Source organism: Sorex fumeus, unplaced genomic scaffold, assembly GCF_029834395.1.
Source record: "Sorex fumeus unplaced genomic scaffold, SorFum_2.1 ptg000045l, whole genome shotgun sequence".
NCBI classification, from domain to species: domain Eukaryota; kingdom Metazoa; phylum Chordata; class Mammalia; order Eulipotyphla; family Soricidae; genus Sorex; species Sorex fumeus.
In genome coordinates this window covers 2812139-3100496 of record NW_026606102.1, presented here as the reverse complement: position 1 = coordinate 3100496, position 288358 = coordinate 2812139, and the positions used below count along the sequence as shown (strand labels likewise).

Below are 288358 nucleotides of genomic sequence, written 5' to 3'. Positions count from 1 at the left end.
CCATAGAGATAGTACAGGGGTTAAGGCAATAGCCTTGCACATGATAGACCTGGGTTCAATCCCTGACTCATCTCATCCTGGTGCATGCCATCCCCGAGTGCAGAGCCAGGAATAAGCCCTAAGCAAAGCTGGGTGTAACTCACACCCTTTCCCCTAAAAGTGTTTATGGCAAGTATTTAGAATATAAGTGCTTTAAACACATTTTATTTGGTTTTGTTTTTAGTGTGTTTTTTTAAATAACAGGGTGTTTTTGTTTGTTTATTTTTTATTGAATCACAGTCAGATATTTCATTTCATTTCATTTCATCATCCTGTTATTCGTCGATTGCCTCGAGCAGGCCCCAGTAACGTCTCTTTCATCCTAGCCCTGAGATTATATTCAAGGCTATTTAGGAGAATGAGACCCATCATTGTTACTGGTATCTGGCATATTTGGTACGCCACGGGGAGTTTGCCAGACTCTGCCCTGTGGGCAGGCTACATTCGATAGCCTGCAAGTTTGTCCAAAGTAGTAAGATATACACAATTACAATATACAGTCAGATATACACAATTACTAAGTTTTTCATGATTGGATTTCAGTCATACAATGTTCCAACACCTGTCCTTTCACCAGTTTACATTTCCCACCACCAATGTCCCACCCTTCCCCCTATCAGGCCTGCCTCTATGGAAGGCACTTTCTTCTCTCTCTCTCCCCCTCTCTCTCTTTTCTCTCTTTTCTCTCTCTCTCCCTCTCTCCCTCCCCGTTTTGGGCATTATGGTTTACAATACAGATATATATAAAACGTATATATATATATATATATATATATATATATATATACATACATATCCTTTTACCCACTTTCTACACCCAGTTCTTATCCAGAACGATCATTTCTAACTATTTTTGTCATACTGATCACTTCTCTATCCTACCTGCCCTTCACCCCACACATACTGGTGGCAGGCTTCCAACCATTCACCAGTCCTCCTGACCCGTTTTTCCTGACCTTGGATATTTAGTCTTAGACTATTTTTTTTATTCCACAAATGAGTGCAGTCATTTTATATCTGTCATTCTCCTTCTGATTCATTTCACTCAGCATGATACTTTCCATGTCATCCATTTATAAGCAAATTTTATGACCTCATTTTTCCTGACATCTGTGTAGTATTCCATTGTCTAGATGTACCATAATTTCCTTATCCAATCGTCTGTTCTCAGACACTCAGGTTTTTTCCAGATTATGGTTACTGTGAATAGTACTACAATGAACATGGAAGTGCAGATGGCATTTCTGCTGTGTGTTCTTAGGCCCTCAGGGTATATTCACAGAAATGGGTCAAATAGAAGCTGAATTCCTAGTTTTTTGAGGATTGTCCATATATTGTTTTTTCCAAAAGGATAGACTAGTCAGCATTCCCACCAACAATGAATGAGGGTCCCTTTCTCCCTACATCCACATCAGCGCTGACTGTTATTGTTCTTTTGGATGTGTGCCAGTCTGTGGTGTGAAATGATATTTCATTGTTTTGATTTGTGTCCTTCTGCAATTTTTCATATGCCTTTTGTCCATTTGAATTTCTTTTTTGAGGAAATTTCTTTTTATTTCTTTTCCCTATTTTTTCGATGGGGTTGGATGTTCTCTTCCTGTGAAGTTCTACCAATACCCTCTATAGCTTTGCTATTAACCTCTTATCAGATGGGTATTGGGTGAATAATTTTTCTCATTCCATTGATTGTTTTAATATCTTGGTCACCATTTCTTTTGAGGTGAAAAGCTTCTTAGTTTAATGTAGTCCCACTTGATTATCTTTGCTTCCACTTGCTTGGTCAGCTGTGTTTCATCTTAGAGGATGCCTTTAGCTTCAATGTCATGGAGGGTTTTGCCTATGTTTTCTTCCATGTACCTTATGGATTCAGGTCTGATGTTTAGATCTTTAATCCATTCTGATATGACTTTTGTACATAGCATTAGGTAGAGGTCTGAGTTTATTTTTTTTACATATAGCTGCCCAGTTTTCCCAGTATCACTTGTTGAGGTTTTCCTTGCTCCACTTGGTATTTCTTACTCCTTTATCAAATGACCTTATATTTGTGTCAAGATATTCAACTCTATTCCTTTCATTTATGGGTTTGTCATCATTCCAATATCATGCTGTTTTCATTACCACTGCTTTGTAGTACAGTTTAAAGTTGAGAAAACTGATGCCTTCCATCTTCTTTTTCCCAGGATTGCTTTAGGTATTCATGTAGGCTTATTGTTCCTTATGAATTTCAGGAATGTTTGATCTATTTCTTTGAAAAATGTCATGGATATCCTAAAAGGAACTGCATTGAATCTGTATTATGCTTTGGGGTGTATTGCCATGTTGACAGTGTTAATCCTCCCATCCATGAGCAGAGGGTGTGTTTCCATTTCCTTGTGTCCTCTTTTATTTGTTGTAGTATTTTGTAGTTTTCTTTGTATACATAGGGCCTTAACACCTTTAATTAAGCTGATTCCAAGGTTCTTGATTTTCTGAGACACTATTGTGAATGGGATTTATTTTTTTTTGCTTTTTGGGTCACACCCAGAGATGCACAGGAGTTACTCCTGGCTCATGCATTCAGGAATCACTACTGGCGGTGCTCGGAGTACCATATGAGATGCTGGGAATCGAACCCAGGTTGGCTGCATGCAAGGCAAATGCACTACCTGCTGTGCTATCACTCCAGTCCCGTGAATGGGATTTTTTTTAAAAAACTGTCTCTTTCTTCTTTTTCATTATTTGTATATAGGAAAGCCATGGACTTTGGGGTATTGATTTTGTAAACTTCCACTTTACTATAAATTGTATTGGTTCTAGAAGCTTTATTGTAGAGTCTTTAGGATTTTTTAAGTATAATCTCTTGTCATCTGCAAATTGAGACACATTACATTTGAATAAAGCACATAGAACAATACTCATTTTATACAATTGTTCAAGCCAGACTCATGTGCCCATCACTTAGCTGGGACAGAGCTTTCTTGCCAAGGTGTATGGATAGTATGGACATAGCCAAGAGATGGTATCTACAAGGAGTGCCCCTCTACTTCCTTCCATTTTATGGGTGTCCACACAGTTAATAACCTGAGTAAGATGTGGAGAGAGATTACAATGTGTAGGGTACTTGTCTAGCACAAGATCAACCTGGGTTTGATCTGTGGTATCCCATATGGTCCCCTTGGCCCCACCAGGAGTGATTCCTGGGTGCAGAGTCAGGAGTAAGCCCTGAGCACAGCCTGATGTGACCCCAAAATCAAAAGAAAAAAATAATTATGCTGAGTCAGAGCAGAGTCTTAGCTCTCACCTGCTAAAAGAGCAGGCAAAGGCTGTGTAACCAGTAAATACAATGGTCTCATTCCCCTGACTCTGAAAGAGCCACCAATATGGCAGCATTAAGAAGGATGAGGAAGGAAAGGCTGATAAAATCTCAAGGCTGAACTAGGCTGCCAAAACGAAGAAGGACAAAAATGACTGTCTGTACTTTCAATGCACATACGCTGGCATCGGATGCATCCATCGAGGACCTAATGGTACAAGCACAAAAGATCAAGTACGACATCATTGGTCTGACGGAGATGAGAAGGCATCAATCACATCAACCTTCACTCCTCAAAAAAAAGAAATCAAGTCCACGCTCTTGACACCGCCGTGGAAGCAACAAGTGACAAAAGGAAACATCTAGTGGGGGAGAGCAATAGCACAGCAGGTAGGGCACCAGCCTTGTATGAGGCTGACCTGGGTTCAATCCCTGACCTCCTGTATGGCCCAGCACCACCAGTAGTAATTTCTGAGCACAGAACCTGGAGTAATCCCTGAGTATCACTAAAAAAACAAACAAACAAGATAAAGAAACATCCAAATCTGCCAGGAGGATGGAGTCTGCTACCAGATGCTTCAAACAAGAAGCGGTATGAAAGTGAAGATTTAAGGCCAGAGAGGTAGAACAGTGGACACTACTCCTTGCACACAGTCATCCCCCAGTTTGATCTCTGGTACCTATATGGTCCCCTGAGCACCATCAGGAGTGATCCCTGAGCACAGAACCAGCAGCCAACCCGAGTATTGCCAGATGTGGCCCCCAAACAAAATAAAATGAAAAGAAAGTGAAGGTTCTGTATATGGGGACAGAAAGTCAGGGAAGAAGTACCAGTACCCCCAGCGGTGAAAGATATATGGTTATGAAAGATCTTGGTTTGTAGTTTCTTTTCATGGAACATGCTGGGTTTGAAGTCCTTAAGATATTGCAGACTTCATCGAGAGAGTTAGGAAGTATAAGCTTTGCTTCTATATTCTAAAAAACATGTAGCATTAATATTTTTTTCTTTTGATGTTTATTAGAGGCTGGAGCGATAGCACAGCGGTAGGGCGTTTGCCTTGCACGCAGCCAACATGGCCGAGCCGGGTTCGATTCCTCCGCCCCTCTCAGAGAGCCTGGCAAGCTACCGAGAGTATCTCGCCCGCCCGGCAGAGCCTAGCAAGCTACCCGTGACGCATTCGGTATGCCAAACACAGTAACAACAAAGTCTCCAATGGAGACATTACTGGGCCCGCTCGAGCAAATCGATGAACAACGGGAGGACAGTGACAGACAGATGTTTATTAGAGTTGATCTGTGAACTTAAGTATTTTTTAGATGCCCACTCAATAAATTCAGTGCCTCCACTGAACCTTGTTAATACTATTTTTGGCAGTGGGAGGGGGGGTGTTGGCCCACACCCTGATGTGCTCAGGGCTCATTCCTGGCCAGGTTTGAGGGACAATAGTGGGTTCTGGGGTTTAAACGAGAGATTGAATCAGTGGATGTGTGGCCCAACTACTCCTGCAAAGGCTTACTCTCAGCTTCTTCATCCTAATGTCAGTCACTCTAGCTCAGGCCCACATTTGCTTCCCACGATCTGAGCTCCTCTGCTGGCATGGCCTGGCCTCGTCTTGTCTTTGCCAATCTATTACTTTCCAGGGAAACATTGATAATTCATGACCATTTTTTCATTTCCCTACTCAAAATCCATCAGCAGAGGCGAGCCAGATAGCCCAAAGGCTTGTGGAATGTGCTCTGCATGTGGGAATCCTGGGTTCAATCCTTGGCACAGTTGGATCCCACCCACCTAGCCCAAAGCACCACAGGGAATAGTTCCATGTACCACTGGATGTCACCCCAAAACAAACAAAACCACCAGTGGCAGTCTTGTTTGTTTTTTTTTTCATTTGTAGAGGTCACACCTGGTGATGCTCAGGGCTTAGTCAAGCTCTATATCCAAGGTTCATTCATGCTCAGAGATCATTCATGATGGTGCTCAGGGGACCATAAGTGGTGCTGAGGATTGACTGCATGCAAGGCAAGTGCCTTCTCCACTGTATTATCTCACCAGCCATGGATGTGGGTGAGTGGCACACCTGGTGATGCTCAGGGCTTAGTCAAGCTCTATATCCAAGGTTCATTCATGCTCAGAGATCATTCATGATGGTGCTCAGGGGACCATAAGTGGTGCTGAGGACTGACTGCATGCAAGGCAAGTGCCTTCTCCACTGTATTATCTCACCAGCCATGGATGTGGGTGAGTGGCACACCTGGTGATGCTCAGGGCTTAGTCAAGCTCTATATCCAAGGTTCATTCATGCTCAGAGATCATTCATGATGGTGCTCAGGGGACCATAAGTGGTGCTGAGGATTGACTGCATGCAAGGCAAGTGCCTTCTCCATTGTATTATCTCACCAGCCATGGATGTGCGTGAGTGGCACACCTGGTGATGCTCAGGGCTTAGTCAAGCTCTATATCCAAGGTTCATTCATGCTCAGAGATCATTCATGATGGTGCTCAGGGGACCATAAGTGGTGCTGAGGATTGACTGCATGCAAGGCAAGTGCCTTCTCCACTGTATTATCTCACCAGCCATGGATGTGCGTGAGTGGCACACCTGGTGATGCTCAGGGCTTAGTCAAGCTCTATATCCAAGGTTCATTCATGCTCAGAGATCATTCATGATGGTGCTCAGGGGACCATAAGTGGTGCTGAGGACTGACTGCATGCAAGGCAAGTGCCTTCTCCACTGTATTATCTCACCAGCCATGGATGTAAAACATCAGCATCAGTATTTTCTTTCCAACGTACATGAAAAAGCATGTCCTTGTTAGCATACGAAACTCAGCAACACACACTGATTCTATGACTTTTGTACTATGACAAGCTGAGGGTCAAATTCTCATGTTGACAGTCCCTAAATATGCAATCTTAAGGAAATTACTTTCTCTCATCAAACCTCTCCTTTTACCCCAACCCATGAAAATGGGGATAGTAAAAGTGGTCAGCCATAATAGAGTAGAAATAACTGTACTTGTTTTAGAGTACCTTACTCTCAAATGTTCAGCATTGTTTGTTTGGTTTGTTGAGTTTTTTTAAAGAACTATGATTTACAAAGCTATTGATAGTTGAATTTTGGGTATATAATATTTTAACACCAATCCCGCCATCAGTGTCAACTTTCCCCCACCAGTGTTCCCATATTCCCTCCTCACCCCCAATGCTTTCCCATGCCCCACCTGTCAACTTTACAGGCACATGACTAAGTTCCACTGGTTGCCACTTAGATCTCACATGTTTTAGTGTTGTTGAGTCTGTGTTTTGGACATATGGCTCTGCCACTCACCCACATCACCAGTATGACTGAAGCCCAGATGTTTGTTCAACCTCTACTTCCTGTTCTCTTCTTCCCTCCCTTGATTTCTTCCCTTCTCTATCCTTCTATATAAACTCTGGGGTCAAGGGTGACCTAGGCATCACCTCTTAGCTACAATACGTTTCCTCACCCAGTACTTTATATACCACAGATAAGTGAGGTCATCCTGTGTTTGTCTTTCTTCTTGCTTACTTCATTCAGTTCCAGTGACAGCCAGAGTACAGCAAATTTCATGATTTCATTATTCCTTGCAGCTATAAAGTGTTCCTGTGTGTAAATACCACATCTTCATAATCCATTCATCTTTCATTGAACACCTAAGTTTATTTCATATCTTAGTTATTGTGCTGTGTTGCAATGAATAACCACGTGCATATGTCTTTTTGAGAGAGTTTTTTCTGTCCTGGGGATAAAAGTCCCAATGTGGAATTGCTCGATCATATGGCAATTCAATTTTAAGTTTACCAAGAACTCTCCATACTGTTTTCCACAGAGGTTGTACCAGACAGCATTCCCACCAACATTGAATGAGTGTTCCTTTTTTACCACATCACTGCCAACACAGATTGTTCTTACTGTTTTTGATATATGCTATTTTCACTAGAGTGAGATGGTATCTCATTGTCATCTTGATTTGTATTTCTTTGATGATAAGTGATGCTGAGCATTTTTTCCATGTGCCTACTGGCCATCCAGCTGTATTCCTCTAAGAAGTACTTATTCATTTCCTCTTCCCATTTGTTGATAGGATTTTTGAAATTTCTGGTTAATCTTTTTGTTAGTACTTCATATATCTAGGGTATCAAACCTTTATCTGATATATTGAATGCAAATGTTTTTTTCCCATTCAGTTAACTGTCTTTTCATTTTAGCTTGGGTTTCTTTTGCCATGCTTTTGAATTTTATGTAGTCCCATTGGTTTATTTTTTATTTTGTTGCCTTTGCCGCTGGTATCAGATCATTGAAGATGTCTTTGAGGTCCAAATCTTGAAGTATTCTACCTATATTATCCTCAGTGAACTTTATAGTTTCTGATCTGATCTCAAGGTCTTTGATGAGTTTGAATTGACTTTTATGTGAGTTGTAAGATATGGATCCAGCTTTAATTTCATACATGTAGTTATCCAGTTTTCCCAGCACTTCAAATGTTCAACATTGTATCCCTGTTCTTTGAATTTGACCTGGCTTTGTGACATGTTTGATTAAAAGGACAAGAAAGTGGGAGAGAGCTTGTGCCCTGGGTGAGCTTTGGTCTCGAGAGACCACAAAGATTACACTCTCCGTGTTTGAAACCCTGACACTACCATGTAATGGAACTCTAGCTGGTCTGCTGGTCTTGCCACGTGGAGGCAAAGCCAGCTTCCCTGCTCTCCCTCCCACTGACTGTTAATGATTCGAATATGAGTGAAGCCCAATTATATCGAGAACCAGTGTCTAGAGTAGTCAACTCCTGCTGTAGGAGTACATTCTGGCAAGCCCAGCCTAAGAGCCTTCCTGCTGAACCCAGGCTAAACTGCCAGCCCACAGAGATGTGTGCTAGGGAGAGTCACTATGGCTAGGGCAACTGGTTAAGCAATAAAGTTAAGCAATAAAGTTAACTGATAAAGCATTTTGCCACATTGCTACAAATATTAAATGGGACTACACTTGAAAATGTTTAACAAAATCAATCTGTTTGTTTGGTGTTCGATAACATTGGCTTGTCCTTGCTCCTCCCACAGGGAGCTTAGATTTATTGAGTTACTCCCACACAATGCCTCTGAGGGACACCCAATTCCATCAAGCACTAATAATCCTATATTGCTTTTCTCTTTCCTTTATGTCACTTGCATGGTTTAGCAATGGCCTTTTTGTATAGACACAGGATGACAGTTGATGCTCTGCTTTTGGGAGTTAATTGAGTCTGAAATATTTACTCCTGAGAATCTGTCATATTTACCTGACTTAAGCCCCAGTTGCCCTTACTTTCTAACACCCCCCAAAAGGAGGGTCTCAGCAAGGGACAAGGATGAACCCAGGGCAAGCCGTAAGCTACCCTGACATTGAAAGGGGACAAGCTAAGTACCATAGGAAGTATAATAAGTTAAGAACATGGTTATGGAACAAACCCTATGATGACCCTAAAAGAAGTAACTGAATAAGGACTCTGTTGGGGTTAGGAAAGACTAACCAGGTCTAAGGACAATAGTCTGGAATATATAGCAATATAGCAAGATGTCCCCAGGAAGAGTCATCCTTTAAGCATATATATATATATATATATATATATCTTAATATATCTCTTACTGTGTTCATACAAAATGACTAGAAATATTATAAGTAAATTTACTATGACTGGTTATATGGATTGCTAGCTGAGGAAAGTAGACAGCAATACACTCTAGATGGAATCCCACCCTTGAGCGGATCTCCTAGTGATCTAGAGTACGGAACCCTCAGATGAGATTTTGTCCTTGAGTTAATCTCCTAGAACTTCCCCAGAAAGAGTGGTTTTCCCTCTATTTGTTGTTATGACAATGTTCAGCCCCACCTATGTGTACCCCCACCCTTCGTGATTTCTATATAACTATGCTGTGAGGGGAGAGAGGGGAATATAAGGACTATGAGGTCCATGACGACTGTGATGACTATGACTATGACTATGACAATGATAGAGACTACTATGGGGAAAGGGAGAGAAATTACTGTGCTGAAAGGGAAGAGGTTGAACTACACTGGGGATAAAGGAAGAGAAATTACTAAGCTGTGAGGGTAGAGATTTTGAACCACGTTGGGGAGGAAAGAGAAATAACTGACTACCAACCAACCTGGGGCCCTGTTTCTCTGTTCCCCTGGTTCTTTGTCCATCTGTTGCCATGGGCCAGCTAAGGGAATGGTTCTTGACAACCCAACGCTGGGTCTCTGGTACCCATGCTTCATTGAGATTCACAGTTTGGTTAGTTTTTTTTGGTGGGGGGAGCACTGCTCAGGGATTACTCTTGGCTCTGCCCTCAGAAATACTTCTGGTGGTGTTCAGAGGACCATATGGGATGCCAGGGGTCAAACCCAGGTTGACCACATGGAAGGCAAAATCCTTACCCAATGTACTATCGCTCAGCCCCCCCAAAGTCAATCCATTTTAAGTATATTATTTACCTACTTTATACATTCTCTGAACCAATCTAACTTGAATATTTACTGTTAACTAAGCCCATTCTCTTCTTTCCTGATTATGTGCTTTGCTTATGAATTTCAAGCACTGGAGAATATACTTTCCTCTCTAGTCTATTTCATGTTATGTATGATCAAAACTTGATCTCAAATGCCTGTTTCTTTTCCCCTATTTCCTTCCTTCCTTCCTTCCTTCCTTCCTTCCTTCCTTCCTTCCTTCCTTCCATCCTCTCTTCTTTTCTGTCTTTCTCCTTTCTGTCTTTCTTTTTGTTTTTGTGCCAAGAATTGAATCAAGGACCTCACACATGCAAGATTCTACTTTTACCCTGGCCGTTCTTTCTTCATAAAGAGTTTGTTAAATTTCCTAATAGGTGAGAGAATTTTTTTTAAAAGAAGAAAAGAAAAAAGGACATTTATTTATTTATTGGCAATGCCAAGGATTGAAACCAGGGTCTCACATATGCAAGCAAGGGAACAGGCTCTACCACTAAGCCACATTCTTAGCCCTGAAAAATAATAAAAAGAACTACTATACAAATTCTGCCTCTAACTCACCACTTAACAAGACACATGGTCTTATTTAATTTTTTTTTCTTAGCTTTTCTAAACTGTATCTTCCTAACCCTGTAAAATGAATCCTCGTGTGTGCTAAATAACAAGATAAAGTCTTGCACATTGTTTGTCTGCTCCACAAGAACCACTCACCCACTGTCTCTTCCTCCTCTTCCTTTCTCCATCCGCCCCCTGCATGAACTACCTTACCACACAAGACAGAGATACATTCTGCATTTGGTTAGAATTTTATTTAGTTTATGCTCTGCTCAGGGAATGAGTGGTGTTTCTTTGTTTTAACTTGGAGATCCATCCAGTCCCTTCTCTGGTAATTTTCACATGATAAACACTCAATAAATATTTATTGCACTGAATTTTTTAATTGTCAAATTCTACAAGCCATGTTAGGAGAGAATGAGCTTATTTTTGTTGGGTGGGCAGGGTCGGATTTGTAGAAGACTTGGATTCAAGCAGGGATTTTTGTTTTTTGTTTTCTTGGTGAGAAGGATTTGGAGAAATGAATCCCAAGAAAATGAAAGTAAAAATGCAGAACTGGATAGAACACACATGCCTTTTCAGGAGGAGAATTTAACGTTTGGCGCTAGCTGAGGACAGAGGAAGAACGAGAAGATAAGGCTGGAACGCACATGATGCTTATTTGCCAGGTTTTTTCCGGAGGCCAGAGAATGATTAGGGGATTTTTCTAATGATCTCGCTTTTGTTTTCCCTTTGTAAAACTGACACAGTCATCATAAGAAACATGAAAAATATAAATAAGCAAAAATAACAAAGGGTATCTATCTGTAGGGACTGGGGAGAGAGTATAGAAGTTAAAGCATTTGCCTTGCATAGGGTGGACCCTGGTTTGATCCCTGGCACTGCATATGATCCCCTGAGTACCATAAAGAGTGATTCTCTTTACTCCTGAACACCACTGGGTGTGCGCCATCCCCCTACTTCTCTCCCCCCACCCCCAACAACAAAAAAAAAGCATCTGTAAGGCTTGGGGGATAGCTCAGAGGGTTAAATGCATGCTTAGTACATAGGATGACCCAGATTTGATATCCAACACCACATGGTCTCCTGAGCACTGCCTGGAGTGGCCCCCAAGTTCTACCAGATGTGGTCCCAAACCAACCACGCTTCTATTAAAGTACCTATCATATCCTGATTCAGAGACCACTGCTGTCAATACTGTGAGGTTTTCCACTCTTTGAATACTGGGTTCTGGGGGCTGGAGAGATAGCACAGCGGGTAGGGCGTTTGCCTTGCACATGGCCAGCTCGGGTTCGATTTCCAGCATCCCATATGGTTCCCTGAGCACCGCCAGGAGTGACTCCTGAGTGCAGAGCCAGGAGTAACCCCTGTGCATCGCTGGGTGTGACCCAAAAAGCAAAATAAATAAATAAATAAAAATAATAAAAAAATAAATACTGAGTTCTTCCTCTTTAAATACTGGATTCTTCCATCCCCCCCCCCTTTTTAATAGGGGCCACTTCCAGCAAAGCTCGATCGAGAGTCACACCCAGAAGTGTTTTGGGAGGTGGGATGGAGGAAAGACCGTATATGCTGTTTCAGGGCTCATACTCAGGGCTTGGTACATGCTAGGCTTGTGCTCTAGCATTTTATGTTTTTGTTTTGTTTGTTTGGGTTGTTTTTTGTTTCTGGGCCACCCCCTGCAGTGCTCAGGGATTACTCCTGCCTCTGCACTCAGGAATTACTCCTAACAGTGCATGAGGGACCAAAGGAGATGCTGGGATTGAATCCAGGGTCAAACCCAGGTCAGTCACTTGCAAAGCAAATGCCCTCCTCACTACACTATCTCTCCAGGTAAAGGTAAGGTAAAGGCCCTCCCGTTGATCGTCGATTTGCTCGAGCGGGCCCAGTAACGTCTCCATTGGAGACTTTGTTGTTACTATGTCTGGCATATCAAATACTCTCGGTAGCTTGCCGGGCTCTCCGAGAGGGGCGGAGGAATCGAACTCGGGTCGGCCATGTTGGCCGCTTGTAAGGCGAACGCCCTACCGCTGTGCTATCGCTCCAGCCCCCCATAAAAAATTTATAGGGCTTGGAGCCAGAGTGATAGGACAGTGGTTACGGCATTTTCCTTGCAATGTGGCTGATCCAGGCTTGACCCAGGCTTGGTCCCTCGCACCCCAAATGGCCCCAGAGCCCAGGCAAGAGTGATCTCTGATACTGGCATGATGGGGTTGAGATCTGAGGTCGGGAAAACTGTACACATGAAATTTTGTTTTTTTGCTTTTTGGGTCACACCTTGCGATGCACAGGGGTTACTCCTGGCTCTGCACTCAGGAGTCACTCCTGGCAGTGCTCAGGGGACCATATGGGATGCTGGGAATTGAACCCGGGTCAGCCACATGCAAGGCAAATGCCCTACCTGCTGTGCTATCTCTCCAGCCCTACACATGGAATTTTCATCATGGCTGATTGTAAAGTTGGGTGCTATGAATAACTCTGCAAATTACAGTACATCAATAAAAAATATTTTTTTAAAAAATGTATAGGGCAAAAAGTGGTCGTGAGTGGAAACACTTATGAAGGCCTGCTCTATACCCAGCTACATCCTTGACCATTTCCCTATCTAGCTCCCTCCTGAGATTCCCCCTTAGTTTTTGACTATGCCACCCTTCCTCAATCCTGGTCACAATGGTCCTCATCTTGGCCAATGCCAGTGAATTTCATTTGGAAAAAAAAGTAAAGAGCATTACTGGCTTCTTTGTTGTTTTCCTTTGATACAGATGTCCCTACCACGCTTCGAGGACAATTTCCCTCACTGAGGGCCTACTCGAACTTTCTCAATGTACCCACAGTTGCTATCAGAAATCACTATCCATATCCTTTCACGTCTCACCACCCTTCAACTCAGATTCCCCCCAGAAAAATCCCAACTTAAGCCAAGCTCCCTGATACTATCAGACAGACAGAGTCCAGCTAAGAATCTGGCTTAAGGTTAGTGAAGCAAGAACTGGAACAGACATAGAAGGAAGGAAGTATTAACACAACAGGTTCGAGGAGAAAGCGTTTAAGATCCAAGTTATTCTGCCTGGGAAGAGGTGAACTGACAACATGGGGAAGGCAGAACAGGAGAGAGCTCAAAAAAGAAGAAGAGTAAACAACAGACCACAGCACGTTGTCTGTCTACAGGAGCACTTGCCTGAGTCACAGATAACATGTCACAGAATGACCAGACCCCAGACACACAGAAAGTGATGAGAACAGACACTGCACCCCAGACGGAATCCCATTACCTTCTAACCTACTTACTCTGTTCCCAAAGGTTTCTTTCTTGGGGCTGGAGCAATAGCACAGAGGGTAGGGTGTTTACCTTGCATACAGCCAACTCGGGCTCAATTCCCAGCATCCCATATGGTCCCCCGAGCACTGCCAGGAGTAAATTCCTGAGTGCATGAGCCAGGAGTAACCCCTGTGCAATGCCGGGTGTGACCCAAAAAGAAAAAAAAAAGTTCCTTTCTCCTGAAAATTAGAATTTGCCTCCTCCATCAAGCTCTCTGTTAGAGCATTCTGATTACCTTAGGATACATCGAGAGATATTTGACAAAGCCATTAATGGAAATGTTAGAGTATTCTCAGACAAGTTTTTCACACTCTCTGAGACGACACGGCAGGGTCACGGGTAGAAAGATTCTCTCCAGTTTCAGAAAAGCACAGGGCACCTCTCAATGCCCCAAGCCATAGACTACATCGATAGCTTCGATAGCTTCTCTTCTGTCCCAAGCCACACCAAGTGAATACAGACAGCTATTTTTAAATATAACATCTGTTGGCAACTGTGCTTGTCCGTCAGAAGTAAATGAATTGGGGAGGAAATGCCACAAAGGCAGGGGGCTGAGTCCAAGGGACATAATACAGGCAGAGATTATGCTGATGAGGACATTTGCTGCTGTCTTAGTGGGATGTGACCAGAATAGTTCTTGAACAGTTTCTTAGAAAACATTGTGTTCTGGAATATAAGGACACAGAGAAGAGACAACCAAGACAAGAGCAAAAAAAAAAAGTGACCTACATCTTATAAATAAAAATGAAGAGAGGGAAAAATACTCTGTATTCTGAAAACCAGAAATTAGTAAAGGAACTGGAGCAGAATCTCATGGAAGTCTAAGGAGATCAGGCTGAGGTGTCTCAGGAACCACAGCTTTGGCAGTGCATACTCAGGCTTGTTGGCTGATTTCTGGGCCTGGCTGAACTCTATCTGTGTCCTGTCGTGGCCATCTGGCCATTCAGGTTCAAATGCCGGGTCCTGCCCTCACCCACCTGCCAAGTTCTTCCAGGCGTTCACAGCTAAACTCCAGCACAGGCTGTGTGGGTGTGCCAGCCTGGAATGACCTCCACCAGTGAGGGACACCTGTGCTCAGGAGGTAGATGGCGCCATTGGGCATCATGGGAGAGTGTCCCAAGTGACCTAACGGGAAACAATGGGAACCAGACACATGGACCACAGCCTCTGTGGGTCCACTAATGTCAAGTTCAGAAATCTGCCAACCTGACTGACGGCAAGAGGAGTCAGACTCGCTCTGAGTAGAGAGAAGCAATCACTGGGAAAGAGCCTAAGGAAGCCCTCAAGGGAGCAGGGAATGTTCTAGATCTTCTCTTGGATGGTAGCTACGTGCTAGTGTTTTGGAACTTCTGTTGTATGCTGAAGCTTTGGGTACTGTGTACATGCTGCATATCAAATTCTTAAAAACATCTATCAGATTAATAGCCTATTGAACTTTCTAAGAACAAGGCAGATAAACTTGAAGTCAGACAAATAATAAATAATATTATAACATTATAATAATATTATTTATTATTTGTCCGAAATAATGCAGAAATAATCCGAGAAATTAGTGGAGAGAATTTGTACCCATTACTTTATATCCCTTTGTTTCAGTTTCATGGTATGTAAAAGGAGACACAGTAATGCTTGAAGGGTAAAAAGGCCCTAAATGGTAAGTAAAAGGAGACACAGTAATGCTTGAAGGGTAATTATAAATATTAAATGAGTTAGTTGAGCAAAATTCCTGGTATATTGTTGACTCAAAGGTAAAGTATTCTGGAAATAGTGTTAATAGTACCATGACTGCTATTATATTAATGAATTATTGAGGATCATTTTAATAATAGCAGTCATGTGAATAATTAGTAATGACATCTTAATTATATTAATGAATATTTCCATTGGCTTAAAAAAAGAAAAAGCATTGGGAAGAAAATAATATTGGATCATACGTGGGCTGGAGCGATAGCACAGTGGGTAGGGCGTTTGCCTTGCACGCAGCCAACATGGCCAACCCGAGTTCGATTCCTTCGCTCTTCTCAGAGAGCACAGCAAGCTACCGAGAGAATCTCACCCGCCCGGCAAAGCCTGGCAAGCTCCCCATGACGTATTCGATATGCCAAACACAGTAACAAGTCTCACAATGTTACTGGGCCTGCTCGAGCAAACGGATGAACAATGGGAGGACAGTGACAGTGACATGAATACCAAATACAGAGAATAAGTTTTTCTCGTGCAACATAATGGCAAGTATCTCCACTTGATGAGCTGTTCTATTCTGCCAAATTAGTGCCTTCAAATTCCCTCCAAAATGTATGCTGGGTAACTAATACTGATCAATAAGGGCTAGTAATAAGACAGATGAACCTTCCAACCTGTGCTGATTATAATCACCTAAAAGACAAACAAAGCAATATGCTCTTGAGTGTTTAACCAAATATATATATATATAGATATAGATATAGATATAAAAAGGTAAAGGCCCTCCCGTTGATCGTCGATTTGCTCGAGCGGGCCCAGTAACGTCTCCATTGGAGACTTTGTTGTTACTGTGTCTGGCATATCGAATACTCTCGGTAGCTTGCCGGGCTCTCCGAGAGGGGCGGAGGAATCGAACTCGGGTCGGCCATGTTGGCCGCTTGTAAGGCGAACGCCCTACCCGCTGTGCTATCGCTCCAGCCCAAAGGTAAAGGCCCTCCCGTTGATTGTCGATTTGCTCGAGCGGGCCCAGTAACGTCTCCATTGGAGACTTTGTTGTTACTGTGTCTGGCATATCGAATACTCTCGGTAGCTTGCCGGGCTCTCCGAGAGGGGCGGAGGAATCGAACTCGGGGCGGCCATGTTGGCCGCTTGTAAGGCGAACGCCCTACCCGCTGTGCTATTGCTCCAGCCCAGATATATAGATATATAGATAGATATTTCACTGTCACTGTCCTCCCGTTGTTCATCGATTTGCTTGAGCGGGCCCAGTAACGTCTCCATTGGAGACTTTGTTGTTACTGTGTTTGGCATATCGAATACGTCACGGGGAGCTTGCCAGGCCCTGCCGTGCGGGCGAGATACTCTCGGTAGCTTGCCGGGCTCTCCGAGAGGGGCGGAGGAATCGAACTCAGGTCGACCATGTTGGCTGCGTGCAAGGCAAACGCTCTACCGCTGTGCTATCGCTCTAGCCCATATATATATATATATATATATATATATATATATATATAATTTCCTTTTTCTATAGTTCTTATAATAACAGCCCATATCAGAGGAGAAAGTATAAAGGAAGTAGGACTTCCTGGTTGCTTAAAGGCACAGGATTTTCATTGAAAGTATGCTGCAGGTAGACAGCAACTATTGACCAAATCATCAAGCACCTGGCACAATGGGTCTTGGGCAAAGAGCAAGTGTGGCTGGGAAAAGTGGAGCTAGGTACGACTTCCCTTGGGAAAGGAGCAGAATCAGAACAGAACGTGGGAGCCAATGAGATGATCAAGACCCCAGGCCCAGAGATGCTTGGAGCCAGGACAAGCTTGTAAATGGAGGTGCACAGGTGGTGGATCCTGAATCGGGACACAGCTGCAAGGACCTGCTGGTGCCCCACTATGGAAGATGGCATATGCTTGGCCTGGCCTCAGGCTGACACACACTGCCTGGGCACTGTAGCTGACTCTGGGCTCTGAAGGGTGGCCACTCGTGAGCCAGGTCTCAGGTGCTGGTGACATGTAGCTAGTGGCAGTTAGTTCAATCAGGTGACCCTCTTTTGGTTGACTTATTTTATTTATTTATTTATTTATTTAGTTTTTGCTCTTTGGATTACACACGATGATGCACAGGGTTTACTCCTGGCTCATGCACTCAGGAATTACTACTGGTGGTGCTCAGGGGACCATATGGGATGCTGGAAATCGAACCTGGGTCAGCCGCATGCAAGGCAAACGCCTACCCGCTGTGCTATCACTCCAACACCTCAGTTGATTTTTGGGGACACTCCTCTGCAATCTCTAGGATTGGGGATTCTACTGAGGCAGAAGCCTGGGGCCCCTGAATCCTAAGACAAGCCCACCCCACTGACCTTGAGAAGCTGGGGTGGATGGCACCCCCTGGGTCCCCAACAACTGAGTAAGTCTTCTTTCTGCCTGGCTCTGTAACTTCCCTGGGAGTCCATCTACTTCCACCTGGTCTCCACACCCCTCCTGCCATCTCTGAATCACAGCTGGGTTCTCTGGCCCATGAAGGGTACTGGAGTCTAACACATCACTCTCTCCACTGACTCTGCCAAATTCCCTGAGTGGGCTCTAGGCAGAGAAGAGTGGACACAAATCTCTCATCAGCTCCCCTGTCCCTCTCCTGTCGCCCAAGGCCTTATTTTTCAGTTTCAGTAGGACTGTCTTTTCTGTTCTTCCTGTCTGGGCAAAGCTTTTCCCTTGCATCTTTTTCCCTTTCTCCCCAAAGCTGCCTGTTTGTTCCCTTTCCGGAGGCCAGAATGACAGAAGCAAGTGGAAAAAATCAAGACAAGAAGCCCACTGGGATTTGGAAAAAAATGTAGAATGTAACCATTCCCGAAGTTCTGAGGCCATAGGGAGATGGCTTATCCACGGGGACCTTCCAGGCTATTTTGGAGAAGTGAAAAGTTTTATACAAAAGAAAGGTAAGTCCCTGCCTCTTCAGCATTGTGGATGTGAGTGGGGCTAAGCTGGAGCCCAGTGGGCTAGGGAGCTGAGTTGAGCATGGAAAAAGTCCCTGCCCCCATGAATCCCGGGAAATCTGTACCGGAGCAAAAGGCCCAGAGAGAATTCCAAGTGCCTTATTCATTTCTTTTTTTCTCCCCAAGTTATGCAGCTCTGAGCAAAAGGAATCTTGGACAGACTTTCATTGTGTAAAATGAAAGATGGGAATGAACCAAGTCCAGGAGCAAATGTTCTGTAGGACTTACATCTTCTTTCAGCTGAAATATATGTAGAAGGGAACACTTATGATCTTCCTTTGTTGAATTTGGGGGTCATATCCTACAATGCTTCAGGGGTTATTTCTGGCTTGGTACTCAGAGGTCACTCCTGGTGGTGCTCAAGTGATTACCCATGGAGCCAAGGACCAAACTGTTGGTTGCATGCAAGACCAGAGCTTTCTTTACTGCACTGTCTCTCTAGCCCAGAACCTGACCTTTAGCCATGTTCCAGGAGGAAGCTAGAGCCTGTGTAGTCCATATTGGCAATCCCCATGACAGACTAGTCTTGTGTAGAGTGAGGTCCCTGAGCTTTTTATTTCAATCAGTTTTCCTTGACTGTTAGTGTGGTGAATACAGTTATAGATACGATGCAGGCAATTAAGTGTCCTTCCTTTAATTGTACATCAATTCAGGTCCAAAGAGATAATTCTGGAGCAAAGTGTTTGCCTTGCATGTGGCTAACCCTCGGTTGATTCCCAAGCACTACATACAGTCCCCGAGAACCACCAGGATTGATCCTTGAGCACAGGGCCAGAAATAAGCCCAAAGCACCAACAGACATGGCTCCCAAACTAAATTATAATAATTATACATTTATTCTGTCCAATTTTGTTCTTTTATTCATACATTAGGTTAAAATAATAACAGCAGAAAGGGAAAAAATACTTATATTTACATAGGTAGGGCATTTGCATTGCATGCAGCCGACCTGGTCGGCCCAGGTTTGATTCCTCCGCCCCTCTCGGAGAGTCCAGCAATCTACCAAGAGTATCTCGCCCACACTGCAAGGCCTGGCAAGCTATCCATGACACATTCGATATGCCAAACACAGTAACAACAAGTCTCACAATGAAGGCGTTACTGGGCCTGCTCGAGCAAATCAATGAACAATGAGAGGATAGTGCTACAATAAATTATAGGTATAGATTTATATGCAAAGAAATTTATACATACTTCTGTATTTAGGGGCCAGAGAGATAGAACAGTAGGTAGGGTGCTTGCCTTGCGTGTGGTGAACCAGTTTTGATCTCTGGTACCACGATGGTCCCAGGAGTTGGCCAGGAGTGACAGCTAAGTGCAGAGCCAGGAGTAAATCAGCCCTGAGCACAGGGTGCATGTCATCTCCAAAGTTTTTTTCTTAATTGTATTTATATAAGATTTATTTTAAAATATATTTATATATAAAGTACATGCCAAAACATAACATGGAAAATGTTTGTATAAAATAAAAGCACTAGGGGTTGGAGTGATAGTACAGTGGATAGGATGCTTGCCTTGCATGTGACTGACCCAGGTTTGATCCTTGTCATCCCATATGGTCCCCTGAGTACTGCCAGGAGTGATTCCTAGGCATTGCCAGGTGGGGCCCCAAAACTAAAATATAGATATAGATATTATAGATATCTATAGATTCAATAGATATAGATAGTACATAATAATAATAGATAATAATAGATAATTATAATAATAATAGATTATTATCACTGTCAAGGGGCTGGAGCGATAGCACAGCAGGTAAGGCATTTGCCTTGCACGCGGCTGACCAGGTCAGTCCAGGTTCGATTCAGAGAGCCCGGCAAGCTACCTAGAGTATCTCGCCCGCATGACAAAGCCTGGCAAGCTACCCGTGACGTATTCGATATACCAAACACAGTAACAAGTCTCACAATGGAGACATTACTGGGCTCGCTCAAGGAAATCAATGAACAACAGGAGGACAGTGCTGCAGTGCTATTATCACTGTCACTGTCACTGTCCTCCCGCCATTCATCGATTTGCTCGAGCGGGCCCAGTAACATTGTGAAACTTGTTGTTACTGTGTTTGTCATATCGAACACGTCACGGGTGGCTTGCCAGGTTTTGCCGTGGGGCGAGATACTCTTGGTAGCTTGCTAGGCTCTCCGAGAGGGATGGAGGAGGCCCCTTTCACAAAACACCACAATTAAAATATATAATTTATATTTCATAAATTATATAATAATAAATATTTTATAACTTCTCAGTATCTGTATTGCAAATCATATTGCCCCAAAGTAGAGAGAGAGTATGGAGAATATTGTCTACCATGGAGGCAGGAGGAGGGTGGGAAAGTGGGGGTATACTGGGGATATTGGTGGTGGGGAATGTGCACTGGTGGAGGGATGAGTGTTTGATCATTGTGTGATTGTAAACCAAATATGAAAGCTTGTAACTGTCTCATGGTGATTCAATAAAATTTTAAAAATATATTTTTAGTATATTAAAAATATATTTAAATAAATATATAAATATTAAAATGATAAATATATAAAAAGATTTAAAATAGATTCAATATATTAAAATATTAAAATATAAATTATAATAATGATAGATACTAAAATATATGGGCTGGATAGCACAGCGGTAGGACATTTGCCTTGCACGCAGCCAACATGGCCAACCCGAATTTGATTCCTCTGCCCCTCTTGGAGAGCCCGACAAGCTGCCAAGAGTATCTCTCCTGCACGGCAAAGCCTAGCAAGCTACCCGTGATGTATTTGATATGCCAAACACAGTAACAAGTGTCACAGTGGAGATGTTACTGGGCCCGCTCGAGCAAATCAATGAACAACAGGAGGACAGTGACAGTGACAGTGACTAAAATATATAGATATCATAGATATCCATAGATATAATAGATATAGAAACTATTGCATTGGGCCAGAGCAATAGTATAGCATGTAGAGCATTTGCGTTGCACGTGGCTAACTCAGGTTTTCTCCCCCTGAAAGTCACCCCTGAGTACCACCAGGATCCCACATGATCCCCAGAGAACTGCCAGGAGTGAATCCTGAATGCAGAGGCAGGAGTAAGCCTTGAGCACAGAGTGGGTGTGGCCCCCAAGTTTTTTTTAAATTGTATTTGTATATACTTTAGATAAAAAGATATTTATATATAGAATATGTAGATGCAAAAACAAGCATGGATAATGTCTGTGTGAAACATAAGCATGCAGGGGATCGAAGAGTTAGGAGACTAAAGTGCCAAAATTGGGGGCTGGAGAGATAGCACAGCGGGTAGGGCGTTTGCCTTGCACGCGGTCAATCCGGATTCGATTCCCAGCATCCCATCTGGTCCCCTGAGCACCGCCAGGAGTAACTCTTGAGTGCATAGCCAGGACTAACCCCTGTGCATTGCCAGGTGTGACCCAAAAAGCAAAATAAATAAATAAATAAAGTGCCAAAATTGCAAACGTGAAGCTGCTAGTTCATCCATGGCATTACCCGTATCTTCTGAGTGCGATTGTGGTGGCTCTGTGATCACTGACACTGCGAGCAGCTTCTGGCTAGATTGTAGCCATGTATGAATGTGCATGTAAGGGTGTATGTGTGTGTGTGCAAGTGTGCACGTGTGCGCACACGCACTGCTTCTAATGGGCTAAAACCCCTGGCCAGCCTTATTACTAAGATGCATGAGCACTGTGATCAGGAGTGTGATACCCTAACACTGTGAGCACATGCGTAAGCACCACAGTGAAAGGAGTCCAACCCCAGGGAGCACTATGACCAAGTGTGTGAGCACCACACCTGATGGACAGCACCCCACAAGCACCATAGCTGCATGTATATGAAACACAGCCCAGGTGTATGCAGCCCCATGCTTGTAACATTCACGGAGGGAAGGGCAGGGCGTGAGACAAAAGTAATTTTTTAAAAAATATATAGGTAAATGCTTTCAGGCTATAATCTATAAAGTATATACAGGGCCCGAAATAGTTAAGGGACATTGTCTACAGCTGTGATGTGACTTGGCTGCAGATATCTGCCAAGAGCACAAAGGACTGGAAAGATGTTGGTTCTGTCCCCAACACTGCATGTGGGTCCTTGAGAACACAGGCAAGAGTAATCCCTGAGCACGGAGCTGAAAGTAATCCTTGAGAACCACCAGGCAGGCCACTCCCTAAAAAAGCAAATATATAGAGAGATACATACATACATACATACATATATAACACACATATATGAAGAATATACATATATACATGGATAAATATATAGATATATATTTAGGTAAATACAAAAACATCCACGTTCATCATAGGTATAAACCGTGTACCCACCTTTCATGCGAGTGAAATGCTTCCTGCCTTTGACCCTTTGTATAAGTTGGTTCCCTCGGCCACAATCCTCTCTGTCTCCACACCCCTGTTGCTCTTCAAGGCCTTCCTCATCCCTCTCCATGCTGCTCTCCCGCTAGTTTCTCTAAAGCCCTGCTCACGTGTGTCCCTGGCATGCTTTTTCTAAGGCTGAACGAAGTCAAAGGACGCTGTTTGCTCTCCTGCATCACATGGCATGATTCATACAAACAGTTTGTGAGATTTGGGAGAACTCAACAGGCTGAGTTCCAGCATGTGGGAGGCCTGTGTTTAAGCCCCAACAACCCATGGTCACGTGACCACCACCGGGAGTGACCCACAAGCACCAAGCTGGGCATTGAGAACCACTAGGTATAGTATTAAAAACAATAAACAAAACCTCTCAAAGCCAGAAATGGCTTGTGAGCCCAGAAATTCGAAAATCAAGCTGATGAGATTGTACATCAGGGAGAGTGCATGGCTTGCATGCAGCTGACCAGGATTTGATCCCCAGCATCCCATGTGGTCCCCCAACACCTTCCAGGAGTGATCCTTGAGTACAGAGCTAGGAATAAGCCCTGAGCACTGCTGGATGTGGGCCCAAAGCCAAAATAAATTAATTAAATAGGATAACTTCTAAAAGTCAGAAACTTCCAAAGGTCAAACTCTCTGAGAGTCAAAGAAGTGGGGAGTAGCTTTCAAAATGACACCCCTTGACTCACCCCATGACCTTAGAAGGTCAGAAAATTTTCCTAGGCCCCAGTTTCATCAATTGTGAGGGACTGGAGGGGGGGGCAGAGTGGGTAGGGAATAGTGCCTAGTGTTTTGTTTTTTGCTTTTTTTTTCTTTTTGGGTCACACCTGGCGATGCACAGGGGTTACTCGTGGCTTTGCACTCAGGAATCACTCCTGGCAGTGCTCAGGGGACCATATGGGATGCTGGGAATCGAATCCGGGTTGGCCGCGTGCAAGGCAAATGCCCTACCTGCTGTGCTATTCGCTCCAGCCCCAATAGTATCTTTCTTACAGGATGAGGAGATAATGAGAAATTTCCGTTAAAACACTTTATAAGATAGAGTGGCATGAATCAGCAAAACAGTCGCTCATTCCAGTACTTGGAGCAGAGATTTGATCTGGTTATAGCTGCTGGTACAGTTATGAGACCTGGGAACAAAGAGACTATTACACGGTCCAGGGCTGATGGCTCAAAGAGACTCACGTGATGGATTAGCTGGGGGATACCATCCAGTGGGTCTCAGACTGATGGCCATAAGACAAAGTTTATTCGGGAGAACATTGATCATATAGGGGTAGAAAGGAATGCATTACATGAGGAAGAGGAAGGTGAAATCTACGGTTCCATGGGCTACACCGACTGCCACAAGGTGTCACAGGCTGATACCATAAGCTTGACAGATACCACAGGTGTCAGACTCTTCTGTCTCCAGCCCTGGCTGCTGATAGTTGCAAGGCCACCAAGCCAAGCTAATCATCGGGGAATTCTGGTTGCCCTGGTAACAGCTCCCCCACCACCCCTCTATGAAGGCCGGGTCCAAGGCTTTCCCCGCACAAGCCCAGCATCCTAGATGGTCAGGGAGTTGTGCAGGAACGACTCCAACACCAAGTGAAATGGGAGCTGGAAGAATTGAAAGCCCCAAGGAGGGAGCAGAAATGCAGAGAAGCCACTACCCTCCTTCCAGGGAGCAACAGAGGGAACCCGGGAAGCAGATGCCTGGAGCTCAGACAGTCAGCAGCTACCACCGAAGCACAGGGCTGGAACCACAGCTGAGACACGGCTGTTGGCAGAGCCCATCAACAGCCAGTGCCCAAGGAGAAACTTCTGTTTGGGGCCATACCCGGTAATGCTCAGAGCTTATTCCTGGCTCTATGCTCAGGAATCATTCCTGGAGGGGTTTGGGGGGCCATATGGGATGCCAGGGATTGAACCCAGCTCATCTGTGTACAAGGCAAACCCCTTCCCCGCTGTCCTATTACTTTAAGCCCCACTCCCTCCCCCTACCCAGACTCTTATTTTAGGCAGCTTTTGTCTGGCTCAAGGTAAGATCTCGTTATTGTCAAAGACAAGGGGTTCGGTTCTGGTTATGGCCCAGAGAACCATCCTGTTCTTCCACAGCTCTTGGTAGCTGAACACGATGATCACAAGTGAGGCGCCCAGGATCGGCCTGTGAATTCTGCTTTGTGATTCAGTTTTCTCATGGGGAAATGAAGGTAGCCAGGGTGTCCCTGGCATCAAGATTTTGGAGGGAACCAGTGAGGAGAGGAGTCCCCCTGGGGTCTGGGATACCTACAAAGGTCTCAGAGCCATGGGGTGCCCTGGTCAGGAATGGGACTGGTGGCTGGGTAGTAGGGACCCTGCTGGCAGATGTCCATTTACATATTGAGGTTGTCCCTAAACTTCTGAGCCCTGAGTTAGCAGTAAGGATGGGGCAGAAGGACAGAGCTGCCTGGCACTTCATGGTGGGCATTTAACTGGCCGCCTCCAGGTTATGAATCCCCCAAAGAGTGGCGGGTTTGGGTACGGGGGAACCCTGAGATGGATGTCGGGACTGGTAGGGGAGACCCTGAGATCAAGGTTGGCATGGCTGGAAGCAGCCTGGCACCCTGCCCAGAGCCACGACCCAGCAAACCCCCGCCATCCTGGTGAACTGAAGGCACATCCAGGCTGAAGGAGGAGTGGATGGTGTGCCTGGTGCCTGCCGCTGGGTGGGCACTGGAGGAGGAAGCAAATGAAGCCCCTGGAGAGAGGAGGAGTGAGCTCCCTGCCTTTTGGGGACTCTCACCACATCTCATTTTTTTATTCTCCTGTTCCTCCTGGCGCTTGTACATGACCAGCGTTACAGAAATGAGAAATCAGATCTGGGCCGAATGTTTTCTCCCAAGGACTGTAATTGTCACACTCTTCCGTTCAAAATCCATAACTTTGTCTTTCACCTCCAGCCTACCATGATTACTCTTTTAACACTAATTAAACACCCACCATGTGCTAAGTGGGGCTAGGGAAGATGTGAACAGCGGGGCTCAGGATGGTGGAAATTTGCAGGGAAATTTGGTAGAAAACACAATGAATTTTATGTTTTAATATTAAAAGGTGAGTTTCATGTTTTAATATTATTGGAACATACATCCAGGGGAAGGTGGAAAACCTCCTAATTTGGAAATGCATACATGTATATGTGTATGTGTGTGTGTGTGTGTGTGTGTGTGTGTGTGTGTGTGTATTTTTAAGGTGGAAGTTAAGAAATGACTTGGCTGGTTCCTCTTCATCTCCAAAGAGTTTCATGTGGCGAATCCAGAGGTCACCTTACCATGCCCACATACGTTTGCCCAATCTATCTGCCCCAGCAAGCATTTGATGTTTCTCCTCTTTTTCCTCCTCTGCTTTCTCCTCTTTTTCTTTCCCCTCTTCTTGGCCTCCTCTTCGTCTTCTTCCTCTTTCCTCTCTTACTTCTTCTCTGTCTTCTTGCCTTCTTTTTCTTCTACTTTTTTTTTGAGGGGTTGTCATTGGGCTGGGTTGTCTCTCACAACTGTGCGACTGGATCAAATCTGGGCTGCTGAGTGCAAAGCCTGCACGCCAGCCGGTCAGGCAATCTCTGTGGCAGGAAGGGACATAGTCATATGGTCATCTCTTTAGTAACTGTCCCTATCATTCTTTGTACTGCTTGCTACTAAGATACTGGAAGGCGGAAAACAAGAGGCATTTGGGGCCGGAGAGATAGAACAACAGGTAAGGTACTTGCCTTGCATGTGGCCGACTCCAGTTTAATTCCCAGTGTCCCATATGGTGTCCTGAGCACCCCCCAGGAGGGATTCCTGAGTGCAGAGCTAGGAGTAACCCCTGAACATCACTGGGTATAGCCCCAAAATAACAACAAAAAAGTTAAAAAAAAAAAAAGAAAAGAAGAGGCTTTTCCCCCAAGAGAAGTGACCGAGGGCTGGCCAGAGAGATAACACAGAGGGCCTTGCTTATACACTGCTGACCCCAGTTTGATCCCTGGCGTTACATCATATGGTGTCTTGAACCCTGTCTAGAGTATTCCCTAAGCACAGAGCCAGGAGCAATCCCTGAGCACCACCAAATATGATACCAAAACCAAACAAAAAATATTAAATAAAAGAAGTAAATGTCCTCTGAGCAGGATGGTCTAGAGCTGGCAGTGAGGCCTGACACCTATAGAAGAGTGGGCACATGCTGGCTGGTGGGAGAGGGCAGAGGGCAGGGGGGAGGGAGATGGGGGAAGGGCAGAAGACAGAGAGCTGAGGGCAGAGGGCAGTTTCCCAGCAGGAACTCCTCCTGAGTCTCCAAAAACAAAATGTCTGAGCTGGGTGGGAAGATGAGGAGAGACATTCTAAGCAAAAGAAACTGAAAGATATTCAACCCTATTCCATTGGTAGGTAAAGGGATATTCCTGATAACCTTTCAGTATCTATATTGCAAATCACAGTGTACAAAAGGAGAGACAGACAGAAGAGAGGAGAGGAGGGGAGGGGAGGGAAGGGGAGGACAGGGGAGGGAAGGACAGGGGAGGGAATGGGAGGAGAGGGGAGGGGAGGAGAAGGGAGGGGAGGGGAGGAGAGGGGAGGGGAGAAGCGAAGCATCTGTCATAAAGGTAGGCTTGTGGGGGGGGGGGCGTTGGGAGTTGATGGAAGGGAAACTGGAAACACTGGGAAATGTACACTGGTGGAGGAATGGTTGTTGAAACAATGTATGACTAAAACCCAATCATAAATAGCTTTGTAAGGGTCTATCTCACAGTGATTCAATTAAAGAATATTTTAAGGGGGCTGGAGTGATAGCAGGTAGGGCGTTTGCCTTGCACGCAGCCGACCCGGTTTCCATTCCCAGAATCCCATATGGTCCACCAAGCACCGCCAGGAGTAATTCCTGAGTGCAGAGCCAGGAGTAACCTCTGTGCATCTCTGGGTGTGATCCAAAAAGAAAAAAAAAAGATATATATATATATATATATATATCTTAAAACAAAAACAAAACTGTAGAGCAAAGCCGCAGGAGAATAACATGGCCCTCAAAGAGCCGGGGAGCTTGTTCTGCCTGAGGTTGGGGTGTGGTTGGAGCCAGGGCAGAAAGGCATCTTGGAAAGGTTCACAGAAGAGGGAGAAGGCAGGATGACTCACTTCAATCTTTCCTTTGACTGAGGGGGCCACACCCAGCTAAGGCTCGGGGCTTACCCCTAACCCTGAGCTTGGGGATCACTCCTGGCAGTACTCAGGGGACCCTATGGGGTGCTGGGGATTGAACTGAAGTGGGCCTTGTGCAAAGCAAGAGCCTGCCTCACTGTACTCACATTCTGTCCTGCCTAACTTCAGTCTTGACGTGCTCGAGTCACAGTGCACCAGTGTCTCTTGACTGAGGGGCCAGGTGGGAAGCCAGGGTACCCTGTCGGGAGTGTGAGTTGAGGGGAAGGAGTCCCAAGGCGAAGGTGTCTAGTGCCAGGAGGCAGTCAGCATTTCAGCCATCGGCCAACACAGCCCCTCAAGTCACACAAGAATCCAGGATTGGGGAGCAGACTTATGTCAACCAGATTTTATACCCAGGTCAAGTCAGTGAATGGCCTGGGTATAAAATCAATGTCATTCTTGTCTGGTTGACGTAAGTGGGAGCCAAATGGCAGGGGAAAGTGGGGGAGGTTCTGAGTGATGGGGACCCTTCCGTTTGAGAGGGTCTCACTGAAGATTGCAGCAGCACTAAAATGGGTCAGCTGGGGCTTCTGGAGGAGGGATAGAAGGGTGCTCCTTGGGGGCAGAGTGATAGTGAAGTGGGTAGGGTATTTGCCTTGCATGTGACTGACCTGGGTTCAATCCCCAGCATCCCATATGGTCCTCCAAGCACTGCCAGGAGTAATTCCTGAGTTAGAGCCAGGAGTGACCCCTGAGCATCTCTGGGTGTGACCCAAAATGCTCCTTTCTTTCCTCTTATTATTGGGAGGGCCTCCCCAAGGAAGTGAGAGGAGGAGGTGCCTGAACCCAGACCCCAAGTCACTGGGCTCGAGCCTTAGAGTGGTAAAAGAACGTACCAGGAGCAAGATGGTTTAGGCAGAGAACAGAGAGTTTATTGAAAGTAAACTCCCTTTGAGAGACCTATCCATGTTCTTGGGGGACGTTTCTTTATATTTATTTATTCTTGGTCGTGGTGGTGGTGGTAGGAAACACCCAGTAATGCTCAAGGGTTACTCCTGGCTCTACACTCCTGCAGTTATAATCCTGACAGTGCTCGGGGACTATACGGGGTGCCAGGGATTGAACCCAGATTGGTCTCATGCAAAGGGACATTTATAGCCTATTTCCAGGTCACTTCAGATGAAAACCTTCTGCTTTCTACAAACTAGTCAGTCCTGGGAGGGGGTAAACAGGAGACCTCAACTCAATTTGGGAACGGAAGAAAATTGTATCTAAAATATTCTAAGCCAATCACATAAAAAAAGACAAGCAACCCATTTTATCATTTGGATCAACTCTGAAATGTCCTGAGCCACTCAAGGTAGATAATAAGATGTACCTGAAATCATTCAAGCCTATCCCAGGGAGGGAGTTATGTAGCTAGTCCTAGGGACCTAGGTGTCAGAGGCATCGCAGGTATGTCTTGCTGGGCTAGATCTAGCAACTGTGGGGCCAGATGGAGCAATGATGGAGCTGCTGGAATCTCCTGGGGCTCAGCTGGTTTGCTTAGTCAGGAGCATCTCAGCCTGGAAGCCCTTGACATGGGGACTTAAGCTGGGGTTTGCTATACCACTTTGCCCAGTGATACTTAAGGGCCCTGGGTGCAGTTCCCAAGGATGCTTGGCCAACAGGGACAGATAGTACTGCTGAGGTTGGTGATGTAGTGCTGTGGAGTGGGGGGAGGTGGAGGGGGAGGCTACACCTGACAGTTTGGGGGGCACTTGGGATCAAGCTACTCTGGACCCCTGAGCTCTCTCCCCAGCCCCTCTCTTCTCTGCGTTTGGCCCTGGGGCAAGGGCGTGAAGTGACAAGACTCAGCTGACACCTCCATTGTGTTTGAAATTCTAGAATTTTCCAACATTGTGGGCCGCCAGTCTAAAAGGATCTGCAAATGATCTGCCCTCGATAAGATGCTCGCCAGCAGTGACAGGTCCTGACAATGAACTGGCAAGTATCTGTCTTCGCCACCAAAGTGTGGGCTCTGACATGTATGAAACATGCCTGGCGGCTTCCTGGGCTCCAGCATCTAGCAAAAATCCCAAAATCCCGTGTGTGATGAAATGATACAGATATTTCAATTCTGAATCTGCTGCGGGTGTTTTTGTGGCTGGTGGGGGAGCCATAGCCAGCTGTGCTCAGAGATTACTCCTGCCTCTATGCTCAGGGATCTTTCCTGATGGTACTCAAGAGACCATGGACAGTGTCAAGGGTCAAATATGGGTCAGCTGCATGCAAGACAAACACCTGACCCGCGTGCTATCTTTCCGGCCCCCAACTTTAATCTGGCCTGCCATGTTTACCTCTAAATTACTCATGACCTAATCAAGGTCAAGTCAGTGAATGGTCTTGGGTATAAAATCGATGTCATTCTTGTCTGGTCCTTCAAGATGTTTTGTATTCAGTTTCTGCATTTGTTCATTCATCCAAATATGTGAGCATCAGTTTTTCCATTGCAAATGAATTTGAGGATAACCCCTTCCTGCTGCGGGTAGGGCGTTCGCCTTACAAGCGGCCAACGTGGCCGACCCGAGTTCTATTCCTCTGCCCCTCTCGGAGAGCCCGGCAAGCTACTGAGAGTATTCGATATGCCAGACACAGTAACAAAGTCTCCAATGGAGACGTTACTGGGCCCGCTCGAGCAAATCGACGATCAACGGGAGGGCTGTTACAAAACAGGGGAGCACTGTCATTAAGAGCGATGTCCTGGATTGAAATAATGACACCATTGCCTATGGCTTGGTGAAACCTTGGGCAAAGAACTCAATCTCACTAAGCCTCAGTTTCCTAATCTTTATTATGGGGCTGATTATACCTACTAAATAGGGTCTTTACAAGGATAAAAGCAATTAATCCGTTTAAAACACTTAGCACAGTGCCTAGAACCTAGCAGAGCTTAATAAATAGTAGCTATGATTATAATGACTCACAGAGTTTTAGGGATTAAGTAAGATAATTCCGTTCAAAATGCAGAGCATCGTGCCTAGAATTTCGTGAATACTTAGAAAATGTCAGTCGTTGATATCATTTCCATATATAGTCATCACTGCACCCTGCAAACTACTGTTTGTTCAGTTCATTTCATTTGTTCCAACCCTCTTACTGCAGCTGGGACCTTTGGTCTTGGACCTCCCATTTCTCTTTCGTTTGTATATTTTAGTCTTGCTGCTCAGCCAGAGTAAGCATCGAAGTCCCTTGCATGTACTAGATCTTCACCCTTGAGTTATTTTGATTGTTGCTAATTCTATTACCTGTAAATAGGCATTTAAAAACTTGTAACTTTTGGTAAACTGGAAAGAACTAAATTCAATCAAGGGGGCCCTAAGTCCACCGAAAGGATAATTTGATTTAGCTTAGAGAAATAATTAGAAATTAGAAAAAGTGTGGGAGTTCAGGCTTTGCACATGGTCAACCGGGGTGTGAATCTAGGTGTATTATATGGTCCCCCCAAGCACCACCACGTGGCCCGGAGCATGGAGCCAGGAGTGGCCTTTGAGCACCACTCAGCATGCCCCCTAATTATTTTGTTTTCTTTGGGGTCCCACCTAAGTACTCAGGACTTTCTCTTGGCTCTACTGCTGGCAGGGCTCAGGAACCATTTAGGGCGTCAGAAATCAAAACCAGGTTCTGTACCTGCTGAACTATCACTCCAGCTCTCACCCTGGTTTTTTTTTTTAAAGGGAGAGCCAGGGAGAGGGCTTGAAGGGTTGGTGTGAGCCCCAGAATTCTATTCCCTGCTCTGCAAAGCACAAAGCCTTATCTCTGTCCCTTGGGAGTGGTTCCTGGGCTTCCAAAGAGAGTGCCCCCCCAAAAGCAAATGAAGCTGCTACTAAGCAAGTATACTATCCCTGTGAGCTATCTCTGGTCCTTTTTTCTTGTTGTGTTGGAGCCACGCTGGCAGTTCTCAGGAGCTGCATCCAACTCTAGCTTGAGGGCCACTCCCCGCAGTATTCAGGGGATCATGTCATGTGGATCAAACATGGGTCTCCCACACGCTAAGTACTCTCAGCACTCTCTTTGGCTTCCTTTGTTCGTTTTGAATATATGGTTTATGAAGGGAGTGGGTGTTGGGTCACACCCAGCAGTACTGAGGGGCTACTCCGGCCTCCGCACTTGAGGGTCACTTAGGGTAGTGCTCAGGGGACCATATGCAGTGCTGGAGAGCAAACTAGGGTCAGCTACATGCTAGGCAAGCATCTTAATTACTATGTGATCACGTAGGTCCCTTTTTGGTTTTTATTTCTATTTGGGGGGCATATAAGCTGTGTACAGGACTTTCTGCTATTTCTGCACTCAGGAATCACTCCTGGGGGAATATATGGGAAGCTAAGGATGGAACCCAGATCAGCTGTGTGCAAGACAAGTGTCTTCCCTCTGTCCTGTGTCTTTGACCCCTTGTTTGTTTGCTTTTAACTAAAAACATAGATCGGGGCCGAGAGAAAGGATAGTGGGTAAGGCATTTACCTTGATTGTGACTAACCTGGGTTTGATCCATGGTACCACAGTTATGTAGTATTCCACTGTGTATACTGACCATATCTTCACAATCCATTCATCTGTTGTTGGACACCTCGATTAATTCCATACCTTAGCTATGGCACTGAATAGTGTGCGTATGTCCTTATGAATAAATGTTTTTCTGTCCTGGGGTAGATGCTCAACAATAAACTTTCTTTTTTTTTTTAATGTAGGAGTACTGCTATTTATTCAGCCACTGATTAGCTGATTGAATTGGGCATGAACTCCACCTTACTTTTTTTTCCCCATAATTTAATTTATTTATTTACTTTTCTTCTTATATTTATTTATCGAATCACTGTGGGAAAAGTTACTAAGCTTTCAGGTTTAAGTCTTGGTTATACAATGATCAAACACCTCTCCCCTCACTAGTACTAATTTTTCACTACCAAGAACCCCAATATACCCCCCTCCCACCCCTCCCAATGCCTGTGAGGCAGATGATTTCCACTTAACTCTTCTCTACATTGATCACATTCATTATTTCGACAAAAGATGCACCATTATTATTTAGAATTCCCCTCCCCCCCAACAATCAGAATTGCTGAAAAGACATTGTGAAATACTTTGTTTTCTATAGCTGGTTATGAGAATCATATAATGTTGCGCAGGATTTTGGATTTCTGCAAAGAGTCAAATAATTACGAGATTGATTTCTGTGCATCTGGTGTTATGACCATGCTGGAGAGCCGCTCGCGGGGGGTAACTCAGGACCTCGGTAGGGCGTGAAGGATGAACCGGTACCGCCCCCCTTCCCATAAGACTGCAGTTGCCCTGTCACCACTGGCTCACCTGGCTTTCCTATAAGCTCTGAGGCAGTGGGCAACTTGCTGCTGTGGGGGGAACAATAGAATTTCTGGGTCATATGGCAGCTCAGTTGTAAGTTCACTGAGCACACTCCCTACTGTTTTTCCAAGGGGTTGAACCAGACAACATTCCTACCGGCAGTAGATGAGAGTTCCAATTCCACTATATCCCCACTAACACAGGTTATTTCCACTATTTTAGTACATGCCATTCTCCCTGGTGTGAGATGATAGTTCATTATTGTCTTGGTTCAGATTTCACTAATGATAAGTGATGTTCAGCACTTTTTCATGTGCCTGTCTTCCTCTGAGAAGTGTCTGTTTATTTCCTCTCCTCATTTTTTCATAGGAGTTTTTAGATTTTCTTTTTGTTTTGTTTGGGAACCACACCTGATAGTGCTCAGGGCTTACTCCTGGCTCTGTGCTCAGAGATCTCTCCTGGCAGGTCTTGGGGGACCATGTGGAGTGCTAGGGATGCAAACTGGGTAGGCCCCACATAAGGAAAATGCTCTATCCTCTACTATTGTTCCAGTCCCTGGATTTTTTCTTAAACATTTCTTGAGAACTTACTATGAGCATGCTTTATATTTTACACAAGACATGGAGATTGTTTATTTGGGAGTCACACTGGTGGTACTCAGGGCTTGGGATCATTCTTGGCAAGACTAGGGTTTGCCAGAGATCAAACTTGGGTCTGCCGCATTCAAGGCAAGACCCTTACCCATCGTACTATCACTCTGGCCCCTATACACAAAGCATATTAACCAAGTACATAACAAAGGTTATATGTGAAATATTTATAATAAATATTGGATCAAAAAGCATATATACCCATATGATACAGTAGCCTGTCAAGCTCCCCGTGACGTATTCAATATGCCAAAACACAGTAACAACAAATCTCATGATGAAGACGTTACTGGGCCCGCTCGAGCAAATCGATGAACAACGGGAGGACCATGACCGTGTGATACAGTAACTCCACTTCTTGGTTTCTATCCCCAAGGGTCCCCAAACTCTATTCAGATAGATATTTGCAGGCCTATGTTCATTGCAACACCAGTCACAACAACCAAAACTCTGGAAACATCCCAAGGGTCTAAAAGTAGATGACTGGAGAAAGACTATGGTACACATACACAATAAAATGCTACTCAGCTTTAAGAAAAGATGAATTTATGCAATTGTTGCTATAAGAATGGATCTGGAGAATATCATGCTGAGTAAAGGTAGTCAAAAGGAGAGGAAAAGACAAAAGTTATCTTATATATGAGATATAAGGAAACAGGAAAAGAGTAACAAATACTCAAAGGCAAGAAGAACCTGCAAGCTGTCTTTAGTAAGAAGCATGTAGTTATAGCGGGGATGGGGCAGAGAGGATGGTTTGGGGAAGAGGGACACTGGGCAATGAGGGTGGAAAGCTGACAGTCTGGTGACAGACATGGAGCTGAACATTTTATGCATTAAATCCTGTCATTATCAATATTGTAAATCATAGTGCCTAAAATAGAATTTTTAAAAATAAATATAAGCAGCTATGTGTTAGAAGGTTGAGTCTCAGGCTGGAGCAATAGCACAGCAGGTAGGACGTTTACCTTGCACGTGACTGACCCGGGTTCGATTCCCAACATCCCATATGGTCCCCTGAGCACCGCCAGGGGTAATTCCTGAGTACAGAGCCAAGAGTAACCCCTGTGCATTACCAGGTGGTGTGACCCAAAAAGCAAAAAAAAAAAAAATCTTTTTGAGATATTATTCTATCTTTGCAAACTCCCAAAAAAATCTTCTTTTTTTTTCCTTTTTGGGTCACATCCGGCGATGCACAGGGGTTACTCCTGGCTCTGTAGTCAGGAATTACCCCTGGCAGCGCTCATGGGACTATATATGGGATGCTGGGAATAGAACCCGGGTTGACTGCGTGCAAGACAAACACCCTACCCGCTGTGCTATTGCTCCAGCCCAAAGAAGAAGAAGATTAAATGCCACAGAATGGGAGGCCTAGGGAACTCTGACAGGAGGGTTAGAAGAACCATCATTGAAATGGAATCGTTAGGGAAGGCTGCTCACATATTTCAGCCCAGCTTAAAAAGAGATGGTATGGAAACAGTTCTACATGGGCGTCTGCATTTTTGCATGCCTTGTGAGTGAAGGGCAAGCTTCCCTTTTTGTTCTGCGCTGTGTTTTCAAGGATATTTGTTTTGTGAACTGCCTTGGTGAGTAGTAATGTGTCTTTTCTTGGAGCAAAGAGGACGTTTGCTTTCTTCCTAGAACATTAGAGATAGTGCCCTCCTCCCAGGGCAAAGGGCAGTTCTATTTGTATTTCCTTAGAAGCAAGATTGGCAAGATTGGGGTTATCGGGGCTGGAGTGCTAGCACAGAGGGTAGGGCATTTGCCTTGCACGTGGCCAACCTGGGTTCGATTCCCAGCATCCCATATGGTCCCCCGAGCACCACCAGGAGTAATTCCTGAGTGCATGAGCCAGGAGTAACCCCTGAGCATTGCCAGTGTGACCCAAAAAGAAAAGAAAAAATTGGAGTTATCCAAGTGTGGGGTTCCTCTGCTTCAGTACTACTGACTGCACATGCCCCCTTCAGGTTCCCAGTGGGAAATGGGGCTCCAAGAATTGGTATAAATGCTGTTACTCAGGCTACTGTGGCTGCTGGGGTAACACAGCCTTTGGTCCAATGCAGAAGGCTCAGGGTACTAACACCCCGACTCCAAGGGCAGCTGATCTGTTGGTTTGCCTGTTGTTGAGAAAGTCTCAAACTCTTCACAGTTTGGTTTTTGTTTTTTGTGATTTTGGTTGTTTCATTTGTTTGGGGGCCATATTTGAGGTACTTAGGGGTTACTACTGGGAAGATGCTCATAGTCACTCTTGGTGGTGGTGGGGACTGAACCCATGCCTCCTAGGTGCAAAGCACATGCTCCAATCCTTTGAACTCTTTGAGCGGTTCTTAATGATGAAATGTTGAGGAAGAAAAGCAATCAAGACACAACAAAGGCACTTGTTCTAGCTGAAGTTTCTGTTTTAATATTCCATGACTTTCCTATTGGGAGGAAGGGAAGGGGATGGGTGGGGAGGATCAATCTACTGGTGCACAGTAAATGCTCAATAAATGTATGTAGTTGTTAACAGAAATAAGCTCTAAAAATAGATGTCCTCTTAGAAATAAACATATTTCTTAGGTAGTCATTTATAGGTGTCAAAATGGACTATTTCCTTTATTATGTATCATTGGTGCTTTTCCCCTTTTGGTTTTGGGACCACACATGGCAGTACTTACTTAGGGCTTACTCCTGGCTCTTCACTCAGGAATCACTCTTGGCAGTGTTCAGGTGACCCTATGGGGTGTGGCAGACCCTATGGGGTGTGGCAGATCAAATCTAGGTCAGTCGTGTGCAAGGCAAATGCCTTATCTGCTGTGCTATCACGCTGACCCTCTATTTAACACTGAGAGAGGCAAAGGAACTACGTTTGGAGTCAAACAAATCTTGGTTTCCATGGCAGCTCTGTGGTTTACTAGCCTGTCACCTTGGGCAGATTTTTTTTTAACTTTCTGAGTCACTGTGTAAGAAACTGCAACAATAATATTGTCCCACCCATTTAAATGTTTCTATAGAATACTGTAAATATATTGAGGGGTGGGGAATGGCATGTTGTGTGCCTTGAATATTGGGCAAGCACCCAGGTTGAGGAATTGAGATATTATTCCATCTTTGCTAACTCCCAAATGTGAAGAGGGAGATGGAAATGCAATGCATTTTACTTATTTATGTTTTATTAGTTATTTTTTGTTTGAGGGCCACACGTGTTTAGGACTTCCTCCTGGTGAACTTGCCCACAAGCTCATATAGGGTGCAAGGGATCAAACCGGGATCAGCCCTGCACAAGGTGAACACACAATGTACTATCACTCCGGCCCAATTTTGTTTGTTTGGGTGGGGCAACACCCTGTGACATTCAGGGCTTACTCCTGGCTCTGCACTTATGGGTCACTCCTGTCAGAGCTCAGGAGGTTGTATGTGGTATAGGGGATCAAACCTGGGTTGGCCACATGGAAGGCATGTGCCTTCCCCTCTGTGCTACTCTCTGGCCCTGTTATGCTTTTTAAAGCAGCCAGAGTATGGAAAAGAGGATCTGGGGTCTAGATTGCTTATTTTGGCCATTAACCATTTCCTCCTGACAACAATGGTTATTAGCGCTTGCCTTTGCAAGAGAGCTGAGTTGTTGCAGAAGCCTGTGAGCACATGCTCATTTCTGTCCCTGGCCATTCTGATTCTATCCTAACGTGCTCTCTGAGTTTCAGGCTCAGTATATAACTCTGCAACCAGTTATTGTCCTGAGCAGGAGACTTCTTGCAACAACCATTGCTAACTTAGCCCTGCTTCCATCTCAAAACATGCTAAAGTGATGTATAGCGGCTTGGAAACTCCACACCCCATTTCTGGTGATCTAACCAAGAGTTCCTCTAAACAGCTGAATGTGGACCTTTTTTTGTTTTGGGGTCACATTTGGTGGTGCTCCAGGGAACCATATGCAGTGCTGGGGATTGAACTAGGGCTGGTAGTATGAAAGGCAAGCAACTTAACCCCATCTTATCTCTCTAGCCCTAGTATGGAGGAGTTTTGTGTGTGTGCATGTGTGTGTGTGTGTGTGTGTGTGTGTGTTGAGAATCTTGGCCAGTAAGTATTACAAGACGGTCTGTCACGGAAGTGGGTTTGTACTTACAAAATATGAAAGAATAGGTGTCAGAGAGACAGTGCAGGGGTTAAGGTACTTGCCTTGCACACAGCTGACCCTGGTTCAGTCCCTTGTACCTCTGATGGTTCGCCTGAGCATCAAGATTGATTCCTGATCAGAGTCAGGAGTAAGCCCCAAGCACTGCCAGATGTGACCCCCCCTCCTCCACCCAAAGAACAAAAATATGGACGAATAACCAGTTTGATGAGAATCTTGGTTCATTCATCTCTAACAGCCAAGGAACAAGACTCTCAGTACTGTTCTTTGCACAGAGTTAATGACTCATGGATTAGTTTTTAAAAGAATTTTTTCCCCAGCGGTTTAACCCGACATTTTTTTCAGTTTGTTCTTTGATTCTGGGCCGGAGAGGAAGCCTGTGGCAGTGGATGGTGACTTGGCTGGAGGTGGCTGTTGACCAGAACTTGAAAAACATTTAGATGGAGGCTGGAGCAATAGTACGGTGGGTAGGGCATTTGTCTTGCACGTGGCCAACCTGGGTTTGATTCCCAGCATCCCATATGGTCCCCCAAGCACTGCCAGGAGTAATTCCTAAGTGCAAAGCCAGGAGTAATCCCTGTGCATCGCCAGGTGTGACCCAAAAAGAAAAAAAAATTTAGATGGAGAAAACAGACAGAAGCCTTGGGAAGTGACAAGGCTGTCTTACGTGTGGGAGTGTGGTCACAGAAGTCTCTGAGAAGCCAGCAGACAAGTTCTTGGTGGCCTGGGAACAAGAAGGGACAGTGTGGCCCAAAAACCAGTCCCCTCATCATTTTGTCTCCCCTTGGAGTCGTTATTGTCAACACTGTCCTCTCAAAGAAAGGGTGATGGATGGAACTTGATCATTAGAATTACATAAAGACAAATGGAGGAAAGGGAGCTGGTTATTAGCCAAAAGGGTCAATCTGGAATGGAAGTGCTGGCATCAGGCTAGTTTGGGTTATGCTGCTGGTCTTCACAGTCACATGGTGTATATGCTCCCCTCTCTCACTCACTGATTGGCATACTTAGCATCTTTGAGCTGTTTCTCCCTCTTCACTGCCACATGTAAAAGTTAAACACATGCCAGTCACGGTGTTCTGTGTTCTACCTGCCTTTTCCACACTAATTCTGCACATCATTCTTCATAGTGTTCAAATGAAGAAACTCACACTAGTCTAATTTTCCAAGGAGTTGTCATACTGGCTTCTATAAAACATCCATGGGACCCAGAAATCCCCCTCCTGGGCTTCTACCAACAATACCAAAATATTCATTTGCAAGGATGTATCAGATCTATGTTCATTGCAACTCCAATCACAGTAGCCAAGAGCCGGAAAACAAGCCAAGTGCCCAACAATAGATGAGTGGTTTGTATATCTATGAGGAAAACACTGAGTTTGCCAAACATCTGAATGGAATTGGAGAGTATCATGCTAAGTGAAGTGAGTCAGGAGGAAATAGACAAATACCAGATAATCTCAGTTCATAGGTGGAATATCATGAAACAAAGTAAAGGATTAGATGGTCCTCAATGGAAACAAACACCAAGATATTGCCACTAGAGCAGGAATGTGTGTGTGTGTGTGTGTGTGTGTGTGTGTGTGTGTGTGTGTAGGGTGTTGTGGAAAGAAAGAACTTTGGTAGAGAGGTTATTATTACTCTTGTGGTGGGGGATGTGTGGTGGCATTGCAAGAATAAAACAATAATATGGAAACTGATGTAAATCATAATATCTCAATTAATAAGAAAGAATCCCAAACTAAGAGATAGGGGTTTCTTGCACCCTCTAAATGCAGAGCATTTATATTTGGTATGATTTAGTTCTTGATTTTTTGGAGGGGAGACCTCAAGGAATGCTTAAATTCTCTGTAAACTGATAGTAATTCCCAACCCCATCCCCCAATAACTACTGAATCAATCCAAATAGGAATGTTCCAGTTTTGAATATGAAGAAAACCTGTCCAAGATGCCATAACTAGTGATTATTGTGCCTCAAATCCAAATCCAGATTTTCTGATTCCAAGATCCTAGTTCTTGGTTACTAGGTTTATGTGGCTGTATACCTGTGTGTGCACACAGGTGCACACACACACACACACACACACACACACACACACACGACAACTGAGTAGATAACCATGTGAAGCAAGGAATTGTTGCCATATGAGAGGTTGGAGATATAGGAAGGGTCAGGGCATTTGTCTTGCATGCAGCTGATCTGAGTTCAAACTCCAGCTTTGCATATGGTCCCCTGAGCCTCTCCAGGAGTGATCCCTGAGTGATCCCTAAGCGCCACTGGACATGGCCCCCAAATAATAAAAACTTAAATAAAATTAATAATAGCCACTTGTGCAACTTTGCATGTATGGATATATTTTGCATATAATATATTCAATTTTGTATACATGAATATACAAATTTGCATACACAACTATATATGAATATGTCGCACTGTATATATTACGAGACATATGGCAACTCGGATTCCTTTTTATATCCTTTCAGTTTCAACTGTCACTGCTAATTGTGCTTTCATCTTAGTGTTTCCTGCATTGAAAATTGGCTTGATCCAGCTAAACTTTACTGCCATGGTTTAGTTCTATGGATTGGCTACCTAGAGTCACAAGATACCCACCCAGAACCACTCAGTTGCTTGCTGAACCGAGACTGAAGAAAAGGTGCGCGTGCATGCGTGTGTGTGTGTGTGTGTGTGTGTGTGTGTGTGTGTGTATTTGGCCACACCCGGTGGTGCTCAGGGCTTACTCGTGGCTCTGTGCTCAGGATCACTCCTCGTGGGTTCAGGGAACCATATATGGTGCCAGGGACTGAACCCCAGATTGGCTGGGTACCAGGCAAATGCCCTACTCACTGTACTCACCCTCCCCGGCAGCAGGGTACTTTCACTGACATGAAGGAAACATTAAAGGTTAGAAGATCTTAGGCAATAAGCAGATACTGGTGTGCAGGTATGTAAGCATCTTCTCTGACATTAGTCTAGCAGCACAGAGCTTGACTTTTGGTATTTGATGACCTAGGTTAGCACGCTGGTAGGGCCATTACAAGGTTGTGTTATCAGGCCTAGCCCCAGGATTAAGTCACTTGCCTTGCATTCCTCCGATCCTGGCACAATCCCCAACATTGCATCCGGTCCCCTGAGCCCTGCAGGGCTCACTCCTGAAGACAGAGCCAGGAATAACTCCTGAGAGCCTCTGGGTGTGGCTCTAAGGCAAAAAACACCCCAAAGAAGTTGAGTTAACCCCAAAGAGGTTGTGTTAAAAATAAATGACTGGGAGGGGTGGTGCTGCCAGCAAATCAACCTGTACCCGCGGGGCGAGTGCATAAGCAGCCTGGCGGTGCCTTAGGCTTCCTGATACCTCAAAATTGTATCTGGCTGAACCCCAACAACTCAGGACCAAGTTTCCCGAGAAACTAAATGACCAAAAGTTAGGTATGTGGGATCCATGCCCACACACCACCTCCAGCTCAGCTATTCAAGTTCATTTATCGGCCTTGCTTCAGAGGCCAGTAAATAAATCTCAAAAGAGATCAAAAGCTGCAGTTAATCTCAGATCTATGCAAGGCTGAACAGACGGGTGTAAATTGTAGGGGGGTGGGTCAGTCCAGCAAGTCTGCCAAGCAGCGTCCCTGGCAGCCGCTTGCTCCCACAATCCAAAATCACCACCATACCCCCGGCCAGACTCCACCATCTCAGGACGGATATCACTAAGTTATTAACCTGTTGAAAATTTGGGTATGTGGGTTTTGTGACTGAAATTTTCAGGCTTTCTCAGAGTTAGAATAGGCTACATGCCCCAACCTCCCTGTACTTCTGGAAGTTCCGCAGTCACGTCCACACCCCAAAGCTGCCACCTGGTTAAGAAAGCTACTCCAGCCTTACCTTTCTGATAAAAATACTGAATGCCCTGAAGACACAGGATGATCCCTTAGTATCTGTATTGCAAACCAAAATGGAGAGAGAGAGGAGAAAAGAGAGAGAGAGAGAGAGAGAGAGAGAGAGGGAGAGAGAGAGAATGAAAGAAAGAAAGAAAGAAAGAAAGAAAGGAAGAAAGAAAGGAAGGAAGGAAGAAAGAAAGAAAGAAAGAAAGGAAGAAAGAAAGAAAGAAAAGTGCCATAGAGGCAGGCTGCTGGGGCGGGGAGGGTTGTTAGGTGTTGAGTGAGGGCTGGTGAGAGGGAAATGGGAGACACTGGTGGTGGAAAATGTGCACTGGTGGAGGAATGGATGTTGGATCATTGTTATGATTGAAATCCAATCATGAATAGCTTTGTAATGATCCGTCTGATGAATATTCAAAAATTTTTTTTCTTTTTTTTCTTTTTGGGTCACACCCGGCAATGCTCAGGGGTTCCTCCTGGCTCTGCACTCAGGAATTACTCCTGGCAGTGCTCGGAGGACCATATGGGATGCTGGGAATGGAATCCAAGGTCGGCTGCATGCAAGGCAAACACTCTACCCGCTGTGCTATTGTTCCAGGCCCTCAAAACATTTTTTGAAAAAAAAAAAAAAGAAAAGTAATGTGGAATTCATGCCCACTTTAGTCAGTGGCTGAACAAATAGCAGTACTCCTACATTAAAAATAAATAAGTAAAAATAAAAATAAATGACAATTTTTCTGAGGCATTTCCTCATTGTTGATGTAGTAAGAGCCATTAGGCCTTTCCTGGGTCCAAGAATCTATTGTGAAGCTCCTTGATAAGTACTATTTGCAGTTTCATAATGATTTTGTAAGGCTCATGGTGGGGGTTATAGTGTAAACTGCATTAGCCAGTACCCATCCACTTTCAGAGTTCTGTTTCCACAGACCTAGAGAGGAGCACAGACTTTCTCCTAAGGCTACAACAGTCTGCAGGAGAAGGCTTGGTTTTATTTTGTTTTTAAGTTTGGGAGCCATAGCTGGCAACCCTCAGGGGTTACTCCTGGCTCTGAACTCAGGACTCTGAACTACTGGTAGGCTCGGGACACCATGTGGAATGCCAGGGAATTGTACCTAGGTTGGCTCCATGCAAGGTAACTGCCCACCTGCTGTTCAACGTTTCTGGCCCCAAACCAGAAGGTTTAGGGTAGAGGAAGCAGGTTTTGCTTTTGCAAGCACACAAAACTAATGAATGCTCAGGAGGGCAAGTGCTGGCAACATAGAACTTGGTAGTGAGGGAGTGGGCACTAAGACCCAGATTCATACATGGGCACAGATTTTTGTGGAGTCGAATAAACAAGAAGTTTTAGATTGGGGCCAACTAGTATAGTAGGTTAGGTTCTTGCTGCATGCAGCCAACCAGGCTCCATCCCCAGCATCCCATATGGTTCCCCCAAGCCCCGCCAGGAGTAATCCCTGAGCACAGAGCCAGGAGTAAGCCCTGAGCACCACTGGGCGTGGCCCCCAAACAAAATACTAACAATAACAACAACAAAATCCCAAAAAGAGAAAGCCATTCTTGAGGCATTTGAAAGCAGTTGTTGAGAAATGTCTCCCAGCTTCAGTAATCTTGAAGAGGCCAAAGTAAATCATAAAATGAACTCTTGTTTTCTGTAGTTTTCCACTTATTACACGGGCAGTATTTTTTTGTCTCACCGAGTAACAAATAGATGCTGAAGAATAGCCAAGGACGAATGGTGGCTGGTCCCTGCCCCTCAGTCAGCTGTCCTGGATGCCTGTCTACCAAGTGAATTCACCCAATGCAAATAGCCCTTCAGAGGTCACCCAGAGAGGGAAAGTGGGAATACAGGCACGTGGGGGACCCGTTCAGAGGCTCAGGGCAGGACTCCGGGAGGAGTTGTTGGTAGTATGGAGTCCAAGAAGGAAAAGGAGGGAGCCCACTAATCCCACCAAACCCTTTCTCCCTCCCCTGGCCGGGTCTCTTTTCCAAGAGCCCCACAAGCTGTGGCCCTATAAAGCTTCCAAGAAAGGTGACTTGTCTTTGCTTTCTGCTGCCCACTTGTTCCAGGGACGTCTTTCCAGCAGGTGACTTAGCCAGCTAGGAGCCAGGAGTGTGTGTGTGTGTATGTGTGTGTGTGTGTGTGTGTGTGTGTGTTGCTTTCCAGAGACAGACAGAGACAGAGATAGAGAGTGAGCGAGCTGAAAGGCTCCTATTTTAAAGAACCAGAGAGCTGGGCTTTCATTTGGGAATCGCCTCTCATCATCCTCCCCCGGGGGATGACCGTCGGCGAGTCATTTCACCTCTCTAAGCCTCGGCCTTTGTTACCTAAAAATTTGGGGATCAAGATCCCTACCTCCTAGGGATGTCGTGAGGATTAAAGGCTCATGTCCACAAACCCCACCCAGAGCCCTGCGCCGGGCACCCAGGAGCCGGTGCAAAAAAAAAAAAAAGAAAGAAAGAAAAGGAAAAAGAGAGAAAAATCTGTTGAGCCCGTCGCGTGCGAGCCCCATTGTTATCCGTCGCGGCGGAGGTTGAGAGAGAACCTGGTGTGGGGTCGCGCGATCGGCCGTCCCGGCTTCCCAGACCGGGCCCGGGCTGCTCGCCAGCGACGTCCAACTTCAAGGGACTTGGATGGGTGCAACCTCCAGCGGGTGGGACCCGGGGGCGCGCGCTCCCCGGGAATCCCAAGGTCCCCGGGACTCCAGTCGGGGCAGCAGGGAGGGTGCGGGCGGCGAGCCCCGCTCCCCGGGAATCGGAGGCGGGCTGGGGTTTGGGGAGCGGGGGTTGGAGCGTTGGGGGGCGGGGGGCGCTGCAGTAGAGGCGGGAGCCGGGGCCGGAGAGGAGGGGCGACGGCAGGGGGGTGGGGGCGGAGGTGGGGGGACGATTTTCCCCGCCCCCCGCGCTCCTGCCATAAATCCCCGCCGAGCGGCGGCGGCGGCGGCCGAGCCGGGAAGTGCACGGAGCCGGAGCGCAGCGTGGTGGCACCAGACACCTCCCTTTCCCCGACCCGCCGCCGCCGCCGCCGCCGCCGCCTTTCTTTCTTCCTTCCCGGGTTGCGCGGAGCCCCCCCACCCCGCTCCCGCCCCTCCTGCCCTGCCTGGCTCCGTCGGGCCTCGCAGCGCGCCCGGCGCGGTTGCTGCCGCCGCTCGGCCCGGGCCGCCGCGCTGCACCGGGACCCGGCGCGGGGAAGCCAAAAGGCGGCGGCGGCCGGCGCCCACTGTCAGTCCCGGAGCCCCGCGATGCCGGCGGCCCGCGCGCCCGCGCCCTGAGCCGGGCGCCCCCGAAGTTTGGGAGCTGCGGGCGCCGCTTTAGAGAAAGTTTTGCTGCGCCCAGCGGGCCCCGGGCGCGACCCCGCGCGGCTCCCGCCCGCCCGGCCGGCGCCGGCTGCTCGGCGGCGGGGAGGCGGCGATGGCCCGCGAGCCCGGCGGGGACCAGGCGGCGGCGGCGGCCGTGCTGGCTCGCCCGGGCTGCCCGGGCCGGGCCGGGGCCCCGCGGCCACCCCGCTGGTTGCTGTGCCTGCTGGCGTGCTGGCTGCTGGGCGCCCGAGCCCGCGCCGACTTCTCCATCCTGGACGAGGCGCGGGTGCTGGCGAGCCAGATGCAGAGACTGTCGGCCGAGGAGCTGGGGGTCGTCACCATGCAGGTAAGCGCGCGCCCCCCTCTTCTCCTCCTGGCCAGGCCCGAGTCCCAGAATGCAGGGTCTTCGTGCCTGGCGAGGCTGCGATCTCTCCTGCTGGCACAGAACTCCCTCCCGGCGTTGCCACCGGACCTTCCCGTGCCCTGCACGGTCCAGCCCCTCTCCCTCTGCAACGCAGGAATGCACTCCCTTCTCCTGCACTGGCCCCTGCCCTCGTGCAGTTCCTTTTTCTCGGCCAGGGCTCTCCGCTTGCCTCGCACCTCGGCCCCGATCGGGCAGGTTTTTTCTCCCACAGTCTTGTTTGCCCCCTGCCACTCCGGCGGACTCTCCGGCCCTCTTTGTGTCCCCATCCGGAGGCGGCAGACGGCTTGGACGTTCTTCGGAGACTCCCCGCCAACCTCCCAGCCCTTGACCGCCTCCTCGCGTGCCCCCGACCCACGCCAGGCGCACGGATGGGCGCGCCCGGAGACCCGGCTAGGGGTGGGCAGGACCCCCAGGGCGCGCAGCTGCTTCAGGACCACCTGGACCCCCGCGGAGAACTGCTCCGGGGAGCGGGCTCTGCGCCCCCGTCTCTACGGCCGGGTGCACAGCGGGAGGAGCTGCGGGTCCCCGACGGGGTGTGCGCTGGAGACTGGTTTTCTGCTGCCTGTGTTTGTCTGTTGCCTGTTTGTCGTTTGCGCGCCGTCGGCTGTGAGATTTAGGTCTTGTTTTATCTGTGCCCTTTGGGAGGGACGGATTAAGTGAATACACTGAATCAGGTTCCCATTTTCTCTACATTGTTTACTGACTATCAACCCCCCCCCCCACACACACCCCAAAGTGGAGGGGGCTTAAGAAAGATTTCCCGCGGCGAAGAAGGATTCCTGAAGATGTTATTAATAACCAGCGGTAGTAAAAATTGCTCAACACACACACACCACCTGCAGATTCTAGTCCTGGTTGATTTTATTTTTCTGATTTGGGAACCACACCCGGCAGTGCTTAGGGATTACTCCTGGCAGGGTTCCAGGGACCACCATCTGGGGCGCCGGGGATCAATCCCTTCCTCCCCCCCACCCCTCGCTGGCCGCCAAGCGCCCGACCCCAGGCGGTATCACTACCTGCTCCAGCCCTCCATTATTGTAACGTACTTGGCGAAAAGGCCCACCTGATAGGAGAGGCTAAGTGATAAGGGAGAGTCTGAACCCTCTCGATGACAATTCCTCCCTAAAGTGACCTCTGGGCATTCTAGCAACAGTAGCGGGAGGGATGTGGTTTTCCAGGGCGCTGAAGCTTCGAGGAATGTGTCCCTGGAAGTGGTTTCTGATTTCAGTTGCACTGTGACCACCTCCCCATGAGAGAGCTTTTTGAGTCACTTGGGGATTCAAGTTCCCGATGTCTTTTTGTAAACCTCCTTCCCTACTCCCTCCCGCCCCGCCCCCCATCTTTCCCTCTCTATGGAAGTGTTGCCACTTCCCTGACCCATTCCATGGATCTTGGAGAGAGGGTTGGGTTTTGTTTTTATGGAAGTGAGATGAATTTGAAGGAGGCTTGACTCAGAAGGTAATTTTATATTTGTCTGCCAACTCCGAGGCCCTGAAGTGCTGCAGAATGAGGATATTTCTTCTTTTGGATAATAACGGGCAGGCTTTGAAATGTGATGTCGAATGTCTCATATGATGTTTCCTGGGGTGTCTAATTAGTGATGCCTGCTATTAGACACCCACGATTAGACATCAATGAGCTGTCTTTTTCTCTTCCATCCTTCAGGTTCAGAGTGCCTTGCCATTTTTTTCCATATGCATCTGCCGATTTCCAGGGAGGGCCGGCAAAGTTCTTAGGAGTGAAGCAAGCGCCTCTTAGAGGAAAGAGAATTAAAATGTTAGAAGGAAAAAAAAAAACCAACCTAAGATTCCGCCCTCCTCCCTCCCCCCAACAATTGGAGTTTTGCAGCTTCACCTCTTGCTCTGAAGGAAATTTAATGTGTCGCCATTTGGGGCTGTGCCCATAAGATTACTAGGCATTTTGTCACCTTCTTCCTCTCTCTGCATCTGCTCTAGGGATCTTAGGGCCCACCGCCTTCCCTTTATTAGCTAAGGAGTTGCTATTTCTAAGATGCTGACTGCGGTTTTACTGTTTCTCACTTGATCCTGGACAAAAGGTGAAATCGGATCCACACACATTGTCATTCAGGTAGGCCTCCAAAGCAAATGTAGTTTTAAAAGGCTTCCCTGTTGAAAAGGAGACACTTTAGAAAAAAGCCCCGGTCGGCAGGGGGTTTGTGCCCAAATGGCCTTTTATCTCCTCCCCACTGGCCTCTTTCTAACACCTTTGCAACCGCCGGGTGGAAGCTGACCTCCTGCGGATGGGGTTTTTGTCTGGCAAAATGTGAAGTGGTTTCTTTCCTGTGCCAAAGGCTAGCGCTCACTGTATTTAAATTCCTCTCTGCGAGCTGTACATTGATCTGCCACTTGCCTCCATCTGGGAAGATTGGGAGAAAGAGTCTCTTTTGAATTTGGTTCTCGGACCCTGCGCTGGGTGATGGGGGTGGGGAGTCCTCTTTGGAAAAACAAACAATCCTCCCCCGTCCCCAAATTAAGGCCAGCTAGGATTCTGGTCCCTAAGAACTGAGCCTGGGAGCCCTCACATTTCCCCCCGGCAAACCTTTGGGATTTGTTCAGTGGGTCTGAAGTGATGTGGATTTGTGGTGGAGCCTGGTGGAATGCTGGGTTTTACAGCCCCGGTGATAATCTGTCGGAGGAGGTGGGACATCACGTGGGCGTTAAATTGAGCTGGGGTCAAACTTCATTGGCAGATAGGAGGGGGCTGAGGAGAGGTTCTGCCTCTTCTCCAGGAAAGAATGTTCCGTTCCCCCCCCCCCCCCCCCCCCCCCCCCCCCCCCCCGCTTTAAAGGGACAGACTCCTTCCTTCTGACCTTGGCATTCGAACCGTGTGGTCCCGTTTGCTGGGTCGCCTCAAATGAGAGGCGCCGTCTTTCTCTAGGTCAGTTTATAGGGAGATAACCCATATCCCGACTTTTCAACTGCTTCAGTAGCTTCACACGTTCTCCCAAGACAGTTGTTAATGCCTCACAATTGCAAAGTGGCTCTCCCAGGAGGCCTGTTGCCTTGATTTCAGTGATTTCAAAGGGCACTTTGCAGGCTGCTTTTGTATCAAAGCAAAAAAAAAAAAAAAAAGAACCAAAAAAGTCCCTCCAGCTTTCGTGGCCACTGTACTCCCCCCTACCCCCCACCCCCCACCCCCTTGGCTGATCGTTCCTTCTTGATAAGAGTGGTCTCGTAGATCTTCTCATACAGGCTTGCTCTCAGAGCTGTGAAAGTCGTAGTTTCTTTTCAGTAACAGACACAATATATTTTTTTAAATTTTTGGCTTGTTTTGGGGCCACACCTGGCCTCACTCAGGGAAGAATCCTGACTCTGCTTAGGAACTGCTCCTGAAGGGCTCAGGGGACTATATGGGGTCTTGGGGATCAGACCCGGGTCAGCTTTGTGAAAGACAGGCGCACTACCCGCTGTACTGTAGCTCTCTGGTCCCTGTAGCACTGTTCTCCCCTTGTTTATCGATTTGCTCAAGCAGGCACCAGTAACGTCTCCATTGTGAGACTTGTTACTGTTTTTGGCATATCACATACATCACAGGTAGCTTGCCAGGCTTTGCCGTGCGGGCGGGATACTCTCAGTAGCTTGCTGGGCTCTCCGAGAGGGGCAGAGGAACCGAACCCAGGTTGGCCGCATGCAAGGCAAACACCCTACCCGCTATGCTGTCGCTCCGGCCCCTCTGGTCCCTACATTAAAAAAAAAAAATAAAAATAAAGTCTTTGATTTGACCCAACTCATTTTGCTCCAGTCACTGAATACTGACTTTCTCCCACTACCCCCATCCCAACCCCCATACATCTTGGGTGAGAGACAAAATTCTCAGCAGCGTTCTCTTAGGGGTGTGAGGTGTGCTGTGCCGCCGAGAGGGGCTGTGTCTCGGGAGATTTGCTGATGATTCATTCATTCATTCATCAAAAGTGTCTTGGAAGGGCAAGAACCCCTACACAGTTGTTTGGAGGCCTCCAACTTCCTGTTGTCCACGGTTGGCAGATCTTGACTGAAGTGAGGGGTGGTGGATCTGCTGGACTGTTCTGTGGCCATTGCGGCTGTGGCGAGTGTGAAGCTGGGGCCGGCCTGTTGTTGGAAGAACGTTCACAGACAACTTTCTTTGACGCTCCTGGGATGTTGTTCGTTTGGGGTCACATCCAGTGGTACTCAGCACTTATTACTGGCTCTGTGCTCAGGGCAGACTTGGGACTGTATGGGGTGCCCAGAATCGAACCCGGGTCAGTTGCATGCAGGGCCAGAGCCCTCCCGCTGTGCCATGGCTCCACTCTGAATTTTTTTTTTTTGGAGGGGTCACACCTGGCAATGCACTGGGGTTACTCCTGGCTCTGCACTCAGGAATTACTCCTGGCTCTGCACTCAGGAATTACTCCTGGCGGTGCTCAGGGGACCATATGGGATGCTGGGAATCGAACCCCAGTCGGCCGCAAATGCCCCCTATCCGCTGTGCTACCCTCCAGCACTTCAGCCTGGATTTTTAAGGAAGCATTCAGGCACAGCCTCTTAGAGAAGCCCCAGGCAGGAGGCAGAAAGACCCTCAATGGGGGTGAGCAGCTAGGTAACAATGCCTGTTGTGAGGAGACAGAGCCAGTTGGGAGAGTTGTTTCACCGAGAGACGCACCTGACGCCCATTTAATGTTATAGGACAATGTCGGCTTCTGAACAGCAAGGGCCTGGCCCCTGACCAGCCAGGGTGCCCGCGTCCATGCCCGCTCCCACACAGCTCCACTGGCCTAGCCAGAGGCACTGTGCCCTGGGCTTGTCACAGGGCTGGGTGGGGGTCATCAACCTCCCGGGAAAGGGAGGTGGGCAGGTGGTGGGTTTCCCTCCAGTGGAGTCAGGAGAAATGCTGAACTCAGACTTGAGCTTCAGTTGAGCAGCTCAGATAGAAACAGCTTCAGAGAGTGAAGGGCCCTGTCAGGGCCAAGGTGTTGGTGAAATGCTCGGACCATGTTGTCAATAGTGACGGAGTGAGAGGAGGTGAGTGAGAAGAGATGAGTGAGAGGAGGTAAGAGGAAGCGAGTGAGAGGAGGTGAGTGAGAGGAGGTGAGTTGGGGAAGTGTCTCTCTGTGCGGTAGTCTGTTCTTCCCCTCCTCCCTGCCAAGAGCAGAGTTGGGGGCACCACACCTGGCAGAGCTGTGGCTATGTCATATTCAGTGCCTGGGGGTCACTCTCAGGGGTCCATATGGTGCTGGGATCAAACCCGGGTTTCCCACATGCAAAGCGGATGCTCCAGCCCTTTGCGTCATCTCCGCAGCCCTCCCTGTTCAGTTTTGCATCCGCCCGACAGAGTGGCAGGGCAGGGACTTCTGCTTTGTTATGGGACCTGGCAATAGGCTTATCTGGGACTTACCAAGGAGGAAGGCCTGGTCTGTGCCCCCATCTTCTCATCTGTCCATGGGTACAGCAGGCAGCCTGGGGAGAGATGGGGGGTGCTCAGGAGAGAGGGGGAAGCAAAGGAGGGGCAGGGCCAGGAGTGGAGCAGGGTTGCCCGGCCAGGTGATGGGTACATACCTGGGCTGAAACCTTGCACCTTGGCTGAGACAGTCCATGCTGCAGCTGCCCTGAGCAGGGACCATCACAGGGTCAGTGACCACCAGCCACGCTACTTCCCTTTGGGGTGCGGGGAAATCCCGACCCCCTGGACGGGGGACCCTCCCTTCCTTTGACCCCCATGTTTTCTGCCTTGGTGCCTTCGGACAGTGAATTTTTGTTTTGTTTGGGGGCCACACCCAGACATGCTCAGGGCTTACTCCTGGCTCTGCACTCAGGAATCACTCCTGGTGGGGTTTGAGGGACCATATGAGATGCCAAGGATTGAACCCTGATCAGCTGTGTCCAAGGCAGATGCCCTACCCTCTGTCCTGTGGCTTCAACCCCATGGACAGTTAGTCTTGGTGGCCCTTCTGTCACTTGCATGCCGGTTGGCAGCCCTTTTTACGTCCTGCTTATGGTTTCCCCGCCAACAGAAATGACACGTTGTTTGGATGCTTTGAATGCACACATAGGCAAGTCTCACCTGTCTTGGGGTGTGGGGTGAGGGTGGTTGAGGCCTGTGTTTGCAGACAGCATGATGGGTACCTAGACCCCCGAGCACTGTACCAGTGGGAAAATGACTGCCTCGCCCTCTTCCAGAATGGAGTGTCTGGGTAGGATTTTTTTTTTGCTTTTTGGGTCACACCCGGCAATGCACAGGGGTTACTCCTGGCTCTGCACTCAGAAACCACTCCTGGTGGTGCTAGGGCACCATATGGGATGCTGGGAATCGAACCCGGGTCAGCCCTGTGTAAGGCAAATGCCCTACCCGCTGTGCTACCGCTGTGGTATCACTCCAGCCCCGGGAGTGTCTGGGTAGGAGATCTGTCACTGTCACTGTCCTCCCGTTGTTCATCGATTTGCTCGAGCGGGCCCAGTAACGTCTCCGGTGTGAGACTTTGTTGTTACTGTGTCTGGCATATCGAATACATCACGGGTAGCTTGCCAGGCTCTGCCGTGCAGGCGAGATACTGTCGGTAGCTTGCCAGGCTACACCCTGTGTAGGGTGCTGGACTGAACTTGGTAAGAATGAGCCTTCAGAGAGAGCTGGGCTGGGGGTGGCCCGGGTGGCTGAATCCGGGGCTGGATTGTTTCCTCTATCTTACTTGGCGTCTGCCCGAGTCCTGATGTTTCCTGCCAGTCATACTTGAGCCTAGGGGCTGGGGGAGGGGAAGAGAGCGCTTCTCGCTTGTAACTTGGTGCTATTTCTGGTTGCTGCTTGAGGAGTTCCTTCCTTGAGCTTAAGTGGATGAGTAGACAGGAACCTCGCAACCCCCTGGGATTTGGTTGTTAGGTGCATGGGGGATTTATTTGGGATCTGCTTCCACGTGGTGTGAAAAGGGATTGAAATTCAAACCACGAAAAGTGCCTATTGTGACTCAGCTAGTTATTAACCTCCTCTCTTCTGGATTACTCAGAAGTCACTCTGATGTATGCATCCTCTGACTGGTGGGGAGAAAAAAAAAAGATTTTAAAAGACGTGTCTGAGGCTGGAGAAAGTCTAGGGGGGTTAAGCGCCCGCCTGGCCCGCCCCCAGCTCACGCTGTCTCTCACCAGGGCTGAATATGGTTCCCCAAGCACCATCGGGGTGATCCCTGAGCGCTCCCGGGTGAGGCTCAAAAACAAACCAAAAGAGAGTCCGTCCAGACATGGCATGCAGCCTGTCGTCAACAGACGCACACAGGACAGTGCGTGGCACTGGGTGGCACAGAACCTGGAAAACTCTGAGCACCGAACTCCTGATGGTGACAAAATGAATCCCCAGAGCAGCATCCCTGTGGCCGGTGCCCATTTCCAGCGGGGTATAACGTGGGCAAGATCTCAGGGATGTGGGGCAGAACCTTTCGTTGGGCTTTATGAAGAAACTACACAATCTCTTACTTATTGTTTACCTTTAAACTTTGGGGGCTAGGGTGACTCCCAGGCAGTGCTCAGGGGCCCTTGAGCAGTGGCCAGGCCAGTGGTTCATTGTAAGGGTCCGAGGATGTGGTGCTGCTGTGGCTTGGTACCTTGTGTCACTTGGGCTTAAACCAGCATTGGGTACATGCAGGTGTGTACTCCTCTCCCCCCCCCCCCCACTGTACTATCTCTTCACCCACTTTCAAACTTTTATTTTTGCTTTTTTGGTCACACCTGGCGATGCACAGGGGTTACTCCTGGTTCATGCACTCAGGAATTACTCCTGGCAGCGCTCAGGAGAGCACATGCGATGCTGGGAATCGAACTCGGGTTGGCCGCGTGCAAGGTAAAAGCTCTATCTGCTGTGCTATTGCTCCAGTCCCCCAAACTTTTGCTCGAGTGGGCCCAGTAACGTCTCCATTTTGAGATTTGTTGTTACTGTGTTTGGCATATTAAATACATCACGGGTAGCTTGCCAGGCTTTGCTGTGCGGGCGAGATACTCTTGGTAGCTTGCTGGGCTCTCCAAGAGGGGCCGAGGAACTGAACCCAGCTCGACTCCGCCGGGCTGGCTGTGCGCAAGGCAAATGCCCTACCACTGTGCTGTTGCTCCAGCCCTGGACGCAAAATAAAATTCAAAAAATAAAATAAATCCAACAGTAATTTAAGGCTTTCCTTGTACCTCAGGAGCTGGAGTGATATATCGTACAGCGGGTACAGCGGGTAGGACATTTGCCTTGCATGTGTCCGACCCAGGTTCAGTCCCCGGCATCCCATATGGTCCTCCAGCACTGCCAGGAGAGATTTCCTGAGTGCAGAGCCAGGAGTAAGCCCCGAGCATCATTGGGTGTGACCCAAAAAGCCAAAAAGAAAAAGAAAAAGACTGAGATCTCTGAGCCCAATGCCAGCTGTGGTCCGGTTAGCTTCATCCGTGCCCCGGTTCTACCCACTCAGCCCGCAGCCAGCCCTGCGTTCAGATGAGTTCTTCTACTCACAACCATTTTTAAGACAGTCCCTTACCATTTTTTTTAATTTAAATTTCTATTACCCGTGATGTATTCGATATGCCAAACACAGTAACAACAAAATCTCCAATGGAGACGTTACTGGGCCCGCTCGAGCAAATCGATGAACAACGGGAGGGCAAAAAAAAAAAATTCTATTAGTCACTGTGAAATTATGAAGTTGTTTGTGATCGAGTTCCAGGCTAGCAGTGTTTCAACTTTGATCCCTTCCCCAGTGACCAATCCCTTCCCCCTTTGCTCCCCACCCACCTGTCTGCCTCTCCGAGGGGCACTTTTTAAAGATACAGAAGTTTTTGCACTGTGGCTTAAAGCACTGTTGCCAATAGTTTCATATCTAACATTTAGCCTTCTCCTGGTTCAGAGTTTCCCTCCACGTTGACGCCCGCCAGCCACCCCCTATCCTGTCCCCCAGGCCCCTCAGGTGGCCTGTTTCCTGCTGAAAACCAGTTCTCCTGTTCTTTGTTTCCATTGTCTGTGGGCTTTCATTATACCCCCATTAGGTTTCCTTCTACCCCCTTAAGAGAGATCACTCTGTCATCTCTCTCCCTCTGACTAACCTCACCCAGCATGATGCTCTCCAAGTCCCTCAGTGGAGCAGCAAACTGCACGACTTTATCTTTCCTTCTGGCTGAGTAACACTCTATTGTGATTTGGACCCTAGCCTCTGTATCCAGTCATCTATTCTTGGACATTTGGGTTGTTTCCAGGTTTTGGCTATTGTGGGCCATGCTGCAAGGGTCATAGGGGTGCAAATGCCTCTTCTCCATTTTGTTTGTGGACCCTTGGGGTTGCATTCTTATTTAATGTCTTGTTCAGTGAGTTAAGATGTTTGCAATGTGTTGGTGCACTGCCATAGTGAATTATAAAAACAAATAAACAAACATTGTCCTCCCGTTGTTAATCAATTTGCTCAAGCAGGCCCAGTAACGTCTCCATTTTGAGACTTCTTGTTACTGTGTTTGGCATATTGAATACTCTCGGTAGCTTGCCAGGCTCTCCGAGAGGGGCGGAGGAATTGAACCTGGCTCAGCTGGGCTGGCTGTGCGCAAGGCAAATGCCCTACCGCTGTGCTGTCGGTCCAATGAGTTATAATTGACAAATAAATGTCCATGTTTGGTTGGGTGTTTGTCTATGGAATTGTGGGACTCGTCAGGAAGTGCTCATAGGGTCATGTTGATGCTGAGGGGTGACTCTGGGGCTCCCATATGCAAAGCTTGTGCTCCAAACATCTGTGTCTCCAGCCTTATGAAGTTTTTTAACTATTTTTTTTACTTTTTTAATTAATTTTTTATAATGATATGCTCAGTCCCCAAACTGTTGCTCTGTTCCCTAGTCCTTGTCCTGCACCCTGACACACTCCCACTCGTCCTCCTCTAGATGGGGCAGAGAACAGGGCTAAGCAGATGTGGTTCAAGCTGCATCCCATCAAATACAGGGGAGGAAAAAAATGATCTTTGTCCTTTTGCCCTGCTGCCTTTTTTTTTTGTTTTTTGTTTTTGGGTCACACTCAGTGATGCTCAGGGGTTACTCCTGGTTCTGCACTCAGGAGTTACTCCTGGCGGTGCTCAGGGGACCCTATGGGATGCCGGGGATTTGAACCTGGGTCGGCTTGTGCAAGGCAAACACCCTACCCGCTATGCTATTGCTCCAGCTCCTTCCTAGCCTTCTAAAGGTAACTCACATGCTTTTTTTACTTTGTTTTTGGGTCACACCCTGTGGTACTCAGAGCTTACTCCTGACTCTGAGCTGGGGAATTCACTACAGCTGGTGCTTGGGATGCCAGGGATCGAACCTGCATGCAAGACAAACTTCCTACCCCTGTACTACCTCTCAGGCCCTCACACTTCTTTTAGGAACCTCTGGGGGCCCTTTTGCATCTGTTCTTATGCTGTGCAACCCTTGTTTCAGGCCTGCCTTTACCCACAGGGGTTTTTTCTCTTTTCTTTGTAGTCATTGTCTACAAAGTCTTCCCCCTCCCCCCCCCCCCCTGTATTTGATGGGATGCAGTTTGAACCACATCTGCTCAACCCTGTTCTCTGCCCCATCTAGAGGAGGAAGAGTGGGAGTGTGTCAGGGAGCAGGGGGTTGAAGAGAAAGAGCAGGATTCTGTGCACTTTTTTTCTTTTTTGGGTCACACCCAGTGATGCTCAGGGGTTACTCCTGGCTCTGCGCTCAGGAATTACTCTTGGCGGTGCTTGGGGGGACCATATGAAATGCTGGGAATCAAACCCGGGTCGGCCGCATGCAAGGCAAATGCCCTACCCGCTGTACTATCACTCCGGCCTCCAGGATTCTGTACATTCATGTATTTTATGGAAGGTGAGGGGCAGATCCGGGATCCAACCCAGGGCCTTGCGTGCCCTGGGCCACTGAGCCATGTTCCTGGGCATCTTTGTCTTCTAGTCATTGTGCCAGCAGCTAGTTCTTGGGGGCCTCGTGGCAGCAGTGGGGAGCACAGCCAGCTAGCACTTTCTGTGGGAGACTTCATCCCCTACCAGGGAGGCTAGAGCAGCCTGTAAAGGCCAAGGCACTTTGAGATGGAAAACCTGAAAGATGGCTCTCGGTTACACCTGGGGCTTGTTTGATCTCTCATGTTTTGGAGTCCCATGGGACCTACTGTGGAAAGTGGACCAGGTTTGAGTCTGTGGGGAGCAGTGTGCTCTGTTATAAACAAGAGGGCCTGGGCCAGGACCACAGGGCGAAGCTTGATCGGCACAGCACCGCTACATGACTAATCTAGGAAAGGCTGAAGAGTTGGATTGGAGATAAGAATCTCTTGGTTCTTAAAAATGTTGGCATTTATTTCAGATTTAAAAAAAAAGCACAACAACAAAAATCTCTGTGTGGGCCAAATCAAACATATCTGCAAACCGGATCAGGCCAGAGGCCACCAATTTGCATCGTCTGGATTCAGATTACTCAGTGGGCTTGGGCACTGAGGCTTGTGCGTTTCGGAGGCCAATTCCAGCCAAGCCCATAGGAGAACTTTGCCATGGAGGCTGCAGGAAGCACAGCATCACCATTTAGATTCTTATCTTAGTAGCTGCTGAATGTTTGGTGCTGGGAGTGTCATCCGTTAACTCCCAAGGCAATAGATGCCAGGACAGGTGAGGGACCAGGTGCTTTAAAAAATAAATATGTCTGGGATTGGGACCGACTTGAGGGTAGGGAAGGATGCTGGCAAACTGCCCAGAAAAAAAAGGGGGAGTATTCGGAGTTGGCTGATCCAAAATTCGAGAGTTTCCGGAAGACTCCTGAGTGTTGGCATTTTTGAGCAACTGGAAGATGATGTGAAGGTTTGGAGACGGAGGGAGATGGAGAAGTTTGAGAGGTGGATGAGGTCAGCTTGTGGGGTTCTTTGCTTGAGGGAGCAGAGGTGAGCGGCTGCAGGTGGGGGACTCTGGATTTTTCACTTTTCTTTTTTTTTTCTTTTGCTTTTTGGGTAAGGGGACTAAGCACCTTAGTCCCTGTTCTAGGTCTATGGCTCAAGAGGATTCTCAGATTCTTGGTGTCCATTGAAACTTTTTTGGGTGCTTTTTCTTTTTGATTGCCTTTTGGGCCACACGCAAGGGTGGTCAGAGTTTACTCTGAGGTCACTTCTGGCAGTCAGTGCTCCAGGAACCATAGAAGGTGCTGGTATTTGAACCAGGGTCTGCCATGTACAAACAGTTCTACCCATTGTACTATCTCTCTGGCCCCTCGATTGAGACTTTTGATTTAGTGCAGGTGACTGGTCACTCTCTCATTATTACCGGCTTGGAGACTCCTGCAGTGAATAGCAGTGAACAGCCCTGGGAGCTTTGAGTTGGCTGGACTTGGCGTGGGCTCTATTTTTCTTGGCATGCCTGCTCTCTTCCGTAGCATCTCTGCTCGGTTGCAACACCCTGGCAGCAGCCTCCTGGGCTGCAGTTGAGAACCCCTTGTTCTCCATCGCGCTGGCAATGTTCTTAGCCTGGATCAGTACCTACTCCCCGGGATTCTTGGTCTTTTTTTTTTTAATTTTGGGGGGAGTTGGGCCATACCCAGGGTTGCTCAGGGTTTATTCCTGTGCTCTGTGCCCAGCAGTCACTCCTAGTAGTCGTAAGGGACCATAAATGGTGCTGGGACTCAAACTCCTGTCAACCAGGTGCAAGGCAAGCGCCATAACTGCTGTAGAAAGTATCCAGCCTGGTTTGAATTTTTTTTCTAAATAGGGCTGACATCCAACAGTGCTGGGGGGTGGGGTGGGCTTGTGTTGTGATGGGTGCCAGGGACTGAAGTCAGGGCCTTGTGCATTTGGGGCTCATGCCCTACCCCTGAAGCCACCTCGCCACATTGAATTTTTCACTTTTTTTTTTTTTTGCTTTTTGGGTAACATCCAGCGATGCACAGAGGTTACTCCTGGATCATGCACTCAGGAATTACTCTTGGCGGTGCTCAGAGGACCACATGGGATGCTGGGAATTGAACCTGGGTCAGCCATGTGCAAGGCAAATGCCCTACCCACTGTGCTATTGCTCCAGCCTCTTTCACACTTTTCTTGATATTCTCCTGTGTCAGCTGCATTTTTCTGAGAGAAGTTCGCCTTATGATTAAAAAAAATACCTTCACTTAATTAAAAAAATATATCATTCATCTTGGAGAAGCATGTTGAACTGAATTTTATGACTAAGAGCTTAAAGTGGATGGTCTAATCTGGCAACTTGGTTTTTCATGTTCATTCGTTATTCAAAGACCTCTAACTTCGCAGGGCACTAAGGAAATACAAAAAAAAAGTCAAGACTTAACTATAATGTTAACGAGATTTTTAAAGAGCAAATGCTTACTTTTTGGGGTCAATAACTGCTTATAAGAGTGAACCTGTACCACTAAAGTAAAATTCTTTTTTTTAAGAGAAATTTTTTTTTCCAGAGAAGGAAGAACTTTGGTTCTTGGTGTTTATGTAAGCCACAGAAGGAAATGAATTCCACCTGTCATTTTTAGGCAGTTCTATTTGGAATTGAGTTTCAGGGCCTGACTTCTTCTCCCTAGATATCAGGAATAGGGTTTTTTATTCTTGTGTTTGGGGGTGAATATTGAAGAAATTTTGAAATTACTTTGGCAGGGGTGTTTGGCTGGAAGATGAAGCAAACTGAATGTCATCTGTACATCTTTTTTTAAAATTGATCCTTTATTTATTTAGTTTGGCCAGCCTGCAGTGCTCAGGGCTTACTCTTAGCTCTGCACTCAGGGATCACTCCTGGCAGGGCTCAGGGGACCATATGGGATGCCGGGGATCAAACTTAGGTCAGCTCTGTGCAAAGCAAGTCCCCTCCTATCTGTTTGTTTCCTTCTTGCTCTCCCTCTCTCCCCCTGCTTACTTCAAATGTTGTCCCCAGATCCCCTACCCCCATCAGTTTTCGGATTTATACAGTGGATTTCTGAATTAATTACAGATAGAAAGGAACCAACCCCTAAGACCCCTCACACCGGATGGACTTGAAGTAGCTTTGGCTTCCTAGCTCTTGGAAGTTGTGCGTTTCCTTCAAACTGCAGAGTTGAAACCTGGGGAGTGAATTTTTATCTGTGCTCTGTGATATCGTCTTGGTTCCATTCCAACCATAACAGCTATTTGAAGGGCTTTACAAACCCCCCTCCCCATCCTTATCCCCCAAACTCCAGTCCCGTCCCCCCCCAAGTCCTCCCACACTTCATTTCTCCCCTGATTCCCTTCGGATATTTTCTGAAATGTTGTTTTTGCAGGGAGTATTTTCAAAGATGGTCCCAGAGCCCTGGTGGAAGGGCAGGGAAGCTGGGCCAGCCAGCGAGAATGAATCTGAATTTTTAATTAGTCTTTGAGTTGTTTCTTCAAAGTGTGGAGACATCATTAGTGATGTAAGTCTTGTTGCATTAGCGGAGACTGACATTTCACTTCAAACGGGCAGAGCGCAGCTGTCCTGCGCAGATAAAAGTGGCCAAGTGCAGGCGAGCAAGGTGGATTGGTAGATAATTAGCTGTCCCACATTACCGCGCGGGAGAGCCGCCTGCCACTCACGGGCAGGAAGTGGGAATTATTAGCAGGAGAAAATCCGAGGGTGGTGTGAAGCACTTTGGAATCACTTCAGCTGTGGCAGAGCTGATAAGGTGTCTGTGAAGGAAGCGAGGAGAACTGAAACAGGATGGCCAGTTTTCTTTTCTTTTTTAAAAAAATCTTTAATTCTAAAGAGAAATGGTGAGAAATTAATAATCTGTAAATACACTGAAATACGGAAGCATCGGCTCTGATTCCGTGTATAAAATAATTAACCAGCTTAAAACAGTCTTCGGAGTTTTGTGTTACTTGGAAATGAAAGGGGGAATTCTCTAGGACAGAGGGGAAAAATCGCAGGCAGCTGTAAAGCTTCATATTGGGTTGTGAAAGTGTCTGCCTCCTCCGATAGTAGTGTTAGAATATTTCTTTTTATTTATTTATTTATTTATTTTTGCTTTTTGGGTCACACCCGGCGATGCACAGGGGTTATTCCTGGTTCATACACTCAGGAATTACTCCTGGCGGTGCTCGGGGGACCATATGGGATGCTGGGAATCGAACCTGCGTCGGCTGCGTGCAAGGCAAACGCCCTACCCGCTGTGCTATCACTCCAGCCCCAGTGTTAGAATATTTCTAAAGGGATGGAAGATGTCTGGGTACAGCCTTCCTGGTAGAATAGATGTGCTGTTTTAAAGATTTGAGGGGTTCTTTGGTCTTTATATTCATCTCTGAGAAATTCAAGGTGTGGAAGGACCTGTTGGGTTTCTTGTCTGGCCCGAATGATTTTTTTTTTCCCTGCTTTTTGGGTCACAGCTGGCGATGCACAGGGATTACTCCTAGTTCTGCACTCAGGAATTACTCCTAGCGGTGTTCAGGGGACCATATAAAATGTTGGGAATCCAACCCAGGTCGGCTGCATGCAAGGCAAAACACCCTACCTGCTGTGCTATGGCTCCAGCCCCCTGAATGATTTCTTAGCTAACATTTGATGGGATGGTTCTGGCCCCTGTGGGTCATGCCCCATGCTCTTGGCAATGTTCTAGACTCCCCAGTTCCACCCATTCTTTGTTGGGGTGGGTGAGGGGGAAAGTTGAGCCATACTTGGTGGTGTTCAGGGTTGTTCGGCTCTGGTGGTGCTGGGGCTTTATAGGGGGTGCCAGGGCTCGAACTGTCCAACTGGAGGTTGCCACATGCAGGGCAGATGCCTTCCCCAGTGTACTCTCTCCTTCATGTCAGTACCTTTTTTTTTTTTTGCTTTTTGGGTCACACTCAGGGTTTACTCCTGGTGGTGATTGGGGTCCATATGGGATGCCGGGGATCCAACCTGGGTCTTCCGCGTGCAAGGCAAACGCCCTACCCGCTGTACTATCACTCTGGCTCCTTGTCGATACACTCTTAATTAGAGATGGGCTTTCTCCCCATCGGCACTTTCCCTGGCTTCTCAGCGACCCGCAATGAAGTGGGCTGGACCAACCCCCTCTTTTAAAAACATTTTTTTGTTGTTGTTACTAGTTTCCCTTTTGGGCCACACCTGGCTGTGCTCAAGGTTTACTTGTGACTCTGCACTCAGGGATCACTCCTGATGGTGCTCGGGACAGTATCTGGGTATGTGGTGCCGGGGACTGAAACTGTGTCAGCTACATGCAGGGCAAGCACCCTAGTTGCTCTGATCCCGAGCGCCTTCTAACTTGGCCGCTTTCTTCTTTCTTTTTTCTTTTTTGGTCACACACGGTGATGCATAGGGTTTACTCCTGGCTCTGCACTCAGGAATTACTCCTGGTGGTGCTCAGGGGATCATATGGGATGCTGGGGATTAAACCCGGGTCAGCCGCATGCAAGGCAAATACCCTACCTGCTGTGCTATTGCTCCAGCCCCTGACTTGGCCACTTTCTTCTGCTCCCTCTCAAGGCTGTTCATAAGATGTTGCTGTTTGGGGGCAAACCTGGAGAACTGATGGCTTGGGGGGAGTCTTTCATTTCTGTGTTTTGGTCACTCCAGCAGTACGGGGGGTGCTACTCCCAGCCGAGTGCTCAGCGGTCCCTGTGGTGCTGGAGATCAAGCCCACGTGTCTGGCTTTCCTCCCCTCGGCTCATTGCGCTGTCCTCAGCCCATAGAGATGGGCACTTCGGAGCTCGTAGTCGGTTTCATGGGCCCTCTTGCAAAACAGAGACATTTGCCACCTTGGGAGGGAGACTTAACGCTGTGAATGGTGAACCTTTCACATGAATTACGACTGAGCTTCCTCGAGAGATTGTTCGTTCAGATGCCCATAAAGGCTGCCTGGACACTTTTTATTTGTGTATATTATTCAGAGAGTAAATGTGGGCAGGAGGTGCAAATGGTGACGCTTCCGTGCAGGTGGGAGGTAATGGACCGGGAACACTTGCAGGAAGGAGCCAGATTTATGTATCTGGAGAGCCCAGCTTAGACAGCACTGCCCTGGCACCGCGAGGGCCTGGTAGGATCTGCCTGGCAGGAGACTGGTACCCTTCTTCACTTGGAACCCTTCGTTCCCCCTTGGCCGCTCTGTGCTGGGAGCCATGCATACATGGTTGATTGCAGTGCCCATCAGGGGCTGCACCTCTGCTTCCTGCTGCAGTGCCCTGGAGACCACACACCGTTCTGGCATGGCAATTGGGGGGCAGACAGCTGGAACTGCACTGGGTACAGGTAGAACTTGGCAGGTGCCTTTGTGGTCATGCCCTCCTGGTTGGCAGCCTTCTTAAACGGTAGATTGTGGCATTTGAAGAGTTGCTATTTCATTATTTAAAAAACATGTATTGGGGAGGGTGGTTGGGGGCTACAGCCACGGTATACTCAGGGCTTCCTCTTGTCTCTGAGCTCAGGGATCACTCCTGGAGGGGCCTGCAGGACCTTTTGGGGTGCTCAGGATGGAACCCAGGTGGGCCTGTGTGCAAGGCAAGCCCTGGACTGTCTCTTTGACCTGTCGTTGCTTTTTGACATTGAGTTTTGATTATCAGGTTTTGTTTTTGTTTTGTTTTGGGGTCCTATCCAAGGTCGCTCATTGCTTACTCCTGGCTCTGTGCTCAGGGCTCACTCCTGACTAGGCTCAGGGGACTTTGTGGGATTCTGGGGATTGAATCCAGGTAGGCCACGTGCAAGGCGAACATCCTACCTGCTGTACCATTGCTATGATTCAGATGAACAAAAGCAACCTAGAAAGCAATCTAGCGCAGCATCAATCATATGGGGGTGAACTTTTCATGTTAGAGTGTAAGCTGGATAATGTCTGTTGAGAATATTCAGGAATAAGTATATAAAAAAGAACAGAGTGTGTGTGTGTGTGTGTGTGTGTGTGTGTGTGTGTGTGTGTGCACATGCGCGCGCGCAGGTGGGCGTGTGCGTGCAAGTTATAGACTTACTTTATTGTAGACTTTGGATCTTACTTGTTAATTCAATCGATATTTATAGAGCACATATTATATGCCAGGTCCTGTGCTTGGACTTGTGTTTAAATAATTGGAAAAGAGACTTGTTCCTACACTAACAGAGCCTAATGCCCATCAGGGGAAATCAAGATAAAAGAAATAATCATGTAAATCAAAGTTGTAAGTTCTGAGTCTGTGTGAAAGGAAGAAACAATTAGAGAGTAGCAGGGGGAATCATTTCTTTCATCTCCTTCCCTTCACTCTAGCAGATGTCTGGGTACAGAGCAGCGGGGACCCCCACTTGGCACCAGTAGGCAGCACTGGGGTTGAACTTGGAGGTTCCAGGCAGACTTGCAAGGAGATGCTTTCTGTGGCCACTGAACACCAAGGGGATCCTTTTCAAATATGCTGCTGTATCGCTTCTTAGCACTCTGTGCATTCTTCTCCGATGCAGAATCAAACTCCACCTGCCAGTGGCCTCCACAGCCTACTGAGAATTCTAATCCTTACCATCTCCACGACCTTTGTCTTTCTTAATGGCTCTCACCATGTCCAGCACACCATGTGTTTGTCAGTTGGACTGGTAGAGAATTTTTTTAAAGTTCACTTAACAAATGCACTCCAGCTTTCTTGGCAGAAAAAAGAAACAAAATCTGATGACCATGCAGTGAAATACAGTAAGAGCTCCTCCCCCTCAGCAGACTCCCTTTCTTGCCCCCTGCTTTCACCCACCAGCTCTACTCTTCCTTCCTCACTCTGAATACACACCTGCCTCAGTGTCTTTGAACTTGCTTCCTTTCCCGGAAGTGCTCTCCTCCTCCCTGCCCAGTCCTCCTTGATCTCTTGGCCCTGCTGCCCTCCTTCCCCTCCCACAGCCAAGCTCTGTGTGGGTCATGCTGTTTTCTTGTGCAGCCGTGCGTGGCACTTAGAATCACTTAGTCAACATAGGGTGAGGAGGAGTGGGAGGGAGGAGTGGGAGGGAGCACGCTGGGCCAGGTGGGAGAGGCGGGGGTTTGGGGGACTCCTGGGAGGAGCCTGTCCCAGGAGCAGTCAGGGGCCAGCAGTTGCATCTGAGCAAAGGTCTTGAGCAGCACCTGGAGGGGGGGAGGGGGGCGGAGAATAAAGGGTGGCTCCTGTATGTGGCCCCAGGACTTTGGATTTTTATTTATTTCCTGTGAGTCAGGGCGAATGCAGCTTGCCCCAAAGGACTCCTGCTCCTTATTTCGTGGCCCGAAGGGAAAAATGAAAGCATTAATAAAACAAAACTGCTCCGAGTTGACTCTTGAGTGCAGGAATGCAAAACTGCAGGAAAGGTTCCGGTGGATTTTCTTCACCGTGCTACCGTGTCTGATTTGGTTTTCATTTACAGGCCGGAGCGTATATTCTAACCCCCCCCACCCTCACCCCGCCCTGCAGATTGCAATGATCAACTTTTTAATGTGGCCTTGAAATGATTGAACTGGATCAATGGGAAGGACATCTAATATTTAGAGAGTAGAACTCAGTGGTAGAGTGTATGCCTTATCTGTGTGAAGCCCTGGGTTCAATCTCCTGCAACACACACACACACACACACACACACACACACACACACACACACAGAGTCACGTGTGTGTGTGTGTGTGTGTGTGTGTGTGTGTGTGTGTGTGCATTAGAATCAGGGATGGAGAGATTGCTCAAAGGACACATGCTTTACATGGGAGACCCAGACTTAATTCCTGGCCCTACTAAGGGTAACACACACTCCCTGCTGAGTACTGAACCAGGAGTACCCCCTGAGCACTGTTGGGTGAAACCTCAAGGGCCCACAAAAACCAAATTTGTGGTATTCCATATCATTACTGGTTTTAACGATTCTGAGGTGTACAGATTTATGGCATTTTGCTCGGTTTTATGCAGCCCCCCACCATCCATTCTCAGAAGTTTACCCTCCCTAACCACAAGCCCTGCACCCTTTAATCAGCTTGCCTCCCCTCTGCCCCCAAGGCTCTGGGACCACCGTTCACTTCCCCTGTGAACATGGCTGCTCTCTGGAACTCTTGTAGGTGAAGTCGGGTGCGAGCCGGCCTTTTGGGGCTGATGCAATGAGCTCAGGGTTTATCCCTGTTGAGCTGTGGGCCTAAACTTCTTCCTTTGTGAAGTGAGTGAAAACCCATTGTTTACAATGCAAGTTGACTGTGTTTGTCCTTGGATGGCCTGCAGCCAGTGATGGGCATTTGAGTCTGCGTTGCTTCTACCTTTTGGCTGCCGTGACTGCCACTACTGTAAATGTCGGGATGCCCATATCTGCACCCCTGCTCTCAGTTTGTTGGGGAATGCCTTCGGAAGGGGCATTGCTGGATCATGTCGACATCATGCAGTTCATTTATTTTGTGCAATGGCCTTCCTGTTTTCTTCTCATGGCCGAACTGTTTTATAGTCTCACAAGCCACGCATAGGAGTTCTGATTTCTCCATGCTCTTGCCACACCGTGTTACTTTATTATTATTTTTCTTCTTAATAATAGCTATCCAGTGAACGTGAAAAGACTCATATGGGTGTCAAGCTCAGTGCATTTTGATAAATGCAGTTAGGTAAGTATCAACCCCAGACGAGATGCAAAGCAGTTTCGGCAGCATTCCCTCTCGAAATTCTCTGCTGCCGCCCCTTTGTAGTCTATCCTCCCCACACCGTCCCCTGGGTACCCCCAAAACCACTGGTATAGTCTCGTCTCTGTTGCTTTGCCTTTCCCGGGATGCTGTGCGACATCCTAGCTTGCGTTCTGAATCAGCCAGCCTGTTTGATGCAGCGTGATGCATTCCAGATTTATCTGTGCTGTGTATCACCCGTGGTTACTCCTTCCTATTGACAAGTAATATTCCATGGTGTGAATGTGACAGCATTTGCTTAGCCATTCACCAACTGAAAGTCTTTTGCATCTTGGGGGATGATCAAGCTACTATAAATGTTCATATACAAATTTAAAACTTTTTTTTGGTCACACCCGGCGATGCACAGGGATTACTCCTGGTTCTGCACTCAGGAGTTACTCCTGGCTGTGCTTAGGGGACCATATGGGATGCTGGGGATCAAACCCAGGTCGACTGTGTGCAAGGCAAACACCCTACCCGTTGTGCTATCGCTCCAGCCCCCCAATTTTTTTAAAACTTTTTTTAATTAGTGAAACACCATGAGATACAGTTATAGACTTATAAATTTTTGTGCTTGGGTATCAGTTATACAATGATCAAGCACCCATCCCTCCACCAGTGCCCATCCTCCACCACCGCGGGTCCCAGCATCCCTCCCACCCCCCATCCCCCCCATCCCACCCTGCCTCTGTGGCAGGGCATTCCCCCTTGTTCTCTCTCTCTTCTTTTGGGTACTGTGTTTTGCAAGAGAGGCGTTGAGTGGCAATCATGTTTGGTCTATAGACTACTTTCAGCATGCTTCTCCCACCCTGGGAGGATCCTCACAACAACCTTTATTTGGTGCTCTCTTCTCTATCTGAGCTTCCTTTTCACCTAGCACGTGTGGCTGGCCTTCAAGTCATGGAGCAAAATTCCTGGTACTAATCTCGGCCATTCCTGCCAGCCCCCAATTTAAAACTGTTTTGTTTTTGTTTTTGGGCCACACCTGGTTTTGTGCTCAGGGATCACTCCTGGTGGGCTTGGGGGACCATCTGGAGTGCCAGGGATGAGTCAAACCTTGGTTGACATGTGCAAGGCATGTGCCCTCACTGCGGTACTACCTGGCCCGCATATACACAGTTTTGTTTGATCATCCATTTCTCCGTCTCTCGGGACGGGCTGTTGTATCCTAGGTAAGCTGCCTGCTAAATTTCAAGGAACTGGGCAGGGAACATGACTCAGAGGTAGAATGCACACTTTGCATATGTGAGTTGAAGTTGGCTCCCCAGCACCACAAAGCAGAACAAAAGAAACTTTGTGCAACAACTGATCTCTATTCCAAAGGGTGGTGCTGCTTTGTACTTCTTTTAGCAGTGTCGTGGTGGACCCACATCCTGGGTAGAATTTGGTTGTTTTTTAATGTAACATTTAATGTTAGCCAGATGTGCAAAGTCAGAGTCATACCTCGTTTGGGTAGTTTACAGCATTTCCCTAGTAATGATGCTGAACATTTTTTTTTATGTACCTATTTGCCATTAGTATATCGTGTGTGTGTCAGTGTGTGTGTGTGTGTGTGTGTGTGTGTGTGTGTGTAAAACCCAATCTTTTGCCTATTTTTAAAAATTGCTTCCTTATTGTTGATGTTAGAAAACAATTTTTGGAAGGGGTTTGGGCCACACCTGGCAATACTTACGGAGTAGTTCTGTCTCTGCTCAGTGATCACTCCTGAAGGTGCTCAGGGGACCATATGTAGCACCCGGTGCCCTGGCCCCTCCCGCCTGCTGTCTGCTTTGTGCTTTGTGCTTCAGAGCCCAGCCATTGTCCCTTGGCCAGCGACATTCGCCTGCATAAGTAATTGTGATTATTTTAGGTAGGCCTCACTCTTCTGCTCTTACCATTACAAAAAAAAAAAATTTTTTTTTAAAGTTTTACTTTTTCTGGGGTTGGAGCAATAGCACAGTGGGTAGGGCGTTTGCCTTGCACGCAGCTGACCCAGGTTCGAATCCCAGCATCCCATATGGTCCCCTGAGCACCGCCAGGAGTAATTCCTGAGTGCATGAACCAGGAGTAACTCCTGTGCATCGCTGGGTGTGACCCAAAAAGCAAAAAAAAAAAAAAAAAGTTTTACTTTTTACCCTGTGTGCTGGGACCTAAGCCCCCAGCAGCCTGAAAAAATGCCAAGCACCAACCCTAGTAGAGAATTCAGCTGGACTAGTAGAAGGTGATTAGTACGTACCTGATTATGACTGTTTGTGAAGTGATTTCCTGAGCTCACTTGTTTGACTGTATGTAGCACTTGGTGATGTTCAGAAAAGTTAGAAAGAGGGGCAGGAGCGATAAGACAGTGGGTAGGGCTTTTTTCTTGCACGCAGCCAATCCAGGTTCCATCGCCAGCATCCCATATGGTCCCCCGAGCACTGCCAGACGGCAGGAGTACTTACTGAATACAGAGCCAGGAGTACCCCTGTACATTGCCTGGTGTGACCCAAAAAGCCACCCCCCCCAAAAAAAAGAAAAATCAGGAAGAGGGTCTCTATTTTCAGATGTTCAACAGCCTGCATTGAGCTCACTACAGTGAAGCATTTTGTTTTCTACTGTTTATCTGTTCAAAATGGCATCATTTTCTTGTGGGGGCTAAAGGGACGGTTACTGTATTCCCAAATGAACATAACAGAAACCTTAAGAGTAATTTTTAATTAGCTTGGTATGTGGTGCTGAGAGTTGAACCCAACACTTACCACTTGCAAGGCAAGTGCTCTGTCTGCCACGGAGCGACATCCCCAGTCCTAACCTATTTTAGTAAGTGATTTTTGAGAGCATTATAATTAGAAGAGTTAGTGCCATCTAGTTTGTGCGGCGTTAATCAGAAATTCATTCATAGCTCCGTGGGGGAGAGAGCTCAGTGGGATAGAGTGCAGATTTTACAGGCAGATGCTGAGCTTTGATCTCTCACACTGGACATCAGGAGTGATCCCCGGGCACTGAACCAGGAATAGCCCCTGATGTGGGCCCTCTATTTAGTTTTATTGGAAATCTCATTATAATATGATATAAGTGTCCTATTTCCCTTTTCAGTGTACCCTTTAAAAACTTATATCCTTGGGCTAGAGCAGGTAGGGTAGTAGTTGCCTTGCACAAGGCCGACCCACGTTCAATCCCTGGCACTCCTTATGGTTGCCCGAGCCCATCAGGAGCGATCCTTGAGTCAGACTCAGGAGAAAGCTCTGAGCACCCCTGGATATTGGGCCCCTGAACCCTCAAACAAATGAAACCTGAGAGTTCCAGAACTTGAGTACAGCGCAGTGGGCTTCTGGATTTTCAGTTCACATCAGTGTTGGTAAATTCTGGAAGTCAAAGATTGGTAAGATGTTTCCCACACAGTCTTACAGAATATGCAGGTGTGAAACGTGTTAATGTAGCTCTCGTTATTCCTTCCGTTCTTTCAACACACTTCACATGGACATGCCATCTGCGAAGACTTACTCCGTAGATATAGATCATTTCTTTAAAATAAAAAAAAATATTTCCTGGGCCTCCTTAGCAGCGCTGGGAGCCACCAGTGGGGTGACCCTTAGCAGAGCCCAGGAGATCTCTTGGTGCCTGGGAATGAAACCTGGGGTCATGCGTGTGCCAGCCACAACCCTGAGCTGTCCCAAGCCCCATGAATTTAGGTCCCTGACAAATCACGAAAACTGGCCTTTCATACACCGTCCACTTAGGTGACTGAGACCAAAATTGGATTGACAGACATATAGATAGCTGATATCAGCTTTATTTGTGACATTAGAATTCTGTAGATGAGGTCAGAGCAATAGTACAGTGGGGAGGGCATTTGCTTTGCATGCAACTGACCCAAGTTTGATCCTCAGCATCCCACATAGTCTCCCAGGCAATGTCAGGAGTGATTCCTGAGTGCAGAGCCAGGAATAACCCCTGAGCATCACTGGGTGTGACCTCTCCCCTCCCCCCCAATAGAATTCTATGGACACTTTTTGCCTTAAAAGATGCATATCAAGGACATGAAGTTAGTTCAAAGGATTGGGTGCTGCCTGGCATGCCTAGGGCCCTGGCATCATATGGCCTCCTTAGTATCACTAGGTGTAGCTGTGGTGACTCCCAATACCCCTAAGGAGACCCTCCTCTACCCCCTAAAACAACAAGTACATCATTGTACTATTTTTTTCTTTTGCATCACATCTGGCAGTGCACAGGGATTATTGGCTCTTGGCTGCACCCAGGAATTACTCCTGGCAGTGCTCAGGGGACCATATGGGATGCTGGGGATCAAACCTGGGTCGGCTGTGTGCAAGACAAATGCCCTACCCGCTGTGCTATCATTCCAGCCCCCTATATTACAACTTTTTTTTTCTTTTTGGGTCACACCCGGTGATGCACAGCGGTTACTCCTGGCTCATGCACTCAGGAATTACTCCTGGTGGTACTCGGGGGACCATATGGGATGCTGGGAATTGAACCCGGGTTGGTCGCGTGCAAGGCAAACACCCAACCCGCTGTGCTAACGCTCCAGCCCCTATATTACAACTTATAGCTAAACAGTTTAACCAGGAAAACTAAGTAAATAATATGTACAGTCCTTAATTTCACAGAGATTTACTAGTCTGGCTTTTTTGAGAGGTGCTGAAGAGAGTGGTTAGCACAATCAAGTGTAGCATTCTTGGAGCGATTATTCTAGAACATTCTACTGGGGAGCTGAGTAAACAGGCCCAGGAGGAAAGTCAGAACAGGGATGGAAGATCAGTCCAGGAACTTTGGGGAACTCAGTGGTCACGGTGGATAGATGCAGGGTGGCTTGTGGGTGAGATTAATCCTGTCCTGGCCCCTCCCTCCCAGCATCTGCAGATAAAGCAGAAGTGGTCTGTAAACAATTATGATGATTTACTCTTCGACTGCCTGTCTCCTTCTCCTGGATTTTTTCCTTCTGTCTTTTCTGAACTGCCTGTTGCCCTGAGGCACTTAGCTGTTCCCCAGACCTTTAGTCCAGGCTGGCAGGACCGGCCCTTTTGAAGGTGGGGTGGGTCCTTCAAACAGAAAACAGCCATTTTCCTGGGGTATTGGGGCCCTCCTGAAGGTAGGAAGGGGGAAGTAGCTGATGATCTTCAATTTTTGGTTTCCAGAAAGGCCTTCAGCGCTCTCTGGCTCTGCTGTTCTGAACAAGATTCCCAGAGGAGCGCGCGCGCGCGCGCGCGTGTGTGTGTGTGTGTGTGTGTGTGTGTGTGTGTGTGTGTGTAGGGGGAGGCTGGAGCGACAGTATGGGGTAAGGTGCTTGCCTTGCGCATGGCTGATCTGGGTCAAGCCCTGACACTGGTCCCCTAACACTGCCAGGGGTGATCCTTGAGCACAGAGCCCAGAGTAAACCCTCAGCACTGCTGGTGTGGCCCAGAAAAAAGGGGGCAAGGTGGGAAATGAAAAAGGAGGAAAAAGAAAAAAAAGCAAAGGATTTATTTTCTTTTAATTCCTTTATTGGATTAGCTTGATTGGCTCATGATTGGGTTTCAGTCACACAATGTGCCAATACCAGTCCCTTCACCAGTGTATTGCCCACCACCAATGCCCCAGTTTCCCTTCCTCCACTCCCTTCCCCCAGCCTGCCTCAATGGCAGACACCTCTCTGTCTCTGTCTCTGTCTCTGTCTCTGTCTCTGTCTCTGTCTCTCTCTTTTGGACATTATGGTTTGCAATACAGATACCGAAAGGTTGTAATGTATATCCTTTTTTTTTTCTTTTGGGGTCACATCCGACGATGCACAGGGGTTACTCCTCGCTCATGCACTCAGTAATTACTCCTGGCAGTGCTCGGGGGACCCTATGCAATTCTGGTAAACGAACCCAGCTTGACCACGTACAAGGCAAACGCCCTTCTCGCTGTGCTATTGCTCCAGCCACGTATGTCCCTTTTCCTCCTAGTACTCAGTTCCTGTGCAGATGATCATTTCCAACTATCATTATCATAGTGGTCAAAGAATTTATTTTTTAAATTTTTCCCTATGTTTGTTTATGAGTTTGTCATCGTTCAGAGCCTCCGTTATTCTCTGTTTGAGTGGGGGTGAGCTCCCCATGACTGTGGGGTTCCATGGGAGAAAGCCAGGCAGGCAGCGTGCACAGAGCTGAACTCAGCTCGAGGCTGCCGGATGTGGGCGAGCCTCTTCTGGACCTGAAGGCAGATGTATTATTGGCTCTGCAGGTCAGGGTTTGCTGCTTGCTCTGAGGGGCACAGAGGGCCCCTATTGGGGCCTGGTACTGAGGGGGAAGAGAGATGAATAGTGGAATTGCCTCTGCTGCTAAGGGCAGGGGAAGAAAGGAAGTGTTCTGTTTATCTACTTTTTAATTGAGTACTTATTGTGCATACATGCAGTGCTAAACGCAGGCTAAGTATTGGCTTTTTTTTTTTTTGGTGACGGTGTGGTTGGACCCTCACACTCAGCCATAGATAGATGCTTTGGGGCTATCTCCGCTCTGTGCTCAGTTGTCACACTCCTGGCGGTGCTCCGGGAATCCTTTGCAGTGTTGGGAACGAACCTGGCTCAGCTTTGTGCATGGCAAGCACCCTCAGTGCTATCACTTCAGAGATGTAATGTTATTTGGGGGAAGGGGGAGACCAGATGGGGTGGTTGGGTCCATATTCTTCTATTCTCGGGGTTTACTCCTGGCTCTGCGCTCAGGGATCACTCCTGGCAATGCTCAGGGATTGGGGGTTGGGGTGCCGGGGATTGAACCCAGGTCAGCCACAAGCAAGACAATTTCCCTGTCTGCTGTACTATTACTCTGGCCCTCAATGTTATTTATTTATTTATTTTTTTGCTTTTTGGGTCACACCCGGCGATGCTCAGGGGTTACTCCTGGTTCATGCACTCAGGAATTACTCCTGACGGTGCTCGGGGGACCATATGGGATGCTGGGAATTGAACTTGTGTCGGCCATGTTGGCTGCGTGCAAAGCAAACGCCTTACTCGCTGTGCTATTGCTCCAGCCCCTCAATGTTATTTTTAACAAATGCTAAATCCGTCCCATTTACTTCAGTTCCATTTATTTCTTCTTACTCAGCCAGTCTCTTTTGTTTTGTTTTGTTTTCTGTCATCTTATTTTTCCTTATTTTTTTAAATTTTTATTTTTTAAATTGAGTCACTGAGAGATACACTTGGCCAGTCTTGATCATCGCTACCACTCTGGCTGTTGTCTCTCTGGCCTCGGCATCGGATGTTCTAATTTGACTCGCCCCAGTTGTTCAGAAAAGCCTCTGAAACATCTGTTTCTCATTGTTTGGCCGAAGGGCGGCGGTGGGGATGGGGGTCCTTCAGGTACCAGTGGCTCCATCTCAGTCTTGATTTTGTTCAATTTCCTTTTGGTCCCTAGAGCAAGAATAACTGCATGAAGGACACGCCTGTCAGTGGCTGGGCCGCTTAGCAGAGACGAGGCTGCATCTCAGCATCCCCGCCGGTCCTGCGGGTCTGCCGGGGCCTGCTTTTCCTCTTAAAATGTCTCCTTGTGATGTTCTCACTTAAAAGATGGAGGGCCGTTTGATCCGAGCCCAGGATTTGTTGGCTACAGGGTTTTTGCTAATAGAAAACACTCCTGCACCTCTAGGGGGGTAGAAATTAAAGCACATACTTCTTTCTTTTTGACCTTCGAACCCTTGCCATTTACATCAAACGACTCTCCAAGAGAGACGGCTAAATTAATAATCATCTGTGATCGCTTCTTTTCTCACCAGCCTCCTGCAAACTTGGCATTTGCTCTTCAAGCCATTGAGTTTCCATCTTGGGAGGGGATATGGGCTTAGGACTCTGAGTGCCAGAACTCTTTGGCCTTTTGAGAACAGTGACTGGGACCCGGGGAGGTCCTTGCCTTGCATGCAGCTCACCCCAGCTCAATTCCCGGCACCGTATCTGGTCCCCCAGCACCACCGGAAGGGATCCCTGAACACAGAATCAGGAGGAAACCTTGAGTACCACCGAGTGTGGCCCCAACATCACGGACCCCCACCCCGACCCCCCAAAGATAATAGTAAGGGAGATGCACAAAGGTTGGGTCAGGGGCCTCAGCACCTCTGTAAAATGGGGATGACTGCAACTATGGGGGGCAGGGGGCCAAAGGAAAGTTTGGGGGTGTTGGGGATGGTAGTGGCAATTGAACCGCAGGTTAGCCTTTAACCTCACGGGGTTTTTATGTGAAAAGTAATAGAAGATGAAACCTAACCAAGCTTTGCAGAATTAACTTCAAGAACGTCAGCTGTCAAAACTGTTCTCCTCGGGCTGGAGCGATAGCACAGTGGGTAGGGCGTTTGCTTTGCATGTGGCTGACCCGGGTTTGATTCCCAGCATCCCATAGTGTCCCCTGAGCACCGCCAGGAGTGATTCCTGAGTGCATGAGTTAGGAGTAACCCCTGTTCATTGCCTGGTGTAACCCCCCCACCCTCCAATAAAAGGCAAAAAAAAAAAGCCTTGTTCTCCTAGGGATCCGGATGATGACTGCTGAAAAATCAGAAATGGTATCGGTTTATTATTTTGTTTTAGGGCTTGGCTAGGAGTGACTTTCAAATAAATGGTTCAAAGAAATATTCCATCAGAGAATGCCAACCAAGGTCAGTAACCCAGAGCAGAGGGAAAAGAGGTCCATCGCATCCCTTTTTCACACGTGTGTTTTGGGACAACCCCTGGTGGTGTTTGGGAGCTGCTCTTAGCTTGGTGCTCAGTGCATCATGAAATGTTAAAAGGTTGAAGGTCCCATAGGCACAGGACGAGCTCTGGGCCTTGAGCCATCTCCCAGGCCTTTGTTGTTGCTGTTGTTAAGTAAAAGCAAACACTGAGATGGAATTTTTGCTGTGTTGAAATCCTAAACTCTACTAGATTTCAGGAACAGAGCTTCGCTTCATTTTTTTCCCCAAAGATGGTTCGAAATGAAACTCTGGAACTCTTACAAATATTTCTCCATGGATTAAAAAGAAATTAGGACTCTGGGGGCTAATCCGCAGCTCGGAGCTTGGGGGCGGGTAGGGGGTTACTTCTGTGGTGTGTGGGGGAGGGGCGTGAGGTACCAGGGACTGAACCCAGGGCTCCCACCTCCCACAGTAGAACTTCACAGTGCTCCAGTCCTTTGACCCCTTTCTCTGACTCCAGAGATTGGGACTTTGAGGGTAGAAGTTTGGGATCAAGAGTGAAGAGAGGGGCTGAAGCGATAGCACAGCGGGTAGGGCATTTGCCTTGCACGTGGCCAACCTGGGTTCAATCCCCAGCATCCCACATGGTCCCCCAAGCACTGCCAGGAGTAATTCCTGAGTGTAGAGCCAGGAGTAGCCCTGAGCATTGCTGAGTGTGACCCAAAAAAAAGCAAAACACGAAAGAAAAAAAAAAGAAGAGTGAAGAGAAAAACTCCTTCCTCTGAGAGCATGAGGAGTGGGGAATCTATTCGGCTGCTGACGATAAAGTCCTTATTCTCAGTGAAAGAGGAACGGAGGTTTCAGCGGGGTTGAAGAAGAGGGGGTTTCCTCTGCTGAATTCTTCAGGACACCTCCATTGGGCTTTGGCCTCTACAGACTCCTCATTGCGGGGCATTTTCCTGCTTCCCACTTCTCTTCTTGGAGGTTCCATCTCCTATTCAGACATCAGGACCAGAAGCCCCTTTAATTGGTACCCCCCTGTCCCGTTGGCCCTGAGCTATGGGTTCACTATGGTGGAGGGCCACCATGGGTGGGGAATCCTGGGCGAGAGTCGGGCCTCTGGCTCACCCTTTGCTTCGCCTCAGTCATGCTGGTGGTCCCCGGAAGGCTCAGTGGAGGGCCGGGAGCACTGTCCTCTCCATGCGGAGTCCACCTCCAGAACGTGGACCCTATTTTCTGCCTAAGAGGGTAAGTGCTGCTTTGAACCCTTTAAGACTTAAGTCTTACCCCTTAAGACTCAGCTTTTCCTGGTGGGCTTTTTATGGGTAGAAACTAAGGCCAGTTTCCTTGCATCCCTAAGACCTTGCATCGTGCCCAGGACAGGTGTAGATGTTTGGGAATGAATAAAAGGCCCATTGGAAACTTTGTTGTTACTGTGTCTGGCATATTGAATACTCTCGGTAGCTTGCCGGGCTCTCCGAGAGGGGCGGAGGGATCGAACTCGGGTCGGCCATGTTGGCCGCTTGTAAGGCGAACGCCCTACCCGCTGTGCTATCGCTCCAGCCCTGGGAATGAATGAATGAATGAATTTGGAAGCAAAGATTTTTTTTAATCATTCTGGGTCTTCCTTCCTTGCTTCCTTCCTTTTTGGTTCACTTCTGGCAATGCTCAGGTCTTACTCCTGGCTCTGCACTCAGGAATCAGTCTTGGTAGTGCTCGGGGACCATATGGGATGCCTGGACTCGAACCTGTGCCATTCACGTGCAAGGCAAGCACCCTAAACACTGTTCTTTCTCTCCAGCCCCTTCATTTATCTCTATTCCTTTTGTTTTGGATCCCCCTGAAGGTGTTCAGGGCTTGTTTCTGGGCTTATTCTGGCTCTGCACTCCGGGATCACTCTTGGCAGTAGAGAACTATAGACGTTGCCAAGGGACCAAACCCAGGTCGACCCAGTACAAGGCCTCACCCACTGGACCCAGAAATATCTTTGTGGTGAAAGATTTATCTTTTCAATAAAACGTCTGTTTTACGATGGCTGGCTTTGCTCTTTGTATAATAACACTTTGATTCTCCTCCAGGAGGGAAAAATAAAGAATGAGAACAACTTTATTATCCATAAACCAGTGCCATGATCAAATAACACATTGACACTAACGCATCCTACTGGTGGCTCACAGTTGGATGTGACTTAATTAAACGCAAATCACAGCCCCTGGTGTCTCACTTGGCTTTATATCCTGAGAGAAGGCTGTGTGTGTGTGTGTGTGTGTGTGTGTGTGTGTGTGTGTGTGTATAGAGAGAGAGAGACAGAGAGAGAGAGAGAGAGAGAGATTTTGGATGGGGGGATACCCGGTAGCAGTGCTCAGGGTTTACTCCTGGCTCTGTGCTGAGGGATTACTCTGGTGTTGCTCAGGGGATCATATGGGGTGCCAGGAATTGAACCTGGGTTGACCACGTGCCAGGAGGATGTGCTACCCACTGGACTCTCCTTCTGGCCCCAGGCAGATCTTAATGGCTCGGTACTTGATGCATTTGGCTGCTTCCTGAGCTTGGTTCTGCCTGGCGAGGGTGTTGGCTGCTCTCCTCTGAGAGGCAGACAGGGCACAGGAACTGGGGTGGGGCCTTCAGGCACCCTGAGCGTGCCAGTGTGGGCCAGGGGCTGGGCAGGCACCAGCTTGCTCAACCAAAGCCTTGTAGTGGCCTGGCCCCGGCAGCGTGGTGGCTGCACTTCTCTGCTGGGAATGAATTACCAAAGAGTCAGGGGAACCTCCCTCCCCCACTGTGCCCCCAATTATCAGTCTCCCTTCTTTCTATTTTTTTTAACTTTCATTTTAGTTTTAAATTTCTATTAGCGAATCATCATGGGGTACAGTTACAGACTAACAAACTTTTGTGCTTGCATTTTAGCCATAAAATGATCGAGTACCCATCCCTCTACCAGTGCCCATTCTCCGTCACCAATGATCCCAATATCCCTCCCACCCCCCATCCTCCCCTTTCTTTCTTGCAGTGAGTTTAGATACATTTTGTGGTGCTCATGCAGTGAACTTGTGGCCCTCCCAAGCGGCCCTTCCTTTTGTGCCTTTGTTGTGGGTCCTGGGCACTTCCCAAGTCACCCTGAGTGGCCGGGCAGGTCCAGCTCCTGAATAGTGGATGCCTGTGGAGATCCCAGCTCTGGTCCTAGGGGCTCCCCCAACCCCCACCCTCACCCCCTGCAGCTTGACCTTTTGTCTTCTCCTCACCCCCAGCCTGGGAATATTCTGCATTTTCAATGAGGGCTGTGCTTCAGGGAGGTGTAGGGAAAGAGAATCTTTTTAAGCTGGCTACAAAGTGGCCTTCCCTTTAAGCTGGCTACAAAGTGGCCTTCCTGCTCCCTGCACTCACTGCAGTGCTGGAAGAGTAACTTTTGTTTGAGACCAGGTAGGGACTTGGGCAGTGGCATCTGGGGCTGGCTTTGCCTGGCCAACCAGATGTTCAACGGGTCTGTCTTTCCCGGCATTCTCTGAACTTGAAGGAAATTTTTTAAATTTTTCTATTATTTTTTTAATTAGTGAATCACCGTGAGGGACAGTTACAGACTTACAAACTTCCGTGCTTGTATTTCAGTCATACAGTGATTGAGTACCCATCCCTCCACCAGTGCCCATTTTCCATCACCAATGCCCCCCCCTTTCCTCCCACCCCATCCCACCCCGCCTCTGTGGCAGGGCATTCCCTTTTGTGCTCTCCTTTTGGGTGTTGTGGTTTGCAATAAAATAGAGGTATTACGTGACCATCATGTTTGGTCCATAGTCTACTTTCAGCGTGCGTCTGTCATCTCATCCAGATCCTCCTAGCACCCATTACTTGGTGGTCCCTTGAAGGGAACTTCTGCTCCCATTCTGTGGACAGGTCAAGCCTTATTGGTGACAGATAATAAGAGCAGTTGTCACCAAGAGGATTTCCTTAGGCAGGAGAGCTGGCTTCCAGCTCCCTGACAACACCCCAGGGCTTTTTTTAGACAGAGGATTATGTTTCCCTTTATTATTTTTTCTTTTTGAGGGGGCCACACCTAGCAGAACTGGGTGAGACATGGGGGGATTGAATTTAGTTTCTGTACTAATTTTTCAGTTCCCCCTCACCCTTCCTTTTTCTTTAAATTTATTTTGCAAGTGTAAATTTAACTAAGAAGAAGGTGCTTGACCTGCCAGTAAAACCACAAGGATCTCTTGTTGCTGAACACAGTGAGGAGGGACTGGAGTGATAACATAGTGAGTAGGGAGTCTGCCTTGCATGCAGCTGGCGACCCGGGTTCGATCCCCGGCATTCCATATTGGTCCCCTGAGCACCGCCAGGAGTAATTCCTGAGAGCAGAGCCAGGAGTAACTCCTGAGCGTCGCCAGGTGTGACCCAAAAAGTTAAAGAAGACAATGAGGATCGTTGCTTAAATGGGTAGAAGGAGAGGACATCTTCTAAGGACTTATGAAGCACGCATTTTGGGGCCTCTCATGTATGCTTGGGTAGACTCTCAGTGGTAGAATTCTATTTCCAATGCAGTCAGTTACCGATGTCAGAGAACAGTCGTCTCCACTTCTGCCAGAGACTTAGGTTAATCACGTTGATTCCACAGTTAATGAGCACTTTCTGCCTAACCTTTCATGCTACCAGGTTTAAGCTGACCCTACCAGAGCTTCATCAGCAGGAACTATGGCATGGACCCAGTGGTTAATTCCGCTCTTCCAAGAAGGAACCGTTTGGAAGCAAATGTAAAAGGGCTGTCCTTGAGCGGCAGGATAAGGACAAGAAAACCTGAAAACAAATGAGGTCAAACTTTCAGGCCTGCGGAGATAGTTCATGTAGGAGCCCTGGGTCCCCTCCCTGGTACCGCATGGCCCCCTGAGCATCATTAGAGAGCGTCCCCATTCCTACCACCCCTTGCGGATGTCTCACACACACACACACACACACTTACAGTACTATATTGTATATTTAAAAGTTGCTAAGAGATCTTACTAATTCACATTATAAGAAGAATGATTGTAGCTTTGTTGGTGGTAAAAGGCCCTCCCGTTGATCGTCGATTTGCTCGAGCGGGCCCAGTAACGTCTCCATTGGAGACTTTGTTGTTACTGTGTCTGGCATATCGAATACTCTCGGTAGCTTGCCGGGCTCTCCGAGAGGGGTGAATTAATCGTGTTGATCATTTTACAATATATGCATTTACCGAATCATTATTGTAGACCTTGAGCTAATACGATGTTGTGTATCAATACAATTGGGAGGCCAGAGAAGAAAACCTGAAACCATCATGCCGCATTTTAGGTAAGCCTCTCAGTCTACAGTGTTTATTCTTAAACGTTCTGGAATTTATTTCTTCCCGGTGGCTTAGGGAAAGCTCTCTTATGTAATTGAAATTTATTTCTTCTGACCTTCTCTGTGGAAACAGATAAAGTGACTCACAGTTTTCTCATACACTTCAAAGACCATGAAATTCTCCATTGTCTTCCAAGTGGTTTCCCATGCCGAAGGGTGTGTCCTCAAGGTACTTGATCCTCAAGGTACTTGATCCGGTCCTAGGATTGAGGTTGGGGGAGTGGTGAGGTGACAGGTGACCTTACCCCTCAGATGATTGGAAAGTGTTGCCACAAGGAGAGTCTTTTTTATTTGACTCAGACCTAAAAGAATCAGGTGGGTGATTTTCTCTTTTGAGAGAGAGAGAGAGAGAGAGAGAGAGTGTGTGTGTGTGTGTGTGTGTGTGTGTGTGTGTGTGTGTGTTGACCCATTTTGAACCCGAGTTGCTATCCTAAGTTTTCAAAAAAACCTTGATCCAGTTGTTTCCTCATTTTCTTATCTCAGCCTACTTTCCCCCATCTTCATTTTTTTCTTTCACAAGAAAATTGAACAGAGTTGGAAGAGAGAAACAAAAAAATTTTTTTTTCTCTCTCTAAACAAACATGTACGGACGCCTTTCGTCTTGGCTGACTTGAGATCTCAGTAGCTATATTTTTATTTTACTATAATAGATTTGAATAGCTTTGAGCAGACTGCCAAAGGCAAGAGGGCACTTAATACCTTTGAATTTTAGAATGCTTTGTCTGCCAGCCTGGCTCCTGGCCCAGACAGAGCACCCTAGAACCTGGATGGTTGTCAAAGTGACTTGATAGTGGCTGCTTGTTCGAACTCCTTTGGACCCATCCTCTGAAATAAATATGCCAGCTCTTTCCTTCCCGCTAAGAGGACACTTAAGGTTGATCAATGCTGTCAGGAGTCTTGCAGAATTACCTCCCCTTTATTGAGAGTGATTTCATTGCAGTACTGTTCTTAGTGTTCTTGTTTTAAGTGGAGCCAGCCAGGATGAGGTACTGTACGGGGGTAAAGGAATGTAGCCGTCTCTGAGGTAGGAAACCAGAGTCTCCATTTGCAGGCCTTGAGCTGACCAAGTGACCTGCTATCGTTTCGTATCACCTCACAGATACCTTTCCAGGTCTCATCACCTCACAGATACCTTTCCAGGTCTAATTTTATTTTTTTTATTTTTTGCCTTTCGGGTCACACCCAGCGATGCACAGGGGTTATTCCTGGCTCATGCACTCCGGGAATTACTCCTGGTGGTGCTGGAGGGGGTGGGGAACCCTATGGGATGCTGGTTGGCCTTGGGTTGGCCTCATGCAAGGCAAACCCCAACCCCCTGTGCTATTGTTCCAGGTCTAATTTGTAGGAGAATGTGCTGATTCCGATTTCCCCAGACCTTTGTAGCCAAAACATCCCATTTGGGGTCTAGGGGAAGGGGGATTGGGTATTGAGGGCAAAGAGCTAGTCCAGGGAGTAAGGTGCTTGCCTTGTATGCAGCAGACCCCATTTCGATCCCCGACACTGTCAGGAGTGAGTTAACGCCCACACTCAGAGACAGAACCCTGAGCACTGCCAGGTGGGAACCCTAAAACCCTCTCAGAAAAGAGGGGAAAAAAACCGAAGTTAACTTCCTGAACACACTGGAAAATGATAAAGTTCCCTGACAGCCCTGTGGATCATAGTGTCAGACAGTGGAGGTGATGATGCCCGGAGATTTGCTAACTAGAGTGTTGGGGAGTGAGGTGAGCCCCAGGCCCTTCCAGCTGAGCTCAGCTGGGAATCTCTCCTTCCGGGACTGGTGGGATCAAAGGGCACAGACTTAACTTCCCAAGTAGTGACAGTCCACAGAGAAGCCTCATTTCCTCAAAACCTAGAAGTGGCTTACCAAAAAAAAAAAAAAAAGCGTGGCCTAAGTGGTTTCCATGGCAAGAGCCTTTGTGAGATTAAAGGGCTCTAGCTGTCATTTAACTGGAGGGGTCTGAAGATTCATGTTTCAAAGCCCCTTAGAAATCTAGGCCTTCCTCCATCCCCCCTCCCCCGCCCCATTTTTTCAGTAATATGTTTGGGTAAGTTTTCTTTTCCTTCTCAGCTTCTGAGAATCAAGGAGTCACAGTCCACGGGGCTATTGCTGAGTCTTGGACGTTGCAGTAAAGAGAGAAAGAAATCATGGGATTTAAAGCAATTCTTTAAAAGTGGCCCGCAGTGGGTCTGCAGAACTCCTTTCTTTCTGCCAGCGAGCAGTGTAGCAGGGTTCAGACTTAAAGGGGGTTCTTGGATACCCCAATGACCCGGCACTCCTTCCCCTCATGTGATGCCAGGTTCCTGCCTCGGGAGACCCCCCAGAGTAGGCTGAATATGACCCAGGTGTCTCGTACTCATGGGTATGAGGCCTTCCTAAGTTGTGGCCTTTCACTTGTAGAATTAATGTCCAGTGGTTGGCAAGGAAAATAAGCAGGAAGGGAGGGAGGGAGGGAGATAATGCCAGGGGGAATAATGAGGTTTCTGAGGTGCAGGAAATGAGTGTGATGGTACCCAGAACCAAGACTGTTTGGAGGCAGATAGTTCTGATAGAATATACCTGAGAAAGAGCTTGGAATTTGCAAACATTAAATCCTGGATCCTTTTTTTTTTCCTGGTTCACACTCAGCCAGTGATGCTCAGGGGTTACTCCTGGCTCTGCATTCAGGAATTACTCCTGGCAGGGCTCGGGGGACCATATAGGATGCCAGGGATAGATAGAACCCGCGTCAGCCGCATGCAAGGCAAATGCCCTACCTGCTGTACTATTGCTTCGCTTCTCCTGGCTCCTTATTTTGCCTTGTCTGGAGAGTTTTTTTCCTCCTAGTCAATGGAGGCAGCCCCTGGGGAGAAAATCATGGAAATATTTTCCGGATACAAGCAGGGGACCACAAGAGATGGAATTGGTCTGGGGCCAGGAGTGAGTTGCTGACACTTGTGGAAGCCCTTCGTTGGCCTTCTGACAGTTTTCATTCCTCTGGAGTAACTTCCCTGATTCCCTAGGGCTGGAGGAATAGCCCTAAACAAGACCCGGGGATCCCCTCGGCCCCCAGGAGCTCATCACAGTTTGACAGGGGTTTGGCTCAGTGCAGAGAGAACTCCCAGGAAGCAAGGCCCACACCATGGCGTGTGGCCGCCCGCGTGTGCACTTTGAAAAGTGAAATAATTGTATGATGTTCTGTTATATGACTTCTTCCTTGCAGTGCCAGAATTTGAACCCAGCACCTCACACAACAGGCAAGGCACATGCTCTGCCACTGAGCCCCTTTTAAATTTCTTTTATTCTTCTCGTTTGTTGCTGTTCCGATGACTGGTGGTCCCACATACTTGGTTGCATTTGTCAGGGAATTGCACACCATGATTGAGGTGCTTGGACACCGTTCGCTGTGGTTTGCCAGAGAGGACACACAAGGGCTGTGGAGAAGAATGAAGGTCACCAATAGTGCAAGGCCAATGCTTTTGCCACCCAGGCACTGGCAACGTCCCCAGCCCACATGCCCAGGAGCCAGCACAGTGCCTCCACCTCCCCCCATAGCCCAACATACCCAACTCTTAATTTCTCCTCCACTTCTCAGCATTTGAAGTCCTTTTTTGTTTTATGCACCCTGTAGTAGAAACTTGTACTGAACATGATTTTACATCAATGCTCACAGTTTCTTTTATTCTTGTCTTGAAGATAGTTTGGGTTACCAATTTTTTGGGGGGTGGGACCATTTGTTTTGGGAACTCATCCAGTGATGCTCAAGACTTACTCCTAGGGAGGGAGGGAGGGAGAGAAAGAGAGAGAGAGAGAGAGAGAGAGAGAGAGAGAGAGAGAGAGAGAGCGAGAGCGAGCGCTGCCATAGAGGCAGGCAGGGGATGGGGGGTGGGGGTGATGGAGGGAACCTGGGAATACTGGTGCTGGGAAATGTACACTGGTGTAGGGATGAGTGTTGTAACACTGCATGACTGAAATCCAATCATGAACAGCTTTGTAAGGGTCTATCTCACAGTGAGTGATTCAATTAAAAATGTTAAAAAAATACTTTACTCCTTACTTTGTGCTCAGGGATCACTCCTTGTGGCGGGGCTTAGGGGACTGTATGTGGTGTCAGGGATCGAAGCCAGGTCTGCTACTTGATTTTTTTTCCTTTTTGGGTCACACTCAGTGATGCTCAGAGATTATTTCTGGCTCTGTACTCAGGAATTACTCCTGGCAGTTGTTGGGGGACCATATGGGATGCTGGGGATCGAACTCAGGTCAACCGCCTGCAAGGCAAATGCCCTCCCGACTGTACTATCGCTCTGGCCCTAGGTCTGCTACTTGAAAGGCAAGCGTTTTACCATGGTACTATCTCTTTGGCCCCCAAATCTTACTTTTTTGCATGTGGTAGGTACCAGCGAGGTGCCTTTTCTCATTTTAAAGGAGAGTTGGAAATTCAGAGAAGCATGACTTTCTGTCTACCTTGGCCTCCCTAAGGTGATAGATGGGACCTGTCTACCCGTCTCTCCACATCAGAGATGTAACTCAAGACACATGCAGGGCCTCAACATCCTGGCTCTCTGCTAACTTCATCACCTGATTTCAAGTGCTTTCTTAATTCTCCAACCTAGACTTGCTATCAGGACAACAAAATGCAATTCATTGCTTGTTGGGGTCCAGAGACGTGAATATTGGAGTTGGGGTGTGTGTGTGTGGTGGGGCGGGGGGGAGCAGAACCAGCTTCCTGTGTGTGGCTGGTGTCAGAATGTGCACTCATGGTCCTGGTTATGTTTGTTCCCACCAAGCATTTCTCCATCATCGTGATTTTCAGGATGGACAAAGGCCTAAGAAGGTGTGAGTTATCTTATGTTACTTGACTTATCACAAAGGTCCAACTTCTCTGTGAGTTTGGGGTATTCATGTCTTGAAGCACATGCTCACCAGCTCAGGACACATCCTGTTCCCATGACCCCTGACATCCTGTACCATGTCATCCTGCAGGTGTCTTCCTGTTTCTTCGGGGCCAGACAAGCCTTAGCACAGGGTATTCTACCAGCTGCTTTTTGTTTGGGTACTCAGCCATTCCTTTATCATGGGCTGACGTTTTGTCAGTTTTCTGGGCCATTGCTTTGAAGAGACTCAAGCCTCCCTACAGTTGCATTTTTAACTGTTTGACAGATATTCTTCCTCATTCAGTTATTGTCATGTTCTGAACAGTTGGTGGAAACACAAAATCAATGATAGAAACTCAGTGGGAGTGGAAAGACCACAAAAGAGAAATACCCAAGTACACGGCAATTCACTGGATGTCGACCCCGGTAGAACTCTCTGCCCAGGAGTCTGTGATGATCTGGGACGGGAGAGGGACGCATTTAAGAGTTCTGGGCTCCCCTGAATTCAGGGACCCCATAAATCTGCTATGCACAGGCATTAAATTTGCAGTCCTTAAATGGAAATGAGCTCTCATGACTGTGGTGTAGACAGACAGATTCTCATCATCCTATCAGTACCTGGGATTTTGTTTCTGTTTGTTTACTTGGACCACACCCAGTGATGCTCAGGGCCTTTCTCCTGACTCTGTTCAGGGAGCACCACCTGACGGTTTCCAGGGACCATGTGATGTCCTGGGAATTGAAACCCCACTGTTAGCTTCATGAAAGGTAAACTCTTACCTCCTGTACTATCTCTCCAGTCGGTACCTGGGAATTTGACCACCAAAACATATCAACTGGTAGGGATCACGGACAACTTCAATATAAATGATCCCCATTTATTTGAAATTAAGATAGCTGTTAGACATGCTGCTAGGATTTGTTTATCAGCATCTTAATAAAGAAACACATTATTCTCTACCAGTTTTCAAAAAAAGCATTGTATAATGGTTTCTTCTACCTTGTCATACATTTGCATCTCAGCTTGTGTCTGGAAACACCCCTATCCCCAATTCTTGTAGGCTTGGACTGGACGACAGTTGTTTGTACACGCACCACTCCTTGATTGCGCATTCATTCTCATTCAGAATATAAAATGGCCGGCCATGGTCTTGACCTTCTAGTAGAAGTGAAGGGCACAGCAGATCCAGGTCAGGGATAGAGCATCTTCCTCACCTCTCACTTCCTCCTCCGTGCTGCTTGCCTGTTCATTATGTGAGTCTTTGTAAAAAATGCCACAGTGAAATTCTATAAACTGCCAGCGCCAGAGACAACCTGGGGATGTGCCCTCCTTCTCTCTCTTTTCTTGGTCCATCTCTGGTTGTGCTCAGGGCTCTGCTTCTAGGGATCACTCCTAGTAGGGCTTGGGGGACCACTTAGGATGCTGCGGATTGAATCCGGGTCAGCTGTCTTGCTGAATATCTCTGGCCCCTGGAGATGTGTCTCCTCTTCACATTCTGATGTACAGTTTTGAAATGCAGCAACAGTGCCTTAAGGGGTAAAATCTTGCATTAGTAATCTGCTTGTCAGCTCCTCTCTTTTGATATCCTTGAGTTTTTTCACTCTTTCGTTGGCATGACGGATGCCATCTTGAAGAGGCAAGGACTGGCCAACTGGGAAAGAGCCTGGGCACATGGGAACTAATTTTTCCATGCCTGGTGTGCTCATTCTTGGCCAAAAGCCTTCAGCGTTGTAGCTTCAAATTGATGGTCCCTAACACACAAGTGCCCTTGGGGGTATGCATAGAAACCAAAGCTCATAACTGAAATTTCATCAATGTTTAGACAACGTGATGGAAAGGAACCTCTTCCTCTACTGATAGGAGCAGTTTATTAGAATTCTTTTATCACTGAGCCACTACTACAAATTAAGATTCTCTTATGCACCCCCAGCTTCTTTCTAATAAGAATTCAGTGAACCACTACTGTTTCCTTTCCTGGGAAAATAATTAAAAGAAGTGGCTGGAGCGACAGTACAGTGGGTAGGGTGTTTGCCTTACCTGGGTGATGCTTAGAGGACCGTATGGGATGCTGGGGATTGAACGCCAGTCAAGTGCTTGGGAAATGCCCCCCTACCAGCTAAACTATCACTCTAGCACCTTCAAGGATATTCTTACCTGTTTTACAAATCATAATTCCTCCCCCAGCCCCATCTTTATTTTATGTTTTGTTTCTCTTGGGATGAAACCTTCACTTGCCGTGACCAGAGGTCCTTGTCATTAATTATATTCTTGCATTTATTTGAGTCGAGATTCACCACTGTTTTTTTTTTTGCTTTTTCGGTCATACCCAGTGATTCTTAGGAGTTACTCCTGCCTTTACACTCAAGAATCACTCCTGGTGGTGCTCAGGGATGCTGGGAATCGAACCTGGGTCGGCTGCATGCAAGGCAGACACCTTACCTGCTGTACTGTTGCTCCAGCCCCACTCACCACTCTTTTATGAACTAATTCATGCCTTTTGTGTTTGTGTTGAATGAAGCCTGTAGCAATTAAGTCTACAACTTAACAACTTTTTTTTTCCCTGTAAGAAAATTTTACAGGGAACCTTGTAGAATTTTTTTCTGCTTCTGGAAAAAAAGATTATCCCTGATGAAATGATCTTTTTAACTCTCTTGTGCTCATACAGTTCACATTCTTTCAGGCTTAAGAGAAACTCACTCTGGAAGGTTGCTGGACAGAATTGTTGAAGTTTGAAATTTGGGACTTTCTCCCTGAGGTGTAGACGAATGGAGAGTGGATCTTTCCAGAAGTTGTGAAAAATATAGATAGGATACCCAAATAGAAGTCATCCGCTCTGTCTTTTTTTTTTTGCTTTTTGGGTCACACCTGGCGATGCACAGGGGTTACTCCTGGCTCTGCACTCAGAAATCACTCCTGGCGGTGCTCAGGGGACCCTATGGGATGCTGGGAATCGAACCTGGGTCAGCTGCGCGCAAGGCATATGCCCTACCCGCTCTGCTATCTCTCCAGCCCCTCTGTCTTATTGTTGGTAAGACAGTTTGTCCCTAAGGGACAGAAGAATACTTTTTTTTGAGTCACACCCAGCAATGCACAGGGGTTACTCCTGGCTCATGCACTCAGGAGTTACTCCTGGCGGTGCTCGGAGGACCCTGTGGGATGCTGGGAATCGAACCTGGGTCAGCTGCGTGCAAGGCAAATGCCTTACCCGCTGTGCTATCACTCTAGCCCCAGAATAAAGATTTTTTTTGAGAGAGGAACTGGGTACCTGTGTGAAGAGATGGGAGTGAAAACTTGGACGAGGCTGGTGCAGCCTTTACTAGGGCTGGGGCTAGACCAGCCTGGTGTGGAGTAGATACAGAGATGAAGCAACACATGGATGCCAAGAACGCTGCTGTCTTGATTGCTGAAAAGTGTTCATTTTCCCACCCTCTGTCTTTATGCTCTTCCCTATGGAAATTGTTAGTTATTGGTTGGATATCGATCCTCTGAGACTGGGTCTTGCCCCTGCTTGTTGTTGGATGCTTCCCCAGTTATTCATTCCCATGAGTCTTAAGCAGCATCCTTCCTCATTGGGAATGCAGAGGCTTGAGCTGAACGCCGCACTCACACTGCTGCAGTGAACTTCGCTGTAGTGTACACTTCATCGCTGTCTTATTTGAGCAAATCCTCCTGAGCCCGAAAATTGATTTGTTGTATTGCTTCCACGTTTTTTGCCAGCAGTTATTTAGACAGAGCTGGAAGATATTGAACACGGGTTGCGTTCCCCGTCGTCCCGTCTGGCACGCTGTTCCCTTCCACAGCCTACACGGGCGCACCTTCGAGCGCTAAGGGGCTCATTAGGACTGAATTCCTGCCAGGCCTTCATTTCCTAAACACATGATCTTGCCTGGTATTGCTGGTAGACCGAAAGCTCGACTTTCCCTGTGTGTGTGTGTGTGTGTGTGTGTGTGTGTGTGTGTGTGTATTTCTTTGTTTGCAGTCAAGGTTTGCAGCAAGAAATCTTTTTGGAATACATTATGATTTTGTGCTTGTTATGGATCCTCTTAGACTGAAGGAAATTCAGGTTAAAGAGGAGAGAACTGGGTCTCATTAATGTCAATATTGGGGTGAAGAACAGGAGAGGAGAGGTGTAGTTCTTATTTTGTTTGTTTGTTTTTGAGGAGCAAAGCAAAGAGGATTATGGTTCAGAGGACCAAATCCATAAGCACTTTCCCCAAATTCTAGTAACCACCTTCAAACTGATCACTGAATTAAGACAATGGGAGTTGAAAATGGCATCCAAGTGCCCTCTCTCCTCTGGGGTGCATTGAACTCACCATGGTGTTTGGTGTTGGTGGGAAAACTTGGTCCAAAAGGATAATTACTTTTTTTTTTTAATTTTCATTGCTGGCTCTTCAAGAGGCAATAGCAAGTATTCATTAATTTCCATCTGATAGAGCTGAACTTTTTTTTTGGTGGCCAAACAATTGAAACAGGAAATGACCCCAGATACAGTTTCCATGACACCCTGTCACTCCGATCCAGTTTTTCCGAAGATGAAAGACCGAAGTGGCTTTTGATAGTGAGTAACTAATTGGCCTGGCTGATAGTGGGAGTTTTTTAATGTGAAAAATAAAGGAGAAAAAAAGTGGAACAGCTGTGTTTTGGTACACTTGTCTAATCCCCAGATAAAACACTCCAAGGACATTAAAATTGAATAGGGGGAAAATTGTAAAAGGGGAAAAAAAGAAGTCTAAAATCTGTGAAAGCAGTGGTTTACTTTGGAGAAAATACAGAATTTATTTATGTGGAAAAGCAGAAAAGCGAACAACAACAAAGGGAAATTTTACAGAGCCAAGACACTGAGTGATGCCTTTTAGGAATAATATGGGTTCATGCAAAGCCTGATACCATTTTAGCTAGTCTTTATTCTTTGCTTCTTTGAATTGGGGAAAAAACGATTATGGGGGATTAGCGCAGGGGGTAGGGTGGTTGCTTTGCACATGACCAGCCTGGGTTTGATCCTGGCATCTCATCCGGTCCCCTGAACACTGCCAAGAGTGATTCCTGAGTGCAGAGCCAGGAGTGACCCCTGAGCATCACCGGGTATGACTCCCCCCAAAAAAAATAAAAAAAAAAAAGAGATTACCTACTGGATTTCTTTTTCTTTTCTATCTCTCTCTCCTCCCTTTCCCTCCCTGTCCCTCTCCTCTCTTCCTCTACCTCTCTCTCTCCCTCCATCCCCCCTGCCCCTCCCTCCCCCTTCCCCCCTCTCCCTCTCTTTCCTCCCCCACCTCCCCCTCCCCTCCCCTCCCCCTCCCTCTCCCCCTCCTCCTCCCTTTCCCTCTCACTCTTCTAGTGCTGGGGTCACACAGTCTTTTGCATGCAAAGCATATGCTGCAGCCCATTATGCTAACTCTTGCCTTCAAGTTGATGTTTTCTAAACATGCTTTTGTACAAAAGGGGGATAGCTAATATATTCTGTTGGGAGGTTTAAAAATACCTAGAATCGTGGAGGGAGGGCTGGGATGTGGCTCTGGGGTAAAGTGCTTGCCTTGCCTGCAGGAGAATTGCGTTGGATTTCCCCACCCCATCCCTAGGCCCCAACAAAGCCTTCTGCTTGGGTCTGGTAGCTTAGGTTGTAGTAATAGAGACCCTGGATCCCCCCCCATACCTTCAAACCTCCTATCACACCTCTGGGAGGGGCTCACTGTCTGTCTGTCTGTCTGTCTGTCTCTCTCTCTCTCTCTCTCTCAAACACACACACACACACCACATTTTTATAAGCTGATGTATGTCAAACAAATCGAGATATTCAGTCAGATAAGTTTTATAATAACCAGTCCCCTTACATTAGATTTAGGTTTCTGTTGTATTTTTGCAGCTGAAGAATGAAATGTCAGGCCACTGTCAGACAATTAGGAGGAATTTTACTCTACCTTGGCAAGAGTTAGGAAGCTTGGCCTTAATTCCTACCTTCCTCAGCCTTAGTCCCCATCTCCCTCCTTTGGGGTCCGGACCTGGGCCCCTCCCCGGACTCTTTCTTTCTCTTGTAAATGAGGGGGCTGGTGGAATCCTTGGAGCTCTTTCTCTGGAAATGTAGGCCGAGATCTGACCCCAGACAATGTAGAGGGAACAGTAATGAGACCAGAAATTCCGATAAAATGTCCAAGTTTTCAAATAGAGACAACATCTGTTTATCTCTCTCACCAGCCAAACTAGTGATAAACATGAAAGGTCTGTTTCCTTATGTTTGGCATCTTGAGGAGTGTGGGCTTTGGCTTCCTGAGTTTTTTAGTAATTCTCCATCCCTGTTTGCATAGACCAGCAAGCATGCACATTCACTCTTGGAGCTTGCTCACATGTATTTCCTACTAATTCTCGACCTTTCTTTTCTGAGCATTTCACAAAGCAGGCGCATTAGCTCTTCAAGCCTGTTTCATTTCCCTGTGGGATTTCTTTCATTTTGCATTTACGTCCCTCCCTCCGGGTCCATTTTGCTCTCCCTAGCAGCAGGGAAAAAGACACAGGTGAACACCAAGTTGTTCCTGATTTCTTAGTCGAGGCAAGGAGTGGAAAGAGACCCATTTGGACATAACTAAGGGTAAATGACCTGGTTCTGTTTCCTTTGTGTGGATCGCCAGTTTCAAGAGGCCTGGATCATTAGTTCCCCTAAAGACACAGAAAGGACAAAGGTGACAAATACAAAACAGTAGCTGCTCCACAAAGACAACTCGAGTCGATTTTCATGCCTTGGCATCTTATAAAGCTTTCACTCTCAAACAGTGGTTCTTAAGACCAAGTATTTTTTTTCAAACGGGAGGGGGGTAAGGGGAAGGTCACACCCAGCGATATTCAGGGGTTAGTCCTGGCTCTTTATTCAGTAATTACTCCTGGCAGTGCTTGGGTGGATCATAAGGGATGCCAGGGATTGACCTCAAGTCTGGCATTTGCAAGGCAGCGCCCTGCCTGCTGTATTACTGCTCCAGGCCCAAGACGGAGACTATTTTAGTTCAATCGGAAGAGCGTTTGTTTTTAGAGGGTAGGTCATCTGCTGACCACGGCTGCATTTTACGTTGCTGAGAAAGTAGACCCAATTTTTATTACAACCCACTACATTTTAAGCTCAGTATGCCAGTGCAGAAATTTCCCACTCTCCTCCCAGGATCTTCTCAGTGTGGGGGGAATGACCTAGACCTAATAGGAGGACCAGGGATCCTTGGGAGCCCTCAGTGAGTGGTGGGCACATGCCCGCTGCGCCCCTGCGGGTTTTAGAGCATCCTGCCATCCTGCAAGGTTCTGGGCAGGGAGACCCAGCAGCCACCAGATGCCCTTCTGATGCCCTCACGTGCTCCGAAGGGCCTCTGTCCTCTCAGCCAGCAGGCAGGGACAGCTTCCCTGCTCTGTGGGCGGGTGGGAGAAATAAAAGCTGTGCTTGTGTTGCTCATCTCGCAGCCCTGGAGAGCTGGCGAAATTGGCTGGGGAAAGGAAGGTTGTATCTGCGTCCTTGGGCGCCCCAGAAACCTGCCCCAGCTAGCTCAGAAGCCTTGCTGGTGCAGAGAGACCCGCCCCTGCCCCGCCCTTCCCTAATCTTGCCCCGCCCCTCCCTGGTCTTGCCCCGCCCCTCCCTAGTCTTGCCCCGCCCCTCCCTGGTCTTGCCCCGCCCCTCTGGTCTTGCCTCGCCTCTCCCTGGTCTTGCCCCGCCCCTCCCTGGTCTTGTCCCGCCCCTTCCTGGTCTTGCCCCGCCCCTCCCTGGTCTTGCCCCGCCCCTCCCTGGCCTTGCCCCGCCTCTCACCATCTTGCCCCGCCCTTTCCCTGATCTTGCCCCACCCCTCCCTAATCTTTCCCTGGTCACCCCACCCCACCCTCTTGCCTTTGCAGTCCGAGCCCCCCATTCCTTTGGCAGCAGTCTTCTGATCTAGGCATCCCAGGGAGCTGCTTCAGGTCGGGTTTGACCTTTTTTTTTAATACCCCACCCTTCCTTCCCTGCTTTCTAGCTGCTTTCTCCCCTTCCAGCCTTACCTTTGTCTGCCTATCAAAAAGTGGGTGTTTTAAAAACCTTTTTTTTCACCCCCCAATAGTGTATGACTCCCTGCAGGCTCCTGATGCCCCTCTCTATCTCCCCTGCTCCCCTGGAGTATCAGGTGGAGGTGAGGGTCGCAAGCTGACAAGGCCACTGGTGTGCTCCACCCAGCTGATTGAAGCTGTTCCCGCTGCCCTCTCATGGGGGAATGAGCTTTGGGCGCTTTCTTTGGCCTAGTGTCCGGCTCCTGTTTAAAAAAACAAAATAATGGCCAGAGCTCCGCTCGTGGATGTGGGCAGGAAATGCAACTATCATTTATTGAGCCCTTACTAAGTGCCCTATCCTCTAGCCAGCCTTGTCTTACTTATTCCTGGTAAATGATAGGTCTGACCCTCTAATTATAATGAATGAATGGAAGGGCTGCGTTTAAAACCAGCGGCTCTCAACCACTGTCCAAACAACACTAGCAAAGTGTTAGAAGGTGCTGGGGTGCAGTGGCACGGTTCTCAACAGTCTGAGAAACACTCGCTTCAGCATCCCTGTGAGTCTTAAGCAGGGCTAATGTCACAAGTGTGAGTGCTGTTTTTTTTTTATTTTATATATATATGTATATATTTTTGAGGGGACACACTCAACAGTGCTTAGGGCTTACACTGTCTCTGGGTTCGAGGATTATTCCCGGTGGGACTCACGGAACCATATGTGGTGCCAGGGATATAACCTGGGTCATCTGCTTGGTAGGCAAGTGCCCTGCCCACAGTGCTCTCTCTCTCCAGCCCTGCTGTTAATTTTTTTTTTTTGCTTTTTGGGTCACATCCTGCGTTGCACAGGGGTTACTCCTGGCTCATGAGCTCAGGAATTACTCCTGGTGGTACTCAGGGGACCATATGGGATGCTGGGCATTGAACCTGGGTTGGCCTTATGCAAGGCAAATGCCCTACCTGCCGTGCTATCGCTCCAGCCCCCGCTGTTAGGATTTTTAATACAGAGGATATGAAAGGACGAAGCTGTTATGATGTGTTCAGGGTCACAGGCTGAGAACTGTCAAAGTCGGTTGACAGTCGCTGTGGGTGTGGGGTGGTGAGGGGTGGGGGTTAAGGAGAGAGGGTCTCTTTCTGTGCGGGGTGGAGGTGGGATGCCGTGTGATGGTGATGGTGTTAGGGTAGGGTTTAGGGGTGTGCCTTGAGAGTATGGTGCTTATTTATAGCAGCACTCAAACGGTGCCCAGAAACTTTTAAAATTGAGATGAAGTGGGTTGGTCATTTGGTTTGCATTTTCCTGAATAAATACTTCAGACCACTTGCTTTCTTTTTGCAGGAGGGTTTCCCCTATTAAAGCATATTTGGGGCACAATTAGAAAATTAAGGTTGCAAAGTAGTTGAAGCCAGGGACAGACAGAAACTGAATTTGTTTGGTGTTTGGGGCCACTTCCTGCTTTTTACTGGGGGTGTGTCATTCTTGGGGTGCTCAGAAGTCCATACGCTGCCAGGGACTGAACCCCAGCTTCCTGAAATCAAAGTATGTGCTTATTCTGTTGATCGCCAGCCCTGCTTTTTTTTTTTGGACCATTGATGGAAAAAAGATTTCCGGGACCAGAGAGATGATAATATAGGGCTTATGATGCTTTCCTTGCACGTAGCCAACCCCAGATTGATTCTTGGCACCACATGTGGTCTCCTGAGCATATTGGGGTGTGGACAGACCTTCCCCCGACCCCCCAAATAAGGGATTTCAGTGAGCTTGTCAGTGAGATGGGATTAATAAGAATCTGATTGTGAAGAGAGTGACTTTGGGGTTTGGGGTTTGGGAAGATGTCAGAAGGTGTGGAAGGTCTGGATGCTTTTTTTTTTTTTTTACTTTTTGGGTCACACCCAGCTATGCACAGGGGTTACTCCTGGCTTTGCACTCAGGAATTACACCTGGCCATGCTCGGGGACCATATGGGGTGCTGGGAATCAAACCCAGGTCCCCCGTGTGCAAGGCAAACGCCCTACCTGCTGTGTTCTCACTCCACCCCAGTCTGTCTGCTCTTATCAGCTAGTAGGACTGCATGCATTCTGCTTGGAAGCTGGTTTTTGATGTTCAGGAGGGCACGGTAATGGTGTTTAGGGTCTGTTCCCTCCACCTCCCCAGTCAGAAACAGTTCCCTTCCCCCTGCTCCATTAAAGGAGCCTCCCTTATTCCTTCTGCACTGCGCTGCCGGCCCTGCCCCCAGCTCTGCGTGTGAGTGGGTGGCTGTGTACAGGCTGGCTGCCCGGTTAGTACTGAGATAAAAAGGGAGGCTTTTCTTTGGGGGTGGCTCTTCTTTATTCTCTGGGCTGGAAAGGGAGCTTCGTGCACAGCTATGGAGAGCCGAGGCTGCTAGGCCTCCAGGGGGAAGAGGCGGGGCTAGGGAAGGGGGGACAGAACAGGAATCCGTTGACAGCCAGGAGATGGGGAATGTGGAAACTCAGGTTGAATTAGGAAGATGAGCCAGAAATAAGACAAGAATGAGCTCTCCAGAGCAGGGCGTGAGAATGGTACTTGAGCTGCATGGGAAATAGCAGAGAGAAAAGAACTTTTTTTTGATGCGTCAAAAAAAAAAGTACAGTGTAGAGGTTTTTTTTTTTTAAACTTTTTGGGACACATAGCTTTAAGGGCCAGGGGACTGGTGCTCTTATTTTAGTGTTTCTCTGGGCTAGTCATTCCAAGCTGGGGGCCTCCATTATTTCATCCTTGCAGTCCCCTTCAGAGTAGTTGTAAATGACTGGGCTCTCACAGTTGGTACTCTTGGCTGCAGTGCATGATGGGAGTCATACACTTCAGTAGTTGGTCCGCACGCAGTGCATGATGGGAGTCTGTGTACTTTAATTCTTTCTGCTGCAGTGCATGATGGTAGTAGTTCACTTCTGTGGTGGTGCTTTCCTCGGCTGCCATGCTTTGATGGGAGCAGTACACTTGAGTGCTGGGGCTCTTGGCTGCAGTGCATGATGGGAGTCATACACTTCAGTGGTGGTCCAGATGTAGTGCATGATGGGAGGAGGTGGACGTTTAATGATGACCCTTTTGGCTGCCGTGCATGATGGGAGTAGTTCACTTCAGTGGTGATGTTCTCCTAGGCTGCAGTGCATGATGAAAGCAGCACTTTAGTGGCAGTGCTGTTACACTTGGCTTCTGTGCTTGATGGGGGTAGCACACTTCAGTGGTAGTGCTTTTGTCTATAGTAAACGATGGGAGTAGAGGTAGTTCTGTCACACTTGGCTGCAGTGCATGATGGGAGTAGTGCACGTTAGTGATAGTGCTCTCGGCTGCAGTGCACGATGAGAGTTGTTCAGTGGCAGTGCTGTTACACTTGGCTGCAGTGCATGATGGAAGGAGTACACTTTAGTAGCAGTACTCTTGGCTGCAGTGCATGATGGGAAAAGTACACTTTAGTGATGGTGCTCTCGACGGCAGTGGGTGGTGGGAGTAGTACACTTTAGAGGCAGTGCTTGCACACATTCTCATTAGGGCCTAACTCATTTAGTTGTGGATATCCTGGTTTTAGTGCTTGCCAAGGGTCTGTGACCTCACATCTAAATACATATGTGGGTAGGAAATACGCCTGCTCTCATTACACAGAGTTGGACTCATCATATCACCTCTTTAGACTAGCAGTAGCAACGGCCTTAGAACTTCCTTCAGTATGGCACCATTCATTCCTGCCTGAAGGAATTACCCTTTATCGCAGAGGTGGCATTTTTCAACCTCAGGCGTAGAGAGAGAGAGAGAGAGAGAGAGAGAGAGAGAGAGAGAGTAAACAGAAGTTCACTTTGCCTTCGCTCTGTCCAAGAAGAACTAATTGCAAAACAAATTCCACACTATACCAAGAAATTATTGGAAGAATACCATCTTTCATTCTTTGACACTGTCCACTTGCTTTTACAAATGGAGACTGAAGTCAACTGAAGATGAATAGCTTCAGTTCTTTTGACTTTCTTGGCTTCAGTGGATTTGAAGTGAATAACATCCTGGGGGTTTATTCCAGAAGTATTGGGGTGACTGTGCAATGTCGAGGATCAAACCCAGGCCTTTAGCAATTAGAAAGGGAAAAAGTCTTTTGGGTAAAACCTTGAATATACTGTTATTTTATCAGGCTTGATGTTTGTGTGATCATGAAATTGGGTGCACAGGTCTTTTAAAGTTAGAGAACTTTGAGTAAATCTTCCGGGTGGGGGCAGGATATAGTAGAGCAATTAGGGTGTATTCTAGGCACCCTGGATTTCATTCCTGGCACCACACAGTCCCTGATCAAGGCCAAGTGCAGCCCAGGAGCCTCTGGCATGCCATTGGATGTGACTCTAGAGGCCCCCAGGGGCTCTAGACTTCCTGAGCACTGCCTGGGATGACACCCCCCCAACCCCCGCTCAGATCTTTAAAATAGAAGAGAGTACATTATATATACAAATGTGAAATTAAAACTACTCGAAGTGGGGTGGGAGTAAAATAATAGTGGGTAGGGTGCTTACTTTGCATGCCACCGACCCAGATTCAGTCCCTGATGCTGTATATGGTTCCCCTGAGATTCACCAGGAGTGAGCACTGTAGGGTGTGGCTCCCCCAAACAAAAGACTCTCAGAAGTGTTTTATGAAAATACCTTCCCCCGCCCCCCCCCGAAACCTAGCATGCATCCTGTTCATTTTAGTGTTGGTGATGCACGCACCTTATTTATTAACAATAGGGCAGATTAAGTATAGGGAGGTAATGGTCTGCAGAGATTATTTATTTGCCTTCCACAAGATCTTATTGGTTTGGAAGCCACATGACCTCCATTCTGGGGTGACTTCCAGAACTCCTGGGGGTGACCATGCAGTGTCAGAGTCAAACCCAAGCCTTTAGCAGTCAAACATGTACTCCAACCCTTTGAGCTGGATGAAGAAATGCTAGGCTTCAGAGGACAGGATTTTTCAGAGAATTTACAGAAACATTAACAGTCCACATTATACATATAGATACATGTATGTTTCTGATGGTACTGAGGCGGGATTCGAATATTTAGGTCAAGAGGGAGTTACTTGTTGAAGCTGTTTTTCAGCACATCTGTGAGGTGATAGCATAAACTTGCTCCTACCTGGAGGTGTCCATTTCTCTCACCAACACTTGGCTTGTAGATGTCCTTGTGCCCGAGCTCAGGACAGCCAGACCGTCTGGGACTTTGAACATTCAGACAGCAACGAGATCCAGTAAGTGACCTTAAGACGTTGGTAAAGTGACTCTAGTGACAGGACAGCCAGGTGTCCCCTGTGGCCTCACGAGGCCGCTGGGTGATTTGATCTTCTGGCCGGGAGGTGGGTCATGCTCCGTGGACACACACTGCTGTGGTTCTGTTGCTTGTATTTCTGTTGTCTTCCAAACACATTCTGTTTCCAATGAAGTTCATTTCTATCTTTTTGCTTTGCTTTTGGATCACACCCGATGATGCTCAGGGGTCGCTCTTGGCTCTGTTCTAAGGAATTACTCCTGGCAGTGCTCAGGGGACCTTAGGGGATGCCAGAGATCATACCTGGGTCAGCTGCACATAAGGCAAATGCCTGACCCCCTTTCATTTCTGTCTTAACAGTGTTTTTTTTTAAATTTTTATTAGTGAAACACCATGGGGTACAGTTGTGGATTTACAATTTTTTGTGCTTGGGTTTCGATTATACAATGATCAAATACCCAACAGTGTTTCTCTGATGGTGGTTTTTAGGACTCTAAAACCCAAAAAAGGGGTTCTTTGGGTCTCAGGAGCCCTGCTGCTTTAGACTCCAAAACCCAGAAAGGGATTTTTTGAACCAGGAGCCCTGCTCAGCCCTCCTCCAACGTGGTTGCCTGCCTTACACAAGATCCTACGTGAAGGAGCGTTATGGAGTACGGATGACTCCATGCTTTTACAACTTGTTATTCTAATTTTTAATTTGTATTTTTCAGGGCCAAACCCAGTGATGGTCAGGACTTACTCCTGACTCTGCACTCAGGGATCACTCCTGGTAGGGCTCAGGACCAAACTGGAATTGGTTGTATGCAAAGCAAACACCTTTCCTTGCTGTGCTGACTCTCTCATGTCCACACAACTTATTATTTCTGGATAATGTGATAGGTGACAGGTGATAGGTGACAGATGATGGTCGCTTGGGATCAGGGCGGTTGTTGGCACAGGTGGGATAGAGAGGGTCAGAGAACATCCCCATGAATTGGTGTTGGCTTTGGTTCTTGGCAGTGAGGTATCCAGAATGGGCCAAAAAATATAGTGCGTTTTCTTTTGCTCCTAACTATGAGGTAGTAAAATGTGTCAGTGTTTAGTTAAGCTCGTTTTCATGTACTTTAGAGCTCTACAAGACAGGAGAGCCAAGAGTGACAGTGTGGCTGGATCTGACAAATGCAGGATGACTGCTGTTGGCGGAACGTGACTTTAGAGCAGATGATGGACTTGAACCTCCTCTTTGGACTTCCTTTGTTTAATAGGCGAGGAACTCCTCACTGAAAGGGAGTCTCCGTCATGCCCCAGGATCTATCGGCGTGTACTGGCATTCCCACCCGGGACTCCTCTATTGCAAAGCCCCGGCCCTTTCCTCTCCACTGGGTACATGGGGCAGCGAAGAAGGAAAATAAAAACCAGAGGAAGGAGGAGAGGTTATATAAAAAGATAAATAACCATTCAATTCCAGAGAGAGAGATGATGACGATGATGGGGGATGATGATGATGGTGTTGATGATGGTGATGTTGATGATGATGATGATGATGATGATGTTGGTGGTGGTGGTGATGATGTTGTTGATGATGATGGTGATGATTATGATGATGATGGTAATGATAATGATGATGATGGTGATGATGATGATGATGGTGGTGGTGATGATGATGATGGTGGTGATGATGATGGTGGTGATGATGATGGTGGTGGTGATGATGTTGATGATGATGATGATGGTGATGATTATGATGATGATGATGATGGTGATGATGATGATGGTGATGATGATGGTGGTGATGATGATGATGGTGATGATGATGGTGGTGATGATGATGGTGGTGATGATGATGGTGGTGATGATGATGATGGTGATGATGATGTTGATGATGATGATGATGATGATGATGTTGTTGGTGGTGATGATGTTGATGATGATGATGATGGTGATGATTATGATGATGATGATGATGGTGATGATGATGATGGTGATGATGATGGTGATGATGATGATGGTGGTGATGATGATGATGGTGATGATGATGGTGGTGATGATGATGATGGTGATGATGATGGTGGTGATGATGATGGTGGTGATGATGATGATGGTGATGATGATGTTGATGATGATGATGATGATGATGATGTTGTTGGTGGTGATGATGTTGATGATGATGATGATGGTGATGATTATGATGATGATGATGATGGTGATGATGATGATGGTGATGATGATGGTGATGATGATGATGGTGGTGATGATGATGGTGGTGATGATGATGATGGTGATGATGATGATGGTGATGATGATGATGGTGGTGATGATGATGATGATGGTGATGATTATGATGATGATGATGGTGATGATGATGATGGTGATGATGATGATGGTGATGATGATGGTGATGATGATGATGGTGGTGATGATGATGGTGGTGATGATGATGATGATGGTGATGATTATGATGATGATGATGGTGATGATGATGGTGATGATGATGATGGTGGTGATGATGATGATGATGATGATGATGATGATGATGATGGTGATGATTCTGGGGGTCTCCCAAGTGGCAGTCAAGGATCTCCAGAAGCTTTCATTTCTTTCCACTTTGGCTGGGGGTTTAGCACAGGAGCCCGAGGATGCAGGGCCTCCCCTGTGCTCAGGGCCTGCAGGGCTGCTCGGAGACTGTCTGGGGCTGGGAATCAAACGAAGGTCAGGCCGTTTGCTGGGCATGTGCCCAAACCACTGTGCTTTCTCCCAACTCTCAGAGATAGATTACAGAGGTGTAACATGCACTCATGCCATTGCAGGGATGGAGCGTAGGGACGCTTGTCCCCACTCCAGCGGCTCATTCTCCAGCACGTGGTCCTCGTGCCTCTGAGCAGCAGACAGCAGTGGAGGCATGGTCAGCAGATAGCCACGGAGCCACTGTCGTTGGGGAACCCCAGGGTTCCCTCGGGCTCCTTTATCTGTTAGAGAAATAACTGCGTGGTCATTAAAAGCAAAACAGCACCTTGAGTTCATCATGTTGCTTGGCCAAACACCAGTCCCAAGTCCAGGCACTCAGCTTACTATTATTTCCCTCCTACATTTTATTTAAACACTGTGGTTTACAAAGTTGCTCCTGATGATTTGTTACAGGTATTCGATATTCCCACTCCACTATCAACTTCCCTCCACAATTGCCTTCAGTTTTCCCAACCACCCCTTGAGCCTGCCCCCACAGCAGTACACAGTACTTTATTTTATATTGCTTGTTTTAAATGGCTAATGGAATGATCACAAAATATGTCCTTAGTAGAAAATTAGTAGAAATCGTTTTATCTCACCATGGAGGCATTGAGGAGGGATTGCTCAGCTGTTGTTACAAGTGAAGCCTTCTGTGTTAATGTTGTTGTCAGCCTAGATTGATTTGGCTTCTATGTTGCATCCCAATCGATCTGGTGTGCTGCTACAGTGTTGTAGAGTTTGGAAGTCTAGAAGTTTTAACTTGGTGGTACAGCTGAAGTTAAATATTAACTGGGGAATGGCTTTGGGGTCGAGCACTCAAATTAGATTGCCTTGGGGCTGGAGAGATAGCACAGCGGGTAGGACATTCACCTTGCACGCAGCCGACCCAGGTTTGATTCCCAGCATCCCATATGGCCCCCTGAGCACCGCCAGGAGTAATTCCTGAGTGCAGAGCCAGGAGTAACCCCTGTGCATCGCCAGGTGTGACCCAAAAAGCAAAAAATAAAATAAAAACAATCAAATTAGAATGCCTTCGTTGAATCCTGTGCAGTTCCTCTGCAAGCAGAGCCATGCCTCGGCTCTCAGCCTCAGTTTCCTCATCTGTGCATGGTGGCTGTTGTGGAGTTGGTGTTGTGAGACTGGAGAGAGAGAAAGCATTAGCACATTTATCGCACTGAGCCTTGCTTCTAAGACTGGCGAAGGTAGTGATCCTTTCCTGCACACCTGCCCGTGGACCAACAATTTTAAATACTGGTTGCCTTTTAGTTTCAGTCTCTCTGTGCCTCCAGACTGCTCCAGTCTGTGGATCAGCAGTTGAAGGCTGGGCAACGAAAACAGATGACTGGATAAAGAAATATGGTACATGAAATGGAGTACTACACAGCTATTAGGAAAAATGAGGTCATGAAATTTGCCTATAACTGGATGGACTTAGTGTTATGCTGAGTGAAATGAGGAGAGAGAGAATAAATTCATTTATGGAATATAAAAACAAAAGAGTATGAAATTAATATTGACCAGGAGAACTGGTCAGTGGTTGGACATTACCACAGGGGGTTGGGGGTGAAGAGTAGTTAAGACAGAGGAGGGTCCATTATGACAACATTAGTTAGAAATGATCACTCTGGACAAGAATTGGGTGTTGGAAATATATAAAGGAATACACATGATAACCTTTCAGCATCTGGATTGCAAACCATAATACCTAAAATGAGAGAGGGAGAGAGAGAGAGAGAGAGAGAGAGAGAGAGAGAGAGAGAGACGAGCCTGTCATAGAGGCAGGTGGGCTGGGGGTGGTTTGGAGGGTTGGGAGGGAAACTGAGGACACTGGTACTGGGAAATTACACTGGTGGAGGCATGGGTGTTGGAACACTGTCTGACTGAAATCCAATCATGAACAACTTTGTAATGCTCTATCTCACGGTGATTCAATAAAATAAAAACATTTTTAGAAAAAGGAAGAAGGCTGGGTTAAATTTACATGCCATAGTTCTTATAATGATTATCCTCATTTTCCAGATTTTTGGAAGCTGATGGAATGTCTAAGAATCATAGAAAAAGGGCTGGAGCGATAGCACAGCAGTAGGGCGACCTGACTGACCCAGGTTCAATTCCTCCGTCCCTCTCTGGAGAGCCCAGCAAGCTACCGAGAGTATCTCGCCCGCACGGCAGAGCCTGGCAAGCTCCCCGTGACGTATTCGATATGCCAGACACAGTAACAACAAAGTCTCCAATGGAGATGTTACTGGGCCCGCTCAAGCAAATCGATGAACAACGGGAGGACAGTGGACATAGAAAAAGCGAATGGAATTCCTGAGGGTCAAGGGTAGGTGCTTTTGCCTTTTGTTCTTTGTGTCCCAGCAGCGCCCATACACAGCCCCATCCTCCTGGCTGGAGACAGGCTCTCGCAGGCCAGGGCCACTCAGAACCAAACCCACAGAATCAAACCGCCAATGGATGTGACTGACAGTGCTGGGTGAAATTTAGCCCGTCCTCACCTCTAGTGGCAGGATGGTCTTCTTTCCTTTCCTTGAAAAGAAATTCGCGCATCTCACCTTGATTGGTGTCACTTCCTTCATTTACTTGGAATGACTAATACAAGAAGTCTCTTTGGGGGGAGTAGAACTTTCTTTTTTTTTTTTCATGGGCTGGGCTGGGCTGGAACATACTGTGCCCGGAATCAAAATTGGGATTTCCCCATGCCAACCTTGTGTTTGCCCAAGTGAGCCCTCTCTTTGCTTTTTGGGTCATACTCAGTGTTGCACAGGGGTTAGTTACTCCTGGCTCGTGCACTCAGGAATTACTCCTGAGAGTACTCGGGAGACTATATGGAATGCTGGGAATTGAACCTGGGTTGGCCGCGTGCAAAGCAAAACGCCCTACCCACTGTGCTGTCACTCCAGCCCCAAAGTGAGCCCCCTCTCTAACCCCAGAATGATTATTCTCTCTCTCTCTCTCTCTCTCTCTCTCTCTCTCTCTCTGTAACCACACCTGACATACTCAAGTTATTCCAGACTCTGTACTTAGGAATTACTCTCTATATAGGATGGTATGGGGATAGCACAGCAAGTAGGGCATTTGCCTTGCATGCGGCCAACCCAGGTTCGATTCCTCTGTCCCTCTTGGAGAGCCCAGCAAGCTACTGAGAATATCCCACCCTCACAGCAGAGCCTGGCAAGCTAGCTCCCCATGGCATAGTCCATATGCCCAATACAGTAACAACAAATCTCACAATGGAGACGTTACTGGTGCCTGCTCGAGCAAATCGATGAATAACGGGACAACAGTGCTACAGTGCTACTTAGGAATTACTCTTGCCAGTGCTGGGGGATTGGGGATTGAACCTGGGTTGCCTGCATGCAAGGCAAGCGCCCTACTCACTGTACTATCGCTCTTTATTTTCACTGAACTTTATTTATCACTGAACTTTATTTTCTAGAGTACATAGATGGTAAACCTGACCATTGGGGATGTGGCGGGGTTTCTCCTCCCCTCCAGCCCCCCATATCTCCTGGAGTCTCTCCTCATCCAGCCATGCTCTATATTTCACAGAAGATGAGATGGACATTCTGGGAGCGGACTCCCGTGAACATTCTCCCGTGCGTTTGTGCCTTATGTTCTGGGATCCATGATCACTTGCCCAGGGCCTGACCCCAAAATTCTGTTCCTGCCTCTCCCCTGGGCGGGGGTGCCTGGAGTGAGCCTGAGCTGTTTCAGATCTGTTGAATCTTTGCCCTAAGAGCTGTTCCCAGCCTTGACTGATGGCCTCTGGCTGGGTAGGATTCGGGGGCAATACAGCTCCATCTCCCTGCCTCCAGTCTCAAATATTCCTGAGAGGGTCCAAGTTAGCACCACCACCCAACTTGGTTGAGAAACTGCTCTGAACGGGCGCTCTCTGCCAATCCACCCTTTGCGAAGGGCCAGAACCAAGTTTTAGTCACAGCCCCGCCACCAGGCTTTGGGGCATTCAGGAAACCTGGCAGGTGCCAGTGTGGCACCAGCAACTGGCATTTGAGTCCCACTGGAAAGGGACAGTGGAGCGGGGAAGGGCTCCAGGCAAGAGCTGGGGCTTCTGTCTGGCCCTTTGGAGGGTGCCAGCGAGGCAGATGGGGATTGGCTGCCGCATCCCAAGGAGGCACCACTTCTCAGTGCCAGCCACTTGTTAGAGCCAGGGGTCGCCAGAGCTTCCAGGTTGGCTGGGTTTTATTTTTATTTTTGGTGGGGAGGGTGTTGGGCACATTTGGCAGTGCTCAGGGCTCATTCCTGGCCCTCTGCTCAGGGTTCTTGCGGTGTCAGGGATTGAACCCAGGCTGGGTGCATGGAAGGCTGGTACCCTACCTACTATCCTGTCTCTCTAGCCCTGATCTTCTATTTTTTTTGTTGTTGTTTATGTTTTTATTGTGTGTTTTTGTTGTTGTTTGTGTTTTTATTGTGTGTGTGTTTGTTGTTGGTGTTTTTATTGAGTGTGTGTGTGTGTGTGTGTGTATGTGTGTGTGTAAGGGTGTCCACATCCAGGTGTGCTCAGGGAGTCCTCCTGATTCTGTGCCAGGGACCAGGCAGTGGTGGTGCTGGGGAGAGAACCAGGCCCAGAGCTGCAATTGCATCCAAGGCAGATGTAACCTCTGTCCTCTCTCTCCAGCCCCGAGCACTCACTGTCCTCACTTGCGTGAGACTCTGGGTTTGATCCCGAGCACTGCAAAATTTTGAAAGAAATGAAAAGTTCAGTAGATAGGGGCTTCTTTCTTCATTTCCCCCTCACAGCGCACTCTCCATTTGAACTGAGCCCTCGGGAGAAAATGTAGATGTAAAGCTTTGGCCTAGCTTCCATAAAATCACATTTTTGGAAAATGTGAACATCATTCACTTAAGAATCCCCCAAGGTCCTCGACTCAGAAGCGAGACCGGGAATGGTTGCCAGTAAATGTCTTTGGGGGCCTTGGGAATTCAAAGTGATTTATCACTCCATTGGTAATGATAAATGGAGGTCTCTCTCGGCAAGAAAGAAGCTCTAGGTAAAGGGGCCAAAAATAACAAGTGGAACCATATGGCTTTTTTCAAGACGTGTCTACATGGCTATCTAGTGGAGAGGGCCTTTTGCCAGCCAGCTGGACTCTGAGTTCTTCTCTCTCTCTCTCTCTCTCTCTCTCTCTCTCTCTCTCTCTCTCTCTCCTCCCCCTCCCATCCCTCCCTCCCTTCCTCTCTCCCTTCTTTCCTTCCTCCCAGTCACCCTTCCTTCCTTCCTTCCTTCCTTCCTTCCTTCCTTCCTTCCTTCCTTCCTTCCTCCCTCCCTCCCCCTTCCTCCCTCCCTCCCTCCATTCCTCCCTCTCTTTCATAGCTCTGCACAGAAGTCTTTTAGTTCACCTTCTATAGAAGGATGTTCCTCCTCCCTTTACTTCTATCTTTTTTGGGGGGGAATTTTTGGGTCACACCCAGCGATGCACAGGGATTAGTCCTGGCTCTGCATTCAGGAATAGCTCTTGGCAGTGCTGCGGCGGGGGGTGGGGGGTGGGGGGGGACGGGACCGGGACCATATGGGATGCTGGGAATCCAAACCCGGGTCGGCCACGTGCAAGGCAAATGCCCTACCCGCTGTGCTATCACTCCTAGGTTTTGACAAGTCATCAAGTGTGGGGTGAATGTGTTTGTAGGCAGCGGAGTCCTGGGCACTCAGCTCAACCCTAATCCCTGCTTAGGCGTCTCTGTCTCCAGACATGCTCTGGCCTTTCACAGAGGTGTTCAAGAGCCACGCCTCACCCTGGCTGCTGATGCCTTCTTGCCCTCCAGAATAAAGTGTGAGATGCCCCGTGAGTTCCCGAGGAACCCCAGGGACATTTCATCCGCACAGTTTGTATTGGCGTCATAAAGTAGATGGCATTGTGTGGCTCGAATTTGTCTTAGAGAATCCTGTTGGGCTTTAGGAATAAGAATGAATCTTCCCTGTAATCATGTTGAGATACAGTGATTTTCCTTCCTCATTTGGTAGAATGGAGGCGTTCCCCCACCTTTCCAGAGATCTTCTGTGGGTGTTGGTGTCCCTCTGAATTTTTTGGGGGGGTCATACTTGGTGATGCACATGGGTTACTCCTGGCTCTGCACTCAGGAATCACTCCTGGCGGTGCTCAGGGGGCCATATGGGATGCTGGGAATTGAACCCAGGTTGGCCGTATGACTCCAGCCCCAGGTGTCCCTCTGATTTTTGCCAGTTTGTCATCTGAGATGGTTGGGGGGGAGGAAAACTCCAGAGAAAAGTATAAAATATGAATGCGGCCATACATAGTATGTAGGTAAGGCACTTGCCTGGCACACAGCCGACTCCAGTCCAGTTTCTGGCAGGTAAATGTTCTTGAGCACCACCTGGCATCTCTTCTGAGCCCAGAGCCAGGAGTAACCCCTGATCATCACCAGACGTGGCCCTTAAACTAAACTATCCTTTAAAAAAAAAACACTAAATGAATGCAGTTGATATGAACACCCAGATTTTTTCTTCCCTAATCTTGAACTGCCATTGAATGCGTTTTGCTTAGCAATTTAAACTCGAACTATTTCTCTTTGTGTTTTTGGTTTTGCCTTTGGTCCACATCCAGCTGTGCTCAGGGATCATTCCAGGTTTACTCTTGACTCTGTGCTCAGGAATCATTCCTGGCAGGACTTGGGGGTGTTGGGGATTGAATGTGGGGTGCTGGGGATTGAGTCTGGCTGGGACAGGTGGAAATGCCTGACTCACTGTGCTACGTCTCTGGCCCTCTCTGAGCATTTCTGTGCCCTAAGGTAAACAGACCATTCATTTTAAAAAAAAACAACTGCCTTGAGGGCGTACATTGGAGAACAGAATCAGGGAACCTGGAAGTTGCATTGCAGGCTTGCGGATTTAAAATGAAAACCGCTAGGAAATCATGCAGACCCTACCTCTTTGTGCGAGCGTCTGAATTTCAATGAGCCCAAGTCTCAAACCAGATGCATTTCCAGTCTGATTGGTTTGACATTTGCCCAGGACCTTTGGAATAGAAGCTTATGCAATTAAAACCGAAAATGAGTTTCTAGCTTTGTAAGTTCAAAATATCTCCCAGGATCTTTCCCCTTCTTAAATCATTTAGACGATTAGTGTTTGTGGCGAGAATGCGGCCTCGGATGAAAAATGCTATTATGCAACAGCTGTCCGTTCCACAGAGCCAGCCGCGGGGACAGCTCGTTAGCTGCCTGGGAGAGAGGTCAATGTAAAATTAATGTCTGGAGGAAGGCCTGACATCGGACACGGTGTGGGGGGTACAACGCCCGAAGTGACATGCAGAAATTAAACGCACAGGCTAACATTTTCTGTGTTGATCGCAAAAGCAGTGGTGATTCCCGGTTTCCACTCTATAGGTTTTAATTACAAAATATTTAATTTTGGGGGGCTGAAGTGGTAATACAGCAGGTAGGGCGTTTGCTTTGCGCCTTCTGGCTGTGTGACTGCACAGCGCCCCCCAGGGGTCACACGTCTGGCTGGTATATGTATGTTTGGGGGCCACACCCAGGGGTGCTCAGAGCTTTGGGCTTTCCTAGCGGGGCTTTGGCGGGACCATATGGGATGCCAGGGATTGAACCCCTGGTCGGCTGCACAGAAGGCAAGCGCCTTATATGCTATACTTACTATTTTATCTCTCTGGCCCTTATTTCATTTTATATTTTTAATGACTTGTGCTCAGGGTAGCCTGGACCCTGGTAGTTTCTGTGCCTGGCAGGACTGGGGTGGGGATGGGGGACCATATACCATAATGCAGGGGCAGGAGGGAGGGGGTGCTGGGGATGAAATTAGGGGCTTATACATGCTTGGGTTTTCCTGCTATCCTCACACTTATTTCCATTGTGGTCAGACCCATTAGCCATGGCACGCAGCCCTGGCTGTGGAGAAGCCTGGACCACACACAGCTGCCAGGACCTGGCTCACAGCTGCCAGCACCTGGCTCGGAGTAGGTGGCAGCCCCAAGCATCAAACTCACAGCCAAACACCTGCGGGTCAGGTGCTTTGAGCCCAAGTGTCTCCTGACCCTCCTAGTTTGTGTCTTTTGGTCTATGTTTAGGCCACACCCAGCGATGCTCAGGGCTTCCCTCCTGGCTCTGCGCTCAGGAATCACACCTGACAGTTCTTGGGAGACCATATGGGGTGGCGGGAATGTAACCCGGGTCGGCTACATGAAAGGCAAGCTCCAGCCCCTCCTAGTTTGTGTCTTAAAGCAGCAGGTAAACTAGGCTGAGGCCAAATCACTTTCAGATAAGTCGCCAGCTCTAGACAGTGCAACCCGGATCCTCCCTTGGGGGGCATCCCCGTCCCCCGAGAGTGATCCGTGAGGGCAGAGTAGACCCTGAAAACAGCCAGGTGTGTCCCCAAACCCAAAGAAAACACACTTTGGGGTTCTTTTATGGGGATTTAGAGTGGGATTTGCTTAGGACTGGGCAGGACATGGTGATGAGTATCATTCTCCTGCACGGAGCCTGGCTCTCTAGGAAACGCTTTCCTGGTTTCCATCTTATCTGTTGTGGTTTAGCCCCCCAGTTGTCAGGCTATTCACCGCTGTTTAGCCGAAGCAGAGAACCTGGGATGATTCTAGAGGGACCAGTGGCTCTGCAGAGTGACCTTCTCTGTAGCCGCAGTGTCTACCGTGGGACCTGGCACTCACCAAGTGTTTCCTGAGCGTTCATGTCTGAGCAACATTGGTGCTGGCAGAATGTCATCCACACTCAGAGGAGGAAGGATCAGGAATGTCCGGTGTTGGGACTCAAACTCAGGATCTCACACATGGAAGGCAGACGCTGTACAGCCATGCTTACATCGCCAGACTTTAAAACAATGAATTTTGACACCAGAGTGATAGCACAGCGAGTATAGGGTATTTGCCTTGCAAGCGGCCAACCCAGGTTCGATCCCCAGCATCCCATATGGTCCCTCAAGTACTACCTGGAGTAATTCCTGAGTGCAGAGACAGGAGTAACCCTTGAACATAACTGGGTGTGGTCCCAAAAAAACTCCCAAAAAGTTAATCTTGAGGTTGGAGCAATATCCCGTAGATAAGGTGCTGGCCCTGCTCGTGACTGACCCAGGCTCAATCCCTGGCACTCCATGTGGGCTCATGCCCGGAAGTGATCCTTGAGTACAGACTCAGGAGTAATCCCAGAGCACAGCTGGTTGTGGCCCCCAAACCCCCAAAAAATCAAAACACAAAATCTTTTCACTCTACTCCCTTCCGGTTGTTGTGGTGGCAGCGGCTGGGGTCTACATATGTGCCTGGTGGTGGTGCTGGCCTGGGTGACACCTCAGGGTTCGGTGCTCGAACCTTGGCATGTGAATAACATCTGTGTTATTCCTCCCGGCCATGAGTCAGGACCCATGGAGTCCCTGTGAGGTGTTTGAATGAGTCAACAGACAGCAGAAGGCAGAGCTGGGAATCCTGGCTTCCACTTGGGAAACACCCTTGACCGCTGAGCCACGCCCTCTGGCCCCACCACACAGATATCAGCTCCAAGACCCCCCATCCTCCACTTACTGTTCACAGGATCTATATGCTTGGAAATATTAATGGCAATAGATACTTAGATATTAAAATTTTTTTTTATTTTAATGAGTCACCGTGAGATACAGTTACAAACTTACAAACTTTCATGATTGCGTTTCAAACAATGTTCGAGTACCCATCCCTCCACCAGTGCCTATTCTCCACTACCAATGATCCCAGTATCCCTCCCCCAACCCCCTCATTTCTCGCCCCCACCCCCACCCTCAACCCCCGCCTCTGTGGCAGGCACATTCCCTTTTACTTTCTCTCCCTTTGGGTGTTATGGTTTGCAATACAGGTACTAAATGGCCATCATGTTTGGTCCATAGCCTACTTTCAGCATGCATCTTGCATCCCACGCAATCCCTCAACCATCATTTACTTAGTGGTCCCTTTTCTTCCCAACTGCCTTTTCCCCCCACCATATGAGATCGGCTTCCAAACCATGGAGCAATCCTCCTGACCCTTATCTCTACTGTCCTTAGTCTTATATTATGTTACTTTATATTCCAAAAATGCATGCAGTCAATGTCTCTCTCTTTCTGACTCATTTCACTTAACATGATATTCTCCATTACACTTGGATATTTCTTTGCTCAAGTTTGAAGCTCAAGGCGAGCCAGATCATTGGTGTCTCAACCTGGCTTCTTACTTCCCTTTGAAATATTCCTGTATCGATCCACCAGAAAAGCTGCTTTGTTGCTTTTTTTTTTTGCCTTGTTCCAAATCAGGTGTCAGTTTATTTCCACAGCTTCGATTGAGGGCTGCTTAGGAGTTTCAGGTGCTTTAGGGTGTTGAGGTTTCTGGTGCTTTGTTATTCTAAGGAATGCTTGGAACACACAGCGAGTGACCCTTGTCATTGTGGTATAGGTGGATCTGTAGGATACAGTTCTAGAAAATGCCAGGGTTGGGGGAAGCTCTGTGCTTTTCACCTGATACGCTGCTCTCTCTAGAGACTGGGCCAGTCAGTGCATACTCTCGTATCAGGGACTGAAGTGACCTCTTTTGCTGTAGCCAAGGAAGACTGTATTAAACTTTGAATTTTTGGCATACTGATAGATGAAAAGTGAGACCTCATTGGCATTTTTTTTTTTTGGTGTTGGTGACACCACATGGGATCTAGTTCATGCAAATCACATGCTCTTATGCTGTATTGGCATTTGGCCGTTGGCATCTTTTTCCCCTCCATTTTGAGGCATCTGTCTTTCCTTTCTGTGAACTGTCATCTTTCTCATTCGTCCTTCTCTCCCCTCTCCACCTCTCTTTCTTTTCGTTTTGTCTTTGGGCCATACCCACTGCTGCTCAGGGGACTGTGTGTTTCATGGATGGATTCCAGACATCTTGCTCATGAAATTTGTATGTTCCTAGTTCTCTGTCTCTCCCTCGTCTTCCTTCCTTCCTTCCTTCCTTCCTTCCTTCCTTCCTTTCTTTCTTTCTTTCATTCTTTCTTTCTTTCTTTGCTTTTTGGGTCACACCAGGCGATGCACAGGGATTACTCCTGGCAGTGCTCGGGACCATATGAGATGCTGGGAATCGAACCTGCGTGCAAGGCAAACATATCGGCCATGTGCAGGGCAAACGCCCTACCCACTGTACTATCATTCCAGCCCCTTCTCTCGTTTTTCTTGATATTTTTTCCCTTAATGATTTGCAGGAATCACATACCTATTTAGTGTGCTATGTCTCAAGATGTTTTTTCTTTTCCTTTTTAGCCAAGCTTGTTTTTGACAGTTTTGGGTTTGGATTTGTTTGCAGTGCCAGAAATCAAGCCCAGGACCTTACAAGTGTAAAGACAATTTTCTTTACTTTTATGTGATTGCATTTAAATTTCCTTAATTTTATTACATACTGGATTTGGGAGTCATTTCATTTCCAAGGTCATATATTTTTTTTTAATGCTGGTGTTTGTCTTTAATAATTTATAGTTTCATGTGTGTTTCTTTCATGGATTTATCATCAGTGTATGATGTTGTAGAGTTTCTGGACTTCACACTTCTGTATATGTGTAATTCTCATCCATGCCCACTGTGGCAGTTCCAACGCCATCCCACCCCGCAAAAGAATGCTTTCACTTTTCTAAGCATTAACTCATGTAATCCTGGAGACAGCCTTGCATGGGGGCTGGAGAGAGGCCCCAGGGGGCTGCAGGTTCATCCCAGCACCCTATGGTCCCCCTCCCCCAGCATAGGCATGAGTGAGCACTGAGTCAGGAGTCGCCCTTGGACACTGCTGGGTGTGGCCTCAAAACAAGAGGGAAAAGAAATCCAAGAGAGGGACTGAGCCATAGCACAGCAGGTAGGGCGTTTGCCATGCACGTGGCTGATCCGGGTTCAAATCCCCGACATCCCATATGGCCCCTCCGAGCACCGCCAGGGGTAATTCCTGAGTACAGAGCCAGGAAGCATCGCTGGGTATGACCCAACCCCTGCCCCCTTCCCCCCCCAAAAAAATTTAAGAGACTAATTGTGTAAAATTGGCCTTTATTTGAGCCAAATAAAGTGCCCTTTATTTGAGCCAAGATATTTAAGAGGGTCTGTGGGTCTATGGGAAGAGTCTGGGGGAGGGGGTATCCTGCTTCAACCTCCCCCTACCAGGCTGCTTCCTGTGGTGGGGGCACTTCTCCTCTCAGGCCTGACCTTTCCCTCTGGCCACGGGTGGGAGGTGTAGCCTCCCCTGTGGTCTTGATTGAACCTGGCAGGCCCGCAGCTGTGCTGGTTGTCTTCCTTGGGGAAACAAAGGTGGTGATTAGATCTTTAGAGGAAAGGGAGAGGGATCCCCTGGTGGCCCAGCTTGCTGTCCCCTTTGATGGGGACCTGCTGGAAAGCTCTGCAGAGGAAGCTGGGACGGTTGGTGGGTTTCATGTTTTCAGTGTTTGTGTCTCTGCACAGCATAGATGGTCCTTCTGGCACCCCAGGACAGCCCCCAGGACACCCCCAGTGCAGGACCGGGTCAGCTCCCGACCTGAGCATCAGGCCTTCCAAGAGGAGGAAGAAAAACCTGGGGGAGGGGAAGGGACTCCTGGCAGGCACGGGGGACCATTTGGAGTGCCGGGGATAGAACCCGGGTCAGCCATCTGCAAGGCAAGCAAGTGCCCTACCCGCTGCACCATCGTCCAGGCTTTGGGCTTATTTTTGGGTCTGTGATGCTTTAGAGCCCCCCGTGGACATGGAAGGTACAGAATCGGTGGTTTCCAGCCTTTTTCCAGCAGTGCTGGACACAGACGGCTTAACCCTGCACAAGACCAGCTCCGGGGGGCCAGCCTCATCCCCCCCAACCACCTCCCCTCCGGCTTCTCACCCTGTCCTGTGCATATGGGCTCTGCCTGTCTCCCCCACTGCCTGCTCCATTCTTTGGGGTTTATTTTGGAGACTTTACAGTTGAAGGGCATACTCACCGTTAGGAAAGGTGGTGTGTGTGTGTGTGTGTGTGTGTGTGTGTGTGTGTGTGTGATCGTGCACGTGTGTGCGTGCAGGCATGTGCTTGTGTGTGCATATGTGTGTGCGTGCTTATGTGTATGTAGTGTGTGAATGTGTGCATGTGTGTATGTGTGTGCATGTGTGTTTGCGTGTGTGCATGTGTGTGTGTGCACGCGTGGATGCAAGTGCTCTTCACCTCTTATTCCTCATTTGGTCACAGCCTAGTGGAAGAATTTGCTCAGCAACACATTGCTAATAGCTTCCTGGACCTGCTTGTAACTTGTTGCCTTCAGCGATGGAAATGTGGGAACTTTCCAGATGCTACAGTAGCTTCATGCTCTCAGCCAGGGAACTGGGGAGACACATCAGCTCCCCGCAGGAGGTCTCGTTTCGGAACCAGAGCTGTGGATGCTCAGGGAAAATGACTCATCTGCTCCTTCCTCAGTGTCTTCCCTTTACAAGGAGAGACGCCCTAAAAACGCATCCTTCCTCACGCCTCCTAGTTTCCAATACTTGGCGATGTTTTTGGGTTGGGCAACCTCCCATGCAGTGTGCAGGGCGCATTGGGACATCCCCCAGCAATTCTTTTTTTTTTCCTTTTTCTTTTTTTTAGCTTTTTGGGCCACAACCAGCAATGCACAAGGGTTACTCCTGGCTCTCTGCTCAGCAATTACTCCTAGCGGTGCCTGGGGGACCGTATATGGGATGCCAGGGATTGAAACCTGGTCTGCCTCCTGCAAATGCCCTCCCCACTCTGCTATTGCTCTGGCCCCTCCCCCAGAAATTCTTGACCCTCTGGTCTGGGGAGTCCCATGCTGTGGCTCCGTGCTACTGCTCAGACCCAGCCCTACCCTACGGGATCCATCAGGGTTCTGGGGGTCATGAACCGCCAAGGATTGAATTCAGGGCCTCGCGCTCCCCAGGCAGCTGTACTTTCCCAGACCCCTCTTTCTAGTCCTTTCAAGACACTCGCCAAATGCTAGGATTTAGCTCAGTGACCCAGCTAAGTGCTCACCTGGGTGAGGCCCTGGGTTCTGCCCTTGGCAGGCCCCATAAGCAAATACAATAAAGACACCAAAGTATGTGCTTTGTCTTTTCTTTGACTTCCTGTTCCTTTATTGCTTTCCTTCCTTTTTCTCACTGATGTGTGAATTCCAGGGGTCTCACAATACCAGCAGTCTGTTTCTATTTCCCTAAAACCTTTGTGTGTTGCAGACTGCTCTGTCACCCATTGTAAACTTCCTTAGCCAGTTGAGTCCTACACAAGTCCTAGGGTTTGTAGGGGATGGGGTGGGGGTGGCTATTGGTCCTGCCAGTTAAACACAAGTGTCTGAGGTCTGGGTGTGGAGTGGGTGTTAATTACAGCCATATCAATTGCAGGGAATGAGCCTTTAGTTACCTTGCCACAAGGTCAACTCAGCACCTGGGGTAACTGAGGAGAGTCTGAGGTGGATTTTGCTACACCAAAGGGTCTGGATGAAGAGCCAGACATCAACCCCAGAGGCAGAGGATAACAGCTCAGGAACCAGCTCCTGGTACCCCTGAGCAGGCCTGCTAAGGCTGCATTCTTCCTTCACCAGGCCAGAGCGCTCTCAGATAGGTTGGCAGGTTGGCGGCTTTCTGGGACTTAAGTGTGTCTCTGACTACAGCCAGGAGGACCCATTTCTAACATTTGCAATATCTCTTCCTAAACCACTTATTTCATCCCCACCCCCCACCCCTCATCACCTCTGACATTCACTTTGCTAATTGGCCTAGAGTCTGGTGTTGATTAGCAGGGAAAAGGGGAAGCATTTGCAATGCCTCTTTTTTGGAGTATGGGCTTGAGGATTAGAACTCAGCCTATCCCCAGAGAGGGCTTTCTTGAATAGAATGCCAACTGCCTTTGAGTTGTGGTTTAACCTAATTAACTCACCCATGGTATCACATTACCTTGCCTGCTTTCCGGCTAAGTTAATTAGGCATCTTAACACTGCCTCGGGAGCTCTGTGTGTGTGTGGGGGGGGGGGGGGGGGTGCTGCTAAGAGTTTTCCCATTGCCTAGTGCAGAACAAAGCCTCCCTGAACTCAGGGGCTCAGAACCTGTGCAAGGCACTGGGCGGCAGATCGCTGGGTTGCGGTTTCTTGAGCACATACTATGCAGAATTGCAGTTCCTTGAGCACACACCATGCAGAGTTGTAGTTTCTTGAGCACATACTATGTGCTTGGCGCGTTCTTCTCACTTTTCCTGCATGAAGAGCTCTCCCTGACTTGTATTCAGCTCGGCTTTTGCACATGGGAAGTGTTCAGCGTTTGCTAGAGGTGTGGGCTGGGCATCTTAGGTCTTTTTATTTTGTAGGTGGAATTGATTTCCTTGTGGCTTGTTGAGACCATGGTCTCCATTTTCCTTCCAGCTATCTCCTGGGGATCCTTCTTGGTATAACTGTCAGGGTGCTTGGTACCTGGCCAGGAAGCTTCCATCTGCTGCTTGCCTTCAAGACTCTTGTAGGCTAGAGTCATGTGTCTTTCTGACTTCCCTTTTGATGATCAGACCTTCTGCTTTTCAGGAATTCTTGTGATGAGCTCTGGTTCAACTCCCTAATTATTATTATTATTATCTTACATCTTTGTTTGGGGGCCATACCTAGTGGGTTCAGAGGACCTTATGAGTTGCCAGGATTGAACCTGGGTCAGCTGCATGCAAGGCAAGCACCCTACCCATTGTACTACCTCCCTGGCCCCTCAGCTTTCCTTTAAAAGCACAGCTGTACCTTATAACAACCCAGTGATGCCAGCTCCAAGACATGGTGTGTGCCCACCCGCGATGCTGGAAGGCAGGTACGTTTTGTGCATCCACTTGAGCTGTAGGGAATTTGGGAGGGTTCCTACCTTTTGTCTACTGGTAATAATGCAGCTCGTGTGTGTGTGTGTGTGTGTTGCTCTGGCCCCAAGAGTTTGATCCTTTCTCTTTTTAATCAGTCTGTGCATACGGTATGAGATCAGGGGTTCAGATCATCGCTGTACCCATGGCTGTCCAATTGCCAGACCAGTATTTTCCCATCTCATCACCCTTTCCTAAAATCACTAGGCTTATGGACCGCTGCAGGTTTATTTATTTATTTATTTATTTTATTTTTAACCCCGGCATTGTACGGGGGTTACTCCTGGCTCATGCATTCAGGAATTACTCCTGGTGGTGCTTGGGGGATTATATGGGATGCTGGGAATTGAACCCGGGTAGGCCGTGTGCAAGGCACACACCCTACCTGTTGTGCTATTGTTCCAGCTCCCCTGGTGCAGGTTCTTAACCTTGCAATTCATAAATGCGATTATTGAGGGAGCAAGTGGGCAAAAAAACAGTACTGGGAAACTTAGACTACTTGGAGGTTGGAAAGTCTCAGTCACCTTGGCAGGGGAAGGACACACACAGAGCAGGCCCGTAGGTGCCTGCAGTGCTACTGTCCTGACCCCTCTCCTGGGTGCAGTTCCCAGGAAAGTGGCCGCCAGCGCGACCCTGCCTTGGAGACGGAGCTCCGTGTCACGCGTCTTATTTCTGTCGTAACGATGATTTGTTTTTTCCACACAAAGAGTCTCTGTCTCTTAGTTGTACAAACTACGTGCGTGTGGTGACAGTTTTCAGGGCGGCCGCGCATTCTGTCTGGGGAGCTTGGGCGCCAGGATGAAGGAGCTTGACTCTGGGCCTGCTCATGCTTAGGGGACAGCTGTGGGTGTGGGGAGCCTGGTAGCTACTGGCTTCCTCTTTGGCGTTTTCTGTAGTAACAGCAATTTGTGGGGTGTGGTGGTTTTTCCTATTAAATTGGAGGCCTTTGCGTGGTCTCTGGAGGGAGACCTTTGGGTTTGCTTTCCACAGAAATGGGTTCTCTTAGCAGACAATGGTGACCCCTTCTAAGCACTGCGTAGGACCCAAGATCACAGCCAGGGGGACTCCTGAGCGGATTATTGAGTCCTTGTGCTCCCTCAGTATACACGCACACACAAACACGTGTGCGCACAGACCTGCACACATGTGCTCACACATGTGAATACACACGCGCGTACACATGCACACACACACCACCCCCACACAGGCACACACGTGCACACGCACTGAAGAAGGCTTGGATGTTTTGCCTGTCCTTGCCAAGGCCAGTAAGAAGGTACAGTTTCGAGTGGTCTCTGGAGTCCTTTCTGGTACTTTGTGGTCCTCCTGGTGGTCTGCTCGCCCTCCTGGAATCCATCTGTTTGCCCTGAATGCAGATTCTAACTTGGCTTTGTTCTCTTTTGTTTTGGGGTCACACCTGATGATGATCAGGGGTTCCTTCTGACTCTGCACTCAGGGATTACTCCTGGTGGTGCTTGGGGGACCATATGGGATGCTGGGAATCGAACCCGTGTTGGCCACAAACAAATGCCGTTCCCACTCTACTATCACTCTGGGCCCTCAATTTGGACTTCTAATTCCGTTTGTTTCATAGTTACAGAAGTTTACTTTTCTGGAGTTTTCTTTTATTTGGGGTTTTTTGTTAGTTTATATTTGGGCCACACCTGGTTATGCCCACAGCTTACTCCTGGCCCTGCCGGGGCTCAGGGGACCATATGGGGTGCTCGAGATTTAAATGTGGATGTCAGCAAGGTTAAATTACCCACTTACTATCGCTCTAACTCCTCTGGAGCTTTTAAAACCTATGATTCTGTAAGTCCCTGCATCTTAAGATTATTTTTTATTTACTTATTTTGGTTTTGGGATCACACCCAGCAGTGCTCAGGTCTTATTCCTGGCCCAGCTCTAAAGAATTACTCCTGGCAGGATTTGAGGGACTATATGGGGTCCCAGGGATCGAACCCAGGTTGGCTGCATGCAGGCACCCTACGCCTGCTGTAACTATGGCTCTGGTCCCTTTTGTGTTTAGCTAAACGTTTATATATGTTTATATTTATATAATATACACGTGTATACGTTATGTGCATGTATGTGTTAGGTGTATATGTTAATTTAGTAACTAAGAAAAGTCAGACGGGCTATAGAGAATTGGCCCACGTTGGAGACAAATGATTCTATTCTGGTCACGGAATAAGCAGTTTGTGGGGACTTTAACCTGCTGCCTTCCCGGCTCTCTTTCTAGTGCCTCGGAACCCCAGTAAATAAGGGTGTGTGTGAGAGTCTTTATTTATTCAAAAGCAAGATTCTTGCGTAAAATTATTGCAGCTCCATATTCAGATGACTCAAAACTTTCAGAACAATGTGGGATTGAGGGCTCTGTGCCCAAAAGGACACCATCTGGAAATTATTCTCTGCTTTCTTCTCGATTTTGCTCGTAAAATGAAACCTGAGGGCATTCCAGTGTCTCCTAATGGTTAAACTTTGTGATGTAAATGGTGGCCAGCTCTGAAAAGGCTTGGAGAGGTTTTGCTGACTCTTTGTTTCTGTTTGCACAGGCTTTCCTTGAACTGCTCTGTGCTGTGTGGAAGCTGAAAGGAGGAACGGCCTGGAGCGGCCAAAATGATTTTGCTATTTGAATAATAGAATAAGAATGAATGCTGTGTGAGTCCTTTGTCCACAGAAAGAGTCTCACCTCTCTCTTGGAAAGGGATCCCTTTCTCCTGCAGTCCTGGGCACGTGCAGGCCCAGTGTTGACTTCTGGGTGACTTGATGCAGTACCCTAGGACACTGCACAGGCTTAGGAGTTGCCCACAGACATCCCTCATATATCAGGCTGTTCCACGCCTCTGTTTTCCTAATGCAGAGGAGGGGGCTATAGGAATAATACTATTTATATTCAGAAATGCCCATCAGATGAGAGAGAGAGAGAGAGAGAGCAGGGGCTAAGGACTGGCTCAGACTCAATCCCCAGTGCCAGATCCGGTCCCCTGAGCACTGCCAGGAGTCACCCCCAAACAGGAAGGAAGGAAACCTTTAAATATACTGTACTTGCTTATTTAACAAAATGAATTTGCAGAGTTCAGTACCAGAACCCAAAGAAAAGAACTATCTAGAAAAGAGTTCTAGAGATTGAAGAAACACTTAAGGAGCTGGAGCAATTGCACAGTGGGTAGGGCGTTTGCCTTGCATGCGGCCGACTCTAGGTTGATTCCCATCATCCCAAATGGTCCCCTGAGCACTGCCAGGAGTAATTCCTGAGTTTATGAGCCAGGAGTAACCCCTGTGCATCGCCGGGTATGACCCAAAAAGCAAAAAAGAAAGAAACACTTGAATGACTAAATTGGGGAGGGGGGAGCATTCTTGTATTTTGTTTATTTATATAGTTTGGGGAGAATGAGACCCTTCATTGTTACTGGTATTTGGCATATTGGGTACACCATGGGGAGTTTGCCAGACTCTGCTGTGTGGGCAGGTTACATTCGGTAGCTTGCCAGTTTGACCAAAGTAGGAATGAGATGATAAGATGTCACTTCTGGGAGCTGGGTTTTATAGTCTGTGAGTCTTGGCCGTTGATGGGATTATGCGGCACCAGGGGGCCAGTTGGTGGGTGGGACCCTCGCCTACTGGAATTTGGAGGATCTGGGTGGAGGATGCTCAGCTCCGATCCGAGTAGGCTTGGAGATCTCAGCCCCGGGATCCGCGTGCCTTTGTTCCCCTGCCGGTACCTTCATGTGTGCGGAGAGTGGTCTCAGCATGGTGGTGGCTGGTTCTGGAGGTCTTCGGCTGCCGGAGCCCTGGTCAGTGGGGGGAGGAAATTTTTTTAAAAATCTCAGGGCTAGGACGAAGGAGACATTACTGGGGCCTGCTCGAGGCAATCGAGGAATAACAGGATGGTCGTGATCGTGATATTGTTTGGGGACTCTATGCTCTAGTGCTCAGGGCTTACTCCTGACTCTGCACCCTGGGGCTGGGGGAGAACTATTTGAGGTACTGGGGATCAAACCCACGTCACTGTGTGCAGGGTGAACCTCTACTTGCTGTACTCTCTCCCAGCTTGAACTATTTTAACGATGTTTTTAAATGACAAAAATAAGGCACTTCAATGCAGGGAAGACTCTGGAAAAAAAAACAAAGACACGGATGGTAGCACCAGGTGGCGGTGATGTGGATTATCGTTTCATTTATTGTGCTTAGAATAGTCCTGGGGACGTGCTGTTTTCCATGCATTGTTTTTGATTTTATTTTTTGTAGTTGTTTTAAACACAGCAATGCCACAGATGAAAGACTTATTTCCAATGAGGAAATGAAGCAAGAATGGCCAAGTAGCTGTCCCAAGGTCATATGCCAGGGGTGGGGAGCCAGGGTTTGAACTTCATGTGACTTCTCCTCATGTCTACCCAGGGCACGTCCATTAATAACCACCCCAGCAGGAAAATAGCTACTCCCCCCTTGCCCACCCCCCGTCCAATTCACATCTTGTCACTGACAAATATTTATCATACCCTACTCCACTTTCTATTCTGCTTTATCATTCTTCTGAAACTGCTGTGAATTCCCGAAAACTTGGGTGTTCCATCTTGTGTCAAAGTAGCATGGGATCATATTCAGGATCAAGGACCTAAATTAAGTATGAACTTTCAGAGAGAGAGAGAGAGAGAGAAGAAAAGTGCTTGCTTGCCATAGAGGCAGGTTGGGGGCGAGTGTGGAGGCAGGTGGGGAGGTGGGCAGGAGAGAAACTGGGCACATTGGTGGTGGGAAGTGCACACTTGCAAAGGGAAGGGTATTGGGGCTGGAGTGATAGCATAGTGGGTAGGGCTTTTGCCTTGCGCACAGCTGACCCGAATTCGATTCCCAGCATCCCATATGGTCCCCCGAGCACCACCAGGAGTAATTCCTGAGTACAGAGCCAAGGAGCAACCCCTGTGCATCACCGATTGTGACCCAAAAATAAATAAAAGAATACATACATACATACGTACATACATAAATAAATAAAGGGAATGGTATTGGAACATTGTATGACTAAAACCCAATCATGAAAAACCTTATTACTGTGTATCTCATGTTCATTAAATATTAAATGATAATATACATATTTTAAAGTATGAACCTTTGGAGATTCAGAATGGCAGAGCAATAGTACGGGGGGGGGGGCGGCATTTGCCTTGTATACACCAACCTGGATTTGATCCCTGGCATCCCATCCAGTCCCCCAAGTCCCCCCTGCGCCGCACCCGCCAAAAAAAAAATAGATAACTGAGCACAAAGCACCTCTCACAGTTAAGATCACCAACTTGGTATTTCCTCAAGATTCGATAGCTTTGCTTTGCAACCATTCTGCACCTTCTTCCTGGCCTGAGAGTGGCAAAGCAGATGCTCCAAACACTCACGCTCTGTCCGATGTGCAGTTTCCTCCCTCCCTCCAGCTTCTTTCCTAGTACTCTGCACCGCTGCAGGTCCATACAGGAGCCAGAAGCACTGAATTCCTTCAAATGATTCTTTCTTTAGACTCTGGGATAGGTCAGACACGAAGGGGGCTGGCTGGCATGCCAAGTGGGAAGGTCCGCTTTCTTCTAATCCATCGCAGCGTGCTGTGCCCTTGGCCACTCTGGGTTTTCATGCAGTGACAGTAACACAGCTTCCATGCTGGGGAGAGAAGGTGCCCAGAGCTGTGCTCTGGAGAGCAGGGAGGGAGAAGGGGAGGCTGAGGACATAGCTGCCTCGATTTTCCCACTGTCCTTAAAAAATGCCAGCTGGGGCCTATGGTACCACCAGCAGGTCAACCTGTGAGCATGGGACAAGTGCATCAGCATCCTGATGGTGCCTTCAGGCTTCCTGATACCCCCAAATTGCCTCTGTGCCAATTGGCTGGATCCCAACAACTCAGGTCCAAGTTTATCAAGAAATTAAACAGCCGAAAGTTAGGTATGTGGAAGACACGCCCACAAACCACCTCCGGCTCAGCTATATAAGCTCATTTATTGACCTTCTTGCAGAGACCCATAAATAAATCTTGAAAGAGATAAAAAGCCACAGTTAATCTCGGACCTGCACATGGCTGAACACATTGGGATAAATCAGAGGGGGGCAGGTTAGTCTTGTGCCTGCCCAAGTAGAGCCTCTGGCAGCCGCCTGCTTCCACAGTCCCAAATTGCCACCACACCCCCTCCCCCATCTCAGGATGGACCTCACCAAGATATAATTGCTGGAAATTTGGGTATGCTGGTTTTTTGACTGAAATCTTCATGCCAGCTGGGGCCTATAGTACCACCAGCAGGTCAACCTGTAAGCACTGGACAAGTGCATCAGCATCCTGATGGTGCCTTCTGGCTTCCTGATACCCCCAAATTGCCTCTGTGCCAATTGGCGCTGAGCTGGGATGAGCTTCCTCCCCCCACTTCCCAATACTCCTGGAAGCACCAGCAGTCAGCCCCCACAAACCAACTCCGGTGCCACCATGTAAGCTCTTCTAGAGGCCTTGCTTCAGAAAACCATCAATAAATCTCAAAAGAGATCAAAAGCCTCAGTTAATCTCAGACCTGCGCATGGCTGAACAGACCGGGGTAAATTGAAGGGAGGCAGGTACTTGAGTGGGTAGAGCACTTGCTGTGGCATGCAGCCAACCTGGGTTCAATCCCTGGTACCCCAAGAGGGTCTCCCAAGTCCCTCCCCCCAGACTTATTCCTGAGCACAGAGCAGGAGCACTGCTGGATGAGGTCTCAAAACAAAACATCCGAATTGCTTCGCAAAGAATGGGTGATGGAGGAACTGGGCAGAATGGAGTCTGCCTGAAGTGCTCTTTGGACTGAATCTGAACCTTCCCCAGCTGGGTTCGATACCCTGGAGAATGGCGCGAGATGGGAGCGGGAGTTGGAGGTCGGGTTCCAGCTGACCTTGTGCACGGGGGTCAGATCAGAAACACCCAAGTGGAACATGTCCTGCTCACACACGCCATGTGACCTGCCCTTTCCCTGCTGCTGGGCACTCCCTAGGGGTCGGGCTTACAGATGATTTCCGAGGCGCCTGCAGGATTCTCCCCTTGGGGTCATTTCCTCCAGCCCACCCTGCGTTTCCATTCTGCTGACAGCAGCAAGCCGTGACCCTTGGTCCAGAACTGCCACAACCTTTCTGTTAGGTTTGGTTTTGCTAGAACATTTGAGGTAGAGACCGATGGAAGTAGTTAATAACAGTGACACGGCTGTTCCCGGAAGACAAGAAAGTTCCAGCCAGCTGGGACTTATTTTGTTCTTTGAAAAGGCCTGGGAATGCCAACTGCTACAGAATGAGGGTTTTTGGATGGTTAAGGAATTAGGGATAGAGGCTAGGGACATAGTACAGCCTTACAGGAAGTGAATATGCCTTGCATGCAGTTGAACTAGGCACCATGTATAGCTCCCCAGCACAGCTGGAAGTGGTCCCCAGCCCCCAAATAACCAAAATAACAGGCGGAAGGATGACATCAGGGAATGAAGTCAGAAAATTGGGCTAGAGCAATAGTACAGTGAGTAGGGCGCTTGCCTTGCACATGGCCAACCCAGGTTCTATCCTTGGCACCACCTATTTGGTCCCCTGAGCACCGCCAGGAGTAATTGCTGAATGCAGAGTCAGGATTATCCCCTGAACATCATTGGATGTTGCCCCCCCCCCCCCCCACACACGTACACAAAATCAAATTGGGGGCGGAGAGATAGTACAGCGGGTAGGGTGTTTGTCTTCATGAGACTGACCTGGGTTCAATCCTTGACATCCCATATGGTTCCCTGAGCACTGCCAGAAGTAATTCCTGAGTGCAGAGCTAGGAATAACCCATGGGCATTGCTGGGTGTGACCCTCCAAAAAAGTAAAAAATAAGTAAATCATAAAATGAAGTAAAATTAAAACCAAATCTCTGACATGGTATGATTATGTAACTAGTAGAACAGTGTCCTAATGTGAGTTAAAAGTTTGAAGATCCTTTTTTTCACCTTCTCCTATTTTTAAAGGGGGGCTAGGTAGCAAATTTACTGCGAATGAAATGAGAAGTATTTTGGAGAAATAGGTTGACATTTAGCATTCTGGTTTGAAATCTCTCCGACTTGTTAAATATTTAATGTGCTGCAAAGCATCCTTAAAAATTAAATATGAATGAGTTTTAAAAAACCTTGCAGTGGGATTTAAAAAAAATCGAGATCCCCCTCCTCCATCTCAAGTATGAGTGTCTGTCTAGGGAATCTTAATTATTTCTAATGAAGATGACATTATATATTAAATCAGCATGGGGACATCCTAAATAATGAAGTTAATATAAATAGGATCCTTCTGAATAATATCACAGCTGAGATTTACTTTGAATAAGTTATTAGTCCCATCTCTCGAGGTTAATTACTGTACCCCTCTCTATTTTTTGTTTAAAGAATAGAGTCAGATGACCGGAAAAAATTTTTTTGTTGGAAAGAAAATTTCCAGAGTTCATTTACATTGGTAGACCCATGAGATTTAGGGACTATAAACAGTGTTGTGGGTTGTCTGAGAAGGAGCTTCGTCTTTTTCTTTGGGGATCACTCCTGGGGGATTTGGGGGAGCTGGAGATCGAACCTGGGTCAGCTGTGCTAGCCAAGCACCTTACCCACTGAGCTGCACTGTCTCTCTGGCCATGGCATGAGCTTTTTTTTTTTTTTGCTTTTTGGATCACATCTGGCGATGCTCAGGGGGTTTACTCCTGGCTCCCACACTCAGGAATTACTCCTGGCAGTGCTCAGGGGACCATATGGGATGCTGGGAATCTATCCTGGGTTGGCCACGTGCAAGGCAAATGTCCTGCCCTCTGTGCTAGCATTCCAGCCCTGCCGTAGCATGATCTTCATTGCTGTTATTATTGTTCAAGAACAACATTGTCATGAAGAGACGTGTAGGACCAGAGCACATATGTTGCATGTAGAATCTGTGGGTTTTTTCCTCACAGCACATGCCCTAGAAGCTACCAGGAGAGAACCTCAAGCACCAGACTGGGAGTAGTGCCTGAGCACTGTAGGGTGGGATCCCAAGACAGAAAATAGAATAAAAAGAAAAATAATATGGTTAATAATGTTTATTTTGTCATTATCTAACTTTTACTTTAAAAAAATACTCTAATATCTGTGGTATTCCCCTAATTTAATAGCATGGGAATTAAGGGAGTGAGTGACTCAGATTTATTTTATGAGCTGGCAACCGACAACATTGGGCTGATAGCCTATTCCGGATTCATGTGAGCCTGAGAATCTGTTCAGAATGAACCAGAAATGGGATTTGAATTCAGTTATTTCAGTTTTTGTAATAGGGTGTAAGTCGCCTCTATTTCTAAGAAGTGTTTTTCATTTAATTCCATGGAATTTTTTGGTGAAAACCCTTTTCTGAAAGAAATGCCTACATAGCACTCCTGTGTGTTTGAAAAAGCCCAGGAACTAGTTTTATTTTTTTTTTATCTGATTTGCTGACATCATAGCCAGTGGTACTTCTCTCTTCTTTGTTTGTCAATTACTTTGCCAGGGTAAAATAAACACAATTAAAATGTAATCTGTCCATGCTGGTCCTATGATTATCTAGCGTTTAAATTTCTTTGATGAGGAGTATTGAGAAAGTGTCAAAAACGCCAATCAGCGGGTAGGGCGTTTGCCTTGCACGTGGCTGATCCGGGTTCGATTCCCAGCAATCCCATATGGTCCCCTGAGCACCACCAGGGGTAATTCCTGAGTGCAGAGCCAGGCGTGACCCCTGAGCATCGCCAGGTGTTTCCCAAAAAGGGGGAAAAAATTACGAATCAGCGGTGGCAAGCTCAAAATATCAGTTGTCTGATATTTTGGGAATTAAGGGAGTGACTTAATTTTGCTTTATTAAGAGACTTAAGTAATTCCTGCACTCAGGAATTAGTCTTGGCAGTGCTCAGGACCACATGGGAAACTGGGGATCGAACCTGTGTTGGCTGCATGCAAGGCAAAATTAAGTCTCTTTGCTTCTTGCAGTTGTAGAATGACTTCTGTCTGGCTCTCTCCTTGCTTACCCCAGCCCTCTTTCTGGTTTCTTACAGCAACAACAACAAAAGTATGTTTCTATTTACCAGGTACGGGCTGCTGTCATTAAGGTAAATGGAGTCAGATCAACGGTTCCTTTCTAGCAAGAAATTGAGGGGCAAGGGGTGGGGGTAGACAGAGAGATTGGGGTCTCTGCTCTATTGGCTGGTAAGCTGGGGTTTGAATCAGCCAGACCCTTTGGTGGAAGTATTTATAGGAGGTTGCGATAGCAGAGCGGGTAGGGCGTTTGCCTTGCACGCAGCCGACCCGGGTTCGATCCCTCCATCCCTCTCGGAGAGCCCAGCAAGCTACCGAGAGTATCCCACTGCACGGCAGAGCCTGGCAAGCTTCCCGTGGCGTATTCGATATGCCAAAAACAGTAACAAGAAGTCTCATGATGGAGACGTTACTGGTGCCTGCTTGAACAAATCGATGAACAACGGGAGGGCTGTGCAGACAGTTTTCATTTGCTAAGAATGGGTCTGACTTGAAGCTCTCCTTGCTGGCCAGTTCCTGGGCTATGAGGGCCTCAGCTCAGGGACCCCTCTGCTCTATAACAGGATAGAGGTTTTCCTAGGATTTTCAAGTCAGGCTGCTTCTAGGGCCTCCTGAGTTTTGGCAATCTCCCTTTTTCCTTCTGGCCTTTGTTTGGGATTGTGGGGATTGACTGGCTGGAATAAAAACAAACCAGCTTTGTGAGTGTGCTGATAGGATTCTATAATTAGGATCGAGCCTGTTTCCTGAAGGTGCTCAGTGCCAGGGCGTTGGGCAGGCGCCCTTGGGGGTCAGGACTGGAGAACGCAGGTCTCTGCCTTTCAGATTCAAGATTATAGTGGGTATTTTGGCCTGTCATTCCCTTGGCAGTACCCTGGATGCCCCAGCGCTGATTCCAGATGAAGAATAATTTAGCATCTCTGGGGGCCATTTACCTTTCCCCAGTGAGTCTCAACATTCCTGCCTTGTGGGGCTAAAGAGATCCTACCATGGGCTATAGTGTTTGCCTAGCTGACCCAGATTCCATTCTGGCATCTGCTATGGTTCCCTGAGCACCACCAGAGTAGTTCCTGAGTGCAGGGCCAGGAGTAAGCCCTGAGCATTGCTGGATGAGGCCCCCCCCAAAAAACAAAAAAAAAAGATTTAAAAGAAGTGACTTGGAGCCAGAGCGATAGTATAGCGAGTAGGGTGTTTGCCTTCTACTGAACCGACCTGGGTTCGGGGATTCCATATGCGCCCCCCACTACCCCCCGGGGCATTGCCAGGAGTAATTCCTGAGTGTAGAGCCAGGACTTAATCTCTAAGCATCACCGTATGTGACCCAAAAAGCAAAGAGAGAGAGAGAGAGAGAGAGAGAGAGAGAGAGAGAGACGTAACTTTTTATTTTTTTGCTTTTTTGGTGCCATGCCCACCAGTGTCAGGGGTTACTCCTGGCCCTGCACTCAGGAATTACTCTTGGCAGTGCTCAGGACCACATGGAAAGCTGGGGATCGAACCTGTGTTGGCTGCATGCAAGACAAATGCCCTACCCACTGTACTATCACTCTTATGCCCCCCCCTTGTCCCCCAGGAGTAATTTTTAAATGATAGGCAATGGGGACAAAAATCAAAATCATTGGCAAGTTCTTGGTACTCCTTGTTTGTACATATATCGGGGAGAGTGGTGGAAGAAACCTGAGTGCAAGGCCAGCTTAGAAAACCAGTGAAACTCTTGGGGACAGAGCGATAGCACAGTGAGTAGGGCATTTGCCTGGCATGCAGCCGGCCCAGGTTCAGTCTTCAGCATCACAAATGGTTCCATGAACCTCTCCAGGAGTAACACTTGAGTTCAGAGCCAGGAGTAAGCCCTGAGCACCACCTATTTTATACCCCAACCCCAAATCTCTCTCTCTCTCTCTCTCTCTCTCTCTCTCTCTCTCTCTCTCTCACACACACACACACACACACACACACAGAAATGCAGTGAAACTATGAAGTGAGACACACCTTTACTGTGTCTGATCAAGATGGACTTTGTGCCACAGGGTTCTCTCAACCATTGTTAAATAGGTCAACTCTTCCCCTGCACAGTTCATTGAAAAGTATGAGCTCTGATGGGTATCAGCCTCCCGTTTTCTTCTTAATAGGAAGGAAGTCAGAATTAAAACAAATACTTGTCTAAGCCTCATTCTTTCTTGCGGGAGTTTGTTATTGAGGAAAACAATCCAAGGCCCTTCTGGGCAGTGAACTGTAGCTTCCCTTCAGCCTCTGCTGTAATGTGGAGCCAGTCTGTGGCTTGCAGTGGCAGCTCTCATGCCCTGCATGGCAACGAATGTGTTGTGGGCAAAATACAAAGCACCCTGATTTCACAGCTGCCCCTCGTCCCTTCAGGAAGGAAACACACCAGGGGGTTCTCGAAAGCAGACAGCCACGGGGAATGTAGTTAGTTTACCGCTATCAGATGCGATTCTACGTGCGTTCAGCAAAATGCTCAACTGCCTACATTTTCACTGTGTTAATGGGCGCTTCTGAGAATTTACTGGGGTTGAAACAAGACGGAGAGGGGAGGCATCCGGGCAAGTAGGTAATGCGTGAGGAACCAAAACCCAGGGCCCTCAATGCCAGGCAAATTCCTCTGCCTTCTGGTGTTGTTTGTGTTACACAGTCGATTGTTCTGGGTGAATGTAGCCGTATCTTCAGGGTATAAAGCATGTGCAGGTGTGCATGCGTGCGCAGGGCCTGAGAGAAAGAGAAATAAAGATAGAAATCTGCCCTTGACTCAGTGGAACCAAAAAGCAACACGAGGCCTTACTAGTCAGTTCTTTTGAGAAGCAGACGGCGCAGGCGACACCTTCCCTTAGGTTAGCTCCCAGCCCCAAGGGCTCTGAATTAAATTCCGCCCAGGACACTTAGGCTCTGAAGGTTTAAATCATGGGTCCTGATCAGGTGGATCGACTAGTTGACTAGATCTGGGTGATTCTCAAGCCCAGACGCGAGTCCTCATCCTCTTGCCGCTACCCCCCACCCCAGTAGGGGGAGAACTGTGGTCTTGGCACCCCGAAGTCCCTGCTAATGCTTAGAAGCAAGTGCTGGAAATAGTCAGTGGAGTTGAAGCTGCGGACCTGGGGGCCCAGATTATGACTCAGCGGGAGAGCTCATGCCTTTCATGTGTGAGCCCTGGCCCAGAGATGTGGGGATTAATAGGATCGAAGTGGGTCTGGGTGATTGTCAGAGGTGTCCAGGGACTGGGTTGGAGGTTTAAGTGGCGCACTAGACACTTAGTAGGTGACAGTTTAGTCTTCAGAAATGTTTACACTGCTCCCCCTTCCCCCCAGGCAGACACGCGCACACTCAGACACACACACAGACACAGACACATACAGACACGCACAAAGACACACACAAAGACACATACACAGACACACACACATACACAGCCATAACCGCACGCATATACAGACACACAGACACAAACACACAGAGACACACAGACACAGGCACATACACACAAACACATACACACAGAGACATAGACACACACACATACAAAGAGACACATACACACAGACACAAACATATACAGGCACACACAAAGGCATACACAGACGAAAACACACAGACACACAGACACATACAGACACACACAAAGACACAAACACAAACACACAGACACACAGACACAGACGCATGCACATACAAATAGATACACACATACACACAGACACACACAGACACATACACAGACACACAGACAGACACAAATACATAGACACAGACGCATGCACATACACACAGACACACAGACACAGATACACACAGACACACACAGACACAAATACACAGACACAGACGCATGCACATACACACAGACACACATACACAGACACACATACTCACAGACACATACACACAGATACACACAGACACACATAGACATACACGCACACACACAGACAGACACACACACACATGCACACACAGATTTGCTGGCCTCAGGAGAAGCAAAGCTGGTTGATGAGCAATCCAGACTTCGCCAGAGCCTGGGGCCCCAGGAAACCCGAGATTGGAGGTGTGCTTAGGCAGGCGTTCCCCACAGGTCCTACCAGGAAAAGGCACTTTCTCAAGGACCCGATTTGCATATGGGTAGGTCTACAGAAACTCCAAGAAGCTGGTTCCCAGGGAAAGCCGCATATGGAGTGAACCCCAGAGCTTTCGATCAAAGTCAGTCTTGTCTCTTTAGAGAACTTCAGAAATGCTGATCTGGCAGCGTTCCAGACGGAGAATAGGTTTGGTTTGGTTTGGTTTGGTTTGGCCACGCCCGACTATGCCTTGCCCAGGACCACATGTGGTGCTGGAAATCGAACCCAGGCTGGCCACCTGCAAGGCCAATGCCTTCATCCCTGCTCGAAATCTCCAGCCACGGATAGTTCTTTTTTGCAGGGTTTTTAGAAGCTATTGCTTATTGAGCTCTGGCCATGTGCAAAGGAGTAAGGACTGTGCCACATTGATCCTCTCAAAACCCTCCAAACCCTAAGGACTGTGACCTCCTTTTCCTGACCTGCAAATGGCCAGGCCACCCCGCCAGTAACAGAGCAGGGGTTTTTGGGTTTTGTTCATTAAGTCCCTCTTTCCCTTATTTTTTAAAAGATGTAAAAACTCAGAAAAGGTCTCACTATCTAGACTTCTATCCATTCAAATTCAGCTGTGACTCCGAGCAAAGAGAGTCCCAGTGCCACCAGGATGTGAGTTAATCATTAGCGTGGGGCTTCCCGGCCAGCCCGGGGTGCAGGCGCAGTTGGCCAGGTTGTTTCCATGGCATTCCGTCTGCACGCCAGCCTGGCGGGGAGAATCTGGGGGAAAAAAAAACCAGAAAAAAAACCTCACCCTTCAGGAGGGAGACTTCTCTGTAATCACATTAGCATCCCATTTATTCCATAAAGGTGGACCGCTCTGATTCCTGTCTCAGATGCCCAAACCCCGTGGTTTTTCTCCATTTCAGTTTCCATCTTAAATAAATGCATGCTGTCATGCCTGGCTAGCTCTTGTCCTGGCTGTAAGTCTGCGGAGATGTGTATATGGTATTGTCCTCCAGCAGTCTGAGTTAAGATTTCACCCACCAAGACGGGTTTCCTGAAAACTGCCCTTCCGCGCTCTGAACACATAGCCTTAGTGGATGTCTTAAAAGTTGAGCAATGTTATTTCATCCAAATTCTTGCACGCAGAGTGGAAAAATCGGATGCTTGCCTTTTCTTTCCTCAAACCCTGGGAAGGGACGTTGCCTGGGGGTGAGGCCGGTCTTTGTGCTAATACTTGCTAGCTTGGTTTCATGATTTATTGTTTCCCACCTCATGACGATACAAAAGAGGCATCTCTTAATTAAAATATCTCCAGTGAGGCTGGAGCGATAACACAGCGGGCAGGGCGCTTGCCTTGCACAGTGGCTGACCCAGGTTCAATTCCCAGTATCCCATAGGGGCCCCCAAGCACCGCCAGGAGTAATTCCTGAGTGCATGAGTCAGGAGTAACTCCTGTGCATTGTTGGGTGTGACCCAAAAAGCCAAAAAAAAAAAAACCCATAAAAGGATTTTTAGACTTTCTATTTGCGTGTCCGGTGCCCTTGAACATTTCAGTTGAAAATAGCCACCACCCCAACCCCCAACCCCACTCTTGCTTCCTTGAAAATACTCCTCTGTGAAAAAATAAGTCTTCCTCTCTGAACGTAACCTTGCAGTGCTCTGCGTAAAACCGCAGAAGTGGTTTTTCATTAGGTGCTTTGTGTGTGTGGGGGGGGGGGGGCGGGGGGTCCTACCCAGCTGTGCCGGGGACATCAGGGTCACATCTGGGGTTGCTCAGGAGAATCCTATGGTACTGGGGAGCAAAACCAGCCCTGTACTTACCAAGCCCTTCAGCCCTTTAAGCTATTTTACCCCACGCTTCACTAAGTGTGTTTTAAAGTTTGGGGACACACCCAGTGTTGATGGAGGCGGGGGGGGAGGGGAGGGTAGAAAAATAGGACCCCCGCATTTCCAGAATCAAGCCTGGGCCTTGGGCCTGCAAAGTGCGTGTTCTCGACCCGCTGAGCCATCTCCCTGGCTCTTACGAAGTGTTTTTTAAACTCAGTTAAATGAATATTTCTGTTTCCTTTCATAATTTTGCCCATTTGAAGGTGCTCTGAGATGGCATCATTGAATAAAGCAGATCTTGGAGGATTTTCTTCCTTCCTTTAGTGGGGGCGAAGATCCGATGCATGAGAAGCTGCCAGATTCTTTGTGTCCTTGAGGATGACCTCGTTTCATGTTTCACAGAGTGGACCGAGGCCCAAGGATGGGCACTGGGAACAGGAAGTTTGTGCCTATGAAGGGGCTTGGGAGTCACTGGGGAGCAGAGTGCTTCTCAGGCTGAGGACTTGAAGCCTCCTAAAGCATCTATTCATAGCCAGGGAGCTCACATAGAAACGGGTATCTGCCTTGCATGCAGCCAACTCCCAGTGCCTGTACCCTGCACGGCATATGGTCCCCAAGGATCGCCAAGCAGTGAGATCCTCAACCTGCTGGGTGTGGCCAAAAATAACGAAAAATAAAGCACCTGGCTCATCACATCACACTCCTGTGATGATCCTCAGCACCCCCTATGGTCCCCTGAGCACCGCCAGGAGTCATTCCTGAGTGCAGAGCCAGGAGTAACCCCTGAGCATCGTCGGGTGTGACACAAAAAGCCAAATCATACAAACACACACACACACACACACACAGCCTCAGTGCTGACCATGTGACCATGTGTGTATAATTCACCCCCTGCTTGTATACATTCAGCCCATCCTTTAGATTTCATTGAGGCCTGATTTCCCCCCAAAACCCCCCTTTATGAAACTGTCTTTGTAATTACTAAGAGTCTCTTTAGAGTGAAGATTTCTTTTCAGGGCAGAATCAGTGCCCCCATTTCTGCAAGTATGGGTCAGTATTACAAGTTTCCCAATCAGGGCCTTATGCTTAGTTAAGTACTCCTCGGGGGTTTTCTGGGGCCCAGAGTCCTAGACTCTGAATTGTAGGGTCCACGTGGGCAGCGATTTCTTTCCAGGATCCCCTTCTATGCTTAGCGCCTTCACAGTGCTCGCCCCGAGTCTGCAGCTGTCTCTGCTAGGGGCTGATTCCATGTGCCAGCCCTGCTCTTCCTGCCCCAGATGCACGGGTCTGAGCTTGGGTTGCATGGCTCACGGCTCCTTCTCTCAGTCGGTCTCCTCCTCCAACCCGACAGTGTGGGCCTGCAGAAGACGGGTCTCCTTCCTGCCTCCTCCTGAAAGGGTGTGATGGATGGGCTGAGTTATGAATGAAGCATCTTCGCGTGGGGCGGGAAGGAACACTTCAGTTTCCAGTTCCCTTTGTCCTTCATGGAGGGATTCTCAAAGGCTACGAACGGGGAACTGGAGAGATAGCACTGTGGGTAGGGCGTTTGCCTTGCATGCGGCCGACCTGGGTTCGATGCCCAGCAGCATCCCGTATGGTCCCCTGAACACCGCCAGGAGTAACTCTTGAGTGCAGAGCCAGGAGTAACCCCTGTGCATCGCCGGGTGTGACCCAAAAAGGAAAAAAAAAGGCTCTGAGCATTTGTGTGGGTTTTCTGAGAAAGAGCACTTTAATGTGGAAAGCAGATACTTGAGACCCTGCTCCCTTCATTCCGCCCTACCCCAGTAAATGCACCCCCCCTTTTTTTCTTTCAAGGTGAAATAAAAATAAAGCCTCAATGGAGTTCGAGGCGGAGGGGGCAGCTAGGGAATGGAAATTTGGCAGCAGCCGCCTGGTGGTTGGGTAACGGGCTTTCCGTTTCCTCCAGGCTCTGCCTGCATTGTCCCGAGTGTTACTTCTAGTCAAGTTTCACGGGCTAAAGGCGGAATCTTGCCAACATGTGGAACTGATTTCCTGGCTTCCTTTCCTCTTACCCCCTTTGAAAGCCAAAACAACAACAACAACCCCCCCCCCCCCCAAAAAAAAAAAAAAAACTCCAAGAACCCCTCAGCAGCCCTGGGAAGTGTTTCCTGGTGGTGCTGCCATCTTTTGTTCTCGGATTTTCTGTCCCCCCAACCCACTCAACTAGTTTTGTGTGGCCAGCCATTATCTGGTGCTCCAGCACTTGCCTGCGGAAATGATTGACAGCTTTAGTTTTCCTCCTGCTAGGCTGCGCTGTTCCCATCCTGCCCCCCACCCCAGTTTCTATTTTTTTTTTTTTGCTTTTTGGGTCACACCCAGCGATGCACAGGGGTTACTCCTGGCTCTGCACTCAGGAATGACTCCTGGTGGTGCTCGGGGGACCATATGGGATGCTGGGAATCGGACCCGGGTCTGCCGCATGCAAGGCAGATAACTTACTCACTTCAGCTCCACACACAGTTTCTTTTTGAGGAATTGAAGGGACCCGAACAGGCAATCCTTTGGAAAGGTGACATTTGTCATTGGTGTGAGGCCTGGCAGCTTCATAATTTACTAAGATCGAGAATCTGTGTTGTTCTAAAGGGTATTATTAATTGAAATGCTTGCAGACTAAGGAATTTATCATCAGAGCTCTTCTGAGGGACTCAGTGTGTGTGTGTGTGTGCATATTTAGGACACACACATTTTAGGATGAGAAGGAAAAAATAGGGAGGAAGGGAGAGATTTTGCTAGCACATCGCTAACACATTGTTGAGAAAAGGGAATACTGTTTTTTTTTAAATCTCAGAGAAATTTTAGCTTCCTCTTTTTTTTTCCTTGGTGCTGGTTGAGTAACCATCCAAAATAATCTGAATGATTGAATGTTAATGGGGAGATGAATGGATACACACGCGTATTTCTGCTTGCTGTGCTGAAGAACTGTGGGATGTGCCAATTGTCAAAGACTGCCAAAGTGAGAACCTAGAAATTCCAAAGAGCCGAAGGAAATAAAAATGCAAAGGAAGAGTTTTCACTTCAAGAGTAGATTTTTTACTATTTGATTTTATTTACTAAAAATCTACTGCTCAGTGAAAACTCTCAGTCCTATAGTGGACAGTAGATTTTCCCCCCCTTCATCTCTACTTTTTGTTGTTGTTGTAGGGATCATATTACTTTAACTGCTGCAGCAAGCAGAATTCTTTTTTTTTTATTAATTTTTAAAATTTTTTTATTAGTGAAACACCATGAGGTACAGTTGTAGACTTACAAGTTGTTGTGCTTGGGTTTCAGTTATACAATGATCGAGTACCCATCCCACCACCAGTGCCCATTCTCCACCCCCACCAATGCCAGTATCCCTCCCACCCCTCCCATCCCCCATCCCACCCTTTTGTTCTATCTCTCCTTTTGGGTGCTGTGGTCTGCAGAAGAGACATTGGGTGGCAATCATGTTCTGTCTATAGACTACTTTCAGCATGCATCTCCCATCCTGGGCAGATCTTCCCAGCACCTTTTATTTGGTGCTCCCATCTCTATATGAGCAGCAAGCAAAATTCTTTAGCCATTTCTTTTTCTTTTCTTTCTTTCTTTTCTTTGTTTTTGGGTCACACCCTGCCAAACTCAGGGGTTATTCCTGGCTCTACACTCATAATTACTCCTGATGGCACGCTGGATGCTAAGGGGTGCTAGTGATTGAGTCACTTGGCCACCTGCAAGGCATGTACCCTACCCACTGTACTATCACCCCGACCCTGTGACCTTCAACCTTTTCAAACTTGTGGGCAGGCATCTTTCCCGCACACAGATCCATGGACCGGCAGTGAGAACCAAGGCAGAGACCTGTGGTTTGGGACTTGTACCTGCATACTGGTACATCTCTGAGGACTCGTGGTTGATGGATGCTAGAAATAAGACCATCACTACTAGAGACTCTGAGAAGAAGAGATCTCGGAGGAGAGAGGAGGCTTAAGAATGAGATTAAGGGGGTCAGAGTGATAGTACAGCAGGCAGGGCATTTGCCTGGCAGGCGGCTGACCCAGGTTCAATCCCTGGCATCCCATATGGTCCCCCAAGCACTGCCAGGAGTAATTCCTGAGTGCAGAGCCAGGAGTAACCCCTGAGCATTGCTGGGTGTGACCCAAAAAAGCTGGGGGGAGGGAGGTGGAATGAGATTAGGTTCAAGTTGGCAGTACCGAGACTGGTATTTTTGCCCTCCCTATCCTTCCAACTATTGTAAAAAAATAACTACCCAGAGAATAGTCTCCATATCCTTAATAAATTAGCACGAATAATATGGTCATTGAGCAAGCATCAAAAACGATTTGAGGAGCCAGCAGAATGGTATGTGAACTGCATACTACTTTTAGTGAACTGCATATCAATTCATCTTTGCATTAATGAGGTGACGCTGATATATGCAGAGTACCTTGGGCTGGACAGATGATTAGCGCAGCCTAAGTGCTCGCTCACTGTGGTTGGTCTGGAGAGCAGACCACAAACTAAAGCAGGAAGGCCGCCGGGAAGGATGCATTCCTGGGGCAGGTACCTGTGCACAAGGTTATCTGTTGTGTGCTGATTCGGGTGTTGTTTTCACTTCCCACTTGAGACCTCTCCCTCTGCCATGCTTTTCCGCACTGAAGGATTTATTTCCTTTGCCCTGGTGCTAGAATAGCCTGTTTTGCATATCATGGAGGTATTTATGATCACATTTTCATCCTGCGCATCTAACATAAACTGCTACAGTAACTGTTTCCTCTGCTGTTTGGAGGTGTGATCCAGCTCACTCAGTTCTTTAGATCTTGAGTTTAATTCTAATTTTCTGTGTTTCTCTTTGGTTGAGGGGCAACTCTTTGGTTGAGGGGGAAATAAAATGCCATTGCATTTTTTTGGTTTTGGGCCATATATCACGGAGCTTAGGACTTACTCCTGGCTGTGTGCTCAGAGGTACTCCTGCCGGTGCTTGGGGGGGCCGTATGGGGTGCTGGGGATCAAATTTGGGTCAGCCATCTGCAAGGCAAGGGTCTTATCTGTTGTGTTATCTGGCCCCTTTTTTGGTTCATTTTTTCGGGGGTGGGGTTGGGGTCACACTTGGCGATGCTTAGGGGGTTACTCCTGACTCTACATTTAGGAATTACTCCTGGTGGAGCCCAGGGGATCATATGGGATGCCGGGATTGAACCCACGTCAGCTGTGTACAAGGCAAACACCCTCCCCACTTTCCTATCGCTCCAGTCCCTGCTTGATTCATTTTTTTTTTTGATTTTTGGGTCACACCCGGCAATGCACAGGGGTTACTCCTGGCTCTGTACTCAGGAGTTACTCCTGGCGGTGCTCAGGGGACCATATGGGATGCTGGGAATCAAACCCGGGTCGGCTGTGTGCAAGACAAATGCCCTACCTGCTGTGCTATCTCTCCAGCTCCTGTTTGATTCATTTTTAAATGGCATATGTACTCAATAAATGTGGGTCACGGTCACGGTCCTCCTGTTGTTCATCGATTTGCTCGAGCGGGCCCAGTAACGTCTCCATCGTGAGACTTGTTGTTACTGTGTTTGGCATATCAATTCGTCATTCAGAAGCAAAACCTGTTCTACTGTTTTGGTCTAGAGCTCACTGCAGTTTTCCTATTAAGACGGTGTCTGCAGAAAAACCTGGACATGAGCTCTGCATAAGACACATTTTATAGCAGAAGCTATAGCACAGTGGTTAGGTCGCTTGCCTGGCACGCAGCTGACCTGCATCTATCCCCAGCATCCCGTATGGTCCCCTGAGCCAACCAGGAATGATCTCTGAGTACAGAGTCAGGAGTAAGCCCTGAGCACCACTTGGTGTGGCCCAAATACCCCCCACCCAAAAAAAAAAAAAACCACAAAGCCAGTTTTGTATCCACATTGTCTACCTACTTCCTGATGGTCACCCCTGAACTGGGATTAGCTTGGAGTCTCAATGCCCTTGTCTCTAGCACATTTGCAATAACCGCAACAATCTCAGTCCATCTGGGGCCTTTCGATAACAAGCACCCAGGGTTCCCACACTTAGATAGCTTCCCACCACCACCCCCACCTTTCAGGGAAAAGAATCACTCAGCACCACTAATAAACAGAAACCCACCCCTCCACCACCTCGTCACCCCCAATTACACCTGAGACCGCACGCCTCTGGATTGCTCCAGTGTCAACTGTTGGTCGGTATCATTTTGGAAAACACCGGTATATACGATCTTAGCACTGTAGCACTGTCCTCCCGTTGTTCATCGATTTGCTCGAGTGGGCACCAGCAACGTCTCCATTGTGAGACTTGTTATTACTGTTTTTGGCATATCAAATATGTCACGAGGAGCTTGACAGGCTTTGCCATGCGAGTGGGATATTCTTGGTAGCTTGCTGGGCTCTCCGAGCAGGTTGGAGGAATCGAACCCAGGTCGGCTGCGTGCAAGGCAAACATCCTACCCACTGTGCTATCGCGCCAGCCCTATACAGTCATAGTTAACAATAACAAAAATCATGGTGAACGTGGTCTCTCTTAGGACTCTCACTGCACAGCGTGATTTGGGCTGCAGAGAAACATCATGGTCCTCTCTTGTGGGTGTTTAAGTGCTTTTCTAGTTGGTGGTCCCATTTTCAGTGCTTTTGGTAAGCTTTCTTTCTCGGGCCACCTGTATCCAGAAGGAACCCTGCGATGGATTTCACAAACGACTACGATTTATGGGGCCTCGGACTGCGGAATGATGAGCTTCCCCCGGGAATGTGATTTTTGTAGGTTTTCCATATGTTTAACAGTGTGAGCTTAAATGGGTCCATGAAAATCAGAAGATGACTAATCTGTGCAGAAGGGATTCCTTAAAACCTCGCGAATGATTATTCACTGGGGAGATGTGGGGGGTTGTGATGAAGACATGCCTATGCTTTCTTTCCCGTTGTTCTTTCAATATATGTCCCATTTATTCTCCGAGTCGGGAGTGTTGGTGTTTATTGCAGTGACAGCACTTTGCTGTGTATGTGTTCGTCAAATTTCTTGAACTCCTAGTGCCAATTTCTCTTTTCCTCCCTGGGGACACAATTGCTAGAATCTTGAGGAAGAGACCCAGAGTTGAATGGAGCTAATGGCAAATCTTCTACCTAAATGAACTCACCATAGACAGCTGCCCGCAGCCAGAGAAGAAATTTCTGAATACAAATCCCTTTGGCCTGTATTTTCTTAGCCAGGATCAGTCCGGGAGATAAGGGAATCTCATTAGGCTGGAGGAGGGGCTGATCTCTGCTTTCCCTGTTATTGTGCGTGGTATGGTGGGGCCCTGCTCACTTAAATATCTCGTTAACACTTGGCAGAGCTCTGAGAGAGAAGGTGAGGCCAACTGTCTGGACGACCAACTTAGGAAACACTCACGGAATTGTTCCTGTTCCAGCAGCGTGGAATTCTCCCTGCCATCTGTTCAGAGGCTCTGCTAAATAGATTTCGGAGGGGTGGACCCGGGCCAGGGAGGGTGGTGAGGCGAGTGGGAAGCAGGGATGGGGCAGGGCTGAGGTGCATCCCCTTAGGTGAGGGAAATGCATTCTCCACAGCAGAATGCCCACTTCTTTCTTTTTTCTTTTTCTTTTTCTTTTTGGGTCACACCCAGTGTTGCACAGTGGTTACTCCTGGCTCGTGCAAGGGACCATATGGGATGCTGGGAATCCAACCCAGGTCAGCCGTGTGCAAGGCAAACGCCCTACCCGCTGTGCTAATACTCCAGCCCCAGAATGCCCATTTCTTCTCATTATCTTGGTGTAGAGTTTGGGGTTGAGGGACTAGAGTCAATAGCTACATGACTTTATTTATTTATTATTGCTATTTTGAGGTGCCAAGGATCAAGCAAATCCACTGTACAAGCAAGCTACACTAGCAGTGTAGCACTGTCCTCCCATTGTTCATCGATTTGCTCGAATGGGCACCAGTAATGTCTCCATTATGAGACTTGTTACTGTTTTTGGCATATTGAATACCTCACGGGTAGCTTGCCAGGCTTAGCCACGAGGGCACGATACTTCGGTAGCTTGCTGGGCTCTCCAAGAGGGGTGGAAGAATCGAACTGGGGTCAGCCAGGTCAGCCGCGTGCAAGGCAGATGCCCTACCTGCTGTGCTATTGCTCCAGCCCATGCAAAGCAAATGCTCTCCTTCAGAGCTACCTGACCCCCAGCCAAGACTGTGCTCTTCAATTGTGTTGAAACTAGAGGTACTGGGGATGATGGGGGAGGCAAGGCAGAGCTCAGGGGAGAGAAGGGGCTTGCGGAGAAGACTTGGTTAAGTCATGATGGGTTGGTTGGATGATACTTGGAGGAAGACACCTTCTTGTTGCAAATGCAGTTTTCCGGTTACTAAGTCAGTTTATTACTTAGTATGAGGGAGCGACTAGAATGCAGCCACAGGGAAAGTTCCAGAGTCCGCGTATAGCTGTGAATTGTTAGGCCATTCTCCATTCTCCAGGGCTAGCTCCATCTCGGTTACTGATTGGAGTGTAGATTTTTCTCTCAATATTTCTGGAAGTCCAGCTGTACATTTCTGTTCTTCCAATTCCCCCTCATCCCCCAAGATATTTTTGTTTTGAGGTCACACCTGGCTGTTCTTAGAGCTTACTCCGCTTACTTCTAGCTCTGTGCTCAGGGTGCTAAAAATCGAACCTGGGTCAGCCCCATGCAAAGGAGGCATCCTGCCTGCTGTGCTATCTCACATGTCCCCTGTCTTTTTAAAAATGCAATTTAAAAAAATTTTTTTTCAGTTGGAGAGATAGTACAGCGGGAATGGCATTTGCCTTGCATGGGGCAGACCGGGTTCAATCTCCTGCATCCCATATGGTGTGTCCCCCACCCCACCTCCTTCCCCCAGCACCACCAGAAGTAATCCCTGAGCACTCCCTGGTTTGGCACAAAAGCAAAACCATAAAAAAAGGCCTTCAGTAGTTTTATGCATAGATTTTTGGGGGGATGGGATGGGTTGGAGCATATGCAGCAATGATCAGGGGTCATTTCTGGTGGGATACAGGGGTGCCGGGGATCAAACCCAGGTCAGCTGCATGCTAAGCTTATTCCCTACCGCTGTACTATTTCCCCGGTCCTAAGAAAACAGACTTTTGACTAAGGCACATTTTAATCTTTTTTTTTTTTATTTTTTACTTTATAAGTAGTTTACAGTATTTGATTACATTTAATATTCAAACACCAGTCCCATCACCATATTTCTGGTGTTTCCGTCCCAAACCCCAATCCCTGCCCCAAAGAAAAACCTCGTGGCCAGGCTTTGCCACGAGGGCATGATACTTCCCTCTAAGGTTGGTTGCTTCCTACTTTGAATCCAATCAAATGTGCTGCGGTACTCTTGGAGTATGGGTAGGGTGTGTCCTATGAATTGTCCAGGAATAGGTTCACTCATGGGTGAGGCTCAGTCTGAGTGTGTGGAGAGTGGCAGTGAGCAGGGCAGCGTTTCAGTTCTGGAGGGTTTTGGCTGCTGGGGCTGGGTCCCTTGGGGTGGGGAGGGGTCTCATTTGTCCCCCTCTGGGAAGGGACACTTTTTGAAAAAACAAATGATTTATTTATTTGTTTTGCTTTTTGGGTCATACCTGGCAATGCTCAGGGGACCATATGGGATGCTAGGGATCGAACCCGGGTCGGCCTCTTGCAAGGCAAACACCCTCCCGCTGTTCTATCGCTCTGGCCCACTAAGGCACATTTAAAGAGAGTTGACTAGAGTGGATGTTGCAGGTAAATGTATTGACATGTCGCGCAAGTGTGGAAATGTACACAGTCAAGAGGTGTATGTCCCACAAATCTCACTAAACGCTCTCACAAGTGAACCGGTGACTGCAGCCTTTCCCCAGCGCAGGAAAGAGCCGCATGAAACTCTCCCAACCACTTCTCCAACTCTCCTGCCCACGGGACCCCTGTCCTGCTTCTCCAGGGGGGCGGTGGGGGGGAATGGACTCCTTTTTGCCTGCTGTTGGTATGGATGGAGTTCCTCACTTCGTGTTCTAGCATCGGGCTTAGCTCACCAGCTGTTATACCGGCCAAGTCGTCGTGTTCATTCATGCAGGTGGCAATGATGCGTTCGTTCTTATTGCAAAAGATTCCATTGTGTGAGTGTCCTGTCTTTGTGTACCGATGCTCCTGCCGCTAGGCGTTTGGGTTCTTTCCAGGGTGCGACTGAGGAGCGGTGCTGCCACAGACATGCTCCTGCTTTTCTTTTGATAAAGGTATGAAGACATTCTTTGCGAAGGAGAGGGAGGCTGGGAACTGTGGGGCCCTAGGATTTGCATCTAATTAACTTCGGAAGATAGCGCCAGTTTTCCAGAGTGTGTGCATTAATGCGTGAAAGGTCACTTTTGTCTTCAGATCAACATTCTGTTCCCAGGAACTTAAGAATAAGCCATCTTCTGGTTTGGGCTGTGGGAATAATGGAGGCTTCAGTGAAATCTGCAGCAAATGACTTGTAAAAATGCTCCATCCACTTTAATGCTCTTTCCCCTCTGGATGAATGTATGTGTTTACGGATTTTTATTGGCTTAATACGAGAACCCCCTCGAGGGTGCTGTGGGTCTTCTCATTGCCGTTACTTCCTGGGAGCTGAAGGCTGAGGGTCCAGTCCTGTTTCTTCCAGGTTGCACTCAAATTAAGAGTTCACATTTCTGGAATTCCTTTGTTCCCCCTGGGAAGTGGTATAAAAGACAAGCAACCACTTGGGAAAGAATGCAGAATGCCCACGCTGCCCCTCAGTGCTGGGGATCATCCAAGGGGGCCCGAACAATCTAACCATTGGGGAGAGCTCATTATTTTCATGTTTTAGGGAAGACTTTTCTTTCCATTTCCACTGCTCAGTTCTAACAGCCCTGCAACTCTTGACCCCAAGGTCACTAAAATATGACCTAGAGAGATCATTTGGAATTTCTGTTAAATTAAAACATGCTCACCCCTGGGGGCAGGGGCTTGGCAGGAGAGACGGTTCTGAGGGTAGAGGATGTGCTTTGAATGCAAGAGGCCTCTTCTTCATCCATCCCAGTGACTGCCTGGCTCCCACTTTCATTAGGTGCTGGGAGTATAGGAGTGCTGCAAGTAGCAATAAAACAAGTTACACAAAAGTATTAGCAGCCATTATTAATCGTTCCTAGGATTGAAATGCAGACATAGCCTTGTAAGCTCTTGCCAGAGGGTTCCTTACTACACAGGAACCCAGGAATGTGGGTGTAGGTCTCCCCTCACCCACACCCACCCCCAGTTGCCTACCCCTCCCCCACTCCACACCTTTGAAGAAAAAAGGGATTGATTTTCCTTTTTGGACATTTGGACCCCTAGTGGGTAAGGCAAGGTGGCTCTGATCTACTTCCCGGAAGTTCCTGCTTTTCAGTGGTCTTTTTGCCCATACGCCCACCAGATTGGACAGATGAGATGTGAACTGGACGATTGAAAGATATCAGTGACCTTGACAATGCTCGCAAAGATCTGGAGATGCCACATGCATTGTGTTCCTTTTGGTGCAAGCATTACCCTAGCCATGGAGTAGTTTTAAAAAACCAGGTGGTAGAAAAGTGTTGAGGGGCTGGAGCGATAGAACAGCGGGTAGAGCGTTTTCCTTGCCCTCGGCCGACCTGGGTTCAATTCCCAGCATCCTATATGGTCCCCTGAGCACCACCAGGAGTAATTCCTGAATGCAGAGCCAGGAGTAACTTCTTTGCATCACTGGGTGTGACCCAAAAAAGAAAAAAAAAGTGTTGAGCTTGGGTCAGGGAATGAATGTGACCTTGACAGGAAGCTGGAATCTTGGGGTGGTAGATATGGAGGCCCCCCTCCGCTGCCTACCTCCCTCTCTGTGTGCAAAATCCCTTTTTCCAAAGGGGGTGTGTGTGTGCAGGATTCAAACTCCTGGTGTTCTTTGATGAGAAACACCCGCAGTGAGATCTGAGGCAGAGTTTCACAATCCAGTGGATTAATAATCTGTTTGCGTTGAAATGACAGAATATTTCCAGGGAGGTTGAATAATGATCATAAATGCACATCGGGTTCGGCCCTGCTGCCCAGTCATCTTTTGCGAACAAATGTGTTATGGAGCAGCTTGGAGATTGGAGTTGCACCTACGGGGGCGTTGATCTGCATTGTGCTCCAGTAGGGATGCCGGCCAGCCATGTTTGTCCTAGGTGCCAAGTCATCCTGTCCCAGATTCTCCTGAGACACAGAATTAGGAGCACTGCGAAAGCCACTCTGCCAGGCTTAAATCCCAGCATCCCCAGGGACTGGGTCAGCTTTGTGACACCCCAGAGCCTTAGTCATTCACCTTTGGGCTGCAGTCATAGTCTTAAGATTCAGTGAGATGGTCCATGGGCTCCTTAGATTTTTCCATAAAGGTGTGTGTGTGTGTGTGTGTGTGTGTGTGTGTGTGTGTGTCTTTGGAGAGAGTTTTGGGAGCCACACCTGGCAGTGATCAAGCGCTCATGAATTCATAAATGACCCGTGGCAGAGCCCCGGAGACCATATGCCATGCCAGAGATTCGAACCCGGGTCTGCAGCATGCATTGCAAGCCTTAACCCCTGTACTATGTCTCGTAAAAGTGGTTTTTGTTTGTGATTTTCAGAGGGGCACCCACAGATGCTCAGGGTTTACTCCTGGCTCTGTGCTCAGGGATCATTCCTGGCAGGGACTCAGGACCATATAGGGTGTGAGGGGATCCAACCCCGAGTCAGCTGCATGCAAGAGAAGTACCCTACGTGCTGTACTATCTCTCTAGAAACCCCTTAAGGTTTTTTTTTTTTTGGTGAGACTTCAATATTCAAATTGACAGAGCAGACTCATAAGAGCGGCTGTCCCCGAGAAAGCTGTGACAAATAATTCCAATATCATTATCGGGGTTACCAGCTCTAGATGTCTGAACTTTTCCTACCACCTAAGTCCTTTAAAAAAAAATGGAAAGGAAAGGAAAATAAGCATCTGCTGAAAGAATGAGCAGCACGTTGGAGAGTTCTGATGATTCATAACTCTAATTCTCCAGACTGTAACTCTATCCCATTGCATTGCAGTCCTGCCTGCCTGGGTTTGCTCTCTTTCCCTGTAGCCCCCTCCCCTGCCGCCCCTTCCCCTCCCATCCCCAAGCCCGTACCCCCCCCCCCCCCCCCGATTGGCCTTCATCTGCCCAGCACTTGATGAACTTGGCACTTGCCTGGTTCACCATCTCCGTGCAGGTGTGGTAGGCTGGCTGGGACGCGGGCCCAGATGCTGACAAGCCCTTGGCAGTCGGCTGGAAAGGAAAAAGGGAGAGTTTTGGCGGCCCTCTCTGCATCTGACTCCTTACTCATCGGAGGGTTCCGGTGGTACTTGAAAGCTTTAGGGCAAATGAGGAGGCGCGCGCGCGTGCGTGTGTGTGTGTGTCTGTGTGTGTGTGTGTGTGTGTGTTTGGATTCTCATTTTATAAAAAGAAGAAACAATTTTGGGGGGGGGGGGTGTTGCTTACTGCCTTTGTGAACTTATCTTTGCCCATCCTAATGGTGTTTGGGGAAAGTTTGCAGAGATGCTTCCCGTTCTGGAGAAGTCCCTACAAGTGAACCTGAGTGTCAGGCCCCAGTGTGAATGCGTGTCTTGGCCTGGCCACCTTGTTTCCTGGCGTGTAAAAACTGGATCTTCTCTTAAGGCCACACATACTTGGCTCATTCTGTGAGTCTCCCTCGGGGCTGCTTGGGTAACAAAGGTGATAGATCGTGCAGAGGAGGTAGGGGCTGCCCGGAGAGCCACAGGAGGGAACATGGAAAGAATCCTTTCCAAAGAGCTTTATTACATTAGATTTTCGGGTCTGTAAACAATTACGGCATTCAGGGAGTGCAGGACTTAAATGAGAAACACAACGTTGTCAGATTATACCAGTCGGATAAAATGGCATGGGCTCCGGAAATCTATAATTAAATGTATTTTTGAAAATGAAAAATAAAGTGTAACATCTGGTTTGTTTCACCCCAGAAGTGCCTGTGTATTGCTTCGATGAGTGTGATTGACTTTGGCTGGTATTTGGATTTCTCCGAAATAACTTGTGTTTTAATTAAATTTCTCTACTTGATTCTATTTGTGTTGTAAGCAGATTATTCATACACGGGCAGTGGGGGGGAGGGAGGGAGAGAGAGAGACCAAGAGACCAGGCTGTTAGCAAGTCTAACGTTTGTTCCTTTTCTTTCCTTACAGCGGATATTCAATTCCTTTGTTTACACTGAGAAAATCTCCAATGGAGAGAGTGAAGTACAGCAGGTAAGAGGATACTAGTCCTTGACACTCTTGTCCTTGTCCCCCTTCAGAGCATGACTTTCTTACCCTCCCGGCATCTCCCTAGGAAGGTCCCTTTGGTCCTCTCTCTGTGTCACCCACACCTTGACAAGATGTCAAGAAGCTCAGACAACTGGGCTCCCAAAGCTTGTGAAATGGGTCGCGTGGATCTACTTGTGGTGTTCATTGGAAGCGTTACAGAATTACTTTCTGTTTTGAAAATTCCCAGACACAGAGCAGGAGTTATAATATAGCAGGTAGGGCATATGTCTTGCATACAGCCAACCTGGGTTTGATCCCCGGCATCCCATATTGTCTCCCAAGCACCACCAGGATTAATTCCTGAGTGCAGAGCTTAGAGTAACCCCCGAGCATTGCTGGGTGTGACCCGAAGAGAAAAGATGAAAAATAGAAAAGAAAAGCAAAAAAAGAAAAGGAAAGAAAGAAAGGAAGAAAATTCCCAGATAACTCAAACTTTCAAAGATGAGAAATTATATCATCTGCTAAAAGAAAAAGGAAAAAAGGAACCTGGACTTTGGGGTCAGGACCAAAAACCCAGAGAAGGTTCTGCTTTTCTTCCTTCCTCTCTGAGCCCTGGTTAGCTCTGGGGCCGTTTTGAGTAATAGTTGTCATTTTTCCGGTCTTTGAGCAGGAAAGATAGTACAGGGTTAAATGCTTATCTGCATGCAATGGACTCTGCTTCAATCCCCGATACCGCATCTGGCTCCCCAGCACCGCCAGGAGTGATCCCTGAGCACCGCAGGAAGAGGTGAAATAATGTCACCTTAACTAAGATGAAGTGACTTTCATTCCGTGGAAGGTTCTGGCCTGGAAGCAGCCTCGTAGCTACCAGTTTCTGTTGTTCTTTTCATCCTTTTACTCTTCTTCTTCCTCCCAGTCTTCTTCCCTCCTGTCATCTTTTAAGGCTGTGCGGGATTCTGAGTCTTTATATTGGCCTAAAGAGATGGCTCAGTGGGACGGCGTAACAACTCAGTGTGCCTGAGCCCTGGTTCCATCCCTGGCTCCACGTGCTCCCCTGAATACGGTCAGGAGTGACCCCTGGGCTCTGATCCAGGTGTGGCCCAAAAACCAAGCAATAAAATAAATCATTGTATCACTGTATCACTGTCATCCTGTTGTTCATTGATTTGTTCGAGCACGTGCCAGTAACATCTCCATTCGTCACAGCCCTGAGATTTTAGAATGCTCTCCTTACTTGTCCTTCCCGATGGTGCCATATTGGAGGCTCTTTAAGGGTCAGGGGAATGAGACCTGTTATTGTTACTGTTTTTTTCATATCGAATACGCCACGGGGAGCTTGCCAGGCTCTACCGTGCAATAAAATAAAACAGAAAAAGATTCTACTTATTGAGGCCAGATTATTTTTATGAGTTATTCATAGCAGGCTCAAATGGGAAGCTGCTTCTTTGGTTTTTGGCTTGTTTTATTTGAGGCTGCCCCTGGCAGTATTTAGGGATCACTCCACTCCTGGCTCTGCACTCAGGGATCACTCCTGGCAGACTTGGGGGACCATATGGAATGCCAGGGATCAAACCTGGGTCGGCCGAGTGCAAGGCAAGTGCCCTCCCCAGTGTACTATCACTCTGGCCTTTGCTTCCTAAATTTAAACATAATGCAGGGGAACATAGTCATTAATAATTGATGTGGAAACTGGAGAGAGCTAGTACAGGGGTCAGGTGCTTGCCACTAGTTTGATTTCAGTTTAACTGACTCCCCATATGGTCTCTTGAGCACAGAGCCAGGAGTGACCCTGAGGCTCCTTCAGATCGTGACCAGCAAGCCCCAAAACAAGCAACTAAAAAATTTATCTGTGCGAGGCTGAAATGATAGCACAGCGGGTAGGGCGTTTGCCTTGCACTTGGCCAACCCGGATTTGATTCTCAGCATCCCATATGGTCCCTCGAGCACTGCCAGGAGTAATTCCTAAGTGCAAAGACAGGAGTAACCCCTGAACATCGCTGGGTGTGACCCAGAAAGCAAAATATATATATATATTTGTGCTCAGATAAATAGATGGTAAAGACCTTTCTGGATTTGGATCAGTACAGGAGTTAGTTAAGGCATTTGTTTTGCATGGAGACAATGTAGGTTCAATCTCTGGCACTGCATAGAGCACCCCCTCCCGCCCCACCCCACCAGGAGTGACCCCATGAGCTCAGGGCTCGGAGTAAGCCCAGAATAATGTGGCAAAAATTAAAAAAAAAACACAAGAAGAAATAAAAGAATTCTGGGTTTGCATTACAGCAAATCCTCACAGCCCATGACATGGTAGAGCTGTCTATGGGTAACGTGAAGCTCAGTTTGAAACTTAAGTCAAAAAACAGGATGAGCTAAAACAGAAAGTGTAGCCAGGCGTTGCCCCAGTTTATGAAGAGCTAATGGTAGGAAAGCATAATCGGTTAAATGCTCTGAAATGATGCTTTTGTTTAAGTCATTGAAAGCAGACACTTGATTTGATGGAAATTCAGGAGCGATAGACCAGAGGAAAAAGCTTTGCAAGTCTCATCAAAGATATGGTATAGGATATTATTTATTTATAATACAATGACTGTGGTTTTATCTTGAAGTTCGACATTTCCTGTTTATAGAAGTTCGCATTGGATTTTTTTGTTTTTCTTTTTTAATTGCTGTAGGGCTGTGTTCTCAAGGTACATTTTGTCTTAACTTCACATCATTTAAAAACAAAAGATGGGCCATTGTCGTGAATGTGATGTGGTTTGTCCTATTGAATCTATTCCTTGTAATTCCCCTTATTTTTTGTTTGGCAAACTTGGAAGTGCTTAGGGTCATGGAATTTATAAGGGCTTTTATAGGAAAAGATTTCTATACTGAAAAAACACGTTCTAGGAAACTTTGGGGAGGCTGAAAGCCATTTGATCACATCTTAAAGATACTAATCTAGACCTATCAGTTTTGTTGCTTTCCTTGAAGTAATGGATACAAGTTCTTCTTTGACTGTTTTCAAAGAAGAAAGTTGTTTTGTTGCCTTGGACTGGCTCATTGCTTTCTGCATCTAGCTGAGAACAAATTTCAAAGTCTTTGCTCTTAATGAAATGATTGTAACTGATTCTTTTTTTTTTTTAACCTTTTTGGGTCACACCCAGCCATGTTCAGGGGTTGCACCTGGCTCTGTACTCAGGAATTACTTCTGACAGTCTTCAGGGGACCATATGGGCTGCCTGGGATTCAACCCTGATCAGCCGCATGCGAGGCAAACACCCTACCCTCTGTACTATTGCTCCGGCCCCATAACTGATTCTTTATAGAGCACTAAGCCATGGTAATTGTCATATGTTATCTCATTGGTGTGTGTGTGTGTGTGTGTGTGTGTGTGTGTGTGTGTGTGTGTGTGTTGTTTGTATATGATTTGGTTTTGTTTTGTATTTGAACCACATCACCAGGCAGTGCTTAGGTCTTACTCCTGGTCCTGTGCTCAGGGATTACTCCTAGCAGTGCTCAGGGGGCCATTGGAGTCCCAAAGATTGAACCTAGGTCAGAGTCATACAAGGAAACTGCCCTACTTCCTGTCCTATCTTTCCAACCCCATTTTATCCAAATCATCCTGAAGAATAGATAGTATCCTGATGACAAATGAGGAAACCCCAGCTTAACGTAATATAAGTGGTTTCATGGCTGTTGAGAGAGCTGGTTTCCAAAATGCTTGACACAAAATTATACCATCTATGTTTTAATCTTAACAGTTATTTTTGTGTGTGTGTTTTCTTTTTCATTTTTTGAGACGACAGATAGGGCACAGAACCAACTGAGACTTTATTTTGGAAAAGATGAACTGGTTTCTATTTGGGGGCTAGACAAAAGGCCAGGCAATTAGACCCTCCCCGCTAAAATGTATATTTCCATCCCAAACAGGAATTCTCTTCCAAGCCATCTTTTTCTGAATAATTCAAGTGAGGAAGAATTACCGCGTAATCAATCCTTTATTTCTTCATTGTACTTGTGGAGAAATTTACTCTCTTCTTGACACAGTTTAATTTTTCTCCAGTCTCTCTTAGGTGACCTTTTTCTTTCCTTTCCTTTAGGTGCAGGGGGTGGGGGTACACCCAGGTGTGCCCGGGGCTTACTCATAGCTCTAAGCTCAAAGATTACTCCGTCCAGGAATCGGGAGAACCATATGTAGGATGGAGCCCAGATCAGCCACCTCTAAGGCAAACACCTGACCCACCGTACTGCCACTCAGACCCCCCTGACTCCAGAAGAGAGCCCTGGTCAAATATGAAAACTCTTGATTGCAGTATTTGGAGGCAGATTTCAGGTTATTTCCCCTATGGTGTAGTTTCTCTTGATCTAGCACAGCGGGTAGGGCATTTGCCTAGCAAGGGCCAACCCAGGATCAACTTCTCCATGCCTCTCGGAGAGCCCGACAACCTATTGAGAGTATCCTGCCCACACGGCAGAGACTGGCAAGCTCCCCATGGCATATTTGGTATGCCAAACACAGTAACAGCAAGTCTCACAATGGAGACATTACTGGTGCCCGCTCAAGCAAATTGATGAACAATGGAATAACAGTGCTACAGTGCTATGGTTTAGCCTAACTCCATAAAGTAAATGGAGACACCATTATTAGTCAGATATCTTGACTAATAAGTAATTCAGCTGCCTTAAAAAAAAAAGTGGGGCTGGAGTTATAGTACAGTGGGTAGAACATTTGCCTTGCACACAACTGACCCGGATTCAATTCCCAGCATCCCATATGGTCCCCTGGCCACCGAGTGATTCCTGAGTGAAGAGCCAGGAGTAACCCCTTTGCTTTTTGGAGGGTGACCCAAAAAGCCAAAACATATATATATATATATATATTGAAAATTTTCCCTCCTCGTCAAAATCTTAGCTATGCAGTACGGAGATTTGTTATTAAAATGAACATCTTCAAACTATTACCCAGCTACAGTGTTCTGTTAGGTGACCCTCCAGAGAAAAATCTGTTGTATAGAGTCATTCCTTTGCTATGTGCATGTATGTAGTTTTTCTTTGTGGAGGGGTGCCACACCCTGCAGTGCCCAGGGCCTACTCCAAGATCCTTGCTGGGGTTTCTCTGGTGGTGCTTTTGGTGTCTTATAGTACTGGGGGTCAGACCCAGGGTTCCTGTATGCAAAGCATAGACTTTACTCTTTCACACTCTCTTCCTTTTAAAAATATTAAATATTAAGCTTTATATAAATATCTCCCCACTCTATTTTGTTTGACTGTTGGTCTTCATATACTTATTTATGTATTTATTTAATTTGCTTTTTGGGCCACACCCTGCGATGCACAGGGGTTACTCATGGCTTTGCACTCAGGAATTACTTATGGCGGTGCTTGGGGGACCATACGGGATGCTGGGAATCGAACCCGGGTTGGCTGCGTGCGAGGCAAACGCTCTACCTGCTGTACTATCATATACATTTTAAGTGCACTGCTGTTTTTTTGTCCACATGCTACGCCTTGCATCGCTGCTGTAGCTAAAGTGTGTTTGTGTTACCTATGCTGTAAACATGGTACTCAGATGAGTGTCCAAGAGAATTTTGTGTCAGTGCCCCATGTCTTCGCTAGTAGCGCTGAGCACCAGAAGTGTGCTACAGCTCCCGAGCATTCCATGTTTAGTTTAGTGGAAGAACCACACCCCAAGTGCTCTGAAGCCTTCCTCCACTGCTCAGGACCGGCTTGTCCACTGGCTCACTGGGCTCTGCCCACCCCTCTAGGTGGCTTTGGCCCTGTTTCCTCTTTTGGATAATAGCTTTAAAAGAGTTTACTATTTAGGGTTACTTTTTTTTTTTTATTATTCTTTTTGGGTCACACCCAGTGATGCTCAGGGATTACTCCTGGCTCTGCACTCAAGAATTTCTCCTGGCAGTGCTCAGGGGACCATATGGGATGCTGGGGATCAAACCTGGGTCGCCACATGCAAGGCAAACGCCCTACCCGCTGTACTATCGCTCCAGCCCCTAGAGTTACTTTTAGAAAAAAGTAATATTTTTCTTGGGGGGGGGGTGTCGCTCCTACCCTTTTCCCCCTTTGGTAAAGAACTCTTTTCTACTCCAAAGAACAAAAATACTCTCTGTCTTCTCACACTTGACCTTTTTCACTTCCAACTGGTTTCCACCTGGACTTGATTTGGGTGTTGGATGGGAAGTATGTGTCCATTTTATTCTTCTTTCCATATATGCTTGCAAATGTTCTAGCACTCTCTGTGGACAAACTCCTCCTCTGGTCACTGCACTGTCCTCAGTTCCTCTGGTCCCCTGGACTCTGGGTCTATCCCATGCATCCAGGTCAGCGCCAAGAGACAGCCCTGTCTTTCAAACACCAGCAGCTCTTTGCTCTTGTGTAAGAATTTTCTACCTCCTGCTCTGACCGCGGAATTTCAGAATCTCTTTGTCCAGTTTTGAAGGAAAGCCCTGCCAGGCCCTGAGCTGGCAGGATAGTCTCTCCAGTTCCATTTGGAGAGAATCTCTTTCCTCACCCTGCCTCGTCATTAACTTAATAAGCCTGAAACATCATCACGTACTCCTGCCAATTGACTCACTTAAGACTAGAAGGGCCACACGTGTGGGGTTTATTTCTAGACAACGTAATTTGTTATCTATGTTACACATCAAGTATCAGTTGTCTGTATAACTGCTGTGGTTTTCATTTTCTGTATTTATATCTCGTTATTTTATTTTTGATTTTGATGGGGGGAGGGTGGGCATTTGGGGTCAGATACAGCAGTACTAGGTATCACTCCTCATGGAGCTTGGGGGACCATCTGGGCTGCCAGAAATTGAACTGGGGTTGACCACATACAAGTATAGCAGGCCTCACCTGCTGTATTATCTAGCTCCTTGAGTTATCTTTTTTTTTTTTTCAGAGATGAGGGCCTTGGGCTATACCCAGCTGTACTCCTTCCTGGTGGAGCTTAGGGGGCAATATGGGGTGTCAGAGATGGAGCCTGGGTTATCAGCATGCAAGGCCAGCACCTGCCCACTGTACTACCTCCCCACCCCCTCAGTTACTTTCTTGTCATAGGTTCTGATCCATCTGTGGGTTTTCTGTTTTCTATCTAATCATATATGTAAGATTGTAGTGATATATTATGTAACGATATATAGGATGGTTTTGAGGCTTTCCAGGTTTTCCATCTAAGGATCAAACCCGGGCCTCTCAGGTGAGGTTTGGTTCTGCTCCATCTTGCCAGAGCCTTGGCCGTTTTCTCTCTTTCTTTTCTGGTTTTCATCGCTCCAGTCTTCCAAACAGTATTGTCTCAACAGGACCAGAGCGGTCACCCAGAAAAGGTGCGTTTTCTGTTGTTTAGTATTAAATATATTCTAATTTCGATGGAGAGAAAGCACATTTTTCATGTAGGCTTTGATATATGTTGTAATATCTAGAATTCGGACTTGAGGTGTGTTTTTTGTTTGTTTGTTTGTTTTTCAATTGAATCACAGTGAGATAGAGTTGTTCATGATTCGGTTTCAAGTCATATAATGTTTCAGCACCTGTCCCTTCATTAGTGTGTATTTCCCACCACCAGTGTCCCCAGTGTCTCCCACCACTCTACCCCTGCCTATCTATAGCAAACACTCCTCTTTCTCTCTCTTCCCCTCCCTCCCTCTCTCTACCCTCTCCCTCCCTCTCTCTATTTCTCTCCCTCCCTCCCTCCCTCCCTTCCTCCCCCCCTTCCCTCTCTTTCTCCATCCATCACTTCTCCTTTGGGATTAATGAATGTTGGAATCCTACCATTCTTTCCTTATGAATCTTAGTGAGACACAGTTCTCTCTGCAGACTCTATGACTTGGCTGTAAATCTAGGGTGTTGTTAATATCTTCTGGTTAAGAGAACAAAGTAATTAAAACAAATAAAAACCATTTTGTGATCCTTGATTCTTGCCACAAGCCCTCTGCGGTGTAGACTTTTCCTTGCCTTTTCTCATTATTTCTTTTAAATGAACCTTGAGTGCAGCTCTGCACTGCCTCACAATGTGTCTTCAATCTTTAATTAGTTTGGTATCTGGAGTTTTGCCGCCAACGAAATTGGCCACAGTCTCGGGAAAGTCAAACTCCCAGACGCGCACTCGTGCTTGTGGGGAAACACCTCCTGTGGCCCCTATTTTAGAAAACTTGGAAGAAATGAAGTCACGCGGCTACATAAAGGGCATTGTATGAAACTGAGCACGAATCAGGGAAAATAAATGTTCAGCCCCAGAAGACAGAAAAACAAGGCACATAAAACGGAGTGGGAAAGAAACAAGGAGAAAGTTTCCTGCGGCAATAGCCTGGCTCCCAGAAGGAATTAGACCACCTTGAAAATGTTGTTTCAAGAGCTTGCTCTCACGTTTTCACAAGTGCTCTAGTTATTAAGTTAAGTTAATAATTTAGTCCATGTGGCTCTGCCACAGAGCACTTGCTTTGCATGTGTGAGTCTCAAGGATTGATTCCCAGCACGATTTTTAAAAAAAATGGATTTTAGAGGAGGGGGGTGTCAGGGAGACAGTTCAAAGGGCTGACCACAGACTTTGTATGTAGCAGGGTTTGACCTCTGATACCACAGGGTTCTCCTTGGGCACCAAACAGTCTGGACCACCCTCAGCCCCCCAAGAACCAAACAGCTGCCTCTCCCCACCCCCACTCATGATTTTCCTTTTCATTTTCTACTTTTTTTTTCTCCCTACGTACTTACTACTTTTTGGATTTAGAAAGTTTGTTTGAAAATATTCCTCTCCTTGACTTTCTGATGGATCATGATGTTGGTTCTTCCTTGCTTCGGTATTTGCTAGAAATCACCAGCACTCCCTTTGGACTCAGATTTGCCTTTGTGGGTAAGATTTTGGTCAATTTCTTTCATAACTGTGGATTTTGGTGTGTGTGTGTGAGGGGGGGGTTCTTGGTTATATTTTTCTGGTTTTGTTCATCGGGAGTCAGTTTTTGGTAAGTTTCCTCCCCCACTCCACTCCCCCCCCCCCCAGAGATTAGTTCTTTGATCAAAATTGCCAAATCTACCTTGTTCTTTTGTGTGTTTGATTTTGGACCACACTCAGCAGTGCTCAGGGCTTACTCCTAACTCTGTGCTCATGGATCACTGTTGGTGGGACTCAGGGCACCGTATGGAATGCTGGGGATAGAATTCCAGTCATATACTATCTCCCTAGCCCCCAAAGGTCTTTAGAATTATTTTAATTATCCTTTTAATCACAGAGGAAAATGAACAAAGCAGAGGCAGCTTTGAAAGTCTTGATGAAAATGACAAAATAGAATGAGAATTTTTTTGTTTGTTTGTTTTGCTTTTTGGGTCACACCCAGTGATGCACAGGGGTGTCGCACCCTGCAGTGCTCAGGGCTTACTCCTGGCTCTGCACTCAGGAATTACTCCTGGTAGTGCTGGGGGGACCATATGGGATGCTGGGGATTGAACCCAGGTTGGCCGTGTGCAAGGCAAATACTCTACCTGCTGTACTATCTGTCCCTAGAGTGAGGATAGTAAGGGGGAAAAATGAATGACAAAGATTTTTTGGATTCAAATTTGGGGTTCCAGGGAAAATACTCAGAGGGATGCTGTGTGTGCCCGTGGCCTTGAGTTCAATCCCGAACTCCAAACTGCCCCAGGTGTTTCCGCTCAGCTTGGGAGCACCCCCACACCCCCAGAACTCAAATAGCTCAAACTCTGTCTCAGCCTCTTTATCTTATTTCGTGGATTTTTTTTACTCTGTTATTTCCTCCCGTATAGTTTAGATCCATTTTGCTCTTTTCTACATAAGTTGAAATGGCAGGGAACCAATCCTTTCTAGAGAGCCCGCAAGGGCTGTACCTTCTCTCAGTACTGATGACATTCTCCTGAGCACTGCCGGGTAGCCAGGGGGGTGGGGGGTGAGGGGGCTTTATTCCCCTATGAAAGAATTTGGACCCTCCAGTAATTCCTGAGTGCAGAACCAGGAATTACTGAGCACTGCCAGGTGCGACCACCCCCCCCACCAACAAACAAAAAATTAATAAATAGGGCCTAGAGAGATGCCACACTGGGTGGGACATTTGCCTTGCGTGGAGCCCACCCAGGTTTGATACCCGAGCACCACTAGAAATGATTCCTGGGTACAGAGCCAGGAGTAAGCCTTGAATACCATGAGGTCTGGCTCCAAATCAAGACAAACAAAAGAGTTTGAACCATGTCAAAATGATGAATTTTGCACAAAATTCTATCGATTTATAGGAGAAAAAAAGATTCTCTGTTAAAGAAGAGTTTTCATGTAGGCTACATACAAAAAATTTTCTTTCTCTGAAGATAATTTGACTAGGGGTCAGGAGGTAGCACCCAGAGATCAAGTACAGCCTGTATGCGGGAGCCCTATGTTTGATCCCTGAGCACTGCAGGGATGACTCCAGAGCACTGGGCTGGGATCAATGATGCCACCTCCCCTGGAAAAGACATTTTGACTAGAGGTCTTAGCAGATGACCCTTTGGCAGCTGTGTGTGTCAAATGTGTGATTTGGCTTCTTAACCCTGCGGCATTTCTTGGGATTTGTTTGTTTAGCGGGGTCCGTGCTCCATGGTGCTAGGGGCTGACCGCTGGATCTGCACTCAGGGATCACTCCTGGTGGGACTCAGGGAAGCCTTTAGGGTGCCAGGGATTGGACCCAGGTCACTTATGTGCAAGGTAAGCGCCTGAGCCCTGTGCTGTCTCTCCAGGCCCTCCCAGGAAGTGTTAGGATTTTAGAGCTGGTGGAGACTTCCCAAGAACACACTTACAGGGCCAGGGAGGTCAGGAAGTGTCACCTATCTCTGGACAGTCCCTTGAAGGGGAAATTTGGAGTGGAGAACTAAAATGCCTCATACTTGGAACTTCCTCCCTTCTGCTCGTTCTCTCTCTCTCTCTCTCTCTCTCTCTTTCTCTCTCTTTCTCTCTCTTTCTCTCACTCTCGCTCTCTCTCTCCTTCATAAAAATCGTGTGTGGGTGTGGGTGGTGTGTATGTGGGGGGGGGGGGATGAAGTTTGGGCCATATCGAGTGGTCCACAGGAACTACTCCTGACTCTGTGCTCAGGAGGGACCCTGGTGATGGTCCAGAACAATATGTGGTGCTTGGAGATTTGAACCAGGGCTGAAGCCAGCATGGTGCCATGCAAGGCCGACGTTCTACCTCCTGAACTGTCTTTCCGGCCCTGAGTTCATCCCCCCACCCCCTCACAAACCAGTTTTCCTGCCATTGATTTATTTTAATTTGGTCACATATCAAACTTTTTCCATGCCTGTATGAATTATTTCCATAAAATGAGGATCACAGTTCTGCAGGGCAGTTTTAAGAAAGATTATGTGCTTATTTTGTGTTTTGTTTGCCGACCAGGAAAGGCTGGTAAAGTGTGACTACCCAGCTGTATTAGGGGAGAAAAGAGGCTTGCTAGTGAGGAAGAAGAATGCTAACCGTAATCTGTTTTTAATCCTCTTAGGTAAGGTCTAGCGGGAAAGCTGTAAACTTTAGAAGGCAAACTTCACAGGAGACCTTGAAAGGTCACAGCTCCCCGCCACTTTGCACAGAAGCCCTGCTCGCTGAGAAATGTGAGCCTGGAGATGGGGTTTCTCCACGCTTTGCCTTTGCAAAACTGTTCCTCCTCCCAAAATCCTCCCATTATGCAATGACAGGACTCCGGGGTTCCAGCAGAGGCAGGCTCAAGTCCTTGGGAATCTCGTCTTGGAATTCTGGTTCAGCCCAGAGGTCGGTCTTTCTTTCTTTCTTTCTTTCTTTCTTTCTTTCTTTCTTTCTTTCTTTCTTTCTTTCTTTCTTCCTCTTCCTTTCTTCCTTTCTTTCCTTTTTTTTTTTTTTTGCATCATTTTGGGTCACACCTGGCAATGTTCAGGGGTTACTCCTGGCTCTGCACTCAGGAATTACTCCTGGCGGTGCTCGGGGGACTATATGGGCTGCTGAGAATTGAACCCGGTCGACCACATGCAAGGCAAACGCCCTACCCACTGTGCTATCACTGCAGCCCAGGGAGGCGTTTCTTTAGCCCATCTTTGTCGTCAAGGATGATCTGGCAACTCAGGGTTGATATTTCTAGAACCTGGATTTGTTTGGGGGTTGCCCTTCCAAGTCGTCCTCTCGGTGGTGGTAGCCCGGGGCTCACACGCTATTTACAGTTGCTGAGTGAACGATGTTGGAGGCTCAAACTTGTCTGGACAACAGGAATCCGGGAGGCTGTGTGGATGGATGTCATTCTTTCTTTGCCGCCCCCGCCGCCCCCCACCCCAGCCTTTCTGCCATCTGTCCCCTGGGAATTTGTTCAGGCCTAGTCCTCTTGTATGCACTTAGCCTACACTCGACTCTGTGATCAGGTGTTGGCATCAATGTTTGTTGAATGGGTGCACACAAAAGGCACAGAATCTGCAGGAAGGCAGGGCAGGTAGGGCATTTGCCTTACACGTCATCGACCCAGGTTCAATCCCCACCATCCCATATGGTCCCTTGAGCACAGCCAGAGTAATTCCTGAAGTGCACAGCCAGAAGTAACCCCTAAGCACTGCCAGGTGTGGCAAAAAGAAAAAAAAAATTTTTTCAGGAAGGCACAGGCCAGGTTGAAAGATAAGAAGGCCTCCGGATGGGGAAGTTGTCATCAGTCAGAGGTTGAGAGTAAACCAGATACCTACTCCCTCCCCCAGACTCCAGCAAGGTTACCTGGGGAGGGTGTAGACATCCTTTTTTTTTTAAGAGATATTTTTTTAATAGCATCACTGTGAGATAGACCCTTACAAAGCTGTTCATGATTAGATTTCAGTCATGCAGTGTTCCAACATCCATCCCTCCACCAGTGTACATTTCCCAGCACCAGTGTCCCCAGGTTCCCTCCTGCCCACCATCCCCCACCTGCCTCTATGGCAAGCGCTTTTCTTTTCTGTCTCTGTCTCTGTCTCTCTGTCTCTGTCTCTGTCTTTCTCTGCCTCTCTACTTTTGGGCACTGTGAGTATTGTGGTTTGAAATACAGATACTGAATGGTTTTCATGTATATCCCTTTACGTACTTTTAATACCCAGTTCTTGTCCAGCCTGATCATTTCCAGGAGCGATAGCACAGCGGTAGGGCGTTTGCCTTGCACGCAGCCAACATGGCCAACCCGAGTTCGATTCCTCCGCCCCTCTCGGAGAGCCCGGCAAGCTACCGAGAGTATCTCGCCCGCACGGCAGAGCCTGGCAAGCTCCCCGTGACGTATTCGATATGCCAGACACAGTAACAACAAAGTCTCCGATGGAGACGTTACTGGGCCCGCTCGAGCAAATCATGATCAACGGGAGGGCCTTTACTTTAGGCCTTTACTTTACTGTCATACTGGTCCCTTCTCTAGCTTACATACCCTCCACTCCCCCTACCCCCCCCAACACATACTTGTAGTTAATTCTAGCCGTTGACCAGTCCTCCTAGCCCCCTTTATCCCTGGCCGTATATATTAGTCTTCTACTATACATCAATTTGTCCTTGTATATCACAAATGAATGCAGACACTCTCCCTCTGTCCCTCTCTCTGACTCATTCACTCAGCATGATGCCCTCCATGTCCATCCATTACAGGGTTTAGACTCTTGAGATCAGTCTAGGTCTGCTTCGGCTCTTGCTGTTCTTTTGGTTTGACTCTGAGACGTGAGTTTTTACCCGAAATGCCCTGCTCCCAGACTGCCTTGGCAGCTCACACGCCCTTGTTAGTAATGCTGTGCTCATCCTGTGAAAGGAGGCTGGCTGCAAGGTTTATGAAATATTGATTTGGTTCTTTATTGACTGTCCCTGTGCTTCTCCCCCCACCCCCCATCCTCTTAATGTTTGCAAAAAAGTACAGGTCTTGTCCCATTTCTTTAGATGTCTGAGAGGTCTAACATTAGAAGCGGGTCAAGGTCTCGCAGAAGTGGTCAAGTGGCAGGACCAAAAGTTTCTATTTGGGAGCTGGAGCGATAGTACAGCAGGTAGGATGTTTGCCTTGCACGTGGCCGACCTGGTTCAATCCCCGGCATCCCATATGGTCCCCCAAGCACTGTCAGGAGTAATTCCTGAGTGCAGAACCAGGAGGAACCCCTGAGCATTGCTGGGTGTGACCCAAAAAGCAAAAACAAAACAAAACAAAACAATTTCTGGTTTTGTTTTTCGGGCCACACCTGATGGTGCTGGAGAGTGCGGGGGTCAGGGGTGAAAGGTGGGTTCTGGTCACTTCCAAGAGTCACTCAGGGGACCATGTGGTGTCCGGGATAGAACCTGGGTCTCCAGTGTGCAAAACATATGCACCAACGTTTTGAACTCCATCTCCCTGGCCAAGGAGGGAAGTTTTATTTATTTATTTATCTATTATGTTTTTTTGGGGGTCACAACTGGCAATGCTCAGGAGTTACTCCTGGCAGTGCCCCCATTGTTCATCGATTTTTCTCGAGTGGGCGCCAATAATGTCTCCATTTTGAGACTTGTTGTTACTGTTTTTGGCATATCGAATATGCCACGAATAGGTTGTCAGGCTCTGCAGTGCAGGCGGGATACTCTCAGTAGCTTGCCAGGCTCTCCGAGAGTGATAGAGGCTTTTAGGGTGGCCTCTCATTGCCCTTGCAGGTGTTCACATGTTTCAGACCATATTTGAACCCCATCAAATATGGTGCAGTAATCTTGGAAGATGGGTATTAAGTGTCTTACGATGTGTCGTGCGACCACGGCCGGAAAGCGGCCTGGAGCGTGGAGGCAGCTGGGTAGTAGAGGTAGTGGAGGTCTGCTGATGTGGTATTTATCTGGTACCGGTAGGGTGGGGCCTTTGGGTGTGATCCCTGGGTCGCCAGAGATTGGTGGGAGCAGGCAGAGGATCTCTGTTTCCGGGTCCCGTTGAGCCTGGAGTCCAAGGTCACAAAATTCCACTTACCTGGTTCTGCAAGCAAGCCAGGTTCTGAAATGGATTCAGCACGATCGACCATATCCACAGGATAACCGAGCTCATTGAGGTTTCAAGATGCCTCTCTATCTAACGTTCATTGATTTAAAGAAGGCCTTTGATTCTGTTGAGACGGAAGCGGTCATCGAAGCCCTAGCCAAACAGGGCATTCAAACTCAATACATCAGGATCCTCCGTGAGCTGTATTATGGATTCACTACCAGGACCTCACCATTCTGCAAAGAAGTGATCATCCATGTCAAGAGAGGGGGTCGGCAGGGTGATACCATACAGATAGCACTGTAGCACTGTCCTCCCGTTGTTCATTGATTTGCTCGAGTGGGTGCCAGTAATATCTCCATTGTGAGACTTGTTGGTACTGTTTTTGGCATATCGAATATGTCATGAGTAGCTTGCCAGGCTCTGCTGTCCAGGCGGGATATCTCGGTAGCTTGCCGGGCTCTCCGAGGACAGGGAATCGAACCCGGGTCACCTGCGTGCAAGGCAGATGCCCTATCTGCTGTGCTATCGCTCCAGCCCAATCTATGGTACAGCCAGATTTTAATCCCCGAGGTCTAGCAGCTGCATTTCAGACCTTATCCACTCCTCTTACAGGAAGGTGTTTATTCTCTCTGAGAGGCCGCCACGGCAACCCAAGCAAAGATGAATAGTATGTCTAAACACTGAAAGTGCGCTGATAAAAACCGTGAAATGGGGAAAAGATGGAGTTGCAGTCCTCAGCCTGAAGTGGCTGAAACAATGGCGGGGGGTGGGTCCTTTCAGGGACCAGCCTAATAAATCTTAAGCCCTGGGAGGAAGAGCAGCCTTACTGTTCATGGATCATCCTTGGTTCTGTAAACATGATCTAAAGATCAGCAGGGTCCCGGATAATCCTCTTGTCTTTGTGCAATTTATCATTCTTCCTTTATTAACAGAATCACAAGACAGTTGGTTATCATTTCTGTCATTGTGGAATTTCCATGGGGCTATTGTTTTTCTGTGTGGGTTTCTTCTCCACACTCCCCGCCCTCCTCTCCACCCCCCTCCCCCCATTAATTTCGTCTCCCCTAAATAAAAACTTGAAGCTGAGGGTGTCTGTGCAACAGCTCCTGCTGGTGGGCTGGCGTGTGGGATTAGAAAGTAGCAGGTGATTCCCCCCGTCACACAGTCCTGGAGCGTTCTTAGTGGTTGGTAAGCCTTCATGCCTGTATTTTCCCTGGAGGTTGTAGCAAGCTCTCAACCATCTCTCAGATCTCAGGGTTCTCTCCCAATATGAGCTCAGATAATCATCAGGGACACCTGGGGGGCTTCTTGGGGGGGTGTTGTGTGTGGGGAAGGGGTGTCAGTCTTCGGCAGTCAGCTTGATGGCCAGCTCATTAGAAAATAATAATTAGGCATTTGAAGTTTTAAAAAAATATATACATATGCGGTGTGTTGTGTGTGTGTGTGTGTGTGTGTGTGTGTTTGGGGCCATGCCCAGTGCTGCGCAGGGCATACTCCTGGCTCTGCATTCAGGGATCACACCTGGTGGGCTCTGGGGTGACCATATGGGATGCCAGGGATCGAACCCAGATCAGCCGTGTACAAGGCAAATGCCCGACTAGCAGTACTATCACTCCAGCCCCTTGTTTAATTTTTTTTATTTTTATTTTTATTTATTTATTTATTTTTGCTTTTTGGATCACACCCAGAGATGCACAGGGGTTACTTCTGGCTCATGCACTCAGAAATTACTCCTGACAGTGCTCGGGGGCCATATGGGATGCTGGGGATCGAACCCGGATCAGCTGCATGCAAGGCAAATGCCCTACCCTCTGAACTCCAGGCCCTCCCCCCCACCCCCTTGTTTATATTTTAAGGCAAATTTACTTTCATATGTATTTTGAAATAAACGTAAGCTTGTGTGTATGCAGGCAAGCATTAAATCCCGTGTTAAATAGCAGCTCACTGGTGCCGGAGATGTGTAGGGTCCTGTTGGTGCCTGGTTTGGAGATGCATGTAGATAATCCTGTTCATGTGTGTGTTTGTACATACACACCTTTAAATGCTCATTCTCAGATAATCCTGTGTGTGTGCGTGTGCACACACGCACACACACTCACCCCTAAATGCTCACTCTCCAATAATCCTGTTGACACACACACCTCACCTCAAGATAATTCTATTTACACACACACACACACACACACACACACACACTAAATGATTGCACATTTTATGTTTTCACCTAATAGTGTAGTGTGTGACTATTGTGTAGATGTGACTTTGATCTGAGACCACAGAGGATTGTATTTATGCCCCTATCTCAGCTCTGAGCCTGGAGCGCCCCCTCCTCTCACCCTCACATACTATTCAATCCTTGCAGATCCCACTCACAAGTTTTTGTGTTGCTCTTGCTTGGCACAACCCCACGAGGATCCATTTCCTCCTTCTCTGTTTTCCACCATGGAGCATTTCCCACTGTTTGTGAGGGAGCAAATGAAGGGGCTAGAGCTGTCCATCAGCCAGGGCAGAGGAGAAGTGGGTGGGTGTGGCAGGGGGGAAGCTGCCTCAGGGAGAGGGAGGGAGGGAGGTCTTGGAGCCCAGGGCAGGACCAGGTTTGAGCTCCTGTCTTCCCTGGTCACTCACTGCCCATGTGCCCAGCACTCTCTCTTTTCCATAAAGCCAACCCTGGAAAAGCAGAAACCTGGATTTAGGACTCCAGTCCCGAAGCCTTCATTTGACTGACGGTGTGAAGGCTAAAATCTTCATCTTCCTTCCCTGCTTCCGGGAACCAGCACGTGCTGCTAATCGAAATTAAGCTCTTTGGATGCACATGTCCAGTGTCTCCTGCTCCGATCTTATTGGGAAACGTTGGGAGTAGCCAGGACTTCCCCAGCCTCCACCTTCTTCCTCAACCCTCCAAACTGCTGCTCCGACTTGAAAAAAAAAAAATCAAATGACCTCAGACCCTCTGGCCTGGTCAGATGCGTCAGCAGATCCAGAGCTGATTAAGCAGCCTGGCAGGAGACTTCAGAGCAGGGGCCCACCTCAGCCCTAATGTATTCCGTGGTGCGAGAGGAAACGCTTGTGGCAGTGTTGCGAAGGAATTAATTGCCATGAAGATCAAGAACTCCTGAATTGGCTAAATGCTGTGAAAATCTGGACTCGTGAACCAGCACACGATGTGGTGATCTCATTGGAAGCGGCCCAAGACCCACGGCTTTATTTCCACCGAAGACGGTGGCAGGTGGCAGGATGCTGTTGCAATTCCTTCTCGTGGACCTTCCCACTGGCCGTTTCTTAACTCCGTGCTTCCCTGCTGCCCAGTACAGGCTGATTCTTCTGCCGAGTCTTCTCTGCCCTGTGGCTGACTCCCCAGGTCGGGCTGAGCTAGCTGCCCTCTGCGGGTGTTGGGGCCAGCCTGGAAGCCCCTTTGCCCTGGTTCTCCTGTTTGCAATTCTCCCTGTCATTGGATGGGGGCTGGAAGGGGGCTTCCTAAATCCGACTGTGCCTTGGAGAACGCTCTCAGATGCAGCTTGGCCAGAGAACACAGCACAGCCAGAGGAGGCTCTGATAAAAGTAGGGTGCTGGAGGCAGATGCCCTCGTTCCTCTGGCTGGGCACCCACACGGCAAACATTACTTACCTTCTGTCATTTCTGGCAAGTCTCGGGAGCTTCTTCTTTGCCTGCTGGCCTCGGACATCGACATTCACTCCGGCCGTCTGTACCTGTCTCATTAGCATGGCTGCTTCATTACAGACTCCAAACCACTTCTTCCTCTCTGATGGGACTTAATACCACCTGCCTGCCCTGTTAAAGCCCCTAGATCTCCCAGGTGACTGTGTTCCTGCTCAGGTATCTTAGAGCCACCAAGTTCCTTCTGTCCCAAGAATTAAGTTCCCCCCACTCCCCAAATTATCGCTTAGTACTCGAGGCCAGCCAGAGAAATCAATTATTTCTGGGGCTGGAGAAATATTTGAACAATGCACAAAGTTTACCTTGCTGATCAAGATTCAATCCCTGGCACCATGTCTGGTTCCCCAAGCTCTCCCAGAAGTGATCCCTGAACACAGAGCCCTGAGTAAGCCCTGGGCACTGCTGGGTGTGGGTTCAAACTTGCAGCACTCCTCCAAGAAAACCCGAAATGTTTGGGGGACTGGAGAGATAGTACAGCAGGTAAGGTGTTTGCCTTGTACACCGAGTGTCCAGGATTTGCTCTCCAGCACCACACAGGGTTCCCAGAGTGATCCCTGAGCAGAGAGCCCAAAGTAAGTCCTGAGCACAGCCAGCGTGATCCAAAAACTGTCCCCCGTCCCCCAAAGAAATCCGTTTCTAAGCTGCTTTATTTAGGGCGTGAGGTGAGGATAGGGGTTTGACCACGCCTGGCAGTACTCAGGGCTTAGACCTGAGTCTGTGCTTAAGGTTCACTCCTGGTAGGCTCAGGAGACTGTATAGAGTGCCAGGGATTGAACCTGGGTCAGCCACATGCAAGGCCCATCTAAGCTGCTTCCAGTACTGTTTTTTTCCTTCCCCGTTTGAAAGGGCATCAGTACACTGGAGATATGTTTTCCCCTCTGACATCTACTATGCACCAGACTCACACTGATCAGTGGTTGTTCTGCAAAGTAGGACTAATTCATCCTGTACTTGAACTCTCACTTAATTATTCTACTTGTCCATTTTATTGGGCGGGGGGGAGCTCGGGAATTATCCCTAGTGGTGCTAGGGGGTTGCTCTGCTCAGGGGACCATGCAGTGTGGTGGGTTTATCCCAGGGTTCCTGCATGCAGCGCATTGGACTTCTACTCTCCCAGGCCCCTGGAGTTCTCTCTCAGGCTCTGCCTTAGAAGGACTCTGTGTCAGTGAAGTCCTAAAGGTAAGGCAGGAAATGGTAACACGTCATTGCTGGTGCACACCACAAATGGCGCATACCAGGAGTATCTTAATCCCCACAGATTGAAGCATCAGTGTCCGAGGGTGTGGAACAAGGAGAGGAGCATATGCAGGTGTGTGCGAGGCCTTGGGTTAGATCTCCACACCTCGTCTCCTCCCTCTGCACGGCTGGGGGCCACCCCCACGATCTCACAACCCCACCCTGAAATTCTGAGTGTAGCTCCCATAAAAAAAAAATAAATAAGAAAAACCAAACATCTGTGGGGTTTTTTGTTTGTTTGTTTTTTCTTTTTGGGTCACACCCGGCGATGCACAGGGGTTACTCCTGGCTCTTCACTCAGGAATTACTCCTGGAGGTTCTCAGGGGACCATATGGGATGCTGGGGATTGAACTTGGGTCAGTGCAAGGCAAATGCCCTACCCATTGTGCTATTGCTCCAGCCCCTTACATATGTGTTTGTGAAGTCTGAGGATAGTCTTCACAGGAAATGGATTTGATAAGTCCTCAGCCAAGTAAGGGCATATTCAGCGAGTACAGAGCTTGTTTCCTTTTCTTTCCCCAGTGTCCTCTGCCCGGTTCACTGACTCTGGAAAGTGTGTGACCTATGGGCCCTCAGAGTCCAGGCTGGTGTAGAGCTGGACGCTCTGGTCAGCTGGCCTCTAGGCGGTTGGCTCACCCTTCCCAGATGCAGGAAGCATGGCCTGGCCCCTGAGGTTGGTTCTAGATCGGCACTGGATGTGGGGAAAGTCAGAAACGGCAGCTTTCCAGAACCCCCCTCAAGACCATGCACCCCAGTTCCTCCGACGGGCCCTGGTCGGGATGCATCTGTGTTACCTTGAGCGTTTCCAGTTCTGTCCAGATTCTCATCCGTATGTTGGAGCTTTACAAGGTGAACCGGAAGGGACTTTCCTTTCCCACGCTTTTCCTTTTTCTTGTGTCTGTCAGTCCCCCAGAGATTTCCCAAGTTCACAAATCCAGAGTGCTGGCTCCCCCATTTCCTTCCTTCCTGAATGACCTAGGCAAACCCATGCAAGCTGTTGGACAATTATTCTCTGTGTCAGAGCCTGCCTCCGCCAGCAGCTTCCTTCTCAGTCCTTGGTTCTTTCTAAGATCAAAAGTAAAGTGGAGGAATGGGTACTCGATCATTGTATAACTGAAACGTAATCACGAAAGTTTGTAAGTCTGTATCTCACGGTGAGATATATATATATATGTGTGTGTGTATATATATATATATATAATATCACTGTCACTGTCCTCCCATTATTCATCGATTTGCTTGAGTGGGCTCAGTAACGTCTCCATTATGACACTTGTTACTGTGTTTGGCATATTGAATATGTCACGGGTAGCTTGCCAGGCTTTGCCATGCGGGCCAGCTACTCTTGGTAGCTTGCCAGGCTCTCCGAGAGTGGCAGAGGAAATATTATATAGTGAGGCGTTACTGGTGCCTACTCGAGCAAATCGATGAACAACAGGAGGACAGTGATATATATCTATATATGTCTATATATAGATATATATCCCTCTTCTGACACATGTTTTGGGGGCTGGAGCGATAGCACAGTGGTAGGGCATTTGCCTTGCACGCAGCCAACATGGCCGACCCGAGTTCGATTCCTCTGCCCCTCTCGGAGAGCCCGGCAAGCTACCGAGAGTATCTCACCCGCACGGCAGGGCCTGGCAAGCTACCCGTGATGTATTCGATATGCCAAACACGGTAACAACAAAGTCTTCAATGGAGACGTTACTGGGCCCGCTCGAGCAAATCGATGATCAACGGGAGGGCCTTTATTTATTTATATATATAGTGGCATCAAAAATAAATAAATAAAGGCCCTGGGGGCTGGCAGCCGGGGTTGTAGAGACAGGACAGAGAGTAAGAGGTAATGCCATGGCACCATGGCCCCACCCAGCTTTGAGTCCCAGAACTGCAGATGGTTCCCCCAAGCACCACTGGATGTGGGCCCCACCTCCCCCTTCCTCCAAAACAATAAAACTAGGAGAGAGAGAGACAGAGACAGACAGAGAGACAGAGAGAGGAGAAAGAGAACAGGGGTTAAAGAACTCTCCTTGCTTGCAGCCAACACATTTGATCCCTGGAACCACAAGCCCTGCTGGGCTGAGAGCGACCCTCAAACACAGAGCTAAGCACTCCCGGTGTTACCTGCCCACCCACTCCCCAAACTCCTTTTTTTGAAAGGCCGGAGGGAGCCCTTGTGTCTTTGGGTTTTCTGGGCGGGCACCCGGGCTTCTGCTACAGGGAAGGAAGGAGAAGTGGGCAGAGCTCGCCCTGGCATGGGTTCCTTTGTTCTGAGCTGGTTGAAAAACGGGCAGGAGCGCCTTGAGCCTTTGGATTGATAACCTTGGCTCTCAGGAGGCGTGGAGGTGTATTTCCATGTCTCTCTCTGCAGCTTTTCAGACAGACAGACAGACAGACGGACGGACGACTGCCAGACCAACACCACCCGCGCCTGGAAAGCAAGGCTGCGTCTTGCTCCGGGAGAGAAGCTTCTCCCAGAGCGTGTCAGCACTTGCTGGCTGTCGTCCCCATTGCTCTGTGCAACAACTCAGCCCCTGGGCCCCCTCCCCCAGGAACAGGTGCCCTGACCCCAAAGCCCAGACGGCCCCACGCATAAATCTTCCCGGTCCATCTGCAGCTCCTGTTGGCACTGACCGCCTTGGACATGCTGTTGCCCCACCCTGTGCTGGTCCCGGGACCTTGGCGGGCTTGGCGGTTCCAGCCCCGTCTTTGCATCCCTCGGTCTTTCTCGTCGCTGGCCTTACTCAGGCCCCACTCACTTGCATGAAGCCCATCCTGTGTGCATGAGCAGCCAATACGCAGCCCTTGGCCTTTGTCGTCGGAACCTTTTTTCTGAACGGGCATGAGCTCTGGTTTTCAGTGAGGCTTCCTCTAGGGTGGCCTTTTGGACTCAGGAGCCAGCTGCAGACAGAGAAACAGACAGGGCGAGAACATGGATGGGAAGGAGTCTAGTTATCTACCCTTTCCTCAACCTGGGAACAGAGTTTTTCAACATGGTCATAGTTTATTATATATGACTGTATCACTGTCATCCCTTTTTTCTTCGATTTGCTCGAGCGGGTGCCAGTTATGTCTCTATTCGTCCCTGTCGTGATGGCATATTAGTGTAGCCCGACGGCATATTAGGGGCTCTTTCAGGGTCAGGGAAATGAGCACCATCATTGTTACTGTATTTGGCATATCGAGTACGATATGGGTAGCTTGCCAGGCTCTGCCGTATGGGCGGGATACTCTCGGTAGCTTGCCGGGCTCTCTAAGAGGAGATTCTGCCGTATTTTTATTTCATTTCATCATTTCATCATCCTGTTATTCGTCGATTGCCTCGAGCAGGCCCCAGTAACGTCTCTTTCATCCTAGCCCTGAGATTATATTCAAGGCTCTTTAGGAGAATGAGACCCATCATTGTTAACTGGTATTTGGCATATTTGGTACGCCACGGGGAGTTTGCCAGACTCTGCCCTGTGGGCAGGCTACATTCGATAGTCTGCAAGTTTGTCCAAAGTAGGAATGAGATAATAAGATGTCATAAAAAAGTATTTTTATATTTTTATAAAATATATATACTTTTTTTTTTGCCTTTTGGGTCACACCCGGCGATGCACAAGGGTTACTCCTGGCTCTGCACTCAGGAATTACTCCTGGCGGTGCTCAGGGGATCATATGGAATGCTGGGAATCGAACCCAGGTCGACCATGTGCAAGGCAAACGCCCTACATGCTATGCTATCACTCCAGCCCCAGTTTATTATATTTTAAGAAGCCAAATTAATACAGTGGTGAGGGCCAGAGGGATAGTAAGGATAGTAAGGCAAGGTGCTTGCCTTGCACGTGACTGACTGCATTCCATCCCTGGCACCATATACAGTTCCCCGAGCACCACAGGGGTTGCACCTGAGTACTGAGCCAGGAATAGCCCTTGGGCACTTGGCACTGCTGGATGTGATCCAACCTCCTCTTCCTCCCCCCTTTCCCCTTAGCAGTTTCCTTGACACTCGGCACTGTAAAATAACATAAAATACGGGATGCAGTGGTCCAAGGGCATTGGTTTGACATAATTATTGCATTTATAGCATTTGTTAAGTATCTCTGGCTGCCTAATCTGTTGGGACCATTTATAAAAATTGCAGATAGCAGTTATCAAGAGTTGCAGTAAGGATTAAAAGACATGTCACCCAGTCACACTTTTGTAGTTCCTGCCACTTGCTAAGCCATCCATCGAGGCATGTTCATTTTCCTCAAGGTCCTTGCAGGAGAAACGGAATCATTTCCTGAGACAAGATCCACACCTAGAAGCTCATCTGAGAGGAGGCACACGTGGACAGTCCTGGGACATTTGAGGGTGGACCCGAGGGCTTACAGAAGCTTTGAAGGCAGAAATAGGACTGGGACAAGAAGAATAGAAATTAGATCTTGTAATCGGGTGGGAGGTGGGAGGGAATTCACTTTTTTTTTTTTACAACTGGGCTATGGAAAACTGGAGCAAGGGATTGAAAAAGACCCCTTTGTTTTTTTCACCCGTGTCTCGGGAGCTTGGGCACAGCCAGGCCTTTGTTTTCATGCCTATGAGGGGGGATGAGGAAGATCTGTCCCACCGCTCTCCACCTTGTTGCCAGAAACACAGGAGTTAGGGCACATAGTGATGGCTCATGGTGCCACGAGGGTCGTCATCATCCCACGCATCAGACTGGGAAAGGACCAGAAGAACCCTGAGCTCCTGGCTCCGTCATGGCAGAACCTATATGTCACAGGCTCCTCATAATAGCCAGCCTTGATGGGGTATAAACCCAGCAGAAACCCCTCCATCCCAACACCTCTCCAGGCTCCTGGAATAATTCTTGGTGGGGGATGGTCTCTCTTGAGGGTATCTGATCAGCCCCATGAGCAGTTCCAACCATAACCATAGCAATAATAACAAGTACTGATAGTGGCAAGTACTGAATGGGTCTCATTCTCCTAAATAGTACTGAATGGGTCTCATTCTCCTAAATAGCCTTGAATATAATCTCAGGGCTAGGATGAAAGAGACGTTACTGGGGCCTGCTCGAGGCAATCGACGAATAACAGGATGATGAAATGAAAAATGAAAAACTGATAGTGGCAACAGAAAATCACCAGCTGGTGCCACTTCCTTGGCAGTTTACGGTACATTGGCTGCACGACGTCAGCACCCCAGAATTCCTCTTACTTCACACGGAACATCATCAAGCTGCCATCATGTTTCCCAGCTCAAACGTCATGAAGTTTGAGACGTAGAGGAAGAATTTGCCTGGTTTCCCTTTCGCTTAGTGAGTGACAGCAGGATTGAACAGACTCATTCATCCATACCCTGTGCGCCGTTTCCTGTGCATCTGGGTGATGTGGACCAGGCCCTGTGTCCAGTTTTCTGTCTCTGATGAAACCTGGGGAGGAGTAAGATGCCCATTGGGTTGGAGGGGGCAGATAGATCCCTTTTCCGCTCGTTCCTTAGAGCTCGGTGAGGGCAGTTGACCCCTCACGAGTTCCTTCCTCAGGACCGCGTTCCATCTCCCTTTGATAGCTGGGGCTATAACTGTAACCACGATCCCTTCACAAATCCCAGACCTTATGGAATCATCAATTCCTTTAGGCCTCTTAGTCACCTGGCAGGGGCATTATTCCTTTTTCACCAGGGAAACTGAGGCTAAGGGAAGTTAAAATACTTGTTGAAACCACCAGCCAATGTTTAGACGCCTGTAGAACCAGGACTATTTTGTTTTTTCGCCACTTTTTCCACTCAAAATCCCTTTTCACCCAGGAAGATTTTTACTGGACCTCACGTATAGAGATATATAAAATAGGTCAACGAATCAAACACTTAGAAGATAGGTAGGGAGAGAGAGAGAGCAGCTGGGTCACACAACCAACCAGGCTTCCTCCCAGCACCACATAGGGCCCCTGAAAACCCCTCACCCCTAGGATTGAGCTCTGAGCCCCACCAGATGTACCCACACCCCCAAACAAAAACAAAACAAAATTTTTCTGCTTATAGGCACTTAAATAGGAAATTTTTTAACTATTTATTTAAACTATTATAAACCAATATGCCAAACACAGTAACAAGTCTCAAAATGGAGATGTTACTGGGTCCGCTCGAACAAATAGATGAACAATGGGAGGACAGTGTAATGAGTGTCATTATTTTATGATATATATGATATTATGTATGACATCATATATATCATATATTGTAGCACTGTCTGTAGCACTGTCCTCCCATTGTTCATCGATTTGCTCGAGCAGGCCCAGTAACGTCTCTATTGTGAGATTTGTTGTTACTGTGTTTGGCATATCGAATATGTCACGGGTAGCTTGCCAGGCTTTGCCGTGCGGGCTCTCTGAGAGGAGTGGAGGAATCAAACCCGGCTCTGCTGGGCTGGCCACGTGCAAGGCAAACACCCTACCGCTGTGCTATCATATTATATCATGTATGATACCATATTATATAATAACAAATACTGTAATAGGTTTATAATATTTTAATAGTTTATATAGTTAATATTATACAACTATTGTAAAACTATTAAACTATTTATTTACTGGGAAACTGCAAGAATCCTAAAGCTGGGATTGGGGAAAGGGGCATCCGTGATTAAATTCTTGTCACACCACAAAGGTTCTTGAATGTCAAATGTTAAACTCTCTGAATTCGATAGGAATATCCCCCTGCATCATCAGATCCGAGGGTACACCCTTCCCTGCCTGTGCCCCTCCTGGGCTCATTGGTATGTATTTGAAATCAAGCTTTTCAGAACCTTCCAACCTCTTCCAGCCTTTCCTTTTAGGAAACAGACCTAAATTAAATGTGCCCGAGCTACCTGTGTTTTAGGATTGTTTTGTTGTTTTTTATTTTTTAATTTTTTAGTTTTTTTACCTTTTTCTAACCTCAGGCCCTCAACCTCACTTTTCCTGAAATAGAAAGGTTTTTTTTTTTTTAAGATCTTTTTTAAAATAATAAAAGGGCTCTGGGGAAGAATGCAGATGACAGCAATGTCTCGGGAAAATTAAGGGAAGGGAAATGCAGCCAGAGTCATTGATGTATGATGAAACGTCCTCACTGGAGATGATGACAAATTAGATCCCCCGTTCCCCGGGGGATCCGCACTGCTGATGGACCGCTTGACCTGGGGCTGGAAGTTGGCTCGCCAAGAACTGACCCCCAAGATGACAAGCCGGTTTTAGTCCCCCAGCCTCATCAGCATGCAGGGGCCCCTCGGGGGAGACAGGGGGAATGATAAAGAGGGATAAAAGATGAAAGCTGAGCTGTGCAGAGAAAAATGTTTTCAATCACGGCTGAGGCTGGCGGCTCCACCTGTGACTCTGTGGAGCATGGCCTTTGTTTGGTTTGCAGGAGGGACTCCGCGAGATCTGCAGTGCTGGGGTGGGGGGGTGGGGAGTAGGCCCCCCATGGGGGTCCCCATCCCCCTGGCTTCACAGACTTCTCCAGGACTCACCTCCCTGCAGGCCTAATTCTCTTTTTTGGTTGTTTTTTGCTTTTTGGGTCACACCCAGCAATGCACAGGGGTTACTTCTGGCTTTGCACTAATGAATCACTCCTGGTGGTACTTGGGGACCATATGGGATGCTGGGAATTGAACCCGGGTCGGCCGCATGCAAGGCAAATGCCCTACCCGCTGTACCTGTACTATCGCTCCAACCCCCCAATTCTCCTCAGGCTGCATCCTGGGCCCGGCATCCCGAACTTAGTTGGCCAAGCCTGGAGAGAGGATGCTTGGAGGGGTGGGAGCGAATAAACACCAGGCATGAGGATGGAAAGTGAGTTTCCCTTCCTAAGACACCCCACATAATTTTTTTTTAAAAAATTTTTATTAGTGAAACACCATGAGGTACAGTTGTAGACTTACAAATTTTTGTGCTTGGGTTTCAATAAACAATGTTCGAGTACCCATCCCTCCACCAGTGCCCATTTTCCACCACCACTGATCCCAGTATCCCTCCCACCCCCCATCCTCCCCATCCCACCCTGCCTCTGTGGCAGGGCATTCCCATTTGTTCTCTCTCTCTTATTGGGTGTTGTGGTTTGCAAAAGAGGCATTGAGTGGAAATCATTGTTCGGACTATAGTCTACTTTCAGCCTGCATCTCCCATCCTGGGAGGACCCTCCCAAAACCCTTTACTTGGTGCTCCCTTCTCTGTCTGAGATGCCTTTTTTTAAAAAAAAAAAATCAAATCACCATGAGAAACAGATACAAACTTTCATGTTTGAGTTTCAATCAAACAATGATCAAACATCCATTCCACCACCAGTGCACATTCTCCACCAGCAATGTCCCTAGTATACCCCTCCTTTGCAACCCTCTCCTTGACTCCATGGTGGACAGTTTCTCCCATACTCTCTCTCTCCTTTTGGGCATTAGAGTTTGCAAAACAGATACTGATAGGCCATCACATTTGGTCCTTTATCTACTTTCAGCACACATCTCCCATCCCAAACGACTCCTCCAACCATCATTGACCTAGTGATCCTTTCTCTCTCACAGCTGCCTTCTCCTCCAGCTCATGAGATAGACTCCCAACTATGGATTAATATTCCTGGCCCTTGTGTCTACTGTCCAAAAGGGCATGGGGACAGGGGACAGCAAAGACCATGGGGACAGAGGGGATTCCCAACATGCCTCAGTGTCTACTCTGAAACACGCTGCTTGGTGGAAGGGAGAATAGTCTGTCCTCTCTGTCCCCTACTCAGGCTGCAGACCAGCTAACCCAGGCCCCTTTCTGCTCCCTCACCACCCCCAGCCCCTGAGTCAGAATTGCTGTCGGCGATAGTGCCCGGAGGTGACAGTTATTGGAGAACACCCTATTTCACATTTGTCTCCATCTCCGTTGATTGCTGGTCGAACTCTGCAATTTTAAAACTTCTTCCCATACTTGATTTTCATAGGCGTTATGGAGAATTCACATAAAAGCATTTTTCGGGGCAGAGTGATAGGACAGCCTATAGGGCATTGGGCTGGCACATGGCTCACCCAGGTTTGATCCCTGGTACCCTATGCAGTCTCAGTCCTGCCAGGAGGAAGCCCTGAGCACAGCCAGGTATTACCCCAAAACAACAACAACACAAGTCACTGTCACTGTCACTGTCACTGTCCTCCCATTGCTCATCGATTTTCTCGAGCGGGCCCAGTAACATCTCCATTGTGAGACTTTGTTGTTACTGTGTTTGGCATATCGAATACGTCACACGTAGCTTGCCAGGCTTTGCCGTGCGGGCGAGATACTCTCAGTAGCTTGTTGGGCTCTCCGAGAAGGGCGGAGAAATAGAACTCGGGTCGGCCGTGTCAGCCTCATGCAAGGCAAATGCCCTACCCGCTGTGCTATCCAGCCCACAACACAAGTTATGTTTTAAAATATTGTTTGTTTTGCTTTGTTTGTTTGGGACCATACCTGTCTGTGCTCAGGCCTTATTCCTGGCTCTGCCCTCAGGGATCGCTTCTGGTGGGGTTCTGGGACCCTCTGGGGTGCCAGGGATCCAACCTGGGTGAGCTGCATGCAGGACAAGTATAGCCTTACCCACTATACTCTCTCCAGCTTTATATTTATTGTTATTGATTTTAATGTGAGTGTGACCCACCAAGTCTGGGGAGAAACCCAGAGTTATAGCCACATACTGGGGTGATGGGAGGAACATGCCTGGCTGAGAGAACTTGGGGCCTTGTTATTGTAAGTCCAGTACTCTGTCACCTGACTTATCTCTCTCCAGAGTCCCTGTCCCCCATCCCCATACCCCACCCCCAACCCCCATTTAACTCCTTACAAAGTAAGGAGATAGCGGCTTTATAGTATTCTGCCAATAATTGCACTGCATTTGCTAAAATAGATTTGAAAAGAAAGTAGGGTATAGAGTTGGGTATTAAGATGTCATCCTCCCCTCCAATCCCATTCCCCCAACCTCACCCCCAGAAAATGGTGGAGTGCTTCGTAGGGCTCTTTGCAGAGTTCAATTTTCTGTGCTTGGGAGGAGCTTAGAATGGGCCTAGCCCAGGAAGCGCTGAAATTGGCCATTTTTCTTTACAAAGCAAGGTGGGATATCACCACATGAAAGGTGCCTGGTGGGGTAAAATTACAGCACCAAATTTGACAGGGTTCAAATTAGGAGGCAACCAACCTTAGAGGGAAAAATATTGTTTTTTTTTTTTTAACAGATACATATATAAAAAGCACACAAGGCTCAACCTTTAACAACATGTTAATGATCTCTTATAGAAGGGCTCCATGGTTTCTGGGTGAAATACAACAATCTTCACACTCTTTCCTCTAAGGATGCGTTTTTGTAGCATTTTCAGCGGTTTTTCGTAACACAATACAGAATATATTATTTCAGTTCTGTTTCTCGGTAGGGATTAGGGTTTGGGATGGAAACACTCGAAATACAGTGGTGAGAAGGTAGAATGGTGGTGGAATTGGTGTTTGAATATTAACTGTAACCAAAAATTGTGAACTACTTCATACAATAAAAAAATAATTTAAAAATATAAGAAAGGTGGGGGAGTATCTGATCAAAAGCTGTGACCCCAGGAGAAAGCCCAGTCTTTGAGAGCCGTCTGGGAGGAATGGGCTCTGCAACCAGCGCGTGGTCCTGAGATCCTTTCCTCAGGGTTCGAATCCAGGGCAGCCAGCGTTGTTTTGGTTCCCCTAGCTTGAACTTGGCTCTTTTTTTTTTTTTTTTGGCTTTTTGGGTCACACTGGGCAATGCTCGGGGTTACTCCTGACTTTGCACATAGGAATTACTCCTGGTGGTGCTCAAGGGACCATATAGGATGCTGGGAATCAAACCAGGGTCGACCACATGTAAGGCAAACGCCCTACCCGCTGTGCTCTCGCTCCAGCCCCTGGACTTGGCTCCCTTAGGAGTAGTGTCGCGGTTACCTGTTGCCTTCCAAACCAGCCCCATAGAACAATTATTTCTCTGTTTCAGATGCAGAGAATCAGGCATGCACGCCCAGCATGGCTAGGGTAGATTATCTCTAGCTGCCTGCTGCCTGAAGATTGCACGGCAGGGTCTGGAAAGAGCTGGAAGCTTCTTCACTCTTCTCCAGAGCACTGGCTAGGATGGTAGAAATGACTGGCCCTCAAGAGTGGATCATGCCCTGTGGCCTCTCCATGTGTTTCTCTCTTTTTTGTGTGTGGGGGAGGGGTCACACCTGGTGATCCTCTGATGTTACTCCTGGTTCATACACTCAAAAATCACTCCAGGAAGTGCTCAGGGGACCATATGGGCTGCTGGGAATCGAACCCGGGTCAGCTGCATGCAAGGCAAATGCCCTACCCCCTGTGGTTATCGCTCCAGCCCCTCTCCATGTGCCTTTAGATGTGTGAAAACCAGGGCGCCATGATGCGAGTTCCCGGAGAAGCCAGAGCTTCCTCTGCTTGTAGGAGGGTCACCCGAGTTACCTTGGCACTGCTTGGTGGCACCATCAGGAGCAGTTTGGGTGGAGAGAATATAATCCACAGCCAGGAGACTTTCAGAATTGCCGATGTTTCTGAGTCTTCTAGGATGGGGCTGGACGGGGGCTCAGAGGGCGGAGTATATGCTTTGTTGGCATGCAGGAAGCCTGGGTTTGTTTCCCAGGACTGCCAGTGTCCTGAGCATCTCCAAGATCAACTCCCCAACATCACCAGGGGCAGCCCCCAAACAGGCAGAGGCTCTAGGATTATGGATTCATCTTGGGGTATGCTAGGCCCCTAGCTGTAGCAAAGCTGGGTGACAGTCTTGTCTTGGTGACAACAGCCATTTCACTTTGTCATTAGTTGAAAGTAATAGGTAAACAAACACCTGTGGGTCACACTGGTGATGCTCAGGGGTCACTCCTGGCTTTGCACTGAGAATTACTCCTGGAAGTCCTTGGGAGACTATATGGGATGCCAGGGATCGAACCAAAGTTGGCCGTGTGCAAGGCAAGCTACCTACCCTCTGTCTCTCTCTGGCTCCTGGATTTTTAATTTTATGGCATGTGTATTGCATATATTTTTATATGTGGGAGAGAAATGATTGCACATTTCATTGCCATGTTAGAAGAGAATTTATGTAGGCACTGGGAAACGATTCTGTTACACGTAATTTTTACCCTTTTATAGAACACATGTGTTGTTGGATGATGAAGAACAATACTCTTGATCTATGTAGGTGGAAGGTTAATCTATCAATTATATATATTAAATTACTTGATCACTTGATCACTTGACATCCCGTTATTCATCAGTTTGCTCTGTCACCTGCTAGTGTAGCCCAATGGCATCTGCTTACCTTAGGAACACGAAGAGCCTAAAACCCATCATTCACGGTCTTGACAAAGAAGTCTGACCATCTCGTAGGTGGGCAGCCACATGATCTTTTGATGTCCCATGGAATCCGTGGAATCCAGTCGATAATGGTTCTGGTCCAGTGGTCGTCTCCAAATTGCATTATGCATTACGCATCCAGCCCATCTGATTTTCGATGTCTTGGCAAACGAGACAGCATCCCTGATTCTTGATCATCGACGAAGGTCGGAACTCTGGATTCTTTCTCTCACTTGAGTGAAGCGTGATACTCCAAGCATAGCTCTTTCGATTCCTCATTGGGAGACCCGAATAGCGTTCTCATCCTGTTTTCATAGGGCCCAGGTCTCTGAGGCATATGTTAATCACATCAACCTCAAAAGGCAAATTTGGCCCTAATGGAATTTCTGGAAATGCATATTGTTGTATGTTTGCAAAGTCAACTTCTAATGTTTTTAAAGAAGTCATTAAACTTTAGACCAAAAGTTAAAGATAGAGATCTCTCAGGTAAATTTTTCTTTTTTATCTTTCTTTATTCACCAATCTTTTTTTGTTTTTGGACCACTCAGGGCTTACTCTTGGCTGTGCTCTGGGTTCACTCCTGGTGGACTTCAGGGATTTTATGGGGAGCCAAGTATCAAACCTGGGTCTGTCATGAGCAAGACAGTCACCCTACCTGCTGGACTCTCACTCTGGCCTCTTTGAGTTATTGTTGTTCTTGTTCTGTATGCAGTGGACAGACTACATGCTAGGTGCTGAAGACACAGACACAGACATTAGAAGTACCTGATAATGGTTTCATCGGATATTAAACAAGAAGTAGCATTAGGTATAGGATGTCTTCTGAGGAGGGATAGATAGGCAACCTTATGAGGTTATGCAGTCAGAATTTTAAACTCAACCTGATACTTTGTTTCTCTTAATTACTCGAAACAAAAGGAGGAAAAAAAAGAATTGTTAGTATAAGTACTGTTTCAAAAAGGGACCGGTCTGTGGATGGAAAGAAGGCTTAGAGGGATGGTGTAAGCATGCATGGGAGCCCAAGTTTGGTCCGCAATACCCCATTGTCTCGCGAGCACCCTGGTGGTTCCTGGCACCTCTAGATCTGAGGATGGAACCTCAAGCCTACTGGCCCCCAGACTGCTGAGCACTCAGGGAGCCCCATAGCCCTGTCACCTGATCTCCAGGTGACAGACCGTCCTGTTTGTATTTGGGGTATGTTTCATTTTTTTATCAGTTGTACTTTGGTTTTGGGGCCACTCCTGACTATCCTCATGACCTGATTATCCTCAGGGCTTACTCCTGGCTTTGTGGGACCGTATGGGGTGCTGGGGATTGAACCCGGGTCGGCCCTGTGCAAGGCAAGTACTGTCCTCCCCAGGTACATTTTAAAGAGCAATAGATTGAGAAAAAAGCCTGTTTCATATTGCTTTTGTGAAGAAAAGGACATTTGTAAATATTAAATTTTGTTAGATGTTTCTCTTGAGGACCAGGTACCAGGTGAGTGACTGGAAAACTAAGCTGAAATATTGCCAAGGAACTATTGACTGAATTACAAATTGAGATTATTACCTTTGATGTGTTTTTGCCTGAGAGGGATTCCTCAAATGGGACACCATGAACAAGTGGGCCAATATACGTCTTGGTTGTGGAGTGTTATCCTGTGCTCTGTAGATCATTGAGTATCATCCTGGCCTGAACCCCATTGGATGCCAGGACATTCTCCACCAAGTGTGACCATCAAAATTGTTCTCGAATTCTGTTAAATGTCCCTGGGTTGACAGTGGTGATAGTCCCAAATCCTCCAGGGGTAACATACTGTTTCGATAGATTTTATTGCAGTGCCTTAAGGGAGAGAATCCATATTAAAGGAGGGCAAAACTTACCAAAAGTAGTAACAGTAGGTCAAGGAGTAGAATTATAGGTGGACACATTGATTTGTCCAGTACAAAATTCCTCCTTTGAAAATGCAAGAGTGACTTGGCCAAGTCATCATCAGATTAAACGTTACACTGTCAGCCCCTAATGGGGTCTTCTGATGCTTCCACATGTGATCGTTCATGCGTTATTGCATGCAGTCGAGACCTTCTGCTCATTGAATTGACCCACTTACCAGCTCCCAAACATCACGGGGAAAAAAATCCGATTTTGAAATGGATTTGAAAACTCCCGAATGAAGACGTGCTAACGCGGCACCTTGGCCCTGGCCTGCGAGCGATCGGATTATGTGAGAGGCCTGACCCCAAGGAGGCAATTAGCTCTCCTCTGGTGTATGAGTAATGAATAGCTCTCCAAAACCAATTAGCTCTAATTCTATCCAGCATTGCATTTGGGTAGCGTTCTATTTAAGGGGAAGAAAAACAACACTGTCCCTTAGAGATCTGCAATTAAGCTGTGATATTGGATGAGAACAATGGAGGGGGATGCAGTGGGCTTACCAATTTGCTCTTGTTAGCCACACGTAGAACGTAAATGATGATGAAGTGTTCTGTTCGCTGGAGTTAAAGAAGACATTCATTCATCTTAAAGGTGTAGCAGCCAAAATATGATGGCATTCTCAATGCAGATTCATTTGTATGGGGCTATCACTACGTTCACATGGAAGATCATGTGTATGTGCCCTGGAATTGTTTACAGGAGAGTCATATGCCCCCTACCCCTTTCTGTATGTTTCTCTTCCAAATTGCTATGAACGCAAGAACCACTGGGTTTCCCCTCATTTTCTGTCATTTCTCCCTAATGCCCACTGTTCTGCAGATGGTTCTAGCCAGAGACCTTAGTGCCGTCTAGCTCATTGATTGATGGATCACAACTTTCTACGGTCATTCTGAATGCCTCATTATCTGTTACAAAAGATTTTGGTGCTGAATCTCCCCTGACTTTTGTGTCTTGGTGATCTATAGTGCCAAGAGAGGGACTTGGTGGTTTTATGTGACTTCCAGTTAACTAGACTTGGGATAAACGGTTTGGGATACATGTTCACGGTTTTCGGAGCAAAAGGATCGCGGGGTTTGCTTGTCATTGACTTTCGATTGATTGTGCTCACTGTCCTCCTGCAGCTAGCCAAAAAAATCCGAGAGAAGTTCAACCGGTACTTGGACGTGGTGAACCGGAACAAGCAGGTGGTGGAGGCGTCCTACACGGCTCACCTGACCTCTCCCCTCACCGCCATTCAAGACTGCTGCACCATCCCGCCATCCATGATGGAGTAAGTTGGACAAGCTCCAGCCCTGGCTGGCGCCCTGAATGGAACTGCCTTCCACTTGTTTGCCAAATGCACATTTGCTGCACCTGAACAGTAGTTCTCCCTTCTATAAGCCTTTTATCTTTGACATAAACCCATCACTTAAAGAAGTATGACTAAGGGTAAGATCAATAGCACAGAGGGTAGGGCGTTTGCCTTACACGCAGCCGACACAAGTTCGATCCCCGGCATCCCATATGGTCCCCCGAGCACTGCCAGGAGTAATTCCTGAGTGAAGAGCCAGGAGTTACCCCTGAGCATTGCTGGATGTGACCCAAAAAGAAAAAAAAATGAAGCGTGACTAGGTATTCTCTATCCATGAAACTCCTAAACAATCCCTGTCCTTGCCCCTTAAATTTTTCTTTTCTTTTTTTTTTAACTGAGTTTAGATTCAGTAATATCAAATGTGAAGCTGGAGCAGGTAGGGTGTTTGCCTTGTAGGAGGCCAACTCAGGTTTGATCTCTGGCATCCCATGTGGTCCTCCAGCAACGCCAGGAATAATTCCTGAGTGCAGAGCCAGGTATAACCCCTGAGCATCACTGGGTGGGGCCCAAAAACCAAAAAAGAAAGAAGGAAAAAAGAAGTAGCAAATGTTGTCTGAGTTGACGAAATCTAGAGTATAGGAAATATTTTGTCTTGTACATCTGCTAAGTCATGAATCAGATCATCTTTCGGATTTGGGGTAATTTGCTTAATTGAAGGGAGTGATTTTTGTCCTTTACAAGAGCTGCAGACAATCCTAGGTCTTATTTCAGATACTTATCTTCATTACTACCAAGGGAAAGTGTGGTTTCCAATGCTGTTGAAACCAAACTGGTATGCTGTATGGTTGAGATTTTTTTTTAATGCTTTGGCCCAGTGATATTTATATGGGAGAACTTTCAGGTCATTGTGTTGCTAAAAATGGGAGTGGAATCATCCCTTGTCTAAAGGGGCAGAGACATTAACCCTCGAATTTGATTTGGTCTCTCATTAGCTGCGCGGCTTTAATCAAGTGTTTTATTTTTTGTGCAGTTTTGTTACTGAATAATCTTTATCACATTATACCGACTGTTAATGGCTATTTAGAATGATAACAGCCTAATTTAAACCTCATGCGCCTGTCAATGGTCCCAAATTATAGTGTTTTGTTCCTCTCTTGGCACTGTAAGTATGCTCTGGAGAGAGAACCTGTTTTGTTCTCTTTCCAGCTGGGATGTGAGGATATCCCTTTCTTTCTCACTTGCCCTGCTGCTGGGAGCAACTCGTCCTGTCCTAGTTGGTTCTCAGTTCAGTTGGACGGGAATGCCTCTAGGAACGGGACTGTCTGGGTGCAAATCCTACCTCAAGCGCTCAGGATTCAGAGGGCCCAGGTATTGGGTGCCTTTGAGACTCCCCAACTTTTTCTATAGGACACTGTACTCAGTACCTCCCACAGTCCGTGGACTGCCACCAAGAGCCAGCAGGCAAGTACTTGGTGAACAGGAATGCGCTGAGCAAATATTAGCCCTAAGCATTGATATATTTCAGTATCGGTATGAGTACTTCGTTAAAAATAATACTTTTAGATGTAATCAAAGGAGAAGTCCTTTTTATTGTGGGGATACCATTGGAATGTGCTTGAGGTGTAGGGAAAAAACATGCTTTGGTAATCGTATGGATTGGGAAGGGATCTTAAGACTTTCACGTCACCGTCCAGAGCTCCAAAGTTGTTTTATTCTCATAATGAAACTTTTAAATTCTACTTTTACACTAGGTTGGGTTTTTTTAAAATGTTATTATTTTTTATTTTTTGCTTTTTGGGTCATACCCAGCGATGCACAAGGGTTACTCCTGGCTCATGCACTCAGGAATTACTCCTGGTGGTGCTCAGGGGACCATATGGGATGCCGTGGATCGAACCCGGGTCGGCTGCATGCAAGGCAAATGCCCTACCCTTCTGTGCTATTGCTCCAGCCCCTGTTTTTTTTTTTTAATGCAGTGTACTATTGTAGCACTGTAGTAACTCATCCCGTTGTTCATCTATTTGCTCAAGCGGGAACCAATAACGTCTCCATTGTGAGACTTGTTACTGTTTTTGGCATATCGAATATGTCAAGGGGAGCTTGCCAGGCCCTGCTGTGCAGGCAGGATACTCCCGGTAGCTTGCTGGGCTCTCCGAGAGGGATGGAGGAATCGAACCCAGGTCAGCCACGTGCAGGGCATGCCCTACCTGCACCGTATACTACGTGTAACTCCCAAGCCTTATAATTCCTTATAGTTCGCTAAAGCCCTCCTCCCCCCAACACACAGACACACACATAATCATTCTCTCCCTCTCTCTCTCTCTCTCTCTCTCTCTCTCTCTCTCTCTCTCTCTCTCTCTCTCTCATACACACACACATTCATCCTGCTTCCATCAATCTGTATTTTGTATTTAAGAGTTTAGGTGGTTGTTGTTTTCTGTTTCTTTTTTTCTAACTTTATTTACACACCCTGGTTTACAAAGTTGTCCATAATCCAGTTGTTTTGGGCACTCAGTGTTCCCACACCAATCTCACCACCAGTATAACCTTTCCTCCGCTGATGTCCCCTGTCTCCCACCCACCCTCCAAGCCTGTCCCCTGAGCAGGCACAAAATAATTTATTTTCTGTTTCTTTGTTATAACAAAATGTTAAATGAAATTATCAAAAAATATTTCCAGAAAAGAAAATTTGTGAAATTGTCATGTCTCAACAAAGGTTATTTTAGTCGTTGTCTGAGGATTTACTGAGCTGTTTGTAGCTCTTTGAGCCTTCTGTGTTATTGTTTTTGTTTATTGAGCTTAGTGGACTTCTATGTTACTTTCCAATCCAGGTTGCTGTGCTGGGATGGTTCTTTGGCCTGAGCACACCTGCCGGGGCTTTGGCAATAAGGAGAGTGAGCATAGAGGTCAGAGAAGGCCCCAGAGTTGGCAGCCTAAAGTCCCATGTACCTGGAGGTTTCATGAACTCGCCATCTCTTCTGAGATTAATCCTATTGTTTTGCATTTTTTAAATTCCACATTTCAATGAGATCCTCTGACCTTTGTCTTTCTGCTTCACTCAACCTCATGCCCCCAAGATTCAGCTGTGTTGTACCTGGGAATTTGTGAGTGAATGCTATTCCATTGCATTATGCTTCTACCACAGTTTCTTTTTTTCATCCATCTGTAAACACTTGCAAATAGGAGGGGTGTTCCCCGTGGATCAATTATTACAAATAATGCTGCAGTGAATACGGCCATACAGATAACTTTTTCTTTTTCTTTTTTAAATTTTTGAAGATCTGTGAGATGGATCATTACTGAGTTGTTCATGATTAGATTTCAGTCATACAATGATCCATCCAAATATCCAACCCTCCATCAGTGTACATTTTCCACCACCAATGTTTCCCATTTCCACCCCACCATTCCCCAACAATCCACCCCTGCCCCCAAACACACACACACACACACACACACACACACACACACACACACACACACACACACACCCTGAGTATTGTAGGCACTTTTCTTCTCTCTCTCATTTTGTGCATTATGATTTGCAATATAGGTACTAAGAGATCATCATGTTTGATCAGGGTGTTCAGTATTTTTATCGGGAAGGTAAGGTTGGAGTTGCTTTTTTAACTGGATGGCAGCTTTGGCATATGGATGTGACCGCCACGGCTTCTAGAAGTATAGGGAGGTGGGAGGAGGAGGTAGCCCATTCTGACCCCGAGAAAGCTTGGAGATTTCAGTCACAAAACCTGCATACCCTAATTTTCAACAGGTTAACATCTCAGTGAGGTCCATCTTGGCCGTGGGTATGGCAGCAATGTGGGAGCAAGCGGCTGCCAAGGGCTCTGCTTGGGCAGGCACCAGGCTGACCCTTCCCTACCCATATACCCCTCTCTGTCCAGCCTTCCGTGGGTCTGAGATTAACTATAGCTTTTGATCTCTTTCGAGATTTATTTATGGGTCTCTGAAATAAGGCCAATAAATAAGCTTGTATAGCTGTGCCCATGGTGGTTTGTGGGCATGACTCCCACATACCTAACTTTTGGCCATTTAATTTCTTTGGGAAAGTTGGTCCCAAGTTTTTGGGGTCTGGCCAGAGGCACAACAGCAATTTTGGGGTATCAGGAAGCCTGAAGGCACCATCAGGGTGCTGATGCACTTGCCCCGCAGGTATAAGTTAACCTGCTGGTGGCACCGCACCCCACCCACCAGATAACTTTTTCAAGTTAGTGTTTTCATTTTCCACAGATAAACTACCCGGGAGTGGAATGGTTGGACCTGATGGGAGTTGTGTTTGCGATTCTCTAACAACTCTCTGTGCTGTTTTCCATTATGACTGTTGTGTTCCTACCCAGCATGCCTGGCTTGGAGTCCCCTGTCTCCACATGCTCCGCAAAGGTTGACAGTATTTGTTTCTCTGATACTCGCCAGCCTAACAAGTATGAGGAGACCTCTCCTAGTCATTGGGGTTCGTGTCTTCCTGACAGTCAGTGGTGTCGCATTCCTTTTCTTCCTATTGACCTTTATTTGTTGGTCATCCGTCATGTCATCTGTTCTTATTTACCTCATTTATCAGCTGTTCATCATCTTTGAAAAAAATGTTTGCTCAGATCCTCTGACGGTAATTTTTTTTTTCTTTTTGGGCCACACCCAGCGATGCACAGTTGTTACTCCTGGTTTTGCACTCAGGAATTACTCCTGGTGGTGTTCAGGGGACCTTATGGGATGCTGGGAATCAAATCCAGGTTGGCCGCGTGCAAGGCAAATGCCCTGCTCTCTGCACTATAATAGCTCCAGTCCCTATGACTTACTTTAATCAGACTGACTGTGTCTTCACTCTGAGTGTGAATCCCTTATATGCTTTGCATAGCCACCCCTAATCAGGTCTGTGCTTGGTAAGTGTTTTCTCCCGTTCCATGTATAGTTTTGTTTTGCTGGTAGTTCCTTTTATATTAGTTAGCATCAGTAACTAATGTCACTGACACATAACAAAAATGGCTTTAGGTCTTGACAACCTTCTGTCTTATCTAAAAGCAGGAGTGCAGATGTCGGGGAGGGGGGGTTGTTGTTGTTCTTCTTCTTCTTTGTTGTTGTTGTAATTTTAATAAAACATTTATTGGAACTAGAAAGGAAAAGAAGAGAGACTTCCCAGCTAGGAAGTAACTTAGTATAGGACTTTGTTCAGGGACAGATGTGTTTTGAACCAAAGAGGTAGAAATCTCTTTTTAGAGAAATCTCATGAATTTTTTTTTTTGCTTTGCTTTTTTGGACCACACCCAGCAATGCACAGGGGTTATTCCTGGCTCTGCGCTCAGGAATTACTCCTGGTGGTGCTCGGGGGACCATATGGGGTGCTGGGACTTGAACCCAGGTTGGCTATGTGCAAGGGAAACGCCCTACCCGCTGTGCTATGGCTCCAGCCCCCTATCTCATGAACTTTAGATGGTGGTTTTCAACCAGGGGAGAGCTTAAACCTCCTTCGGATGCCAAGCAACATGTGGCAGTGTTAGAAAACCTTGGTTTTTGTTTGCTTTTGTTTGTGGGTGGCCATACTCGGTGCTTGTTTAGGGACCATTCCTGGCATTGTCCTCAGCATTGACCCCTGCCAATGCCAGGGGGACCATGTACCATGCCGGGTATCTAATCAGAGTCAGCTGCATGTAACGCAAGTGCCTCGCCCTGCACTGTCTCTCTGATCTGGAAATCACGTTTTATTCCTGCTAATCCCATTCCTACTACTACCACCACTTACTAGTGGCTTAGGAATCCACTTTTTCTCCTTCCCATTAATTACCTGCTTGGTGAATGTCTATTGATGTTCCAAGAAGTAACTTAGTCATTTGTCTCTAGATAGTGCCCTGGTCACTCTTTCCTTCTCTTATGTTGTTCCCTGGCCCCCAGAAGAATTGTTGCTCCCTTAACTCCTCTCTCTCTCTCTCTCTCTGTTTCTTCCTGTTCCTGAGTAGGAGCGAATGTGTCACATTGTCTGTCACCTTCACTTCTGCACAGGGGTGACTAGGTAACACCCCATTCATGTTTCCATAGCAACCCACTCTTAAACTTGGGTCTAATCACCACTTGTTGGAATTTGAATTGGCTTGAATACTGGGTTGAGTAAATGGATGTTCTCCTCACAAGAAAACTAAATGTAGGCTGGGGAGATAGTACTGGTGCTTGCTTTAATGCATGCATGTGACCTAAGTTCAATCCCCAGATCCCCAGTGTCCTGAACAACTGTCCGGTGTCACCCCCAAATAAGAAGAAATTTAAATATTCATGAGAAAGGGCAAATACTAAACATAATGCAAGTCAGACGTGTTTATGAGAGGGATATATAAAGGCAATGTGTCATTCAAGAAGAGAGATGCTTGTAAATGCCCCAAATGTCTTAGCAGGATGAGTTTTGGAAATGACTCACACCCAATAAAAGTTCCTGTGCTTAAAGTGCATGAAAGGAAAGAACTGAAAAGAACTTCCGCTTTCTGAAATTGGCAGTCCCTGGAAGCACACACGCATCAGGCTAGGAAGCCTGATGCAAACTTTGGGGTTCAGAATGTGAGGTGCCATACAGATGCACCCCAGCATCTTTGCTCTGCCTTTTGGTGCACAGAATAAACCCAAAACTATTGATTTCTGCCCTTCAGCCCCTCCTCTTTTTTTAATGTATATTTTTGGGGTGTTTGGGCCATAGCAGGCAGTACTCAGGATCTACTCAGTCAGGGTCACTTCAGGAGTGACCCCTGGCATTGCTCGGGGGACCAGAGGTGATGCTGGGGGTTGAACTGAGGTCACGCAAAGGCAAAGTAGGTGAGTCTCACCTTTGTTATGTCTTCCCCGCTGTATGCTCGCCTGCCCTTGGGCTTTCTTATTGCGTTCTGGCAAAAATCCAGGAAATGCAGCTGGCCTAGTGGGGGGGCCCTGGACTAAGACAGGTGTAGAAAGGGGCTGCTGATGGAACAAGCACTTTAGAAGCACCCAAAAGAACCCCGTCTCTTGAGTGAACCAAGTTCAGGGACAGATCATCAAAAAGGAACAACAGTCTGGAAACACCAGAGCGAGGCTGTCTCAGCTGCCCCAGCAAGGAAGACACAGAGATAGGCAGCTTCAACCCAAGGGATTCAGGAATGTTCTCTAGTCTGCCCAATGAACTATCTCTCCCTGGCCCGAGCAGTGAGATTTTGGAGGAAGGAAACAAAAGGATGAAATATGCTTGGCAGGGATTTGACCTTCAACTTGGGTGTGCTGGTAGAGCCAGTCTGGGTTTCTTTTTTCCTTTTTTTAAGATTTTTAAAAAATTTAATTTAATGTTTTTTTAAATTTTTAAAAAATTTTTAATGAATCACCGTGAGATGCAGTTGCAGAATTACAAACTTTCATGCTTACGTTTCAGTCATACAGTGATCGAGTTCCCATCCCCCTACCAGTGACCATTCTCCATCACCAGTGTTCCCAGTCTCCCTCCCACCTCCCAACCCCCACCCCCCACCCCTGTCCCTGCCTCTGTGGCAGGTGCATTCCCTTTTACTCTCTGTCTCCTTTAGGGTGCTGGGGTCTGCAATGCAGGTATTAAGTGGCCATCATGTTCGGATTATCAGTCTGGGTTTCTCTTCTGGGCTTCAGTCACAGACCCTAGGAGCTGGGGCATAGGGAGAGGGCAAGCTCTGGGGGAACTATGTGTCCACCGACCCCCGCTTCTAGGAACTGGCATGCTGTGTGCCCTCGTGTCTCAGCTGCAGGAACCCTGGCCGCTTCAGTCGCGCTTTCTGTGCGTCAATATTTGCTCATGGGGTGAGGACCGGGGCCAGACCTGATTTTCGTCTTGACTGCAGGAGGACTGGGTGGTGGGGAAGTGGGAATCTCTGAGCCACTTGAACTTTCGGCAGAGACGCCAGTACGCGTGGTCCCGTCTTCGTAGTTGTTTGCATCTGAGTGTTGGTACTATGGATTGAAGTTCTAAGATGAGTTTTGAAAAGCTTTCCCCTTTTCCTCTGCTGTTGCCACATGTTGTGCTATGTTACCGGTTGCATCCTCTGCTGTGGTCCTGGGGATTCCTAAGCATCGTGCCACCGGCCAGCAACACACTGGGCATCGGGGGCAATGCGGAGATCTGATGGCAACATAGACACATGTTCTACGACAGCGCCATAGGCAGGCACCTCTGAGAGGTAGCCTGGGCAGGTGATTCAGTTCTCTCAGCTCGATTCCATCATTCATAATGATGAACTTGAGCATACACATATATACGTGCGTGCACGTGGGTGTGTGTGTGTGTGTGTGTGTGTGTGTGTGTGTGTGTGTGTGTGTGTGTACCCAGGATGAATTTAGGAACGTGAACTTCCAAAATTCCTATAGCAATGTCCCTTTCTGCCCGTTTGTTCATTCATTCTGTATTCAGGGTCATGAGTGGGTCAGGCATGGGGTGATATGCTCTCAAGGAATTGTTAACCAGCAAGTGTTAGAGGCTGGGAGGGCATCATGAGAGACAGAGTGTGCCAGTGTTTCCTCAGGGGAATCCTGACTCGTAGAGGAGAATGGTCATGAGCCGGGGTCTCTGAGCTAGCCCAGGGAAGGAGGACTCATCCGGGAAGGGAACAGGGAGCAAAAAGCCAGGAGCCAGGGGAGGGAAGCGGTAGATGATTGGGGACTGTCGCTGTGGACGCTGGGTTCTACAGGGAGGAAAGGCATGTCATTTTGTTTTTTGTTTTTGGGGGTTTTTTTGGTTTGTGTTTAGATTTTTATTAGTGAAACACCGTGAGGTACAGTTGTAGATTTATAAATTTTTGTGCTTGGGTTTCAGTTATACAATGATCGAATATCCATCCCTCCACCAGTGCCCATTCTCCACCACCACTGATCCCAGTATCCCTTCCACCCCAACCCCCATCCCCCCCATCCTACCCTGCCTCTGTGGCAGGGAATTCCCCTTTGTTCTCTCTCTCCTTTTACCGTCTCTCCTTTTGGGTGCTGTGGTTTGCAAAAGAGACATTGAGTGGCAATCATGTTCGGTCTAAAGTCTACTTTCAGCATGCATCTCCCATCCTGGGGGGATCCTCCCAACACCCTTTATTTGGTGCTCCCTTCTCTATCTGAGCTGCCTTTTCCCCTAGCATGTGTGGCTGGCCTCCAAGCCATGGAGCAAAATTCCTGATACTAATCTCAGCCATTCTTGGGTGTTAGTCTCCTATTTTGTTACTTTATGTTCCCCAGATGAATGCAATCTTTCTAGGCAGGCATGTCATTTTGGACACACTGATTGGTGGCAATGAAAGATTCATCCTAAGGAGAGGTAAGGTGCCTGCCACATGGGACGGACCTAAAACTCCAGGAAAATAAGTAGGAAACTCCAGGAAGCATCTCAAGAAAGCGCGTGGGCTGGGGTTCCCCAGCTAACCCTTCAGTGTGGTTGCAGAGCACACTCAGTCTATTTTGGTTTGGTTTTGCTTGTGTTTTTTTTGGGGGGGGGGCACACCTGGATGTTCTCACGGACTTGCTCTTAGCAGTGTGCTCAGGGATCACTCCTGGTGGGACCCAGGACCATGTGGGGTGCCAGGGACTCACCCCAGATTGGCCACATGGAAGGCAGGTACCCTCCCCAATGTTCTGTCGTTCCCGTTGCCAGAACACAATCTATCTGACTGCTCGGTTATATTGGAAACTGAAGGGTGGGGTTCAAAATTTGTTTTTTTCTTTCTTTAACGTATTCTTTGTAATGTAGACAAAAGCCACTATTGGTGATATGATTCCAGAGTTGAAATTGATTAGATAGCGAAGCTCCAATATTAAAATCGTTAAGTATGGAAAAAATCCATTTTTCAATAGGAAAATTGTTCTATCTCATTCCAGCGTTACAAAGTCCTTCTCTTAAGAATTTCCTAAGCTGTTCATTGCTCACTGAGCCTTTCTGTTTGCTGAGTTGAATTGTTGTCTGTGCTACTTTCTCATCTAAATTACTGTGTTCCTACTGAGATGTCAGTATTGAGGAACGAGGAAGGGTCATGTGGCTGCATATGCAGCTGTGCAATCAAGAGTCTTCAAGATCTGGGACCAGAGCAATAGCACAGTGGGGAGGGAGTCTGCCTTGCACGCGGCCAACCCAGATTTGAGTCTCACCATCCCATATGGTCCCCAGAGCACCGCCAGGAATAATTCCTGAGTGCAGAGTCAGGAATAAACCCTGTGCATCTTCAGGTATGACCCAAAAAGGGAAAAAAAAAAAAGAGTCTTCAGGATTTATGGTCTGGGCCAATGATTTATTTATTTTTAAATTTTAATGAATCACCATGAGATACAGTTAAAGACATACAAACTTGCATGATTGCGTTTACGTTTTGGTCAGACAGTGTTTGAGTACCCATCTCTCCAGTGATTTTACTGATCCGTTTTCCCCCCCTCTTCCTTTCCCTTTGTTGAGGCTCCTGTCATTGTCAAAATGATTGCCTGGGTGGCTGGTTTTGTCTGTTTGTTTGTTTGTTTTTAACTGGCTTGGCAGGGGGTGTTGCTTTGTGGTATCACATTGGCTTTACAAGGGAGAAGCTCAGGGTTCAATCCTGGTACCACACACCCCAAAATTGTAGTGCTCACAGGGACATGGCCAGTGTGCTTCAGGCTCTCTCTGTCTCTCTCTCTCTCTCTCTCTCACACACACACACACACAAAAACACACACACAAAACATGGACTTCCGTGCACTAGAGAACAAACTGTTCCTTTGTGGCATCAGGGGTCAGAGGCGGTTAGGAGTGCACCCAGCCCTTTGCCTTAAGCGAGCATGGGATGTGCAGCATCAGAATTGTGAGTGAGTGCTTCCACCTCTGGGCCGACCCCAGGCTCTGGCTTCTAGATTTTAAATGGAAATCAATTAATTACAGGATGAAAACAGGAGGCAAAGAGGCTTTTTGTTTGGTTGGTTTTTGTTGGCTGTGCTCAGGGCTTACTTCTGGCTCTGCACGCAGGGATTACTCTGGGCAGTACCCCAGGGGACCATCTGGGGTGCCGGGGAGCAATGCCCAGGTCAACCCTGTGCAAGGCTTGCCCCCTGCCCACTGTACTATCTCCAGCCCCATAAAGAGGCTTTTTTCAAGAGAGGATGACTTTGGCATCAGCCTGCTGGTGTCAGTGTTAAATTGCCCATAGAATGTTCTAGAGAGGCATTCGGACCAGCTTTTAAAAAAAAAAGCGTTTTTTCACTGTTTATCTTTCACAGATGATTCTCACCAACAGAGCTAGGTTGGTTTGGGATGAAACAATGTCTCTGGACCCTGCCACAGACCCTCCTGTGGGCATTCCTGTTTTGTTTTGTTTTCCTGGTAGGTCACACAGGGAGGGGGGTGGGGGGGGGGAACAACCCTGTGATCTGAAATGTTTAACCATGTGCTTTATTTCTTATCACTGCTGCCAGGGAAAAGCAAGCCTGGGGGGCCTGCCAGGTGCAACCACTCTTAGGACTCTTGTTCTTTTGTTTGGGGTCGTGAGGTCAAATCAGGTGACGGGCAGCCACGACCTGGACAGCTGAGCTTGAATTAGGTTGCGGGTCCTTTTGTGTCTGCAGGAAGCTGAGCTTGTGGGTTTGTCCCCCCGGAAATAAAACGCCTCAAGTCACAGTTGGTGGCCCCGTCCCACAGTGCCTTGAGGAAAGAGTCATCCCTGCAGGCAGGTGGGCTGGCATGGGTTTGAATTTTTGTGACTTTGGTACCAGAGCAACTGGAGGGGTGTTCAGAATTCAACAAGGGTTTTGCACCTTCCTGTTTGTTTTAGAGAGTGGCTTGGGCCATGTTAGGAAATAGGTATCCGCGTGGCTACTTTAGAAAAAGACCGTCTGCTGGTTTTGGTTTCTGTCCATATGTTGGGGTTTGAGGGTGCATCCCTTAGCATGTGGGAGCCATAGCTGACTCTGTTCAGGAGTGATCCCTGGGATCACACCAGGGTGAGCTGTGTGCCTGACCCTTTACTGTCTCTCCAGCCCCATTCAGGTTTACTCCCGGCTCTGTGCTCAGATTCATTCCTGGCCAGGTTTCGGGAACCGTAAGCGCTACCAGAAATTGAACCATGTGCCAGGCAAACACCAGCTCAGCCAACCCCCCTGCCAGCTATGCTATCTCTTCAGCCCTTCTTGTGTCAGAAATCTTCTAAAGAGAAAATCTTTTGGGAAGGGGTGGGGGGAGTCACACCCAGTGATGCTTAGGAGTTACTCCTGACTCTGCACTCAGGAATGACTCCTGGTGGTGTTTGGGCAACCATGTGGGATACTGGGAACCAACCCTACGATGGTAAAGTGAAAAGCAAGAATCCTAGCTTCCGTTCTATTGCTCCGGCCCCAGGACAAAAATCTTTTGACTCAATCAAGTTGGAGTGGCATGTGATGAACTATGTGTTCCTGCTTAGAACCAAGCGTGGGCTCTCGTGTGCATCTCTGCAGTATTTCAGTGTGTGTTTATGTGTGTGTACGTGTGTGTGTGTGTGTGTGTGTGCATGTGTGTCTCCCCACAGCCTTAGGAGCCTGAAAGTCCTGTCTCATCCCTGCCCTTGTGTGAACCCCATGACCAACCTGCTTTCCAGACCTCCCTTCTTCACCGCAAGAAGGACAGGGCGTGACTACACAGCTTAGAAGACTACGTCTCCTCTCTTGCCTTCTGTGGCTGTGCACAAGAGTTGGTCCTGTGTTTCCTCTCTGTCTTTCTTCATAAAAAATCTGGCCTCTGAACCAAACTCACTGTCTGGCCGTGTCAGCGTTAAGAGACAGTCACTCACCAGGCTGAGCAGAAGGTCCCCTTGCCAGCACCACCCAGTGTGGCCAAAAAAGCTAGGGAGGGAAAAGCCATGCTGATCAGAGGGCCGCACCCCTGTCCCATGTCTGCGTTTTCTTGTGTGGAATAATCCAAGAAGATTCGATGTAGGATCCCTAAACTAACCTGCCGACAGCTGATGTCCCCAGGTTGCTCAGGGCCTCAAGCCCGCATAAGCCCGGGCTCCTCGCTCCTGTGAAGGCCTGTGGGCCCCGACTGTCCCGTGTCTGGTGCCCTGTGTTTTCTCCTGAGTAGTTTTGGGGGGATCCTTTCCTTCCCTGCAGATGTGTGCCTGAGAGATGGGTCACTGGCTCGCTCTGACACTCCTGTGCTGCCCTTTGAGGTCTGCCACCTGCTTATCGTTGTCTGCCATCGACCCGCTGCCCAGTGTCCTGTCTGAGGCAAGGCCCATGGTCATTGGTCATCTCTGGGCTCCACCAGTCTGGATCGGGGCCGTGGGGGATTGGGTGGAGGGGTTCTGCATCTGCCCAGCCGCCAGCTTGGGCCTGGGGATAAACACGGGTGAGAGTCTCTCACTTTGTGTCTTTCTTTCTAGCAAGGGAGAAAGAGCCAGAAAGGGCATCAAGGTCCTACTAGAGTCCAGGGGAGCAGAATGGGCAAAGGCCATGGAGTTGCCCAGGGGAAGCCCAGGGACCCCCATCAGACCTCTGCCCCAACCAGGGCTACGCTGAACGTAGCCTGTGGCGGAGAGCTCCCTCCCCCACTCCCCACACCCTGGTGCCCCTTAGAGGTATAGTTTCACAAGCTTGTGTGAGAAAGTAGATTACAATTATGACCCTGGGCCAGGGAGAGGGCTGGAGTACATGGTTTGCACGAGGAAGCCTGGAGTTTAGTGCCCCCAACCCCTGCATGGATTGGGAGTAGCCCATGAGAACTATTAATGGGGGATCCCTTCTCTCCAGAGGTTGATCTCACCCCCAGGAAATCTGGAAGTGAGACCCAAGATGAGAGCAGGAGCCAGGGGGGAAGAGAAATCGGGCTGTGGGCTTGGTAATGGGCTGTGTTAGCCGCAGCTATTAGAACCTCACACGTCTTCCCTTCAAGGACAAGGGGCTGAGTTGCTGAGCCTGAAGATTTAATCCGTGTTACTGATAAGAATAAAAAGAATGTGCCTTATCTCTGCCATCTCTGCCCAGGTGGAAGGAAAAGCCAATTCAGGGAATTTGATTGCGCTGTCTTTGTCAGCTTTTCCGTTTGGTCCTTTAACTGAGGTGTTTGAGTACTAACCTCAGTCGGGCAGGCTGGTGGGTGGGGGGCGGGGAGGGGGGAGCTTGGAGCCTCATTAACTTTAGAGCTGTGATTTTTTTTTTCCTCCCCGCTTTTTGAAATGATCCCTCTCTTACCCCCGCACTCCTCCCCTCACTCAAACAGCCTTTAAATATTTGCCAGTGCAGATGTTTGATTTTTATCTTCGCTCTTTCTTTGTTTAACTTTATTCTCATGGGTGGTTAAGTGGAAGATAAGGGGGGCCTTGTTTAATTCTTTTCAACTGGTGTTGCTCAAATATTTGGAGAGCAGACACTTCCCAGAAAGAAGTGGGGACCCAGCTGAATGGAGGTGAAGTGTGAGGTCCCCCGTCCTATCTGTCATAAACCAGGGGGGATACTGGGCTCCTCCCAAGACTGGGACTCTGTGTGTGTGTGTGTGTGTGTGTGTGTGTGTGTGTGTGTGTGTGTGTGTGTGTGTGTTGGTGGCGGGGGGGGGGGGGTTGCTCTGGTCAGTGTGCATCTTTCTCTGCTGCCAGGCCTTCTTGGATGAATTTGATTTATTGTTGTTTTCCTTGGGTGGCCAACACCCAGTGCTGCTCAGACCTTATTCCTGGCTCAGCACTCAGGGTTTGCTCCTGACAGTGCTCAGGAACCCAGTGCAATGCCAGAGATCAAGGCGGGGTCAGCCGCATGCAAGATCTACCTCTCACCCCTGGACTCTCCCTCCAGCCCCTGCCACATCTTCTTTTAGAGGTGCTGGCTCATAAAGGGGCACAGCTCACTCGCTTCCTGCTGAAGCACAAGCTGTCCTCAAAGTGCAGTTGGGAAGGTCAGGGAAACCTGGGCCAGCCTGGCACCCCCGAGCACCCCCAGACTCCTCTGAACCCCGCACGCCAGCCTCTGATCTGTTATGGGATTGGCTTACAGAAGAGCTTTTTTGTTTGTTTGTTTCTTAGTTTTTTTCGTTTTTTAACCTTTTGCACCTGTCTCTGCACTTTAGTGATGATTAAAAGCCAGCAACCAAGTGGGGGAAAAAAATTCCCTTCCTCATTAGCTGTCATCCAATCCGCTTTGTTTATGAACTCAACTATGTGTTGAAGCCTCGCTGCTGTTCCGGAGAGCTCCGCAGGGATTTGCTTTTTAAACGGGTCCGTGAACAATAACCACATTTCGCCACAGCCCGGGGGCCCTCTCTGTGGGTGTGGGTTTTGTGCTGTGTGTGATAAATTGGGCAGGCTTCGCTGGAAGTACCGCGGGAAACGTGGGGTTCTGAATGATTTGCCTGGGAAATCACCTTCCATAGGCAATTTAAACAAAGCCAGAGAAAGAGACGCAGGAAGTAGAGCCCAACTGGTATTTGTGTGTGTCTCTCTCTCCTTTATCTCTCTCTCTTTCTAAACTGGGGCTCCGCGGCCAAGTTGATTTACACTGTGAACCGAGACTGAATGAAATCCAATTGGAAGTCACTTGAACACGGTTTTGATGTAAGATTCAAAGCTTCTGCAAATTCATTTTATCTTCTACATTTGCTGATCTCCTGCTTGTAAATCCTGTTGACGGAGAATAAAAATGACTGCAGCCTGATGGGAATTAAATGTCTGAAGTTCAAAGCAGTTTGCACATCAGAGCAAACGTCAATCAAATGAACATCTTGCAGGCCAGGCAGGGAGTGAATTTCTCCATGGGGAAGAGATCAAAGTGGGAGTCACACTTCTGTCTTCTCCCTCGGGATGCAGTTTCGATCAGTTGTTCATGAAAGTAAATCCAGGAGGAAGTTTTTGTTGTTCTTGTTTTTTTGTTGTGTGTGTGGTTCCCCCCCCCCCCCCCCCCCCCCCCCGCCTAAGGGGGTAGGAAAGATGGAGGATTTTCTCTTAAAACTCAATTTCAGGCACCGTGGTTTTATCTTACGAAAATTAGGAGAGAAAGCTGTCAGCCAGTATCTCCTTTTTGTAAAAGTCAGATTCTAAGAAGCGATGGAGATGGGATTGTTCTCTTTTTATTATTGCTTTAAAATAAAAAATCACAGGTCTAAAGATGAGCTGGACTACCTGCTCAATTTGTATAAAAATCTGCGATTTTTTTTTATATCAGTTCCTTCCATTCAACAAACTGTGAGGTAAATGTGAGCCAATTGACATCTCATTGAAAAAAATCTGGGAGAACCAAGAGAGCAACTGACTGTGTTTTTATAAAGTATCTTGAGCATGAACTGTAAGTCTCTCGCTCTCTAGCACGGAATGAATGGTGTGTTTTCTTTTTCCAGATTGTTTTCTAAAAGGCACACGCGCCCAGAATACATTTCCCCTCTTGGGCCAGCAGCTGCCCCTGCTGTGGGGCTGGGGGAGGGGAGGGGAGCATCTGAGTACGAGGGCCAGAGTGTGCGTGAGCAGAAGGTAGAGAAACTCTTCTGGTGACTCCTGGTCCTCTTGGCCATCCTAAGTCCTCTGTTGTCGCAGGTTCCTCATCTGACTGCAGGTCAGCTGTCCAGGCAGTGTTGGAAGTGGCCATTCTCTTTTTTTTTTCCTTTTTCTTTTTGGATCATATCCAGTGTTGCACAGGGGTTACCCTGACTCTGCACTCAGAAATTACTCCTGGCAGTGCTCAGGGGACCATGTGGGAATGCTGGGAATCAAACCCAGATTGGCCTCATGCAGGACAAACGCCCTACCCGCTGGGCTTCCAGTACTGAGGTTAAGTACCTATTCAGGAACACTTCACAACTGAAAAAGATCTTCCCCCTCCCCCCTTGGTTCTTTGGGCCGCATCCAGAGATGCCCAGGGGTTACTCCTGGTTCTGCACTCTGGAATTACTCCTGATGGGGCTCTGGGGACCATATGAGATGTTGGGGATTGAACCCAGTCGGCTCTGTGCAAAGGCAAGTGCCCTTGCCTCTGTACTATCTCTCCAGCCCCTGAAAAAGGTCTTGTCTTTTTTTTTTTTAAGTTCAAGGAAACCACTGGCCTTCATGGCATGCAGTTACTCAGAAACAAAAGTTACTTTTTTTTTTTCTTTTTAGGCTATACCCGGTGATGCACAGGAGTTATTTCTGGCTCATGCACTCAGGAATTACTTCTGGTGGTGCTTGGGGGGGCCATATGGGATGCTGGGAATCAAGCCCAGGTCAGCCACATGCAAGGCAAATGCCCTATCCACTGTGCTATCACTCCAGCCCCACCCCCCCTTTTTTTTTTTAAATTTTTGGCTTTGTTTCTGGACCATACCCAGCAGTTCTCAGGGCTTACTCCTGGCTCTGCACTCGGGGATCACTCCTGATGGGGCTTGGGGGCACCCTGTGGGGTACCAGGGATCGAACTCGGGTCGCCTGCTTTCAAGGCAAAGGCCCTCCCCGCTCTGCTATCACTCTGGCCCCTAAACTGTACCCTTGGTATTGGCAATCTTTGTAATCAGTTTCAGATCCCAGATGTTCTCCAACTAAGAGCATGTGGGTTCATTTGTCCTCAGCCCCTCATCTGCTGCTGTGTATTAAATTCCAGCCAAGCAGGAATTCCTCAGGGAAAACTAAAACAACCACTTGGGTTTTTTGAGGTTGTTTTTTTTCTTTCCAGTTAAGGGGAGAGGGTGATTTCTCACTGTTTGCACCACATGGGCTCCAGCTTGCTTCCAGCTGTGGTGTTTCAGCGTTGGCCCTGCCCACCTTTCCCATTAAAACATCACTCAGGGAATGGGGAAGATCTTGTACAGGGCTCAAGCACGTACCTCAGATACTTGAGCTTCAATTTCCAGTCCCCAGCACCGCATGTCAGGGCGTGGGGATGGGTGAAGAGGGTTGGAGGGGTGTGGGTGAGGGGGGCATCCTCTGGTTGCTGCCCGTGTTACTGCACCCAAGTCACTTGGCTTCCCATTCCCAGGTTGATTTTGTTTTGTTTTGTTTTGTTTTGTTTTCCTTTTGGGGTCACACCTGGCGATGCACAGGGGTTACTCCTGGCTCTGCACTCAGGAGTTACTCCTAGCAGTGCTCAGGGGACCATATGGGATGCTGAGAATTGAACCCGGGTCGGCCACGTACAAGACAAACGCCCTCCCTGCTGTGATATCGTTCCAGCCCTGCTAGGTTGAGTTTTGAACAGTGAAACTTCATTGGCTGAACATCACCTGGAACAGAATTGGGCCCCACCAGCCAACACACCTTCAAATCACACACTTAATATGCCGTCATTAGTCCATAATGTAACAGCATCCCAGATGCCTGTGTTTCTGTGAGAATTTTCTGTTTCTTGATCTTGTTTCCAATTTTATTACTATTTTTGGTGGGTGTTTTGTTTTGTTTGTAGCCACACGTGATGGTGCTCAGGGCTTACTCCTGGCTGTGTAGTGGACACAGTATCCAGCGCCAGGGACTGAACCGAGTCAGCTGAATGCAAAGCTAGTGCCTTACATCCTGTACTGTTTGTCCCACACCTCTCTTTGTTATTTTAAATTTTTTTTGGGGGGGGGTGCTGCTCCCAGCAGTGCTTGGGGGCACACACAGTGCCAGGGATCAGACTGGGCCTCCCATATGCATATGCAAAGCAAGCATTCTGCTCAAGAGCAATCAGGTACTATTATCATTACCTTGTTATTGTTGTTATTGTTGTGTTTCTTTTGAGGCCATGCTTGGCGGTGCTCAGGAGTTACTCCTGGCTCTGTACTCAGGAATATACTCCTGGCAGTGCTCAGGGGACCACGCCAGATGCCAGGGATCAAACCTGGGTCAGCTGCAGGCAAGGCCAGCACCCTATCCACTCTACTATTCCTTCAGCACCATTACCTTTCTGTGTATGTTTTGTTTATTTGGATGGGGGCAGGTATGGGGCTGCACCCAGCAGTTCTTGAGGTTCTGTGCTTCCAGTTCTGTGCTCAGGGGGCTGCTCCTGGTGGTACTCATGGGACCAGGCGATGCCTGGGATCAAAATAAGGTTGACCACATTCAAGGCGAACACTGACCCCCCTACTATCCCAGGCCCCATCGTCACTATTTCATAACTGAGAAAAGCGAAGTCTTGGGGTATATGGTTGTGTGCAAGAGCTCGGCAGTAGTAAGCAAAACCAGAATTTAATCTAGCTCAGCCGTCACTCCTGACCCTGACGCGATCCGGTTCCCGCTCATCACATGTAGCCAGTCTCTCCGATAGCATGAAGTCGCCAGAGCTGTCCCGGCTCTTAAGTCTCTGGCCTTCCTCCTTAGTCGATCACCAGTGGACATTTACGGGATGTCACATTCCCAGCACTTGGCTAGACCCACGCAACAGAAAACCAAGCAACGGCAGCCAGAGCAAGAGTCCAGCAGGGTGGGGGCTGGAGCGATAGCATAGCAGGTAGGGCATTTGCCTTGCATGTGGCCAACCCGGGTTCGATTCCCACCATCCCATATGGTTCCCCAAGCATCACCAGGAGGAATTTCTGAGTGCAGAGCCAGAGCCAAGATTAATCCCTGTGCATCTCCGGGTGTGACCCAAAAGCCCCCCCCCCCAAAAAAAAAGTCCAGCAGGGAGGGCATTTGCCTTGCATGCGGCTGACCCAGGTTCAATTCCTAGCATCCCATATGATCATTCAGCACCAGCAGGAGTAATTACTGAGTGCAGGGCCACGAGTAATTCCTCAGCATTGTCGTGGGTGAAACACCCAGCCCCCACGCCCCCCCCAAAATAAAAGGGAACAAACCAAGTAACATCCAGTTGCTCTGGGATCACCAAGGCACCTCATACATATGACAGGTTTTAGAAAGAATTGAATGTGGGAAGCCTATCAATTTCTGGCACTGCCAAAAACAAGAACAAATTTGCAGGCAAATTCACTGTCACTGTCCTCCTGTTGTTCATCGATTTTCTCGAGCGGGCCCAGTAACCTCTCCATTGTGCAACTTTGTTGTTACTGTGTCTGGCATATTGAACACATCACGGGTAGCTTGCCAGGCTTTGCCGTGCGGGCGAGATACTCTCAGTAGCTTCCCGGGCTCTCTGAGAGGGGCGGAGGAATCGAACTCTGGTCAGCCATGTTGGCTGCGTGCAAGGCAAACGCCCTACCTGCTGTGCTATCACTCCAGCCCGCAGACAAATTCAACAAATAAAAATAGAGAATCATCTGCCCAGTGCCACATGGTGAGGTTTAGACCGCAGAATAATACATCGTGAACTCTTTCGGAATCTCCGCCCCCCCGCCTTTATTTGGTTTATAGGGAAGGTACAGAAAAGTAAGTATCTTGGTCTGCAACAATCATGTTTGCTGGAGAGAGAATCAAAAATCAATCCGTTGGCACCATGATGACACTGTGAAGACCCATTAGGAAATCATGTAAGGAAAGAGGACAAAGGGGGACAAATTGGGCAGAATGACATGTGTTGGTTAGGTTGGGGCAGGACTGGAATTGACGGGAGCAGTTCCTATGGGAAGATGACAAGTGCAGATGGGACAGAATGAGGCCCGGGAGGCTGACAGGGGCCTAGAAGGAGCATGTGGTTAGGGGGCAAGGTCCAGAGACAGGGGAATTAGGTAAGTGGCTGATAAAGAAAGAGGAGAACATGGAGAAACCTTTTTATGGCAGACTGTGTTTGCCGAGCACCCACTTTGGTTAATCAGTTACTTCCCTTATTTATTGTTATATAAATGTGGGGTTTTGTGTGTGTGTGTGTCTGCGTGGAGCCATAATCCAGCAGGTAGGGCCTTTGCCTGGCATGCAGTTAAGATCCAGCAAAGTAGACAAGGTAGTGATTGCGACGTTTGCTCCACCTCAGCCGTGGCTAATTACTGGTGGCCACCTCTGTGGACAGTCCTCCAGCCATAAAGCCATTTTTATCATCTCAAGAGAATTCTCTTAGTCTGTCCCGCCAAGAGGGGCAAGACAAGAACTGCCGTGCCTCGATGAACTCTGTTGGCTTTTGCACTGCAACAGAATTTTGACCATCGCTGCCATAGTGTCTGGTCTTGGGTTAAGAAGAGTGTGAGTTGGTTGGAAGCCCCGCCTCATGCTGGGAAGGAAGCAGCTGGAATAGAGAAGGGATCACTAAGTCAGTGATGGTTGGAGGGATCACTCGGGATGGGAGATGTGTGCTGAAAGTAGACTAAGGACCAAACATGATGGCCTCCCAGTATCTGTATTGCAAACCATAAGGCCCAAAGTAGAGAGACTTTAAAGAGAGAATTTTAAAAAATGCCTGCCATAGAGTCAGGAGGTGAGGTAGGGTGGGGTGGGGTGGCAGGAGGGACACTTGGGGCACTGGTGGTTGAAAATGTGCACTGGTGGAAGAATTGCTGTTTGATCATTGTATGACTGAAATTCAATCATGAAGGCTTTGGAACTGTATCTCACGGTGCTTCAATAAAAAAATTTTAAGAGAATTTTAAGAAAAAGAAGTGTGTAAGCTGGAGTGATAGTTCAGCAGAAGGGCCTTGCATGTGGCTCATCCGGGTTCGATTCCCAGCATTTTATATGTCCCCCTGAGCAGCACCAGAAGTGATTCCTGAGTGCAGAGGCCAGGAATAACCTCTGAGCATTGCCCATTGTGACCCAAAAGGAAAAAAAAAAGAAAGAAAAAAAAAACACGTTTCATGACTTGTTTCATGCAGATGTGGTCAGGTTGCTTCTGGGGGGGGAAGGGTAAAACCAGGGAGGGACAGTGGGCTCTGGAGACAGGCATCTGCCAGCATACTCTGTCTGTCCATCTGTGACTCTGGGGCAGCTGTGTTCTCTGCAGACAGCTGGGAGTAAGTCCAAAGGCAGAGCAGCCCCCTTGAGTGAAACGGCTAAGTCCTGGCGCTCCAGTTGACAATACTGATTAACTTCCAGGCAGTGAAATCTAAAAGTCTCTGAACATCCAGCGACCTCATCCTTTGACTGTGGGACGCAGCAACACCCTAAAGATCCCCCATACCTATAACTCTGAGGTTATAAAGTTGGTTTCATTGAAGACATAGTACACTTGGTGAAATGCAATCAGTAATGTTCATGTGACCAACAGGTGGAATGTTGATTTGCAGGGGAAGGGTTTTGAGCTGCACCCAGTGATGCTCAGGGATTATTCCTGACTCTGCACTCAGGAATCACTCTTGGTGGTGCTCAGGTGACCATATGAGATACTGGGGATCAAACCCAGGTTGGCTGCATACAACGCAAGCACCTTACCTGCTATGTACCAAATCTCTGATCCCAGATTTTGATTTTTTTTTCTTTTTGGGTCACACCTGGCAACGCACAGGGGTTACTCCTGGCTTTGCACTCGAAATTACTCCTGGCGGTGCTCAGAGGACCATATGGGATGCTGGGAATCGAACATGGGTTGGCTGCGTGCAAGGCAAACACCCTACCTGCTATCCTATCACTCCAGCCCAATTTTGATTTTTAAAGAGTGTTTCTTTATGTATAAATGGGAATCTTTACCCCCGTGAATGAAATTTCATTAAAGGCATTTATCATCTGAGGTACTGATTTTAATATAAATTTCAACCAGTGTCAGATGGAATTTATTTGGGGGGGATCCTTTGAAGTCTTATGAATCTGCTCAGTATCTTCAAGTCCTGAGGAGCAGCTAGAGAGATAGTACAGTGGTTAAGGCACTCGTCTTGCAGGCAGCCAGCTGATCCAGGTTCAATTCCCAGGATCCCGTATGGTCCCCTGAGCCTTGCCAGGAATAATCCCTGAGGACAGAACCAGGAGTGAGGCACAACCAGGATAAATCAAAAAAAGGTTTTTTACAAAACAAAAGAAAACCCTATGACGGCTACTGGGAAGTTCATGGTTTTCTTGTTACTTTTGGATACAATTTTCTTTTAAAAATACCTAGTGACTGCATAACCAGTGATATATGATAGAATCTGCAGGATCTGAAAGAATAGGCGCTCATTCTTTCAGCTTGCTGTTTGCTCAGGCGCATGAGCTATTGACTAAACTAGCAATGATTGATCAGCTAGCATCAGAGTAACGGTATTGTTCTAGCCCTGGTACTAGTATTTGCCGTGCCACTGGACATCCAAAGACCTTGGCTTTGTTTACATTGCAAGCTAAAAGGTGCCGGCCCCATCATGTGCCATGAAAGGAAGTTGGGTAGATGATTTATCATTTTTTTGACAGCATCGGGGAAAAAATGTTTAGCTCTGTGTATTTTTTAGGGGGGAGAGGGTACCCCTATCAGTGCTGAGCGATGCCAGGAATCAAACTCACACATAAGAGGCACTTCCTCTCCCACATCCCTAATTGGGAAAAGTTTTATTCATGTATGTTTTAAATAAGAAAAAAGGAGGCTTTGAGGATGGACATCTAAGTCAATGGTAGGGTAGATACTCCCAACACATGAGGTGCTGTTTTATATTCCTGGTAACACACACACACACGTACACACACACACACAGAGAGAGAGAGAGAGAGAGAGAGAGAGAGAGAGAGAGAGAGAGAGAGAGATCAGAGGCTTTTTAAATAAAGAGAAAACAGGTTGTCAAATCTTGTCTCAGTAGGATTTTGTATGTAGTACCTAAATCAGATTCGTTAGGGAGCAAGGTGACTGGAAATTAGTAACTTCTCTTTTTTCTTTGACTTGAACTTGGTTTGTTAAATCTGTCGGGATGGGAGATGTATGCTGAAAGTAGATAACGGACCAAACATGATAACCTCTCAGTATCTGTATTGCAAACCATAATGCCCCAAACTAGAGAGAGAGTATGGGGAGTACTGTTTGCCATGGAAGCAGGGGGAGGGTGGGAAAGGGGGATATACTGGGGATATTGGTGGTGAGGAATGTGTACTGGTGGAGGGATGGGTGTTAGACCATTGTGTGATTGTAACTCAAACATGAAAGCTTGTAACTGTATCTCATGGTGATTCAATAAAAATAAATAACTAAATAAATGAACAACTTGCTAAAAAAATGTTTACAAGGGGATAAAACCCTGCATATGTTGCTTTTTCTCCTATTCCACAGGGTGATTTTGGAACGTATTTATTTCAAATACAAGTCCAATTAATTCAATTGTTTATGTTCTGTACTACTTCACCTCCAGTTATCAATTGTGATAGGGGGATGGGGTGATTTATTTGGGATGGATCAATCACCCAATGAGAGTCGCTGATGCCATTCTGTTGTTTCAGATTCGATGGAAATTTTAATACCAACGTGTCTAGAACCATTAGTTGTGACCGACTTTCCACTACTGTGAATAGCCGGGCCTTCAACCCAGGACGAGACTTAAACTCAGGTCAGTAATCTCTTGGTTTTAGAAAGGTGAATTCTGTTCTGACATGCTCAGGGTTAAGGAGGGTGTTGTTTAAACAATTTCCTGTGAAAGTAGAAAGGAACTATCACATACTTAAAATGGGATATGTCCTGCCGGAAGTTGATACTCAGAAGAGAGAGAAAAAAATGAAGCCAACACATGCTGAGCTTTTTGGTTTCTTATGTTTATCCTCTGCCAATTTTTGTCAGACTCTTTGCCGCATTTTCTTATTTGTTAGGGCCTTTGCATTTGTTATTTCAGAGACTCTTTGCTTAGCTAATAGGAGTTGGGGGTGAATTTCATATGTGTTCCCTCTTGATAATTTTTTTTTCAGGGGCTGGAGTGATAGTACAAAGGGTAGGTGGGGCATTTGCCTTGCACACAGCCAACCTGGGTTCAATCCCAGCATCCCATATGGTCCCCTGAGCACCGTCAGGAGTGATTCCTGAGTGTACAACCACGACTAAGTCCTAAGCATTGCCAACTGAGGCCCCAAAACCAAAAAAAAAAGTAATATAATATTTGTTTTTGTTTGGGTCTTTAAAGAACGTTGAGGGTTTTTTTTTTTTTACTAATAAATCATGCCCTGATGTGGTATGTTGCCATTGGCCTGCCCGGTATAGTAGCATTCCTAATTTCCAGGCCCCCTGTGTGGTGTCTTCCACCCTGAGAGGACAATATCCCTCTGTTTTCTTGCCTGGAGACATGTCCAGTTTCCTCACCCTTTTTCCCCCCCCTGCTTTTTCGGCGATGCTCAGGAATTACTCCTGGCAGTGCTCAGGGGACCATATGGGATGCTGGGTATCGAACCCGGGTCAGTCGCATGCAAGGCAAACGCCCTACCCACTGTGCTATGGCTCCAGCTCCTCCTCGCCCTTTTTACCGTCTTATGTACATATGTTGATTGATGTTGATTGAGAGGGCTCAAAAGTGAGTCATTCGCCTTTGTGATTTAGAAAGACTTTTTTTTTTGCTTTTTCAGTCACGCTTGGCCATGCTCTGCACTCAGGAATTACCGCTGGCAGTGCTCAGGGGACCCTATGGGATGCTGGGAATCGAACCCGGGTTGGCCGTGTGCAAGGCAAACACCCTACACGCTGTGCTGTCACTCCAGCCCCAATTTAGAAAGACTAAGAAATTATTTTACTAACCTCACTCCTTCTAAGGAAGGAGACTTTTGGAGTTCCAAGACTTTCTGGAGGATGGCTGGAGAGATAAAAGTGCCCATCCTCACCCCAGAAGAATGCAGTTTCCCAAATTTCGTTCTCCTCCAGACATGTAAAACCCAAGGTGGGGACTGGAGCCATAGCACAGTGGATAGGGTGTTTGCCTTGCACATGGCCGTCCCCGGTTCGATTCCCAGCATCCCATAGGGTCCCCCAAGCACGGTTAGAAGTAATTCCTGAGTGCATGAATCATGAGTAACCCCTGAGCAATGCTAGATGTGACCCAAAAAGCAAAAATAATAATAATAATAATTTAAAAATTAAAAAAATTAAAAAACCCAAGTGGGAATCCAGAGGATCAGACTGCTGACTCTCAGCCCTCTCCCGCCCCATCACAGGGACGCCCGCAGACTTCAGGAGTTGTGTACACAAGCAAGGGCGTTTACGAGGTCTGGGAAGAAAACGCATAAGCGGGTGTTGTTGAGGGTTAATAAAACTATGACCGCCAGCTAAAGTGTTTCAACCGAATCAGCCAGGCACATACTGTCTAGACCAATATTTAATAGAGTCAAATAGTCAGTCATTTTTTTTTCAAGTTGGGTTAAGAAACGTGAGGGTTTATGAAGCACATAGGGTTTACTCCTGAAAAGGGAAGTTCAGTAAAAATATTTTTTCATGAAAAATGACTGAAAAAAGTAGGGCATGGAATGGGCAGAGAAAATGAATTATGGAAGATTCCTTCTCTGGCCCCGGACACAGAGCTGGAAAGTAGAACCGGCATCTTCTAGTTCCCAAGTGTAATATTTACCAACTTGCCCTCAAGTATGCTCAGTAACACAAGAGCTGGTGCGGTGGCTGGAACAACAACCTTTGACAAAGTTCACATTTAAATGTGTCCCAGACCCTGGCAATGTCATCTGACATTGTGGGCTAGTTAGAATTTGCTGTAATGCATGTTCACTTTGTAGGCTACTTTCTTTTTTTGTTTTATTTTTTTGCTTTTTGGGTCACACCCAGAAGTGCTTAGGGGTTACTCCTGGCTCTGCACTCGGGAACAACTCCTGGCAGTGCTTGGGGACCATATGGGAGGCTGGGGATTGAACCCGGGTCAGCCACATACAAGGCAAACATGTGAGCTACTTTTAAAATAATATTTAAGATTAGCGCATTGGCTGGAGCAATACTACAGGGGTCTAAGACCTCGGATGCAGCTGACCCTGTTGCCTTTCTGCCACCACCCAGTCCCCCTAACATCACCGGGAGCCGCCCTGAAGAACCCCAAGCCCCATAAATGTGGCCAGGGGTCAGGGTGGAGTTTAATGCCATGTAGTGTCATTTGGGAAAGTAGAGAGATCATTTATGTGGATCTGGATGTTTCTCTCATTAGTCTTGTTTCTTTGTTGTTGTTGTTCTTTGGTTGGTTTGTCTTGGGGCCACACCCAGCGATGCTAAGGGATTACTTCTGTCTCTGTGCTCAGGGTGGAACTGGAGGGGCCATATGTGGTCCCAGGAGAATAAACTCAGGTTGGCTGCATGCAAGGCAAATGCCTTATTTGCTGCACACAATTATTTTATTTATTTAATTAATATTAAATAGTTATTTGATTAAATGTTTAATTATAATTAAATTTTGAATTTCATATTTTAAAATATGTTAATTTTAATCATTCCTGCTCCCAGATTAGTCTTTCTTTTTCTTTAACCTTTTATATGAAAGCATTGAGTGTGCTTTGTGGTACTAGGGTTTTTTTGTTTGTTTGTTTGTTTGTTTTTTGGTTTTTGGGTCACACCTGGCGATGCACAGGGGTTACTTCTGGCTCTGCACTCAGGAGTTACTCCCGGCGGTGCTCAGGGGACCATATGGGATGCTGGGAATCGAACCTGGGTCGGCCGCGTGTAAGGCAAACGCCCTACCCGCTGTTCTATTTCTCCAGCCCCATTTTGTGGTACTAGTTGAGTCATCAAGAATTTCTTCAGTGGTTGTTTATCAGTGAAGTTGTGTATTGTTGCTGGAGTGAAGAATCCTGTTCGGATGACTTTTGCCTTCGGTGCATTGGATAGTTGTAGTAGGCATTTCTGTCTAGGCTAAGATCTTGGTGACGGAATTGGTGTGGGGAAATTGTATACCTGAAACTTGATTATGAATAACTTCGTAAATCTTGGTACCTCAATTAAAAAGGAAGAAAGGAGGGAGGGAGGGAGGGAGGGAGGGAGGGAGGGAGGGAGGGAGGGAAGGAGGAAGGAAGGAAGGAATCCTCAGTTGTGAGATTAGAGAGATCATTTGTATTTGGGGGTCTTTTCAGAGCTTTTGTTGTTGCCCATTAATGCAGAGGAATTTCTTCATTATGTGAACCAACCTTATAGCTACTGGGTGGCAGACATAGGGGACAGACAAAGGTGCTAGTAGGGGCCAGTGGGGAGCCAGCATGTGTCTTCACCCTGGAAGTAGTACTTAAATCATGAGACTCATTGATTATGTAGCATGCGTCCACGGTAGAAAGAGAAGGTGCATCTTACCACCTAGTGGTCACTGAATTGAAAAGGATATTGTCAAGGAACCTGAGACCTCGGTCTAGGAGGTGGAAAATGAAGAGATCCATCTCCTCGAAGTCTTGGAAAGGGTTGTGAGAAAGAGGGGGAGGTGGAGTCAGAACAGTGAAAGCTAAGAAAACCAACCACTGGATTTTGCAGCTTAGTAGTGAGCCTGGCAGGAATGGTTTGTTGGATCATGGACTGGAATGAAAGACTGACCCGAGTCAGATCATTCATTTTTTTTTTCATTCGTCGATTGCCTCGAGCAGGCCCCAGTAACGTCTCTTTCATCCTAGCCCTGAGATTACATTCAAGGCTCTTTAGGAGAATGAGACCCATCATTGTTACTGGTATTTGGCATATTGGGTACGCCACGGGGAGTTTGCCAGACTCTGCCCTGTGGGCAGGCTACATTCGATAGCCTGCAAGTTTGTCCAAAGTAGGAATGAGATAATAAGATGTCATAAAAAGATGTCTTGATAAGATGTCAAGCTGCCGCAAATGCGGCCTCGCGGTTCCGGGAGCTGGATTTTATAGTCTCTGAGTCTTGGCCGCTGATGGGATTACACGGTGCCGGGGGCCAGGTGGTGGGTGTGACCCCCGCCTACTGGAATTTGGAGGATCTGGGTGGAGGATGCTCAACTCCAATCCGAGTAAGCTTGGAGATCTCAGCCCCGGAACCCGCGTGGCTTTGTCCCTCTGCCAGTCAGATCAAGCTTGTAAGAATGGAGGAGAGAGCTAGAGAAGGAGAGAGCTGGGAAGGATTGAGGCACTTGCCTTCCTCATCCCGGCTCAATCCCTGACACCCCGTGGTCTCCTGATCACAGAGCTGGGGGAGTACCCCCAAACAACACCAAGTGTGGCCTAGTCCTCTCTACTCCACCCCTCAAGAAAGGAATGGAGAAAGAAGCCAGTCGCAATAAGCATGTGAACTCCAAAGGTTTGCCAAGAGGAAGGAGATGTAGTGTCCAGAACATGGTTAAATTGAAAGAACTTAGAGCAAGATTATGGTCATCGGGATGATCCAGTCAAGAAAAGCAAAGGATACAGGAACGAGGGGAGATGGTTCTCATGTTCCTGAGGAGACAAGAGATGGCAGGCTTCCAAGTTGAGGGTTTTGTAGCAGAGAGTATCTTTCTTAGGAGGGAAGGAAGAGTATGTATGAGAGAGAGAAAGAGAGAGAGAGACAGAGAGAGAGTATCTTTCTTAGGAAAGGAAGAGTATGTGTGACAGAGAGAAAGAGAAACAGAGAGAGAATGTGCATGAAAGAGAGACTGTGAGTATGTGTGAGAAAGTGTGCATGTATGTGAGTGTGTATGTGAGAGAGAAAGTATATGTGTGTGAGAATGTGTGTGAGAGAGAGTGCATGTGTGAGAGAATGTGTGTGTATGAGAGAGAAAGAGAGAGAGAGAGAGAGAGAGTGTGTGTGTGTGTGTGTGTGTGTGTGTGTGTGTGTGTGTGTGTGAGAGAGAGAGAGAGGAGAGTGCTCCTAATGATAGAGGTGTTATCTAGATCTTGGAGATGTTCCTTTCTTAGTAACCCGGAGAACTGGGAAGGAAGACCATAGGTGTGAGGCAAGTGTCTTTCCACAGGCATCAAAGACCTACTGACTGCATCGTCTTAGTTGGCCAACATTTCTATACAATAATTGATTTTTATTTCCTTTTCCTTGCCTTCCATTGTTATTGTTGGCGCAGTGTCTGACTGAGAGTCTTCCACGTTGTTTAGGCTGTGGAACGGACTGAATCTCACACACTGGCCTTACTTCTTGTTGCTTCACCCTGAGCCACGCTCTTGGTTGAAGCACCTTTCTCCCAACCTTTTTGGTTTTGTTTTTATTTTGTTTGGGGACCACACCTAACAGTGCTCACTCAGGACTTGGCTCTGTGCTCAGGAACTCTCCCCCAGCTGTGCCGGGAGACCCTATGAGGTGCCTAGGATCAGACCCTGGCTGCCCACATGCAAGGCATGTGGACCCTATCTTGTCCTATCTTTCTGACCCCTGTCATATCCCATGTTTTGGTGCTCACATCAGCTGCAGTGCTTCTGGAAATCACACACAGTCCCATGGGCCGCAGAGAGCAGAACTTCCCACATGGCTCTGGGTATCCGTGAGGCACAGGGGATTTGAACTCAGGGCCATGCATTTGCAAGGTGGACACCCCGTCCCTGCGCTAGCCTTCCTGATCCATGACCGTTGCTTTAGAGTGGAAGTCAGCTGTGCACATAATCCTAATTTTTTAAAAATGCCGGTTTTTTTGCCGTCTTGAGGAAGGGAAAGATAATTGCAAAATTGGAGATGTAGCTCAGAAGAGCACCATGAAGACTGTTCTTAAGGGGGGAGGGGGAGAGAGAGACAGAGAGAGGGAGGAAACAGAGAGTGAGAAAGAGAGAGTGCAGATTTTGAAGTTTACAGTTTCTGAGAGAGTGAGAGAGAGAGAGAGAAAGAGAGAGACAGAGAGACAGAAAGTGTGCGCAGGTCTTTATAAATTTGCAGTTTCTGAGACTGAGTCTCAAGTGCAGCATCGCCCCTAACCAGAGTCGTTTCCGGCACAGTTGCCCTTGCTAGATTTACAAGCAGCTTTGGACCGCAGCCCTTTTGAAAGTTGACTCACTTGTATTTGAAGTTTTGTGACATTCCACCAGGCCGTGGCTGCACCCCAAAGTCCACATTCTCAAGCAGTCATTTGTAAGATGAGATGAATGATGGAGGAGGGGGGAGGGTGACCTCAGAAACCCCCAAGTCCCCCAGCCCGGGCCCCTTCTCACAGCGGAATGAATGCACCTCATGTCCTGTATTTACCTCTGTGAGCTGCGATGCTTGGCGCACTCAGACTGTATATAATCCATCAGTGGACCCCTAATTGATAACACAGTTCAGATGGCCTTGCGGGCTCACTGCAGGCAGACTCCCATCAATTGTAAACTATTCTTAACTTCATCACTCCCAAGCTGGGTCACGTGTCCGTCCAACACACATGTGGAGTCTTTTTCTTGAAGCTGCTCCTGCCAGATTGCGCCTTTCTAAATGGGCTTCGTGAGCCCGATTCCATTCAAATGAGTCACGCTTGACGGGGCCCGTGTTCTAGGATGGTGCTGGTCATGTTTTTCTCAGGTTCTTTTCTGCTTTTATCCCGAGCATCTCATTCTTTCTCTCTCTCTTTCTCTCTCTCTTTTTTTTCTTTTTCAAATTCCCCGCTGAGCTATTTTCTTGTGCGTAACCTGCTCCCTCGAGGGAGTTTATTTGAAGAGTCCAAGGAAAGTTGCTCTCTGGAGTTCTGCAGCGAGGCGAGAGGGGAGAGGGGGGGAGTTAAGTCTTTCTCACAGAAGGAAACTGCCTGGACTGGATGGTGTTTGATTTTTTTTTTTTTAAAGAGCATTTGAAGTTGCAAACTTCCATCTTGTCAGTGTTGCACTCTTTGTGGAGACGCAAGATTCACGGGGTGGCAGGGTGCCGAGAAGTCTTGGGCACCAAGGCCTGTGCTGTGGGAGGTGGGGGGGGGGGGGGTGCGGCACGGCTCATTTCAGCAGCTTCATCACTTCCTTCTGAGAGCGGCAAGGATTGGCTCTTGCATTTGGTTTTTCTTTTCTTGTTACAATGTGGTGCAAGTTACAGCAAGGTGGAGGGAACGCTGGGTACAGCCTAAAACTCTAAACTAAAAGGATGATAATAATGGGAATTTCTCATGATCTCAACTTCCTGGCTGCATGAGTATTAAAAGATGTGGTGGTTGGGGCTGGAGCAATAGCACAGCGGGCAGGGCGTTTGCTTTGCACGCGGCTGACCCAGGTTTGATCCGCAGCATTCCATATGGTCCCCCGAGCGCTGCCAGGAGTAATTCCTGAGTGCAGAGCCAGGAGTAACCCCTGTGCATCGCAGGGGGTGGCCCCAAAAAGCGGGAAAAAAAAGAAAAAGAATATGGTGGTTAGGCACCAGAGCAATGGTACAGCGGGGAGGGTGCTCTCCCTTGCACAGGGCCAACCCAGGTTTGATCCCTGGCATCTCATAGGGTCCCTAGAGCCTGCCAGGAGTGATCCTTGAGCGCAGAGCCTGGGAGTAAGCCCTTAGTACTGCTGGATATGACCCACACTCCACCCCAGACCCTCCTTGAAAAAAAAGATGTGTGATTATAGCATATAAAACTGTTCCGTGAGAAATCTAGATTCCTTGGGGGAGGGACATCCCAAGGGATGGCCAGAAACTTTCAAAGTCCCACTGATGTTTTTTAGTCAGCTGGGCTTTTGGTTCAGTGCACGGCCCGAAGGTTGCAGTGCTGGAGAGACCAGGGTCACCCCGACAGTGCTCCAGGGACCATGTGCCACCAGGTATGAAGCCTGGGCTGCACAATATGTGCCCTAATCACTGTGCTCTCTCCTGGCCCTGACGTCTATCTCCTTGAGGTCGTGTCCCTAAGTTTATCTTTGTGTGTGGTAAATTCACTGCATGCCGAGTGCTCGGAGGCCTGTGTTCCGCCTGAGTTTTCCCTCAAGCTCTGAGCCCAGCCTCTGGGCTGCCTCCCAGTCGGGTCTTTCTCACAAAACATTGCGCTGATTTCAGGAGATTGGGGGCCCGATGTGAAGCTGGGGTTTGAACTGGAGTCTGCTGCATGCAGGGCGAGAGCTTTAATTCCATGCTCTCACTTTCTCTTGTTCTCTCTCTCTCTCTCTCTCTCTCTCACTCGCTCTCTCTCTCTCACTCTCGCTCTCTCTCACTCTCTCTCTCGCTCTCTCTCGCTCTTTCTCTCTAGCGCGCATTTTGAAAATGAATTAGCTGATGCAGGGAAGTGGACTGATTATTGATTCCCCTCAAATCCAGCCAGTTGCGGGTGTCTATCTTAACAACACGTCTGCTCTTGCTCATCTGACTCCTTGTTCTTCCATGATAGACAGCAGACGCTGGAAGGGATAGGGCTGTGTCACCGTATACAGCCCGCTGATGCATCAGGCCCTCCGGGAGTCTGCCAGGTACCACCAGCCCCCAACATCCATCTCCAAGAAGTACATGGCAGGAACAAAGGCAGCGCTGAGCAGATTTCAGCGGGCGGGTCTTGAGGGTGGGTGTGGGGCCATTTGCCATTGGCTTTTGTTTTTCTAACCTGAAGGCAGCGGGAAGGCGTTGAACAGGTTGGCCAGAGAGCTTGGTGGGGAGTGGATGGCAGTGTCAGCCAGAAACAAGGCTCGACTACTGCTCATCTGGAGAAGAATAAGAGAAAAAAGTAGGAGTGAGCCAGGGTGGCTGTGGCATAAGCACAGTGGCTAGGGAGGTGTAAAGGGGTTGTTGAGAAGTGGATGGTCAGTGGTGTAGACAGCTTTTCTGGGTGGCTCAGTTGAGAAAGCGGGTGAAATTGCAGAGAGGGGGTCTACAGAGGGGTTTACTGTTGGTGGTTCTACTCACCATTCTTTTTGTTGTTGTTGTTGTTTGTTTGTTTGTTTTGTCTTGTTTTGCTTTGGGGGTCACACCCAGCGATGCAACAGGGGTTATTCCTGGCTCTGCACTCAGGAATTACTCCTGGTGGTGCTCAGGGGACCATGTGGGATGCTGGGAATCGTACCCAGGTCGGTTGCATGCAAGGCAAACACCCTACCCGCTGTGCTATTGCTCCAGTCCCACTACTCATCATTTTTAAGTCAAGTGGATTGGAACATGCCTCTGTGTTAATGACAGTGGCCCTCTAGGAGGACGGTCAAGTTAAGGAAACAAACAGGACATTGCAACTGAATGTCTCAGGCCACTTGTCACAAGTGTGGGTGACCTTCAACATTCCCTGTGGAGGACTTTCTCCATCCATGCCCGTTCTTTGCTATTGAGTTTGGGGCCTTCTCTGACTGTGCTCCAGGGAATGTGTGCCACCCACCGGGTGCCAGGACTGGAGCCTAGAGCTCTCGTGCACTCCAGCCCTTTGTGCTGTCTCCGTACGCTGAGTGTGCCCATTCTTTGCCCCCCACCCCCACCCCACCCAGACACAGTGAATCAGAACATTGACTTGGGAAAATTCAGGAAACCTGAGGTCGACTGTGATCAAACAAGCTTGAGGCTACATCTTTCTTCATCCTCTTTAACTCTGTCCGGGGATGTTTGGCAATCAGCTGGGCCTTTGGTCCTGCAGAAGTGGTCTTCTCACAGGGAATTTAGGGCAGCAGATTTGGTACTGATTTTGGTTAGCCCCGGAAGTTTATTCTGGAGTCTCTGAGTCCATGATTAGTTGTCCCAAGTGAATCAAGGAAAGAATGGATGATGATGCTTGCGTTATCCAGTTAGCCCAGAAAGAACATGAAGAGCTGTGAATTTGGAGCACAATCCAAGCTCTGAGGAGGGGAATTGCTAGTCCTTCACCCTTGATCTGACGTTGGCAGTGGACATGATGGACTATAGGGCCTGGACCCCATCCAAGCCTCAGGACTCAAGTGACCCTTCTCTTTGGGGCTCCAAAGACTTTTAGCTGTGAAACAAGTGATAAAATCTCCTGGGTTTTCCTCCACATTTTGGTTCTTGCAACCTAGTATGCGTTTGAGCAAATTAACCCCTATGTGCCTTGGTTTCCTGGGGGGCAGAAAAAAGCCTCCTTCTTAGAGGAGTATTGTTGGGTTTATAAATGGCACAGGAAAGTGGCCAGTGGGCTACTGAGTGTGCCTTCTGCTTGGGGAAAGCTTCCCAGTAAAATTGTGGCTCCCCGAGAAATATCCCCCCACCCCCTTATTCCCCAGAGTTCCTGGTCAAATGATACTCAGGCTGAGGAATAGGCGTTGGATAGTTGTGATAGGACATAGCAATACAAAATTTTCTTGCCATCCTAGTTTCTTTCCTCCAAAATGGTTGCTATGGCCCAGACTAGTGCAGGGAATTCCTGTGTAGATGGTGGTGGGTTGGGGGAAGTGTGTGTGTGCGTGTGTGTGTGTGTGTGTGTATGTGTGTGTGTGTGTGTGTGTGTGTGTTGGCATGCCTGCAGCTCTGGGCCTTTCTGTCTGCCAATCTGTAGGCGGAAGACAGGTCTGTGTGCTTCCCTGATTCTCTTGGTCCTGACATCAGAAAGACCGCAGCTCCTTGGGTGGAGGCATCCTACTCTCTATTAAAGAATATTTTCTCTTTGCTTCGCCTGCCCTGGTTAAGAAAAACAAAAGCCACGGCCCAGCTCCAGGCAGTCTGTAATCCGTCTCTCGACCTGGTGGTTTGAGCATCAGGAGGGCCAGCCTGGAACTGGGCAGCTCCATGGGTGTATTTAGACCCCAGCAGGCAATGGTCCAGGAACCCATCAGATGCAGATAGTGAAGCCGAGAGGAAGATCCCAGGAGGGGTGGGGAGTGGGCTTGGAATCTAGAGCCCGTGTGAGCGAATCCTTCACAGTTTAGCGCTCTCCACTCACTTGGGGCCCGAGACACAGTCGCCGGGAAGAACGGCTGAAAAGGAGCAAGACGTTGTTTCAGCTGCTTCTCCGACAGCACCGTGTGAGTTTGGGCGAAGAAGGATCAGCCAGCAAGTACCACACAATTGTTTGTCTTGGTATTAACAGAGGAAGTGTCAGCGAGAAAGCAGAGGGTTTGTCGCAAGCCTTACACACGAGGCACCGGAAGGGAGGGTTAGTTTTGAGGACCCCGGAGCCATTCTCGTTACTTCTCCTACAAGCCAGCACTGCATGTTCGCCCTCCTGCCTGCTGGCCGGGGGCTTCCCAGACCATAAGGAAAGAGACTGCACCTCCTGTGCCCCCTCCCTTTCATTTATCCTAATCATTTGACTGACGTCCACTGGGACGTGGCCCTTTCTAATTGTAAAGATAAACACTTCCTCCCCACTGACCTTCCTTCCTGGCCCTCATTCCATTTTTCCCTCTTGGACTTTTTGGAGGTTTTTATTATTTTTTTGGGGGGGATGTATTGGGGTCACACCCAGCAATGCTTAGGGGTTCCTCCTCACTCTGTACTCAGGGATCACTTCTGGCAGGCTCAGGGGACCACGTGGGATGCTGGAAACCGAATCTGGTTGGCAAGTCAAGAGCCCTACCCACTGTACTATTTCTCTGGCTGCTTTTTGGGTTCTTAAGGTTCTTCAGGAACTCTTGTCCAATCTATCACTTTCCGGATATGGGAAGTGTGTGATCTCATGGGCCACCAAGCTGACACACTCTGCCCATGGTCCCTCATGCTCTCAGCAAATCCTGCCTGCCTGCTTCTGAAAAGCCAGACCTGGGAACTGAGGCAAAGAATAGTCCTGGCTCCTGTCCTCAGGGGGTTGCAGATACCCATGTACATGTGTGCACCCACGCGTATAGGTGCACGTGCTCATGCTCACACACACACACACACACACACACACACACACGCACGCACGCACGCACTCATAACACTTGCACCTCAAGTGGCAGGACAGCACTGGTATCTACATTTGCTGTGCTGGGAAGTTGGGGTGCTTTGAGAGAGGGTCACTGGGATGCTCATCAGAGAAGGGTGCCCTGAGAAGATCCAGTTACAGGCAAACCCAGAGGCTGCAAAACGCACAGGGAAATGCATGGGGCTGGAGAGAAAGTACTGTGAGTAAGGTGCTTGCCTTACACATTCCCAAGTTCACTTGTCAGCTGTCTGTGGTCTTCTGAGCATTGCCAGGTGTGGCCCCCAACACAGAACAAGGGTTATTCCTGGATTATGCACTCCTGAAGGTGCTCGGGGGACCATATGGGATGCTGGGAATCAAACCCAGGTCTGTTGCGTACATAGCAAATGCCCTACCCATTGTGCTATCGCTCCAGCCCCTGAAGTCTCTCTCCCTTGTAGAGCCAGAAAGAAAACCCATATAAAGCCAGTGGTGCAAAAGAGCCTTGAAACCATGGCCGAATGGCGTGCTTAAATGTACTCCAGTGGACGGCGGGAGAACAAGACATCTAACACGCATCTCCAAGCTGCTCACGGCGTGCATTTAATGCAGGGATTCAGCTGCATCCTGTGTCCGTGGTACCAGAATTCCTTCTGAGTTCTCCCATCTGCTGTTTGGGGCAAACTCTTTCCCGAGAGCTGCCATTCCTGCGGACTGGAGCTCTGAGCTGTAACTTAAACGTCTGTGCTTTCTCAGTTAAGGCAGTTGGTGGCGAGCTCTGGGCCCTCTCCGGGTCATTGGCCTGCCGGTCTGAAGGAGTTTTGTTCTGGGAACTGTAACCTCTCTTTAGCCCGGAGTCTTCTCTTCCTCTTGAGATCATTCCCTCGTGTCAGACGCCTTCTCCACTGTGGTATTTGCGTTGCATATTTATACACTGAAGCAGCCAATTACTCGGCGCAACCCCAACATGTTTTGTGTTTATTCTGCCGCTTAAATACTCCGAGTGCGTTTTAATCTGTTGACTGCTGGCTCATTCAGCACGGAGTTTAGTCGCATGGAGAGGCACGCTAGTGGGGTTGGAGGGTTTTGTTTGGGAGTCTCCCCAGCAGTGCTCGACCCCTCCCCACCCACCTCCCGCCCCCCTGGCGCTGTCCTCATTGGTATTCAAAGCCCCGCCTGTGCAGTCCTGCTACATCAGTGATGCAAAGGAGGCAGCAGGAAGAGGTTTAAAGTGCTGCTGAGGACTTTGGAGGACGTGATACTTTCTGTAAGGGTAAAAGGTGGAAAGGAGACCCCATCTGTTGCCTGCTTTACCGAGCTGGGTCTGTGCGTGGGGTGCTGTGGGTGGGGCTCTGGATGGGAGGCACAGGGCGTCTGCAGAAACCCCGGGATTGCTGAGGTGCTCACCCTGCCCGTTAAAGTCCCTGAGCATCCCTGCCCAGCCCGCTAGTGGCTTTTCCAACTTCCCAGGGTAGGCAGTGAGTGTGCAGGCCCTCAGTTAGAGTAATCCGGTGGGCAGAATACCTAATGACGCGTGTGAACAGGGGAAGCCCCCGCCTGTCACCCCTGCAGGCGCTCCGCCTGTGCTCCCCCTAAAGATAGATTCCTTCTGGATTCCCGGGTCCCCATTACCGTCCTATCCATTATCCCCTGCGAGTGCCCGGTAATGGGTGAAATTTAGTCACATGCTGGGGAGCTGTGGGGGAGGGGGGGCGCAGATCTTGTCTGATATTTGCACAAGGTGGCCGGGAGCCACCAGGATGATCTTTTGTAGTGCAGCTCCCTGGGCCAGGCTCTGCATGAGCTCTGATTTATTTTTCAAACAAGCCTGCTCTCCCTGGCTTGCTTTTTACTGGTCTCCCGGCAGCCTGTTTATTGTTACAGATGTTGCTTTTCAGTGAAGTCATGGGGGCCCCCCTTTACTTGTGGAGGCAGCCTGTATTCTGGCGGGGCTGCAGGGAGCAGAAGGCGTCCAAATAGGAGACTGAACATCCATTTAAATAAAAATAAAAAGAATTTAACCTCAGCTGTATCAGCCGTATTTAAAATTTTAGAATTCCTGGAATGCGCAGCCACATTCACGGCCAGTGACGTCTCAAACTCTACGCCACTGAGGTACCAAGACAAGGACTTCAGGGCGGCAGTGTGAGATACAACAGTCTTCACACACTTTCCTCTAAGGAAACTTCTCGGATCATTTTTAGAGGATTATTCATAACAAGCACGACAAAATAAATAATTTAGGTCCTGCTTTGGGGACAGGCTTGGGGGATGGGGGTGTGTGGAATGAGAGAGAGAGCGCATTCACCCGCTTACCAGCCCTGGGCTCAGTAGAGTGGGCCTGCATAGGACCACCCATAGCATGTCTATGCCTGATTCTTTGTCTGCAATTGGGGGATACTTTTTTTAATTGAATCACCATGAGATACAGTTACAAGCTTTCATGTTTGAGTTACAATCATACAGTGATCAAACACCCGTCCCTCCAGTGCACATTCTCCACCACCAATGTCCCCAGTATACTCCCGCTTTCCAACCCTCCCCCTGCCTCTATGACAATTTCCCCCATACTCTCTGTCTAGGCTGGATTGATAGCACAGCAGGTAGGGCGTTAGCCTTGTACACAGCCGACCCGGGTTCGATTCCTCTGTCCCACTCAGAGAGCCCCGCAAGCTACTGAGAGTATCCCGCCCGCACAGCAGAGCCTGGCAAGCTCCCCGTGGCGTATTTGATATGCCAAAAACAGCAACAAGTCTCATAATGGAGGCATTCTGGTGCTTGCTCGAGCAAATCAATGAAGAGCGGGAGGACAGTGCTATTCTCTCTCTACTTTTGGGCATTATGGTTTGCAATACAGATACTGAGAGGTTATCTTGTTTGGTCCTTTATCTACTTAGAGCACACATCACACTAAGACAGTGGTAGTTCGAGGAGTCATTCGGGTTGGGAGATGTGTGATAGGAACTTTTCACTCCAGGGATTTGGGAGGCTAAACGGCAGGGGGACCAGCTGCTGAAGACGTGGGCACTGGAGATGAACAGGGAGGTTTCTGTCCCTATCAAACTTGCCGCTGACTTTTGCCAGGAAGTTTTCTGTTGCCCCGCGTTCCCATAGGGCAGCCCTCTGCCTCCACACTGTCATGGAGCGCTGGACAGCGTCGGCAGAGACCTTGGACCTGCAGAATTAGAGTCCTTCCCCCTGGTCCTTTGCAGACCCCTTGCCAGGCTTTAGGAGGTTCCTGTGGTCATTGCAGTGCTCAGGGCTACTCCTGGCTCTGTGCTCAGGGATTAATCCTGGCAGTGCTCGGAAGATCATATGGCATGCTATGGGTGGATGCCGGGTCTGCTGCGTGCAAGGCCAGCACCCTCTGGTCCATGCTCTCGAGCCGGTGGTGTTTCGGCTTTAAGTGGGTGCCAGTCAAATGCTCACCGACTCCACGCTGAATTGCCTTCTCCTTCCGGAGCTCTGAACAGCTCCTGGCAAGGCCCCCAAGACTTGACTCCCGGCTTCTTGTGATGCCGCAGGTAATGTCTGAGGGGTGTGAGAGAGAGAACCGAGGGCAGCAGGCAGAGAAGGGGAGGTACCAAACAAGGCCCAAAGAACCCAGGTCAGACTCGAACCCCAGCCTGTCCACCGTTAACTGTTGAGGTTGCTCTGGGCCTCCTTCCCATCCAAAGTAGGTAGTCCCTTTGTCCAAGGGGTGTTTGGTGGGTTCGATGAGGTTCCCTGAGAGAAAGCCTCTATTCCTGGCTCACACATCATGCCTCGGGAGCCCAGTGAAGGTGGTTCCAGTGTCAGCTGGTCACCTTCTGCCATGGCCGTGCTCAAGGCTTCAGCTTTTGTCTGGTCCTCGACTTGAGAAAGGATCTGAATCAGGCAGGTATCGCTAGCCCAGAAGGGTCCAGCCAGGTCAAGGACGGTGAGAAGTAGTGTGAAATAGGGTAGAACACTTGACAGCAACAGAGTGACAAATATCAGCTTTGCCAAACTGAAATGGCCATTCGGATATTTGTGCCTGGGACCTTTTTTCTTCCTTCCTTCCTTCCTTCCTTCCTTCCTTCCTTCCTTCCTTCCTTCCTTCCTTTCCTCCCTCCCTCCCCCTCTTCCTTCCTCTTCTCCCTTTCTTTCTCCCCTTCCCTTCCCTTCCCTTCCCTTCCCTTCCCTTCCCTTCCCTTCCCTTCCCTTCCCTTCCCTTTCTCCCCTCCCCTCCCCTCCCCTCCCCTTCCCTTCCCTTCACTTACCTTCCCTTCCCTTTCCTTCTTTCTTCCTTTTGGCCTTCCTTTCTCCCCTCCTTTCTTTTTCTTCTCCTAGGGCCTTTTGTTTTCTCTCTCCTTTTGTTCATTCTTTCTTTCTTCCTTTTTTTTCTTTCATTTTTCCTTCTCTCAGGACCGTTTTTTAAGGGATAGGGATATGTATAGGGGACCATCTGCAATGTCGGGGGGTTTCTCCCTCTTCCTCAAGGCTTACGCCAGCCAGGCCTGTGAGTACCCATGCAGTTAACCACTGCTGACGTTTCTTTCTCCTCCTCCAGTTCTGGCCGACAACCTGAAGTCCAACCCTGGGATTAAGTGGCAGTATTTCAGCTCAGAAGAAGGCATCTTCACTGTTTTCCCAGCACACAAGTTCCGGTGTAAGGGCAGCTATGAACACCGCAGCAGGTATGGGACTGCCCCATTTTCATCCCCGTGTCCTTCTGAGTAGGAACCAAGCCACATGCCTGTTCTCCTTCTTCACTCTGATACCTTGTTTCTTTTTTAAAAAAAATTTTTTAATTGAATTACCTTGAATTACAGAGTTGCAAAGTTACTCAAGATTGAGTTTCAGGAATACTGTGTTCAACACCAGTTCCTTCATCAGTGTCCACTTCCCTTCACCACTTCAACAACGCTCTCAGTTTCCCTCCCGGCCTGCCTCTATGGCAAGCACTATTTTCTTTTTCTTTTTCCTTTGATTTTTGCTCCAGAGTGACCACTTCCCTCTCTGATTGTTGTAGTGGTCCCACCCCTGACCTATCCCCTGTCTGCTTCTCCCCTCCTTCCAGTGACAAGCTTTCTACTAAGGACCAGTATTCCTGCTCTTCACTTCTGTGATATTAGCTATTCCCCTATTATGTTCCCATAATATGATTGAGATCATTTTGGGTCTGACTCATGTTGCTCAGCATGACACTTTCCAGATCTATCCATGTACCAGCAATTTGCAGGCTTCATCTTTTTTATGGCTGTGTAGTATTCCACTATGTAAATGTACCAGATCTTCTTTATCCAGTCATCTGTTCTTGGGCACTCCCATTATTTCTGGGGCTTTTTCTGGCTGTGGAAGTATTTCACCATGCCCATGAGTGAATATAGAAAGGGAGGGAACAACAAGGAACAAATCTCAGAGCTTTTCCCGAATGGTTGAACATACACCAAATAAGGTGGAGTCTTACTGGGAAAATTAAACGGTTCTGAGCACCCTGAAGCAAGCCTCAGAGTTGAGCTTGTGATGATCAGCTTTGCTTTTTGGGTAAAGAGACTTGACTTCCCTTAAAAGTGACACGCCAGTTCTCAGGGATTGTCCCTTGTAAAGTTAGTTCTCCAGAAAACTTGGGTGAAGGTTATGAGTCTGCTTTTCTCAGGAAAATGATCGTAGCTCAGAGCCAGAAGGGCAGTAATGACGTGACTTGTATGACACAAGACTCAACGGTCCACAGAACCCCTTGGGCCTGCGTGCTCTGTCCTGGCTTCTCAGACTCTCTTTTGCAGCGTTAGTCGTGTTGTGGTTGGTTTCTGCTGGGGAGTGGGAAGGTGTTTGTTGTTTGAGGGGATTGGAGCCACATCCAGCAGGGCCTGAGGATTACCTTAGGCTCTGCTCGGAGGGGCCACGCAGTGCCAGGGATTGAGCTCAGGTCAGCCACATGCACGGTAAAAACCATCACCGCTGTCTTCACTCTCGGGCCCAGCAGTGTCAGATCCTGAGTGTGGTGACTACCAGAGCTAATGCAAGATGCTTGGGCTTTGTTTGTTTTGTTTTGGGGACCACATCCAGTGATGCTCAGGGGTCACTCCTGGCTCTGCACTCAGGAATCACTTCTGGTGATGCTCCGGGAACCATATGGGATGCTGGGGATCCAACCCAGCTCATGCAAGGCAAGCATCCTACCTGCTGTACTATCGCTCTGGTCCAGACTGCCCATTAATGCCACAGGGGGTAGAAGAGGGTAGGGATGGGAAATCCACATTAACCCAGTGCTTTATTTTTTAAAAAATTTATTTATTGAATCACTGTGAGAACAGTTACAAAGCTTTCAGGTTTAAGTCTCAGTCATACAGTGATCAAACACCCATCCCTTCACCACTGCATATTTTCCACCACCAAAAATCCCGATATACCCCCCCTATGCCACGCCTCCCCAGGCCTGTGAGGCAAATGATTTCCACTTAACTCTCTCTCTACTTTGATTACATTCATTATTTCAACAAAAGAGACACCATTGTTATTTGGAATTTTTCCCCCAACAATCAAACCTGCTGAAAAGGCATTGTGAAATAATTTGTTTTCTATACCTGGTTATGAAGTCCATATGATGTCACGTGGTAGTAGCCACGCGAGTTTGGATTTCTGATATTTTACTGATTAAGTCTGGAGGGATTTCTGCCAAAAGCTGAATAGTTCCAGGATTGGTTTGTGCGCCTCTGGGTCCATGACCGTGCTAGAGAGCCGCTTGTGGGGGGCAACTTGTCGTCTCAGCAGGGCAAGAAGGACGTGGTGGTTCCGCCCCCCATCCCATAAGGCCACAGTTGCCCCATCACCACCAGCTCATGCCTGGCTGTCCAATAAGGTCTGAGGCAGCGACCACCGTTCCACTGGGGGGGGGGGGGCGGGGGGCAGGGACAGGGTAATGGCAGAAGAGATTGAATGGTTCCTCAGCTCCTGCAAGGGGCCCACCTTTGAGCTTGCAACTTGAATGCCTCTGAGAATGCATCCCTGCCCCCCCACCCCCACCCCACTTTGTTACAGTTTCCTCGAAGAAACTGTGAGATAAAACCAATGTGAACATATTCTGCTTTTTATTTATGTGAGTTAGAAAGAAGGAGGTGTGTCCACTTTTTGTTGGTTGGTTTTTGTTTTAAGGGGATTCAGCCAAGGTGCTCAAAGGCTGATCGTAACTCTGTAGTCAGGTGTGACCCCTGGCCGTATTCAGGAGACTGACCCTATGTGTGGCCGGGGATTGAACCCAAGGTCAGCTATGTGCCGGTCTTATACCCTAATGACCCCTCTGCCCTCTCTCCAAACTCAGATGTGTCCTTTTAAATATCCTCTCACCTAGACATCCTCCATGGAATGAGCTAGAAGTCTAGGGCTTGACCACGGGTGTTGGGGTGACCAGTTCCGGGTCTGTCCTGTCCCCTCTTTCATTCCTGCGGCCACCTCTCTCCTGATTAACTTCCTTAGCTCGTGTCCATCTGCCTCCTGGCCCTGGCGCGGGAAAAGACAGTGGCCTTATCCTGCGAGTGCCGGCCTTTTGGCTCGAGCACAATGAGGGCGAACTTGGCCACGGTTTGGCGTTTTGCTGGTTCTCTGCCGACATTTCTTCATTGGTGCCCAGGCATTTTGTGACTCCGCTGGCATCTAGCAGTTCTCAGAAAGCTTAAGTAGTTTTGGGGTGCTAATAAAAAGAGAGCGTTCTCTTGGGGCTGATTTGCTTTCTTCAGCTCCCTCTGATTTGTTCCAGCTTTAAAAACCCATCAATAGAGGGACCTCATTAAGTCTCTTCCCACAGACCTTGTCACACTGCACACGAGCAGGGGGAGGGGGGAGGGCATTGCTTCTCCTCCCGACCTCCTCCCCCCCAGCACACACACACACACACACACACACGCACACACACACACACACACTCTACACACAACCCCCTTTCCTTCTTGTTGGCAAAACAAAACCCTGGCATTGAAGAGTGGCCGTCGCAGGCTCGGTCGGACGCATATGATGGCGTGGATTGAAATGCCCAAATAAGGGGCTCTGCAACAGTTTGGGGGGATTGGGGGAGGGCAGGGCTGGGGCCAACCTGCTTTAATTGCTTGGGCACAGACAGGGAAGGGCCCTCTGAGCCCAGGAACACAGCCGGCCGCTGGGGAGGGACAGGGAGGCTATTCCAAGCAGGCAGGGCCCGGCTTCTCTGGCACTTGGGCGACCGGGGTTCAATCCCTGGTACCCCATATGAGCCCCACCAGGAGGGATCCCTAAATGAAGAGACCCAGGAGCAAGCCCTGAGCACGGCCCGGTGCCCAGACCCCCCCTCCCTGGGCCATCCACGCACGGCACCCAGCTCACGGGGCTCGGGCACCTGTGCAGGTGGATGAGCCCCAGGTCTGTGTCCTCTAGAGGAACCGTGGGGGCGGGGGGGGGGCGTTGGAGCAGCCCACCTCCCACTCTGGCTGTGCCTGAGACTCATTCCCGGAGCTCGGGGCCTGCAGGACCTCCCTGCTGAGGCTCTCGCCGTGCTCGCCCTCCCACTAGACCCATCTACGTCTCCACCGTCCGGCCCCAGTCCAAGCACATTGTCGTCATCCTGGACCACGGAGCTGCCGTCACCGACACCCAGCTGCAGATCGCCAAGGACGCCGCCCAGGTCATCCTCAGTGCCATCGACGAGCATGATAAGGTGAGCAGCACTTGCCCCTCTGGTGCCTCTGAGTGGCGACACGGCGCTCACGAAACCATTTTCAGGGCATCTTTAAAATGGCTTTGGGAGGCCCAAAGGATAATACGGTATCCTAGCATGTGGCCGAACCGGATTCGATTCCCGGCATGCTGTATGATTCCCCGAGCACCACCAGGAGTGACCCCTGAGCATCTCTGGGTGTGCTCACCCCCACCCCCCCAAAAAAAATAATTAAAAGTAATGGCTTTGGGAGAAGAGAGGTGGCTCTGTTTTTTGGGGGGTTTTGTTTGTTTGTTTGTTTTTTAAATGATCAAGGAAGCAGCAGGCAACTTTTGTCTCAAATCTCTTTTCAAACCATCCCCGCCAAGCCAAGACTCAGTCCCCTCTCCTGAGTTCACCTGTTTAGGCTTTGGGTTCGAGGAGACTTTGCATATTGGAGGTTCACTGGAAGTTAACCGGAAGGCAAGGGGGATCCATTTATTTATTTATTTATTTATTTATTTATTGGATTTTTGGGTCACACCTGGAGATGCACACATGCACTCAGGAATTACTCCTGGCAGTGCTGAGGGGACTATATGGGATGCTGGGAATTGAACCCGGGTCAGCCTCGTGCAAGGCAAATGCCCCCCCCCCCCCCCACTGTGCTATTGCTTCGGCCTCAAGGGGGCGCAACTTAGGGCCTGCATGCAAAGATCAGCTGCTCTACTGACTGCTGAAAGGTTAAGGCTAGGCAGGTGGGTTCATGGCTGGTGATCACCTATTGCCAGGGGCAGGGAGGACCATGGATCATTTTGTACTTTTCCAAACACAAAGATTTTACCAACGATCCAATTCCTTAAAACCAAGTACTTTATTTGCTAATTTTATGCACTGCCAATTTCTCTGGGAACAAAAAAACAAATTCTAGGGTTCTTTTTCCTTGCCAATCCTTTAACTGATCGTTTTCATACTCGGTAAGAGATTATGCCTCAAGGCATTTACTCTTCTTTATTATTTATTTTGTCCTTTTGGGTCATACCTAGCGATGCTCAGGGTTACTCCTGGTTCTGCACTCAGGGATTACTCCTGGCGGTGCTCGGAGAACCATATGGGATGCTGGGGATCGAACCCAGGTCGACCACGTGCAAGGCTATATGCCCGCCCCACTGTACTATTGCTCTAGCCCTGGGATGTTTACTTTGACTCACATAAATTGTTCTGTAGGTCTTTATTTTGGGGGACTCTTCCAGAATATCATATATATATATACTTTCGGGTGGGGTGGACAAGAACATACCTCGCAGTGCTCAGAGGACCGGGCAGTGCCTGGGATCAAACTAGGGGCCCTTGCATGTAGAGAATGCGCAGGAGTCGTCTCCTTGGTCCCCAGCTCCGTTTCGACCTTGCACAGTAACCAGCTTCCTTTTCCGGCCCTGCAGATCTCTGTGTTGGCGGTGGCAGATGCCGTGCGGACTTGTTCCCTAGACCAGTGCTACAAAACGTTCCTGTCTCCTGCCACCAGCGAGACCAAGAGGAAGATGTCCGCCTTCGTGAGCAGCGTCAAGTCCCTGGACAGCCCAACCCAGCACGCCGTGGGCTTCCACAAGGCCTTCCAGCTCCTCCGCAGCACCACCAACAGCACCAGGTTCCAAGCGAGTAAGCACCCGGCTCGGGGTGGCCACTAGGGTAGATTATTAATGCCCATGCATATCGGGGGGGCCACTGGTGTAGATTGTCAGTGCTCCCGTGCGGATCCGGTTGGCAACTGGGGCAGATTGTCAATGCCCATGCAAATCCAGATGGCCACTAAGGTAGATTGCCTACATTCCTGTGCAGGTCTGGATGGCCACTTGGGTAGATTGTCAGCATGCCCATGCAGATCTGGGTGACCGTTGGGTATATTACCAATGCTCCCATGCAGATGTCCAGAGGAACCCTTAAACTTGGGGTGACCCCGTCCTGAGTTGCCTTCACAGACATCTCATGCACTCTCTTCCCAGGTTCTCGTGTCTTTTCCAGCCAGACAGTTTCTTGGTCTCTAGGATTTCTTCTTCCTGTCCGTTTAGAGAGAACAGAGGCCCTCTGATTCCCCGGGGAGGAGGAATGCTAATTGTCAGCCTGGCCCAGATCCTCCCGTCTGCCTTCCACTCAGCTGTCACTTAGATGGGCATGGTCCTTCACATGCTACAAAGACACCCGGATTTAATTTTCATGTTTTACAGAAAAATCTGGACTTAGCATGCATGTGAAAGGAAAGGAGATTTGAAATAGGACACTTGCTTGGAAACCATTGAAAGGAAACTGTCATTTTTTTTACCCCCTTTACATTTAAAAAAAAATTATGTGGGGGGAGGGGAGGGTGTTCTGTTTTGCTTATTAAATGAACAGAGACTGTTTGCAAGCACCTCGGCGCTTTGATCTCAGTGCTGGGACAGACAGCATTGATGCATGCAGAGGTTGGGTCCAGTACCTACTGGGTTCTGGAAAGACGGAAGTTGCTGCCACTTTACTTGTGATGGTATATGGTTGTTGGGGAACTGTTTTCCCCCAGTGTGCCCAGATATGCTGCACACCGGGTCCAGCAGACGTGGGGTGAAGGACGACAGGCACGTGGAGAAACACTCTCTGGGAGCAGCTGATGGCTATTCACTTTATTGCCAAATACACACATATTTTATAGAGGGTCTGGGCTTACAAGAAGGTCCAATCACAGAAAGGTTACCATGATGGGCCTATCACCTTTCCAACTCTGCTTTGCCCCGGTCCAATCCCAATCAAGGCTAGTTGCTGCAGTTAGGATGACTTGCTAAGCATATGTGACAGTTTCTGTGTCTTGGGCTCCTGTGACTAGGAGATTGAATGAGGCTCAAGGCCGAACACCTGGTGCTGGCTGACACCCTGTTCATGCCAACTCTGCCCACATACTCCCTCTTACGAGGCTTTGCTCCTGGACCGCTTTGCAAGGTCGGGTTTTATCTGCTCCATATATGGTGAATGAAACGACCTCAAATTTAGCAGCAGCTGGCGAAGGCTTCCCTGCATCTTTAGCGCCAGTGCTGTGTAGCTCGGCAAAGCCTGGCAAGCTCCCCGTGATTTATTCAATATGCCAAACACAGAAACAACAAGTCTCACGATGGAGACGTTACTGGGCCCCTCGAGCAAATCGATGAACACCGGGAGGACTGTGACTGTGACTGCTGTGTAGCTCAGCTCTCGGTCTCTCTCATACCAGGGCTTGCAACCCCAGTGGCAGGTCCGTGGGAGCTTTTGCACCCAAAGCCCTCATACAGGCACCTGGAATTCATCTTCTCGCAAATTCGCCTTCTCGAAGCTTCCTCCTTCATAGCCCCGGAAGCTCTTACAGGACTTCAGGAAAGGCTTGTCTGGTCTAGGCAGACCTCCCTCCTCCTTGCCCAGTACAATCAAGCGACTCTGGTGATTGGCTTATTAGAAGTCTGAATGGGACCTACAGATCTCTTAGTGCTGGCCTTGGGGTAGCCTTCATAGAGCCAGCCCACCCCCACTGGGTTGCATGCTATGGGGTTAAAAAACGTTCCTGGCAGTGCCCAGACTTCAGAGGAGAGGTTCCTACAGGACTCAGGGGTCTTTGGAATTTTGCCCACCAGCTTAGCAAGGACCAGCATCACAAAGTAGCTGAGTGGCAGGTGGCTTCGGAGTTAGGCCCATGGACTGGGCTCATCCTCCGAATAACCCAGATGGTCCAGTTAGTGCATCCATGCCATGTCTCTGATGCCAGTCCACCTGGCAGCTTGCCCAGTAGAGATGTTCTTCCTACTTGATTGCTTGTCTTGGAAGTCACTCTTGGCAGTGCTCAGGGGACCACATATATGTGGTACCAGGGATTGAATTGGGGTCATTATATGCCAGGCAAGCATCTTAACCCCTTATTAATTCCCTTTACCAGATTTAAAAAAAAAAAAGGCTTTGGGGCCACACTTGGCAATGCTTAGCAGTTATTCTTGGCTCTGCATTCAGGAACCACGCTCAGTGGCTTGTTTATTTATTTATTTATTCAAATATTCAAATAATAGGGACAAGGCAGTAGTACAGTGAGTAGAGGACTTCCCCTGGACACAGCCCACCCTACTTGATCCCTGGCCACTGCCCAGAGTAAGACCTGAGCACACAGCTCCCACAGGGAAATGGACCATCAAGAGAGAAATACGAGACATAACCAGCCATCACCAGAGTCAGGCGCACTGCAGGCAGGGACTAGGGTATTGGTGCCACAGCTGTGAGATCATGCATGCTGGATACACCAAATCTCCTGTTTTACAAGAAACCAAAGAGCTGTATTCCCATGCAAAAGCTCTTGATTTTCAAAGATTGACTTGATTTTTTTGTCTATGGTTTTTTTGTTTTGTTTTGTTTTGGGCTCCAGCTGGTAATGCTCCAAGCTTCTTCCTGGGTCTGTTCTCAGGAACAACTTCTGATGGGGCTCGAGGGATCCTGTGAGGTTCTGGGAATTGAACGTGGGTTGGCCACATGCGAGACAAACGCCCTTACCTGCTGTCCTGTCTCTCCAGCCCCAACTTTTCCAACTTTAAGCCAAGCTGTCAAGCCCTCATTAGAGAGGCTGCTGACTGGACACATTTTCTACTGGGTTTGTTGTTTCTCCGAGTGGAGGAACAACACAGAAGCTTAAGAAGGAGAATGACTGGCACAGCCCCAGAACCATGCTGAGGCCACCATCACTTAATGATTCAGAAGAGGTTTTCTTTTTTTTAGACCAGGTCAAGCACAGTGAAGTTTCACTCAAGCATCTTTATCTTGGAGCTTCTCCTGGCAGGTGTGAGGAAAAGGACAACACTGGGTCACCTCACGAAGTGCTTCAGGAACCCAATTGTGTCCTCTCTTCAGAAAAGGGCTAAGGTGTCAATCTGGCAGGGGTCAAGTATGTGGATCTGGGCTGTCAGCCAACATAGTATCAGATTCCTACTCTGGAATTTTAATTTTTTTTTAATTTTTTTAAATACAATTTTAAAAAATATTTTTAAACATTTTTGAAAATTATTTTTATTGTATATCTGTATGTATCTTTTAATACTCTGGGATTTTTCTGACCTTGTGAACTTGTGTCGATTCTTTGCTCTCTCCAGGTCTGGGTTCTTGGTCTGCAAGCAGGGCCAATAATAACTTGCAGGATTCCATCAAGATTAAGTGAGGTCCATTTAATATTCCACTTCCTGCAAGAGCTTCAGCTCTGAGCAGATCTCCCAGGGGTCCTCAGTTGACCCCTGAGCTTTGGCTGCTGTGTAGGGAGGGTCTGTGGACTTGTCCCAGGAGCTTGCCTCTTTGCTTCATGCCTCATTGATTTAGGTCATTTAGTTGCTGTCCATTCTAAGCCAACTTTAAGCCTGGCATCCAGCCCTCTTTAGAGAGGCTGCTGATGGGACACATTTTCTTCTGGGTTTGTTGTTTCTCCAAGTGGAGGCACACAGAAGCTTAAGAAGCAGAATGCTTTGGCACCCAATTGACTAGGGTTCGACCCCCGCACCCTGTATTGTCCCTTGAGCTCACCAGGATTGATGCCTGACTGCAAAGCCCTGAGCATGGCCGGGTAGGGAACCCATGTGTTCTGAATGCTTATTGCTTTGTCTTCTTTGCCTTCCACTGGCCGGTCAGCACAGTGGAGATTTAATTCCCCACTCTGACTCACAGAGCTCTTTCTGGCTCCCGCGGTAGACCTAGAACTGATACCATCTATGAATCTGGGTGCTTTGATTTGTACAGGGGGGTGTTGATTTGGTGGTTTTATACCAAAGGGAGTAGAGATAGGCAAAAGACAGGGTCTAATTGCATAGGCAAAGACTAAATTTGACAGTGACCCCAAGACCATTGACCCTTTTGATACTGACCCCAGGACATGTTGAAGACTTAAGGATTTGTCAAATCAGAGAATAATTGTCTATTCTTACAAGAAAACGCTCTGGCTTTGCTCTACCCGGGAGTGTCCCTGGGATAACTCATCTTTAACACTGAGTCTTTAAGTTCCTCTTACTAGGTATCTAGAAAAGAGGATATCCTAATAAGTCTGTCTGTTTGTTTGTTTGTTGGGTCACACCTGGTGATGGGCAGGGATTGAGTCCTGACTCTGCACTCAGGAATTAGTCCTGGCAGTGCTTGGGGAAACCATATGGGATGCCTGGGATCGAACCTAGGTCGGCTGTGTGCAAGACAAACATTCTACCTGCTGTACTATCACTCCAGCCCCAACTCTTATCTTTTTAATTCAAAGACCGGGAAGCTCACTCAGGGGCTCAGGTGCAATCCTGGCATATGCATGGCACTGAGTTGTAGCCGTGGTGACCCTCAGCACCACTGGGCTTCAACCCCAGAACCGTCAGTTCTACATTGTGGGGCCTAATATCACTAGGAGTAGCCCCCAGGCTTCAGAGCACCATTGGGACACCCCAAATAAATGAGTTAATTCAGTAAGACAAAATTTGGCATGTCTGATATAGACGAATTAAAAAATGACTTCATTTTTCTTGAGGGTAGTGCGGGAATGGGGTGAGGCTTATCAGAGGCAGGAGTTGACAGACAGGGCTTGTGTCCATCTGTCCATCTGTAGGCGTGTGAGCCGCCGGAGGAGTCTGTACACAGTGAGCCTCTCACTTCCCAAATATGGGTGTTTTTCCTTTCCAGTTTTCATTAAGACACATACAGTGTTCCAACATCATAGCTACCATCTGTGTCAGCGTCCCTCCACCAGTGTCTCAAGTCCCCTCCTGGCCACCTCCCACCCCACCCCTCGGCACAGGCAGTTCTGTTGGCCAACTTGCAGGGTCTTGGCCATCCATTGCCCCCTTACTGAGTTTCTTTCTGCCCCACCTAGGGATCCTGTGGTGTCTGTCCCTCTCTCCCAACTCGCTTCACTTAGCACGAAATCCTTTAGTTCTATCCATGTAGTGGCGAATGGCAGAGTTTCATTTTTCCTTACATCTCAGTAGTATTCCATTGTGTGTTGGATCCCAGTTTCTCTAGCCACTCTCTGTTCTTGGCCACTTGGGTTGTTTCCAGAGCTTGGCTGGGTGACTAGTACTGCCGTGAGCAGAGAAGCACAAAGGCCTTTTCAAAGTTCAGTCTGGGGGGCCTTGGGGTAGATGCCAAAGAGTGGAATGGCCTTGTCATGTGAAAAGTCAAGTCTTAATTTTTCAAGACGTTTCTGGACTATTTTCCTCAGAGTTTGACCCAGTCACCATCCTCACCAGCAATGGGTGAGGGTTCCTTCTTCCCACCTCCCTGCCAAGTCTACATGTTTCTAATCTTTTGTTTTAGATGATCTCTTTCACTTTATTCAAGGGCTAAATATCACTCACTTTAACCCTTTTTTAAAAAAAAGTTTTGTTTTTTGGGGTCACACCCAGCAATACTCAGGAGCTACTCCTAGCTCTGCACTCAGAATTACTCCTAGTGGTACTTGGGGGACCATGTGGGATGCCGGAGATTGAACCCAGGTCAGCCGCATGCAAGGCAAACACCCTCCCCACTGGACTATCACTCAGGCCCCTCTGACTTTAACCCTTGAGTGATCTTCCCAGCCCTTGAATTTAGATTCGATGGCCCAGGGACCCTATGGGGTGCTGGAGGTTGAATCCAGACTGGCCATCTACAAGGCAAGCGCTCTAGCTGCCATTCCGCCTCCCTGGACTCCAGGGAGGACTCCTTCACTTTTTAATTAACCAGGTGTTTCCCTCAGCAGGGATAGGGAGTAGATGCTGTTATTCTCCCCATTTTAGAGCCAAAGAACTGAGGCATGGAGGGGTCAGGAATGTGATGCTTTACGACGCCCACAGCTTGGAGGCCGGGGAAGTGGATTTTTCCCACGGCCTGCCTGGCCCCACGTCTTCCTGCTCTTCTGTAGTTTCAAAGCCAAGGTGTATCTCTCTGGGCTTGGGGAGACAGTACAGCGGGTTAAGTCTTGTACAAGGCCAATGCTGGTTTGATCCCTGGCCTCACCTCTGGTGCTCCAAACCCCACCAGAAGTGAATCCTGAGCACAGAGCCAGGAGTAAGCCTGGAGGATCACTTAGTGTGCACTCCATGCAACCCCACCCCATGTATCTGGCACGACCTTCCATAGGAGTTTAAAATCTCCCTTCCTTGGGGCTGGAGCGATAGTACAGCGGGTAGGGCGTTTGCCTTGCACGCAGCCAACCCAGGTTCGATTCCCAGCATCCCATATGGTCCCCTGAGCACCACCAGGAGTAACTCCCGAGTGCAGAGCCAGGAGTAATAACCCCTGTGCATTGCCAGGTGTGAACCCCCCCCCAAAAAAAAGGCCAAAAAAAATCTCCCTTCCTTTCAGATTGCCTGGAAAAGTCACCATTTTATTGATGCCTCCGTGCCCCCAAATGTGTATTCTTGGCAAAGACCCCAGCCTGAGGGTCCGTGCAGTTCTGAGTGCCAGAATTCCTCTCGCAGGAGAGATTTCCCTCTGAGGTGGCTGCCTGGGCCCCTTTTCTGTCATTGGGAAATCTCCCAGTGGGGACCCGGGGCAGGTGGTGGAGGAGCAGAGTGAGGCACCCAGGGATGAGGGGAGATGAAAGGAGCGACATCAGAAGGGAGGGAAGGCACTGAGGGGCCTGGCGGCAGGCGGGGAAGTGGGAATGGCCCACGCTGCCACCCACCCTTTGTGTGCTTCTGTTTAGATACAGACATGGTCATCATTTACCTGTCCGCCGGCATCACATCAAAGGACTCTTCGGAAGAAGATAAAAAGGCGACACTGCGTGTCATCAATGAGGAAAATAACCTCCTAAACAACTCCGTGATGATCCTCACCTACGCCCTCATGAACGGTAGGCAGCGTGGGGGAACTTGCAGATGAAAGTTCTAAAAAGTGGCTGCTGCTCTCGGAGTGGGGGATCGGAGCCCTGCGAGTGCGCTTTGAAGGGCCCGGGGAGGGGCCACACGGACGCTGCTCCTGGGCCCGCCGCCTGCTCCTCCTCCTCCTTCCTCCGTTTCTGCGCCTCTTACTCTTCTTCGGCTTTGCTGCAGCCTGAGTGATGGGTTCACCTCCTGGCTGCCTCTCCGGCCACATTGCCCATCTGGCTTCTTCCCCTGAAGCAGAGTGACCCTCACGGTCCACTTGCTGGAAGGATTTGCCCAGTGGATGAGAAACACCCAGAAACTCCTTCCCTTGGGTTTCACCATGTTGAAGGGAAGCAGGGTGTGGAAATCTCTCTGAATCAAGGGGATGCCAGGACATTGGTTCTCCTGTTTTAATTACTTTGGGTGGGTTCGAGGGGCAGGGAGACCCCTGTTTGTCAGTGTTCAGGGTTCACTCTTGGTGTGCTTTTGGGACATCATATTCAGTGCCAGAGATCGAGCTTGGCGAGATCCTTAACCCTGTGCCATCTCTCCAGCCCTAATTACTGTCGGAAGTGTAGACTCCCAGTTATGACTGGCTCCCTTCTCGGACGGTGCAGTTCTCTGTGCGTCAGCTGAATGATGCCCTGCCCAAGAATCTGTGCTCTGCTGGTGAACCAGCACACTGTGTGAAAGTGGCTGATCTCATTTCCTTCTCTGGGCATCAACCTTGTGCCGGTAGCTAGTTCCTGAATCTCTTGTAAGGCCTCAGAATGATTTTATTGTTGTCTTTCTATTGTTGTTGGGTATTTTTTTTAATTAATGTATTATTTTTGGCTTTTTGGGTCACACCCAGCGATGCACAGGGGTTATTCCTGGCTCTGCACTCAGGAATTACTCCTAGCGGTGCTCGGAGGACCATATGGGATGCTGGGATAGAACCCAGGTCTGCTGAGTGAAAGGCGAACACCCTACCTGCTGTATTATTGCTCCAGGCCCTGTATTTGGGTTTTGCTTTGGGGACTATACCTGGTTGAGCCCAGGAAGGTGCTCAGGGGTCCCATGCAGTGGGGACTCCGGAGAACTAGGAGGTGCTGGGGAGCAAACTCAGTCCTTCCAAAACACGCACTCAGCCCCTTGAGCCACCTGCTCTTGGTGGAGTCATCTCCATGCCCAAGGTCTCCCTTTTCTCTAGCAGAACAGAAGGGATGCCGTCCGCTGGGGCTTGCTGTAGTCACTGCTGAACTAGACCCACGCCATGGTCCAGGTTCTTGGCACCATACCTGGTGACTAGCAAGTTACAAGAGTGTGTGGGCCTTGCCTGGGCTCTGCTCTGGTCTGGCCCAGTGCTGCTCAGGACCCTGTGACCCTCTTGGGCCGGCTTGTGTGATGCCAGGGCCATTCCACTGATATACTGTGCTCATAGACACCTCTCCTGCCCCCAGCTGCTAGAACCACAGCTTCTCAGGTGCAAACCCTCTCGCCTGGTTTTCTTCCGAGCTCTGTGGAGGAGGGGACACAGTTGCCTGCAGAGTGGTCCGTGGGTGCTTGTTACTCGGTGGCTAGTCTGAGTTTCTTTCACTCAGGAGAGGAGGGAAGAAAGGATGGACACAGGGGGACCCAGCACAGGTGGGTTGAACTGCGTGAAGCTTTTTGGTGATGGCCCAGTGGGCAGACAATAGAGATGATTCCGGTGTAGTGACCCATGAGGAAGCAGTGTGGGAGAAGCGGTCACTTCCTCCCCTTGAATTTGAAGGTTTGTCCAGGCTAGAGGTACAGAAGCACCTTTTGCTTTATACATCCCATGTCTGGGGGTTAGCGTTGTCTTTTGGGTTTTTTTTTTGGGGGGGGTGGTGTTTGAGGCCACACGTAGTGGTGCTTCGGGGCTACTCCCCACACAATGCCTGGGTGGGGGGTCATTCCAGGCAGTGCCGGGGGACCATGTGCTGTCTGGGCTCAAGCCCAGGCCTGACTCAAAGCTGGCAATCGGCCCATTGCACTGTCTCTCTAGCCCTCAGCCCTTCCCCCCAGAGTATCGTGCACTGGTGCTCTCCCTATGTATGTCATTCTCTTTTTGTTTTGTTTTGGGGGCCACACTCAGTAGTACTCAGAGGCTAATCCCTCTGGGCTGACCCCGGGCTCGATGCTCAGGTCACTCCTGGCAGTATTCAGGGATCCATGGGGCGCCAGGGATGGAATCTGGGGCTCCCACAGGCAGAGCCTGACCCTGGGCACCTCGGCTCGGCCTCTCTGCCCTCCCTTCTTCCTCTTTTCCATCTGTTCAGTGCATGTCCCAGGATCCTCCTCCAGGCTGACCCTGGCTTTCACGGCTGACCCTGGCTCTTGGGGCAGCAGAGCCGCTGGGAAACCTCAGGCATCAATACTTTATGATGGGAGTAAGAGCGTGTACAGTGATGGAGAACACAGGAATGGTGAAGCACCTGCCCTTGGGGGGCTGCTGGGAAAGCCACGGGAACCCAGAGGAGACGAGTGGGTCAAGATCGAATCTTCTGGGGTCTCTGTCTCTCCCCAGCGCTTCCCCCAATTTCCCTGTCTGGCAACCCTGCCCCTTTGGGCAACCTTTCACCTGGAAACATACAGGAAAGGGAATTCTGGGAATTGTAGTTTCCAACTGTGGCCATGTTGGAGCTGGAACAGCCCATCCACCTCCCCATTGTCCTTGCTGTCTGACTATTCGTGATGGACTCACATAAAATGCTCCACTGACCACCCCTCTTTGTCTCATCTCTGAGTTTTTTTGTTTTTTGCTTTTTTGCTTTGTGTGTGTGTCGGGGGGGTGTTTTTTGGGTTTTGTTTTGTTTTGTTTTGGGGGGGGTTGTGGGTTTTTTGGTTGTTGTTGTGTTTTTTTTTTGTTTTTTTGTTTTTTTGGGTTTTTTTTTGCTTTGCACAGGGGTCACTCCTGGCTCTGCACGCAGGAATTACTCCTGGCAGTGCTCAGGAGACCATATGAATTCATGGGAATTGAACCCAGGTTGGCTGCGTGCAAGGCAAATGCCCTACCCGCAGTGCTAGGTGCTATCACTCCAGCCCTCGTCTCTGTTCTTGTTCATTCCTTCTTTGAAATGTTGAGCTGCCGAGGGGTCCATGACAATGCAAGGAAGCGTATCTATTGCCATGAGTTGGTCTGCGCTTAACCCTTCTGTGTGAGCTGCTCAAGGTGAGACAGGTTAGAACTCAATCCTGCCTCCAGGTTGTTTGATTCGGGGGTCCCACTCACCTCTTCCCTGCCGATCTTCATTCTCAAGCCAGGGGAGCAGTGACCTCCTTCTGGTATCTCTTTTTCACTTTGCCCAAATGATGCAAATGTCTCAGATATTTAAAAACAGTGTATCAGAGGGGCCAGAGATACTACAGCAGGTAGGGTGCTTCCCCTTCACTCAGCTGACTGGAATTCAGTCTCTGGCACCCCATATGGTCCCCCAAGCCTTGCCAGAAGTGATCCCTGAGCACATAGCCAGGAGTAGGCCCTGAGCACCACTCGCTGTGGCCCCAAGACAAAAAATGAAGTGTATTAAAAATAAATGTTGTCCATTGTGTCCTGCCATGTCTTTAGAAAAGGACTTCTAAGGATGGAAATACATAGTTGCACTGGGACATAAGATTAGGACACTTGTTCTGCATACCACCAACCCTGGTTCAATACTTGGCCCAGGTAAGATTACCCCGGCACTGCCAGGAGTGATCCCTGAGCCCAGGCAGGTGTGACCCAGAAAAAAAAATTAAACAAAATATACAGAAGTATACATTTTTCTATTAAGGAATGATAAAGTCTCAAGGTAGGAGAACCAGGAGCTCTTCAAGTTCTTTTTTAATGCCAAATCAAAAGGCAAAACCACCTCTTAAAACTCACTGGAAGAAACTCAGTAGTGATTGAAATAATTTAAGTTTGTTTACAGTGGTACCCATATGGGATCATTTACTAATCCCTTTGACTCTGTTCCAACAATAGCAAGCTCTATTTTTTTAAAGATTTATTAAATTTATTTTTGTGCTATAGGTTGCAGATGTTGTGGAATAATACAAGCCAGTATGCTTAAATCTTTGACAAAGGTTTTAAAACTGTCTAACGTAAAAACTATACATCAAGTATATCGAATCCAGCATTATCCTAACAATATCAAGCATGAAACCCTTTGTAATTAAAATGAGCTTAAAGAAGCAGGGTTTGGGGCCATCACTAAATGCAACCCATAGTTCTACTATTTGGTTGCATGTGTATTTGGCTAATGCTTAATACGCAAAGACCAAAGAAATGAAATGGTAGACCTCCATCCTTTCAAACTCTGACAATTTCTCAAATTAAATTAAACACAGACTTGTTAAGCATTACTTTTGCTTTCAAATATTAAATGCATAAAAATGATTGAAATTTAATAATTAAACTGTTAGGGAGGAACAGGTCCTTGCAAAATAGGGCTCCTTTATTCACTCATATGTTTCTCATCATTGCCTTTTAAAGAATTCCTTCGCCCGCTTACTTCAGGAAAGACCATGCCTCGGGCTTTGTTTCTCAACAGGAACTGGTATCTCCCCACCCCCCATCCGTGGCCAATATTCTCCCTGTGAAGATCTCTTGGGCATTGCAAGACCTCACGCATGCTTTCATAGAGAGTAGCAGAGTTACAGTATGAAGACTCAGCATTGGTTTTTTTTTTTTTTGCTTTTTGGGTCACACCCAGCGATGTTCAGGGGTTACTTCTGGCTCATGCACTCAGGAATTTCTCCTGGCGGTGCTCAGGGGACCATATGGGGTGCTGGGAATCGAACCTGGATCGGTCATGTTGGCTGCGTGCAAGGCAAACACCCTACCTGCTGTGCTATCACCCCAAGACTCAGCATTTTGCTTTATGACTCCCTCCCTTTGGCTTCACATTTCAGATGGGGTGACTGGTTTGAAAGAGCTGGCTTTTCTGAGAGACCTGGCGGAACAGAACTCGGGGAAGTACGGGGTCCTGGACCGGACAGCCTTGCCCGTGATCAAGGGGAGCATGATGGTGCTGAACCAGCTGAGTAACCTGGAAACCACCGTGGGCAGGTTCTACACCAACCTTCCCAACCGCATGATCGATGAAGCCGTCTTTAGCCTCCCCTTCTCTGATGAGATGGGAGATGGTGAGTTTGGAGAAGACTTCCTACATCAGAAGGGGAGAGGGCAGGGGTCTGCCGAGTCGGGCCCTTTGCACTATTGTCCGGTACTTATGTGGGAGCATCTTGGCAGGGAAGAGAGGGACATCCCGTCACTCGTCAGAAGTTTGCTTCATCCCTGCCATCATCTGCGCAGACAGAGTTCTAGAGAGCATCACTCGTTTTCTTTCTCTCTTTCCTAGGCTTAGTGGGCATCAGAGACTACCAGGTTGTTTTGTTAGGCTTCCCCAGGCTCCAAAAGTTAGTGAATAGGAAAAGAAGAGTAACTCTGCAGAGAGCCTGGTCAGTAAAACTCCAGAGTTTTTGGAAGTCAGTCTTAAAGGCAAAGTAATGTGGTACCATCATACAAATACAGACTTGGCATGGGAGAAGTGTAGAAATCCCAGCCTTCCACTTACATCATTACTTGGTCATATCATTATATTTTATTATATTCTAATTTATTATTTCAATATAGTATTTGAAATGGGATTCACATTTCCCCTGTTTCAAATCTAATAACAGCTTTCATAAACCTTGCAAGGTATTAAGACGATACGATATTTTAGTGCCTGCATGCCTCTCAATAATAATTACTGCTCTCACTTTAGTTTTCCTATTTATTTTACTTTGGTGATTTTGTGTTACTATGATCATCTTCCTTATAATACAGCTTAACCCACAGTCTGTTGGAGAAAATTCTTAACCTTTCCCTGGCTCAATTTCCTGACCTATCAAGTAGGGAGAATAGCATTTCCCTCAAGGCCGTGGTGGAGATGAAATGCACTGAGTTATGGAAGATATCTAGAATAACAGCTGGCCAACAGGATGTGCTGAGTAAAAGTAAAGCCCTCGCCTTCCCTTCCACTTTGTAATCTTGCTTGTGCTTTTTCCCCATCCTTCTCTCTGGCCCTTCACAGATGAGACCAAAGTGGTACCTAGTTGCAAGCCAGATCGACACCATGATCATACGAGGTTTTACTATTATGCTCTGTCAGCTAGGAAGTCTCGCAAATGCAGCTATTCATCGAAACCTTTTAGAGTTTTAAAGTAACCAGCCTAGAAAGAGAGTGTTTTCTTTAAAAATAGGTCAAAATAATCTTTCTCTAAAGAAGAAATGTAGCGGCCATGCCTAGGCAATTGTTGTCATTCCTCTTTCTGGGCGAGTTCTACAGATGAATACAGAGAAGGAGTTCCCACCTTGAGATGGAGTGATTTCTTTTCATAAGAAAATGACAGCACAGTGTTTGGATCTAGCCACAAGTGTGTGTGGGGCTGAGGGTAGGTAAGATGGAGAAGAGACCAGTATGACAATAATAGCTGGGAATGATCATGCTGGACAAGATCTGAGTGTTAAAAGGAGGTAAAGGGATATTCTTGATAACCTTTCAGTATTAATATTGTAAACCACGAAAAGGGGGAGAGAGAGAGGGGGGGGGGAAACACCTGCCATAGGGACAGAGAGACAGGGCAGGGGTTGGGGGTCAGGGTGATGGTAGGGAACCTGGGTACACTGGTGCTGGGAAATGTACAGTAGTGGAGGGATGGGTGTTGGAACACTGTATGACTGAAATCCAATCACGTCATGAATAGCTTTGTAAGGGTCTATCAGTGATTCAATAAAGAAGTAGGAAGGAAGGAAGGAAGGAAGGAAGGAAGGAAGGAAGGAAGGAAGGAAGGAAGGAAGGAAGGAAAGAAAGAAGGAAAGATACAGCAGGGAGCATATGCCTCAGGAAGGAAGGAAGGAAGGAAGGAAGGAAGGGAGGGAGGGAGGGAGGGAGGGAAAGAAAGAAGGAAAGAAAGAAAGAAAGAAAGAAAGAAAGAAAGAAAGAAAGAAAGAAAGAAAGATACAGCAGGGAGCATATGGCTCAGCATTGGTGCACTTGTCTTGCATGTATTAAGGCCTTAGGTTTGATCCCCAAGCTCACTAAATCAGGGGGAAAAAATGGCACTAAGGTTTAGGTGCAAATAACATGTACGCATTTAGCCCACACTGCTAAGTGCCATGTCAGGCAGGAATGGGTCATCCCCATGTGCCACCCTCAACAGAGTTCAGATCTGGTCAGAGAAAAACGGGCACCAGAGCATCATGGGAATGAAGACTGACTAGCAGCTGGTTCCCACCGAGACAGCCAGGAGCCTGCAGTTCATTTGTCACCAGAAATGGTGTCAGGAGAGAAGGCTTGGTGCTGAGATTCACTTTTCCAGCCAGAGAGCAATCCTGATTGTGTGAACTTCGGCTCCCTGATGGTGGAGGTCCCCTAACGTCTCATCCTCAGGGCCTGTTGTATCAATCCTGACCTGTGTGTCCAGGATGTGTCCACTGGTCTATTGCCATTCCCTGCTAGAACGTATGTTTGGATCTCTGTGTCCCCGAAATTTGCAGATGCCAGTGGCCCTGATTACCCCAGTGGACCCCACCTTCGTCACCCTTTCACCAGAAGCTTCCATAAGGTGAAGGAAGATTTCCAGCAGAAAGAGGAATGATGGCTTGTTCCACATAGTGTCCACTTAGGGTCCCTTTCCTGCCTCCATGGGTTGCTCTGCAGTTCAAATGGACCCCTGAGAAGTGGAATGAACCTGTGTCCTTTTTTTCAGGCTGGTTCTACCTGGAGGAGAATGGGAATCTGAAGTGAGCCTGGGCTCTGCCAGTTTATTTCTCTTGTATTTAGTCTTAGATGAAAGCCTGGGGATGTGGCCATGGGAGCTTCTGCCCCCTTTGGCCTCAGAGCCCTGCTCCCAACTCTGACAGCCCAGTTGTCTTAGGATACCCAAACAAAATCCTCTCACATGCTTTTGGGGGCATGCCAGGAAGTATTCAGGGGACCATGTGGTTCCAGGATCGAACCAGGGGCTCCTGCATACAAAGCTTGTGCTTCAGCCCCTCAGCCTGTCTCCAAAAGACATTTCAGAATCATTTTTTGGTTTGCAGAGGGGGCACTTCCAGCAGTGCTCAGGGCTTATTCCTGTCTCTGCATTCAGGGATCACTCCTGGCAATGCTCAAAGTGATTGGATGCCATCACTTTGGCATCAAACCCAGGGCAGCCATATGCGAGGCATCTCTTCAGCCCCTGAAATCCTCCTAAAATGCGTATTTGTCTTTTTGTTTTGCACGGGTCCACACTCGCCTCTGTCCCGAGCCTTCTCTGCTCATATTTGTGATTTTTTTTCTTTTTGGGTCACACTTAGTGATGCACAGGGGTACAGGGGTTACTCCTGGCTCTGCACTCTGGAATTAATCCTGGCAGTGCTCAGGGGACCATATGGGATGCTGGGAATTGAACCCAGGTCGGCCACATGCAATGCAAACGGCCTACTTGCTGTGCTACCGCTCCAGCCCCTGTGATTCTTGTCTTCATTCCTAACCCGTAGGTTTAATCATGACCGTGAGCAAACCCTGTTATTTTGGAAACCTCCTTCTGGGGATCGTGGGTGTGGACGTGAACCTGGCGTACATCCTTGAAGATGTGACTTATTACCAAGACTCTCTGGCTTCCTACACTTTTCTCATCGATGACAAAGGTAAAGAAGGAAGGGTTTCTCTCATGCAATCTGGAGAGTGTCGATGCTCGTACCCAGCAAGTGGGAGGAAGCGAGTATTCATCAACTTGTCGTGACTAGCCCCGCTCCTGTGTAGAGTGCTAGAATGAATGAATCTACGCCTTTGTGTGTTGGTATCTGTAAACGGGCTGTTAGACTCGAGGATTGAACAATGCGTAAATGGGATATTTCCCTTTATTGATGTATTTCGGTGTGCTCAGGGAACCCCATGGTACCCTGAAGTACGTGTGAAGCATGCACTTTAATGCTAGGAGTACTTTCCAGACACTACACGTGTACACCCCAGCTGCAGATGTTGTTTCATTTTGGAGCTACACCCAGCTCGATGAGCAGAGCATTCTGGCATTTCTCGAGGACCATGTAATGCCTGGGATCAAACCTGGACGCAGGCATGCAGGATCTGTGAGCTTTGAACTCTTGTGCCCAGCGCCCCCATCCCCCCACAGAATGTTCTTGATTAGACAGATGTTGACTAATTCAAGACATCTCCCTATACTTCAATAGCTTTATGCAAATAAAAAACTCATAAAATACATTTTGTTTTGATTGGACGGTAACTTAGAAACAAAGAGATTGCATGCTGGGCAAGCATCCCGGAAGATCCCACGTTTCAAATCTCTGACAGGCTCTTGATTAGGATCGGTGCTTCCTACGTGTTTCCCCATGGCGTGTAACTTCCTTTTCTTGTTTCAGGATATACCCTCATGCATCCATCTCTTACCAGGCCCTACTTACTCTCAGAGCCTCCTCTTCATACTGACATCATTCACTATGAAAATATTCCAAAATTTGAGCTGGTGCGGCAAAATATCCTCAGGTAAGGCAAAAGTGAGGGGTCGTGGTGGTTTGGTTTTGCTCCGAGAAGAGATACCCATCTAGGTCAAAGAGGAATGGCTATTATGGGAGATGTAACAAGTATATTAATCATTTTAATGAGCTCGCAAGTGTAGGCATCGTTTTCCCCTTATGATCAGTAGCCAACATTGTGTTTGTATCGAAGATAAGGTCTCCCAGAACTGTGGTTTGAGCAGAACATCTTGTAAATCAAGGACTGTGTTCATATCAACTTTGGAATGGTGCAATGAAATAAATCTTTCACTGTTGAAAATTTAAAAAAAAATGTTCTGTTTATACCAATTTTGAAAAGTGTTTGCAAAAGGCAAAGTTGGGTTTAGGACCGAGCCCAAAAGACTACTTGGAAAGCTAGTGTTTGCTCCTAGTTCATAAACGGTCGATTGCAACCTTTCCCAACCTTGCTGCATTGTTTTGTGCTCACCCATACCTATGGGTTTTAAATCAGTGACTGAGGGATTTGAGGCGAGTTTGTCTCAGAAAGAAAAAATCAGAAAGAAGGAGCAGGGTGTCAGGAAGAACAGGAACTGTTTTCGTAGTAGAGCGGACAGGAGGCTTTATGGCCAGAACGTCTCCTGCGAGATGCAGAGCCATGGGCTCATTGCTTTCCGATCAGGAGGGAGCCCTGACCCTGGCGCCTGCTGCTCTCACTGGCTGCATTCTGTTCCCTCTTGCACCTGCAGCCTCCCGCTGGGCAGCCAGATCCTCGCCGTGCCCGTCAATTCCTCCCTGTCTTGGCACATCAGCAAGCTGCGGGAAGCCGGGAAAGAGGCCTACAACGTGAGCTACGCCTGGAAAATGGTGAGTGAGGCCATGCGGCTCTGCAGGGCCAGATCGGGGCCTTGTCAGTATTTGAAAGTGATTGGTTTCTTTTTCTTTTTTTTTTTTTTTCCTTTCTTTTTTGGACCATGTGGGACACCAGGGATTGAACTTGGGTCGGCTGCGTGGAAGGCAAAAGCCCTACCCACTGTACTATGGCTCTGGCCCCAGTGATTGGTTTTCTTTGTACGGGTCCTTTACCTCCTTTGTTAAGCTGATTCCAAGGTACTTTTTTTCCCTTTTGTTTTTAATTTTAACTTTTTGGGTCACACCCAACATTGCACAGGGGTTGCTCCTGGCTCTGCACTCAGGAATTACACCTGTCAGTGCTCGGGGGACCATTTGGGATGCTGGGAATTGAACCCAGTCAGCCGTGTACAAGGCAAACGCCCTACCTGCTGTGCCATTGCTACAGCCCCGGTACTTGATTTTTTGAGGCATGATTGTGACTGGCAAGCTACCCATGGCGTATTCCATATGCCAGAAACAATAGCAGTAACAAGTCTCATTCCCCTAACCCTGGAAGAGCCTCCAGTACATTGGGAAAGATGAGTAGGGGGAGGCTGCTAAAATCTCAGGGCTAGGACGAATGGAGATATTACTGGCGCCAGCTCGAGTAAATTGATGAACAGTGGGATGACAGTGATCCAGTGATTGTGAACGGGATTTTTTTTTTCATATCCCTTTCTTCTCTCTCATCATTTGCCTACAGGAAAGCCATGGACTTTTAGGTATTGATTTTATAGCATGTGACTTTACTATACAAGTCTATTTTTCTAGGAGCATCTTGGTAAAGGCTTGAGGGTTCTGTAAAGACAGTATCATGTCATCTGCAAATAGTGAGAGCTTGATTTCTTCCTTTCCTATTTTTATGCCCATAATGTCTTTTTCTTGCCTAACTGCTATGGCAAGTGCTTCTAGTACTATATTGAATAGAAGTGATGAGAGTGGGCATCCTTGTCTTGTCCCTGATCTTAGAGGGAAGGCTCTTAATTTTTTTCCCCATTGAGAATAATGCTTGCCACAGGCTTGTGATAGATGGCTTTGACTATATTGAGGAACGTTCCTTCAATTCCCTTTTGCTGAGAGTTTTCATCATAAATGGGTGCTGGATTTGGAGGGCTGGAAAGATAGTACAGCATGTAGGGTGTTCTCCTGGCACTGGATTCCACCCCCGGACCACAGGTAGAAGGTTCCCTGCGCACTGCTGGGTGTGGTCCCAAAACAAAACAAAAGCTGTGCCATCTCCCTGGCTGTGCCCAGAGTCTTCACTCCACACTCTGCTCGGAGTTTTCTTGCTTCCTGGAGTATCAAATGGCATCAGTATTTCTAAAAGGGATCTGGGAGCAACAGAATCATAAAGGAGACTGTTTCAGAGGCTTAATGACTTTACAAGCTGACGTTGACATATTATGGGCAGTGGTACAGATTGGAGGAGAGTCCAATCTGTTTTGAAATTTGGGGTCAGCTCATTTTTTTGTATTTTTAAGAATGACTCTATAGGGGCTGGAGGGATAGTACAGGGGGTCAGGCACTCACTTTACACCCTGGTTCCATCTCTGGTACTGCATTTGGTTCCCAAGGCACCACCCAGGTTGATCCCTGAGTACCTCTAGACGTGGCCCTAAAACAAATAAAAAGAATAATTATGCCACTGCCCTTCTATTTATATTCGTATACTGTTTCTTTTTTTTCTTTTTTTTTTTTTTTTTTTTTTTTTGCTTTTTGGGTCACACACAGCGATGCACGAGGGTTACTCCTGGCTCTGCACTCAGGAATCACTCCTGGCGGTGCTCAGGGGACCATATGGGATGCTGGGAATCGAACCCAGATTGACTGCGTGCAAGGCAAACGCCCTACCCGCTGTGCTATCTCTCCAGCCCCTGTTTCATTTTTTTTTTTATACTAGAAATTGTAGACCAGCATCAGAAATCTTAATTGAAAAAAATGGGGATTTTTTAATTTTTTATTTGAAGTTGAAAATTGTTTCTCTCTGGCAGCTTATTCTGGATGAAAGTGGCTCGATTATATCCTGGGAAATAGCGTATTGGGGGTGGGGAGAGGTGGGTTTGGGGTTTTTTTTTTTTTTTGGTCGCCCTCCCTCCCCACAGGAGAAGGGACACACCTGGTGGTGCCCAGGGCTTCTGAGCTCTGTGCTCAGGGATCACTTGGGGAATCATAAGAGGTGTTCAGGATCGAACTGGGTCAGCTGTGTGCAAGGCAAGAGTTTAAGATTGTTCGGGCTGGAGCAATAGCACAGCAGGTAGGGCGTTTGCCTTGCATGCAGCAGACCCAGGTTCGATTCCCAGCATCCCATATGGTCCCCCTGAGCACCGCCAGGAGCAATTCCTGAGTGCATGAGCCAGGAGTAACCCTGTGCATCGCCAGGTGTGACCCAAAAAGCAAAAAAAAAAAAAAAAAAAAAAAGAGTTTAAGGTTTTTTGCTTTGGTGGTTTTTTGTTTTGTTTGTTTTTTCATTTTTTTTGGGGGGGGGGAGTTTTGCTTTTTTGGTGTTGCCAGGAATCGAATGCATAACTTCAAACATGCAAGGCAAGTACGGTACTATTGGGCCGCATTCCTGGCCCATCGGCCTTTCTAAGACCACGTTTGCTGGGAATAATTTAACTTTACATCTCAGAAAGAAAGTGTCTTCAGGAGGAGCCAGAACAATCTATCAGCAGCTACAGGACACTTGCCTTACACGTGGCTGGCCCGGGTTTGATCCCCGGCACCCCATAGGGTCCCCCAAGACCTGTCAGGAGTGGTCCCTGAGCACTTAGCCAGGAATTCACTTCAAAGAAAAAAAGAAATTATTTTCATGAGATAGTTTTTCTTGTGGCTGGAGAAATAATAAAGGGATCAAGATGCTTGCCTTGCACATGGCTGTCCCTGGTTTGAGCTTTAGTACTCCGAGCACTGAGCCAGGAGTAAGCCCTTAGCACTACTGGTATGTCCCGACCCCTCTTCCTCCCCCCTCGCCCCCAAATGTTTTTTCTTTGGTAATTCTGGTAAATTCCACTGACTCAGCACTAACCAAATGGAGGTAATCAGATCAATCTTTTGAGAGTGATTATTCATAGATATGATTTACATCCTCAGTGTTCTGAAACCATCAAATGGATTGCCCTAAGGCAGGGGGAAAATGGCCATTAATAATGAGATTAATGACTAAGAGGCTTACCTGGTTACCCAGCAATAGGGGCAAATAATTTTTAAGCTCTCTTTATTTCCTTCCAGGGAGCAAGTAGGTACACTTCTTGTCCTAAGGAATACAGTGGTTTCTCCCACTAATTACAGCCCACATAGATTTAATTTATGAGGGAAATAATTGCTAAACCACTTAGTATCCATAGGCACAGCAGTCCTAGTGGTCTGTTTATATGGATTAATTTACATCTTAATTCAGAGATTACTGGGATGAGAGCCAGTATAGCAGGTAAAGAAAGGCACAACTTTTGCCTCAAATGTTGCCACATAAGGTCCCCCATGCACGGAGTCAGGAGTCAGTCTTTATTTATTTATTTATTTATTTATTTATTTTTAGTGAATCACCATGAGGTACAGTTACAGACTTACGAACTTTTGTGCTTATGTTTCAGTCATACAGTAATTGAGTACCCATCCCTCTACCAGTATCCATTCTCCACCAACAATATTCCCAGTATCCCTCCCACCACCACCTCCCCCCACCCCCGCCTCTGTGGCAGGCATATTCCCTTTTACTCTCTTTGGGTGTTGTGGTTTGCAATAGAGGTATTAAGTGGCCATCATGCTCAGTCTATAGTCTACTTTCAGCACACATCTCCCCTCCCAAGCGGGCCCTCCAAGCATCCTTGACTTGGTGGTCCCTTCTCTATCTGAGCTGCCTTTTCCCCCAGCATGCGAGGCCGGCTGCCAGGAGTAAGTCTTGAGCACCACTGGGTGTGGCCAAAAGAAATCACACAAATTAAAATAATGAGAGATTATGCTAGCCTTGGGAAAGACTACCCCCCACCCCACCCCACTTCCTGAGTATAAGCTCAGTTTGTCTCATGGCATTTGCAGGAACGAAAGGAAGAATTAACCGACAAAGGTATTTGAACACTCTTGTGTCTCACAGGGATGGTTTCCTGCAGAACATGAGTCCTCTGGGCATCCAATGACAAGAGCTTTCCAGTCCTGGCCAGTTTGTCTTGGAGTATCCAGCTCCTTAAAGCTGGCCCTGTGGGTTTTCAGCTAACCAGGCTTCTAAGGACCCTTATGGAAACTGGTTTTGCTTCCTCGCTAAGGACCAATGGAGCTGTTTGGGGAAGCTTAGGCTAACTTTATTTCCTCTTCCGGAATAGATCCAGTTACAAAATGATCTTCTGGTTGTTCTGGCCAAGATTTTGTCTCAGGTTCTTTTGTGGATGTGCAACATTCAGCAGAAGCAACTCCAAGAATGATTCTGAGTAACAAGAAAGGGGAGATGGGCAAGTCTGTTCCAGAACTGTCCCCTTCCTGATGTGCTAGGTGAAAGAAGAGGTTCAGGTGCTAATCTAATTGAATATCCCTGGCAGCAGACTTGAAAGCAATGCCAGGAAAATGTGAATATCTTCTGTTTTCACGACGATTCCACATAAACCCTAAATTCCCCTTAGCTCTAAACCCACCTCATTCCAAAAATGAGTTTGCTCAGGAAGTAAATCCTTTCAGCTTTTTCTCTGACTTTCCTTTAATTCAGCTAAGCTGGCTATCACTCCCTTGATTTACTTACAAACCATTTCTGAAATAGTTTCCATCTGTCTCCTTGGAGAACTTGAGTTTTCTTGTATATTTAAATCGGAGTAGCTTGACTTGGCTCCGGATTTTTTGGTGATATCTTTCTCATCAAAGTCTACTCAGGCATCCATTTCTAGGATCACCGTGAACTTGAAAGTACCCGTTAACCAGAGAGCTGGCACAGAGATGACGGCCTTTGCCTTGTAGGCAGTCGCTCCCTGGTTCGATCCTGGCACCACATAGTTCTCAAGCTCCACTAGGTGTGACCCTGATATTCTCCATGCCACAAGGCCCAGACAGCAGTCCTCCTTTGGGTCGGCTAGCTGAGGATCACTGAGAGGGGGAGTCCCCCGCTCCAAGCCTCATTAATAGGCGTTTATTAAACGAAGGTATAGCACACACACCATCCATGGTCTGAAATGATGACGCAATAAGGAGCTTTGTAGGGTTGGGGTTTTGCCACGTGTCCGAGATCCTGGTCAGCTCCAGCCAAGAATCGAATGTGTTGTTGGTAGGGAATGGAATGAATACGCCAGTATCTGCTGCTGGGTTTTCCAAAGTGTGAATTCACATTGGCTTTCAATATAGTTACCTCATAGAACACTCACTGCAAAAGTCCACTCTACAGTTTCTTAAAATGTGTTCCAAACCCAAAGAGAAATAAGAGTATTCTTTAGCCTGTTGCAGACTGGGTCCACTATTATGGTTTGTTTGTTTGATTTTGTTTTGAGGACATACTGGGCAATGCTCAAGGGTTACTCCTGGCTCTGCACTCAAATTATTCCTGGTGGTGCTTGGGGGATCATATGGGGTGCCAGGAATGGAACTCAAGTCAGCTGTGTGCAAAGCAAGTGCCCTATCTGCTATATTATCTTTCCAGCCCTAGGTCCCTATTCTTTTTTTTTTTCCTTTTTGAGTCACACCCGGTGATGCCTCGGGGTGCTCCTTTCTCCCTTCTCTGTGCTTGGGAATTACTCCTGGCGGTGCTCAGGGGACCATCTGGGATGCTAGGGTTTGAACCCGGGTCGGCCACATGCAAGGCAAACGCCCTCCTTGCTGTGTTATCGCTCCAGCCCATGGGTCCATTATTCAGTGGGCAAGGGAGTCACAGTTTCAAGGACTTTTTCTAATCCTCTCATTAAAACCATGATTTTGTGTTTCGTCCATGAATTTCCCTCCTACCAAGAGGAAAATAGAAAATATCATCCCTTGCCATGACACATTCTCTATTATGCCCATTGTCATGCTTTGCGTTCACGTACCCTTTTTTTATTTTTTTAGGTGCAAGATACTTCATTCATTCTCTGTATTGTGGTGATACAACCGGAAATCCCTGTCAAACAGCTGAAGAATCTCAACACCATCCCCAGCAGCAAGCTGCTCTACCATCGCTTGGACCTCCTGGGCCAGCCTAGCGCTTGCCTGCACTTCAAACAGCTGGCAACCCTCGGTAATGCTGCTCCTGTGCCCACCACCACCAAACCCATCCTAGAGATCAGTTTATTTTCTTATTTTTTATTTGTTTTTTTTTTACATTTTCTTTTTTTTTAAATTTTTATTGATTGATTGATTGATTGATTCACCATGAGGTACAGTAACAAAACTTTCATGTTTGAGCTTTGATCATACAGTCATTAAATAGCCATCCCTTCACCAGTGCACGTTTTCCACCACCAAAATCCCCAGTCTACCCTCCACAACTCTATACCTCCCCCTGCCTATGTGGCAGACAATTTGCACAATACTTTCTTTCTTTACTTTAGTTACCTTCAATATTTTGAGACCAGTCCCACCACCCCTTATACCTGCCGAAAAGGCAGTGCTAGACAATGTGTTTTGCATTGCTTGTTATGGATACAATATAATGTTCATATATAGTGCAATGGACATTGCTAAAGTGGGCACCAGTAATGTCTCCACTGTGGGACTTGTTGTTAACCATTGCATATCAAATACACAATGGATAGCTTGCCAGCTCTGCTGTGCGGGCGGGATACTCTTGGTAGCTTGCTGGGCTCTCCAAGAGGGACAGAGGAATCGAACCTGGGTCAGCCGCATGCAAGGCAAACACCTTACCCACTGTACATTACAAAAAAAAAATGATGTTTTATGCACATCTGTCCAGTTCAGGGTGCAAATATCAACAAAGCCTGCCTGCATCTTGCTGTGTTTGGGGCTCTGCCGTAGGATGCTGCTGGTGTTTCCTCTAAGGATGGATCATTCTCTGGAAACCAGCAAGGGTACCGGAAGGAGGGGAGAGCGAGCCAGTCCAAAAAGAAACATTGAACATTAAACTGGGTCAATTGAGGCAGCTTCTCTGGGCTAAGGAGAGAAACAAAAATCAAAATAGGGTTCCCAAGAGGTGGTTTCTAAGAGCTGGAACTGTTCCCCTGGGCTTCTCACCGCATACACACAGGCTTTCTATGAGCCGGGGACCCGGGGGATCCTGAGATATTCCCAGGGGCCACAAGTGAAAGTAGCATCAATGGGGAGTCAGTGCAGAAGGCTAGGTGGGCAACCAGTAGGACAGGGGCCACAGGGAGGCAACGAGGTGGGAAGGGGGCCACAGTCAGAAAAGGGTGAGAAACTCTGGTTTGGAGAATAAAGTCCTAACTCTGCCCTCAGCTTGGGTTTCCTGTCATTAGAGTGGACCCACCTCTGGAACTCTGTGGTATCACCGACAAGGTTAGGTGGGGTTTTTATTTTGTTTGTTTGCTTTTCTTTGGCTTTTTTGGGTCACAGTCAGTGATACACAGGGGTTACTCCTGGCTCATACACTCAGCAATTACTCCTGGCAGTGCTTGGGGGACCATATGAGATGCTGGGAATTGAACCCGGGTCAGCTGTGTGCGAGGCCAATGCCCTCCCCACGCTCCGGCCCCCAGTCGCCCACATGTAGGTATGTGTCAGCACATGGTCTTCTTTTCCTCATTCCAGCTCCTCCTAGTGCTTTGTTTTCCTCAGGGAAAGTCTTGAAGCCACTGTCCCAGGGACAGCTGGGCAGGGCCCCCACCATCAAGCCTGTGGGGGCACTTGGGGTCTCACACCTGCTTCATACCCTTCTCTTTTAGAAAGTCCCACCGTCATGCTGTCGGCCGGCAGCTTCTCCTCACCCTACGAACACCTCAGCCAGCCAGAGACGAAGCGCATGGTGGAGCACTACACCGCCTACCTCAGCGACAACACCCGCCTCATCGCCAACCCGGGCCTCAAAGTGAGTGCTGGTATAGAACCCCATGTCATGCTGACACCCCCCCCCCATCCCTCCGGGGCACTTCGGCAGGGGCATTGGTAGCTGGGCATCTTTGAAGTGGTAAGTCCAGCTCCCCAGAGCCAGAAAGACAGGGTGTATGGCCCAGCAGGGGCTGGCCGGGGCCATCAGCAGTGACCCCTCTGATGGATTAGGATTAAGGCCTGGGCTGACACAGACAAAGAATGTTTGAGGCACCCAGGAGCCCGGGCTAGTGGTGGGGTGGCCTGTTGCTGAGGTTGGTTGGGTATGATTTACACTTAAGGGAAATGTTCTCAGCCTTCCCCCCCCCCCACCCCCCAGAGAAAAGAAATGCCCCTCCTATCAGACAAGATAAAATGGCTAAAGTTTAGGGAGTGCAGAGATGTGAACCAGGGGTCTGTGTGTTCGAATTCGAACTCGTAAGATTCTGCATCACCACCCGCTTCAACACAGAACGCCTGGCGAAACCAAACAGTGAAGTGAATCCCACATTGACTCTGTCTCATCAGCTTTTGTTTCCACCAAGTTTGGCCACGTCCATCTGCTGTGGAAGGATTGTCTGAGAAGTAATTGGGCTTGGCTCCGCTGCAAGGGAGCTTTGGGAAGGGCTGCCAGCCGTCCAATCTCTTTTCAAGAGTCTTAAAGCATCCCCGCATGTCTCCCTTTGTCTCTCAGTTCTCTGTCAGAAATGAAGTCATGGCTACCAGCCACGTCACAGATGAATGGATGACACAGATGGAAATGAGTAGCCTGAACCCTTACATTGTCCGCCGTTACATAGCAACGCCCAATGGTGTCCTCAGAATTTACCCTGGCTCACTCATGGACAAAGCATTTGATCCCACTAGGAGACAATGGTGAGTTTTTTTCGGGGCTTCCATTATCAAAGGTTGCCCTCCCGCCCCCCAACCCCCTCCAGCGACCCCCAATCCTGGAGAGTCTTGGAAACTACATACAACAAAGCAACTTAAGGCAGTCACATGAAAGAAGATACTTTCTGTGAAAACAAGTTTTTTAAAAATTTTTTTTAGTATCTTATTACTAACTGCTTTGTGGTTTTCTTTTGTGTGCTGTGTTTTTACCTCCTTGCTGAAATTTTGAGACTGGGGGCCAGAGCAATAGTGCAGTGGATAAGGCGTTTGCCTTGCACACACCAGAGCCGGGTTCAATCCCCAGCACCCTATATGGTTCCCAAGCGCCCACCAGGAGTGATTGCTGAGTGCAGAGCCAGGAGTAAGCCCTGAGCACTGCCAGGTGTGGCCTCTCCTAAAAAAAGAATGAAATTTTTTTAAACGATAAAGCTCCCTGTTAAAACATTTAAATTCCTGGGGGGGGTTCGTTTGATCCCTACCTGTATGCAGTATTCCCATAGTATAGATTGAATTTCTCTGCACATAGTTGGAGTATCAAATCATCACACACGAATATTTTACCTTATTTTTAAAAACGATATGCATAAATTCAAAAGCACCTTTGCATTTGGGGCTTTCTTTCCCTCTGGTTTTTAAAACCAGAGCAGGTAGGTTGCATAGTTGGGAGGCAACTGGACCCAGAAGTTTGAATTTCTTGGGCTGTGCTGCTTATAACCGGCTAGCTCCAGTTCCTGCTTTGTCACTCATTCTATCTACTAAGGAAGCATGTTTTAAGTGCTGACATATTAGTTTCGTTCCATTGATCATTTTCTTTTTATTTTAACCTATAAAACAGCTACACATTAGAATTTCTTTAAAACTCATCTATATACTGAGTTCAGTGTCTTATATTTTTTTTTGTAGGGGGTGGAGGGGTAGGTCCTCTAAAGTGGCATTTTGGTGGCCCAGGATGACTCTTAACCAACTAAGCCCAGCCTTCTATGTGAGGATCTCAGGATGCAGTGCTGCCTGGGGTGTTGTGGTTCCCAAGGGGTTGTGGTGACGTTCAGGGGCCCATGAGGTACTGGAAGTCAAACTCTGGTCAGGCATATGACTCGTGCACCCTAACCTCTGCACAGTCTCCCGACTGCTCAGTGCCTCTTTGAAAAGAATTTCGAGATTTTTTTTTTTGGATTTGGTTTTGGTTTTGGTTTTGGTTTTGTTTTGGGGCCACAACCAGAGATGCTCGGGGGGGTGACTCCTGCTTGCTCTGCACTTAAGAAGTATTCCTGGCAGTGGTCAGGGAACCATATGGGATGCTGGGAATCGAACCCGGGTCGGCCACATACAAGGCAAATGCTCTACCTGCTGTACTATCACTCTGGCCCCCAGAATTTCATGATTTCTTAATCTGTTGTGTTGATGGAACTGTCAGACGTAGAAGGTACGAATCAAGCTGGGGAAAGAGATAGCAGTTAGGACGCAAGCCTCAACCCAGGTTTGATCCCCAGCACCACCTGACCTCTTGCGCATTACCAGGTGGATCCCTATTAAAGTGGCTTGGGTTGGCCCATGCCTCTCAGAACCTAAGAGCGTCACATCCTTGGGACTTGCACAAAACTTTCAGCCAGGGGGCCATAGTACAGCAGATAGGGCATTTGCCTTGCATGCAGCCAACATAGGTGTGATCCCCACCACTCCATACAGTCCCTGAATTCACAAGGAGTGATCTCTGAGCACAGAACCAGGATTAAGCCCTGAGCACTGCTCAGTGAGCACCCCTCCCCCATAAAAACAAAAAAATACTGAGTATCTCCAGGAGTGGCCCATGAGCCCCATAGCAATTTATAGAACACCCCTACCCCAGAGAAAAAGCATCGAAAATCCCATAGATTCTCATATTACGTGTGCACAGTTTGTAATGAAGATGTTTCGAGTAACAAATTTATTATCCTTCCACGGTGTTGGATAGTTTCTGCATCCTAAGCTGACATGGAGGTCTGCTCTCACCAGGTACCTGCACGCCGTCGCTAACCCCGGCCTGATTTCTCTCACTGGCCCTTACTTAGATGTCGGAGGAGCTGGCTATGTCGTGACCATCAGTCACACGATTCATTCTTCCAGGTAAGAGTTTTGTTTTTTTCTGGGCCGGAGAAATAGTACAGCAGGTAGGGCACGTGCCTTGCTTAGGACTCACCCGAATCAGCCCCCAGCACCTGAGCACCACCATCTTTTTTTTTTTCCATGTCTTTGTATCAAGGGTATTTTTGAAGCTTTGAACAGAATGAGAGCCAAACTCAGTAGCAAAATTAGGGCCTTAGCAGAGAACCCACTCACTGCTGAGGATGGCGGAGATTCATCTGCATGCCTGGCCATCACCAGATTGCACATCTGGTTGCAGTACTTGTACACTCAGCCATAGTGCTGCCTGACCTCACACACAGCTGGCTACGGTGCTCTGTCTCCACACTAGGACTCACACAATAGAGCTTCCAGGACCCACCCAATACAGCTGCCAGGGCTTACGCAATATAGCTGCCAGGACCCACACCACACGGCTGCCAGGACCATGCGATGTGCGTGTGGAAGGACCAGGGAGCATACGCATGGCTTCCCCTTAAAACAGAGGGGGTGCCTTTGACCCTGAGCCAGCCCAGACCCCACAGGCTGGGAGTTTGAGTTTCATTTTAGATTCCGCAGCCTTCCTCCCGATGTCTGTAAAGTGGAGATTTTTCCTCCCTCCTAAGGCTGCCATGTGCTTGAATCCACGAGTCGCTCTTAGCTCTGTTCTCGGCTGCCCTGATGTTGCTTTCAGAGAGGGAAACAGTTGTGAGATTTAGTGGAGCCGTTTGTAAAACTGCCAGCCTTAAAGCCACACGAGTGGCCCTAGGATCCGGACAGCAGTACCAAAATATATTTTCCTCGACAAAGAACATTTGTTGTTTGTTGTTTCTGCTTGCTTGTTTTCTGGTTGTGGGGGGCACATCCTGCAGAGCACAGGGGCTAAGCCCAGCTCTGTGCCTCAGGGTCACTCCAAAGACCACTCACTCGCTGGGATTGAACCCAGGCCTCCTGCAAGCCAAGCTTGTGCCTCTGCCCACTGGGCTATCTCCTTGGCCCTATTTGGTTTTGGTTTGATTTGGGGGCCACACCCGGCTCAGATCAGGACTTATTCCTGGCTCTGCACTCAGGAACTACACCTGGTGGTGCTAAGGGGACCATTTGGTGTGCTGGGGATCAAACCCAGCTCGTCCACTGTTCTATCTCTCCAAGCCCCTCATCTGGGGTTTTGTTGGTGCTGCAGTGGTGGATTGAACCCAGGATCCCACATATGCAATGCTTAAGCTCTGCCACTGAGCTAAATCCCTTTTCCTAAAGGATAATTTTTAGTGGGGAAAAAAAAAGTTCCAAGACATTAGATAATATCCTATTAGATCATAGTACAGGAGATCTCATTGGAGGTAAGCGCTTGCCTTGCATGTAGTGGACCCCGATTCAGTTCCCAGTACTATATATGGTCCCCTGAACACTGCCAAATATGACTCCCCTAAATTCCCCCTCTTATGGGGCTGGAGTTATAGCACAGCAGGTAGGGAGTTTGCCTAGCACACGGCCGACCCACATTCGATTCCCAGCATCCCATATAGTCCCCTAAGCACCGCCAGGAGTGATTCCTGAGTGCAAAGCCTGGAGTGACCCCTGAGCATCGCTGGGTGTGACCCAAAAATAAAATAAAATAAATTCCCCCTTCGAAAGTTTCACGGCATTAAATTTATTGCCTCCTATTTGTGTTAGACCCTAAAGACTAATTGGAATTGTTCTTTGTCTTGTCTTTGTACTGACTTTTGAAGAATAAAAAAAGCAGGGGGGTGGAGAGATAGTACAGTGGATGGGGTGCATGCCTTGCAGGTGGCCAACCTGAGCTCAATCCCCGGCATCCCAAGCACAGCCAGAAATGATTCCTGAGTGCTGAGTCAGGAGTAACCCCTGAGCATTGCCAGTGTGGTCCAGAAACAAACAAAAATGGATTTTGAATATATTAAATGCCAGTTTCACTGTAAATATATTTAGAGTAATTTCTATTTTCTGCTCTAGAGGTTTCAGAATTTGAGCTGCAAGCGCACACTGAATTGTTGAGTAGTCAGGCTAGTGGCTAGTGGACTTGGCGTTTTAATCCGTTCATTATTATAGAAATTGCTGTTTTTCCCTAACAACCAGGAAAAAACCTTCATTTGAGTGATACCTGTAATGATGCCTGGGAGTCGATGGAAGACAGATTGTCTTGCTTAACTCTATGCTGTTCCTTGGAGCTCATTATATATCAAATGATTGACAGTCTGCAGAATTCTAATGCCAGTTCGGCGGGAGCGAGAGTCAGGAGGCAGTCCTGAGTGGCATTTCAATGTCACGGCCTATGTCTCTGCGGAGCGCCAGGCGCCACTGCAGAGAAATGTCGATCCCTTTGTGGGTCACTGCCTCTGTTTGGCTCTGTCAGCTGCTCCCCAAGTCGAAGATTTCCCGTATAAACAAGTAAACACTCATCTCGAGCAGAACTTTTGGATGTTTTCATGAGCAGACCATCTGGTAGGCAGCCGCCTCCTCGAGGCTGAGTAGCAAGGCTTGTCATCTTCCCCAGGGATTGAGTCACTGGAGAAAAAGGATGAAAAGGTGGTTTCTGCGAGGGGAGTTCGGTCGCCTGGGTCTATGACCAGGAAAGGGACAGAATGGCTTTTCAAAGATGTGGGGCAGGGCCAGACCACAGGGGTCCTGGTTAGTCTTTGACAATCCACCTCCTTGGTCATTCTCAGAAGCCATTAGCTTTTGCTTCTGAACAGTCTTTTGTCGGAGGGTGGGGGGGAAAAAAAAACCTCAAGAAGCTGCAGTTTTGTACTTACATGCAAAAATACATATATGTGGAAATGCTTGTGATTTTGTGGATGGATGGGTGGATTTTTATTGCGTTTTTTTATGGCATCAGTCTAAATGCACCATGATAGAAATATGGAATCCTCTGTTAGAAAGACTCCTATTTGGGCTGGAGTGATAGCACAGCAGGTAAGGCATTTGCCTTGCACGCAGCCTACTGGGGTTCGATTCCCAGCATCCCATATGGTCCCCCAAGCACCACCAGGAGTAATTCCTGAGTGCATGAGCCAGGTGTAGCCCAAAAAGAAAAAGAAAGAAAGATCCCTCTTCAATTCCTTAATTGCATTATATTTGATGCTATGTGTAATTTGTAGCAGGTAAGCTTTTGTGTGTAACAAGAGGGGGAAATGATCACTTTAGCCCTGAATCTGTTCACCTGATTGAAAATGAGGCTGTGTTACTGGAATAAGCAGCTACTTTTGCTTTACGTAATATTCAGTCCTGTGGATTCGATCCATTAAACACTTTGCTTTAGCTGCTTATGGTTTTATTAAAGCTATTACTTGGGGCCAGCATATGGTTTAGTGGCAAAAAGCATGCCTCCCACTCCAGGAAGCCTGAATTCTAGCCCCACAACTGCAAAAACTAGACTGTGTAAAGCTGTGTATTTTCCACATGACATAGTTTAGAATGCAAGTCAGCCACAACTTTTGGTTTTCCACCAAAAGCAACTGTAGTTTGAATGTACGGGTTGAGCTCTACAGATCGACTTTCTTGTAGTGATTATTACCAATGAGTTTAGCCTCACAAGCCACATTTAGATTCCTCTTAAGATATAATCCCTCCCCTTTAAAAAGTAGATTTGGGGGCCAGAGCAATAGTCTAGCAGATAGGGCACTTGCCTTGCATGCAGACAACCAAGTTTCATTTCTCTGCATCTCATATGGTCCCCCAAACCCTCCAGGAGTGATCCCTGGGTACAGAGCCTAGGGTAAATCCTTAGCATCACCGTGTGTGGCCCCAAAATAAATAAAATTAAAAGTAAATTTGAAGCAGAGAGAAAATACAGGGATTAAGGTACATGCCTTGCATGTGTTGACCCCAGTTTGATCCTCAATACCTCATATGATTTCCCCCAATCACCTCTAGAAGTGACCGTTGAACAAGGAGCTAGAAGCCCCAGAGCACTATTGAGTGTAGCCTGAACCACCCCCACTGCACCCCCTGTCAAAAAATAGAACAAAATAAAATATAAGACTTGCCATTTGTTCGTACGGCTGTCTACATAATTTCCTTTCTTCCTTCCTTCGCGTTCCTCAGCTGTCAAAGAGAATTTTCAGGAGCCTGTCTCAAGTGATTATATAAGAAGCGCCTTAGAAAATCAACATTTAAAAACCAATATAAAGCACCCACTCAGGGCTTCGTGAATTTTAAGTTTTGCTGATGGTCCCTGACCTTTCCAGTGTAAAACCGGCGCGATAGGGCCTGAACTAAACTGATACTGTGAGAATTCTAGCCACTGCGTGCAAAATGCTACAGTGACAGTCACGTGCACCTCTGATGTCGTGGTGCCTTCCACGCCCCTATCATCATTGTGCCTTCATTTTGTGGCCTTGAGCAGGTCAGAGTGCAGACTCGATGGCATGCTGGTGCTTGGCGAACGCGGAAGCGTTCCTCGTTTGTGCAGGTTTTTAGAAGCAGTTTGGCTGAGAGAGCAGCCGGCTCACTTCTCCTGGCTCCTTTCTCGCTGAGTCTTGAAAATTTAGCTGAGCTTCAGGGCAATCTTTGGGGCCTGGGACTCTGCATTCTTTGGAAACTGACAATGCTGGTAGAGATAAGGACACAGGGTCAGTGACCGAGGGACTGAGTAGAAACTCCTCCTATGAAAATCCCACAGTAGTACTATATCCAGTTGTGCTTCGATTTTCTGGTCAGGTTTGATTTTTCTATGATCTTTATGAGTTGCCATGGTAACGGTGTACCTTTCTGAAAAGCAGGTAAGAAAAAGAAATTTGTGGATTCAAGATGTAAACCTGGGCAGTATGTCTGCTTTGGGCATGCTGATCAACCCCCCTTGGAGCAGCTGTCAGTCCCACCTGGGGGGTTTAGAAAAAAAATTCATTTGTCCCTAAAAATCGTGGGGTTTTGTTTCTGTTTTTGTTTTCTTTTTCATAGAGATCACGATGATATTGTAGCAAGAACCGGTTTCGTGTGCTGGTCTCTAGTACAAATCAAAGATGATCGGTTTCGTTTGAGTCTTTCAAGCCTTCTAAGCCTAATTTTTAATTTAGAGGATGGGAAGTAGAATTCTTTCCCAGCAGCTACACAGGGAACTGAATTTATTATATGAAATCCTTGGAGATCTCGAATGCTGAGCAGATCTGAGAAGCCGTGGTGAACTCTAGTGGTTGGAAGCGATGCTTGGGAGCTAGAGGCTCTGGCTTTAAATTCTTTATTTTTTTTCCTTTTCGGGTCACACCGGGCAGTGTACAGGGGTTACTTCTGGCTCATGCACTCAGGAATTACTCCTGACGGTGCTGGGGCACCATATGGGATGCTGGGAATTGAACCCAGGTGGGCTCCTTGCAAGGCAAATGCCCTACCCACTGTTTAAAATCTTTAGCTTTAAAATCTTTTTCCACTCCTTATTCACTATACGACCTGGGCCAGATACTGAAATCTGCCCACATCGCTGTTTCCTAGATCTAATAATGCCTCCTAAGACTTAATGCGAGAAATAACTGAAATTCTCTGTCCTCAAATGCCCAGCGTGCCTTTAAATGATGAGCATTCAGCACATGGAATCTCTTGCTGTTCTAATCAGGAATGTTGCTTGGACTTGTGGACAATCAAGGTCAGGTCAGACTTTTGAGTGAGACTTCAGCTGCGTGATTAGATGCCAGCAGCATGATTAGATGCCAAGCACAAATCTGCCATTTCCCCAGAGAGAGTTGAGGTTTCAGCACTAGCAATAAGGGCTGTTTGAGGTCGCGGCATCTCAGAACTCCCCCCACCCAACCCCGCGCCCCACCTTGTGCCAAGCATAGTTTTGGTACCCTGATAGAAAGTTCATTTTTGGATCATTGTTCCTTTTTCTATTATTTGTTTTGTTTTGTTTTGTTGCTTTTTGGAAATAGGGGCTGGTTAGGGAGGTCATGAAAATTAGTTTTAGTGCTGACTGTAACCAGAAGGGGGCAGCTGTCTGCTTGGCAAAAACCTGTTTCACTTCCAAGTTCTGATTTACCTAAAGATAATGAACTACAGAGACATTTTCAAGCCTTTTAAATGACCGTTTTAAGCCTGTGGTCAATGACTTTATTTTCTTTTGGAATGTACAAAGAAATCAAGTAAGTAGAAGATAGTAAGGATCAGCTCCTGAAACCTTGTGTATCGGGTCAACCCTGAAAATTTCCAGTCCCAAAAGTACAGAGGATCACAGGCCAAGTTCCAAGTCCTTACAACAAACATAGACCCTGAGAACCCAGATCTCTGCGTATACACAATGAATGCCACTCGACCATAAGAAAAGATAAAATCATGCAGTTTGCTGCTGTGTGCGTGGGTCTGGAGAGTATTGTGCTGATTCAGGTCAGGAGAGGGACAGACACAGACTGATCTCCCTCTTATTTGGGATATAAAGAAACTTAGTGAGGACATAACAAATGCCCAAAGCAACAGAAACTGAGAACTGGTCTTTAGTAGGAAGCCTATCACAGCTGGGATAGGAGGGGAATATGGGGGCAGAGAGACATCGAGATAACAGGAGAGAAGTTGGCAGAGGGTATGGTATTGAAACATTTTATGCATGACCATTATCAGTATTATAAATCACTGTCACTGTCCCTGTCCTCTCATAGTTCATCGATTTGCTCGAGCGGGCCCAGTAACATTGTGAGACTTGTTACTGTGTTTGGCATATCGAATATGTCACGGGTAGCTAATACATCATGATGCTTAAAATAATTTTTTTGTTTGGTTGGTTTTGGGGCCACCCCCAATGATGTTCAGGGGTTACTTCTGGCCCTTTACTCAGGAATTAGTCCTAGCAGTGCTCGGGGTGCTAGATGGGATGCCGGGGATCAAACCCAGGTCAACCACATGCAAGGCAAATGCCCTACTCCTATACTATTGCTCTGGCCTTTTAAAAAAAAAGTTTTGTATTTTTTAAACAAAGAGCCCAGGTTCCACAGGAGAAGTCTACCACTGTGCTATCTCTAACAGTCTCTCAGAGTGAGATTTCTCTGAAAGATGAGTTAACTCATTCTCTGTTCATGCCTGATCTTGAGTGCCTTAGAGTTCCTTGCTCTGTGGCTTCTATTTATGTGTGTGTGCGTTTGCTGGGTTAGCATCTTGCCAAGCACTTGTTAACACACTGTCTCACTTAATCCCAGTCAACACCTTATGAAATAGGTACTGTTATTGTCCCCATTTCCAGATGAGAAAGCTGAGACTAAGAACACATCCCAGCAGCCTTCTGGATGGAAACCAACAGATGCAGGATTAACCCCGGATCAATTGATTCCAGAGTTCCATCATGATGTGCAACCTCATTTCTCTTCCTTGATAAATTAGATCTTTTTGAGAGTAGCACTGTCCTCCCATTGTTCATCGATTTGCTCAAGCAGGCACCAGTAATGTCTCCATTGTGAGACTTGGTGTTGCTGTTTTTGGCATATCGAATACATCACGGATAGCTTGTCAGGCTCTGCCATGTGGGCAGGGTACTCTTGGTAGCTTGCCAGCCTCTCCAAGAGGGGCAGAGGAATTGAACCCAGGTTGGCCACATGCAAGGCAAATGCCCTGCCCGCTGTGCTATCACTCCAGCCCTTTTTGAGAGTAACATTTAAAAATGGAGAAAGCTGTGGCCTGCGATCCAGAGCTGTGTTGTTCCAGAAGGTGTGCTGTGTTGAGCAGAACCAACCTTAGAATTGGGGAAAGAAAACTAGCCTTTGAGTTGTGTGGAATCCTCAATCAGGAGGTTCACACCTATGAATCCTCATGTTCTCTGAGAATGGAAGGGAAATGAATGAGATCTCTCCTTGCGTGACGGAGATCACTCCTTGTCTTGGAGTCTTCTGTTGGAAGGAGCCATAGTAATTGCACATCCAACTTCCCACTGGTTCTGGTGCCTTCACAGTCTTGCCAAAGAATAGCCCAGCCAGTGCCTGAACACTTGAAATCAGGGCTGGCTGTAGTCCCCAGACGTGCATGTATTTCAGACAGGTCTGACTTGGGAAGATCTGTCCTCGGTCTTCAGTGTGACTCTGTCAGACTCCTGGGTTGTGTGTTAAGTCTGTTGGTTGATCGTTTACGTAGAGTGGGAAGTGTGGGAAGCACACATCATCCTGATGACAGAACATAGCTCTCCCCTTTAACTGTGCCTCTTCATCTTCATCTTTGTCACATGAAGCACCCAGCTCTCTTCCGGACACACCGTCGCTGTGATGGGGATAGACTTCACCCTCAGGTACTTCTACAAGGTCCTGATGGACTTGTTACCAGTCTGCAACCAAGATGGTGGCAACAAAATCAGGTAAGCGCATGGGCGACAGCAGTGCCCTACTAATTGCAAAATATGTAGAAACAATCTTCCCATTGAACGATGATGGCATTGGGCAAGGCCAGACATTGGTCTGTGACCTGGGTATTCAGCGAAGAAAGTTTTGTTCTTTATCTTCATTTTCCAATTTTATTATTATTATTTTGGGGGACTGTGTGTGGAGGGGAGTACACTTTGTGATGCTCAGGGCTTACTCCTGGCTCTGCACTCAGGAATCATTTCTGGTGGGCTCAGTGGACCATATGGGGTCAAACCTGGGTTGGCCTCGTGCAAGGCAAATGCCCTACCTGCTAACCTATCACTCCATCCCCTCTTTATCTTCCTTTTCCCGAGAGGTATGCTGCTCGTGATTTGAATTCAGCTCATAACAAGGAAAGTAACTGCAGAACAGAATTCTCTAATAGTTAAAAAGGTTTTCCCTGTCTGGGGTCTGAGGTAACTCCAGATGCCACCTCTAAGACCGCGTTTTTCGTGTCCACTTGGTTAGTAAAGCAAAGTCTTTGTGAGCTATTTTTCAGATGCTTAAAGTGTTCCCTTTTACATTACCTTAGAAAGAGGTTCATGGGACTAAAATCTTGGTCACTGGAATTTCAAAGTATGTATGTGAGCAAAGCAAAGGCATTCTCTTGACTGAATGCAGGTCACTTTCCAAAGTGGCTTTCTTATTTCAGTCCACGGGCTATACTGCATATCACTGCATCTCTGCCTACTGCCCCTCAGTGGAAAAAGTAGAGCCCAGGCAGGATAGGAAGAATGTGGGGTACACCCAAGCAGACCGTGACCTTGATTAGAGCAGTTCCAGCCTGAATTGTGTTTCCGGCAATTTTATTTCTGTTGGACCACTGAGTGTTGTGGTTTTCAGTCTGTTTATCATTTAAAAAAAATAAAAATAAAAAAGAAGTATATGGTTTATTTAAGTTTGCGCCTGGGCCAAAGAGATAGTACAGGAATCAAACCTTACCTTGCACGTGACCAGCCCCTGGTCAGTCCCCAGCACCACATCTGGTTCTCCAAACACTGTCAGAAGTGATCACTGAGCACAGAACCAAAGGTAAGCCCTGAGCATCACCAGGCATGACCCCAAAACCAAACAATAAATGTTGTGCCTAGTAGTATATACACTGCTTCTTTCTTGATAATCTCTTAAGCGAAAGAACCACTTTGTACTCGGTCATTCTTGCAGAAAGATATTTTTTTTTTCAGCCCACCGTTTGTGGACTGAGTAAGCACATAATGTGTGAAATATGTGGATGGTGTCCACCTCAGGTGGAACTCTCTTAAACTGTATGCTAGTGATTCACCACTTCAAGAATCAGAGGATAGGGACTGAAGTGATAGCACAGCGGGTAAGGCATTTACCTTGCATGTGGCTGACCTGGGTTCGATTCCCAGCATCCTATATGATCCCCTGAGCACTTCCAGGAGTGATTCCTGAAAGCAAAGCCAGGAGTAACCTCTGAGTATACTCGGAGATACACCACTGAGTGTCACCAGGTGTGACCCAAAAAGCAAAAAAAAAAAAAAAAAGGAATCAGAGGATAGTTTTTGGAGCCGGAGAGCTAGTAGCTAGTACAGCAGGGAGGTCACTTGCCTTACATGTGGCTGACCTGGGTTCAATCCCCAGCACCACATCTGATCCCACGGATCAGGAGTGATCCCAGAGTACAGAGCTCTGAGTAAACAGTGAGCACTTCCTGCGTGGCCCACTCATCAAAAACAAAACAATAATAATAATAAGAGAATCTGAGGTGACGAGGTGGTTTTAAGAACTGGAGCAGGAGCTAGGAGATAAGGTACTGGCTTTGCCTGTGAAGAACATTGCTGTTTCAGTTCCCAGTGCCCCAGGTATGCCCAGGGGTCACTCCTGAGCACGAAGCTAGGAATAGCCCTGGAGCAGTCAGGGTGGACCTCACCCCACCCCACTTCCAAAACATGAGTGCCAGCGTGGGATGGAGAAGAGACCACTAAGTAAATGATGGTTGGAGAGCTCTCTTGGGATGGTAGATGCATCCAAAAGTAGACTCTGGACCAAACATGATGGCCGCTTAGTACCTGTATTGCTAACCATAATACCCAAAGGGAGATAGAGAGTAAGAAAGAATGTGCCTGCCACAGAGGCAGTGGGTGGCAAAGGGTGGGGGTGGTGGGAGGGACACTGGGAACATTGGTGGTGGAGAATGGGCACTGGTGGAGGGATGGGTACTCGAACATTGTTTGATTGAAACGTAATCACAAAAGTTTGTAAGTCTGTAACTGTACCTCACGGTGATTCGTTAAAATAAAAAAAATGGGGGGGCTGGAGCAATAGTACAGCAAGTAGGGCGTTTGCCTTGCACACGGCCGACCGGGTTCGATTCCCATTATCCCATATGGTCCCCCGGAGCACCACCAGGAGTAGTTCTGAGTGCGAAGCCAGGAGTAACCCCTGTGCATTGCCGGATGTGACCCAAAAAGCAATAAAATAAGTAACTAAAATTAAAAAATTAAAAAACTAAATGCCATGGTACTGTGAAAACACAAACTATCAAAAATGTGTACAATTAAGTTAAAATCTATAAAAACTTAAAAAACAAAACAAAAACACAGGACCACGTGCTTTGCTTGCAGAGCCCCAGGCTCAATCCCTGGGTCCCCGGAACAGCACAGGGCAGGCCCCACTAATGAAATAAATCAATCAGGCAGCTGAGAAGCACCCGCCTGCCACAGCCCTCCTTGGCATGTCAGCAGTGGCGCAGAGCAGCTGAGGGGAAGGCAGGGGTGCGGGGAGCAGCGGGTGCTCTGTGGCAGGGCCACCGTCTGAGGGAAGGCTGCTGTTCCTTGCAGGTGCTTCATCATGGAAGACAGAGGCTACCTGGTGGCGCACCCCACCCTCATCGACCCCAAAGGTCATGCACCCGTGGAGCAACAGCACATCACCCACAAGGTACAGCGGCGGCCCAAGGCTCGCTACCCCCCACCCCAACCTGCCCAGTCCCTGAGTAACGCAGTTGTGTCCCCGCTCTCTTCGGCCTTGTCAGGAGCCCCTGGTCGCCAACGACATCCTGAACCACCCCAACTTTGTCAAGAAGAATCTGTGCAACAGCTTCAGCGACCGAACGGTGCAGAGATTCTACAAATTCAACACCAGCCTGGTGGTAGGTGGGGGCCTGCCCACCACCCCTCTCCCCTTCCTATTCTCCCCACTATTGCCCGTTCAGCAAGGCACCGGTAGTTGGATTGCTTCTTCCGGTTCTTTCACGACTTGGGGATTCGAGAAGGAGCAGGGCAAACACACACACACACACACACACACACACACACACACACACACACACTGGTGCAACACTCCTGCTTGCCGGGGCAAGGCCAGGAAGTGCAAAGTGGAGAACGGGAATGGTCTCTGCCTCACACCTGGTGTTTGGGTTTGGGTGCTGTTTGTTTGAAAACAGACCTGGGCTGGAGAGAGAGCGCAGTAGAGAAGGCACTTGTCATGCATGCGGCTGACCTGGGTTCGATTCCCCAGCACCCCATCTGGTCCCCTGAGCACAGAGGGAGGAGTAAGCCCTGAGCACCGCTGGGTGCAGCCTCCCCAAACTTAACTAATAAAATAGGCATCTCAGCCCTTTGAAAGAACTGTGTTACTCTGAATGTGGCAACCCGTGGACAGATCATCCTGTCTTCCACAGGTCACTCAGTGGCCTTCTCGTCCATGGGTGGCACCCTCCTCGCTAGCAGGCATTCTTGTCTAGCTCCGCCTACCTCCCAGATCCTAGCTTCTGGCTTAGAAAGTGGCATGCTCAGGCCTGGAAATGGGTCAGGGCCTGCCCGATGTTCTTTTTCGTCTGTCGTTTGTCAGTCCCCGGCTTGGGCAGTGGCAGAGCCACTCTGCAAAAAGGGACTCACTGCAAAGTAACATTTGAAAAGAAGCATTGAAAAGTCTTGCTGTCGTGAAGCGAATGGTTAAGCATTCATTTGAGAGGCTAGAGAGACAGCACAGCCTTGCATGTGGCCAACCTGTGTTCCATCCCTGACATCCCATACGGTCCCCCAAGCACTGCCAGGAGTAATTCCTGCCTGAGGGCAGAGCCAGGAGTCACTGGAGCGATAGCACAGCGGTAGGGCGTTTGCCTTGCACGCAGCCAGCATGGCCGATTCGAGTTCGATTCCTCCGCTCCTCTCAGAGAGCCCGGCAAGCTACCGAAAGTATCTTGCCCGCACGGCAGAGCCCGGCAAGCTCCCCGTGACATATTTGATATGCCAGACACAGTAACAACAAAATCTCCAATGGAGACGTTACTGGGCCTGCTCGAGCAAATCGATGAACAATGGGAGGGCCTTTACCTTTACCTTTACCAATAAAAAATGTCAGGACCAGAGTGATAGTGTCACAGTTAGGGCACTTGCCTTGCATACAACCAACACAGGTTTCATCCCAGCACCCCAGATGGTCCCCACAGCCCTGCCAGGAATGTTCCCTGAGAGACGAGCCAGGAACAATCCTAATGTTAGCCAGGTTCAACCCAAAAACAAACAGCTATACCTGAAAGCAGTATGTCATTGTTTCTTGCAATTATTTGCATTTTAAAGTCTGTTCTTATGTATTAAAAAGGAGACTGTGAAATCAGCAATAAAAATTGTATGCATGATAAAAAGAACACTATCTGAGGGGCTGGAGCGGTAGGATAGTGGGTAGGGCGTTTGCCTTGCTTGCGGCCAACCTGGGTTCGATTCCTGGCCTCCCTGTGGTCCCCCGAGCACTGCCAGGACAAACTCCTGAGTGCAGAGCCATGAGTAACCCCTGAGCATCCCTGGGTGTGACCCAAAAAACAAACAAACAAAAAAATCAGTACCTGCACAACTGTGAGCTGAGAATCAGCCTGGACTGATGGACAATGAGCCCTTTTCAGATGTTTACTGGCAACTGTGTTCTTCAACTTCAATCATCGCTAAGACAGTCGGTCGTGATTTTCAGCCACTGTTCGTGTTCCCCGCAGTCAGGCTGAGTCTTTGCTTGCTCTGTCTTTTCTGACGGGGGATTTGTCACATCCAACTGCAGGGAGATTTGACGAACCTGGTCCACGGCAGCCACTGTTCCAAGTACAGACTGGCGAGGATCCCAGGCACCAACGCGTTCGTGGGCATCGTCAATGAAACGTGTGACTCTCTTGCCTTCTGCGCCTGCAGCATGGTGGACCGGCTTTGTCTTAACTGCCACCGGTAAACAGGGTCTTACTCTCCGTGTGCCTGGCTGACTAGTCTGTAGGGGCACCTACAGACTAAAACCAAGGGTAAGGGCGGGGGGAGGGAGGGTGGCAGCTGGAGAAGGGGGATGCCCCTTGCAGACCCTCTGGCTTGTGCTATCTGCGGTGACTCTGTCCCCCACCAGTAAGATCTTTGGCCGCAACTATTTCCTATTTTTGTTGTCCCTTTTGGCCAGTCTTCTTTTATTTTGCTTTCCCTGGTGCCTGTACAGCACAGAGTGTGTTCTCAGCTGTCTGCATGGTAACTTCTTTTCTGATTTTCAGAATGGAGCAAAACGAATGTGAATGTCCCTGTGAGTGCCCCTTAGAGGTGAACGAGTGTACCGGCAACCTCACCAACGCGGAGAACCGGTAAGGGAGGGCTGTGTACTCGGGCCAGAGAGAGGACAATTAACTTGTATGTGATTGGCCATGGTTCAATCCCCGGCATCCCATATGGTTCACTGAGCACCACCAGGAGTGATTCCTGAGTGCAGAGCCAGGAGTAAGCCCTGAACATCGCCAGGTGTGGCCTAAAAAAACAAACAAACAAAAAAAAACGGAAAGAGAAATGTTTGTGTGGTGGGCCCAGCTTGAGAGTACAGGGATTAAGGTGCTTCCCTTGCAGGCAGCTGACTCTGGTCCAATCCCCAGCACTGATTATTGCCACAAGCATCACCACCAGGGGTGGTCCTGAGGACAGGAGTAAACCCTGAGCACTATTGGAAAGAGCTTCCAAAATATCTCCTCAACAAGAGAAAAGTTCATAGGATTCATCTATGAACTTTTTATGGATAACAACACACATTTCCTACACGGGGCCTCCTGATTATAGGTTCATCTGTGACTGTGTGTCAGAGATGATTTATCCTTCAGCAGAAAAACATCAGTGCAAGGAGCCAAATTAATAGTACAGCAGGCTGGGCATTTGCCTTGCACAAGGCCGACTGGGTTCGATCCCCAGCATCACATCCGGTCCGCCCTGAGCACCGCCAGTAGTAATTCCTGAATGCAGAACCAGGAGTAACCCCATGAGCATCACCAGGTATGACTTTTAAAGAAAAGAAAAAACTATTTTGAGCTAGATTTCAAGGTCCATAGTGGCTTGTGCCACGTCTCCTTTCAGAGAGAATGCTGAGAAATCCTCAGAGAATAGGTGTGCGGCCAGAGAGACGGTCCACAGGGTGAGGCACTTGCCTTGCACGTGGTCCACCTCTGGGCCCTGTGGTGACCCTCTTACATAACCAGGAAGGCTCACGACCCAGGATCCACATCCTTGGGCACTAGCCCTGAGCTGCCTGTTGGCTCAGTGGCCATATATCCACATGTGAGGGGGTCCCGGCTTGGGAGACCCTCGAAAATAAAGAAAACATTAAGGAAGGGGGCTAGAATGATAGCACAGCGGGTAAGGCGTTTGCCTTGCACTCGGCCAACCCAGGTTCGATTCCAAGCATCCTATGTGGTCCCCCCAAGCACCTCCAGGAGTAATTCCTGAGTGCATGAGCCAGAAGTAACCTCTGTGCATCACTGGGTGTGACCCAAAAAAGCAAATTAAAAAACATTAAGGAAGAGCATATGGACAGGGTGCCAAAAAAAATCGATCCAAGAGCTTATATTTGTGAGGTCTCTTTCAGTAGTTGTGCTTGGAGTTCACTGATATTCAGGTGAAGCCTGGGATTAATGTAACAGGCAGTGGGCCTCTCTCACACGTACTCACATCACAGGTGTTCAGGTGAAGCCCGTGATAAGGCAGTGGGCCCTCTCTCACACATGCTCACACCACAGGCACCATCAACGAGTGACAGATTTGAAGGGCCGGGTGCTAAGTCCTGTCTCTGAAACTGCTGGGGCCAGAGCACTGCCTTGCTTGCAGCCGACCCAGATTCAATCCGGCTTCTCATCTGAGCATCACCAGGAATAATTCCTGAGTATAGAGCCAGGGGTGACTCCTGAGCACTGCTGGGGGTGATGCACCCCATCCTAAACAAAATAAAAGGAGAGAGACTGTTTGGTCGATGTTCATACTAGCTTGTGTTGGCTTAGGCAGAGGGGAAAATGCCTTTGAGTTGTCCCATCCAAGGCTCGTTCTCGTATGTAGTATATAAAGGAATGCAGTGTTGGAGTAACATGGACCAGAGGTAACAGACCCTGCAGGGATCTGCTAAGGGGGTGGGAGGGAACCTCCAGGCATTGGAGGACAGATACTGCTACGGCGGGTGGGTGGGACTGGGAGAGAGGTACTGTAGGACCATCATATGCCTGCAGCTCTATCATTAACAGTATTATAAATCAGCATCCCAATAAGAATAGGGAAAGAAAAAAATAACTCTAAAGACACTAATAAAGGCAATAAACAGACTCACTTGTGTTATGTTTGCTTGTGGGGTGTGTGCTTTTTTCACTCCGGAAAAACCCGTGTTCTCTCTTGAACACATAGTTCCTCACTTTCTTGTTTCCTCACATCTAAGTTTCAATAAAAACCATCTTGTTTTCTCTTGGTGTATATGTATGTGTATCAGTATACATGCATATGATATATGTATACATGATACAAAACATGCACTGTTTTGGTTTCAATCCTTATATCTTTATATAAAATAAACTCCCATACTTAATAATAATTTCCACTGTGCATACTTTTATAGATTTTTATAGATGAAATAATGCTTTTCACTGAACACCAGATATGTTGTTGGCACTCTTGTTTTGGAACCCTATTCTAGCTGGTAGCTTTTCTTCTTTTTCCTTTTTTAATTTTATTAAATTTTTTGACTGCTGGGGAAAAAAAACCATCTTGCTTCACACACACAAAAAAAAGACACTTTTTTTTTAAGAAAAACTTGTTAATGGCCCCTCAGGTCAGTGAGATAATGCAGAGCCCCCAAATCACCCCCAGCATTGTGTGGTTCCCCCCCTCATCATTGGCTGTGGCTGGGCTGCCCCAAAGGACTACTGGGGGAGCCACACCCCCCCAAAAAAAAACGGTGCCCCCTTCCCCTTCTGAACACCAGTATGAGTGTCCCCTGAGCTCAGAGCCTGGAGTCACTCCTGAGCACTACAGGATGTGACCCACCCCACCTACCTGTATACAATTTTTACAGCTGTTCCTGCAGAGGTAAAGTCAGGATGGGGGCAGGGGGCGGGGTGGGGGGGAGGTTGAGTCTAGCAGTAATGGGCCACATTCCTGTTTGGTGGTGGCATGCGGTTTCCTGCTTTCCCTTCTGTCCCATGGGTATAAACACAAGTGAAGGAAACCCAGGGTGCTTACGTGACGTCAGACTGGGTTTCCTGTTGAATCCCAGAGCTGGGATGAAACCCAGATCTGCCGGGGTGGAACGAGGCCAGGGGCACATGTGTGTGTGCCTTGGGAGGGCGTGTGACCTGGATTCCAACCTCCGATATGCTTGTCCCCAGAAACCCAAGCTGTGAGGTCCACCAGGAGCCAGTGACGTACACCGCCATGGACCCTGGTCTCCAGGACACACTGCCCCAGTGTATCAACAGCCGGTGCAGCCAGAGGCTGGAGAGCGGGTAAGCCAAGTCCAGGGCCCATCCACTGAGCTCCAGCATGGAGCAGTGTCCTGCTTGCAGCCTTCCTGAGCCTTGGTTCGAAACCTGTAAAAATCTATCAAGGGATGGGCTGGAGCGATAGCACAGCGGGTAGGGCGTTTGCCTTGCATGCGGCTGACCCAGGTTCGATTCCCAGCATCCCATATGGTCCCCTGAGCACTGCCAGGAGTAATTCCTGAGTGCAGAGCCAGGGGTAACCCCTGAGCATCGCTGGGTATGACTAAAAAAAATAATAAAATTAAATTAAAAAATAAATAAATAAAAGACAAATCCACCTGGAGGTTTTACAAAAGACCTGGAGGTCTTTTAAGGTGATTTTGCATGATTCCCCGGTTAATGCATTATGTGTGATTTTCTTGGTTTTTTCACTTCCATGAGAACTCAGGATTCCTCTCCTTCCCCAGTTGCTGAGGGACAGAGAACACTGTCCTATCCACCCCCAACCAAACTTTTGCGCTGCTCATGTTGTCTGGAAAAGAAATCAAACGCCACAACTTAGAGCACAATGTCCCTGGTCCTCCCTCTCCCCAACCCTGCCTCCCAGAACATTCTAGAATGTCTCGTGGTCTTTCTGTCAGGGACTGTTTTGGCGTGCTGGATTGTGAGTGGTGCATGGTGGACAGCGATGGGAAGACTCACCTGGACAAATCCTACTGTGCCCCCCAGAAGGAGTGCTTCGGTGGCGTGGTGGGAGCCAAAAGTCCTTACATCGACGACATGGGAGCGATCGGTATGTAGGGGAGTTGGGAGTACCCTGGAGAAAGGGGCTTCATAAACACGTCCCTGCCAGCCTTTATGGGCACAGCCAGCTTTCGGGGGCATTCTGCGTCTTTGCTTTTCCCCTGGAGCTTCTAGTTAAGTGATTCCTTCCCGGCCAGCCAGCCGTGCAGTGTGGGTAAGCCCTGGAATTTATTCTAACCAAGTGTGTTCTGGGCCAGGCCAGGCGTTCTCCCTGCCTGGCTCGGTTGCAGAGTTTGCCCCAGTGGTGTGACCCCCACACCACAGCTTCCCACTGGGACTTGTGCCAAGCAGGGAGGGAGGGTTCCGAAGTCAGAGTCATCGTTCAGGGTTGAGACTCACAAGAAGCCACAGTTGCCCCAAGCCAGAGCATAGAGGGGACAGAGGACCACCGGGGAGCAGCTCTCGGGGATCAAGCCAACAGGCTCGCCAAGCTGCCTCCCGCCTCCCCTAGCAAGTTCCCCATCTCTCTGGGTCAGCTGAAGCCCCTGAGCTAGCAGGTCACAGGCACAAACCTGCTTTTATGGCTGAAACTAAACACAGCCCCATGCATGAGGCTGCCATAGAAGGAACGACGGTTCTGAGCTCACATCTGGCTCCTGAATCCTGCTAGGTCATAGCCAGAGCATGACAGAAAGTCCCTCTGGGTGTTCACCTGCAGCTTCTGGTTGGAGCAGAGTGCAGGGCTTAAAGGGACCCCCTACCCACCCAGAACCAGAGCAATGGTACAGCAAGTAGGGCCTTTGCCTCATATGCAGTCAAGCTGGGTTTGAGTCCGGGCATCTCATGCACCCCACACAGAGACAGGAGTGATCCCTGAGCACAGAGCCAGGAGTGAGCCCTGAGCTTTTTTATTTTATTAATTTTTAAATTTTTTAAGCGTAGGAGTACTACTATTTATTCAGACACTGATTAAGCTGACTGAATTGGACATGAACTCCACACTACTTTTTTTTAAATTATTTTAATTGAATATCCGTGAGATAGACCATTACAAAGCTGTTCAGAATTGGGTTTCAGTCATACAATGATCCAGGATGGCCCTCTCTCAGTGTACATTTCCCATCACCATTGTCCCCTGTTTCCCTCCCACCATCCCCCAAAACCCCACACCCCACCGCCGCCTCCCTCTATGGGAGTGACCAGCTTTGCTGGTGTGACCCAAAACCGGAGCAAAAGAAAGAGAGACAGAGGGAAGGAGAGAGATAAAGGGCCCTTGCCCAGAATCAAGCAGTTGCTCAGGGGCTGGTGCACATGCCCAGTGCGCCCAAGGCCCTGAGTTCGATCCCTGGCACACATGGCCTCCGGCATTGTTGCAGGGCCAAGTATCACCAGTTGTAGCTCACCTGGGGGTGGAGTAAACAGGGCAGAATCAGAAACCCCACCTGAGAGGTCTCTGCACATTTGGTTGGTGGTTCCTATGATGCTGAGGGCCGTGCCCAGGATCTCCCCCGACTCTCACCTGCGCCGGGTGTCTTCTCTTGCATCGGCCCAGCTCTGGGCGTCGCAGCTCCCGGTGTGTCCCTCCAGCAGCCGCCCGAGACCCCTGGGGAAAGCAGAGCTCTTCCCTCTGAGCCAGCCGCAGCCCTGCCTGCTGACCCCTTGAAAGACCTGTCCACTGACCCTCTGTCTGTCTGTCTCCCCGAAGGGGATGAGGTGGTCACCTTGAACATGATCAAAAGCGCCCCTGTGGGCCCTGTGGCCGGGGGCATCATGGGCTGCATCATGGTCCTGGTCCTGGCCGTGTACGCCTACCGCCACCAGATCCACCGCCGCAGCCACCAGAGCATGTCTCCTCTCGCCGCCCAAGGTGAGCCCCGGGGACCCCCAGCCCACTCCCCAACTGCAGCCTGCAGGGGTGGCACGGAATGACGAGAGTCACTGAGCAGGGAGCACGCACAGGCCTCAGCTTCCTCCCTGCAGCCCACACGACTTCTCCAGCTCCACTAGGACCCCCAGAAAACACCTGACCCCCCCTTCCTCTCGCATCCCCACCCCCACATGCTCTCAGGCCATCGCAGCACCCCTGGGAGCTGGGATGTGGAAATGTGACCTTCCCTAGTTCTGAGGTGCCACCAAGAAAGCAGGATGAGCTCGAGACACCCCATCACTGTGGGTGGGCACCTCGCTCCGGGATGGGCCGCTGGCTCCGTGCTGAAAGGGGCATCCACAAGGGACGGGACGGGAGAACAAGGTTCTGCTCCTCTGAGAAACGCCCTGGACTCTGGGGGCACCCCCTGAGCTGCTCTCCACTGCTCACTGCCCGGGAAGTGCTGGTGCTGATGGGGGCTCTTCTCCCCAGGCCCCTCGTTTTGCTGGGGAGTCTGCTCAGCCTCCTTGTGACCCCAGTTCATCAATCATCGGTCAGCCCCGGCCCTGGACCCTCACACCCACCCCCTGCCATGTCCCTGTGCGTGATGGTCCCTTCCCAGATGCTTGAGCAAACATCCCGCCCACCCCCGGCAGCGATGCTTTTGATGAAATAGTCATGTCGCTCTCTCTCCCACGCCGGCTAGAAATGTCGGTGCGTATGTCCAACCTGGAGAACGACCGAGATGAAAGGGACGACGACAGCCACGAGGACAGAGGCATCAGTGAGTGTGCGGCCGCCCGCCGAGCGGGACGCTAATCCGCCTTCCACGTCCTCCGGGAGGGGCTAAAAAATCAAGACGCTCCAGCATGACGGAGCTGCCCCCTGACACCCCCCCCACCCCGCTCCATTCCAATCAAACTGAGGGAAGATATTTATTTTATTTTAGAAAAGGCCCCAGAAAGGTTTCCCGCCCCTCTTTTTTGGCCTTAATGAAGCGCTTCGGGGGCTGGAATGATATAGCACAGCGGGTAGGGCATGTGCCCTGCATGCGACCAACCTGGGTTCGATTCTCAGCATCCCATATGGTCCCCCTGAGCACTGCCAGGACTGGAGTAACCCCTGTGTATCACCAGGTGTGACCCCTCCCCCCCCCCAAAAAAAAGAAGAAGAAGCGCTTTGTCCTAAATCTCCTCCCCTCCTCTCCTCATTCTTTTTGGCTTGTTACTTTTTCCAGCCTGAGATTCCATGGGGCAGCCTGGGCCAGGCATTGTGTAAGCCCCTTAGTCACATCTCTCCAGTTCCAGGGGAAGAAAAACGTGTCTTTATCACAGTGGGGGGTTGGGGGTGCCTGTTGAGGTGTCCAGGTGACCCCCTGCTGCCTTTCTGTGCCCTGGAGGAGAGGGGCAGAAAGGGGTCTCTGGCATCCAGTTCGGCCATCAGTATCTCCTAATTTAATAAGCATCTTTCTGACAGACAGTACAGCAGATAAGGTGCTTGCCTTGCATGCGGCCAGTCCAGATTCAGTCCCCTGCACCATATTGGGTCCCCCAAAACCCAGCAGAGCCTGAGCGAGCCCTGAGCATAGAGCCGGGAATGAGCCCTGAGCCTTTGCCCGGCGTGGCCCCCCCAATAAATAGATAAATAAAAACAACTTCCTGTGGCCTAGGAGATAGTTCAGCAGGGAAGACGCTTGCTTGCTTAGCATGCAGTCAACCCCTGTCCCACGCCCAGAACCCCACCTGGTCCTCCAGCCCTTCTGGGTACAGCCCTAAAGGCCCCAAGCATTGCTGAGCTGGCCGGGAAGTGCCGGGCAATGCAGACCCCTAGTAGCAGTGTCCCCTCAAGGCCTTGTGCCAATCCAGCTTGGCCAAGAATCCTCGGGAGGGGTTTTCTTAGTACTGCTGGAGAGACCCAAAAATAATTCTTTTTCTTTTTTTTTAAATTTGCGGACCACACCCAACTGTGTTCAGGGCTTACCCCCGGCTCTGCACTTCATATGGGTTGGCCCGGCGGGGCCAGGTGCAGGGCAAGCCCCCTCTCCACTGTCCTAGCACTTGGACCCCCTAAACGGTTCTGAAAAACGGCAGACTGACTTTGCCCGCCCTTGCCTCCCGCAGTCAGCAACACCCGCTTCATCGCCGCCGTCATCGAACGGCACGCACACAGTCCCGAGAGGAGGCGTCGCTACTGGGGACGCTCGGGGACCGAGAGCGACCACGGTGAGTCTCCCGTCCCCACATCCCTGAGGGAGCCAGGGTCTCTCCTGTCCCCTCGTCCCTGAGGGAGCCGGAGTCTCTCTCTCATCCCTGCATCCCTTAGGGAGCCAAAATGTCTCTCCCGTCCCCACGTCCCTGAGGAAGCCGAAATGTCTCTCCTGTCCCCACGTCCCTGAGGGAGCCGGAGTCTCCTGTCTCCATATCTCTGAGAGAGCAGGAGTCTTTCCTATCCCTTCCTGCATCCCTGAGGGAGCCAGAGTCTCCCCGCCCGGCCATGCCCACACCCACCACCCACCTCATGCTCCTTCTCCCTCTGCTTCTGAGCTGAGTGTAGTGCCCACCTCGTTTCCCCAAAAGACACAGTCCAGCGAGTCTCATCCAGGGCCCTGTGTTCCCCAGGACTGCCTCAGAGCTTCCTGACAGACAGGGACCTGCATTCCCAACCCCCTCGGGTTTCTAGTAAGTTCCCATCCCTGTGCCCACCGCTGCATGTTTTGGGCAAACAGCATGTCTCTGGCTTCCCCTGTCCCCTCACTCTCCAGACTGGCCTGGCGGCACCTCCAGGGCACTGAGCCGGGAGTGTTGTCGAAAACGGTCTCAGAAGCCGGAGCGATAACTTAATGGGGAGGGCGTTTACCTTGCACGTGGCTGACATAGGTTCGATTCCCAGCATCCCATATGGTCCCCCGAGCACCGCCAGGAGTAATTCCTGAGTGCAGAGCCAGGAGTAACCCCTGAGCATCGCCAGGTGGGACCCAACAAGCAAAAAACATAAAATAAAGCGGGTCTCAAGTGCTGTAAAGATAGAAAGAGACTGAGCAGAGACAGAGCGTGGCGTGGCCATCCACACTCCAGGACACGGGTGGCCACTGTCTCCGCCTCTCAGTGCCTGCCTGGTGCTTCATCGCCGGCAGCGGCAGCTTGGTTCTGCCTGTGACCACCAAGTGCCCGCCGGAGGGCTAGGATTTTCCCCACCATGCCAGACCTCCTCATTTCCCAGCTATCACCAGAACTGTGGCCCCCAACCCCTGGCTTCTGGGTCTAAGAGCATCTCTGAACACTGGGGGCCGGGCGACTGTGCTCTGGGGGATGGTCTCAGCCTGGGGGCCGGGCGACTGTGCTCTGGGGGATGGTCTCAGCCTGGGTTTTCACTCCTGTGCTGAAGCACCCGCTGGTCCTCTCCAGACAACGCCCACCCTTAACGTTCCTTTGGAAACCGCAGGAGTAGGGCTGGAGCGATAGCACAGCGGGAAGGGCATTTGCCTTGCACGCGGCCAGCCCAGGTTCAATCTCCAGCATCCCATATGGTCCCACGAGCACTACCAGGAGTAATTCTTGAGTGCAGAGCCAGGAGTAAGCCCTTTGCATCACCAGGTGTGACCCAAAAAGCCAAAAAGAAAAAAAATGGAAACCTTCGGGGTGGGGAGCGGGGAGGGGTGCTTATTTGCAGGGCTCGGAGGTCATGCATTGGGGCTTTGAATGCCATTGTTCCCTCCAGCGAAATAAAACTGGTTTTCTAGGAGCGTCACAGTGGAACAGTGGAACTTCAATTTTTTCATGACTCTGACTTTCTGCATTTTTTTTTCCTCCCTTAAAGCTCTTTTGAAGCTGCATCGATTCCTTGTGCCAGGCCGTTCAGTGCCTCTTTCTCTCTCTTTTATTTTTTTGTTTTGAATAATAAAGCAGGCCTGGGCTCTGGTAGCCACACAGGCATCATTTCTTATTCGGCAGAAATACTGACTTCCTGCCTGTCTCGCTGGCCGAAACGGCTCCTGTGCAGAATGGCAGCTGGAAGGGGTGGGCTTCCGTCTCCCGAGGATGCCCCCCCCCCCCCGTGGTCTTAGGAAAACAGCGCAAGAGTCTCCCACTTGGCTAAAACGTGAGGGGTGCAGCGTCTGAGTCTGGAAGCCAGGGACTCGGGCTGAGGGCTTGCTTGCCTTCACTGCACACCGTAATTGGATCCCGGTTCTCCCCAAGGAGTGAAAAATAGTTTCGCATGCAGACAGAAGTGCAGTGCCAGAGAAGGGGAAGCCGTTGGCAGTTCCTCGTGATTCCTAAAGCACCGCCAAATCGATGGGCTTTATTTAAACAGCGGGCGATGGGCTTTATTTAAACAGCAGGCGGTCAGTGACCTGCCCCTGTGGGGTGGGAGGGTGCCAGGTGGGGGTTTTGGGGGAGGACGTGGGGGCACTAGCCATGGTTGAGCTGAGGTTTGGTCTTGACAGCCCCTGGAGGGGCAACTGGCTCTGCACATTACAAGGCTGTCAGCCATCTCCTTGCCCCATGCTGTCCTGTGGGTGAATGTCCTGGCACTACAGAGGGAGTGAGAGAGAGGAAGACCCTGTTTCTGTTTCTGGCATCGGAGCACTTAGAAGGGTTAGGCACGTGGACTTGGTGTCCCGGGGCACTCCTTCACAGGTGGTGCACCCTCCCCAAAGCACCCCTGCTTCTCCTAATGAAAACAAAGGGCTGGTAATGGGGTTAAAGCGCAGCCCTTGCCTGGAGCCAACCCTGGTTGATTCCTGGGCCTTCATGGTCCCCCAGGTTCACCGGGGACAGCCTGGGAGAGCCCCACAGCACTGCATCCTCTGCATTTGCATTATTGAACTGGCCATGCTCAGGGCTTACTCCTAGCTCTGCACCCAGGAATCACTCTTTTCTTTCTTTCTTTCTTTCTTTCTTTCTTTTTTCTTTTTGGGTCACATCCAGCTAAGCTCAGAGGTTACTCCTGGCAGTGCTGGGGGGACCATATGGGATGCTGGGAATCGGACCCGGGTTGGCCTCATGGAAGATAAACACCCTACCCGCCGTACTATCGCTCCGGCCCCCAGGAATCACTCTTGGCAGGGCTCAGGAGACCATAAGTGATGCCGGGAATCAACCCTGAGTCTGTGGCGTGCAAGGCAAGTGCCCCACCTGCTGTTCAATTACTTTGGCTCTGAAATGCCCCCCGGACCCCTTTGTATCACATGAAAGGATTCCCCAACCCTCCCCCTCATCCCCCCCCCCACACACACACACAAAATGAGGGCAGGCCTGGACTCGGTCAGCCTCCCTGCCTCCGTGCCTTCTCTGTCCCTAAGGAATTCACAGCTTAACAGGCGAGTGAGGGGACCAGAGTGATAGTACAGCAGGTTGGGCTTGCACGCAGCTGACCTGGGTTCAATCCCTGGCATCCTGTATGGTCCCCTGAGCACTGTCAAGAGTGATTGCTGAGTGCGGAGCCAGGAGTAACCCCTGAGCATTGAGGGGTGTGGCCCGAAAAGCCAAAAAAAAAAAAAGAAGAAGAAGAAAAAGATGAATGAGAGCTCTAACACAAGACTACAAAGGAGTTTTCACCTCCTCCCTTTTCTTCCTGGGTTTTGGGGCCACAACTGGCCATGCTTTACCAGTGATCGAACTGAGGTTGACCTTAACCCCTCCCCCGCCCCATGTTATCTGAACAGCCTTGAGACAGTTTTCAAGGACCGGACTGGAACGAAGAAGAGGTGGAATGTTTTATCTGCAGATAGCTTTTATCTGCCAAGAAATCCTGGCGGACCCCAGCGGGGAGGGGGTCGGTGGTGCTGTCCAGCCAGCAGCATTGTCGCCTCTGGTTGTTTACTGGAATGTGAGGATTTGTCCCTTGAGTTTTTTGCATATGAGCAAACTCCGAAAGAATAAATCGTGCCTGAGGGGCGGGAGTTATAGTACAGCAAGTACACTGGGTCAACCCAACTTCAATTCTCGGCATCCTGTATGTTCCCCCGAGCCCACCAGGAGTGATTCCTAAGTGCAGACCCAGGAGTAACCGCATCACCGTGTGTGGCCAAAAACCAACAACAACAACATGCCTGTGTGCAAACATACGTCTGTAAGCACTCAGACCTTCATGTGTGGCTCAAAGATGCGACTTTCTAGAACAGAAATAGAATGCTACCCAGCTTCCAGCAAGCTTCCGATCTATGTTAAAGTTGTGTATCTTAGCTTCAAAGTTGTCTTTGACAAGCAGCCGCCTTTTAAAACATTTGTTTGTTTGTTGTTTGGGGACCACACCTGGCTCTGATCGTAGGGATCACTCCTGGTGGGCTCTCGGACCACACCAGTTGTCTGGTGATAAAACCCCAGTCGGCCACATGCAAGGCAAGCGCCCTGCCCGCTGTAATATCTCTGAAGGCCCCCCTAGAAATATCTTAAGACCATTTCTCAGTGGCCCTGTTGCTCGCCGCCGGTGAGAAGCAGTTTCCGCTGGTCTCTGCTTTTAATCGTTTCTGTTTTGTCCATTATTTCCCTGGAAAAGATCATGTCTTGTGTTTTGCTCCTTGAGAGTCTGTTTTGAGTTACCATCTCATTAGAAATGCTACGCAAATGGGTACCAGACAACCCTTTTTCCCGGTAAAAGGGAAAGTTCTCTGGTGGTGCAAATTCCCAAAGACTTTTAACACTCCTTGAAACCTCTCTGAAACACTGTTGCTTTTCTCCAGAACGAGTCACCTGCAGTTACCCTCTCTGACCACCAGGGGGGAGACTGCGTCCTCAGCAGGCCCTCCCTTCCCTTACCCCCCAGGTTCCTAAGGGAACAACCAGCGGATAAATCTATGAGCAGGATGTCTAAAAGCTGAATCTTGCTTCTTCGTGGACTCCTGGCCTCCCTCCCGACGCCTCTTTGTCCCTCCAGGTTGCCTTTGCGGATATTTTTCTGCATACACCTTTGACTAGGGAAGAAATGGTGCCTTTGAAAGTGTTTGTAAATATCCGTTGTTTGAAATGGTGCTTCCTGGCCGGTGACTCAGCACGGATCCCAGGAGCCCGTCTCCTGCGTGGGGAACCACGAACAGAATCCCGAGTAAACATTCAATTAATTCCTTAAGTGGCAGCTGGTATTTGGCTTTCTCCTGCCTCTCAGCAGCTGTCTCGGCCCGCTCTTCCAGATTTCAGCTCAGCCTTGAGATAGAAAAGGCTTTGGCCGGGGGCCTCATCCAGGAAACTCAGTAGCAGGTGAAATGGGGGGCAGATACCCCTCTGAGTTCCTTGGTGTGGTCCCAGAGCCTGTGGCCAGACAGGTTCCGAGCACCCCTGGTTTCCGGTTCAAACCACTGGCAGGGCCCGGTGGACCCTAGGACATCTGACTCATTCGATGAAACGGAGCCCCGGGATCTGAACATCACAGGCGCCTCAGGGGCTGGGGAGTGGAGCAGGTTGGCCTGTGTTGTATGAGACCGTGTTGAATTCAAAGCTAAATAAATCCCCCTCTCTAACTCGTTAGCGCCAGTGCTTACCCAGGGCTCACACTTGAGTGTGGCTTAATTAACACAAATTGTAGCACAGGCATCAACAAGAAAACTAAAAATGTTAATAACGGATGGTCCTCGGTCTTTGAGAGATGGTAAAGTTGGGCGGGGGAGGGAGAGAGAGAGACAGAGACAGAGACAGAGAGAGAGAGAGAGAGAGAGAGAGAGAGAGAGGAAAAGACAGAAAGAAAGATGGCCTGGGTGCCCTTAAAGTCTCGGGACACCAGGGGCCACAGTAGGTAAGGCATTTGCCTCTCACACAGCCAACCTAGGTTCGATTCCCCAGCTCCCCATGTGGTCCCTTCAGCCCCACCAGGAGTGATCCCTGAGCACAGAGCCGAGAGTAAGCCCTGAACATTGCCGGGTGTGACCTAAAAACTAAAGTCTCTAGGACACCAGACCCTTGAGGGAACAGTTTTGGGGAAGGGGTTCAAGGCTTCAAATTCCAGCTGAAGCTCAAGCATGATGTTGGGGAGTCGGAGGGGAGGGCCGACCCCCTCCTGGCCAAGAGTGATGGGAGTCACCAGGGGTGTTGTGCTATACTCGTGAGTCGCTCCTGCTGGTGCTCATGGCCCACGTAGGGAACCAGGGATTGAAGCTGGGCCTGTCGCCTGCCAAGCATGTCCTCAGCTGTGTCAAACACTCTCTGCCCTGGGGACTTCTCAGAATCTGGCATCTTCATTTCCGCACTCAGGCACAGGCGTTTCCTGCGTCCCTGCTACCCTCCCTCACCACGTGGCCCAGAGTGGGTGGGGCTTCCATGTCCAAGTGCGGGGGCCCTGTTCAGCCCTTAGTCACATCCCACTAGCAAACTCCCACTCATCACTGGCGCCCACCTGAAATGCTCAGGGAAACGCCCTCGTTCCTGCCGTCCCCTTATGTCTTTCCGCTGGTCTGAATCTCAGTTGTCCCTCTGTGGTGACACTTCCCAGGAGCTGCGTGGGACTCAGCCTCACTTCAGGAATCTGTTTCATGCTGGGTTTGTAAAATCCTTCTGGAAAAGTGACATCTCCAATCCCGCACACAGGTGCCCCTCCAGCCCATACTGGTCTGCCATACGTGGATAATTGACTTGGGCTGTGCTTACACTAGTTTGGGGTTTTTGTTGTTGTTTGGTTGGTTTTATACCATACCCAGTGTGTTCTCAGGGATCACTCTTGGCAGGGCTCAGGGCTCACTCCTGGCTCTGTGCTCAGGGATCATTCTTGGCGGGGCTCAGGGCTCACTCCTGGCTCTGTGCTCAGGCATCACTCTTGGCCGGGCTAAGGGGACCAAACAGGAGGCCGGAGATTAAACCTCACTTGACTGCCTGTAAGGTAAGCGCCCGGCCCACTGGACCATCTCTCTGGTCCTTTTTCATTTCCTCAGGCCCCAATGTTTTTGCAGGCGTCTGCACCAATGCTCCCACTCCCATTTGAGGGGAGGGCTCCAAGGTAGCCGTGCTGGGTTGGACTAGCGTAAACAATTCTCACTGGAGATCTGCTTCCTTGAGAACGCAAAGCCGCCTTTAGTGTTTGCTCAGAGCTGTGTTTTCTCAACCACAGACCGTTCCTGCTTGGCAGGTCTGCGTGCTCGGCAGGTCTTCTTGCTCGTCAGCTCTGAGGCTCCACGCGACTCCCACCACACACTCGGGCAGAGCCACAGCTCACTGTTGTTGAGGCAGAAACATTAAGGGGTTAGGGGCTGGAGCAATAGCACAGCGGGTAGAGCATTTGCCGGGTTCGATTCCCAGTATCCCATATGGTCCCCTGAGCACCCCCAGGAATAATTCCTGAGTGCAGAGCCAGGAGTAATCCCTGTGCATCGCCGGCTGTGACCCAAAAGAAAAAAAAAATTAAGGGGTTGTCACTCCTGGGAAGTGCAGAGGGGGTTTCTGCAATATTTAAGGGTTTTTGTTTGTTTGGAGACCACCGCTGGCAACGCTGCTCAGGGCTCTCTCCTGGGTCTGCGCTCAGTACCACTCCTGGTGGGCTTGGGGTCCATATGGAGTGCTGGGGATCAAACTCCAGTTGGCTGTGTGCAAGGCCAGTGCCCTACCCGCTGTACCCACTTCGACTTAATGTCTGAAATATTCAACAACCTGCCAGGGTTCTTGGTAAGGCATTCTTTTGTCGGCGAGGGCATTTTCTTCCCAGTACCATATGGATCCCCAGAGCACTGCCAGGGATCACTCCTGAGCACTGCGAGGGGTAGCCCCAAAACATAAATCCATTTTGGAGCTGGGTTAGTACAAGAGTGAAGGTATGACATTGGCTTGATCCCCCGCACTCTGTATGGTTCTCTGAGCACCACCGGGAGTCACCCCTGAGCACAGAGTCGGGAGTCAGCCCAGAGTCAGCCCTGAAAACCCTAAATAAATAACAGCAGTAGTAGTTTGATCTATCGCGCAAAGTGTGGCTGACCCACCATCTGTGGATTAGTGGGTTGGGGCTGAGGTTTGGGGGGGTCTCAAAGGGCTGGGATGAAAGCAAGGGTACTTGCATCTGTTTTTCTTCTCTGCACCGTCTCGAAAATGTTTATCTACATAAAACGTTTGATGTAGGAGCGATAGTACAGCGAGTAGCGTATTTGCCTTGCATGCGGCCCACCCAGGTTGGATCCCGGGCATCCCATATGGTCCCCCCAGCACCCCCAGGAGTAATTCCTGAGTATCGCTGGGTGTGATTTCCCCCCCCCAAAAAAAAAAAAGTTGATGTAGCTGTTGTGAAGAGTCCACCCACGAGCTCTTCATGCACCAGCCACTGGCTGGCCATCCGCAGGAGAGAAGGACCTCCCAGTGTCCCACCCCCAAAATCCCAGGGCCTGTGGCGGGGGGGGGGGGCGTGGAGCATCGCTGAGCCGCCCCCTCTTCCTCCTGGCAGGCTACAGCACCATGAGCCCACAGGAGGACAGCGAGAACGCGCCCTGCAACAACGACCCCTTGTCGGCGGGGGTGGACGTGGGCAACCACGAGGAGGACTTGGACCTGGACACCCCGCCGCAGACGGCCGCCCTGCTCAGCCACAAGTACCACCACTACCGCCTGCATCACCCCACGCTGCACCACAGCCATCACCTGCAGGCCGCTGTGACGGTGCACACGGTGGACGCGGAGTGTTAGCGCCCCCAGCGGGCGCCGGGAGCATCGTCCCGCCACGGCCGCTAACGGGTCCAGAGCCCAGAGAGAGAGACTCGCTTCCCTCGGGGCCCAGGTTCTGAGCCCAGAGAGGCCACCATCCCCCCTGACACCCCGCACGGAGGGGCACCACAGACAGACGCTGCTGCAGGAGACAGCGGCTCAGCCCAGCTGCTGCGCCCCCGGAGCGCTCCAAGCAGGGGAAGCACCAGCCCCCTCACCCCATCCCCACACACACACAGCGTCCCGTCCCCCCCCCCATCCCAGAAACCTGCCCTCCCAGGCCTGGAGGTTGGTGCATGCCCCTTGCAGCATCCCTGCACCCCACGTGCTGTTTGGAACTCGTGTTAAGCTCGAAATGACGCATTTCGAAATTTCTAAGTAAAGGATTATTTTTCTACTATTTATTGAACTTTCACTCGCAAGACTTCGGGAGGGGGGGGAAGCTGCACCCAGTGACCGCTCCCCCATCTCCCCGTACCCCTGCAGGGACCCTGCGTGGTTCCGAGTGTGACGATGTGAAGATTAACCTGTGTCCCCCAGCCACCCACCCACCCCACCCACCCGTCTCACCCCCGGCCTGCCCCACACCGCGGGGACCACACCACGCGTGAAGAACGCTCACTCCGCTCCAACTTAACCGTTTTGAGTCCATTTTCTCCAGAGTATCATTTCCCGCAAACGTCGTTTTGGCTAATGAAGTATTTTTTTGTGTGTGTTCCGCAGAGGTGGGGAAGGGCCAAGAAGCCCAAGTGTTTTGTTGTGATTTTAATTTTTTGTTTGTTTGTTTGTTTAAAGGAACGTCTGTTTCTTTTAAAATCTCATTCCCACTCGCCCTCCAACTCTTTGCTTGGGTTTCTACGAAACCTAATATTGTAAACCCCCTTCCCTTCGCCATCACCCCCAGCCTTCCAGCTCAGGGAGACTGGGGCTCATTCTCCTGGCATTAGAGACTTCTAAAGGGTCAGATGGCCCCTGTTGATTCTGAGAATGTTGACCACGACCGGGAAGTTTTTTAAAATTCAAAACTTGGATTCTTAAAGATTTCTT

General features: G+C 48.2%; 1 protein-coding gene across 1 annotated transcript; it reads left to right on the top strand.

Annotated features, from left to right (window-relative positions):
• The first annotated feature begins 45254 nt into the window (after nucleotides 1-45254).
• CACHD1 (cache domain containing 1) lies at nucleotides 45255-287351 on the top strand. Its single transcript, XM_056122231.1, has 27 exons — nucleotides 45255-45488; nucleotides 146671-146733; nucleotides 181896-182044; nucleotides 206152-206258; nucleotides 222809-222935; nucleotides 226780-226924; nucleotides 228346-228562; nucleotides 235581-235730; nucleotides 240640-240873; nucleotides 244259-244408; nucleotides 245141-245264; nucleotides 245983-246100; nucleotides 252140-252308; nucleotides 253930-254072; nucleotides 254766-254947; nucleotides 256955-257065; nucleotides 265218-265340; nucleotides 268191-268290; nucleotides 268385-268501; nucleotides 270403-270563; nucleotides 270872-270958; nucleotides 274001-274117; nucleotides 274735-274886; nucleotides 276543-276704; nucleotides 277411-277488; nucleotides 278825-278926; nucleotides 287055-287351. The coding sequence occupies exons 1-27, from the start codon at nucleotides 45255-45257 to the stop codon at nucleotides 287291-287293; spliced, it is 3861 nt and encodes a 1286-aa protein (XP_055978206.1). The 3' UTR covers nucleotides 287294-287351.
• Nucleotides 287352-288358: the final 1007 nt, after the last annotated feature.

Excerpts from the sequence above, each read along its gene's own strand:
- CACHD1 (XM_056122231.1), top strand. The coding sequence starts at position 45,255 with ATGGCCCGCGAGCCCGGCGGGGACCAGGCGGCGGCGGCGGCCGTGCTG. Across the intron at positions 254,948-256,954 it reads GATCCCACTAGGAGACAATG|GTACCTGCACGCCGTCGCTA; the intron begins GTGAGTTTTTTT and ends TGCTCTCACCAG. Across the intron at positions 268,291-268,384 it reads AACAGCACATCACCCACAAG|GAGCCCCTGGTCGCCAACGA; the intron begins GTACAGCGGCGG and ends CGGCCTTGTCAG.